This window comes from Macaca fascicularis, chromosome 9, assembly GCF_037993035.2.
Source record: "Macaca fascicularis isolate 582-1 chromosome 9, T2T-MFA8v1.1".
NCBI classification, from domain to species: Eukaryota; Metazoa; Chordata; class Mammalia; order Primates; family Cercopithecidae; genus Macaca; species Macaca fascicularis.
In genome coordinates this window covers 5,301,464-5,589,821 of record NC_088383.1, presented here as the reverse complement: position 1 = coordinate 5,589,821, position 288,358 = coordinate 5,301,464, and the positions used below count along the sequence as shown (strand labels likewise).

General features: G+C 37.4%; 2 long non-coding RNA genes and 1 other non-coding gene across 11 annotated transcripts; 2 read left to right on the top strand and 1 right to left on the bottom strand.

Annotated features, from left to right (window-relative positions):
• Nucleotides 1–46,975: 46,975 nt before the first annotated feature.
• On the top strand, nt 46,976–287,253 carry LOC102136013 (uncharacterized). Of its 9 annotated transcripts, XR_010577801.1 has the most exons (7): nt 46,976–47,138; nt 59,873–59,970; nt 73,965–74,053; nt 74,911–75,079; nt 136,446–136,609; nt 276,451–276,582; nt 286,866–287,253. It is a non-coding gene; the product is annotated as an uncharacterized lncRNA (long non-coding RNA). The 9 variants fall into 9 exon arrangements; XR_010577803.1 differs by lacking the exons at nt 276,451–276,582; nt 286,866–287,253 and adding an exon at nt 139,455–140,875; XR_010577804.2 differs by lacking the exons at nt 276,451–276,582; nt 286,866–287,253 and adding an exon at nt 138,261–139,424.
• On the bottom strand, nt 136,362–136,469 carry LOC123566967 (U6 spliceosomal RNA). Its single transcript, XR_006689681.2, has one exon. It is a non-coding gene; the product is annotated as a U6 spliceosomal RNA (small nuclear RNA).
• On the top strand, nt 151,033–203,262 carry LOC135965002 (uncharacterized). Its single transcript, XR_010577800.2, has 3 exons — nt 151,033–153,598; nt 156,158–156,316; nt 202,682–203,262. It is a non-coding gene; the product is annotated as an uncharacterized lncRNA (long non-coding RNA).
• Nucleotides 287,254–288,358: the final 1,105 nt, after the last annotated feature.

Here is a 288,358-nt window from a genome sequence, read left to right as displayed (position 1 = left end):
CAACTGTGGTGAAAGGAGCCCAGACTGGGGACATATCTGAGGGTAAACCTGCCACGACTTGCAACCTGGATATGGGATAAAGAAATGAGTGAAGGGAGAAGTCAAGTTTTTGGCTTGGGGAAGAGGCTGAAGTTCCCATTGACAAATGTGAACAATTTCCTGCAAGAGGCATTTTGGGACCAGAGTGGGGGTCATGGAGGTGGTATAAAATCAGAAGTTTCATTTGAAGCATAGTTACAGTAAATATCTATTAGTCATCCAAATAGACATATAGGGTGGATGGTCCAATATTCAAGTTAGGATCCAAGAAAGAAGTCCAGGCTGAATACAAAATATGGCGTTATTGGCAAGGAGATGATATTTAAGCCTTGCATGCAATCCAAGTCAGGAAGGGTGTAGGCATGGGTAGGATAGTGGGCTGGTCCACGGGCTGATCCCCACATTGCTCCCCAGTCTTTCGTAGGTGAAGAGATAAAGGAAAACCAGTGAGAGAGCAGAAGAAGTCACCAGCGAGGTCCAAGGAAAACCAGTGTCCTGTGGGGTTTTAAAACAAAATAAAGTGTTTTTAGTGAGGGGCAACTGATCAACTGTGGCAAATGCTGTCATTAGCTCATGTATTAGGAAGATAAAAATTATCACTGGATTTAGTAACCTTGTTAGGAGCAATTTTCCTGGAAATGGGGCAAAGCTCATCTGAGTAGGTTCAAGAGTGAATGGAAAGAGGATGTAGAGACCGCAAGGGCATGAACTTATTTTGGGAATGTCTTTGAAAAATAAAAGAGCAGGGAAATGGAATCATAGAAGCTGAAGTGGGGTCAGGAGAGGTTTATTCATTTATTTTTGGTATGCCTAGATACTAAATGGAATTACTTAGTAAGAAGAGAAAGGAAATAAAAAAAAATTGCATCTAGTTAGTTTTCTAATGAATATCCCACAAGGTAATTTTAACTTTGTAGGTCTGCAAAATTTCTCAGCCCTGATCAATTGTTAGACAAAATTACATATCCACAGAGAGTTGGATGGTCAAAAACGCTCTAGCATGATACAAAAGTTCATGCAATCATTTTCATCCTTATTTCAAAGCTATGAATCGTTCTCCTGAGTGGTGACATTTATGGGACTTTGTGCCAATTGGTAAGAGTGGGCTTTGCTGAGAGCACAGGATGTCCAATGAGTGTGATAAGAATATCAGGGTATAACCTTTGATGCCAGTTTGGGTTCTCATTCAAAGGACGCAGATCATCAGGAGTCAGATGGTAGGCAAGAAACATTATTAGTTGCACAAAAATGAAAAAAGAAATAGGTCCAATATATGGCTCAGTTGTAAACAATGTCCATAGGGATAAGATGTAAGCAATGAATATTTATTTTTAAAGAATTATTATTTAACAATATTAGAAAACAGATGAAGGGTGTGACTGAGTTGGGTAATGTAAGAGTTAAATTCTGATACTTCATAATAGGAAATCACAGCTAATATCTAAAATTGGCAAACCAAGTAATAGCAGTGTGAAATAAATATTCAGAAATAGAGAGTGCCAGAGGAAGCTGAATGGAGAATTGCTTTCTCCTGGGAGTGGCGTTAGGGGCAGGTGGTGATGGGCTAGGAGTAGGAGACTGCTTACCATGAGGTGTGTCTTATACTGTGGCTCCTAAATTAAATTTAAACATAGAGAAAGAGGAGCAGAAGCAAGTCTGTAAAGTGTGGTGGACAAAGTTCTACGTATGGGACCTTCCACTCGGGCCTCGTATTTTCTAAGTGAAGAGAGGTATTATGTGAAGTCCTACATTCTCCGTATACGATGCGTTTAAAGTTGACGCAATTACTTCAAAATGCATTCTTAATGTTTGGGTATATGGGACTTTACTGCATACCTACAGGGTCACTATGAAGCAAGTGAAATCTTAAATTTTATTTACTTTCAATCTGCATTCTTGTATCCAGATTTATTTATAATACAACTTATTTAACAACATTAGAAATTTTCTCACTGAGCCTCTACATGCAGTAGCCAAAAGGTAAAACTTGATTGTGACGTTTTAAATAATGAAAGTTAAGTAGACTCTCATGTGTTAAGTGGACTTTCCCCTTTTTTCTACCTATTACATTTTCTTATTGAAGGTTAAACAGAGTAACAAATGATATGCAAAATTTTTTCCTGTGACAGTTACCTCGAGGTCAAGTATCATCAGCATATATTTGAAATCCCCAGAGAACAGGTTCTGGTTCTTGTTTCCTTAAAATCATAGGTTTAAAAAATTCAAAAAGAGAAATGAATAACAATTACACATTTAGCTCATCGGAGATGCTGAGAATTTAGTCATAGTCTCGTGAAGCCCTTGAATTCTGGGGATTAATCTTTCTTTTTTCTTTTCTTTTTCTTTTTTGTCTTTTTTTTTTTTTTTTTTAGAAAACAGTATTAAAATAACCTGATATTATGGCCTTCAAAATGCTTATCCAGGCATTCTGTAAAAAGTGAAAATGTCTATATATAATTGTGACCAAAAAAGAAAAGAAAACTATCAGTTTCTGGCTGTTTGAGCATAAATCAGAAGTGACTGTGTATCTATGTAAACGTAAAAGCAAAGGTGGAACGTGTCAGACTCCATGGCGCCAGGCTGATCACGGAAGAAAGTGAAGAAATTCTCCCTGCACAGCCGATGGTGCCTGTTGCTGAGACAAATACAGAAAAAAAAACTTCTTACTATTTTCTAACATTGTAGAGTCTCCTTTTTTTTTTTTTTTTTTGATTTAAACAGTTCCTACACATGGTAGATACAGCTACAAATTGGGGAGAGTAGTTAGAATACTAGCTGGTTTGCTCTATCTAAATTTTTTAAAAAGATAACGCTTCTTGAAAATGGTGCTACACATCTAGGAAATTGTTTATGTAAGTGGTTTCTTCAAAATGAAAGAAAAAGGAAAGAAAATATTGTTGTATATTTTGGAGTCAATAAAAAGATAGTTAAATGCCCCATAATCCCTAACGTCTCTGTCTTCCATTATGATGATAAATAAATTTTCGAAAAGCTAAATCTCAAAAGGAAAACTCTGGGAAACTGCAAGACTATCATATATATCATATATATGATACATATGTGTATATACACACATGCATATTTATGCTGTACATATATGTGTACATATATCTTAAATTAGCTATAGGTATTGTAACACAGAAAACAATAGCACATGAAAAATTATTCAAAAATGTTTTTGATAATCCCAGTTGATCAATTAATCAAATTCACAAAACTTTGAACAATCCAACGCCAGCTACCCTGGTTAAGGGTAAAAGGATCAGCGTGGGCCTCCTGTCTTGCCCACGTTCAGGGCTGGTCACAGGGTAGATGATGGAAGAAGTTTTTATGACCCTTTCCAGAGAGAAGCATCCCTGCCTCCTTTGAAATGCCACTGTAATTAATCTCTGTCTTTCTGATGCTAGAAATCATTATCTACACATTTTGGTTATGTTAAAAACTTAAGGTTATTAAACTTTTATTAGACTTGAAGTTATTTGATAACATCTTTCCCTTATTCTCTGCCACAGTTTCTGTAAGAGAAAGAAGAGGATGTTCCCAGCATCTGTTTTGTACAAGTTGTGCTAATAGGTTTTTGTTTGTTTGTTTTGCTTTGCTTTGTTTTCTAAACATTGATTGCCTCATTTGGTCCGCAAAATCAGCTTGCAAGATGAAGCACCTGAGGTTTGGAAATTGTGTGTTTAAGGCATGCATAAAAACAAACAAAAAAATTCATTGCAATAGCTTTTAGGGATACAGGCAGTTTTTTGTAACGTGGATAAATTGTGTAGTGGTGAAGTCTGGGCTTTTGGTGTATTTGTCACCCAAATAGTGTACATTGTACCCAGTAGGTAGTTTCTCATCTCTCCCTCGCCTCTCACCCTCCCCCGTTCTCAGTCTCCAAGGTGCATTATAATCCTCACTGCCTTGAAGGCATTCATTTATTGTGCTATGCATCCATGTTTTTCTCTAGCTGTGTCTCGCTTTGAAGCCCAGCTCCCACCTTTCTAAGGCAGTGTCTCAGTGACTTAGGGGAGGACCTGTTCAATATCGTTGTCAATCCATGAATATGAATGCCTAAGTCACCTGCTTGGCTCCATGGTCTACTCAGCGCACCCTCCTTTGTTTTAGAGGCTACCATGGTGATGTTTCTTCCTCTAGTGACTCATTTCCCTCCCACCTATTTTCTCCCCATTTCCTTAGTTTCCCCTAAGACTAGAAGAATGCAGAGAATGGAGATGGGGTTGTTAAACTCAGCGCTGCTGCCTCTGCTCCTGTTTCCCTTGGCCACTGCCTTCATGATCACGTCTAACAATCCCGTCATTCTGTTGACTTCAGGACACCTTCCTTGCAGCGCTCACCACAGTTGCAATTTGCACTCATTTTTCTTTATATTGAGGACAGTTCTCTCCCTCATTGAAGTGCAAAGTCTCTGAGGTCCAGGCAGCATCTATTTTACTCTAACATTTGACCTTTTGATCCTTGCAGCAGTGTCTGGCTCGTGGACCTGTTTACGTAATAAACCAATACACAGATCATTGTTGGCACTCTGAAAACAATACCCCAATGTGAAGGCCTCAGCAGCTTCTTCAGACGCAAAAGTTTTTCTTTGACCTTCTCCTGCCCTGCTGTCTGTCAGTCCCATTTCCAGAAATCCAGCCAAAAAACCTAAACAAATACTCTATGTAAAAACGGGCCATAAAGAAATGATCTGACCTTCTTTGTGTGACTACAGGTCATTAGAGCCTCATTCCTCAAAGGGCCCTGCCCCCACCCAGAAGGAAGCAGTGCTGCTCAGAGAGGCCAAGAAGAATCTAGACAGACGGGCCTTGCAGGGTTTCCCCACTCAGTCTATCAGCCTCATGTCAGGCCTTTTTTGTGTCATCATATTCTGTGTAGCTGTCCATACTTTGTTGAACCCAAGGATACATAGGAACAATTTTCCATATATTTTTGGGTCTCCCTTGTGAAAGCTCTCATGTAGACATCGTTAAGTACATTTCTGTGCCTTGTCATCACGTATTAATCAACCTGCTTCATGTCAGTGATTTTGCTACAGGACTTTCTTCTTAGTTCAGCTAACAGCCGGGTTCTTATCATACAACCGTAAGAGATTAGTCTCGCAGACACTCTGAAGCAGGTGAGAAGGGCAGGGCTTACTGGGTGAAAAGGGAACAAAAGGGAAACAAAGATTCTCAGCAAAGAGAGTCCTAGTAAGTTGGCTTCTTACCTCATAGATTGAATCTCACGTTACCACCGCAAGTTACCATCGCAAAACAGGAGAGGTCAGGCTCCTCCTTACTGCAAAACAACGGCACAAACTTCCTGAGGCTCCATCCCATTCTCCCCGTGCCCAGTGCACAGGCTGGTTGGAGGTTCTCTGGGGACCCCTTTATACTTGGCTGTCTCAATCTTTCAGTGAACCAAGGCCAAGGCTCTTGGCCCTCACATCATCTAAAAATGAAAGTTGCCTGTAGGAGTGGGTCTATTTTCACAATTCAGTATTTTACATTTTATTTTATTCCCTGTTTCTAATTTTTCTAGTTAGTATTTCCACAAAAACATATTAAACCCTAAAGACGATTGCATGCCTCCTGACTTGTTTTTGATTTCACTGAGGTGTTTGCAGCCGTATACCATTGAGCCTAATATTGGATGTTACTTTGAGAAATGTTTTTATCAGGTTTCAAAGATTTCTTTTTCCTTCCGTAGGGATACATGCTTAATATTATCGAAGGCTTTTTGGCAATTGTAAAGTGGTCCTCTGGGGCTTTTTCTTCTACATATCAATATGGGACTAAATTATATATTTTAAAATATTGAATCAGTAGTTCTTGGGGATGAACTGTACCTGGCTGATACATTATTCCTTTGATATACTTCTGAAGTATAATGTGTTTCAATGCTCTCTTGTTGGTTTTTTTCTTTTTAGTCTTAGGTTTTTCTCTTTCACTTTAGACTGCTTCCTGTTCTTGGTTTTGGTATCAATTTAATTTGGTTTCACAAGAAGAATAATTTTACAGCATTAATTTTTCCCTGCGTTCTGGGTGAATTTCTCAAAATGAAGACATTTCCTTTTCTTAAAAGCTTGAAAACAGTTGTTCATTACATTGTCTGTGGTGATGCCATTTAGAAGGACAACTTTTCAAATTATCTCAGGGGTCTCTTTAGGTATCTCAGTAATATTTCAGTAATTGTGTTTCCCCAGGAAGGCCTAGAATCATCTGTTTGATTCAGATTTTTGAATCTGTCTCATGGGCTTGCCCCATGCATCTAGTGGGCCACCTTGTAATTCTTTCCACTTCCTCTGGTTCTGGATGGTTTCCCCTGCTGTGTCTGATTCATAACCTGATCTCCAGCCCCCTACAATCTCCTTCACTGTCTGGGAGCTGCCTGCACAGAGGGGAGCCTCCTGTAGGAACCTGGACCACCTCCCTGAGAGGCGATTCATGCAGATAGTTCACATCAGACAGCTCCTTCTCCCAACATAGACCACAGGAAACACAAACCCTAGACCTCTGCCCCATCAATCTAATTTAACTGGAGAACTGAAGAATGTTGCACAAGGCTGGAAACTGCCCTTTATTTGGACACGTAGAGTTTCCATGTCTAAGTTCTTCCCAGCATTGTCTTCATAGTGATTTTAATTTTATTTTTGCTGGGGTCCATGCAGTTGTGGCAATGGCAAACTCTACCATAGATACCTGTTCTTCATAAAAATGCACTCATTCAAGCATTTCTCATAAGACCAACCATCTTTTATTTCTCATTTCTTTCTCATGAAGGCATTGCGAGATTCTAAATTAGTGTGAAGCCATGCCATGAAGGATTCCACGTTTCCATGATGGGGCTCACATGTGCAGGTCTCACCTCGCTCCAGATGTATAGTGTGCGGTATTCATAAGGTTTCAAAGTGGAATGTACTGTAGAGCCTTGCAAGGTTATTTAATACTTGAGAGCCTACCATTAGCCAGCTAAGGAAACAAAGGTAAGTCTAAGCGGAAAAATTGTTCCCAGACTTCAGGGAGCATACGCTTTTGTAGGAAACAGGCAATAAAAATAATCAAACCTTGGTAGTGTGCAAAGTGTTAGAAAGAAAATAAATAAGATGATGTAATCGTAAGAGAGCAGGGAATAAGCCAGTGTGTGCTACACAAGATGGTCAGGAGCAGATGCTCGAAGGGTGGGAATACCAGCCCTTCATATCATGAGCTGTGGCTGGTGTTCCCACCCTTTGAGCATCTGCTCCGGCAGTTAAGGAGCTGCAGGGCAGAGTAGTTCAGACAAGGTGGAGAGGGTGGGCAGGACTCCACTCTAAGTGTAGCGGGAAGTCCTTGATGGGAGGATTTTGTCTAGCTCAGTCTCATTTCACTGCTCCTAAAGAGGGGATTCTGAAGCAGAGGGAAGGGTAGGAAAGTTGCTACAATCAGTAAAAAATCACAGTGAGTGGGCAACAATGCTGGCAGTGAGGAAGAGGAAGAAGGCGTTGACTGTAGAAATACCTTGGAGATGAATCCTATCAACCTTGATGTTTAATGTCAGAGTTAAGAAACGTGCATGGCATTCACTAAGATGTGAAAGGCATGGCTTTTTTAAAAAAATAGCTGTAACTCTTTGAGACTCATCAGAGGTCCTAGGCAGCAAAGTAGGCACGAGAATTGGGGGTTCTGTTTTTTCATCAGCTTGGAAGTGACATTTTGCTAAGTCCATCCTTTAAGGTTTTCTCTCAGGCTGTCTTATAATCATCTTCTTCATTTTGCCAATTTCAAAATGGGAAATTGTCTTGCTTTCTACCGGCCATTTCTTTATGAACTCACAGCACTTTGTAGTCTCCTATTGGTACTGTCTCTCTTTGTTCTATTACATACGCTGAGCACATGTCTGTACAGATAGGTTAGATTAGATTAGCTGAGGTTTTTTTTTAGATAAAAATATTCTAGGAAAAAGAAGGGATCCAGGTAATTTAGTGTTAGAATACCTGCAAATATTTACTCGTTAATTTTTATTTTAATTTTTATCTAACTGATATAACTTTACAGACAGACGTAACATTCACATTTTGTATGTAATAGACAAGAAAACTTTCAAAAACACATTATGGAGAAAACAATATAGTGTTATTAGTTTAGTATTTTTTCAAGTAAGAACATTAAAAGCATAAAACTACAATTTTGTGACACCATTATTTCAAAAAAGTAATGACGCTTTAATACTTACAAAGGAGGAAGGGCAATAATTTCTGAAGACAGTTTTTGTTTGTTTGTTTCATTCAAGAACTGTACATTTATTTTTTAAAAAGTCATAATGTTGCTCTCATTTTGCCCATTTCTCTCTTGATCTGTGAAAACATCCTCCTAGAACTTCAGTCCAGGGACAGGAACTGGTATCAGAGAGTAAGAGATGGAAGAAAACAAGTGACATATTCTTTACTTCTGCTTAGAACTGCTGATTTAGATTATCATAATGACAATACCCTATTGTCTTCTTCATTCTCCTTATCTTATTATTGTTATTATTATTTGAGATGGAGTCTTGCTCTGTCACCCAGGCTGGAGTGCAGTGGTGCAGTCTTGACTCACTGCCACCTCCACCTCCCAGGTTCAAACAATTCTCTTGCCTCAGCCTCCCGAGTAACTGGGATTACAGGCACCCGCCACCAAGCCTGGCTAATTTTTGTATTTTTAGTATTTTACTTATAGAATTCCATGATGCCAAATTATATTTTGTAGATAACAAATAGAGAGCTGTGTCCCCTGACTTGTCACCCCTACAGAACACATCAAGATAACAGAAAACAACCATATATTCTGGAAAGAGAGGAGGCTGAATAAAGAGAGATGATGACCCTTGGGGGAGAGATTTGAGTGTCTACAGTGGAAAAAAATGTCACTCCTTCCTGGGAAGAAAGGTCAGGTGTTTGAGTGTGCGACCCCTGAATTTCACAGTAAGGGGGTCTGGTTTGGATGCAGTTGAGAAAGGCCACTGGCTACTGATGTAACCTGAGTCCAAAGGGCAGCAAGTGGAGCCTGTTAGTTACAGAGATTGCTGAGGACCACAGATGGGTGCCTCAGCATTGCAGGACTGTGAGTGGAGCCACTGCACAAGAGCAAAAGCGTCAAAAGTGACCATCTTGAGCTGCCCTTAAGTGCCAGCGTCTGCTCAGCTTTGTATATGATCACATTGCATCCTCATTGACAACCCTATAAGGAGGTCATAATTACTTGCTCGTTATTGAATAGCTTTGTATTCTAATTAGGCTGTCTAGTTATCACTTAAGAATCTGTCCCAAAGCTGCTTATTGTTTCCAACAGCAAAGTTTTGAAGTCTTTTCAAATAGGAAGCTTACTGGCATATTGTTTTCCGAAGGACATGCATTTAATGGATCCTAGGAGTGGGGTGCAGCAGAATAAAGTTTTAGCTGCTTGTGCAAAGCTAAGTGTGCAGGAAATGCAGGGCCAGGAATCAAGGTAGGCCTAGCTGATGCCTCCCTGCCTTTAGCTGCTCCCTGTGTTCTGCCTAAATCGTTTAGACTGGGCTTGCACAAGAGGAATGAGTTTTATGATGAAGGGGAACCAATGACTTCCCAGCTTCATGTCCCCACCACTGAATGAGTGTGGCCCAGCTGTGCCCACCCCTAGCCTGCAGGGTGCAGTGGAGGCAGGGCCAGCTCCCAGGCTGTTGTTGGGATCATAAGCTCTAGGCAGAGGAGAACTGGAGAGGAGAGGAGGGAAGGGGAGCCCAGAGCAGGACCACCTCCACATGGACTTAAGGAAGGAGAAGCCCTATGCCCATCACCTTGCTGAAGAGGACAAGTGGAGGGTATTTCAGGGAAGAAAAGATAGACATAGAGGCCAAAAGCATCCCTACAGGAAGATGAGCCAATGACACAGTCATCGGAAGCCATTGCTGTTTCCATTGTCCCATGATGGTGAGAGGCCACCCTGGGAAGACAGCCCATGCATGGCCCCTTCTTACACCCTCTTCCCCACTTTCAGTAGAGATGTGTTCTTGAGAAAACGAACCTTGAGGAAGCTTCTGTGTACAAGGACCTAAAAAATGTGCTGTTAGAAAGAATGTGAAGCTTTGGCATGCTAACTAGACAACCTAATTAGAGTCTCAAAATACACACTCATCTTAATGCAGGAGATGTCCAAATACCTGGTCTTGTGGTCCTGTCCAGTAAGAATGAAAGAGGAAGCAACAGTTACCAATTGCAAGGCTTAATACCACGTGTACATTTGCGCATCTGTCCATTGAATAATCACAAGAACATATGTGGAATTATTTACCAATCCAAAGAAGAAAGCTGAAGCAGAGATAAGTTAAAAGTAGAAATACACAGGACCTTAACTAGAAAGTGAAGGAGTTGGCCTTCAAAAGCTGCTCTGTCTGACCGAGGAGTCTTTTCTGTGTAGCTACTAGAGTCATCCACACTGTCTATTGGCCAGTATGGAAATTTCAAGAACGTTTTCCTTTAGATGAAGAATCCATAAAAATCCTAATGACCCCTCTTATGGTTTGGCTGTGTCCCTACCCAAATCTCATCTTGAATTGTAGTTGCCATAATCCCCAAGTGTCATAGGAGGGACCTAGTGGGAGGTAATTTAACCACGGGGGTGGGTACCTTCATGCTAGTCTGGTGATAGTGAGTTCTCACGAGATCTGATGGTTTGAGAAGAGGCTTTCCCCATCTCCACTCTTGTTCTTCTCTCTCTCCTGCTGCCTTGTGAAGAAGGGCATGCTTGCTTCCCCTTTTGTCATGGTTGTATGCTCCTGAGGCCTCCCCAACCCTGGGGAACTGTAAGTCAATTAAACCTCTTTCCTTTGTAAATCACCCAGTCTCAGGTATGTCCTTACAGCAGTGTGAGAACAGACTAATACAACTCCTCTTTCCTACAATGTTTCCAATCACACATAGCCCTTGGCTGCATCTGCTGAGTCAATCGAGGGGCATAACCTGACCAGGAGCAAAGTTAGGTCTCAAAACTACTCACACTTCCACTATCTCCTTCTGCCCATCTTTTTCAGAGTCCTGCACAACATTCCTGATCTATAAACTATCACACAGACCAAAATCACATACAGCAGGAGCTTAACTGTGATTACAGATGTGCTGACCTAATCGAAACTCTCAAACCCCAACTGCTTTTCTTTAAAAGAAAGTGTAGCATGCATCCAGGGAAGTGCAATTTCAGCCATCTCTTTATCTAGTGTGAAGTGAGAACGTAGTGATGTCCAGTTGGTTTAAAAAAAGGGAATGTTTCTAGTAATTTTCTTGGAGAGCGACCTGTGATCCAGCTTTATGTTAGAGTTTCTAGAATATGCCTTCTTGTTCATCAGAGCTTAAGCGTAACTTTTTCCCCCCAATGGTGGCTAAAACTTTGAGAAATCTTCCACCAACTTCAATTGTTAACAATGCAAGCTAACCTGAATGGTGAAATCAAAGTCAACTATGCAACTTCAAATTGAATGTATTGCTATATTCTTCTACAGGAGGAAATTTTTGTTTGTAAAAGTTCCTGGTCAGGTCAGGGAGGGAAGAAAGAAAACTGGCAGAGAGGGAGTCAGAGAGAAGAGAAAGAACAAACAAATGAACAGTCCTCCTGTTTACCAAATGCTAGGGCACAATCCAGACTGTTTCCAGTATTGAAGACTACTGCCTGGATAAGTTTACTGTGCAAATAAGTGGAGATATAAAAAGAAAATATTAGGTTGATGCAAAAGTAATCGCACCAACGTAATATTTGCAATTACTTTTGCGCCAACCTAATAATTGAGAAAATATTTATAAGCTTAGAGTATGTGATTGCTATTCTTACTGCCACTACCAACAACTCATTCCTGTGAATCCACCACTTTCCAGAACAGTGATTTTATACTTTTTAAATGAGAGTTCAAGTAAGAAGGAGCAAAAATTTCCACAATCCAAAATCTCCTTTTCCCCACTTTTCTTTGAAAAAGCTATCAATGACAGACAAAGAAATGCCATGTCCAAAGAAATTGTTGGGTGTTAAAACTTTCTTAATAATGAGATAAGGATGCTGAACAATTTTGCCATTACACACACATGTTTAAGAGTAGTTAATGAAAATTGATAAAATCACTTTATAGATTAACCAAGTCACAGCATTTATCTTGAAAATGATTAAAGCGTACTATTTAATTTTTTTAAATGGAGAGCTGCCATTTTAAACTCCAATTTAAGAGAATATTGATACAAACAAGAGCCAAGTGTCCTACAACTGCAGAGGATCCCCCGTGGCATTGACTAGGAAGCTGCATTGTCCCCCATCAGTGAAGTGGGTGGACTTTCTGGAAGGTTCGTTAATCGGAGCCCTCTATGAACTCCACAAATATGCTAATTTTAGTTCAGGAATAATGCATTTTAATAAACCTTAATAACTCAGTAGTTAAGTTTCAAATGAATAGCCCTTATCCTACAGAAAAAAAACATCAGTGGAATGAAATTATTTGCTGACGACCATACTAAAGGGGTGAGTTGGGGCAGCTACTTGACAATATTTTTGACGATTAAGAGAAGCTATGTAGACAATCATAAGATTGTCATTGTACTTTGGTGGCGGACTCTGCAATCAAAACTATACTGAAAAAGAGCCACAATGTATCACATTCCTCCCACGCAACTAGCACAACGAACACATTATTTTATGAAAAGTCACAACCTGGAAATCAGTCTTCAGTAAAAATTCCACACCCATCCGATTGCTTTAAGATTTTAAGTTTTTCCTGGACAGAGAAAGGAAGTGTTGGAAAGAACAGTCTGGTCATTCAAGGTTTTGCCCTGCCCTGTAGTGGAAGCCAGACTTTGGGCCGGGGCTTTCCCTTCAGTCCTTAGTGCGGTCTGCTTGTTTAAAGGAAATTTGATTTACAAGAAGGACCAGGCAGGAGTCAGAAAACAAAAACAAATAGCAAAACCGAAAAGCAAATAGCGTGTCGGTTTCTGACTGTGCTGGTGAAAGGCACAAGGATGAGAAGTGAAGGAGGAAGAGAAGCCGGGAGCAGCTCCGGGATAGCAGCTCCAAGGAGCAGCCAGAGAAATGTGGTGACTTGGAGGCTCGTTCACAGTCTTCTCTCCCTAAGCGTACTGAAGGTGAAGCCAAAGAGCCATGGCTTATTAGTCAGAAGAGTCTCAATGAATACAAGTAACACTGTCTTTTGATTTTACCCAATTGTCTGAGAGAGAATTTTACAATAAATAGTTTTCTTAGGGGGAAATTGATGTGATGGAGGTTGTGTTTCACACATTTCCAGCCCAGTTGTGCTCACAGGAAAATTCAAAGCAGGAGCAGAAGGCAGTTCCAAGACCCCAGTGAGAGGCAGAGGTGCTCATTTTTCAAAGCTTGAGCCTTTGTGAGCAGTGGAGGTGGGAACAGGGGCACAGAGGCAGGGAAGGAAAACAAGCATCATTTTAGCAAAGAAATCAGAAGAAACAAGGGGGAAAGAAATTTAACAGCTGCTGTTAAATTACACACAGAAGTGTGAAATATGGGGGAGAGTGAGCAATGTCTGAAGAATATTTTTGGCAATTTGAGATATGTGGATGACTATGTCACCCCCTGATTCACCACTTGAAGAGGATCTAAAATAAATGGGTAGATTATTTTCCAAGGACATTAACTTTAGATGATGATGTCTTTAGTGTGATGTTGAGCTGAGATTGACCTGGGGAGACCTGGCTTTCCACAGGCTACACACATGTTCATTGATGAAGCTTCCAAAAAGAAACATTCTCAAGCATAGTCACGGCTGCCCATGTCTATGCTTAATCTCTCCCCAGGTCAACCAGCCACTCCAGGTGCCCTTATTTTGTTGACGGTAGCACTAATTTTCTATGAAAGAAATGATGTCAGCAGCTTCCTGATTGTCCTGAGCTTGCCATCTTGTTAGTCCTACTGCCAGCAGGGTAAGGGAGAGAGTTTGTGATGATTTAACATTGAATAAGCATGGTGTTGGAATTTGTAATCAACATTAATCATTTTTAGCAATGCAGACTGTCTTCTGAAATGCAATTTCCTCAGATAGTGTGTTCATGGAATACTGCTACGGTGTCATATTATTACACACACCCCTAGATGTAGCAATGTTAACAAATTACATTAACATAAGAATATTTGTTAATTATGTTATAAGTTAAACCTGTTAAATAAGTGTGTCAAATCTCTTATCCCTGAGCTGAAAGTGCTCCCATTGTGCAAATGGTCATGACTTTGCAGATGATTCCTAGTATTCTTTAGGGATTGCATCACTGTAACCTCATGTCTCCATTCAGGGTACAGTTGTGAGAAGTACCTCTCTTGGTTTTATGCAACTATATTATCTTAAGGCTTATTTTTGAATTCCTATATCCTATTACTTAACCTCTGTCTCTTTTGCTTCTTTTATTCATCACAGTTTTATTTTATTTTTTTTCCTTCAGGAACTCCCTAGCAATTTAGTCTTACATCGCTCTTTTCTTTGATAGGTTCCTATATTTTCCATCTCACTAGCAGTCACAATTTGTGGATTTGGGGATTATGTCCTTTTAAAATTCCTGTCATGATCACATACATGCTGTTCTCACATCAGAATCAATGTTTCCTGGCTAAATATTATTGCACATGTCAGAAGTTCTTAAGTTGGTATATACCGTCATACAAAGAGCAATGACCAAGAATTCAAAACGCCCAAGTTTTATGCCTGACCTTGCCCATGAGCCCTTGTGTGAGCTGCTACGGACATGGTGTCATCAGCTGTGGGATAAGAATAGTCACATTTACCTCACCCCTTTTATAGATCTGTTGTTAGAGACTTCTTATAGCGATGTAAGCTTGCTGATCAATCAATAATTGTTTCAGAATCTGTATTACTGGCTTACAGTTGAAACGTATCCGGGTTTAGGAGCAGTGAGAAGCCAGAAGTGATACAGAAACTGAGAAAAAAACAAAACAAAACAAAAAAAACCTTACATTTGGCAAATAGTCACAAGCACACTTCTCAAACATCAAAACATCAATATAGGTATTTTCCGTGCAAAACTAAATATGTAAAAAATAAAAAGAAAGTTAACATAGGTAAATGGATAAGTGGTAGAATCTTTTCTGCTTGAAGACAAATGGACTTTTTTTCCATTACAGAAGTCATCGTGATTATAAGAAAAGTGATGTAAAATGTATTAACAAAAATGCCAGTTTTTTCTTCATTTCATTATGTGAAGAGTCCAACACATTCTCTTTACATGTTAGAGGTGAGTTTGATTCCTAAAGTATATTCTGCTCCAAATTGTATTCTACTTATATGCAACCTAGAAACTCATTTATTAAATTTATTAATTCCTATAGAATAATGATGTTAAAAGTTTTTATAAAGAAGCTATAAAATTGTCAAGAATAGACAATCATTTTGAGACATTTATGTAATAATTTGATAATGGCATGTTGTGCAGAGAGAGTAAGAATGAGAGAGTGAGGGAAAGAGAGAGAGAGAGAGACAGAGACAAAGAGAAAGAGACAGAGAGAGAGAGAGGCTGAATATTTCGCCATAAATCAGAACTCAGAATAAACCGTGCAATGTAGAACTCATACTGGGAGGCAGTTTAGTAATTCATCGGGCCTAGTTTCCCCTATCTGAAATTAGCATTGCTGGCAGCTGACACATCACATATTTCAAAGTCTTCACATGCAGAAAGGTTCTTAACTTTAGTAAAGGTATGGCTTTTAGCAAATCTCTTGCACATGATCAATGATTGTTTTAAAATTACAAGCTGGAGATAATCACCCGATATGATCTATTAGAGTTTGGGCCTTTTCCCTAAATGCTTTTAGAAGTAGGAAGGGCATCATATTAATTCTTCTTGATATTTCATTAGTTTCTTGTCACTTGTTTCATTAGTTATATGCTATTTCACATTGGTGTCAATGACACAAAGCTAATTTCTTGACACATACTTTTTTATGAACCTCATGAATTGTGCTCATTATGGCAAATGGGCTGAATTTTTTATTGGTTTATCCTGAATGAATGATTATATTGAAATAATTTACTTTGTAATTGTTGCCAAGAAGGTACTTCCACAAAAGTGTGTACATTTCTAAAGAAATGGTTTGGAGGGAATAAAATTTTACAGTATTTGATAGACAATGAATATGAATAATGTAATTGCCATGTTCACTGAAACTCCCTCTCAAATCCTGCCTCATAAAATAAAGGTGATTTTTATAGTCTAACCTAACTCAAGAAAATGTTTTATTTTTAAAACCATGGAGAGTGACAACATTTTAAAAGGTGGAAGAAAGGCCTCAAATATTTGACCTGAGAAATTTGCCTGTAAAATATATGAACGAAATAGAGCATCAATATGTTTAGATGGATATAAAATTGCTTTTGTGCATTAGAACCTTAAAATTGTAACTACACTATAAAAATAAGCATACTCTTTAAATTTTTAAAATGTGTTTAAAGAAATAAGGAATTCACTGATCACGTTTTGCAAATTATACTATGTAGAAAAGATGCTATTTATTTTATTATTAAAGGTATTTTTCATTGATAAATCATAATGATACATGTGTGGGGTACAGTGTTATGTTTAATACATGTATACAATTTTCAATAATTAAATCAAGCTAATTAACATATCCCTCATCTCTCTTACCTATCGTTTCTTACGATGAGACATTTGAAATTTACCCTCCTAATTATTTTAAAATATACAGTAGAATATTATTGACTATAGTCACCATGCTCTACAATAGATCTCAAAACCTACTTCTCCCTTCTACCTGAAACTGTGTATCCTTTGATCAGCAGCTCCCCATTCTTTCCCTTTCCAACCCCAGCCCCTGGTAGCCACCATTCTACTCTCTACTCTATGAGTTCAATTCTTAGATTCCACATATAAGTAAGCTCATGTGTTATTTATCTTTCTGTGTCTGGCTTATTTCACTTAGCATAATATCCTCCAAGATTTATTCATGTGGTCAATGACAGGATTTCCTCCCCATTTAAAGGCTGAATAGTATTCCATTCTGTGTATGTACCATGTTTTCTTTATCCATTCATTCACTGATGAATGCTTAGGTTGATTATATATCTTAGCTATTGTGAATAATGCTGCAATAAATATGAGAGTGCAGATATCCTTTGATTTCAGTTCCTTTGGATATAAACTTAGAAGTGGAATTACTAGATTACATGGTGGTCCTATTTTTAGATTTTTGAGGAAACTCCATATAATTTTTCACAATAACCGTTTTGAAAATTGTTTCTTATCTCTTTGTCACACTTCTCATTTTGTTCATAAATAGTTTTCAAATTTTATTTAATTTTCTATTCATATTTTCTTGGAGTTCGCTGAACTTCTTTAAAAGGACTATTCTAAATTCTCCGTCAGTCTTTTCATGGATCTCATTTCTTCTGAGGTCTGTTATTAGAGCTTTATTGGTTTATTTTGGTGGTGTTATATTTCCCTGAGTTTTCATAATCTTTGTTTCCTTACATTGCTGCCTGTGCATTTGAGGAGATGGTCAACTCCTCAGGCCTTTGCAGGTGTCCTTTGGTGGTGACAGACCTTTATTTGGTCTAGCCGGGGATTGTGGATGGGTCAGCTGGCAGCAACCCTGGACAGGCAGAGAACCCTGGCGTCAGGTTCTCTAGTTGTGCTGGGTCACTTCCTGTGCTCTGATGTTGAATGGTACTGCTGACCGTGCTCCATGTGCCGATGATAGTACTGGCCGGACTCTACCAGTTGCTGTCTGGGCTTTGTAATTATCTCTGAGCAGGTTGTGCAGGTTGTTTTCCTGGCTAGGCAACACTGTTTCTGGGGATCTGTAATTGGGCAGAGCCCTGTGCTGGGGCTTCAAGGCGGGGTCAGGTCTCTGGGTTTCAGCGTGGTCACATCGGGGGTTGGAGTCAGAGGCTATGCTCCACAAATATGTGTGAGCTTGGGCTTGCCTCTCAGCCAGCAGCAGGCTTAGTAAGGCACAGAGGCTGGGTAGAGTCACTGTTCAGCAGCTGTTGTTGAGTGGGGCTATATGCTCCTTCTGTGGGTAACTGGTGACTTGCACTTGCCTCCTGTCCTGTGGAAATCTTGAGGAGAGCACCAGGGCTCTGTGGAGAAGCTGGCCAAGGACCTGAGCCTGGTAGACCCAAGGACCATGCTTTCTGCAGCACAAGGCTGTTGGCTTGTCTCTGAGTTATGGTGCCTTCGTGGACTGGAATGCAAAACAACAGCTGAGGTCCATGGGCTGGCCATTGTGAGCCCCACTCCCATTCTTGTTTCTAACTCACCGCAGGTAGTCTAGTCGTGCCAGTGCTCCCGATGGTTTTCATGGGAAAAGACAGGCATGAGGCTCCAGCAAAGGACCCCAGAATGACGGGGAAGCTGAATGTCCACCTCCAACTCACTTTTCGCACTACAGAAATCCTGAAAGGAGGGGAATCCTCTGTGTGCAATGTTGTGCTGGTGTGGGAGTGGGTGGCAGGGTCAGTATGACTTTTCTATCTGAATACGGCTTTTTTTCAGTTTTTCAGTTCAAGGGAGTGTTTCAGCCTCATTCTCAAGTTCTGAGATGTTTATGAAGATATTTTTTTCTGTGGATAGTTCATAATTGGATTTCTGTTGGGGGCATAAGCAGCCAGAGAACCCCTATTTTGTCTTGCTGAGGTCACTCTTTCAGAGGAGATGCTATTTAAAAAGAATGCTTTCTTATTTCTAAAGCAAATCTGTGAGTGTGATGATGATTTTCATGTATTTGTCTCTGCTTTTATAACTACCTTAGTATAAAAATGAGATATAAAAAAATCACACTTGGAAAATCTTATGTTGGTAGTTTACAGCTATTCTACCATTTACTATGTGTGTTTGTGAGTGTGGCCAAAGCAACAGAAAGGGTATTTTCTGAATGCTGCTGAAAGGTAGATGTTTTATCTACAGTATGTTTTCAAATGACTTACTTTCTGTTGCTTACTATTGAAAGATAAATCCTGTTAACTTAGAAGGTCATTTTTGTTACATTATGATTTTTGAGTAAATTGGCTTAGAAATAGACAGCTGGAGAATTTAAAAAGTGTTAAGTTTTCAACCCACTCTCTATGATCCAAAATTTAAAAGTGCTAGTGTTGGAGAGCACAACTAACATCCAAAATACAGTAATAACACTACCAATGGTGTCTACATTGTGCTTAAGTTTTTTTGAATTCCTTTTGGATGCTTTTGATAACTAAACTTTACATAAATACTCCTACATTTATTTTATGAAACAAAATAAACAAAGCAAAAGTAAAGATAAAGGCTTTCAGTAACACTGTCTCATGGTCTTTTTGATACTGACTGTGTGAAGGAGTTATTGAGATTTTTTTTTATCATAACATGAGTTCTATCACTCTAGTTTATATAAATTTTATTTCTTTACCAATGTGCTATGGAAGTTTGCTCACCAAAAACCATTTGTTGTTCTACACTGGGGAATGCATAAAATATACAATGATATCTGTCTGCCTAGATTTTGAACTGGGTAGGGTTTTTGGCATAGGGTAGAAATGAGTACTTGCTAAGATAGAGAAATGAGAGGTATATCTTAGCATCAAGCTACATGAATGTGATGGTACACACATTAGAACTGGGTATAACTTAAGTCTTTTGAATTTGTAAGAAGTATTATTTGGGAAATATATACATAGTAAAACATTAAAGAGGACTTGAAAGGTTGATATTACCATTCATTGGAGATTTGTTAAATAAATAACTTGATTTTACCTTTTTAATGTCTCCCATGGTTTGCCAAAAATTTTAGTATATATAAAAATATGACTCAAACACAAATATTTTAACACTATTGATTCTATGAGTTTGGTATTTGGAATTAGAGAGAGGTGATTATTTCTCTCATTAGCAAGCAGTGTGATTGGTGTGAGCTTGGGAAGTTTCCTGAGAAAATTTTCTCGTTTGTTCCATAGTGATGAAAGCTGGCATTATTTTCAGGATTAAATAATAAGAACCAGTGTATAAATAATTGGCTTTGAGCATAGTGACTCTCATATATATAACATACAGTATGTTGACAATTACCATTATCCAAATGGTTAATTAAGAATGATTTTTAGCAATGTTAGCAATATGGCAGAGCAAGGACATTTGAAACTCCCTTCACCTGTAAAAACATAAAGAACAATGGCAAAACTTGTCAAAATCCACTCCTTCAGGATCCTGGATATTAACTAAAGTCTTGCAAAAATCCAAATAATGTTTATGGGAAATATAATTTTAATAAAATATACTTTTTTGGCATTTTAATTTATCTTATTCCTAGCCCCTCCCCTAGCTCTGTGACAGCCTTGAAAACCAACAGCCTGAAAAAGCAGCAGCACAATCAGAATAGTTTGGAGCTCTCTAAAAGCCCCTGCCACAGAGAATTGTTACCGTATGACTTGTCTAGGAGTTCACTGGAAAATCCAATTCACAGGGTTTGTTTCTATTTGACCTGACTTAGAGCTTACTAAGTTAGAACATAGATGTCCAAAAAGGGCTTTGAAAAGCTCCAGCATATTCGTGGGTTTCTAGATGGTTACATGCATATGCAAGGCTGGACAGGAAAGATTTGAGAAGACCTTACAGTTATGTACAAACAGGAAGTGAAGGCTAAATCAGAGGTAGGAAGTGCCTCCCAAAGCATTAGATGCGTGCTGCAGTAAACTTAGAGAACTTGGGAGACTTAATTATGCAAAGCGCTAAGGCAACCAAGAAGAGATTTCTGGGGTCACTTGTGCTATAAAATACAGACTCTCAAGAATTAATTCTAGAGAGTCACTAAAAAACATTGCAGCAGCAACAACAACTAATAGCAACTAAAAACAACAATAAGTAGTAGCAATAATAAACCAGGGGAGTGAGGAGGAAACATTAACTTGTAACATTATTTAAAATGTCAATTTTCAAAAAGAAATGAGACCTTTAAAAATATACAAGTATAGCTGATGCATAGGAAAAGAAAATCAATCAATAAAAAATGTCCTTGAAAAAGGACAGATGTTGAGCTTACTAGACAAAGATGTTAAGTTAGCTGCTGTAAATATGTTCAAAGAGCTAAAGGAAATCGTGTCTGTAGAAGTTAAGGAAAGCATGAGAACAGCGTATTATCAAATAAAGAATATAAAGAAAGAGATAAATATTACTAAAAAAGAATTAACTGGAAATCCTGGAGTTGAAAAGTCTAAATGAAGAGAAAGTAGAAAAGTAGCTGAGGGTAGAGAATGAATACATGGATTATGTAATACAAGAAATAGGATATTACATTAACACCTTGAAAGAGGTCTAAAGCAAAAGATACTATGTCATACTTCAATTATACCAGATGCCTGGAAAAGTGAAGCCATATATTGATGACACTACTCTTGCTTTTAAAACCTGACAAGATTGAGTGGAAATTTAAAAATCTGAGTAGTGTCACTCAGAGGCATTTTCATGCAATATAAAGGTGGCATGGAGTAATTATCAACAATTAAATGGAATTCTTATCATATGTGCATGTCTTTTGAGTTGTATATCATTTTTTCTGTAAGGAATCCATGGCCAGAGATTAGGGTGTGAACTGTAATATTATGATATAATATATATTATATCTCTGCCTGGGTTCCTGGCACACAGCTTCTAAAATCCTTATAGTTTCTGAGGTGATAAGCGTCTTTTTACATGCTAATGAAATGACTGGAGGCTGAGGGCACTTGGACAGCCTTGGGGTGAGCGGCTTGTTATCAGGAAAATCAACCATGTGATTAGAAGATTAGAACTTTCAGCCCCACCTTCAACCTCCCGAGAGAAAAGAGAGGCTGAAGGTTGAGTTGATCACCAGTGGCTAGTGATGTGACCAATCATAATGAAGCCTCCATAAAAACCCAAAAGACAGGGTTCAAAGAGCTTACAGATAGCTCTTTGGAGGTTCCAGGAGAGTGTCATATGATGGAAAAGCCATGGCCACCCTTTGCGCCTTTCTGCATACACTAGCATATGCATCTGTTCCATGTGGTTGTTCATCTCTATTCTTTTAAAATCCCTTATTAACAAACCACTTAATGTAAGTGCTTCTTTTATTTCTATGAGACACTAGTAAATTAATTGAACCCAAGGAAGGATTGTGGAAATCTGGAATTATAGCCAGTTGGTCAGAAGCACAACTCACAACCAGGGGTTTGCAACTAATATCTGTAATGGGGCAAAGTCTTGTGGGACCGAGTCCTCAACTCCTCAACTTGTGGGATCTGACACTATTGATAGGTATTGGAGATTTAAATGGAATTATCAGACACCCAGTTGATGTCCATTGGAGAGATGATTGTTGATGACAGAAAATTCCCAACACGTTTTTGTGATCAGAGGTGAACTGTTTTATCAAGTGGTATGTAAAGGTAACGGGAAAAATCAGTTCTTTTTTTCTTCACAAGTACAATAACTGAGAAAGAAAAATAAATACCACAGCGGTTCATAGTTGTTTGTGATAGCAGAAGAAAGAAGCAGCAAACTTGAAGATAGGTCAATTGAAATTATCTGATGTTAGGAGCAGAAAGAAAAAAAAATCTCAGGATTCCAGACACCATCAAGTATACCAATACATGTATGGTGCGAGTGTCAAAAGGGAAGGAAACAATGAAAGGCTGGAAAAATATTTAAAGAAATAATGGCCATAAACTTCCTAATTTTTATAAAAAACTTTAATCTTTACTTCTAAGAAATTCAATGAAAGCAAATAATAAACTTTCATTATTTGAGAAAAAACTCAAAGAGTGGCACCCCTCGATACATGATAATCAACTTTCTAAATATGACTACAAAGACAGGATCTGGATAGTAGGAAGAAAAATAAGACTGATTTAAGAAAGGGGATCTTCAATGACATCAATAGCTGCTTTCTCTTCAGAAACCATGGAAAACAGAAGGCAATGAGATGTCATATTCAAAGTCTTTTTAAAAAGTCTGTCAACCAAGAATTCTATATTCATAAAACTAGCTTTCAAAATGATGAAGAATTTAATACATTAACATATAAACCAAAACTGAAAGAAATCATTGTTAACCTACATTTCCTATAAGAAATGCCAAACAAAATATTTCAGGCTGGAAAAGTTTTTCAGACTAGTCAGTAACTTCAATCCATATGAAGATGGGCAAAAATGAAAACATGAGTTAATGGAACTACATAGGTAAATGTAAACTATCATAAAAACATATTTTTGTGAGAAAATTGTAAGTGCATGTATGTGTGTATATGTGTGTGTGTGTGTATAACTGTATATCTAACACTAACCCAAACCATATGTATATATGGAAAGAGAAAGAAAGAAGAGAAGAAAAAATATTTTTTAAAAATTGGCTCACACAATTGTGGGTACTTACATGCCTAAAATCTGCAGGGCAAACTGGTAGTCCGGAAACTCAGGAAGGAGTTGACGCTGTAGCCTTGAAGCAGAATTTCTTCTTGTCTCATAAACTTTGGTTTATGTTCTTAAAGTCTTCAATTGATTGGCCAACTCACCAAAGGAGAGATACAGAGAGCAAATAAGCATTTTAAAAAGATAGTCAACATCATATTCCACTAGAGATTTGCAAGTTTAAACAATGAGACACCACTACACACCACCTTTTCATTAGCCAGAAATGAAAGACATTGACAGCGCCAAAACCTGGTGAGAACGTGAAGAATGTATTGCTCATTGGGATGCAAAATAATATAGTCACTTTGGAAAATAATTTGGCAGTTTCTTACAAACAAAACATACTCTTAGTATATATCCTGCAATCACACTCCCTGGTGTGAATTGAAAAAAGTCCCAGATAAGTTGAAAGCTTATGCCCACAAAAAATTCTGCACACAAATGTTTATAGCAGCTTTATTCATAGTTGCCAAAACTTCCTGGCAACCAAGCTGTCCTTAAATAAGTGAATGGATAAACAAGCTGTGGAACATTCACACAATGGAGTATTATTCAACAATAAAAATAAGTGAGTTATCAAGTTACAAAACTTTATTAAATAACTTTAGATTCCTATTGCTAAGTGAAATAACCTCATCTGAAAATGCTACATGCTTTATGATTCCAACTTTGTAACATTCTGAAAAAAGACAAACCCGTGGAGACAGCACAAAAGAGTAGTGGTTGTTAGGGAATAGAAGTAGGGAAGAAAGAACAACATGGTGGAGCACAGAGGATTTTTAGGGCTGTGAAACTGCTTGGTGTGATACAACAGTGATGGACTCATATCCTTACATGTTTGTCAAAAAACATAGTATGCACAACAAAAAAGTGAATTTTAATGTAAACTATGAACTTTAATCATAGGGTGGCTCAACAATCATCAACAAATGTCGCACACTGATGCAAGATATTAATAACAGGGGAAATTAGGAAGTGCGAGTTCATATGGAAACACTCTGTAATTTTACTTATTTTTCTATAAACCTAAACTGCTTTAAAAAATAAAGTCTATTAATTTTTTTAAAAAGTAGTAGAACAAACTTGACAAAGTTACACTTTCTGATTTCAAGCTTACTCTGATCCCACATAAAAAAAAAACTTGTGTGATGTCTGCGCAAGAATTTGTATGTGGATCTATGGAGTAGATTTTAGAAAACAGAAATAACCCCACATATTTATGACAAATTATCTTTTCATAAAGGGAGTTAGATAATTCAATGGGGAAAGAAAAATATTTTTAACATAAGTTGAAAGAAAGAAATTGTACACATTCCTAACACCACATACACAAATGAACTAAATATGGATCAAATAAATCAATGTCACAGCTAACTTATAAAATGCTTGGAAGAAATCCAGGTGCAAATCTTTTGACTCTGAATTAGGCAATGATTTATTTGATGTGGCACCAAAAGCAAAATTAATTAATTAATTAATAGATAAATAGATAAATTGAACTTCATAACAAATTTGAAATACTTTGTTTCAAAGAACATCATTAATAACATGGATAACCCATAGAGTGGGAGAAAGTGTTATATGCATATCCATATCTCATGGGATTAGTATGCAGAATACAGAAAGAAAGTTCACAACTTGGTAATCAAAAGGCAAACAGGCCGGTGCAGCAGCTAATGCTTGTAATCACAGCACTTTGGGAGGCTGAGGTGGGTGAATCCCCTCAGGTCAGGAGTTCGAAACCAGCCTGGCCAACATGGTGAAACCCCTTCACTACTAAAACACAAAAATTATCTGGGCTTGGTGGAGCACACCTGTAGTCCCAGCTACTTGGGAGGCTGAGGCAGAAGAATCGCTTGAACCCAGAAGGCAGAGGTTGCAGTGAGCCAAGATCGTACCATGGCACTTCAGCCCAGGTGACAGAGTGAGACTGTATCTCAAAAAAAGAAAAAAGGCAAACAACACAATTAAAAATGAGCAAAAAAAATTAATAAAACTGTTTTGAAAATTATAAACACAAATGACCATTAAGTACATAAAAACATGGCCAATATGATTAGTATTAGGAAATGCATATCAAAACCACAATGAGATACCACTTGACACCCACTAGCATGTTTATAATAAAAAAGGACAAAGAATTGCAAGTGTTGATGAGGATGTAAGAAATTGAAACCCTCATACTATGATGTTGGAAGTGTAAAATGGTGCAGCTACTTTGGAAACATCTTGGCAGTTGGAAAATTGCCATATGACTACAACAATTCCATTCTCTGGTACATATTCAGATAACTGAAAACACTGGTCCACTCAAAAACTTGTACAGGAATATTCATAGGAGCATTATTCAAAAAGCCAGAAATTGAACACAACACTAATCTTTCATCAATGGATGCATGGAGAAGCAAAATGTGATATTTTTATTACGATAAAATATCATTATTCAATCTTAAAAAGAAAGTAATGGCACATGCTACAATATGGATAAGCTTTGAAAGTGTTATGCTAAGTGAAGAAAGCCAGACACAAAAAGCTATATATTATATTATTTCATCTGTATGAAATATCCGGAATGGGCAAATCGATAAAGATGGGAAATAGATTAGTGACTGCTGGGGCCTGAGAGGAGAAGAAACAGGGTGTGACTAAGTGCTACAGAGCATGTAGCTTGTTTTGGGGGCAATGAAAATGTTCTGGTGTTAGAAAGTGGTGATGATTGCACAACTTACTGATGTGAAGTCTTAAAAGAATGAGTTTTATAATGTATAAATTATGCCTCAAAAACGAATAAATAAAAAAGTAAAAATAACTAAAAATTAGGTGATTAAAAAATAACTAATATAAGAGTTTCACTAATACCTTGGTCTCACAAGATTTTCATCAGATCATGTTAAAACAAAATTGAGACTGGAATATAAAGTGGATTTGTTTCACTTCCTTACTTTAGCCTGACTCAGTGCTTTGGGATTTGAAACTGGCAGGCACAGGATAAGAATAGAGAGAGAAGTCAAAATGAAGTCAAATTGAATATTTTGCACAATGAAGTAACATTTTTGTCTTTTAATGTTTGAAAAAATACCACAGCCTCCTGTTTCCATTTTCTTTTTCTTGATTTCATATTGTTCTGATAAATAATTAGGAATGTATGATAATTTCTCCATCTGAAAAAAATGGTCAAATACCCTGTTGCAGCATCGTCTTCACATGAAGGGTAAATGCATTCACTTCTCCAAAGAAGAATTTATCGTAATGATGTTATGAGTTTCCAAGAGAACATAGAAGCCATTGGAGTTTGAAATTTGTGCTGGTCAAAAGACAGCTTGTTTCTTCAGAGAAAAACATCTTTAAGAGGCTAACGAGGTTTTCTAAACATCAAATAGCTTTCCTAAAAATATATATTTGGATTATTTAATTATAAATAAATAAAAATGAGATTTTAATTTACTTCTGACCCCCCAAGAATTTAAAAACCCAAAGTAGGGGGCAAATACAGTGGAAAACAATTGAAAAATAAACATTTAGAATCTTTAGAATTTTTGGAATCTTTAATTTTTAGAATCTTTTTGGAACCTATAATGTGACAATGTAGAAAGACAATTTTTTTCATACAAATACATTATCTTGATCAATATGGTTACAATTCTTTGATAAGAACCATTTGAAAGGTATTTCATAGTTTGAGAGCAGTGATGAGTTTCAGCTTTGAAAAGTCACTGTGATTTTGGAACAGAGAAAACAGACATGAATCCATGCTATGGTCAATGTGTTATGCAAGAGACTTAGATATGATACCTCATTTTATTTGTCCTAAATTTTTCTAATAACTTAGGCTGGAAAATATACCCTTTTGTTTTTCTGAGCACACTTGGAAAGCTCAATACAAAAGGTGAAATTTCAGAAACAATCCAATGAACTTTATCATATTAGGCTAGACCAAAAGGACATGTTAGATAAATTATATTTATCATTCAATATATTCCATTTAATTTGATTTTTTTATAGGTCTGAAGGAAGAGGGAATGATGTTTTTAATCCATTTAAATCTATCAGTACATTCTCCTGATTCTACCCAGGTAATAATTAGAGCTTCTTTTACATTCTAAAATACCAGATTATCTTGCATAATATCTGTATCTGTTGAATGAATTAGGTAGATAGCTAATAGGAAATCTTCTCATAATTGGAGTGCTTCTATTAGTTGCAATGTCATTAGTCAAAAATATATATATTGTGTTTATTTTTCGGTCAAACACATTAAGTGGGAAACTGTATGTGAAAAATTATTGAAAATGGTAAGTGTTTCACACATGCAAGGCATACAGCAAGAATCTGAGCCGCTTTATAACTGGATAATTCATGGATAGAAGACCTATTCCAGCGTCAAGCAAAATTCAAAATGACCAGCAATTTAATATATTTGTGTTGATTACTGGTCATATATTTACCAGTGAATCTGCAATGCATTGGATGCAAGCAGTGCAGGCTCATCTCCATCAGCATGAAACATGGAAACACGGGCATGGAATACGTGTGTGACTCCACTTTACCCAACCCCAATATTCCCAAACTTTCCTACACAGAATCAAGGAGTGTGCAACAGAATTTTACATGCAAAGGAGAGCAAGGATTTAGGCAGTTGCATTATATATAAGAAATTATAAGGTAATATTAGAAGACATTCTGTTTAGACAGAGCTTATGCAATTAATCTTAATATGCGGTTTGCATCCACCACCACCAATGACTGTGTCCTTGGGGATTCTGTTGACCATCCTGGAGATCTGCTATACAGGGAAATTAACTATAATTGTTAAGATAAAACAAAACATGTCTTTTGATATTACATGGAGTTACATTTTTATATTGGGATTGTTGTGACTTTTAAGTTGCATTGCAATGATGACTGAATAAGTAAACTTTTTGCTTAGTGACCAGAATGAATCTCAAATTATGAGTGCTCAAGAAAAAAAAATGTGTGTGTCTAATTTCCTTAATAATACATTAAATAGGCAAAAATAATTTTAAGCCAAGTGGAAGTAGAGTGATTTAGGAATTGGGCAGTTTATGACCATACTATATTAATGCTAATGAACAAAAAACCTTATTTACTTTAGTTAAGTGGTTTGGGCTTGTTCTTTTAAAATTGTATCATGTAGCTAACAGAGTCATTAATCATTCAATTTTAAGTGAGCATAAAGTCAGTACCTTTGAGAATAAAAAATGAAGAGAAAAATACCTCAAAATCTTATGGGAACGACGACTTCTAAAAGACACTCACTAGAAAGAAAGGTGTTACACATGGCACGTTGAAATTCACAATATGAAGCAATTAAGAGAGCTAAATTAAATCTACTTTGTTAGCCTGCCAGAGTGAAGGAGTTTTCTTCTTCCACAGTCTGGCTATTATTAAACCAGGCTATATGTTTCGTGTGTTTCCAGCTTAGCTCACAGAATGCTGCTGACTTGAGAGATGGCAAAGAGATTTATTAGGGGAAATTTTTGAATTCACATCTAAATCCTTAAACATAATCAGGTAACAGCTCAAATATTCCAACTGCTTCATTGTTAGAAGTTAAAGCAGTTCAAATTTCTCTTTGTGCATTTCACAGTTTATTTGTTGGTTTCATTTTCCTTGTTTTATACTTCCACCATCTCTTAAGATGACATCATATTACATAAATCCTGTACCTGCTTCCATCAATTAAAAATTATAGCCTTAAACCTAGATTACCATTTTATTCTTCCTAGTACTATCACCGCAGACATCAATTCGATAATGGGAAATAATAATAGGTTTGGGACTTTTTGTTAAATGTAAAATTTCAGGGTTATTTTGCTTTTTGCATTTCTTTCACTCAAGGAGGGAAAAAACCTTGAGTGTACTAAATCTTAATTTCATATAATTATGCCAAATTACATTATCCTAATGATTGTAATAGACACCACTGATTAAGAAAATGTCTTTTTGGTTGTGACTAAAAGGAACATTAAAATTTAATTGAAGACAAATTAAATACTCCAGGAATTTGCCACCTGAAATTTCAAGCAGTAGAAGAAACAAAATATATATGGCTTTTTTTAAAAAAAAATATCAGACTCATTCTGAAGAGTTATGCCTTTTGCTACTTCTTCTTTTCTTATTTTTAGGAAACAAATGTGTTGAGTGTATAAAAGACAGAAGCATCGTGCAGCATCTTTCACTAGAAAAAAAAGAAAGGCAAGCAGTAAAAAAGAGCCAAATATACAATTTTAAATGTTCTACTAGCCATGGGAAGAAAGAAAAAAAGAGAAACAGCGGAGATTAATTATAATGGTAACGTTTATTTAACCGAATCTATCAAAAGCCTAGTATTTCAACAAGTAATCAATAAGGAAAAACAATTGAGGTATTTTAGCTTTTTAAATTGTTGCACTAAGTTTTCAAAACTCCACGTGTATTTTACACGTGTGTGTGTGTGTGTATATATGTATACGTGTGTGTATATATATACACATATATATGTATACTTTTGTGTGTGTGTATATATAAGTATACGTGTGTATACATATACACATATATATGTATACTTGTGTGTGTGTATGTGTGTGTATGTGTGTATATATATGTATACGTGTGTGTATATATATACACATATATATGTATACTTCTGTGTGTGTATGTGTGCGTGTGTGTATATGTATATGTGTGTGTATATATACACATATATATGTATACTTGTGTTTGTGTGTGTATATGTATAAGGGTGTATATATACACATATATGTATACTTGTGTGTGTATGTGTGTATATGTATATGTGTGTGTATATATACACATATATGTATACTTGTGTGTGTGTATATGTATACGTGTGTATATATATACGTGTATATATGTATAGGTGTGTATATATATGCACATAAATATGTATACTTGTGTGTTTGTGTATGTGTGTATGTGTGTGTATATATGTATATGTGTATATATATATACAGACACACATATATGTATACTTGTGTGTGTATGTATGTCTGTATATATAAGTATACGTGTGTGTATCCATATACACATATATATGTATACTTGTGTGTGTATGTGTGTGTGTATATATGTATACATGTGTATATGCATATATATGTATACTTGTGTGTGTATGTGTGTATATGTGGGTGTATATATGTATACATGTGTGTATCTATATACACATGTATATGTATACTTGTGTGTGTATGTGTGTGTATATATATGTATACGTGTGTGTATATATATACACACACATATGTATACTTTTGTGTGTGTGTATGTGTGTGTGTATATATATGTATACATGTGTGTATATATACACATATATATGTATACTTGTGTGTGTATGTGTGTGTATATGTGTGTACATTAATAAATGCCTTTGAGAATATGATTAAAATTTGTTTTGTAAGGCTGCAGGGCTTAACAATCTATGTTAAGGATAAAGCCAATAAACTTTTAGAAACATGTCAGGCACTATGATTTACCCCATATTTCTTTCCACATTCTTTGTGAACACAATGTTGATTTTGCTTAGGAATCTACCTTTTGTGCAGGTGACCTTGTTATGCTCTCTGGGGTAAGTCCTGGGTGAGGTTGCGCTCCCTGGGCTGGAATTTGCCTCTGCAGACCCCTATAGGAAGCACTCAGGATAACCCACCCTGGGAGGGAGTGGCACAGAAGCCTCCGAGGAGGCTCCAGCCTAGACCACCGGAGCTCTGACACCTGGAGATGCCCCTTCTGAGATGTCCTGAATTCAGACAGAGCCTGGGTCATGTTCTCCACATCAAGCAGACATCAGGCGTGGGCTGCGCCTGGAGGGGACATGAGCTTGGGTAAGGCAGCTTTCTTCCATGGCCTGGGTGCTCATCTGGGGCCCTCAGCTGGCAGCATGCCCAGCAGCTAATAGAGCATTTCGTTTTTGATGGGGGCCTCTCTGAAATGCTGAATAACATGATCCTGTTCTTTCAAAACTATCGGCTTCCTAAGCCTATGAAGAAGTCTAGAGATGCAATGTACAACATGAGAGGGTAGTTAATAATTCTGTATTGTATGCAGGCACTTTACCAAGAGAGTAGATTTTAGGTACTCAAAAAAAAAAAAGGAAGAGAAAGAAAGAAAGAAAGGAAGGAAGGAAGGAAGGAAGGAAGAAAGGAAGGAAGGAAGGAAGGAAGGAGGGAAGAAAGAAAGAGAGAGAGAAAGAGAGAGAGAAAGAGAAAGAGAGAGAAAGAGAAGAAAGAAAGAAAAAGAAAGAAAGAAAGAAAGAAAGAAGGAGAACGAAAGAGGGAAAGGAACAAAGAAAGTTAAAGAAAACTCTATGAGATGATGGTCATGTTAATTTGTTTGACTGTAGTATACATAGATAAATATATCAAAACATCATATAAACCTTAAGTATCTAAAATATATAAAAAAATAAGAGAATTGTGCAAAGCACTAGGCAATCAGGTAAGGCATCTGTGGTGGGGTTTGTGGCTCTCTGGGCGTCCTAAGGATGGAGGGTGTTACTAATCACTATCTCACACACCTGCAACCAGACCAACTGTTGCTAGCCATGATGGTGCCTTGCTACACTGGAAGTAAATTCTCCTCAAATGGGAACAAAGGAAATCCCATCTTCCCTTCTAGCAGTGGGGAAGGTATTCAGTTCCAACCTCCAGGCTGGCCTGAGTCCCCTAGCAAAAAGTCTTTAAAATATCGTTTGCTCCTATAAAAAGACACAGAGATTCCCTCTTTCTTCTGGATATGAAGTCTGTGTGAAATTAAAAAAAAAAAAAAGTATGCTTTCCTCTTTTAAATAGTAACATAAGTACAAAATAATTTAAACTTCTTTTTGATCAAGGAATGTGTTAAATCAGTAATGTGTGCTCTCCTAGAAGCAGGGGATCAGCTTTAATTAAAGGGAAGCTGTAAAGAAAATCATTTGAATGTAAAAGAATTTTGTTTACACTTTATGTTGTAGTGTAATTTTTTTTCTCATGTTAGCTAAAAAATTGCAACATCTATTTTTAGGGAGCAAAACCAAAAATATATCTGCTAACTAATCAAGTTGAGACAAATAACTTACTCTAAAATATGACTGTTCTTCATTTATAAGTGACAAATAACTGTTATATTTTTCTGCCACCCAAAGCAAAAAGTTAAAGACTTCCCTGCTGTCAAATTTACTAAACTAAGATGTGTTTATATATAATTTGTAATCTTTAGGCTCGAGGGAATTACTTGCAATGATAAAATGTTTTTGTTGGAAATATGTTAGTGTGAAATACGTGTCTGTCAGTTTTCTTTTGTAATTAACATGACATATTTAAAAATTTCTATTCCTAAAAATAATAAAAAACCAAGGCTTTAACAATGACTAAACTGTTTTTTAATGACTGCAATGCATTTTAATGACAAAAATTATCTTTTAGAAAAGTTTAATGAGAGAAGTTATAAGGAAATTGAAATAAGCCTTACAGTTTCTAAACTTACATTCATGTAGGGCTTTGTTTATCCAATAGTGTAATGAAGAAAGTTATTCTGAGGACTGGCTGAGATGCTAAAGACACACAATGAAAAGATGAGAAGAGTATGAAGTTGGTGACCCACTGAAGTTGATTACATCTAAAGTTACTGTCACTGAATTTTTAAATTATGTATGATGATAAATTTCCATTTTGCTTAAACTCCTTGATAGAGGACTTTATGTTACAACCAAAAGCAGTCTAATTGATACAGAGAGATCAAATGTGCACTGGAATTATGTCAGAGGAGGTATTGCATAATGATTAAGATTGTGAGTTTTTGCATCAGTTGGCAGTAGCTTCATATATATGACTTTGTCAATTATTAAAATTATAAAATAAATTTGGAGTGGCAGTGAGGGAGAGGAGTAGAAGGAAGAAATATCAGTTCTTTTGCAGGCAGAGAAGCAGAAATAATGTGCAAATGATCAGGAGAAATTATGAGAGACACAAGAAGAAAAATAACACAAATAACAAAAAGTCATCTTGAAGTGATGATGTAAAGAAGAATTTAAAACCGGTGTTAAAAATTAAATGCAACATATCCAAAATATTGATATATGTATAAAGGAAAATTCACATTTGCAAGTTTGAAAGATAAGGATTTCAAAATATAGAACACACTTGGCACATGATTCAGTTTATGTTTTGTACAAGAGACATATCTAAAACAAAGAGAAAAGTCAAAAATTAGAAACACGGAGAGATGCAAACAGGCATGTTAGATATGCCAGCAACAACCACAGCTATCGCCATGACAATATCAGCCACAATGCAACTGGGCTCACCAACCGATTATCTGAATCCCGCAACTCAGGGTAACGTACTACTAAAAGGATCTCGGTCAGACACTTTGTAATGATTTGAATACGATCTGAAATGAAAATCTAGCATTTATAGATTTCCATAGATCGCTAATACTCATTTTAAAAAGCACAGATAATATAACAATAAATGGATATGAATATATTAGCTATGAGAATTTAATTGATGTTCAATTTCACGGCAGCTTAAGTGGTCATAAATGGATGAAAATGTAATGGCCTTAAACACTATAATTAAATTAAATTGATTATATTAAACATAACTCTTTAGAGAATGCAACTTCTTTCAAATCCTATTAAAAATCTACACACAATTTTTTTTTCTTTTTTCTTTTTTTTTTGTTTTGGAGACAAGGTCTGCCTCTCTTGCCCAGTCTGGAGTGCAGTGAGGTGACCTTGGCTCAGTGCAACCTCCACCTCCCAGGATCAAGCGATCCTCCTGCCTCAGCCTCCTGAGTAGCTGTAACTACAAGTACGTGCCACCATGCCTGGTTAATTTTTCTATTTTTAGTAGAGATAGGTTTTTGCCATGTGGTCTAGGCTGGTCTCAAGCTCCTGGACTTAAGTAATGCACCTGCCTTGGTCTCCCAAAGTGCTGGGATTACAGGCATAAGCTACTGCACCAGGCCTAAAGAATTATATCATATATGCCATTGATATGGTTTGGATCTGTGTCCCTGCCCACGTCTCTTGTTTGGCAAGAGAATTTGAATTGTGATACTCAGTGTTGGAGAAGGAGCCTGGTGGGAGGTGACTGGATCATGCAGGAGGATTTTTCACGAATGCTTTAGCACCATGCTCTCAGTGCTGTTTTCACAATATAGTGAGTGGGTTCTCTGGAGATCTGGCTGTTTAAAGGAATGGCACCTCACTTTCTCTTGCGTCTGCTTTCGCCATGTGATGTGCCTGCTCCCACTTCACCTTCTGCCGTGAGTGAAAGCTTCCTGAGGCCTCCCCAGAAGCAGAAGCCACCACGTTGCCTGTACAGCCTGCAGAATTACTAGCCACTTAAACCTCTTTTCTTATGAACTACCCCGTCTCAGGTGTTTATAGCAATGCGAGAACAGACTAATACTGCCATAAAGAAAATTTTAAAAACTGCCAAAAATAAAGAAATGGCATAACCAACTTTATCTATAACAATGCAATCAAACTAAGTATGGTAATAACAAGAATAGAAACAAACAAAAAAGTCATCTGATAATTTTTAAAAAGAGAAGGAAAGGAAGAAAATGTCTCTTTAAACAACTCATAGGTCAAAAAAGCACTCATAGAGGAAATAATAAACTACCCAGAAATTACACTAATTCAATTCCCAGAGGACAATCAATGCTTTGTTTTCTGTATTAATAAAATAAAAGTCATAAATAGATTAAATATTTATTCTTAAAGACTTTGGAAATTGGAATATAAACTCAACGAAAGCAGAAGAGAGAAAGAAAGAAATACAGATGAAAGCAAAAGTTAATGAATCCAAATGTGGGAAAAGCTATGACCAATATATATATATTCAAAATATCTTTAGGATAAAAGCAAACAATAAATCACTTAATTAAGATAAAAAGGGATATGTTAAAGGGGATAAAGTCTCAGAAAAGTAATTATAAGATTTAAATGCTATGTAAATATATGTGAAAATATGGGTAACATGGTTAAACTTCTAGCAAAATACCAAATGTCAAAACTGATTCCATAAGAGAGAAAATATATTTATATAGATTACATTAGAAAATAAAAAACAATATTTTCAAAAGTCTAAGAAATAGATAAATCCCATAGCCACATACAATTCAGAGCAAATAAGGGTGGGGAGAGTGAACTTTAAAAAAATTGGGGGTGTATAAAATTAGAAAAAGAGAGGAGGAGACTTTATTTCTTGTAAAGGGTTACAGCCTGCAAGGTGGCCATCTCACAGGCTGGGGAGCACAGGCTGGGGAGCACAGCCTTCAGCCAAGGCCAGAGACAGGCACTTCGAAGGAGGAGGGGTTTGGGCAGGAGCTTTATACTGAACAGATTGTCTAAACATACATATTCAACAGGTAAGAGGAAGACCTATGAATATTCATGAAAGGAGTGCTGACGCATGCTTAATGGACAAATGTACACGTTACATACAACCCATGTTCACTTTGGGTGGAGACAACATACTACAGTGAGGCCCTATACATCAAAAGATCTTTTCGGGACACGGAGGCCCCTGAGTGGTTCTGAGCCTTCTGGTTATCTCTACAGAGATCGTAGACCTCCCAGAATCAGGCCACGGCGGATGATCCTAGCTGGAGAAATTTTCTGAAATTAGTCTCTTGTTCAATCAAAGCTGGAGTCATGGCTGATGAACAGGGCTCAGTTAAGCAGCATCTGTGAGCTGCAAATTGGTTCACGATTGGTTATCTCCAGGCCAGGGCTTATTTAGCTGCTGGAGAAAAATTAAAACCCTGTGGCAGTGAGAACACAGTTTATTATTCAAATGTGGGCTGTGTGACTTAACTGTTGCCTGACATGGCCTTAGGTCCTGTTTGTAGTTTGGTATCTTATTGCCAATAGGATTCTGTTCTGTCAGTCTTATAATTATCTCTATTTTAACATTAATGCTGGTCCGTTGTTTTGTCTAAACAGCAAAAGAGAGGAGTATAATGAGGCCTCTGAGCTCCAGTTCTGTCATGGCCGGGAACTCAGTTTTAAGGTTTATCTGGAGTCTCTTTGGCCAAGAGGGGGCCTTAGGATTTAATTTTAGTTTACAGGAGGCAGGACAAAAACGTCTCCTTGCTCAAACTCTTTTTAATAATGTTTTGTTTTGAGATAATCTTAAAGTTATGGAAAACTATACGCCCCTCATCCACATTTCCTCTTCAGCTGTGTGGGGCTCGCCGCGGACTACATTCTTCTCCTTTACAGCAAAATGCCCCAGCCCAGGACCCCAGGCTGCATTTGGTAGTCAGGGCACATCAACCACCTCCAGACCAGGACAGTCCATTAGTGTCCCCTGAGCATCAGGACCGCAACTTTTTCAGAGATTATAGGCCAGTCATTATGTTGAATACCCCCGATTTGCGGCCAATCTTAATGATTAGATTCTTAATGATTACATGTTTCTTAATTATTAGATTCAGATGATGCTTTTTTGGCCAGAGAAGTATAGAGATGGTGATGGCTTCCTTCACTGCACGCTACCAGAAGAAAAATAATGTCAGTGTGTTCCACTACACTGATGGCAACTTTGACAGGTTTCTCCATTGTAGCCTTTTTAATTTTTTTTTTTTTGTTACAATAGATATTTTGGGGGAGATCTGATATATTTTGGCTGTGTCTCCACCCTAATCTCATTTTGAACTGTAGCTCCCATAATTCCCATGTGTTGTGGGAGGGACCTGGTGAGAGGTAATTGAGTCATGAGGGTGGTTCCCCCATACTGTTCTTGTGGTAGCGAATAAGTCTCACAAGACCCGATAGTTTTTTTTTTTTTTTGAGGCGGAGTCTCGCTCTGTCGCCCAGGCTGGAGTCAGCGGCGCGATCTCAGCTCACTGCAAGCTCCGCCTCCCGGGTTCCCGCCATTCTCCTGCCTCAGCCTCCCGAGTAGCTGGGACTTCAGGCGCCGCCATCACACCCGGCTAGTTTTTTGTATTTTTAGTAGGGACAGGGTTTCACCGTGTTCGCCAGGATGCTCTCGATCTCCTGACCTCGTGATCCGCCCGCCTCAGCCTCCCAAAGTGCTGGAATTACAGGCGTGAGCCACCGCGCCCGGCCAAGACCTGATATTTCTGTATGAGGTTCCCCGCTTTCGCTTGACTCCGGCTCTCTCTTGCCTGCCACCAGGTAAGATGTGCCTTTCGCCTTCCGATGGTGAGGCCTCCCCAGCCCTGTGGAACTGTGAGTCCATTAAAGCTCTTTTTCATTATAAATTACCCACTCTCAGGCATGTCTTTATCAGCAGTGTGAAGATGGGCTACTATAAGCTTCTTTGGGACTACACAGATTCTCATCATTCATGCAACCTTCATTCACTATTTTAGCATCCAATGAGGTTACTTGTCTTGATGAATTACAATTCTGTGCCAAATAGTAATTTTCTAATCTGAGAATTCCTTTCATGTTTTTATTAATTGGTAAGGAAGAACTTTTTCTTCTCCTCACTAGTTTATTCAATCAAGTGTAGAGTCATGGTTGTCTATTTTATTCAACGGAATGTAATCTGTTAACATCAGTATTTATTCTGATGCTTAAGTTCGTGATTTAGCTAATGGAAACCCTTTCCAGATGGCTCCTCTGTCCTTCTGATATGTCCTCATCTCTAAATATTTGATAAAAAGTAAAAATAAAAATAACTTAGAATGTATGAAAAAAGAAACTTCATTAATGGAGCTTCTTTTTCTATTCTATATATGTATATGTCATAAGCCATTTGACTGGCACAATCTCCCCTGGTGTCGTCATTTCTAATACATAATTAATTCATGTTTTATACATACACATAGAACTACATAAAGCTTATGTAGATATTTTGACTGATGTCTATCTGCATTAAGAAAAATCTGATAATTGAAAACACTTTCACTCCACATAAGATAATGCAAATATGTAAATAAACAGAGGTATGTAAATAAGATATGCAAGTAAACATAGCTTTACTTTTTGTTTAAAAATTATCTATTCAGTATTACTATAATATCATTGTAAGCTTTTCAAGTGATTTTAAATATTCACCTTTTGAGTGTATGCTGTTTCATTTTCTCTAACAAATAGAGTAGCTAATTTTTACCTACGTAAAACTATCAGGACAAACTTAATCTTTCAAAATGATACCACATTTTCAAGACACAAAAATCTTTCATTACATTTCAAAAATCATTTCAAATTACATTAAAACATGTAATTCCTGTTTTACAAAGGGCAATATCTGCAAGAGACTTTAAAATGATAATGTTTATTCAGAGGTAAGTTTTTTCTTTATTTCACTTTTATTACAGTTGGATTAACTGTGCTAATAGATAGAGATTTTCAGAAAAACCCCTATTAGATTGAGGCATATTTTAATTCTTTTTTTAAGATTATAGAATTGCATTAGAAATATTTTGATGATTTTTTTCTGGTTACAAAAATGAATTAGAGAAAAGGTAACCAAAATGGCCAGAATTGCCTTGAAAACTGGTGACAGAGCTTGAACTGTAGAATTCGGACATGCAGATTTCAAACAGGTAATAACCTCTTAGTTCTAAGCTTGCACCTTAATTAATTGAAAGCAAGCTCTGCTAGGAAGAATCATTCCAGGTTCGGTGGAGTTAATGATATATTGGATGTTTCTATCTAAGTAACCGTATTCTTGTAATTGCACTATATCTCAGTAAGGGGCAACGTAGAGCAATAAAATAACCTATTGAAAACCTTCGTTTTGGCTTTTATCGTTTGAGTTTTAAGATAACTATATGCTCTACTTAGTTGCAATGATTTTGGCATAGTGTTTAGCTCCTACTTTGTTCAGCAAAAATGGATTTTCTTCCTCAGGTTTATTACTTTGATAGTTAGTCACTTGAGCAACAGTGTTTCTAAAGCAATTTTGATCATGTCATTGGAGATAGTTTAAGTGAGACAGGCTGACTGAGGCCTTTTCATGTTTCTTACTATGGGTAATTGCTATTTCTACAAATGTCAAAAAGTGCCATGTTTTCACAGAGCTGTGAACAACATTGTCAATTCAAGGGCAGCAAAATGTGAAAACAATTTCAATGTTTTATGGGTATTGATTTAGGAATAAACAATAGAAATTCATATTTAATACTCAGTGTTCTTGCTTATAAATCTAGTGCTTATAAGCTGAAAATATCCATTAATACAGTGGCTCTAGAAAATGGAGAGAAAAAGATCTTGATAGTTCTTACAGAAAAACAATCATGACTTTCCTTATTTCTTTATATCAGTCCTGCCAAGTCATATGGAGCCAATATCCTAAATTCAAGTTCTATTTTGAGTAGGCCTCTGTGCTAAAATTCTTCTTTGGCGTGTGTTCACGCAATAAAAGGAAGGTTTTAAGTGGCAGTTGTTATGTCCACAGGAAATTATAATACAGTCCAGAATTAATTGAGAATAAGTGGTTGCTGGTGAAGTTGTGAAATGACCTTGACATACTTCTTTATGTCTTTATTTCCACTATTCAATCAGCAAAGATTTAACACCTTCTCTGAACAGAACGTTGCTGTGTGTTAATAAAAAATGAAATTTAATTTCCTTTATTCAGCGGGAGATGAAAGCATCTTTTAGGCCTAGAGGAGAAGGTAGACAAACGATTTCTCATGCAGGTGTGGAGGAATTTTGTGAATTTCCTTGGAAGTTCTCCATATCTCCAGGGAAGGTGCTTCTCTTAGGCTCAGTCATGGACCACACTGGTGTCCTGGACCTGCTCACAGTGGCTTCTTCCTGGCAGGCACTCCAGCTTGTGCAATTCTGTGGACCATTGCTCACATATGAGGTGGGTGGGGGTAGATCAAGGCCAAGTTGATTAAAGTCCTGCTGTAGTAAAGAGTACAACACGGCTTGAAAAGGAATATTCATAATTAGAGTAAGCAGAACTTTCAGTTCTGAGGTGGCCCCTGCAGGGATCAAATTGTTTAAAGGGTCATAAGACCATAAGCTGCACTCCCAGATCGTGCAGATTTCTCATCCGTTGGAGCTGTGCTGACCCCCAGGGTTTTGGGTGTGCATCCTTGAAGAACTAGAAAAGCCCTGAAGAGTGGAACGCATTTACTACCTCAGCTTCCTAGTATGTGTGTGTTCTATGTCCCTCTTTTGGTTTTCTGATAGCTTGGTGCAAGATTGATACATAATTTGCCCCTCCATTTTCACCAGTCTTAAAGCCCACACCAGATTCTGTAGCCTGGTCTGGCTCAGATGACCTCTTTTGCCATAAAAATGGAGACGTGTGACTCAGTTAACGTAAGATGAGTCAACAGACCCTGCTGCATCTCTGGCTTGGGTGGATAATGATAAAAGAGCAAACAAAGTTCATAGCTTTTTCTATTGCTTGAAAATCTTTACTGTTTGACTCTGTGTGTCAAGAATAAAATAGAGTGGAAATTGACCTGTTGACACTCACTGGCCAAGTTCATTCACTTTTCATCATCTATTTATTCAGCAAGTATTTATTGCTTACTCACTGTGTCCCAGGCACAGTTCTAGCTGAAGACAAGAGACCTCTGAGGCACTCACCTTCTAGTAATAGGGGACAGACAATGATGTGATATAAACATAAAGAGGGAATACATAGAGTGTCAGGAAGTCCCATGTGCCATAGACAAATAAGAAATAAAGCAGTGAGAAGGATTGGGATGGAGGGAAGGGATTGTTAAGGTGTGAGGTGTGCAAGCAGGCAAGCCTAATTACAAAGTTGGCCTTTGAGCAGACATGAAGGAGGTGGTGGGTAACCACGGTAATACCCAGAAGAATAGCCCCAGGGCAGAGGGAGTAGGGAATGTAACAGCAGCATGGTCTGCCAGAGCAGGGCGAGGAGCAATGTTCAGAGAGCTGTTTCCCAGCACTGAAGAGCCTGGGCTCTGCCTCTCCCTGCACTCACTCTCTTGGAATTCACATCTAGTCTTAGGATTGTAGAGACTTTCACGTACAGAGGACTTCCAAATTTATCCCTCCTGTCCATACCTCTCTTTCTTTATTAGATAACATATGTAGAGGGGTGTAAGAAAATTTAATTCCCTAAATTGGTGTTTAATTTAATTAAAATTAAATGGGTGCAAAATTTAATTCCCTAAATTGCTGACCGTTCTAAAGAAACAGTGTTTGGGCTATCATCTAGTTTTGTATCATTGATATTTCAGAAAGAAATGGCTAAAACTATCAAGGATTGAAAGAATGCTCTGTAAATTAGGGAGCCTGACCAGCCGGGGCAACATGGTGAAACCTCTGCTCTACTCAATACAAAAATTAGTTGTGAGGCTGAGGCAGGAGAATTGCTTGAACCCAGGAGGCGGAGGTTGAAGTGAGCCGAGATCATGTCACTGCACTCCAGCCTGGGCGACAGAGCAAGACTCTGTCTCAATAAATAAATAAATAAATAAATAATTAGGTGCCCTGGATTACCAAGAATATTATCAGATTATTCAGTAGAGTAAAATGCAGTGTACTGGATAGTGTACTGGATTGAGGGTAGCATTTTGCTCACAAAAAATAAAAAATCACTCCATGTGGTTTGAGAGGTATGACAATTCTGCTTGAATAAAATCCACCTCACCCTAAAATATATAATATTTATAAATTACTATTGTATAGCTATGTATTTAGATTAAATGTCTCTTGGTCAAAACAGAAACAACTTGACTAAAAGAGGACTTTTCTAGTCAAACAACAAAATTAGCATTTATAATATGTAAGCCAGTGTTAAGCCACAGCAATTGTAAATTTGTGGTCTTTAACTACCTATGAATAGCTTTGTGTTAAAATTATACTCATCTCAGCTATTTGTTCATGATGGAAAATACACAAAGAAATTTGAAGAACTAATAATAGCTATTGCTTTTTGTTATGACAGTTGTCTCTACTATTTAATTGTTAGGTATAATACCATTCACGGCAACTGGAAACAATGGTAACTTTCATGCTATTACAATTGCCTCATGAATCAGAGTCCTGGTAGGCTGCAAAAGCATAATAATAAAAGTGTGTCATAAATTGCTCTATGCAATTATCATATTTCATGCCTTGTTATTAGGAACTTTGAATTTTTCTGCTTAGGTAGAGTTATGATTTTTTTAAATAAAAGCTCTCTTATTCCAAGATATTACAGTATGATCTGTGGTATACATGACTCCACGAGGGGGCTTGCGTCACTTGTGATTGTAAGGACTGAAACTCAGATGTGTATACTGGTCCATTGGCCTTCCTCATTTCCCCCACCTCCCTCATCCCACCACACTCAGGCAAAGTCATCACAAATGATGCAGGTTGCTTTCTTTGCCATCCACTCGTTGTCTGAACCATGGTCTAGAAGGGGTTAATTCAAGCTTCTGTGTCTGATTTGTGGTGCTCTGGGGGCATCCCTTTATCTCCATTGCAAATGGTATCCCATGATGCCACTGAATTTCTTTCACTTTGTTTATTATTTATTTATTTGAGACAGGGTCTCGCTCTGTCACCAGGCTGGAGTGCAGTGGCCTGATTATAGCTCACTGCAGCCTCGACTCCTGGGCCCAAGCGATCCTTCCACCTTAGCCTCTTGAGTAGCTGGGACTATACGTGTGTGCCATCATGTCCGGCTAAGTTTTATTTACTTTTTTTGTTTTCAGTAAAGAGGTCTTAGTGTCAGGCTGGTCTCCAATTTCTGGCTTCAAGGGATCCTCCCACCTCAGCCTCCTGAGTCATTGGGATTACAGGTGTGAAAGTACATAATTTTCTGGAAAATCTGAATATTTTAGCCTACGCAACTACTACATATTATGAAGTATTCAAAACATATCTCAGAAGAATCATATAGTCCAAAGGTATGTGTTGATTATTATCAACTTCTTGGTCTATGTTATCAGCGATAGACCATGAAACTGCGTTAATAACAAAGCAGAAAAACACAAAACGTGACTATACTAGGGAAATTGATCTTTGTCCTTAACAGATTCTCAATCCCAGGAGATTAATTTTGTAAGCACTAAAGGAGCTCTTGTGACAGTAGGTTAAACAGTGACTTTCTGGAAATAATTCCTACCCAGTTTTGTAATAGAAGGTGATTTATGCTAATGTAATCCAACTCTATGGCTCTCCAGCACAAACTCTGTTGGTCTTATTAATGATATGGGCCCGGTTAATAACACTCCCTCCAGCTAGGATCACTTTCCATTTTTCTATATTCCGCTGCACTAGTGGAGTACCATCTACTTTTCCCCGGCTACATGATAGCTACACGTTTTGATCACCTTAAGCATCTTTGCTAATAAGTCTTTAATACAAGAAAAATGCTTTAGAAAATACATCATGATTTTATCAAAATAGGTGTTACACTTAAGAGAGAATCCTAAAACCTGCAGAATTCTTACCACCATACCTCCCTCATCAAAATAAATGTGCATTCATGAGCTCTCCAATTATTAAAAAAATACATGCTTATTATGAAGTGTTAAAAAGTATGAGGAAGAGGAAAATATCCTGTAATTCCTCCACCAGAAATACCATTAATAAAATAAACACCTATATACACACTTTAAAAATATAATTGTATACTACATTATATTATTGTTTCTTGAACATTTGTCCCTGCTGCTATATGTTATATAGTCTAAATTCTGACTCTTCTGACTTTATCATGATTTTTATGACCAGTTTTCTACTATTAGACAATTAGGTTATTTATGTTTTACTATAAGATATAGGGATAAACTTCCTTTGATAAAAAACATTTCATTTATTTGTTATCATTGCCTTAGGGTGTATACTTTCCTTTTTTTTTTTTTGAGATGGAGTCTCACTCTGTCACCCAGGCTGGAGTGCAGTGGCACGATCTCAGCTCACTGCCACCTCTGCTCCTGGGTTCAAGTGATTCTCCTGCCTCAGCCTCCCAAGTACCTAGGACTACAGGCGCCTGCCACCACGCCCGACTAATGTTTGTATTTTTAGTAGAGACGGGGTTTCACCATGCTGGCCAGGCTGGTCTCAAACTCCTGACCTTGTGATCTGCCCACCTCTGCTTCACAAAGTGCTGGGATTACAGATGTGAGCCACCACACCTGGCCGGGTGTATTCTTAAAAGTAGCCTTTTTCATTCAAAAGGTTTAAACATTTATTGCTTCAATATGTATTGACAACTGGCATCTATAAAGTTTGCATTGATGTGCAGCTTTGTCATCAGTATATAGAGGAGAATTTTTCTGCATTTGTACTAACATGGGTTATGAGATGTTTTAATCACATAGATTGGGTGGTAAAAATTACATTTTACTGCTCTTCTAATTTGCATCTATTACTGCTATAATAATAAAATATTTTTATGTGTTTACTTGTCCTTTGCTTTTTCTTACATGTATGACTTGCTTATAATTTAAAATTTTTCCCATCGTAATGGTGGCATACTTCTCATTGACTTGTATGAGACTTAAATAATTAAAATGTATTATCACAGTTTGTTATAGGCCTTTTAGATTTGTTTTGCAGTAATCTTTGCACACATTGTGAGCATTAACTCAGGGACAAGTTGTATATAAAAAGGTCAGGAATAGATAGTTGATAGAGTCCATTTGCAAGTAACTGGGATAAAAATTTAATTAGATTTTTCTATTTCAACACAGCATTCCTTATTTTTGAAACATACCTGAATAATAGATGTACAATCCATTAACCATCTTGTCCAGGGTATTCTAAAGGACAAGGGCACTTCATAATCATAATGATAACATAAAAGGTAGTTAGGATTTCCTGAGGGCTTACTGTGCATAAGGCATGTGCCAGGGAGTTCACTTCCTGACAACTACCCCACAAATAGATATTATTTCTATCCCCATTTCATGAGCAAATAAACTGACCCTTATACAGTAACATGCCCAAGATTACAAAGCTAGTGTATGTTCTACCACAGTTTCACTCCAGCTAAGATTAAAAATCAAGTTCATAAAATTACCTCCTGTTTTCAAGGTAGAAAGAGATTTTCTGCAATAAAATCTTAGAATTAATCTAGTAAGCTGAACTGTATGAAATTATTCTTTTTCTTGTTCAATAGAGATTCAATATCAATATAATTATACAGTTCAAACTAATTAATTTAAAACTGGAAAAGACCATAGAAAAATTATATTTCAAATAATTGTAAATTTTTTTTTTTACAAAAATATCATTGTTAAAGCCCAATTAATGTATTTTACAGAGGTCAAAACTGAGACTGATAGAGTTTAAGCAGATAAGTAGCAAAACATTAAGTTGGAACATGAAATAAAGCAATTTGTAAAAATGAAAATGCATCATGGCCAAATGGCCTTTATCTCAGGAATGTAAATGTGTTTGTTCATAAAGCAATGAAATGCACCATCTTGACATAACAAAAGAGAAGATTCATGTGATACTCTTATTAGACGCAGATATATCCTTTGCCAAAAAGGAACAAACACTCTCAGTAAATTAGAATTACAAGGGAACATTTTCAACTGATAAAGCGCACCTACTAAAATTATTAACCTAATATTTCACCTAATATCAAAATACAGGAAAGGGTATGGGTTTTCCCCACTTTTATTCAGCATTGTGTTGGATTATCCAGGCAGTGCCATGAGGCAAGATAAAGAGAAAACATTACGGCAATTGAAAAGGAAGATGTAAAGTTGTCTTTATTCTTGGAGGTCATTCTTATTTATATACAAATTATGTAGAAACTTACAAAACAACTATTAGCAGTAATAAGTGAAAATAGTATCGTGGCACGATGCCTGGTCAAGAAACAAAAAGAATTATATGTCAATACTATAATAGCAAAAACCTGGAAAAATATAAATAAAGAGGGATTTTAAAAAATGCTATTTAGAAGAGTATAAAAATCATAACGTATTTGGGGCTAAGTTTAGTGAAGGATGTAGAAAGCCTCCATACTATTTTAAAAGTACAGCATTTTGAATAGAGAAATTAAAGAAATATATAAAATCATAGTTATACCATGCTCATGGATTGGACGATAATATGTTGTGAAGATGTCAAATATGTTGATTGTAGTATATACCTAGGGGTAGGGAAGAAATCACTGTAATGTTCCATAGACTCACTGCATCCAGTACGAGATTGTCCTGGCCGCCATGCTGCCATTCTGAGAGGAGTTTGTGATAGAACGTCAGGTGTCAAGGAACCATAAACTCTGAACAATGTTTTCCATTATGCCCAGCTGTTATCCAGTGTATGTTTATCCGTGTACATTTTAATATGTTTCTTTGAAGAAGCACAGGAGGAATCATTATGTATATACTTGTATGGTATGGCTGGATATTTTCTCATGGAAATTTGGTCTCCTGAGGAGTTCGATTTCTGAGAATTGGCTTAATTCTAGAAACTGCAGGGACAATGTTCAACATTATTTTGAGGAAGTACCTTTCAGTCACCTGATCATCAGTCTTTGATGTCTTATTATTATATTATAGAAGGGTCAATGTCCTTGGTTATTTTTGAATATATAATACTTTTATCTACTTTTTGTTTTGTTTTGAATTTTAGCACTAACTTGTCTATTATCTCCATTGCTACCAGGGAACCTGGATTAGAAGCAGGTACTGCTCTTGGACCTGGCCTACAGAGAAGAACCGACACAGACCTTCTTAGATGTGTTGTCTTCCTGTCACTGGTGCATTCCTTATCAATGTAGTAAGCAGTGTATCCTCTGGGCCCTCCAGCTGAACGTGATTGACCGGTGAGTTTTCCTATTGTCTCTAGCATATCTGTTTCTCTGAGAATTTTCATCCTTCTCTTTTCATTTGCTGAGGCAGTTCTAGTAGCTCTATTTCCCTTAGAGTGGCCCTCTCTTTCAAACTTATAAGAGCAGTTTTAACTGGGCAGCATTTCCTGGATTCCCTCAGCAAGACATGGTCCACAGGCGTCTCCTCCCTCCTGGGTGTTAGACCCACGTTACAGGAGAGTCTCCAATGTCACCAAACTCTTCCAAATCTAATTCTATGGTCTGACCATTGATCCAGCATCCTTGAGATCTAGTCTCATGAGTATTTTCCCGGCTTCTGCTGTTCATCCTGGAAATGATCGTTTTACTTCCTTTAGTTGGCCCAGTACTTCTAGTTTTTGATCTGGTGGCCGGGGGAAAAGGTCAGGGTAGATCCTTGTGAGGTGTGGTGACGGACAGGCTGCCCTGAAAAACAGAGGACTCCATATCATTATTAAGAATGGGGACTTTGGGAGGCCGAGGTGGGCGGATCACGAGGTCAGGAGATCGAGACCATCCTGGCTAACACGGTGAAACCCTGTCTCTACTAAAAATACAACAAAAAAATTAGCTGGGCGTGGTGGCGGATGCCTGTAGTCCCAGCTACTCGGGAGGCTGAGGCAGGAGAATGGCGTGAACCCGGGAGGCAGAGCTTACAGTGAGCCGAGATCGCACCACTGTACTCCAGCCTGGGCGACAGAGCAAGACTCTGCCTCAAAAAAAAAAAAAAAAAAAAAAAAAGGGGGGGTGCCCTAGCCTTTCATGTGATGCCAGCACTAACTATGATTAGTTTCATTTCATTCTCTATAATTCTGTGAAGTATGCACTATTAGACTCATTTTTCTAATGAGAAAATTACTTTCAAAGGAGAAAGTTACTTAACTTTTTGGAGGTACTAAAACCAGTTTTGGGGCAGCTTTGATTCAAATTGAAGTAGCCTAGCTCCAGAATTCATGTTTAACCATCACTTCTTATTTTTGACTACCAAAGAAAATGAACTAAAATCTTACCTGCTGTTATCAGAAAATTGTTACCAACAAACAAACAAACAAAAAAACAAAAAAACACAGTGAAAATAAAAGTCGTTGCCTCAACCTGTATTTTCCACATCCTCAAGGCATATTCATATCTGGTATTAAAACAAACTCTCAGATAGGACAAAGGAACTCATCATAAAGAAAACATAATTATTCCATGTGATATTTAATCACAGTGGTACATGCGTTAGAAACATTTGGACCATTTGTTAAAACTGTAGGTTTGGGGGCCGTGTATCTGACCTGCTGATCAGAATATGTTACAACAATTCCCAGAAGTCTGCATATTTAAAAGCTCCTCACTCCCACCCCACCTTATTCTGATACACACTGTAATTTGAGAAAAAGTTACCTCACTAGGGAGGCACATAGAGTTACCATAATGTTGGTCCAATAAAATATAATCTAAAGAGATTCCAAGTGGGAGTCGAGCAAAGTTAATATGTGTTTATGAGAAAGCCGTTTATTCATTATAGGTTACAAGTGGTCCCAGGATGGTGAGAGTGTAATGTAGTCCTTTGAGGAAGGGAAATATTTAGGACCAAGTCAGGTATTATAGTGTCCTGGAGTCTAAAGCAGAGCCCTAGTCTGAGGCTGGGTAACTGAGCAACCTAGCCAGTGGTTTATTGAGAATGAAGCACTGGTCTATGAATAGCTCTGACATGAGGCTGCCTTGTGGGGTTCTGGGACTCGAAGCCTATGCTGATGCTCACAATTTCCATTTGATCATTAGGTCATTGGTCTTCCTGACAATATGTCTTAATTCAGAGCTCCAGAAAATAGAGAAATGAGGCAGCTTTGACTCCTAATCCAGCTCCATGGGGCACCCATTGGTAGACTTAGCACTGGGCTACAAGGGACGCAATAAAGAAAACTGCACTTCTAGCAAAATAATTTGACCCTTTTATGTTTTATTTAACTAGTTCTTCAATCCCTATTTTTAATAAAAAAAAAATGTAAAGGTAAACTGCATATCTGTAAATAGTCCATCAGATGTTTGATTTTCCTATTTGTTTTATTGACATGTCCTCCCCTTTCTCCTTCCTAATATATTCTCAGCCACATCCTCTCTGTATTTCTGGACAGTGTCAATGATGACTAATGGGGGCTTTTTACTGAGCAGTCCTGGTTCATGATGCTACTGAAAAGATAGCTTTCAAATACTAACACACTTTGCCTATGACAGATTTCAAAAGCAATTTCCTTCTAGTTGTAACAAAAGAATATTATTTTCATCACTGCTTCTGTGCAAAGTTACTTAAGGTGGTTGAGAAACACTGTTCAGTTCTTGATTTTTAAAATGTGATACACAAATTATGCCATTTTCACAGCATGTTGCAAACCATGCTAGATTACTGACTGTAGTACCTTATTCTGATTGAGCTATTTGGTTTAGAAATATTTCAGTGTGTGCTACTGACCACCTTTCGTCTGTTTATGAAGCATCTATAAGTGCTGCCTAGTGAACTAGGATTGGCAATTGTTTCAAAACTTCCATGTATTTTCCAGTGATTATTTAAATGCGTAGCAAATCTTGGCATCTCAAATTCTGTCTTCAACTATTGACATCTTAAATGTTGATTATTAGACAAACAATATTTCCTGGAAAGATTGTTTTCATAACCTTCATTGGGTGAGTTATGTGAGCTTATGAGAGCTATTTGAGATGTATTTCAAGAATTCTTCATCCTTGTTCCCTTTTTGCTGCTAATGCCACATCCATAAAGATGTTAAAAATAGAGTGCACCTCCAGTAGATGTGTTTATAATTTCTTCCAGGTCTATCAAGAGCATTACCAGAGTTATTAAACAAAAAACAGGTGAGGTAAAGTTCTAATTAAATTAAAGTGTCAGTTTTGCTTTAACGGAATTAGTGTTGTTTCCAGCCCTGCAGCATCTTCCAGTGGAGGGACAATGAACTACTTACTTAATAGTCATAGTTTTAGTCTTGATTTGGTCAGCACCTGATTTAGGAGTTTGTGCAATCCAGTTCCTGTATCTGAGCCTTAGTATATCTTGTCAAAAATAAAAATAATATGTAATGGGAAAAGGACCCAGTCCAAGGTTCCTGCCGTCTCTAAAACCCCTACCTTCCATGTTGAATAAATGGTGTTACCCTAAGTTTGTATTCGAGAAAAATCATTTACAGAAATATAAATTCTCATTATACTTTGCTTCCTCTCCACATCTGGCTGGATTAGCTTTTTCATACTAACTTCACTTAACAACAATGCCTCTGGTTTGCCTACAGTGGTGATATGAACTCAGGGATGCACATTCCTCATAGAAGACATTCTTTGTCACCCCCAACTGGGACAGCTTAGGAGGCCTACATGTTTCTGGAAGAAAGGTCATTTTCCAGGAATGAGTTACTAGTTATGTAATTATGGGCCGGAGAGCCCATATCTGGGCCCTGTCTGCTCTTGTGGGCAATGGCAGGGCCCAGAAGTGCCCCTCAGCTCTGACGCTGACCCACTGGCATGGGTGCAGAACCCTCCATTGCTGGCCACTCTCCCGCACTGTGCAGTTGACGTAAACCACCACACCAACAAATCCAGGCAATGTTCTGGAGGTCATTCCTCCACCAGCCAAAACAGGGTGGTTCTCCCCTGTGAGGACAAGCTTGGTGAGGTGAAGGCCTCTTCCCTGAACAAGAAGAGGGTCTCTGGAAATACAGTTAACCCATTCCCTAAGAAAACATTCCTTTTCACCACTAATCATGGATTAACACAAACGCCATTGACTTCGACTAAGAGGGGTTTTGCCTAGCTCCCTGATTAGCAAAGACGGAAAGCACACTTAGCATTTTTTTCCCAGAAATGCACCTTTACTAGGTATTACAAGCTTTCCTACAAATTTTGGATTCTTTGAGGGCATGCATGAATTTAGGTGACAGACAAAATGTGGTTGGATTGATGATGAACCGAAGTAAGATTTGCCTGGCTTCAAGTTTCATGTTCTGTGCATCTCCATCGTATGCAACAAGGGTGTCAGGTTAAATGTCAAACTTCTTCGTAAGTGGAGCCCTTCCATTAAAAAGTTATAAAAATAAAAGAACTCGTAAGGTCTTGTTTATGTGTTTTTTCGTTTTTGTTTTTGTTTTTTTTTCTTTTGGAAGCTTGTTCTTTAAACTTCACTGAACAGTTGAGTTACGCAGGGGCAGAATTTCATTTGAAGTGAAACTGGCCTAAATCATTCTTCTGGAACTCTGCCAAGGGCTAAATCAAGAATGTGTGGCATCCAGGCCCATTAGGGGTGAAATGTAACCAACTCCAAATGTTTTCTGCTTTCCTGACACAAGGGGACTTCACGGAGTGGCAGCTGAATATTAAACAGCCTTTTAGCCTGAAATAGAATCTCAATATTTCTCTAGTTTCTCTCATGAAAATATTGTTTTAAAAACATCAACAATAGATGAATACAATTCTCCACCTATTTTACCTTTACTAGTATACTGTTTATGGTAAAATTTTAAGTTACACAGTATAACTCACACTCTACCATGTAAGATTTTTTTCTATTATTTGGAAACAAAATAAATAGTAACTTTGAGACCTATGATAAGATGAAAACACATTATTGTCTTTTTCTCCCTGATGTATAACCAATCACTTTTAAATATATTATATTTCTTTCTCATTTGACTGAATGTTCTTTTTTATGCTGTGTTTCTATGTCTTTATGTACTTGAAGGTATTCATATAAGTATAAATATTTACATGCACATGTGTATGTGAGTAAAAAATAATTACTTATTGTGTATTGCAAATCCTGCGTTTGTTCATATATGGATCTTATATATTCATATGTTTAACAAATATTTATTTAACACCTATATGCCAAGCACTCTTCTAAGTTTGGGAGCTAATATTCTGCTTTGATGAATTTTGCATTCTATATTGGGTTGCAACATTATTGATTTTACGGTTACTATTTTGGATGAAGCACATACATTTGTGGCTTTCTACAGTATCAAAATTATTATAGGGAAAGTATAAATAATTGAGGTTACTATTTTTTATGAGATCTATTACTTTATTTATAGCAATTGCTAAGTGCAACATATTTTTGTCTTCATCAATTCCATTTTGCTACATTCTATAAATATAATCTTTATATAGGAAACACCCTCTAACATTTGTTATTTATATTTTAGATTTTAATATATATTACCTAGAATGAAAAAATAACACACAAATTTAAATAAACATATAGTCATTTATCTTCTAAATTAATTTGTTGACAGTTAAGGTAGCATAGAGAATTTGTACTCAGTATTCCTAACACACTTTGAACTTCTTGAACATACTTTTCTCTGTTCAAATCAACCATGCTGAATTGTTTATTGGATTATGAAAATTACACAAGACAGCTTGTAATAATGTATAAGCTACAACAAGATAATACATTAAAGTTGGTGGTAAAATGAAAGTGAAGACGTATAGAGGCATATATAGAGGCATACGTATGCAACTAAAAAACATTCCTGATCATGGATAACTTAGTTGATATCCATACTCCTCGACCATAGTCACAGTCACAGAATAAAACGATTTAAGTAGCTTAAGAATACAGATGCTAGGGTCCCATCCCACTGATTGGCCCCCTGAAGTGGTGGCCTCACCATGTTAGATTTTTAAGAATTTCAAAAGTGTTTCTAATCTATAGCCAAATCTAGAGAACTACTTTTAGTTGGATCATAGATTTGTCTTCTAGTTTCAGGGCAGACAATGCAGTGGAAACTTCAGTTATATTAGAGGATAAACCACCTAATTAATAATGTTCATAAGGTTAAAAACAAGGCAATTTTTCAGGAAAAGTGCACCATTTAGAGGTCTTAGAACTGAATGTATTTTTCCTAGGGGATGTTCTTGGGAGGACATACTGTCATAATGAACAGCATCCCTAATGGCATCTCTACAAGCAGTACATGATGACATCTGTGGGACTCTTTCTTTTAACACTCTGATTAGTGGTACCCCATATGTTCCATTGCTATTAACTTTTCCAAGCAACTGTGTTATTAAAAAAATTAGAAAAGGTGCAAGGCTGTGAAAAGCTTTTGCACCAAAATATACCGAAGTATTACATCTAGCATGTTTTTAGTAGACATTGATCAGTTGCAGACTAATTCTCACTGTATTGACTCTGTTACGTTGAACAAAGGACTTCCATCACTAACATTAACAAGGGAAACAGCCTATACAATTAATTAGGGAAGAAAGAAGCATAAAATTAATCCCAATAAATGGTAAGGAAAGGATTTATTTTAGTAAGACTTGTACATTTTGCACCAGCAAGGTTAATGTTTTATAAGTATCATTAGTCTCTGTAAAGGGTTGATACAAGGGAAAATTGAAAATGATGAAGCTTTGAAGTCCAATCTATGTTCCTTTAGCCATGGTTTTGGAATTAGACTTTATGCATTAAAACATCAACTTTTTATATGTATGCCTACATTTTTTGGTGTGGCAGAATAAGGATTCCCATCAAAACAAATTAAAAAGGTAGCATTATTAGGAAGCATGAAATACTTAACATTAAGATCACACAAACAGATTGTAAAAGTTAATACTGTGACCTTCAAAAGGACGTGTTGTAAAATACAGAAATCAACACCCTTCCTCAGTGTTGACTGGGGAATCAATTATCAGTGTCATTATGCCTGAAGGCAGATCACTGATCATTCCTATTACTATAGCTATGATTGCTCTTGCTACGGTTCCTAAGCACTACTCAAACCCTATCGTAAGCGCCGACAATTCCCTGGGTCCCAGTTTCCAATGATTTAGAAGGACGAGGTTGGAAATCAAGATTTGAAAGGTTGAGAAACCTCCGTGTCAATGATTTTTTTGGTTGTTTGTTTTTGATGAAATATTTGCTGAAAAGACACCGTAAAAATAACTCAACAAATACATTCATATTTATTAAAGTAATGGCATCTCAAATCTTATGCTAAAAATCTTTTTATTTCATGTGCAGAAAAAGCCTAGAGTAAAAGCCTTCAGGGCCACTGTAAACATTTTGGAAAATCATGGCTGGCTCTGCGGATCCAAGTACCCATGGAGTCTCCACTGTCTTGAGAGACATGGTGAGCTAACTTCTCAGAACTACTAAGAAGGACTCACAGTATCAGGACTAAAATGTTTGAAAAAAAAGAAAATTTGAACACATGTGAAGGAAAAGAAAATTTTGAAAATGACTGCTCTATTCTCCAAAGTTGTTAAAAATACTTCCTGCAAGTTGAAAAATGGAAAAAAAAAATCAGTTCTTGTGGGTTCCGTTTTAGCTTCTATTTTCAGTAAAATGGAATGCTTTTTGTGTAGCAGGATTTAGTGATACTTAGATGTGCTTGAACCCAGGTATGCAAGAGGGGCTCAGAAGAACAGAAGGATCCAGACTGCTTATTGGCAACCTGATAGAGAGCTATACGTAAAAAATAAGACAAAAACCACTGTGGGGCAATAAGCACAGTTGTAGCAATCATAAAACAATGAATGGAGAAAAATACCAAAGGCAAGTGTGGCAGAAGTGTTGGCAAAAATATTGATCAATTTAGGCACTGATCCACTGAGGAAGCACAGGAAAACAAAACAAAACAAAACAAAACAAAAGCAGGGATATTTTCTAAACTCTAAAAGTGATGTGCTCACTTTTCTTATGTGCTCACTTCTTAAGAACAGGAAAGGGAGCATGAGGCACTTGCTGGACTTATATATTAGAGTGCAGCTGCTCAAAATTAAAGACAACTTTCCCCTGGGTCCAAGCATCTCTGTCCTGTTCCTCCTGCTGTGAGCTGTGGATTCTGCCATCTGTCTCCGAGTTGCAAGATTATAAGCAAGCTGTGAACCACGGTTGTTGTCTCATCTGAGGGTCAACTGGGGAAGGATCTGCTTCCAAACTCAGGCAGCTGTTGGCAGCATTTACCTTCATAAGGGTGTTACAGTGTGATAGAGGCTGCTGTAATCTGCTTCCCATGGGGTCCTCCCCACATACAAGCTTCCAATCCACAGCTTGCCTCTTCAGTCTCCAAAGGGGAGAGTCCTCTGGCCTAATGGAAGCCATATCCTCCATGATGTAATCACATATATAAACAGGGACATCCATCACATTTGCTGCCTTCTATTGATTAAAAGCAAATCACAGGTCACACTCAAGACAATGAGAGGGGATTCCACACAGAGAATTCACAACACTGTGACTGCTACTAGTCAGAGACCACTGGGCCACCTTATTGTCTGTCCAACACAAATATGGATGCAAAACTTTTAATAAAATGTCACCAAGTAAAAACAGAAATATGCAGAAGAGACTATATATCATGACTAAGTGGAGTTTGCCACAAGAATGCAAGATTGGTGTAATATTTAGAACATAACCAATATTAATTCTCTATGTTAATGAAATAAAGCAGAAAAAAATCATGAAAATCTTAATAAATGAAAAAAGGCATGAACATAATTCAACTTTCATTAGTGATAAAAGCTCTCAACAAACTAAGAATAGAATGAATCGTTCTCAACTTAATGCAGAGCATCTAAGAAAAAACCGTTAACTCGTATAACATTTAATGTTAAAATACATAATGCTTTCTACCTATGATCAGGGGCAAGGAAGGATTTTTTTCTCAGAACTTCTGTTCATCACTGTACTAGAGATTCTAGCTACTAGGGAGGCTGAGGTGGGAGAATCACTTGAGCCCAGGAGATTTAGGCTGCAGTGAGCCATGATTGTGCCACTATATTCCAATCTGGGTGACAGAGTGAGACCCCAGCTCAAAAAAATAATAATAATTGACCAGCTGGTTGATATTTATGTGGAAATGCAAAAAACCTAGACAAGTATAAACATTCTTCAAAATGGAGAAACAAGTGGTAGAACTCATGACACATAATACCAAAATATAACAATAATTAAGATGGTGTGGTAAAGATAAAAGATGCATCAATGGGACAGAATAGTCCAGACAATGACCCACACTTTGTTCCTTTGCACAACCTTGTAGTTCCCTTCCAGGGTGGCTCCGCACTCAGCCCTGTGATCGCCTGAATAATGGGAAGTCAGTGAGTGCAGTGCCTGCAGAGTGAGCCTGCTTGCCAATCACCATCACCCACTCTTGCACTTGTGCAATGATCAGAGGATGTGCCCAAGCCAGCCTGAGAAAGATGAAAGACACGTGACTCAGACACTCCATTACCCCATTCCAGGGTCATTAGCCTGCCAGGCATGAGGGTGAGCCTGTCTAAAACAGCTCAGCTGAGCCTTGTCTAAACTGAAAACCTGCAAAGTCATGAGTGAAATAAGAGTTTATTACGTTAAGTTTTTTGTTAATGATGGTTTTGAGGTCATGTGTTAATCCAGCATCATTTTGAAATAGGTAAGCGATGTCCTTATAATTGAATTTGTAAGTACTTATCAATGTACTTGTACTTAGAATCTATCTTGAAATCTCACCTCAAAGAAACTCTCATTTCTTTACTTTAAAAAGTTATTAGTATTATTGAGGTATATGTGTGTGTGGGGGGGTAATAGTTGGAAAGTCTTGTCATTCATATTATGGGTTTGATTTTTTCCCATTGGTAGCACAGCAGTCCATTTTTCTAGTACCGAAGATTGTGTTGCCGCTGGATCCCAGACAGTAGCATGAGATTTGGAGAGGGTATTGTACACAAATAATTGAGTCTCATGAAAATTTTCTAAACGGCCATCTGATTTGCCTTTATCCACCAGAATCCAAAAGTCTTATCAAGTTATCTTCAATCTATGCAATGAAAATGATATTTATCCCAAAGGAGGATTTTGATAAGATGACGCATAATGGGCATTCATAACAGTCAAGTGTTTTATTTTGAATACAGAATCTGCATACCTACTGCTTTCCAACTTTTGTAAAAAGAAAAAGAAAAAGAAAAAAAAGTCAGAATTATCTAACTCATTTTTGCATAAATAATTTCCATTTTCTATTTTTCCATTATCCAATTCATTTGCATAAATAATTTTCATTTTTCATGTTTCAATTCACATCTGACAAATGTTATTATACTTTTTCAAATACTCTTTATTTCATTCATTGTAATTCCAATTGGCTTAGTTAATAATCTTACATATGTAAACCATCCTCAGCCTTTAAATGAGGTTCTTTTTCTGGGATTGAAGAACAATTTCAGTCAATCAATTAATTACTAATTTCATTTTCCATTTAGCACCTACTCCCCCTGTATTTTTTAACTGAAAATGTACTTATTCTTATATTTTTATTTTAATATTTATTTTTCAAGTCTGCTAGTGACAATCCAAATGATATTTTTTAATCCAGATATTTTTAATTTAGAAATTATGAGAGGAATTTTGGTAAACCACACTATCTCTCTAAGGAGCAACTGAATATATTAGAATTCTAAAAGGTACCACATGATGGGAAAAAAATGGCAAAAATAATCCCAAAGACTATATTATATTGAGAACTTGAAATGAAATTCTAAATCCTCACTAACTGAATGAACTCCCTTTTGGCCCAGGGGATACCAGAAAACCCTTAAAATGGAATTCCTGGACATGACAGGATGGGTGGTCAGGCATAGCTCATTACACCCCCTCACTTTTGGGGTTTAGACACAACTGACCAGCATCGATGTTAAAATGCAGATTATGAGAATGACAGAACAGACTCTCTCTGACAGTATGATACCAAATTATAAACAGGAACTTAAGCACAAGCTTGTTCTCACTGCCATAGCTTTTTTTTTTTTTTTTTTTTTTTTTTTTTTTTTTTTTTTTTTGTTCTCTCTTTCTAACAACTAAATAAGCACTGGCCTGGAGATAAGCACTAGTGAAACAATTTTCAGTTCATCCACTGCTGGACCCTGATTAAGTGACTCCCCTGTTCCACGAGCCATGACTCCAGTTTTGGCTGGACAAGAGACTGATTTCAGTAGCTTTTTTCATATAAGAAGACCATTGACCGTGGACTGATTCCATTGACCATGGACAGTTTCCAGAGGCTGCACACTGTCAAGACTTCATATCCTGAAAAGACCTTTTGACATATAGGGTCTGATTGCAATGCTTTTGAATGTTATCTCCACCCTAAAGTGAACATGGGTCATATGTTACATGCATGTTTGTTCAATACACATGTGGCAGGATCCCTTCATGAATATTCATAACTCCCACTGTAACCTGTTGAATATGTATGTCCTACCCCAACCCCTCCTTCATGGTGCCTGTCTTTGGTCTTGACCAGAGGCTGTGCTTCCCAACCTGCAGTCTGGCCACCTTGCAGGCTGTAACCCTAAGAAATAAAGACTTCTTTTCTTCTTTTTAAAATGTATAAATTGTGATTTCTATTAAGTCAACAATATCCACAGGAATAATCTTATTCTTGAGATAGTTTTTGTGATCTGAGCTTTGTTCAGAAACTGGAAAAGTTACAAAGTAAAACCATAATTTACTTTAGTGGGTTAATTGTGTGCCAATTTAAATTTAATTTTTTCAACTGTGCTGAGGAAAAATTTATGCCTCCAAAGCTACACATATATAAATTTCACAATTTGAAGAATTTTGACATATGTGTGCTGGGTGAAACCACACCATAATCAAGATAACAAACATTTCTACCTTCCCTAAAAGTCTCTTCACACCTCTGTGCATTCATCTCTTCATTCAACCCTTTCTCTGCAATCAGTGATTTACTTCTTGTCAGTATGGTTTAGTTTGCACTTTCAAGAATGTTGTAGAAATGAAATTATAGAGCAGTACAATGTTTTTGTCTGATTTTATGCACTCACAGGATTATTTCAAGATCCATCCATACTGTTGCATGATTCAGAAGGCTGCTCTTTTTATATTGCTGAGTAGTTTTCAATTGAATATACTACATTTTATATATCCATAAGTCTAACATGTGCATTTTGGAATGTTTCCATTTTTTGGTAATTGCAAATAAAACTGCAATGAACACTCATGTATAAGTCTTTGTATAGACATGTATGGCCTTCTTTCTCAGGTAAATAATTACTAGTGGTAGAGCTTCAAGTTGTAGTAGGTTGCTCTGGCATGAATGTGCATCCCTCTGAAATTCACATGTTGAAAGCCTCTCCTCTAAAGTGATGGTATCAGGAGGTGGGACCTTTGTGAGCTTATTAGGCCAAGAGGATGTAGTCCTCATGAAAGGGATTAGTGCTTTTCTAAAACAGACCCCAGAAGGCTCCCTCACCCCTTCTGCCATGTGAGGACACAGTGAGAAGGTGCTGTCTATGAACCAGGAAGCCGGTCCTCACTGGACCCTGAATCTGCTGACACCTTGATCTTCAACTTCCAGCCTCCACAACTGTGAGAAATAAATTTCTGTTGATAAGTCACCCAATATGTGGTGCTTTGTTGTGGAAGCCCAGGTGGAATATGAGATAGATGTATTTTTTACTCGTCAAAAAGAATTGCCAAATAGTTTCCTAAGCTGTCACATCATTCTTACCCAGTGTTTGAGAGGTATGTGTGTCCTATATCCTCACCAGCCCCTGGTGTGGTCACACTCTTTAATCTTTCCAGAAGGTGTGCAGTAGTATCTTTCATGTTTTACTTTTAGGTTTTATATTAATGTCTGTGATCCATTTCAAGTTGCTTTTGGGGTTTGTATGGTGCTGTATATGACAGGGTCTCACTCTCTCTCATCTAGGCTGGAGTGTAGTGGTGCAATCATAGCTAACTGGATCCTTGAATCCCTGGGCTCAAGAGATCTTCCCGTCTCAGCCCTCAGAGTAGCTGGGGCTACAGGTAGGTACCACCATGCCTGGATAATTATTACAATTATTTTATAGAGATGGGTTCTCTCCATCTTGCCTAGGCTGGTCTCAAATGCCAGGGCTCAAGCAATCCTCCTTCCTCAGCCTCCCAAAGTGTTGAGATTACAGGTGTGAGCCACTGTGCCCAGCCCTATGTATGCTTTGTTATATTTATGCCTATTTCTTTTCAAACAATTTTAAATGTTATTTTATTTTCAATTTTCTTGTTCGTTGTGTTCATTGTTAGCATAAAAAATACACGTAAATTTTGTATGTTTATCTTGTATCCTAGAATCATAACTGAGCTCAGTAACCAATTCTAGAGTTTCATTTTGTTTTGTTTGGATACCTTGAGATTTTCTATGTAGACAATCAAGTCATCTGAAAACAGATAATTTTATTTTTTTCATTTTTGTTTTGTGTCCCGTCTGTTTTTTCTTGCATTATTTCATTGACAGGAACTTCTAGTAATATGCAAAATAACAGTGGCAAGAGTAGAGATTTTGCCTTGTTCCTCATCTTAGGGGGAAAACATTCAGTCTTTCATCATCAAGTAGAAGAAGCTGTAGAGTTGCTTTTGTTGTTGTTGTTTTTCAGTAGAAACTCTTTATAAAGTTGATGAAGTTCCCTTCCATTAGTATTTTTCAGAGAATTTTTAACATGAATAAGTGATGACTTTTGTCAAAGGCTTTTTCTGGATCAATTGTTAAGAGCATGTGCTTTTCTTCTTTAGCTTGGCTTGGTAATATGCTGGTTTGCATTACTGGATTTTCAAACACTGAACAACCTTGCCCCTGGAATAAACCCACTTGGTCATGGTGGGTAATTCTTTCTAATATTGCTAATTTTTACTTGTTAATATTTTGTTAAAGATTGTAATGCTTGTATTCTGGAGGGATATTCGTCTGTAGTTTTTGTGTTCTTTCTTTCAGAGTGTTGGCATCATGGCAAACCTAGCTTCATGATATAAATTGGGAAATGTTTTCTCCTCGATTATTTACTAGAAAAGATGGTGTAGAATTGATGTTAATCCTTGTTTAAACATTTGGTGAATTCTTCAGTGACACTATATGGGCCTAGGAATTTCTTGTTAAGGGGGTTTTTACATTATCAATTTGATTTCCTTCATAATTGTAGGGCTATTCAAATTATCTACTTCATTTTGGATACATTGTGATAATATGTGTTTTTTGAGGCATTGGTTTACTTCACCAAAATCATCACATTTATAGGTGCAGAGTGGTTTGTTGTCTTCCCGTGGTATCCTTTTGATATCTGCAGTTTGTAGTGATATTCCCTGTTTCGTTTCTGATATTGGTAATTTGCATCTTCTCATTTTGTCATTCTTGCTAGAAGTTTTATTGATCTTTTCAGAGTACCAGCTCGTTACTGATTAGTGATTTTTTCTCCATTTTTTCTGTTCTCCATTTCATCGATTTTGCTCCTATCTTTATTATTTCATTCTTTCTGCTTGTTTGGAGTTACTTTTCCTTGAGGTGGTCACCTAGATTATTGATTTGAGCCTTTTCCTTCTTTCTAACATATGCTCTTAGTGCTATAAATTTTCATCTCACATTCCTTTAGCTGTGCTTCACAAATGTTGCTAGGCTGAATTTTCATTTTCATAAGTCCAATGTATTTCTGTAATTTCCCATGAGACTGCTTTGATTCATGGGTTATTTAGTCATGTTTACTTTCCAACTGTTTGGGAGTTGTCCTGTTGTGTTTATGTTATTAATTTCTAGTTTTATTCCATTGTGGTCAAATAGCACAATGTATACTTTCAATTGTTTTAATGTTTTGAGGTTAGTTTTATGTCCCAGGAAATTGTCTATCTTGGTTTATGTTCTGTGGACACTTTAAAGGAAGGTGAATTCTGCTGTTGGGTGGAGTGCTTTAAAATGCCAGTTACCTGTGGTTACTGAATGATGTTGTTAAATTTTACTATATTCTTGCTAATTTTCTGTCTAATTTTTCTACCAGTCGTTGAGAGAGGAGTGTTGAAGGTTTGACTACAATTGATATTTTTTAAAAAAATGATCCTCTGTAACCTTTATAAGCTTTTGCTTCAGATAGTTTGTTTACAATATGTGTGGTGCATACACATCTAGGATTGCTGTTTTCTTAGTGAATGTCCACTTATTAGTATATAATGTTTATGTCTTCATTTTATTGAATATTAACACAACCATTACTACTTTTTGAAAATTGGTATGTGCATAATACATGTTTTTCCATTCTTTTTTTTTTCAACCTGCCTCCATCCTTATATTTGAAGGGAGTTTCTTACAGATAGCATACATTGGAGTCATTAACACGATTGTCATTTAATATAAAGATTTATGACAGGGCTTAAATGTGCATTTTTGCACGTGTTGTAGTGTGTTCACAGCTGCTCCTTCAAGCATTTTTATGATGGCTGCTTTAGAATCTCTGAGCTCTGACATGTCTGATTTCCAGTGTGTGTGTCCATTGCTTGTCTTCCTTCATTCTCTATGATGGTTTGTTGTGGTTCTTGCTGTAACAGTTGTTTACACTGAAATCTGGATATCTTGGTTATTACACTTTGGGACTCTGGATGTTAGAGACGGTTTTTCTTTTAGCTGGCTTCTTCTGGCTGCTGCATCAGGGCTAGGCTGAGCACCATGCTGTTACTGTTACCTGTGGGTACACAGTTTAGGTTTCCTATCTGTCTTCATTAGCAACCACCAAGGGGATGCCCTGGTACAGCTGGGGGTGGGACTTCTGGTCCTCACTAGGTTTCCACTGGTGAATTCCTGATGAAGAGAACAAGCTCCTCTTTACTGCTCACATGTGGCCCCTGCTGATGCCATTTGAGGGAGGGGGCCTTGCTGCTGGGTGTCCCGACTCCTCCAAGCCTCATCTGACACCACAGGGTCCGGGGCTGCGTCTCTGCATTGTGCCTTGCTGGGCTCTTCACTCAGCCCTGGCTGGTGGGGGCATGGGTGGGCCTGCAGTTTATTAGGTGGTGTTTGGCTACAATAGAGCATTTTCGTCTCAAAACATTCTGTCTTGCAAGGCTGCTCTTTTCACATCCTTTTGTTGGGTGTTTATTGCCTGTGCCCTTTGCTGTTTCCAGGTTTCTGCAATTTTCAGCTCCAATTGTGGTTTCTCTCTGGGAGAAGGAAAACTCGAGGATTTCGCCCCGATGGTTTCTCTGGAGTCCTGGGCTCACTCACTCATCTGCCTCTTCTCTCCACCTTAAGAGTCTTTCCGTGTTTATATATATAAAACATTCAGGGTTTTTAGTTGTGCTTAGTGGGAAGAAAAGGGGAAAGCATAAATACTTTATCGTCCCAGAAGTAGAAGCAATCTTTATTTTTTAAATGGGTTAAAGTGTCCTTTGGAGGAAAGTCTCTGAGTTCAAAAAGCTTTGCTAGAAGTTCACATGGGAAAATTCAAATAAGAATGATCAGTCAAATAAAACATATCATAAAATTGAACTTTCCATGAAACTCACATTTAAAAGCCATTTAACAGAAGAATATACGTGTAAGAACAATGTGTGAGCACCATTTAGTTTTATTATGCCTCTACCAGCCAAAAAACTCTCTAGGTGGAATTGACAGAGAATGAATGAACAATTTTAGTATTTGAAGGTCATTATATCCCACTTATGCTTAATTCCAACCAGAGATCACACGCTTTGCATTCAATTTACACCCCAATGGCAAGTCTGCAACTCCTTTGTAGTCCAAACTTTGTCAGAGGGTATGATAACAAAAGGTGTGATAACATGTACTGTTTCCCAAGCATTGAAGAATTTACATATGACATTCTCTACATTCTTGTGTTTTATTTTTCCTGTGTATTAGTTATATGTGATAGTATGATTTTGTTTATGTGTATATATAATAAATATACATAATTACATATAGATCTATCTATAATATCTCTATATAGAGAGAAAACTACATATATAGAAAACTAATATATATATAACTATATATATAGAAAACTTTTATATATATATGTATATTTGCACCCACCATTCCTGGCTAATAACTCCCATAACCCTAGTCACATGTTTTGTTATGAGGTTGGGGTGCTCTAGACCTCAGGAGCAGGCTTCAGGAAACAGAATCTCTCACGCTCTCTGACCTTCTCCTACCCTCCTTTCACCTGTCTTGGCGGGACTCTAATCTGACTCTCACTTCAGAGAGGGTCCTGCCCCATACCCGGGAGGAAGGAGCACTGCACAGCTATGCTGGAAGAGTCTGAACAGACAGGCCTGGCTGGGTTTAGATCACACCCTTTTGGTAAAACCACATTTCCACTCAGTCATCCATGCTTCAATCACGGACGGCCAATGAAGTCTCCATAAAAGGCCAAAGGACAGGGTTCGAGAGATTCTGGAGAGCTGAACACAACTCCATGGGGACAGAAGCTCCTGTGCTCAGGGTGCTTCCAGACCTCACCCCATGCATCCCTTCAGCTGACTGTTTATTTCTGTCCTCTACTTATCCTTTATAATAAACCAGGAAACGTGCTTCCCTGAGTTCTGTCAGCCTCTCTAGCCAATTAACCAAACCTAAAGAGGGTGTCGCAGGAACCCCATTATAAAACTGGTAGGTCAGAAGTTCTGGAGGCCTAGACTTGCCTGTTGTCTGAAGGGAAAGGAGGAGCCTCCTGGAGACTGAGGAGTCCTCAAGCTGTGTGGGATCTGATGCCCCCTCCAGGTAGATGTTGGCATTGAATTGGAGGACACCCAGCTGGTGCCCACTGCAGAAATGATTGCCTGCTTGCTGGTGGAGATAAATCTCCACATATTTGGGGGTCACAGAAGTCTTCTGTGTTAATGATTGCTTTTGTTCTGGTGTGAGAGCAGAGGAAAAGCATGGTTTGAGTTTTTTCCAGATGTTATACCACTTGCTTAATATTTTACTTTAAAATTAGTGTAATATAAATTTTTATAAACTTCAACAAGGAGAAACATATGTTATGAAAGATATGTCAGGAAAACATAATTTATTATATACACATATAAATAATTAGAATTACAGAAATAAACCAATGTAACACATATATATAGAGAGAATATATCACATACATAGAGATAATACATTCACATATATATATAGAGAGAATACATTAACAAATAAAATTTTATTGTCATTAAAGGAGAATGAGCTTAATTTTTTCAAGTTCCTAGGTTCTACTTCCAAATTTGGCAATTATTAAATAATATAATTTTTAATATTTTCAGTATGCAATAATAATCCCACAAACAGCTGTTTAACATAATGCAATATAAGTCTAAATTAATAACCAAATTACAAAAAGCTCTCTTCTAAGTGACTACTATGAAAAAATAAATCAAAACTTTTATTACAAAATAATTAGAGAATGATGGTAGTTAGAATATTGCATATCAAAACTTACAAAATATACAAAATATTACTTATAGCACAAGTCACAGACATAAAAGACTCTCTTTTACAAAGAAGAAACATGAAAAACTTTTAGCTCAATGTGCTAGAAGAAAGTAGCAGTGTAAATTTTAAAGAAATATAATGCAATCAATATACACACAAGAAGAATACATATATTAGGATATTTTTCAAACAGCAGAATGGATAATTTGAAGAATTATTTGGATAACATTTGAGGGTAATCAGTACTTTTTTTGGAGTTCTAATTCTGGTTAAGATGGGAAGGAACCTCTTATTTCTGCTAAAATGGAAACTTTTAGATAATCCACCATGTCATAATATTCTTAAAGGCATCAGAGTTGGAGATACATAGATATAGCTTGAAAAACAAACAAACAACAAACAAACCAACCCACTAAATCCCAACGATACAGCCTTCCCAGGTGAAAAGTGGCACAGAAGCCTTTATATTTGGGACCTGGTGGGGGCCTTGGGAGGCAGTGCAGGAAGAGTCGTGGACCTAAAAACAACCCAGGTTTGCTTGAATTAGAAACAATCAACCAAAATCAATAAACCTGTGGTCTGATGCTTCTTCAGGTTTGAATCTGGACAAGCCTGAATGCAAAGATATCCAACATTAAAGGGAACATTGCAGAGAAACCAAGGCTGGGAGGAACCAGGAGGCAGAGGAGAGCTTTCCTCTCAAGACCTCAGCATCTCATGGTCTCGACCTGGTGGTCTCCAGCTCTCTTGAATTTTGAAGTTAAGCAGACTCAGTATCTCACAGTCTTAAAGTCTTCAGGTGGCAAAATCGCACATCTTTTGATGAAATTGATCAGCCTTTCATGCACATGTCACCCTCCCATCCCAGCAGAAGGAAGGTTATCTTCCCTTGGTTGGTGGGAAATGCATGTGTGTGTGCATTTGCGTGTGTGTGTGTGTGAGCGTGTATTGTATATTTCCTACTTTATCCATGGCTTCTACTTCAATAATACACACAGCATACAATAAAAGGTGAAGAGATATGCACCTTTGCAAAAGAGACCAATAATCAAGAGGAAAAAAGTAAACAGAAACAAACTTTTAGATGACTCAGGTGCTGGAATTCTTGGACAAAGGTTTTGAAATAACTACAATATGTCATAGAATCTATTCATTAGAAAGAAAGATGGACTCATTAAAAAGGTAGAGAACCTCAGGAGATATTTAAAAAATATAAAAATAAAATTATTTGAAACTTTTAGAATTGAAATTTCATATCTGACATTTCTTGATTATTGAATTAAAAAACTGAAACTGAAACTATAAAACTAGAAAAAAGAAACAAATTTTTATGATCTTGACTTATGTAAAGATTTCTTAAATACAAGACTCAAAGCAAAATCCACAAAAAAATTTGATAAATTGGATTTTATTGAGATTTAACAAATGTACTTCAACAGACACTGAAAAGAAAACAAAAAGACAAACCACACACTGGAAAAAAAAATTTGCACAGCATATGTCTGACAAAGATCTTGTACCTAGATTATAAAAGTAATTCTCAAAATAAAATCACAATAAAAAGGGCCAACTATTTAAACAGACTTTTCCCCAAAGAAGACATATCCATAGCAAATAAACATATGAAAATATGCTGAAACTTTATTAGTCTTAAAGAAAATGCAAGTTAAATGAAAATCCAGTACCACTGTACTTCTATTAGAATGGCTAATTCTAATTAAAATTATTAAATTAAATTAAATAAGTGATTGACCCCACCAATGACTGACAAGAATGTGTGGGTCAGTTGAAACTATCATATGTTGCTTTTTGGGGTGTAAAATGGTACAGTATGTTTGGAAAACTTATTGGCAGTTTCTTACAAAGGGAACCAACTTTGACCCTATGATCCAGCGATTTCACATCTGTGCATTTACAGAGAGAAGAGGAAATAAGTGTCCTTAGAAAGACTTGTGTTAGGTTGAGGAACTGTTTGGAGCATAGAAATGGGGCCAGCACAAGAGGGAAGGGTGTAAAGAAATAGGTGGGCGTGTAGACTTTGTAGATTAATCAGAGAAGAAGGGATGGGAAGAAATGGAAATGAAGCAAGTTTGCAGCACATTCAGTGTTAATCCTAGGTCAGCTGCTTTCTGACCTGCTTCCTCATACTTGTTCAGTTCCCATTGTCGTAGAATCACATGGACTCTATTACCCGATTACAGGTCCCTTTGACTGCTCAATAGATTACAACTTGAACATCATGAAATGTTGTTTTCCCTTTGAGACATTCCTTCAGGTCCTGCGTACTGATGAAACCACTGTCAGCTGTTTCCATAACCTGATGATTTTACCTCCCTTGCCCCCGATGAATCAACAGCCCCAACTTTCTAGCCCTTTGCTCTCTATAATCCCCTTAAAAATCCTAGCCCAGAACTCATCAGGGAGATGGATTTGAGGGTCTCCTCCCATCTTCTGACTGGGTGCCCTGCAATCCTTAAACTCTGTCTCTGCTGCATCGCTGCGGTCTCAGTGTAATGACTCTGTGACTGGGCAGCGAGCAGATGTACGTGGTGGGCCTGTAACAGGTGTGGATGCCAGTGTCAGGAGCTGAGCTGAGCTGAGCTGGAGAGAGTAGAATTGCCAGGTGTCCACGTTGCTGATTAGGATAACAAAAAGTAGTGAGAGTAACAGTGCAGCCTTTCCTTGCTCACTGAGATGGCATAGATGGGAGCCTAAACTTCGCAAAGCTCTGACTTCCCCTTCTATTGTCCCCCATGGTATGAACAGGTTGGGGGTCAGGCGAATCAGCATGGCTTCTCACTGCCAAGGGGAAGAGGAAAAGGAGAACAGGGCTAGGTGGAAAAGCACTGAGCACTGAGTCAGAGTGAAGAGAAAGGGCTCCTCCTCCCCACCTCCCTGATAAGGAAGTCTCCACACAGGTGCTTGAGGAAGGCCTCTGTCGAAAGCTCCACATAAGGAGACATCTGAATGAAGGCGCTTGATGAGAGTGCAGGTGTGCTAGGAGCATGGTGGGCCGGACCCTCTGGAATCCTTGACTGCAGCTCCTTTCAGAGACTGCCACGCACTGGCTGTGCACCAAGAAGTCTGCTGTGGGGAGGGCAGCTTTCTATGGAAGGCCTGCCAGGTAGAGCCTTTATCATTATCTATTTTCAGGTCTGACAATCACATGTGGGCTTTTTGGCGGGGAACCAGATCTTCAGTCGGGTCTTGGAGGACCTCACATGTGTCTTATTAAGGAACCTGGACTTTAAACAATTGATCAGGTTTGCATAGAAAGATTACCCCAGCAACAGTGGAGAGTATGAATGCGCAAAACATTTGGAAAAGGAAAGACTCAAATTAGGGCCTTAAGAGAGTCCTATGATAATCCAAAATAAATTAGAGGCTTGGCATAAGGTATGGCTTATGACTTGACTGATTGCCTTCATAATCCCCTCTACTGCTGCTGTTATAGAGATTGAGAGCTAAAATACTCAATTCCCAAGATTCCTTTTTGGCAAGTACGGATCATATGACATAATTCTTGCCAATAATATATGAAAGAAAAGCTGTTTATAACTTCCAATAAAGTGTTGGGCATGTCCCAGCCAGAAGACAGCCATGCCCTTCAGAGCTTTCCTGTATTGCCCAGACCCAGTGTGAGGCACCTGAATATACAGGATCATCCCAGTCCTTCAGGATGAAGCCACAGGCAGTGACTGTTAGAACATGAAATCTAATAAAAAGAAGCCTATACACCAACATCGTGTTACATGAGTAAGCTCTGTCTTTCTATTGCATGCTACTGACAATATGGCTATAGGAATAGGAAAACAGAAGCTCTTGGGGCAACTTAATGAATGATGGTTTTCTTTATTAAAATGGACACCTGAAAGGGGATGATTTTGGTATGCCTGAGATGGAAATAAAATGCAGATGGCCAGTTTGCATTTGAATAAATATCTACTGTTCAGGGCTAAGGCTGGTGGGCAACACAGATTGGCAGCATATAAACTAGAAGCCATGGTTGAAGTTGTGAGAATACTTGAGAGTTGAATGATAAGGATATAAGGCCAAGCAGAAAACTGAAGAGAAGAAGGCCAGAAGAGAACGAAACTGGATGGAGGCTATATAGTGAATTTCAGACAAATTAAGGAAATACAGCAGGTGATGGTGTCCGTGAAGCCAAAGTAGACTCCGGTTACAGGAAAGGGTGAATGCTGCCCAGTGTTACAGACTGGCCACCTCAGCCTCTTCTGTGCATTCTGTTTCAGTGAACCGGTGGTGGCAGAAGCCACGTTGCCAAATCCAAGTGTCCAGGGCAGTGTAGACGGTTCTCTGGTATTTGATCCAAAGAGTAATCTATTCTGGGGAAGCAAAAAATGACTGGTCCTAACATAGCAGGGTATTTTTTCTCTTTGTCAAGGTGGTTGGAGAAGCAAGAAAAGGGTCTTTCCTTAGAGAGGGCGGGGGGCAGTTAAGCTTTATTGCTCGTGTTTGAATAAACGCCTAGTCTGGTCTCTTCATCTTTACAATTTGTTTACATTTTTGCAAAGTCAGCCACCGCATCTTAGAAAGAAATTTCTTTAAAATACTATTTTAAGTTTAGGCATTAATATTGTCAAATGATCCCATTACATAATTTTAAAATGATAGTTTAATCATCAGAGTTTAAAGAATTTGCATTGGACAATTGTTGAAATAAATCACTTAAAACTGTTCACAACTCACTTTTTCAGAATCTCTAAAAGACATAAAACAACATATCTTTTCATAGGTTTCAATAATTCTTAAATACTCCCTTTATTTACATAGAATGATATTTCCTATTGTGCTTTTGTTTCTTTAGTCAAATTATTCATAAAGCTTTCAATAAAACAACGTTTATGATCTGAATATAATTTTATCCCCTGCATTCTGGAAGGATGCTGTCTATTTTTACAGAACGTCTTATAAAATGAATGACAAGATAATTGTGTGATTAGCACATGGATGGTTAATGACTGGGAAAATGGGTCTAACATAAAGAAACTCGTTAAAATATATTGGATGGTGGGATCTAGCAAACAAACGAGTTAAAACAACAGATCGATAGTATCTAATTAACCCTAGAAAACTTTAGGGAGAGAAATATATTTTTTTAATTTCCCTAGATCATAAACTAAAAAAATAATATTTGCTTTTAAAGCCATCAGGAAGCTCCTCCCTTCTCCTCTCGGTTCATAAAAGTTCTATAGTCTGTCCCAAATCTTGGTACTTACCAGGCTTTTATAGCAAATGAGAAAATAGTAAAGTTAATGCCCCTTAACAGGAATTTCATTTGCACCGGTTTCATTCTGAGTATGACAAATTCATTCAATACAACTCAATTTTTACACAAAAATGATTTAAGATGGACTATTAGATTTGTACAGTATTTGAACTTTCCCCTTCGGCTATGAGGAAATCATCATGTCTTTAGTAATAAAGACTCTTTAAAACAACTGAATTTCAATACAAGGAATAACCTCAAAGGCAGAAGGTTAATTTGTTATAAAACATCTCCATCTTCTCCTGCTCCTACCTATCCAATGGCATCTTTTTATTCCAGTTTCTTTAATTTCTTCCCCTTGAAGGTTTCTCACTCTCTAGCTTTGCTGCTGGAAGATGCACTTTCCCTGTCTGCCCTAAAGGATGAATTACTTCTAAGTGAGTTAACTTTGCCGCAACAGTTCCCCGCCCCCCTCCCCCCCACCCTCACTGCCCCACCTCACCCTTGTGTTAGTGTGTGCCGTATGCATTGTATGCTAAAATAGGTAGTGGGGAATTATTTTTACCTTTTAAAAGAGTGGGGTTTCAGATTCTACTCTCTGATCATCTTTAAAAACCTTGGATAATGTAGTGGGCAGTTAAGAGTGAGCATAGACCGTCAAAAAACATTACAGTAACACATTGTAGGCCTATCTCAAAATATCACATGCACATTGTAAATATATACAGCTCTTATGAACTCATAATAATTAGACATTAAAAATTGAAAAAGGAAAGAAATAACAGAACATCCTAACAGAGGAAGAAGTAACATCATCTAAAACACCTGTATCTCCATTTAGTCTAGATGCACAAGACTAAAGATTCAAATTTTTATTAACAAAATTAAATATCAAACACGTTGCCTGTAAAAGTGAAACGTTCTTCTGTTAGACTATTCCCCTGGCAGGTTACTCGTGCATGTTTTAAATACATATAAGGGATTGGGGGTGGTCTGAGGCACAGTTACACCAGTGTAATTTAGCGAATCTACCATCCTAAAATCTTCCCTGAATAGAGAAATGAAATTTAATTAAATGTTGAAATTTCTTTGTTTAATTATAATGGCAACGTACTTGACTCCAAGTCTCTTTTCAAAGAGCTTCAGAAACTCAACAAAATTGCTTTTTGAGTTTTTATATTTTTTTAAATGTTGTGGCTACTGTAGAGGTTCTGTGGCTTTCTACGCTATGAATGAATAACAATTTTTTTTTCATCCAAAGAAATGAAATACATAACTAAATTTTAGTATATTCTATGTACTTGGGCCTGTTTGCATTTAAACCCAGACACCATCCCAACAGTTTGGTAGTTTGAAAATAAACCATAATACATTGTTCTGAATAAAATTGCATAAATGTTACATGAATTTGAGTCATTTTATCAGTAGACTATATTATAAAGGATTCCTTAATATTCAAATATATAATAAGCTGATTTGACAGAGAAAAGCATTATCTTGAATATGTTTTCCCCTTTGTTGAAAATCATTTCTGAAGCTGCAAAAACAGGTGCAAGGGCCCAAAATCCACATGACTATGTTCCTTTGGTGACACTGTTTCAGAGCACTATAAGTAAAACATTTTAAGAATGTCATTCCATGGACTACTAGTTTTAGGTCAAAAATAGATGGTATGTGTCTTTATATAAGCTATGGAATCATTAATCAGTAATGTAATTATGCTCTTCACTGTATGCTTTCATCAGTTCTGAGAGTGAATACACTGTTCACATGGATTTTGAGACTTACAGGGGTATCATGAGTGGCTGGCAATGTTAAAATACAACAAATTGTGTTATTTCAGTCATACAATAACAAACATCTTTCACACTTTGAGAAATTAGGGAGTGAATGGATTTGAAAACACTTTGCAATCAGAAGATGGCTATGTACCTTAGAGATTGTTTTTAATACAATTGCAACCTATTACTGCTAAATAATTTAGGAGCAATTTGGACATGACCTGCATGGTCTAAAAGGCTGGGAGGAGTAGCAGCCTTTAAAGAATTCAATACAATCAACTAACAATCAATAACCAAACTCTTGGAGCACCTGCTCAAAGGCTCTGTGTTCATTTTGAAAGGGAGCAGCCTTATAAACACACACCTTGATACAGCTATCAGTCTTTTTAGAAGTCATGAGCCACTGTCCTCTTCCCTTCTCAGCAGCAATTTCAAGCGGTCTCCCAATCTTGTCAAGCCTTTGATCTTCAAACTGGACCCTTTTGACTTAAATATTTCATTCAGCAGGACCTGCCTAAGCCCCACCTCTTCTGTGAAGCCGTCCTCAATCCTCCATCTATGGGCCTGTTGTTTCTTCTAAATGACACTCTTCACCCCTCCACCAGGGCCATTCCACATCATTCTCTAATTATCTTTTTTACCTGCTTGTATAAAAGAACGGGGAGTATGTCAATCTTATTTATTCTTGTTCATTTTGTCCTCCCAAATGAATTTATCTTCTGCATCTAGCAAAGGCCATGAAATAAAACAGATGCTAGAAATACTTGAATTAAAGTAAATTTAAAAAGTATGCAGTTAGCTGGGGGCAGTGACTCATGCCTGTAATCCCAGGATTTTGAAACGCCGAAGTAGGCAGATCACCTGAGGTCTGGATTTTGAGACCAGCCTGTCTAACTTGGTGAAACCACCCTGTTTCTACTAAAAAAAAAAAAAAAAAAAAAAAAAAAAGCTGGGCATAATGCTGGGCACCTGTAATCCCAGCTACTGGGGAGGCTGAGGCAGGAGAATCGCTTGAACTCGGGCGGTGGAGGTTTCAGCAAGCCATGATTACACCATTGCACTCCAGCCTGGGCAACAAGAGCAAAACTCCATCCTCTCACCACCAAAAAAAAAAGTACACAATCTAGGCTGTGAGAAAAGACATGCAGAATGTTAAATAAAACCTGATAGGATATGATAACTGTCAAGAAAAGTTAATACAAAAATTAAGAGATCAGAGTAAGGGCAAAGGTCACCCAAATGCCAACTTGGGAAGACATTAAGGAAGACAAAGAGGAGACAGCTGCTAAACAGGGAAGAGTACGGGGTTAGCATAGAAAACGTGAAGTAGAATCAGAGCTGCTGTTCCTGTGAGCTTGTTAGGGAAGCCACATTTACCTGTTGTCTTGTTAACTGTTTTACTGGATGAAGAACGAGAAGATAAATGAACAGCTGCCTCAGGCCAATGCCAGTGCCCATTAGAGTACCGGCAACCAATACTTTTCATTAACTAGCTCATTCGAATTATAGTGACTAACGTAATTAAAGCATAGAGTTATAATTTATTCAGTAACTTAACAAATATTCTCCTAAAAATTAGGAAGAGAATGACCAAAGGTGAAGCGGCACAAGAAGACCTTTGGAACAGCTAGACCAATGAGCCTGGAGAAAAGAAGTTTGGATAAATAGGTAGGCACCAGGTCACAGAGGACCACATTAAATATTTTGGATTTATTCTTAGAACAATGGAAAATATTGAAGGGTTTCAACTGGGAAAAATGACATAATATGTACATGGTTAGGATATGTCACATGGCTCACAACATGGGGAGTGGATCTGAGACCAGTTAGGAGGTGGTTTTTTGCTCTGTCAGGAGACAATAGTGATTTGTATAGTTTAGATAGAGAGGGAAGGAAGAGAAGTGGAAACAAATAAGTAAATATGCTATTGAGCTGACAGGATTTGATAAAGGATTACATACGAGGGAGAAAGAAGAAAATATCCACGACTTCCAGATTTCTAGCTTAGGCAATGGAGTAGGTGAGAATTTACCAAGATAGAGGGGACATCGTAAGATGACTAACTTTAGGTGGTAGATACGGAATTTGTTTTGGGCGTATTGAGTCTGAGAGGCTCATGGAACATGTAAGAAAAAATTTACATTTTGCAAATGGATATATGGCTTTAGAACTGAGAAGAGCAGTGTGAGACAGAGAAATGACGATGTATATGATTACCAAAGAAATGGAAGTGGTGATGATGTAGGATACGGAGGATCTCCAAGCAAGACATCCATAGTGAACAGAAAAATGCAATCCTGAAGAGGATGCTGAGGTGGAGAGGCTGAAGAAGCGGGGGAAGAAGAAGAGATTATTTCCGAAAGAAAGAAGCACCTAAACTTAATAAAAAGACGGAGAGTATATAAGATAAGACCAAACAATATCTGTCTGCTTTAAGACAAAGAAAGATGAACACAGATACACCCACCCTTACAAAAAATGCTGGATAAACAGCGTATTATCGACTTTTTCTTGAACCCACTTAGAAAACGGCGATTGTAGGACAACCACGCAGCTGGGAATATGAGGAGAGATGGGTGCCTGCCGAAAGAAACAGCACTGTAACAAGAAAAGCCTGGAATTCTATTAAAAAACTTTTCCACCAACTGAGAGGGATCCGAGAGACCAAATAATGACTCAGACAAGTCCAGCTTGGTGAGTAGATGAGTGTATTTGGATTTATGTATGAGGCATTCCCGGATGGCAGCAGGATAGCTGTCGAGGTCTGTGCCACCTTTTCTTTTCAAACCACTTTTAAGCTGATTTTCTAGCTTTTTGCCTACTGCATTTAAACAATGAGACTGCTTTTTCTTGGTAGTTTCTCAGATACTCTCTGGGGTGTTTAGGTTTTTAGGAACACCTGCTCCTCCGCTGAACCCTTTGGCCTTGGCTCAGTGCCTGGCCTTTAAGGTTCAGGCAGCAGGCAAATACCCTTGACTAAACGGGTAGGGGACCCATCAACTATGAGGACCTAAACATTTACTTACCATGGGCAAATGTCAAAGGACGTATATAAGCTGAGACTCTAATAGTTTCTAAATGCCAAGATTGTGTAGCTCCAGGGACTGCAGGTCTTGCGTGGGTGTGACATTCTCTCTCAGACTTTTCTTCCACACACCTCACAAAGTTCAGGCAGAGAAGATGAAGTTAGCCTGAGGCTGGTGCCTTGCTTTCCACACCTGAGTCCTGGCCACATGAAAGCTTAAGAAAAAAAGACAAAGTGATGGCCAAGCACAAAATCTACTTACCTCTGTTCCTATCAATCTACATAAAGTGTCTGGCTTTCAATAAATATGAAAATTCAAGAAAAAAATTTCCCTCAAAAAGAAATCATTAACACTAGATATTAACATGACACAAACAATACACCAGGCAAGATCACACAGGACATTTAAAAAACAATAACGTTGTAAAAGCTGTAGCAAAACAGAGACAACATGCAAGACCATGTGGATAATTTCAGGAGAGAGGTAGGAACTAAAAGAATTAGATGTAAATGCCATAAATTTTTAAAAAACACAGTGATAGAGATTACAAATGACTTTGATGGGCTAATTTGTGGACTTCACACAGTAGAGAAAATAGTCAGTGAAAGTGAGTATGGGTCAATAGAAATTACTGACACGAAAAGAAAAATAAATCACAATAAAAAAGGAAAACAGAATGAAACATTCAAGAGCTGTGGAACAACATCAAACGATTTAACACATGTATAATTGAAATTTTAGAATAAGAATAGAAAGAGACTAAAAAAAGAGACTAAAAAAAGATTTATTTTGCTATTTATAGCAAAATAAATACTGGGAGAAATATGACTGAGTTTTTTTTTTTCTTTTTCAAAATTAAGAATAGATACTAAACCACAGATCCAAGATACCCACTAAACAACAAAACAGATACACACACAAACACACACACACACATACACACATATACACACCACACGCATTGCTAAGTTCATATCATATTCAAACTGCTAAAACGCAAAGAAAAGGAGCAATTTTGAAGGTAGCCAGAAAATGAAAGATGCATTAACTGAAGAGTAACAAGAACGCAATTATCGGAGACTTCTCATCAGAAACCATGCTAGCTAGAAAAAACACAATTATATCTTGAAAGTGCTGCAAGAAAATTAAATCTACCCAGAATTCCATATCAAGCAACAATACCCTTTAAAATTGCAGGAGAAATAAAGACTTCTTCAGACAAACAGGAATAAATTGCTGACAGAACTTCAATACAAAAAGTATTTGTGGGGGTTCTTTAAGGTTAAAAAATTAGAATAGAAATTTGGATCTTCACAAAGAAGTAAAAAACCCTGAAAAGAGATAAATAAATATAAAATAAAATGTATTTTATTCTTACATTTTCCAGCTTTCTTAAGGTCTAATAGCCAAATAAAATTGTATGTAAGTATGGTGTACAATGTGATGTTTTGATAGATGAATACATTGTGAAACGATTACCATAATCAAGCTAATTATCACATCCATTGCCTCACATAGTTAGATTGTGTTTATGTTTTGTGTGTCATGAGACCACTCAAATCCAAATTTTTGCAATTTTTAAGTATAATAAAATACAACATTATAAACTGTAATGTTTACCATGCTGCACAATAGATCCCCAGAAATTATTCCTCCTGGTTAATTCAAACCCTGTACCTTTTGGACAGCATTTCCCCATTTATCAACCTTCCACCCCTGGAAGTCACCATTCTATTCTCTGCTTCTAAGAATTCAAGTATTTTCGTTCCATACAGTAGTGAGATTCTGCAGTGTATGTCTTTCTATGCCTGGCATATTTCACTTACCATAATGTCCTCCAGGTTCATGCAAGTTGTTGCAAATGACAAAGTTTCCTTTCTTAAAGTTGAATAGTATTCCAATGAATATATACAATGCTCAATAACCCCAAAAAAAGGCCAAAAAAGGAGAAAATGGAAATGAAGACAAGTGTAACAATTAGAAAATGGCAAGATCTTAGATTGTAATTCAGCCATATCAATAATTACCCTAAATCTGAAGGTCTAAACATATTATGTTAGGTGACAGATTGCATGATTGGATTTGAAAAAGGAAGACCCAAGTGTATGCTGTCTATGAGAAATCCACTTTAAGTGCAAAGATATAATTAGATTAAAAAAGAACAGATGCATGATTACTAGCTGACACGGGTTTTCCTTTTGAGATGATAAAAAGTTCTGAAGTTACATAGTGATGATGGTTGCATGTGTCTGTGAATATATGAAAACTCATTGAATTATACACTTTAAAGGATAAGTGCTACATGTGAATTAGATCTCAGTCAGTAAAGCCACTATAAGGTAAAGTCATAGCCAAAAAAGCAAAAGAATAAAGACTGATACACCACAGAAACACTAATACTCTTCAAAAAAGGTAAAGTAGTTATATTAATTTTAGAAAAGTTGAAAATAGAATATTACATAAAGTGGTAAATGATCCAAAAATATATCAGAATCCTAAATGTATGTACATGTAAAAATAGAGCTTCAAAATACATGAAGCTAAAACTGATATATTTGGAAAGAGAAACAGATAAATCTATAATTATAGTAACAACTTAATAACACTCCTTTCTGCAATACATATACAGAAAAATCAGTAAGGATATGGGTCACATTTCCATATCCTTCCAACCAATAATGTCTAATAGACATTTATAGAACATTCTAAGAAGAGTAGAATGTACCTTCTTTTTAATGAAACATTCAAGAAGACTGACCAAATTCTGGGTCATGAAACAAACATTAACAACTTTGAAAGTACAGACATTGAATAAAGTGGGTTCTAAAACAATAACAGATCTAAACTAGAATTTGAGAACATAAAGCTATCTGGTAAATTCCCTGAACATCTGGAAATTAAAAAATACACTTTTAAATAACCTGGGGATTAAAGAAGATTTTTGAGGTAAGCTAAAAATCTCCATTGTTCTTAGCTACATTTTTAAATCTAGAAAATTTCTAAACATATGATCTAGATTGGGATCGGTAGAGTAATGAATGGCAGGTGCAGAAGTTAAGAATATGTGTTTTGGCTATGAATAACGGTGTGTTGGAAGCTAGATGGATCCAGGTAATTTAAGTATCTAGTTTTGTTGTATTTTTAAAATATCCACGAACTGCACATATTTGAATGTCTGCATGTGACAGTCACAAGAGGGAGAGTTTAAAGATAGTAAGGGAGTGAACAATGCAAATAAATAACAGTGGGTTCCAAAGAAGGTGAAGAAAATGGCATTCAGAGATCAATAAAATGAGAGAGAAAGAAAAGGAAGGTCGATTCAAGCAGGGATGTAAATTTTTCATCAGTAAGTTGAAGAGATTCTTGTCTGATGGGAGCTGCTGTCCTTGCTGCACTGTGACCTTGGGTCACGCAATCCTGGCGAAGTCAGTCTGCATTGGCATCCAGTTTCTTCTTCGAAAATGGAGATACTTACAACAATCCTAATTGTTTTTGTATCAAAACAAAGCAATACAAGAAGATTGTTTTTAAGGTGACTAAAAATTAAAACCACAGTGTTTGCGCATGATAGAAAATGAATGTATACTATAGACGATAGATATATACCACCAGGCTTGAAATGTTAGTGTTGGAGCCAACACCAAACTGTGTGTGCAGCCAACACCACCAGTGTCACTGCACCCACAACTGCCAGCAGGTCCTCCACCCCAGCTGCATTGCCTCTGCCACTGTCGTGAATGCCCTCATGGCGGCAGGCTCCCTGGTACCTGCCAGCACCCCACTGCCACTGACAAGTGTGCACCCCCCGGAGCTGCTGCTACTGCTGCTCCTGGCACGTGCAAACATGGGCAGATCCTATCGTCACCGCACTTGAAACGCTTTGACTGACACTACCCTTTGGAGTGGAGTGACCAGCAGTCAGGGAGCACCTCAGCCACACCCAGCACAGTAGATTCCTAAACAGGAGGAGCCCGAGAACAAAGTCAGGGCCCAGTACAAGTCCTCAGAGTTAGAGCCCACAGTCCAGGAGTTAGGAGCTGAGAGCTGACCCCCTAATATCTTCCAGAAATGAAATCAGTCTGCCAAATCCATCTTATATCACAATCAAACCCTCAAGGTCTTCCAATAGGAAACAAAAACAAGAACAAAAAACATCCAAAGGTCAGCAACCTCAAAGATTGAAGGAACATAAGCCCACAAAAGTGAGAAAGAACTGGCGCAAGAAACTGATGACTCAAAAAGTTACAGGAACTTCTTTCCTCCAAATGACCACATCACCTCCCCTGCAAGGGTTCTGAACCAGGCTGAGATGGCTCAGATGACAGAAATAGGATTCGGAATATAGATAGAAATGAAGATCTTTGAGCTACAGGAGTACGTTGCAACCTAATCCAAGGACATGTTAGTGTTTTACACTTTAAAGACAGCTTGCTACCATTTTATAAAGAAAAGAATTTAAGTACAGAACAGATACGTGATTTGCCACAATCACTCAGCGGCAGTGTGCAAAATCTAGGCCTGAGTGCGTATGTGCCAACTGCCTTTGCTTCTCTCTCTACTGCAGACTGCCTTCTTCAAGCTCCTCATACCTGTTTGCTCCCAGCTGTATAATAGAGTGTCTCATACACGCTTTGTAAAAAGTGAGACCTTTATTTAAAATGACTATTTTTTCCTGTTAGAAATATGGTAGATTTTAATGAATACAAGAAATGATAGAGTTCTAGACTGACATAGTGGTGGATGTAATAAATGTGATGCATTCAGTGATCTAAGAGCCAGCACAATAATTGTCCATATTTTAATTATAATCATATTGAAAAGTCACCCTGGGGAAGGGGTGAATTTGAAAAAAAAAAGAAATTATGGAGCAAGATGACATCAAAATCAAGTTCTAAATGCAACTCCCCAAGAATGCAAAGCTCTGGTTCTTTCTTTACATGTTAGTTTCTAGTTGAAGATGCCTCACCTCCCCTTTGCTCCAGAATGCCCATGCAACAGAGAACATATGGCACAGAATACAACATACTGTGGCTTCAGTGTTGATCACATGAAGCACACTGTCACATTACAGACCACTAAGTGAATGGGTGCATCCCTGTGATAGGTATGAGTTGTGTCCTTTGAAACCAAGATCCTAAAGTATTTTCTGTGCAAAAGCATTTTGATAATTCCCAATCCCCCCAAATCAATCAAACGAGTAAAAACCAAAACAAAAATAAATACAAGCCACAAACTGTGGAAACTGAAAATACTGTATTGTAACCTGTCTTTGGCTCTCAGTTGGAATGGGACTACTGGTGGGATTTAGAAGAGAATGGCTCAGCACTAAGCCACAGCCACTGGTTCATGCATCTGTGTATGCTGCTTCTAGAATAGGCAGCAGGGAGCTAAGTGGAAAGGACAGGATACACCAGGAAATAATCAGGTGGGTCCAATACCTGGCCCCAGGCACACACCTGCCAGCAAGCAGGAATGTTCATACAACGTGCGAGGGAAGAAATCAAGAGGAATGGCTGAATTTTTCATGACTGCAGAATCTGCTCAGAAATTCTATCTGACTTTTGCAATGTCTGATTCTTATCTCTAAAGCAAATTTTATTAACTGCCAAGTCAACCTCCAAAATTCTCCCATGGAAGAAAAGTTATTGTGGACACGCTCAACCAACTAATTTATGATTCTGCCCATTCAGCAAAAGAAATTTTACTTAATTTTATCAGATTGCCAGGCTCTCTTAAGCCCTCATTTCTGTATACATTTTAGGTCTACTAAATTCTTTAACTCAAAGGCAAGCCCTTATCGATAAATTAAGGTCAGAGGTTACTTCTTAATATTCTAGCTACTCTGTACAATAAGGTTAATACATTATATTCTTCATTTTTTTCTTTCTGTACTGGAAAAATAATGGCCCACAAGTTACCCTGAACTGCAAACCTCTTCACTGAACCATATGAAGCTGTTTCTGGATATTTCATTGTAGAAATTAGAATGTCAAGGTTGAAGGATACAAATTCCTAGGGAGGGCTCCCAACTATGAAGTGGATGTTCTCACAAATAACCCTTCAATATAATACAAAAGAAAAGAAAATAATGTGACACATTTGTGCATAGGCTATGTTAGGCATGGCCTGAAAATTATTTTAAGATTCACCACTTGTAATTTGGAGATAAATTTTCAATAAACATTTACTTATACTAACTTATTTCGCTATACATTGTTTCTGTCATCCTAAAATGTTTTTATTCTCACTTTCATGAAAGTATATGTATGTGTTTATGTGTGTATATACACACACCTATATGAAGTATAAGATCTCATTGTAATATGATGATATCTTAAGGGACTATTACCAAGCCTGGACAAAAGCATATTGTCATTTTGTTCAAAACAAGCCTGATATTTATCAGGTTACAATATTCCTTATCTATTTATTTATTTGAGAAAAGTTAAATATCAAAAATTAAAGTATGTGTACAACATTATATACACATACATTGTGGAATGGCCAAATCAAGCTAGCTAACATGTGTATTATATCTGTGTGGTGACAACACTTAAAAGCTACTCTCTTTGCAATTTTCAAGTACATAATAAAGTATTATTAACTACAGTCATCGTGGTATACAATGGATCTCTTGAATTTATTCCTCCCGTCTAACTGAAAGCTTTTATCTTTTGACCAACATGTTCACAATCTTCTCCAACATTCCTTTTTAAATATTTGAAATTTGAATTAAGAGGTTTTGAGTATTATTTATTGCTTTTAGGTTAATTATTCCAAGATCTATGTGCCTCTTTTTCAGAAGATTTCTATTTAAAAAAGGAAGTAATGTAAAATCTGTAGGACCTCTTTGTTAGACGGTATAATATTCTATTCTACTTGTCTGTTTTTTTTTTTTTTTTTTTTGAGGCGGAGTCTTGCTCTGTAGCCCGGGCTGGAGTGCAGTGGCCGGATCTCAGCTCACTGCAAGCTCCGCCTCCCGGGTTTGTGCCATTCTCCTGCCTCAGCCTCCTGAGTAGCTGGGACTACAGGCGCCCGCCACCTCGCCCGGCTAGTTTTTTTTGTATTTTTAGTAGAGACGGGGTTTCACCGTGTTAGCCAGAATGGTCTCGATCTCCTGACCTCGTGATCCGCCCGTCTCGGCCTCCCAAAGTGCTGGGATTACAGGCTTGAGCCACCGCGCCCGGCCCTACTTGTCTGTTTTTATTAGAAAACATTGGAAATTAAAGTTTCCTGGTGCCTCATTAAGTTAAGAGAGTTACAATTGCATGCCACCTTTGTACCTGCCTCAAACTAAATAAGATTTGCAAATAGGTGTCCTCTGTGACCGATCAATGTGATTAATTGTATTAAATGTGGTCAGGTGACCCACCCGCCACACACATTTTGAGAGCAGTCATCTGGTCCTCTTGATAAAGCTGAGCTATGTGTTCAAGGCCAGTCCCTGTGCCCACCCCTCAAGTGGGTAAAGCTAGCCTGTGGTGTGTGTGCGGCTGAGGTCAGGGAGGAAGTCTGCCTGGAGCAGAGGAAGTAACATCTCAAATTTACTAGTATTGCTGCTGCACAAACCATCACAATGAACTTCTGTCCCTTAGTATCTTGAAATGTTCTCAAAGAAACTCTGGCCAATTCAGAAGATTCTTATCTTCCAGATCCTAAAATAGTAGACCCAAAAGTCCATTTAAAGTTTCATTACGTGACTCATACCTGTAGTCCCCACTTCTCAGGAGGTTGAAAAGGGAGGATGGCTTGAGCCCAGGTAGTGGAGGCTGCCATGAGCTATGATGGTGCCACTGCACTGCAGCCTGGGCAACACAGCAACAACCTTTCTCTTTAAAAAATGTTATTGGGTGTTTTAATTATTATAATGAACTATTGATTGACAAATCGATAACATTTTACTAGATACAGAGAGGATCTCTTGGGTGGCTTCACTGTAATTACAGACCTAATTTTTATCATCTTATTTTCTAAATGTTCTTACGTTTATCTCACTGAGTAACACTCACTCATTCTACGTATGACCAGACACCATTATCATCTTTAAGCCTTAGGTATTAGAAAAACAAACCACTGATACTGGGGATATTTAAAGAAATATGATTTGTTTAGAGATCATTATTTGAAATATAAAATTCTCTCTAAAACCTAAATTTTTAAATGATTGGTAATCATATTTCTAGGTACATTTATCCAGGTAAATTATACTCATTCATTATTACCACTTAGCACTTTTAAACCAAGTAGATTTATTTCATTTCTATTCACGTGTGCAATTCATATGAAATTCATCTTAATGAAACTCACCAATTCAAGTAGGATGTTCTCAGGTCTTCAGTCAAGAACCTAACGATGGTTTCGTTTCCTTCTTTTCAAAATAAAATCTGTGTGCAGTTAATGATATAATGACTATAATGCGTGGAAGATGTCAGAAATTAATGTAATGCCTTGCAAGATGTGAAGTTGCTTCTTGTAAAGAATGGGTGAAGAGTGCAGTGGGAAATGTAACGCTCACCCTGCTTTAATGCTACTCAACGCCCACGAACCCTGGAGCTTCAGTGTTAAATCATGATTTTATTCTTTGCCTAAATCATTTTTCCCTTTTTCTTCAATATTTTTGTGTCTTATTTTCTAAATAACTGAATCATAGAAAGTAACTGCAGTGCCATAAACCTAGGGTTGTAATTTTAAAACTAGTTGAGAAAATATAAATTACTCATTTTCTTTTTCACTGGTTATTGCTCTTTGGGAAAAAAAAGACAACGGTGGGGATATTAGGGATCTTCTAGCCCAATTTATTTTATGGATGAGCAAACTTGGGCAGACAGAGATGAAGCAAGTGCCTCAAATCAAACCATTACCTAGTAGCAGAGCAGTGTGGACACCCTGGTTGCCCTCCCAGTGGTGCCCACACACCAGCCAATGTCCTTGGTGGTTCCCAGATTCAACAGGAGCTTCTTCCGTGGACCTTTCATTTGAAAACAACACAGATGTGCAGGTCTTCTCCATCTGTGTACACACACATTTAAGAAACACATTTCTCTGTCAATAAAAGGCCTTTGCTTGTCTTTTCCTTTAAAACCGCCAGGTTAGGAAATTTAATAAAGGGGTAGAACATGGCTTTGCTGGGCTCCTGCCTCCCTGCTCTGGGTCCTGGGCTGTTCCCACAGATGCCTTCCCCTCACACTCTCTGGCGCTGGACCAAGAGGGAGGATCACTCCCAAGAGCTTCAGGAGTGTCCCCACCAGCAGTATTTGCAATCAAGAAGGTGCAGTCTTCTGTTTAACCATATCTCTCTGGTGAAGGAATGTGCGATAGTCATGTGGATAATTTTGGACCAATAGTCCTGCCTGTTACCGCCTCCATTAAGCCACAAATATTTATCACATACTTATTTATATCCCTCTTGTTTCCAAAGGATTTGTGGCCATTCCACACCCTGTAGCCAGTGTTTTTGACTATGTTTAAGGCAAGTCTTCTGCAGCTTGTAGCGTACATATTCTAAGGTTTTAGACATTTTTAGTCTTTGCGTACTACTAAGATCTATCAGACTGTCCCTAAGGCTAACAACAATAAAAGGAAAATAACTAAAATGGCAACAAGTAAGAGTAGTAGATGACCATCAAAATAGCCATATTATTTTAAGTGAAAATGTTTGCTTATACAAAACTAAATTGAAAAGTTATGTACTCAAAGTCTAATAAGCTCCTTTATACTAATGGTGAAGACATTTAGTCTCTTAGTAAAATGTTAATTCAATGTAAATGATATTTTTCTACCTTAATGTATGCCTCTTGACTATAAATTAATAGAAATAGATACAATTATAAGATTTTAAAATATTCCCTTTTTAAAAGTAACATCTAAATTATATAAATATTAAAATCTAGAAAGGAAACAGAATACACGATTGGGTCAACATCTTACCACAAGCATCACAAATTAATTATTAATTTTCTATAATCAAGTAATTGATCTCTATGTATTAAAACATACAGGGTCCCACATAAATTATTGTTAATTGCATTCGTGTCATTTGTAGTGCTCTATATGTTCCATTGAGCTTTAATGAGAGCTATTTAAATACACACTATAATAAACATACTACGTATCAGGGGTTTTTTCCCCCTAAACCTGCAGTTATGAAGGAAAAGTGCAATCAGAAATGAAGAGGAATAAAAATGGTGGGATTTAATAGAATCCTGGGGATGGCCATGGAGAATAAGTTGTTTGGAAATTGTCTTTCTTTACTTTCAGCCAGTGTCCTCTCGTATAATAACTTATTGTTCTCATCAACTTCTGCAACAGTGCTCAAATGTTAATATGCGTTACAAATGTCTCGGGAAATTTGCTAAAATGAAGGTTCCGATTCCTTGGGTCAAGGATGGGGTGCCTGATTTTGGATTTTTAATAATCTCTCAGCCAATCCCAGTGCCACTGGCTTGCAATCATAATTTGAGTAACAAGGTTGCAGCGCAGTGAGTCTCAAATGTGGTCCATCATCCACCTGCAACAGATTCACAGGACTGCTTCTTTAAAAAAAAATACAGGAATGCTAGGAATCACTCCAGATCCAGTGAATCTACATTTTGAGACTAGAGCCCACTTTTTAGCAAATCCTTCGTGTGAAAGTTTACAGACAGCAAAGTTTGAAAAGTCCTGCTCCACAGGAATTCTCCAACTCAAAGTATATGTGCCTTTAACTCTAAAAGTTAGACATCAGAGTCAAGAGCACCTTTTCACAAAATAATCAAATTGAGACAAGGCTGTCAAACAGAGAACTGGTGCAAACAATTACTGCCCCCAAACAGTAATACCCGATCATCAACTGTTTGAGAAGCTCTGTCTCCTTGTCTCTTTATTTGGTGACATAGTCTTTAACTCCAAGAACACTAGCCCTCCAACACCAGCTGCATTAGAATCCCCTGGTGGGCATCCTAAGCAAGATTTCTGGGCCCACCCCAGAGTTTCTGAGTAATTAGATCTGGGTTGAGGTCCAAGTATCTGCATTTCTGATTTCCCATGTAATGCAGATGCTGCTGGTTTGGAGAACACACTTTGTCCTAGACTATTGCATAATGTGGATCACTCAAAAAGTCTAGAATTTTTGTGCTCCATTGCATTTATTTATTCATTCCAAGTGTTATTTAAACTGAACATATTTATTGTCCACAAACTGCCCACATGACAAGACAGTGCACAGGCCTTAAGAATGAAACAAAATATTGGTCCCTGTTTTCTGGGATGTTATAATCCAAGTAAATCGATCAAACTAACTCATAAAACCACTCAACGATACTTCAAGGAAGCACATAGCAATGTGTTAAAAATGAATGAGTTATACTCAGAGAACTCCAAAAGTTTTAACCCAGCTTGGATTCGGTTAGCTTAGATTGGATTAGTTTGGATGGATTTAATGAAAAATATGGCAGCTAATGTGTTCCTGTTAGACGTGATAGCAAATTGAAAGAGCATTAACTCAGTATTTGTAGGTTCTTTGGTCTTTTCTATGAAAGCAATTGTATCTTCTTCAAATGAGAAGTGCTTGGTACCTTCCTTTCTGATCCTTATATTTTACATTTATTTTATTTAAAAATAAATTCTTATTGTGTTTTTTCAAATATGCAATATTTCATGTGGTTCTCAAACAGGCATGCTACAGTGCATGATCTGAGTGGATTCATTCACAACCTATTCACAGGGGATTCGAAGGAAACAGCTCCCCTTGAAGCTGGGCTCTGGGCTTTCTATTCGCTTGGAATCTGATATGAGCAATGTGATCCGAAAGGTTACACATTGGTCTTCATGTTTTTTGTATCCTTCTAGAAATTGTATGCGTCTTCATTTAGAGATGGATATTTAAGAATATTTTCAACATTTTTTAAAATTAAGTTTTCAAATATTACATATTGTCTGTAACTTGTTTTATTCAACTAACATATGTAACTTAGACATTTTTCATGAATACTGTTTTTTTCAAGCCTTTCAAACTTCCCACTTTATAGATTGACCATTGTTTGTTTCACCAGCCTGCTATTAACGTATATGAGCTTGTTTTCAATGATTTGCTCTTATAAACAAGACCAGCATAGGCAAACCCTCAAAAGAGACTCAGCTCAGGAGAGCAGTTGGCTTCACCCAGGAAAGAATTCAGGAATGAACCAACAGAGAAAGAAAGCAAATTTATCAGAGCAACAGGGCACAGCAAAATGGCGGCTCCATAGCCAGAGCAGGGCTTTCTCATAGGCAGAGCAGCCTAGAGGGAAACTCAGGAATTGCTGGCTAGCTTTATTTATGTCCACTCTTAACTATGTACTAACTGAGGGGTGAGGTATTCAGAATTTTCTAGAAGAGGAATGGGAAGTTCTGGGAACTATATAAGGTAACTACAGGTCATTGTCATGGCATTTATAAACTGTCACGGTGCTGGTGGGAGTGTCCTTATGCTAATAAGCAGTGAGAACAACTAGAGGTCGTTTTTGTCCCATCTACTGGTTTTTCTTTTTTCTTTTCTTTCTTTCTTTCTTTTTTTTTTTTTTGAGATGGAGTCTCTCTGCGACGCCCATACTGGCACAATCTTGGCTCACTGCAACCTCTGCCTGCCGGGTCCAAGTGATTCTCCTGCCTCAGCCTCCCTAGTAGCTGGGATTACAAGCACACACTATTATGCCTGGCTAAATTTTGTATTTTTATTAGAGACAGGGTTTCACCATGTTGGTCAGGCTGGTCTCGAACTCCTGATCTCAGGAGATACACCCACCTCGGCCTCTCAAAGTGCTGGGATTACAGGCGTGAACCACCATATCTGGCCTCTGTTGGTTTCTTTACTGCATCCTGTATTGGTCAGAGGGTTGGTGGTTGGTTTTTGAAAATAAATCCTGCTGATCTCCTACCTCAAGACCACAATTAACAAAATCATTTGTAAGTTACACAGTGAGTAGTCAAGCTACATGATCGATCATGAGAAGTAGACTGCCAGTTCAAAGGAAAGGTGTGCATTTTTTATTTTGCTAGTATTGCCAAAATTCCCTCTGTAGGGGTTGAAGGTATGGACAGACCAAAAGGCTGTGTAAAAATCAAAGTTTTACCCTCTATGGTTACATCACATGAGGAATGTTCCCAATCTGATAGCAAAAAGTGGTGCTACAGATAATTTGAATTTCCATTTCTAGCGTTAGCAGTAGAGGTTGGCATCTTTTCTTATATTTAAAGGCTATTTCTACTTCCCATGCCTTGAACCCTTTATTCATTCTCTTTTCCCATTTTTCTTTAAGATTGTTAGTATTTTTCTTACCATTTGTTTGACTTTTGTTTTTCAGTAAACTTTAATTTATTAGGAAGATTCTTTTCTTTCTGTTCCCTCCAAAGTATGAACCCAAATGTATTATTTTAGTTGTTGGATGGTTTTACCTTAGAAAATGAAGAGTTTTCTTTTTAACATAGTAAGTTTATAAAATATAATAAAGGCCAGGAGCGGTGGCTCATGCCTGTAATCCCAGCACTTTGGGAGGCTGAGGCGGGCGGATCACCTGAGGCCAGGAGTTCAAGACCATCCTGGCCAACATGGTGAAACCTCATCTCTACTAAAAATTCAAAAATTAGCCAGGTGTGGTGATGCATGCTTGTAGTTCCAGCTACTCAGGAGGCTGAGGCAGGAAAATCGCTTGAACCTGGGAGGTGGAGGTTGCAGTGAGCCAAGATCGTGCCACTGCACTTCAGCCTGGTGACAGAGCAAGACTCTCTCCCAAAAAAAAAAATTAAAATTAAAAAAAAGTATATCATTTTTATTTCCACTGGATTTTGAATAATAGTTTTAAAAACCCACTTAAAACTTACAAAGAAAAATTATTATTTTTACAAGTTATTTTAATGAGTTTAATTTTTATATTCAAGTCATTTATCCCTTAGAAGTGTAATCTGGTGAACTTCGTGAAATATGTATCACACTGTGTTTTCTCCAGACAGCCACAGGTTGTTCTGTTAATAATACCATTTATTTAAATGTATTTCCATATTATCTATAGTGATGTTTCTTATTTATGGTTGATAATAGTTATTTGTTCCATCTCTGTTTTTTCTTGACCAATTTCACCAACAATGTGTCAGTTTTATGAGTCTCTTAAACCAACCTCTGGCTTTGGTGATCCTCTGTGTGATTTACTATCCTATTAGTTAATTTTACATTCTATTTTTTTCATTGTTCCACCTTTTGCATTTTTTTGCTGTTATTTTTCTAATTTCTTAAAAGAAATGTGTCTTTGGTACATTGTTTTTAAGGCTTCATTTTATTCTAATTAATGTATGCATTTACAATTTAAAAACCAAACCCATGGCATTAGCTAAATCCATAGGTCTTGAAATGTGCAAACTATTTTAAAATTACTTTCAATTCAAAATATTTTATAAGTTTATAATTTGTAATTATAAATTATTGTAATTTCTTCTTTGATTTGTGGGTTATTTGGAAGTATATTATGTATTTTTCAAATGTTTGATAAATTTCTAGTTTTCTGATGTCTAGCTTAATTCCATTGTCTTCAAGAAGTATATTTTATATGATTTTAATGTTTAGAAATAATTTGAAACTTGATTTATAACCCAGAATAGGATCAATTTTTGTAAATGTTTTATGTGTACTACATACAAAACAATATGTATTTTGTAGATATTGGAAATAATATTCTAGAAATGTCACTTTGGTCTGGTGTGCTAATATCTTTTATGCCGTAATGGATTTTTTTTGTCTGCTTATTTTATTAGTTAACATCTTGCACAGTGCTGGATGTGTTTATATTCTCTTTTGGTGTTTTTCTTTTGCTTTCTATATTTTAAGCCTATGCCACTAGATGGATTCAAATCCATAATTATTACATCTTCTTGGTGAATTGGTCCTTTTTTCATCATTATGAAATGCCCATCTTTAATGTTTTTTGTTGTTGTTTATTTTGATTTTAAATATATTTTTGTTGTTCTATGTAGTTAATATTTATTTGGATTTACCCAAATATTTATTTTTGTCTTCACTCTTTCTTGTGTCTCTGAACCTTCATTGGGAGTGTTTTTTCTTCTCCCCGAAAGACACCCATGAGTGCGAATTTAAGAGTGACAAACTGCGTTAAGTTTACTTATAAAATTATAATTATTTAATCTTTATTTTTTAAGGATGTATAATTTTGGATGTGGAGCTTCAAATATACTTTCTTCTTGCTTCTATTGTTTCTGCTTAGAAGCCAGCTGCCCATTTTATCATTGCTTTTTTGAAATTAATCTGTGTTTTGTTCTCTGGTTACTTTTATGGTTTCTTGTTCCCCTTAGTTCCAGCTATGTCACCGTGATATTATGAAGAATTTTTTAAAGTCTGTATGATTATGGTTGTTATTCATGTACCTCTTTAACTGGTAGCTAGATCTCTTCTGTCATTTTCAGAAAACTGTCAACCCTTATTTCTTCACATTGTTCTCTGTCTCATTCTTTTTCGTCTGTGTTTCATTCTAAATATTTTCTGTGCATTTATCTTGCCATACTTTAATCTTCCTCTGTGTTTATTCGACTTTTACCTCATTCTTTGAGTCTTCAATTTTATTAATTATCTATTTTTTGTTTTAGAATTACCATTTGGTACATTTTTGTAGATTCCAGTAGTCAGGTCAAGTTCTTTATCCTGTCTTTTATTTCTCTGAACATATTAAAACTGATTATTTTAATGCCTATGAGTGAGAGATCTGTCACCTGTCTTCTCTGTGTCTGTTTCTACTTTTTGTTGTGTTTTGTGGCATGCATGATTGTTTATTTCCTTCCCCATTGCCTGGTAACTATTAATTACCATGACAGGTTGTGAGACATGTTGAAAAACTACAGAATAGTTGGAGGGCTATGATGTTACCTTCTTTGCAGAGAACTGCTCGTTGCTTCTGGTAGCAGATTAATCACATTTTTCAATTCCAGGGAGAGTTGTGGTTTGAAGCTGTCTTGGTATCTTTACAAACAACTCTTATTTCTAGGGTAGAGTCTCTTCAAGTCTCAAACCCAAACCAGGAAATTTACTAACACTGATCTCCATTCTTGGGGTCCCCAAGACTCCAATGTGCCCCAGCCTTGTGCCTCTGTTGTGTGTCCTCTGCAACATCGGAACCTCTTGGGGGTAGGCTCTGGTTGAATGATACTTCCAGTCGTACACTGGCTCCAATTTCTGACTCAACACCCAGAGTTTGCTTATTATGTCAGATATTGGCACCATAATTTTTTATTGCATTGTTAGATCTCTAATGTTAAAAACTCAACTGAAGTGAACAGGGGAAGGAAAATATTTTGTATTTACCCATAATTTTACAGTTGCTGCCTACACGTTTTCTGGCTTATGTAGTTGCCCCTTTCTGGTCCTTTCTTGGAGAAGCACACCTTTCCTGAGATGTTTTGTCTACACTCATTGGTTTTCCTAGTTGCCAGCTTCTCTAACACACAGTCCTGGATATGTGAGGCAAGAAGGAAGCCCAGGGAACCCAACGCCATCTTTTCCCTCAAACCCTGAGTTCGCTGGCTGATCTGCCATCTTCTCTCCATTTTTCAGAATCTTTTAATATTTATTTTATATATTCCACCCAGGGTGTTAGCCATACTTAGCAGGGTATATAGGGAAAACTGTCTATTTCATCTATTCAGCTATCTTTCTTTGCTTTTTAGTTATACAAGTATATTAGCTAAAATTCACATCTCCTAAATATTTAGATTTAAAATGCAACAGCAGTTGGAAGGTTATGCTACAAAAAAACGTTTACTAAATTTCAAAGATAGTGGTAGCATTGCTCAAGAAATTTTACTGATCTGTGTATTTTGTTGTAAAATGCTGATCTTTAGTAAACCAGGTTGTTTTCTGCTGCTGTCAATTTTATACTCTTCCTTGCACCAGATCCTTGGAATGTACAATTCTCACATTTCAAAGCAGGAGCTGGGAAGAGACAGCAGACAGTGGGGAACCTATCCCACAGCAGGCAGATTCATTCCAGAAGACTGAGCACAGAATTGAGCATTTGAGCTCCCTCCTCTTATATTCCCCCACTGGTCACAGCACATTTTTCATTTCCGCCTGAGTGTAGGGGAAGCAGTATACATGATTTCATTTGATTTTAACAAATATTTATTAAGCATCTACTTTGTGACAGGTGTTTTGCTTGTTGCTTGGAGATACAGAGACAGCAAAGGGTAGGAGTTCCCCCTGTCCCCTCCGGAGGTTTAGAGGCAGAGCCTTCCAGGAGCAGCAAGTCTCTTGCATCAGTGCCGTAAGAGCTGAGTGAGGAGAGCTGCAGCATTGCCCTGGGGCCTTGGCTAAGGGAGGATGCAAAAAATAGTCCCATCACTGGGTATCTACCCAAGTGAATATAACTCATTGTATTATAAAGAAACATGCATCTGTATGTTTATTGCATCACTATTCACAATAGCAAAGGCATGGAATCAACCCAAATGCCCATCCATGGTAGACTGGATAAAGAAAATGTGATACATATACACTATGGAATATTATGCAGCTATAAAAAAGAACAAGATCATGTCCTTTGCAGAGACATGGATGAAGCTGGAAGCCATTATCCTCAGCAAATTAACACAGGATCAGAAAAGCAAACACTGCATGTTCTCACTCATTAGTGGGAGCTGAACAATGAGAACACATGGACACAAGGAGGGGAACATAACACACCGGGGCCTGTCAAGAGGTGGGGTAGGGGGAGGGAGAGCATCAGGATAAATAGCTAATGCATGTGGGGCTTAGTATCTAGGTGATGGGTTGATAGGTGCAGCAAACCACCATGGCACATGTTTACCTACGTAACAAACCTTCGCGTTCTGCACATATATCCCGGAATTTAAAATAACTTTTTTTTTCCAAAGAAAATAGCCTCTGAGCCCCATCTGTGAAAGTAACCGCCTCTTACTAAAGGGGGAAAATCCAGAGAAAGGGAAAAGTACCTTCAAAGACCTGATCATAGTTTTAATTATAAGGCAAGTGGAGTTATCTTTGGTGGTTCTGTTCACATTTTCTTCCAGAAACTGCCTAATCAGCTCTACTTTTGGTGACGTCATACTGATTGACATCCCCAGTTAAGTGTTAAAGTCATGTTACAAATTTTATTCTTAGGCATGAGTGATTTGATTTTTCTCATCTCAGTCATAGCTGTACTTTGGAAATGAATACAAATGTTGAATGTTGCTAGTTTCAAGGCGAGTAATAAAATTTCCAACACTCTGGCACTTGAGCATTTGATAAAAATTGACTTATAGTAAGAATATTTAAAGCCTAGTCAAATGCCTCATCTATCTGACCATTTAATCACAATTAAAACTCCAGAACTGAAAGAGAAAAATGAGGAACAAAGAAAGGAGTGGGATGAAGAAGCAAGGAAGGGAGGAGAGGAGCAGCAATGTGAAAGAGAAAGAAAAGATATTGGGTGCTGCTATCCAAAGATGCATGGAGGCTGACGGCTCAGTGAACATCTCTTACTGAACACCTAAAGGGGGCCAGGTACTGAGGGCATCGGAGTGGCCCTAGACGGATGTAACCAAGGGACGGCCAGCTTCACAGTCGTGCAAACTGTGCCTAGATACCGGGCCTTATTATCTGAAGGATGCTGAGCTTGGTTTAACGCTCTGTTCTTGCTATCTTAAAATTTACAGGCTGGGCGAATGGCTCACGTCTGTAGTCCCAGAACTTTGGGAGGCCAAGGAGGGTGAATCACTTGAGATCAGGAGTTTGAGCCAGCCTGGCAAATATGGCAAAATGCCATCTCTTCTAAAAATGCAAAAAATTAGCTAGGTTTGGTTACCCATGACTGTAATCCCAGCTATTTAGGAGGCTGAGGCAGGAGGCTTGAACCCAGGGGGCGGAAGGTGTAGTGAGCCCATATTGCACCACTACACTGCAGCGTGGGTGAGAGAGTGAAACTCTGTCAGAAAGAAAGAAAAAGAGGGAAGGAAAGAAGGAGGAAGGAGGAAGGATGGAAGGAAGGAAGGAAGGAAGGAGGGAAAAAAGAAAGAAAGAGAAAGAAAGAAGGAAAAGAAAGAAAGAAAGAAAGAAAAAGAAAGAAAGAAAAAGAAAGAAAGAAAGGAAGGAAGGAAGGAAAAGAGGGAGAAGAAGGAAGGAAGGAAGGAGGGAAAGAAGGAAGGAAGGAAGGAAAAAAGAAAGAAAGAAAAAGAAGAAAGAAAAAGAGAAAGAAAAAGAGAGAAAGGAAGGAAGGAACAGAGGGAGGGAAGGAGGTGGGGAGGAGGGGAGGAGGGGAAGGGGGGAAGGGAGGAAGGAAGGGAAAAGTAATGTATAACAATTTTACCTAAGAACTTGTGTTTTTTAGGTGAAATTTGATGGAACAATAGACCATGCACGTGAGTGGAGCAGATATGGGCGATATGTTTGTCTCTTGTTCCGAATCCCTGGTTGCACAGAGTATTGCAATGATCCACAAGCACAGGATTCTGGTGGCCTGCAAATGGGTGGGGGTTCAGCAGGATCCACTGGAGTACAAAGCAAACGTTAGTGGGGAAACTGGCCAGCTTAGGAGGCTGTAATCTTTATTCAAACCGAGTATCCCAAATGCAGAAAGACCATAGCAATGCAGGAATCACAAACAATCAAGGGCCCTTCCATATGCTTTCTTAACAAGTGTTACTTCTCACTGATGCTGAAATGATGGTGTAGAAGGAAAGGACAAAGAAGCCCACAGCACCCTCTTTATTCTACTTTCTCACTCATCAGTAAGTCGATCATAGATAATGCTGGCAGACTGTGTGCATACCAAAAAGGGAAATAAAAAAATAAAATCCCTTGAGTTTGTTTTGTGAAGGATTTCCTCTCTTCTGCTAAGAACAAGATGCATGTACAAGTTATGAACAGCAAACTGTATAATTTCAGGGATACCAAAATTGCAGGTTAAAGAGCATAATGCTTAAATGTCTTTTATTTGTATTTTAAAGTGGCATTGCACAAGAGATGAATGGCAAAGCTCATGCTAGTGATTTACATTTTCGTATTTTGTTGGTTAGAATGACATTAAATAGCATGTTTAAAATGCAATGACAAGTTGAGAGAGAGACCATGGAAAAGGAGAAAACCTGTATTTTGGCAATTTAATGGCATGTTTTTATTTCATTTTGAACAAGGGATGGGCATTGTGCTTTTGCACTGCACTGTGCAAAGCATGTGGCTTCTCTGGCCCCAGGTCTAAGAGGACTGAATCTGATGAGGGAACATTATTTGGCTCGGTCACTAAACAATATTGTCAAATGCTTAGAGGGAATTTACCGAAGGAGACTGTGATCTTGTCGCCTTGTTATTGTGATTCTCTAATGATGGGGTGGAGGGAGCAAGTATCCTCTTACATTTACTAATTTAGGAGGATTAGAAATATTTAGACATGTGAGACATTTTAATACTCTTTTAACCAAGCAACAGTCACCAATATATTTCAGCGTTACTATTTCCACGAGAAGGCATTTAAACATAAAGGCGTATCAATCCGAGTTCTCATTGTTAAATTAGAGGACTGTCATCCCCAAGATGGTAACCTAGTGAAGGTTTTATGGGATCTTTGGGGTGTTGCTTCTCTGGCCTGAAACCTCTGGCCAGTGGCACCTTTTCCCGAGTTTTACTTGGGCCTACTGGGCTTATTCCACCCACTTGGCCTGGAAGGCTGTGCTCAGCTTATGCTGCTACCCGGGATCCCACGCCTGCCAAGGGTGAGTCAGGTGTGGAGCGGTGAGGGGTTTGTGAGGGAGAGTGAGGTCCGGCCACTGCGCCATCAGACATGCCGACTGCTGCAGCAGGGTGGGCAGCTGTGGGTGCTGGTACAGGCAGCGGCTCTCTGGGGGGCTGTGACTGGACCAGGTGCACCACAAGCAACTTCCCTGACTGGCACCCGGGAATGCAGAGGTGTCCAGAAGCTTGGAGATGCCAGTCACTGCAAGACCACAAAGAAAGTCACAGCCCTGGCTCTGAGAGTTCCAGGTCTGCACTCCCCTAGGGGCCAAAGCTCTCTTTTCCTTCTCTTCACTCACAGTGTGGTGAGCAAGGGACATGTTTCAGCCCTGTTTGTGTTATAGCTCTTTTAGCTTTGCCATTTGGTGGCAAACGGCACTGGTTCTTGTCCCGTGACCAGGAACAATGGGGTGTGCAGACAAGTGGAGGGTGAGAAAGGTGAAGAGGAGCTTTATTGAGCAATGGAACAGCTCACAGGAGACTGGCGAGTAGTCTGAGCAGCTCTGGCTGAGCCCGAAGCTTGTATGGGCTGCAGAGGGGAGAAAGTGCCAGTTGGTCCGTGGACAGCCATGAGCAGGCCCCGAAAAGTCGCCACAAGCTCCCCCTCCAGTCCACAGGACTGGCAGCCCAGCCCCCAGTCTTCAGGCCCTCCCTGACCTCAAGGTGGGGCCTCACTGGGGATCCACCCTCTTCCACATAGGAATCTGTTTGCTTCCTACTGCCATTCATGGCATCTAGGCTTGGCCCCAACTTTGTTCCAATCAGAGCAGGTGCCAACAGCAGGGAGAAGCCAGGCAGCATGAACAGGCACGTCTGAGTCCATGAGGGCAGGGGCCTTCCCAGACCCCCGAGAGTGCAGGAATGCCTGTGTCTGCCCCTGTGGTTTGGGCAGCTGCAGCTGTGCCTGGGGTGCAGGGCTTCTGCCTGCTCCACGGTGCAGGGGCCTTGGGTCTGCAGCCCCGGTTTGGGCAGCTGCAGTGGCACCTGGAGAGCTCCTACCCCAGCTCAGAAGCGGCGGGGGTCCCACTTGTGCCCAGTTGCTGCCAGCTCCGTGGAACACGCAGCCCCAGCTGCACCTCCCTGCTACAGCTGTCATGACGGCAACGGCAGGCCATCGGGAGAGGCTACTGACATCAAAAGGCAGACAATTGTTTTTGCAAAAGAATGGGGGGTCAACATCCTCCAGCATCCCTTACCTTGGAAAAGTTCCTGAATTGGGAAGATCGGAAAGGCCAAGGAATCTACTTGCCCTCTTCTCCATCTCCTGTTGCCAGTGCAGGGAGCTTCCCCGTGTACCCTGGTGGCATGACGTGGTCTCTTGGGCACTCTGGTGCTGAATCTTTGGCTCACTCTTTGTATGACTGTCACTTGGTAGAACCTGGAAGCTCACGTGTCCCTGGAGGCTGAGACACCAGAGGGTAAGAGGTGACTCAGCCGTAGCCCAGGCATTGGAGCCAGGCATGGCAGCCTGCACAGGGACCCACTATGACCCCAAGTGTCGGTGGAAATCCAAGTTAGAGAATGTGCTTTGTAACATTTTTGCAAACACACAGTCTCAGAAATATTCTAAACATGAGAGGAACATAGCTTGAAAGCCAATTCCAGAGAAATACTGAGTAATTTGGAGACAGGCATTTAAATAATGAAATTCTGGAAGAGTAACACGCTTTTCCGATGGGTTAGAAGAAGCTACAACAGTTAGGGTACAAAGCGATTCGTTCTGAATTAGGTTGTTAACTCCAAGTTCTTTTTTTCATACTTCGTTTCAGTGTTTTAGTCTTAAGAGGTATTTTCAATATAAAAGCAATTATGTGTGTTTCAGTACAAGTATCTTTGTACTTGTAAGTTGCGTACTGTCTCTCAGTGATTACAGCCAACTGAGAGCCATCTGAATATTGTTACAATTTTAAGGTATTTCTTATATTTTTACATAAGCTCCAGTGTTTATTAAAACCCTAGCTATAGAGTTAATGGCTAATATTATGATAATAAGATTATATAATTAAGTAAATTTTTACAGTGTTACCAAGAAGTATTAGATGCCAGTCACAGGAAGGAGCATTAAGAAAATGTAAGAGAAAAAAATCTGTGCAATAAATTGAGTGGAAAATAAATTCTACACTCTGCTCACTCAAGTAGGCAGCTCTGTCATGCCTCTCAGTTTATTTATTTACAAAATTTGGGAATGATAATTTTAAGTTTATTGTTTGTAAGCTGAAACAAGAGTGAGCCATTCCTGCAGTTTACATTTCATGACTTAAGTAAGGCCAAATCAACTAGAACTGAAAATCATTTGATAGGAAACAGCTGCAACTGTTTAAAAATGTAGCAATTAAAATTCTTCCACGCCTTTGATTCCAGCTGAAAGTAATCATTTTTTTTTTAATGTGGCAGAATTTATTAGTGGTCTGCTTAAAGGTACATTTAGGATGTTACTTTAATTCATAAAATAATTACCATTTCTTCACGCTCAATAAATCTAACTTTCTTCAAGTTTTGCAACTTCTAATTGATAATGAAATTATACTATTTTCCAACAAATAATTCATTAATATAGTAGATAAAATTGATTAAACTATAACACATTTAAATTGTGTCTTAAAGTAACATTTTTTCATAGCTTCCAAAACCAGATTTTATCTTTAATAATCAGGATGCTATCACTGTCTGCTCCTCAGATTATTTAAGTTATGTTAGGGAATTTATTACTATTATTATTATTATTATTATTATTATAGGTGTTCAGTTTCTCTACCAATGTTCTTCTTGGTTCCAGGGAGAAATACAGTAAATTCTCACTTAACACCATCAACAGGTTCTTGGAAACTGTGACTTTAAGAAAAAGGTATCACAAGTTTGCTAATTGGTATAAATGAGAGTTAAGTTCCTATGGCCTATTTCTGGTTACAAAAATATGACCAAATTTCCAAATAAGGATCAAAACACATCTAATAATAAATATTGAAGTAAATGTGAGCTATACATAGATTTAAGAAAGATCAATGAAAATGAATGAGAGAATTATTTACCCAAGTATTCCAGTTCAGCATCAACTGGCCTGGATGCCATCCTTTTGCAGGGTGCACTCACACCTGCACCCGCCCTTACTCACCCTGGGACTGCGTAGACATGCCAGTTCACCTAACATGGACCAGAGTGCCCCAGAGAAGACACACACGGACTTGGGAAGAATGTGCCAACTCCCGGCAGTGGATGTGGCTGGGAATTAATGTTTATTCTCATCAGTGTTATAAGGAATTGACGTTGAATGAAAACCATTATTCTAGGACCTACTACATATTCTTTCTATACCTAAATCCTACGTTCAGGTGAATATTTATTAGACTTTGGCAGAGATCTTTGATCAAATTTACTCTTGTTCCAGTAGGTATCCAAGTAAATTCAAAATTGTAATATTACTTCCTCTACTGTATTTTAATTAAAATTTGATTTTAAAATAACTTATTTTAAGATGTTATTTATAGATCATTTGAAACTATCCAAAGTCTGCACGCATTTCTTGCCACCATTGCTGCTGGAAGAAGGGCAACTGCAGTAATGTTTATTTGGTTTTGTCTAAACACTAAAAGCAGCACATCAGACTGAGTAAATGGTATTCCTGGCACCTCCTTTGCCAAGGTCACTCAACAGCAAAAGCTTTGATCAATTGGTTGATTAAATTGGTTACAATGTGGTGATCAATTAGTTACAAGGACAAGTTGAGATTTCTCACTGTGGCACTCAGGAGCTGAGGGAACCTTCCTGATACCGACATCTGCTGTGTCCAGTGTAAAGGTTCTGTTCCAACAAACGTGTTCTGTCCCACAAAACTCAGTGCACACAAGCAGATGACTCTATAGCCTAACGACTCCCTCACTTCTTTTCTTCTAAGATCCTGGAAGTCGATTTCTTTGATAGAAAAGATGTTTTACAAAATATTCATTGAAATATAATTTGTTCAAATATAATTTTTACAAAATATTTTCTTTTCTTTTTTTTTTTTTTTTTGAGACGGAGTCTCGCTCTGTCTCCCAGGCTGGAGTGCAGTGGCCGGATCTCAGCTCACTGCAAGCTCCGCCTCCCGGGTTCACGCCATTCTCCTGCCTCAGCCTCCCGAGTAGCTGGGACTACAGGCGCCCGCCACCTCGCCCGGCTAGTTTTTTGTATTTTTTTAGTAGAGACGGGGTTTCACCGTGTTAGCCAGGATGGTCTCGATCTCCCGACCTCGTGATCCACCCGTCTCGGCCTCCCAAAGTGCTGGGATTACAGGCTTGAGCCACCGCGCCTGGTCAATTTTTACAAAATATTTTCTTTGGGTTTCAAATTCTTTTCAATAATCACGCCTCTCTTCACATACCCCTTGGTGAACACATCTACATGGATATTCAGTATTTGAAGTGAATTTCACTTTTACCTAGCCAAACTCCAACACCTCTAGAACATTAATCTGTTATCTGAGGTCACTTCAGCTAACATTAAGCAGCTGTTTACTAAAGCAGAATTTGCTAAAATTCATTTATCTATTCCAAATGTCACACATTATGCATAGCACATATTCTCTCTCTCTCTTTCTCTCTCTCTCTCAATCTCTTTCTTTTTCTTTCTCCCTCTCTCTCGTTTGCTGTCTTTCTCTGAAGTTAAAATTTCCAGAAGATTTGGGAGGAACTAAAGAACATTCAGAAACAAAAGGTCACTCTCAGATGCAAATACTAAATGAATGCTTGTATTATTTCATGTCTTCACAACAGTCTTCAGCAATTTCATTTCCTTCTATCAGCTTTTGTTCTATGTGGAAATGTAAGTGGATACTGGCAGAGTAAGTAATAAATCACACAGTTGTCATTTATCTGTCGACTGTATTATCATTCATGTTTAATGTAGCCCATACTTGACTTTTAAGACTTTTTTTTTTTTTTAAGGGAGAGCTCAGCATTCCCTTTTACAATGCCATCTACAGAATGCATTTACATACAAGAGTTGTGCTCATTCTTCGTTCGGTGTGGATCGAGTGTAGGTTTGAATGGTGACTGCATCTAGTACCAGCTGCACTTCTGCTTTCACTTTGTGGTCAAACTCGTAGAAGAAAGGGGGTCTCCATCAGAGACCATCAGACACCGCACTTAACTGTGAACCGAAATCAAAGCCATTTCCAATTTCTGGCACGCTGCTTAGATAGCTGCTTAAAGCCAAAATTCTGGCAAAATAGCTGCTTAAAGCCAAATTGTATTACTCACTGGGCATTATTTTTTTTTCTCTGTGGAACATAGGAAAACACTCACCTAGTATTTATTTATTTATTTATTTTGAGATGGGGTCTCACTCCATGGCCCAGGCTGGAGTGCAGCCACCTATTGAAGAATGGTATAAGAATAAACTTTAGCCAGAAACGAGTCAGGGGGTTGAGGCTGAAATCTTCATAGCATAGCCTTTCCCTAGCACATGTTACGTTTGTCAGTTTTCTATTTTTTTCTTCCTTTTGCCTTGTTAGACAGCACTGACTAAAACGTTAACTTATTTTCAAGAATTCATAGCTTTTGCCACTTCAAGGTTCAGGCCAGCCTATGTGATGAGGCAGGTAATATGCTTACATTGGGCAGTGGAGATATTTGATAATTTAGCAGCATTTTTACCAAGAAGTTTCCCTTCTGAAACATAATTTTGTGACAGTGTGAAAGCTGAGTTTTGGTTGATGTTTTTTTTTTTTTTTTTTCAGTTCTTTGTACTACAAATGCTTCGTGGCTAGGACACAGTTAACAAGAATCAAGGCCTTTCTTATTAATAAATATAACATGGCTCCGATTTGTAATTCAAATAACTGAGAATTTAAGAGATTAATATTTAAATGAAAACATTAATCCGATGATGCCTCCAATTCCATCAGCTGTAGATAATGATATCTGCTGCTGAGAATCAAGATGTTTGGTTAACCCATATCAGAATTGTCAGCCGCGTTACTGGAATTCTGGGTGCTTGCCTCCCACTCAGCCTCTGTGGCACCGACTCCACTTGCTGTGTGCCTAGTTGGAGCCTTCACAGCCTTCACGGCCTGGCTCAAACTCACCTCCTCCTTGAAGGCCTCCAGGATCTGTCTGGATCATAGTCATTGTCGTATCTACCATTTAATTGCTATAACCTCTCATCTGGAAAATAGAGATAGCTCACAAACGGTGCCTGTCGTTATTTAATCATTCGTTTTGCACACTTCCCCCCACTGGCACTGTGTGGTCCTAGACTTCAATCATTGTGTGGCTTACAAATTGTATATTTTCACAAAACTGGGTACAGAACTGCACTTATTAATAGTACTTTTATACTCAGTATTTTTGTTGATTAACTTATTTTACATAGCAGAACCTTGATTTACTTAAGAGAGAGAATTACACATTGGGGAACCTTTTAAATGTAGTTTACTGAAAATGAGAAGTAGGGAAGAAGACAGACCATCAGATATTCCCCTATGTCTTTTCCACGCCTTGTTCATTTTCCATCCCTGAATACTGCTTCTTGCTACCCCTCAACTGAGTTTGAGCCTGTTTAATTCTGACCAGTAGGCTTCATTTGTTCCTGGCACTTTGTAGTCGTGTGTAACTCGAAGCCCCTTCGTCTGAATTCTGAGGGTCCTCACTGAGCACATGTTACCTCTGCAAATTTCTGATGTTCACTCTACTTTCAGAAAGAAGATTTTCAGGAGTAGGACAATGCCCATGCCTGAGCCTGTGCCATGAGCGTGCACCTGACCCCATGTTTGCTTTGCAGCAGAAGCCTTGAAAAGCTTTCTCCAGGGACCTGCAGTCCAAGACCCATGGGGATGCAGACCACCCCGAGGCCACTGTGAAATGCAATGTACTGGTCTCCCGGCTGCTGTCTGGAAGCCCCAAATGGTCCCACTGCCAGGCACAGCCCTTCTGACGCTACGTGGTCTCCCTGGAGGCCTTTCCTAATTGACTATTCCTGAGGCTGCCCTGCCAGACTTATTTTATCTCCAGAAGCTTCTTGCTTCACAAGCAAGGCTAAGCTAAATGGCTGTCTTGGCAGGCATGCTCTGTGGACACTAGCCCTTGACTAGTCATGTTGGACTTCTTGAGTGGCAAGTACACTGTGCTGGGACTGCTGAGCATAATACGGGCACAGCTGCAAGAGCTTCACATTCAAGACACCCTACGTCTTACTTTTTTATCTCTCCCTCATATGGGGTATTCATACTGGGTGTAAGGACTCAGGGGTGCATAGTGAAATGGACCCTATTACTCTATTTCGTCATCCCTAATTCTGCTGTTTCGTGACTGTTTGATGCCATAGAGTCAATAACTCTCTCCAGTGCTAATCTTTGAGGCCTAAAAATCCCTATTGTATGGGATACTTGTGAGAAGCAAGACAAATCACATGAAAGCATTTAGTATAGCATCTGTAATATGCTAGGTCCTCAAATCTCAGTTTTTTTTCCTTAAAAAAGTTGCCATACAAAGTAACTGGGTTCCCTTTCAAGGTGAGCATTACAATTTTAAGATTTTTTTAAAATTTTTGTTTACATGTATATTTATTTACCATTTATGTTTCATAGCTTTATTGAAACTTTATTGTGTTTCAGCTTTATTGAAGCTTTATTTATTTATTGAAGAAATGATTGTATTTATTTATGTATTGAAATCAATACAGTATTATTTAATAAGTTGCTAGTCCAATAACCACACACATGCAGATGGTGAAACCATTGTTGTGATTAAGATCATGAACATATTTGCTCATTATCCTCCACATTTTCTGTGTGCCCATTTCTAATTCCTCCTATACATCCTTTCCTTCTGCGTTGCTCACCCCTCCCCATGCAGCCATGATTCTGTGAACTGTCACTTGAGATGAGCTTGCATTTCCTGTAACATGCAGAAATGGAATGATAAAGTACATACTTTTTATTGTCCAGCTTCTTTCACTGAGCAGTTATTTTGAGGTTTGTCTGTTTCATTGCGTGTATCAATAATTCACTTCCTTCCGTTTCTGAGTAGGATTTCATGTGAAACACATGCAGTTGATTTGTGTGTTAATCAGCTGATGGACATTTGGGTTGTCTGCCCGCTTGGCTGTTACAAATAAAGCTTCGATGAACATTCATAGATCTAAATGTGAGAGCTGAAAGTATAAAAACTCTGAAAGAAAACATAGGGGCAAAATTAATGTCCCTTGTTTGGCAAATATTTCTTACTTATGAAATAGAAAATAAGACTGGGTACAGAACTGCATTTATTAATAGTGCTTTTATACTCAGTATTTTTGTTGACTAACTTATTTTACATAGTAGAACCTTGATTTACTTAAGAGATAGAATCACAAATTGGGGAAACAGACAGTTAAATGTAGTTTAAATAAATAAAAATAAATAAATTTTAAAAATATAAATAAATAAAATTTATTTAAATTTATTAAATAATAAAATAAATTAAATAAAAATAAATAAAAATTATGCTTTTTCAGAAGACACTGATAAGAAAAAAAGGGCAAGCCACAGAGTAGAGAAAAATACATGTAAAACATATATCCAATAGGAGATACGTATCTAGAACATACAAAGAACTTTTACAACTCAACCACAAATAGACATGTAATTTTGAACAACAACAACAGCAACAACAACAAATAGGCAAAGATTTTAACAAACCCTTTACCAAAGAAGATGTATGGATGACTAATGAAAACATTAAAAAGTGTTCAATACATTTAGTCATTATGGAAAAACAGGTCAAAACCACAATAAGACACAGCTCCGTACCCAGTACAGTGACTAAGATTAGAGTGACCTCACCACATACTCATGAGAATAGGACTAACTGGAGCCTTTCAATGCTTTCTGGTGGGCGTGCAAAATGGTGCAGCTGCCCAGAAAACCATTCCGCAGTTTCTTAGAAGTTAAACACAAACCTACCATATGACCTAGCCATCCCTTTCCTAGGTATTTACCCAAGGGAAATGAAAGCGTATGTCTACTCTAAGACTTATAGCTTTAAGTTAAAAGAAAACAAACCAAACTCAATATATAGAAACCAACATTTCAGAGTCACTTAAACTTTGCAATGTAAGCCAGCACCTCAAAGGGTCATTTAAAATTCTGTAATAAGAGACACCTCAGGTCTTCTTGATTTTCATCAACTATTTTCTAAAATGTGGTGGGAATCAATGACTTTTAGAAACTGTGGTATAAAGGGAAGACATGATACATAAATACAGGAAAAAAAGACAGCATCAAGCATGGAAACATAAATTTGAAGAAGACACATGCTAATGAACACACCAACAAACAAAATGCTTTTAAGAGAAATATACTAAAGACATAGTTTCATCCCACTGAATAGACCTAAAATATGCAAGAAGAGTTTTCAGATATGTTTCACGGGATGATACGCTGTCATAGACTCACAATCAGGCTGCAGATCCAGGTGGATAGCCCTGGGAAGTCACTGCACCATCCTGGCATTTGATGTGATGTTAGGTTTCTGTGAGTCCTGGAAATGTCTGTAAGGTTTAAAATATTGATCTTCCAATGAAATAGCTCTCATTGGTACATATACAATTTCAGATATCACTTTTCTAACAGGTGAGCTATTTCTGCTTTTGGTGTTATTACTACATCATCATAACATTACTACTCCCACCAAATTTAGGAAAATTAAAATTGTCACTGCTGTATGGAATGGTTATTTTAGAAAAACTTCTGAAAGTTAACCATGATTTACAAAAAAAAATTTTGAATTTGTTATCTGTTTCAAGAATTAAGTATTTTAGTTCAAGTTAATAATGTATATTATATAAAATGTACAAATGCAGCAAATTTTCTCACTTTCTTCCAGTTATCCATGTACTATATTAAGCGACGTAATTCACACCCCAATTGACAGCTACAAAATGAACTGTTCTAGAAATCTGAAACCTTTGTCTAATATTATTCCCCATATGTTTCTGGTAAATAAATCACTGAGACTTAAAAGAAGTGCCATCTTTGCTCTTGTTTCAAAAGAACAAAGACCTAGTATCCTTTCTGCTTCTTAAAAAAAGTCCTTTGCATCATAGATCAAGTCACATTTGAAGGAAGCCAGTATTAATATTTCCTTTTCATTTTATAGTACTTAGAAAGTAGTTCAAACGATTTCCACACATCTGCAACTTAGATGTAGATACACCAAGGCCCCTAAAAAATGCAATCCTAGCATTCTCATGCTTTAAAAATTATCCGAAGGACTGTCAACCAACTGTTGGTCCTAAATCATCTGGCTAACCGACCGAAGACATCAGCCCAAATTAGTAAGAGCAATAATGATTTTCCTCTTTTTGGCTATTTCTTTTAAAAATGTCACCTAAATTATGAGAAACCTAGGCAAACAATCTAAAGCCTCGTTTAGCTTTTTCATGAGTTAACAAATGACAGGACACATGCACTGCAACTCAGGTAAACAGAGGTAGAGGCATTAGGTGGGTTTATTTTCTTTTTTTTTAATTAATTCTTTTTTAAAAATTATACTTTAAGTTCTGGGATACATGTGCAGAACATGCAGATTTGTTATGTAGGTAGTATACATGTGCCATGGTGATTTGTAGCACCCATCAACCTGTCATCTAGGTTTGAAGCCCCGCATCCATTAGTTATTTGTCCTAAGGCTCTCCCTCCCCTTCCCCTTACCGTCACCCCCGACAGGCCCCAGTATGTGATGTTCCCTTCCCTGTGTCCATGTGTTCCCATTGTTCAACTCCCACTTATGACAACACGCAGTGTTTGGTGTTTCTGTTCCTGTTTTAGTTTGCCAAGAATGATGGTTTCCAGATTCATCCAAGTCCCCGCGTCATTTTTCTTACCTGCTCCAAGCACACCCAGGTTGCATTATCCCTGACAATTATACTAGAAAATATCTTCCCCAATTAAAAACAAAAACAAAAACAAAACAAAGCAACAACAAAACTCAAACATGAATGTATTGGAACTTCAGTTCTCTGTACATAAAATAAAAAAATAAATATGCATTATGCAGGTGTATCTCCACTGGGAATAATTTTCGTTTACCATAAGAATATCTGCCTGAATGATATTGGTGAGCCCTGCAGGCAGTGCACGCCTTTGCTCTCTTTCTTCCCAGTGACGTCATGGAGCACTGTTTGTTGCATTTCATGTTTCCCATTTGGCGGTAATAATCTTTCTAAGTTTGACAAGAATTAAGTCATTTCAAATGGTTTTCAAGCCTCACTTTCAATTCATGTTTCAAATTGCAGTATATGAAGCATGTAAAACACTTGTTTCAATGAGAACATGATGCTTGCATTTAGTATTTACACAATATGAAATAAATCATGTCAGAATTAATAAGGTCTAATTCTATTAATGTCAGAAAAGATTAACGTAGGTTCCCTCTTCTAAGCAGACTCACCCGATACTCTGTGAATTATTCCTGACAGTGTTAAAATTAGACTAAGCCTACAAATAAAACAGACCAGCAAATAAATTGAAGTAATAAATTAAGATATTGTGTAAATAAAGGTGTCTGTGGTAGAAGAAGCCAGATTTGATTGAGAATCCTTACTAGATTTGTTACCAGGAACGTACTTATGACTGTATCTCCTGATAATCCCAGTTGCCTCTGAATTGAGCTTGTTTCTTGACATGTGTTTTTTATTAAAATGTAATATTTATACTTGGGATATAAAAAAAAGTATTGGTAAGTAGGAGAGACTATGCCACAGCAAGTGAGCATGATTTAATAACATAACAAAAGAGATTTTGCTTGTTAGATTAATTAGCTTGATCAGAAGTAGCTACATGCATATCAGCTAAACGAATAACCTCATCAGTTTGTATAGTTCAGTGAAAATGCGGATGGGTGACTTAACTTGAATCATCCCTTTTATTTCCACACTTACTTCTATTTGTTTTCTTGCATGGATTAGTACTCAGGGGATCTGTTTCTCTAGAAAGAATGAAAAATAAAATGTCTGTTTAATTTAACTTTTCACTGAATGTTTTCTATTAGACACACAAAAATGTTATTTTAAAATATGCTTATTATTCCAATTGGTAATAAATGATATTATTCCTAAATTTCATTAAAAATATTGATCGAGTTGGGAGGACTGGGGAAGAAAGAAGAAAAGGTAAATTTATCTGAAATAATGAGGAACAATATAGGAATTTTGCTATGTTCTTAATAGGCAAAGTACTTAACAAAGAGTATTATAGATAATATTCTTTATGATTTATATATTATGTATACATTACTCAGTGCTTAGTGTGTATGTTTGTATTTAAATTCTCTGAAATATTTTATGTAAAAGTTATTATAACCCAAAAAAAGTAGTTAACTCATGGTAGAAAAGTTTGTAAGTAACTATAATAAACCGTGATTTTATTTTCCCCCAAAGAACATGCTTTGGAAGCCATGGGTTAATACATGGCTTCAAACATTAAATTGAGAAGAATAAAATGAGGAAATATGGAAGACTATAATTGCAAGGCTTATGAGGAAGTTGTATGTAGTTTACATTGTAATCTCATAACATATCTGTAACATAAAATATCTCTGAAGGATTCAAATGACACTTTGTAGGAAAATGTGAGGGAGACCTGCAGGACAAGTGGGTGAAAGTCAGAGAAATACTCTTCTCCACAGAGTGGTGTGCTCAGGAAGCAGAGGATACACTACATATTTGTTAAACAGTTGGTAGGTAGTATACAGCTGTTTCAAGGACTACAAGGAATATGAAAGTATATATGACATTATCAATGCCCTCACTAAGTTTGTAATCTAATATGACAGGTAAGATTTATTGTATACAAATTAGTGATGATGATTAATAAAGTGACTAAAGAAGTCAATGCTAAGCATCAAGTGTTGAAATCAGTTGTAGGTGGGGATTTTCAAGGCTAAGTGACTTTGGACATTATGGTAATATTAGGGCATTAGAGTACAGAGGTGGGGAGGAAACCAGAGAAAATCCCCATGAACAAGTATTTAACATCAGTAAAGTAAAAAATGCTTCCTAAATGCACCTCCGTGTATGTAAAGTGGTGTCTCAGAGACGACAGCTCATAATAAGAAAAGCTTGGAAGCAAACTTGACTTTCAACAACAGAGAAATAATAAATAAAAGGAAATGTTAATACATATCATGTAATTAGCTAGAAGTTGAAAATTACACTTCCCATCTTAATACTATTCAATTCTTTGGTGCAAATTGTATTAACTATGCTAAGTGACAATAAAAACCAGGATTAAAAACTATGTGGAGCATAACATTGTTTGGTTTTAGACATGTGAAATTATTTCTGGGTCAAGATGTCAAGTGAGCTCTACCAGGAAACTGTTCTCCACAGTGAATATCCACACATGCATGCTCACACCTACATGCACACACATGCACACTCACAGCACACGTGCATGTCTGTTGTTGTGATTGTTGCAGAACTCAAAATGGAAGACTTATATTGAGCAGAATACAGGAGAGGAACATTGACACTGAATAGGGCTGAATTGACAGGGCCATGGGTAGCTTCTGAGAGTGATAAAGGCATCAAAGTTAGCGCTGTGCTTCCCTTATCTGTTACCAAATTAAAAGCCACTCCAAACTTCATGGCTTAAAGCAACACCCTAGTATCTGGCATCTGGAAGTAGGCTCAGGTGGACATCTCTTTGGTCTCACTGGTATCTCTCAGCTGGCTGCAGATGCCCAGCTGGGCCTGAATGACCAGAGGTACACATTTGTGTTTCTAATAAAGGTGCTGTCGGTCTACTGGGCTACATGTCTCCAGCAGGCTGGGCCTGGCTTCATATCATGATGGTCAGGTTCAAGAGCAGCAAGAGGGAAAACATGCCACAATTCACAAGCACATTTCAAATGCCTGCTTGTGTCACATTTGCTAATATCTTGTTGCCAAAGCAAATACTAGGGCTTTGGAAGGGAATGCAGAAGGGCAAGGAAGGGAATGCAGAAGGGCAAGGAGGCAAAGAAGTGTGACTCACTGGGAACTATGAATGTACCAGGAAATTCCGGATCCCAGGGAACATCCAATGTTGTTGTAACTGCCCAGAGTAAGAGCTAGGAGGAACCTCTGTTGCGTGATCTGACTGGAGACCAGCACTGTAGAGGGCAAAGTTTGGCCCTTCTAAAATCACCCTAAATAAAATCGAGCACACTGGGAGGGGAACACTTTTGCTGTGATATGTGTCATAAAATAAAAATTATAAAATATCTTAGTGAGTTTAATAAAATAAAGCCCACAGTCCAAAGCAGTACAGAATGTATATCTGAATGGAAACAATGAAAAAATGTGAAAATGATTTTAAGTCAAGAATAGTCATAGTACTCAAAGATGTAAAGGAAAGAATAGTAACCATGAATACAACAACAACAACTATATACAAAAATACCAGCTGGAGGCCAGGCACAGTGGCTCAAACCTGTAATCCCAGCACTCTGGGTGGCCAAGGTGGGTAGGTCACGAGGTCAAGAGACAATCCTGGCCAACATGGTGAAACCCCGTCTCTACTAGAAATACAAAAATTAGCTGGGCATGGTGCATGTGCCTGTAGTCCCAGCTACTGGGGAGGCTGAGGCACGAGAATTGTTTGAACCTGGGAGCCAGAGGTTGCAGGGAGCCGAGACTGTGCCACTGTGCTCCAGCCTAGTGACAGAGCAAGACTCCTCCTAAAAAGAAAAAAAAGAAAAAATACCAGCTGGAAATCTTAAAGTATCACTACAAAAATACAAACTTCAATGAGTGCCATAAAGGGTCATTTTGGCACAACAAACAGAAATAATGAACAAGAAATTAGAGAAACTTGGGAAAAAATTAAAAAGACCCAATGTATACCTTTTAGGAGATCCAGAAGGAGATAATAGATACAGTGGGCAAGGAGTCATATTGAAAGAAAACACATGCTTGAAAATATTCCAGAATTTAAAACATAAATGATTTTTCGGCTGAATAGCCAACTGAGAGCCAGGAAGCTTTGAAAAATTGTGTATGTGTGTGTGTGTGTGTGTGTTTGTGTGTGTGTCTATATAACTAAAAGTAGAAATGAACATAGCAAAACACAAGTGGTAAATCACTAATTACATAACCTAATATTTTTTCTTAATGTATGCCACATTTTTAACACTTTACTATGAGTATATAGTGTTTTCATATTCTTAAAAATATAATTTAAATATAAAAATACTACTGCCAATGATATTTGGCAGGAGGATGAGGAATAAATGGAATTTGAATAGTGGAAGAAATCTATGTTAGGACCTATGTTGTCTCTGAAGGTGTTGTACAATTTGGAAAGATGAACCCAACAGCACTAAATGAAGTAAGGCCTTTTTTTGGTAGTTGAGCATCTGCTAAAATTATAGTATCCTATTAGTTTCTAATAATGTAAAATCAAATCATACATTTCTCAATGTAAACCACCACTTGAAACTCACAGAGGCCTCAAGCCTATTGATAAAACAGATATAACCCTGGATTTTCCCCTTTTTAGATCTTATAATACCTGAAAGGGCATAAAATTACTGCCTTTTATCAAAAGAATTTTATTAGCAGCTAACAATGAACATGCTCCTATCTCTTCCAAGGAACAAAGCAGGACATTGCTTTTCTGTTATCGATGGCCAGCTTTGGGACCTACTTAAGATGAGTATTCAATGTTTTTCCACTCTCATTTTTCCTTGGTGATAATTTTGGTTATTGTGCAGTCAATGTTCATTCCTGGCACCTTCCACTCTGGGCAGAATATACTTCTCTAGACCGCTGTTGGGAGTGACCACGTATCTTACCTTGGCCAATGCAGCATTAGGAGATGTGGTGTAAGGAGAGGATGTACATGTGTTTGCATGGTATGGCTTGGCTCCTGTGCTCTGATGGTGTGCTATGGGAAGAAAATGTCTAATTGGATACTACACCACTTTCAGCCCTAATGCACCACTAACATACATGGAACAGATATGAATCAGGTCCATAGCTTGCAGCCAGTCCTCGAACCGGCAGTTCAGACAAGAGTTGTCCAGTCAGGCATGAGCTAGATCAAATAGTGCTCTACCTGAAGACCCACAATATGAAAACATATGCTTATTGTTGTAAGCCAATCTTGTGGGGATTTTTTTTGCACATTATTATGACTGTAGCTGACTAATGAATCCTTTCTCTTTTCTTTATCTGTCTCCTACATGGCCTTTATTATTAGAAAAAAACAACAAACAAGATCTGAGCTGAAATTAAATCAGGTAAAAGGATATTGCACTTCATGGAAAACTGAGCTTAAGCAAAAGTGAATGTCAGACATGATTGAGTAGATAGGTGCTGAGATACCATTATTCTCTGTTTATCTGGACACATTGAGTTTGTCTGTGTCAGGCAAGTCCAAATTGTTTTGATTCAGTAATGAAACTGGAAAGACTTCTTAATGCCCTATGCTAAAATCTATTTCATATTTTGCTTTCAATGCTGAGGTCTTCCACAGTAAGGGAAATCCATCTAGTCTTTCAAGATGCCTGCAGACATAGTCTTATACTGGATAAATTGCTATGTCATGCTGGTTTGAAAGTTGAGGTACCTGGATGAAGTTCTGTAGGTGGAGTCCTGGGCTCCTGGTGCCATGGTAGGGGTCCTTCCAGGCTCTATAACTTTCTGGGTCAATACTTGCTAGGAAGGGTTTTCAATCTATTCCTTCCCCACTGACTCCTTCTCCAGTCCCAACCTTAAACTACCAATTAATATGTATATGATTGTTACTTCATTGGGAGTAAGTGAATTCCCTCCTTACTCACCAATCATCACATGGATTAAAGACATCAAGACAAATTAAGTCAACAGCTGTGGCACTAACATCTGTGCTTCACCTTTTTAGCTAGTAAGAATGTTATAAGACTGTCTAGCTGAGACTGACTCACGACCTCACAGCAGTATCCTCTCACTTAAGGATACAGCCCTTAATTCCTCATCTGAATGTCATGATATCTTCCGTAAATATTCTCTGTATCCTGAAATGTCACAACCACCAGTGTTAAATGTCTTAACATGTGCCCTTTGGTTTGTCTGCATACTGTATTGGGCTATTTCCGTCTACTCTCATGAACTTATTACAAAACATCTGGCTCTACTCTTTCTCATAGATGTTTTAAGTAGAAAATTCAGGTACCAGCTTCAAACTTTCTCTCATCTGTGGAAGAGAGCCTAGTGTGTTAGGAAAGTTTAAAAATCTTTCCGTGGGGCAATCCCAATGACAAGAACCGGTGATATTCTGGGAGTATGTCCCATGAGCTTCTCTCCTTGGCTTATTTTAATCTGGATCACTCGGCTATAGTACATAATAACCATGAGTGTAACTGCTTTCAGGGAGTTCTGTGGATCTTCCTAGGAAATTATTCAACCCTAAGGGTGGTCTTGAGTACCCAAAATTTACAAATTTTGTAAGATGTGAGAAGGTCTTGTGACCCCCACATTTTTCAATTGGTGTCAGAAGTGAGAGTCCTCTTGGAAACTCCTTAACTCTGTAGTTGGTGTCACGAGTGAGATTGTCAGAAGGAGATGCAGGGCTGGCTTTACATGCCTTCTTGAGTGTGTGCTCACACTCAACATGAAGTGTTTGGAAGAGAAGGTTCCTACTAGAGAGATCCCTCCAACTCTGTGGGTGATCTTGGGAACAGGGCTGCAATAATTATACAGTTATTTCCCACATCACCTCAACTTTCTTTTCTTCGACCTAATGCAGTGGTCCTGAGACTAGGGCTGCAGATCTGGATGTTGGCAGCATGGATTATCCTGTAGCAAAAAACTGAAACTATGTTTTTCTTTTATACCAGAATTGTAAGGGACTGATGGGGTGGACTGTGCATTGATCCCTTCTGGGAAAACTAGGATTGACAAAGAATATAGCAATATTGTCTGATTGAAATAGCTCGCTAATTCTGTACTTCTGTAACCCTAATGTACACCACTGAGCGTGAATTGAGTGGACTTGCTAGATTGGAATTACTGCAGGCAATCTAGACCAGCACAGTCATCAAATTCAGTGATACTTCCAAAAACAGATGTTTGGGTAAATGTAATGATAAAGGAGAAAAGGAGGAATAACTGAGTTTGGCAGTGAGGCAAATCTAATACTATATTGATGTCTCCTGAGAGAGGTTCTGATCACGAGATGATATTGTCTTTTAGCTCAATTATACTGGATGTCTGAAAAGGTGAGACTATATATTGTCAAGAGCACTCCTGATCCTGGAATTGACAAGGTGAAATGGAAGCCTAGAATCTGGGTGGCATCCCTCTGGGAGACGTTGTGGCTATGTAATATCACGAGAAACTGGAGTGATTGTTAACGGTGGAGTGGGACTCTACTGATGGAACAGTAGCTTTTGACTTACTTTTCAAGTTACGTTTACTACCATAGTGTGATATATTATAACACTGGTGTTGCTGGTAAGAGTCTAATACAGATATTGACAATAAAATGTATTGGGAAATAGAATTAAAGCCTTCACAAGAGAAAATACCAATAAAAAATGACTGGCCTGGGGAAAAGCTGGATTTTTCTAACCATCATCTAATTTCTACTTTAAGTAATTATGAACGAGTTTGTTGTAAAGTTCAAATAGCAATAGGTAGAGAAGAACAAGGAGTTATCAAACTAGCATAAAAAACAAAAATTTATGCCATGGCTTTTAGGATGAATTAATTGCTTCTACAAATCTGTTCTTGCCCAATATTGATTTCTCCAAACGTTAGCCATATTCAGATGGATACGATTGACATAAATGTTACAATAAATGTAGATGCTCAAAGAGATATGGTTGTTTTGTTGTAAGAGGGCCTTGGCCAAGGGCCATGGGGAGTAGCAAAAAACCAGCCTTTCCTAAAGAGAGCCCTGTCCTTTGCCTTTGCCACAAAGGGGTCTTCTCCAAGCCCTTAGAATGTCCTTTCTGATAAAACTGTCTTTTGTACTTGAAAGTCTTGGTCCACACCAGATTGTCTAACAGTGTGATTTTGGGTGCTGCTTTGGGCCGTGCAGTGTCAGATTGATGTTGGGAGGAGTTGGACTCTAAAGACGAGTCAAGCAGGTGTTGGTCGATGATGTGTATGTAGCCACTCCAGACACAAGGCTTAGGACCTTCCTCGGTTGGCAATACTCCATGTAAATCATACCCATCATTTCTTGGAGACAGCACTGCCCACAATCCCACTGGCAGAGGGCCACTGGGAACTGCATACGGGAATCTCCTGGACTCTGCTCCATGCACCTCTTCCCTTGGCTGACTTCAATCCATATACTTCTGCTGTAATAAACTGTAACTCTGAGTATCACAGCTTTTAGCGAGTTCTGTGAGTCCTTCTAGGAAATTATCAAATCTGAGTGTGGTATTGGTGACTCCCTAACTCTACAGAAGTATGCAGGATTACTTATGGAGTACTGCTGCCAAAAAAACACAAACTTGAATCTAATTATGAGAAATAATTGACAGATCCTGAACGTGGAACATTTTATAAAAACAATTAGCTGGAACTCTTAATTGTGCCAAAAATCTGAAATGAATAAACCAAAAAGGTGGAAAGATTTTTTTCTAGTATAAAAAGTTATAACAATCAGAGGAGAGAAAACTGCTTCTCCTAACCACAGAATGAAAGTCTTTTTGTTCAGATAGTTTAGGCCAATGTAGGTCACGTGTCCACTCTTGGACCAATCAGATACACCAAGAGATGGCTGTGCATCACCTGGCATAGCCTGAGTTTATGAACCACACCTGGTAGAGTTAAAGAGGTTGTTCTGGTTTTCTCAGCCTATACAGAAACTTCCCTGGGAATTGAGACTGGAGTCATGTTTCCTTACCACGTACATTGTAAGGAGGAAAAGAGCATAGGCAACATCTCTATCCAAGGCATACCCACATTTTGTTCTGATTTTAGGTTCAAACACACAGAAACAGCCAATGTCCACCTTCTTCTAAAACTCGTTACACTACAAACATAGAGGTATGTTATGTTACTTGGACTCCAACCATAGAGACCAAATTTTAATGTAAATCAACATAAACCAAATGTTATTGAGACAATGAATGATGAATAATAGCTATTTAAAAATCATTAATTAACAAGGCCTGGCAACAGATACTTTTTGTCTAAGATACCACTAATATTGATTAAAAAATCTGTAGCCCCTAGTAGCATGTTTCACCGCAGGTAATCTCTCTCCAGCTCATATATATTTTTTTTCCTAATAGTTGGCAGGTAAGAGCAAATTTGAGATATGTTTTAAATTTCTAGGTCCAACTTAACCAAGAAACATCTAATTCATTTTCTTGTATCAATTTCTTTAAAAGTCATACTCTCTTGAATCCTTTTTTTTTTTTTTTTTTTTTTTTTTTTTTTAAAGATACAGGGTCTCTGTCACCCAGGCTGCTGGAGTGCAGTGGTGCCATCAAAGCTCACTGCAGCCTTGAACCCTTGGGTTCAAGTGATTCTCCCACCTCAGCCTTCAGAGAAGCTGGGACTGGCTAGAGGCATGCACCACCATGTCTGGCAATTTTCTTTTATTGGTAGAGATGAAGTCTCACTATGTTGCCCAGGCTGGTCTTAAACTCCTGGCCTCAAGCGATCCTGCGATCTTGGTCTCCCAAAATGCTGAGATTACAGGCAAGAGCTAACATACCAGCCTCCTTCCATTTTTAAAATTATTTTTAGAATCATAGAGTTTTAGCATTAGAGGTCATCATAATCACTATAACAAATCAGGGCATGGGCAAAACACAAGTCAAATAAATTGTATACCATTCTACTGGCATCAGGGGCTAAGTGCAGCCTTCTTCGTGAACAAAACCTGAGAGGTGGTTCAGAGAGTAGGAATTTACTCAGGTTTGCCCTGGGCCGTGGCCTGCCAGGGTACCTAGAAGTTAATGTAAACCTCAGTGGTGGGGTTTAATCTGGTCATCATTTTCTTTCAGCCTACAAGCCAGTCTTGATGGTTGCTATCCTTTTATTTCTCATCATGCAACATAGAGTTTGACAGATTAATGGATCCGTCTGTATTTCTTAGGTCAAAGAGATATTCCATTGCTAGAACATTTTTTAGAAGTTTTAATACACATTTCTGTATCACTTTCTTACCTTGACCCTCCGCCCTACAATCTGTTCTTTTACACAAAAAATGAATATGTGAATTAAAATTTTGATTAACAAACCAACAAATAGTAAGACACTAGCTTTTCTTAGAAAACAGGTGATGCAATCCTTGGAAGATTGTTTTCTTGGGCTGTGAGCTCAGGACTTGCCGGTGGACAGACTGGGTTTTTGACTGAATTATTTACTCCGAAGGGACATGCATGCACGGGCTTGTTCCACTTCCCTGGAGCCACATTTTACCTCACTCTTTGCAGCATATAGCATGGCATCATGGCATTCCATAGGATACCGATCTCTGTATGGCCTGCAAGAAATTTTCGTTAGGCATCATTCTGATAAGATATATGTATATGCTGATAACACAGTAAATGTGCCGTGCCCAAAACACAGATTGGAGGTTTGGATTTGACATATGTGTTGTCACATGTATGATATTTCCTGATTCGTTATGGTCACGAAGATGACCTCTGTTCTGAAATTTGATGATTCCAAAAAATAAAAGAAGAAAATAGAAGTGATTCAAGAGAGTATAACTTTTTAAAAATTGGGTGAAAATAAATAGATTAGATGTTTCTAATGTTTAGTTTGGACCTAGAAATTAAAAACATATCTGAAACAAAATAATATTAAAAACAAAAGCAAAACTAGGACTTAAAAATGCACATTAAAATAAACTAGGAATATCTTAGTTTAAAGAAGTCAAATATATGATTGGGAGATACTAAAAAAAAGTCAGATGATTAGCAAATTAATATAAAGTTTTAAATTACATGAACCTAGGACTACAGCCAGGAACGATGCAGTTCTCACATGGGGTGAAATACTGAGATCAGAAATGATAGATTTGTTGCCAGCTGAAACAACTCGAACAGCTTTTAAAATTTTTGTAATATCCACTTAATAATACAAAAATAAAAATGACTATTATTTTGAAACATTTTATTAGAAAAAATTCTGTTAGTAATCCCACTATTTTGAGTAATTATGGCTCTGATTAGCCCAGAAGAAAATATACATACTAAACTGTTTTAATGACTAAAAAAATGGGTTTTTTTGTTAAGACAAAGAAAAAATTTAAAGTCGTCAAGCTTTAAAATATTGTCTGAAATTCAAACATTAGGAAAACAGACTAAAATACACCATGAAAGTGGCTCATCTTCTTTTATTGGGGGATTATACGTTCTCTATAAATCCTCAAAATACAAGTAAATATCAATTTGTAATAGTTCTTTGCTACAAAATGGAAGACCGGTCATAAAAGAAAATGAAACACAGATATCTAGCGTTTCCAGGGGAACACTTGAGTAATATGATGAATAATGTTAGTGAAATCCATTCTGGGAAACATTTTGTAACCTGATTTTCTCACTAAACATAAAACATTGACTTCTCCATCTGACAAATGCTCGTATCAATGGATTAAACACACCATGTGCTCCCATCATAGCCCTGATAGCGTGACACAAAACACAAAAAAAAGATGAAAACACTTTCAATCTTTATGGGAAAGAATCAACTGACTTTTAACCTGCTCAATCCTCTCACTGATATTCGATAACAATTTATCCTTTAAATACTACTTAATTCAGCCTTAATTTATTTTCTGGCAGATGACTCCAGGCAAAGAGCAAGCTGGAATTCAATAAGAACCCATTTTTCCTTCTTGACTTTCATCCTTTCAAAGAATAGATAGCACAAATTGGTGGAGAGTTTTTAAACTTTATTTGCCATGTCATTTCACAAAGAGGACTAGAAAATCAAGCCAAAAGTGTGGATCATCTGTTTTCAAAAGCATGTCAGACTTCCGGTGATGGTGGAAACGTGAAGTAGTGTTGTGAACAATTACAAAATAAATACATTGTAAAAATACTTATTTGAAGATACTATAGATAGCACCTTTATATCTATCTATCTATCTATCTATCTATCTATCTATCTACCTATCTATCTATCTATCTATCTATCTATCTATCTATCTATCTATCTATCTATCTGTCTATCTCACACACACACACACACACACACACACACACACACTCCTATGTAGATGGACAGGTGTAATAAATATCCTAAAGCAAGGAGATGGGAGATTGAACTTGACAACTTCTCAAGTTCTTAGAACTTGAGAAATGATTTTGGAAGAAGTAAGAGATGAAAGTTGTGACTTCCCAGGACACTTCTACTCAACTTTTGTAGCCACAGCTCAGCTGCAGAAAAGTAGTGCTGGGCAAAACCACAGCCTCCTTGGTTCAAGGTACCAGACAGATTTGAGGACTGGAAATGAAGCTAGAAAATTTAAAGATAAAATCCAGGGCTCCATGAGAACCATAAGAGTAAACGAATCTATAATTGATAAGCCCAGCAGATTAAGAGGAGACTTTGCATTTACCAAATAAAAACAAGATAGCAAGAGTAGGAAAAAAATCATAGCACATAAAAGATGCTGTGGGAGTTTCAAATAAAGATAGCAGAATTGGTGACTCATTACAAGGGTGAGAAGATAAAGTTAGGAAAAACTGTATGAATTAGTATAAAAATAAAAAGAAATGAAAATGCTGAAAATGTATGAATATAATAAAATAAGAGTTTTGATCTATTATATCCAAAACCCTACTTGTGTGTTTGTGTAATTAAGGAGATAAATTAATCAAGAACATAGTATAATAAAATTGCTAGAATGGAATAACCTAAAAATGCCATAATAAAACTGTGCATCCAGAACCCAGCAAAATGAATGCAATGATCTCAATAAAAGCACATTTTCTGAAATCTGAAAATACTGAGGATGAATAAGACTCTAATAGCTTACAGAAATAAAATGCAGTTTCCTTCAAAGAAATAAAAATAAAAAAATGAATTCATACTTCACCTCCACTTAAACTGGAAGAGAATTAAATTAGAAATCAAGTATTAATTCATATTCCTTATACTTCAAAAACACTGGTAGCCGGAATACAATGGAAAATGTCCTTCAAGTTATAAGAGAAAATATATATATTTTTTCTTTTGAGATAGGTCTTGTTCTGTTTCTCAGGCTAGAGTACATTAGTGCAAGCATGGCTCTTTGGAGTTTCAACCTCCTGGGTTCAAGTAATCCTCCAGGCTCAACCTCCCGAGTAATTGGGACTATAGGCATCCACCACCATACCTGGCTATCTTTATTTTTATTTTTTGTAGAGATGGGGTCTCACTACATTGCCCAGGGTGGTCTTTAACTGCTGGACTCAAGCAGTCTTCCTGTCTCGACCTCCCGAAGTGTTGGGATTACAGACATGAGCCACCACGGCCAGCCAGAAAATATTTTTCATCTTGGAATTTTCTGCTCACCAAATCTGTCAAATGAGGAGAGAACAGAGGTACTGTTAGACATGCAATGCCTTTTCAACCCCTTCTTGGGAAGCCATTTACATCGTCGTCCTTTCTGCCTTCCACTTTACTGAGTTCTCTTTATTTTACCTCCAAAATACATTTCTTGTCAGTTAACTTTCCTTGTCAGTCTCTCCATTCCATGTCACCTTTCTCTCTGTACCCTAGCAACCTCCTTCTTGTTTCCATAGAGCGTCTCTCACTCCTTTTTCACGGAGCATTGTGCAGCTTTCTAAATATACTCATAGTCACTCATCTCGTTAGGCTACCCCAGAACTTTTAACAGATACTTACTGTATTTAGGATATAATCCTATGCTTAATGTAGTTAATAATGCTCTGGTAGTGTGGCTGGAGTCTTTGGGAGTGGGACCTACTTTTCCAGAATCACTTGAGTCTGTTACCTCCACCTCCCTGTCTTCCAAATATGGAGATCTGTTATTGTTTTCTTGCGCACATAAAACTCCTTCTGTAGGATTGTATCCCACTTTCTCTACTCAATCTGATTGACTCCATCCCTGATTTGTAATCTTGTCTAATTCCTGCTTATTCAAACTTCATGTCTGTCAGTGCGCTGGGGTTTTGATTAAAGCAGTGCTCACACACACGTTTGACATGTAGCATCGTACCAGGTGCAGAGTGGATACTCAATAAAAATTGGCTGAATGAATAAATAAATTATTTTGTTTCTTTAAAATCAAGATTTCTCTGTCTGGCCAGCCATGGTGGCTCGTGCCTGTAATCCCAGTTCTTTGGGAGGCTGAGGCGGGAGGATGGCTGAAAGCCAGGAGTTTAAGATGAGGCTGGAAAACATAGTGAAAGCCCATATCTAAAAAAATAATAATAATAAATAAATAATTTTTTTAAAAAATTAGCCAATTGTGGCATCATGCTCTTGCAGTCTCAGCTACTCCAGAGCCTGCAGTGGGAAGATTTTTGAAGCCCAGGGGTTGGAGGTTGCAGTGAGCTGTGTTCATGCAACTGCATGCACTCAGAGATTCCCTCTAAAAATAAAAAATAAATAGAAGATAAAAAAATGAAACAAATATTTCTGTCTCTGAAGGAATAAAAAACAGGTTGGGTATTTTTCATATGAATTGAAAAAGGTAGTTAGTCCTGGGAAGATTATGGCTAATTTGAACAACACATTGGCAAGATTGAAAGCAGTTTGATGTCACTAGAAACACACTCAAACTTTATTACTTCCTCTTTGGTTTCTTTTACCCATTCCCTTTGTCTTCTTTCTTTTGATTTCTCTGGCATTTCAAAAATTTAATCATTATAAACAGATTTGACTCTATCTCAAGTGACTTAGATAGTTAATGAGATTTAGGTTAAATTGGCCAACAATGTGATCATTCCAACTTTATAGGATTTATAACAAGTACGTCACATTCCAACTCCCAGCACAGTGAGGATTTTATAATGGCAGCATCTCCTTTTCTATTTCTAGCACTAGCTTCTTCCAGTCAGTGAGTGGCAAGTGCGGTGTGGTAGGTAGAGAGCAGAAGCCATCTGTATAATATTTATGTATAGTAATGTCAGCAGACATTTTTAGTCGAATACTCATTATAATGATGAAAATAAATTGTATACTTTTTATCAAAGAAATTTCAAAAGTACAGACTAGTTACAAAAATGGTACAATGAACTACTGTGTATCCTTCATTTAGATGTATTATTTATTTCTCTTTCTCTCTGAATATTGTTTTTAATTTTCTTTTCTTCCCCTTCCTCCTCCTTAATCTCCTTTTGTGTAGTATCATTCTCATTGTTTCATTATTGCCAACTCATTAGAAAGTAAGTGGCAGACAGCAAATTCCTCCAACTGTGTAGACTTCATTATCAGTCTCCTAATAACAAGGCCATCATCATAACCATCTACAATATGAGTACCAGATTCAGAAAATGTATTATAAATGCAAGTTCTCTTGAGTATTGTATCATTCTATTTTGTATAACATTCATATATAAAATAGATCTTCCCTAAATTAGCTTTCTTAAGTTACTTTGTTCAAAACATTGAACTAATGGACTTGTGCTCATTAATCCTAAGAGTGTTGTGATACTATTTTCTAGATAAGTACTGCTCACAGTACAAAGTCCAATTTTCGGTTATCAAGAGAAATTCCTTCTTCTTCTTTTTGTATAGCCAATCAATTAGTTTTCGGCCACATTGTAAAAATTAAAAAGAAAATGTATCACGATCTAATAGTATTACATATTATAAACTCCATATTCATATTTCACTAAATATCCTATTAAAATTTCAACTGAAGGTGCAATCTAATATCACTATTTTTTTTTAACCTACCATGTCTCCTTAACCATTTTCTGGAATACCTCCTCAATCTTAACTTCGTCTTTTATGACATGTATGTTTTTTCAGCAGTACACCTCTGTTGTAGTTTCAAACTGTCCCTTCATTTGTGGATTTCTGATTGCTTCCTTATGACTAGATTGAAGTTTTCGTTGCTTTATTGTTGGCAGAAATACTCTGTGAGTTATGCGCTCTCAGCCCACCACATCAGGAGACATTCTTGGAATGTTAACTTTAATCGCTGGGCTATTGTCGTGCTATGGCTTGATGGTTTGGATGTATTCCCAAAGCTCATGTGTTGAAACCTTAGTCTCTGAAGCAGCTGTGGAAGAGGTGGGACCTTTAAGAGGTGATTAGGTCATGAGAGCGCTACCATCATGAACTGATTAATACTGTTATTGTGGACGTGGGTTTCTGGTGAAGTTGTAAGTTTGCCTTCCCTTTACTCTCTGTGTCGCGTACTCCCTTGCCCTTCCCTCTTCTGCCGTAGGAACACCCTGACCAGATGCCAAGGTCATGCTCTTGGACTCCTCAGCCTCTAGGACCATGAACCAAACTTCTTTGTAAATTACCCAGATTATGGTCTTCTGTTATAGCAGCACAAAGTGGATTAGGACAGATGGTATCTGTCAGATTTCTACACTGTAAACTCACCTTTTTTCTGTGTCATGAATTAACAATCTTTGGAGAAATACTTTGAGGCTGTTCAAATATCCTGTTCCCATCAGACTTTGTACCAAATGGTTTTAATATTTGCTGATGACTTTGGCCTAAATCAATTATTACTATTGTGCTTGCTAAATGGTGATTTTACTGCTTCCATCATTCCTTTTACATTTATTAGTAGGTATTACATCACAAATAAGGCTTTTCATCTCCACTACCACTCTTTGAAGTTAATTTAATCCTGTATCTTGAAATCAGCATTACAAATGTTAAGCTATGGCAAAACCAGGACAGAATATATATCTGTCATGTAATACATCATGTGGCCTACTGGAAAGAAAACAACCAGAGTTTATTCCTAATTTTACTAATAACTTGGAAAGAATTTTTAACAATATCTTCATGTATTTAATTTTTAGTATTTACACCTACCCAGTAAATATGTTATATCATTTAATATCTAAGTTTTCGTTCAGTTTTAATGGTCTTTAACTCCTGGAAAAATTCTTTCTGTATTTATGTGCCCTTAAGGAGCCAAATAAATTTTTTTCTTCTCAGTCTTATTAATAGCCAAGTTGATTAATTGCAATTGGCTAAAAACGGGCAAAAAAATTCCCTAACCTCATTAACTTATTTTGGATCTCATTAAACTTTTAAATTCTCTTGCTTTCCCTTTCCCTTGTCTATTTCGAGCTTGTTTTCAGCAGTGTTTCTTCTCTGGCAAGCATATTTGGAAAATGCACAGATTGAGCGCCAGTGTGGGAGGAATTATACAGCTAAAAAACATCCCACGAAATGATCATGGGTATTTCAATTTGCCTCAGGATTAATTATAGCCCTATAATCCCCATATCAAGGCAGTCTGTGAGTTAGAGGCTGGGGCTGAGAGAGTTGTCATCCTAGTAATGACATTTAAGGCGAGTGATTTACTAAAACAAAATCTGTACCGATTTCAACCTAAATTTTAAAACAAGTCATCTAAGTACTAAGAAAAATGGTCCCAGACGCATTTCTAGCAAATTCTGTACTATAAATTGTAAGCCTACGAGAAAATGTGGTTGAAAGCTGAGTGCTGACAAAATGTATAACCTAGGGAACCATTTAGGAACGATACTTTTAGCATCATTAGTAATACTTCACAAGAATCCAGAGAGCAGAATAAAACATCATTCTGGGAATAATACAAGGAATATAAAATAGTTAAGCATATATTAAAGGTTTAAAATTTTAATCCCTTAAACATTAATGTATTTGGTTGTTTCTCTTGACATTGTTCAAACAATAAATTACATATGTACAAAACAATTTGTTGCTTTCACGACTGTCATTTTTTAAACTGTAAATTTTACGTCAAAAAGCATTACAGCTTACAATTTCACTGTGATTTTCTTAGAAATAAAATATTCAAAAATATATGATAAATGGTCACTCTGTCTAATCTATCATCTATGTTTGATATGTATATGCATACATGTGCATAAATATATCTCTATAAATATATGAGCATAATAAATCATTTTTATTGAGTATTTCCTTGGAAAGAGGTGCTGAGCACTTAACGTGAATTATGACTTTATATAAATTATGCCCTTTAGTCTTTTTAATATGTGTATGAGATATCTATGATTGTTGGCCCATTTTGAGTCTAGGAAACCAAGTTAAAAAGTGATTAGGTAAGTTGTTCAGAGCCACATCAAACTGTAGAATCCATTAGGATACAGGTTATGTGTGGTCAAATTTCATGTCTTTTGTTCTTAAAATTTATTTAATCAAATGGCTTCATATGGACACATTTCTTTTTTCTTCTTCTAAGGCATATTTATACTATATATATGCAAAATATATAATTTGCATCTGTTTTTACATTTGCATATATCTATACTATACACCCACAAAAAACATTTTGTACATATACATTTAGTGTTTGTTTCTTCAACAGTATGAGGAGCCCAGACGGCCCATGTGGGCTGCCCTGTACACAACTCGATGAAACCATGGAGATATTCTCTAGGGAAAGCCTTGTGCTCTAGGTCACTATGACCTTCAAACTCTATTAGCTCAAGCTTCTAGGAATAGGAAGGAAAACATTTCTCTGTGGTCTATTAAGGTGAAAATGAGAGGGGCTGATCCTACCTCTGTCTTGTGTTTCCCAGTTCTTACTGTGATGTCACTAGCACAATATATTGCTTGTGGATTAGAGATTCAAACAGTATTCCTTAAGACAACAACCCAAAAGCAACAAATGTTGTCTCCTAGCTGGCATTACAATGCAGCCTTCAGTAGGTCTTTATATTATTCCATCAAGCCAGCTGTTCCACAGTGACCAGATACCTGGCAATACCCGTAAATTTCATGTGTGTAAGTCCCCTATTGCACTTTCTATTGCTATAAAATGAGGTATTTGTTAGTAGTAATTAACAAGACTTTTTGAAAGTCGATGAATAGTAATTCTGGTAGAAGTGTTGCAGAAAATGAAGGAAAATCTCTATTAACATATGTAAAACCAAGGACTTCTCTTTTCATAATTAAAAGAATCTGCTGTAATCAACTTACCACCAGGTAGATAGCTGGTTCTTCATGGAATAGTGCTATACAGGATAATTAGTAACCATTTCTCCTTTGAAAGCTGAGCCCTAAGCAGGGGCAATAACCCAACAACCTTGGTGGTAGCATTCTTTTTTGTTGCCCCTACACAAAACCTCTAATCCAGCTGCCATCATCACTTTGTTCATGAACCATTATGTAATTGTGGGTAGCTTTGATTGACAGGTACATTCTGTGTTACCTTTTCCACCTGATTACTGAGAACTCCTCTGCAGAAAATCCCTTCTGTTAAGCATTTGCATGAAACACAAATTTCTTTCCATCCTTCTCCCACTTCCAAAGGGCCAACCAAGCTACCTCTTCCAAAAATCTTCTTGTTGCTAGTTTTCTTATCCTTGCTAAGACTATAGTAACATGACTACCCCATTAATCATGGTCTAGGGGTCACTGTAGATTATTTCAAGTCATTTAACTTTATACACAAAATACACAACCAGATATATAATCTTTAGTTGTACTCTCTGAGAGGCTTTCCTTTCACTACCAGTTTGAGTGCCACTTTTAACTGAAGTTGTATTTGACATTCACTTTCTGCTAGTATCATCATAACATGTAGAGCCATCTCTACAGCAGGGCTTTTCCTTTTCTGTTAACTGATCATTGGAAACTCCCTGTGATGCCAAAGATTGCAACTGGACAAAAGTGGCAATGAAATTCCTCAGTATTTAACTATTTTAGTTCTCATTTAACTTTGGGTTGTTGAATCAGTGTAATGGTTGAGGGAGCAAGAGGCAGTAAAGGGGAAGGCACAGGTATCATGAGAGCACTCAGGCACCAGGCTATGAGGTTTACTTGTGTCTTTAATGTCTGTTCTCAGATTGCATTATACATATGACTTCCATTGAAACTTGGAATTCTGCGGTGCACATGCAACCTTATCATTGCATAAGACGATGCTTACTTCATGATATTGGTTCTAGGATCAAAGTCACTTCAGGTGACATGGCCAGGTGTTCAGTCTTCATTAGAATTGCCAGAAGCAACCCCAAAGAGTACTTGCTGGTAGCAGAGTGCATGGTCTTACACAAAAATCCGGGGGTTATGAGAGCTTCTTAGAAAACCACATAACATCTGTGTCTGTCATGGACATCTCAAATGAAAAGTAGCTTACACTAGACCTTAGAGTCATTTCTAAGAGAAGACTCTTATCATTCCATGCCTCTCTTAAAACTGTCGGTACTACTAGTAAACTGGTTAATGGATTGGTACACAGAATCAAATGCAGTTTGTGTTGCCTCCAAAATCCAGATGCCCCATAAGCATAGCTCCTTATTCTTTCTTCATGAGCTATACAAATTGAAGCAATAGGTGTCTAGTTTTAGAGATAAATTATTGTCATATCCAAGAACTGTGGACACTAGACAATTCACCAGTATTGCAGGTTTCTGAATTTCCTTGAGTTTGATCTTTTGTCCTTGAGCATGCAAGTGCCTTAAAAATATGCAGGGCACTTGCTACTTCCTGTTCAATAGATTCAGTTAGTATAGCTACCATGAACTCAATGGATTGGTGCAATCATCTATGTAGTAAGGCAAACAATGTCCTCCCAAACAATATTATAACACAGAGCAAGAGAACTGACAAACTTCTAAGGTGAGACAATGAAATGCATCTCTGTCAGTGCCATGTAAATGTGAACTGCTTTTGAATACCTTTGCTGATGGGAATTGAAGTATTTACTAGGTCAATAGCCATATACCTGGTATTTATCTAGTAAACGTATGATATCCTGAACCTTGGCTGCAATGGACTTCCCCACCTGTTTATGTTTACAAAAATTTACATTCAGTCTCCAAGATTAGCACCCAGCAAACAAACCATTTAAATATGGATGCTATAAAAACTACAAATGTTGCAGCTTTCCAGTATGTGGTGGTGGCACTAATTCTGCAATTCTATTAAGACACAGTTCCAGTTTTGACTTGCTATTCACATAGGCTGCATCCATTCAGTGGCTTATTTCTGGCTTTTCCTACCCAATACGACTTGCTCCACTGATCCAGAAACCAAGATGAAGATTCTGCAAGTTTCAAAGTCTCCTGATTTGGGTTTGCACTCTCACTGTGAAACATGCTGGACCAAGTCTCTACCTCTCATCTGACCTCTGTGAGCCCCTGCTCTGACCGGTGACTACTGTGTCTTGTTTGGTTTTGACTTTGAGTATTAACATCAGTTCAGAGCTAGTATTTAATATTCATTGAAAAATCATGGCATTTTCTCTATGCATCACACACTGACAGTTTGGTGCATGACAGCCAGTCCCACCGGGAAGGCTTAGAGGAAGAGTCCTAATACATGCCTGTGGCTGTTTTGCAGGGATCTTTGTCAAAGAGACATATAAATGCCTTCGATCAAGGTGCCAGGTCTGTCAAGTGGGTGCTAGTCTGAAAATTCCCACAATGATAATAACTGAGTTAGTTTTCTGCACACTAGACTCAAAATGGTCCTGCTTATATATCTTAACAAAGCTCCCGATTATTTCATTCTTGGGACCTGATTATCAATTTCCCGTCACCACAGACCCTTCCACTTACCGTGGTTAATGCATCTACCTTGCTTCTGATGGAAGAGGAGCCCTGCCTGGCCTTTTCAACGACAAGATTGGGTTATTTCCTTCAGATCCAGGTCCCATGCAGCCTCTTGCAACTTCATCTGCAGGTTACAGAGGACGGCAACCCTTTTTGCAGGATGTTCTTACAGGATGAGACGTAATTCACTTTCAAATGTGCTTCTTTTGACTTGATTATGAGAGGGCTTGTTGACTATGACCTACCACTGAATCCAAACTCCAATAACAAACCTAGGATGTTATTAAAGCTAACTGCTGTTACAGTTAAGTCCTGAATCTTGTGATAAATGCACTGATATGAATAAATTTGAACTAATCCAACATTATGATGCATTTCTTTAGCCTAATACCTTTAGAATATACTGTTATACATTCATTTTAGACTCTTAACTTTCTCAGTATATACTTGTCTATCTGGAGGAGTTGGGATCCAGCTTTCATTATAACATGCAGGAAAATGACCATTTTGAAGACTAAAGATAGATAGATAGATAGATACATACATACATACATATGGTATTATATATACATTGTGTATATATACAGATTATATATATTTTCTGAATCTTATTAGCCATCTCTACAAAATTTTACTAATATTTTTAAAGTTGTTGATTGATAGATCAAGACTAATTATGGGTATATGTCTATACACATAATATAATTATGGGCGTGTGTGTGTGTGTGTGTGTGTGTGTGTATGAGAGAGAGGGAGACATATAACCATATACCTGTGAGCATATGTCTCTCTCACAATGTGTGTATATATATTATGTATATTATATATGCATATATAGTTAATTGATACAGACTATGGTATAGACACAGTTCTTTTTAATTTAAAATTATTAGTAAAATTTTATAGAGGTAGCTAGTAAGATCCAGAAGAGATGTACAATATGTCCAAGTATTCATGAATGTAATCAGTATGGATGGGATTCAGTTTCAGTTCATGCTCAAAACACTGTGCTACTCACCACTAAATGAGTAGTAGTGATCTCATCTGAAAACTGATTTCCTCCATTTTCAACATAAGGATAGGAGCAGATTGTCTCTGACTTACAATCTTAAAGATACATTAAAAACCAAAATATCAACATAAAATTAGCATTAACTGTACTGGACCATAAGTGACAAATTGTCTGAAAAGTGCAGAATTGTTCATAGTGTTTGAAAATAGAAAACTAAAATTCTGATAATAAATGCAACTGTGCCAGCAATGAGAACTATTTAAATCAGAACAAATCTGATGATCCTTCCTAGAATTCGTAGTTGAAACCTCAAGTGTAGAATCCAGCTAAAAGATGGAAAAAATAATCTCTCAAAACCTAAAATATTTGGAAGAGGAAGAAGAGAATTATAACACTGCATCATCACATAATTTCCTAATTTGGCTACTCAGACAATGTAGCAAATCATAGGCAGGTATAGCCAGTCATTAGTTGTCAAAGGAGTCAGTGCAAAAATCTCAAGAAATATTATCCCCAGGTTCAGAAATAAATGTTTAATGCCCTGGGATTATAAATAGCACAAATAGACTCCTCTAGTCTATCTTGTTTTTTGAATTTTTCCATTTTGATAAGGAATTTCAGACTCAGTTTGCTTTTATTCAGCAAAGACTTAAAAAAATGTATACATATTACAAGGCTACGTCAAGAGTCATTGCTCCTATCTCATGGAGACATGTGTCGGGAAATATAGGGTCTCTCTGGAATTCTTGTGAATCATTATATTGATGACATAATCAGAGCGAAGGCTATTGGAAAGCTGTGAAATATTGCATCATATTATCCAAATCAGGAAAAATGAATTCATGCATAAGAGAAGAAAAAATTATCTTAAATGTTAGCAAAATGTTATGAACCATTGAAGCACTTACAAGATAAAAAGGAATGCCGGGCGTGGTGGCTCACGCCTGTAATCCCAGCACTTTGGGAGGTTGAGGCGGGCGGATCACGAGGTCAGGAGATCGAGCCCATCCTGGCTAACACGGTGAAACCCTGTCTCTACTAAAAATGCAAAAAATTAGCCAGGGGTGGTGGCGGGTGCCTGTAGTCCCAGCTACCTGGGAGGCTGAGGCAGGAGAATGGCGTGAACCCGGGAGGCAGAGCTTGCAGTGAGCCAAGGTCGTGCCACTGCACTCCAGTCTGGGCGACAGAGAGAGACTCTGTCTCAAAAAAAAAAAAAAAAAAAAAAAAAAAAAAAAAAAAAAAAAAAAGAAGAAGAAGAAGAAGAAGAAAAAAATGAATTAAGTAAAATAATTTTATTGAGACAGCTTTCCAAAATAAAAGTAAGCAATGTGTGTAAAAGAATTTTTTTCCCCATTTTTAGTAATACTGCTTGAGTTAATAATGAAGTAACTTGAAAAGCAAAGATTTTGTTTAGGAAGCACAACCCCAGAGTCAGGGCAATTAGAAACAGGCACACAGAAGCACATTACATTAGTAGTCATCTCACTAAAATATGACTCACTCTCCATGTAACATTGGTCATCACCATCATATCGCAGTCTACAGGTGATCCCTGCAAGGTCAGAAGCAGACAAGTGGCAAAAGAAGCAATTTGGTGCATGATTTACCTGCATCCCCAAATTGGTCCCATTAAACACAGAAAGTGTAAATAGATTAATTTCTGTAGAGAAGAACATATTCCAGGAACTATACAAAACCAAAGCAAGCAAAACAACAACAACAACAAACAAACAAAAACAACAACAAAAAACTAAAACCTCACCAGGGCCAGGTGATTTCACAGGGGCAATATTCTAATTCCTCATGTATCAGCTAGATTCCATTCCTGAAAAACTGTATCTGCATTACTGTTTAACAGCATACTGGAGGTATTAGTCAATGAAATTAGGCAAGATAAATTAATCAGAGGCATAATAATTGATACAAACAACAAGCAAAACATTCTATATATGCAGATAAAATGATAGTATAACTGCAAAATTCTATATAAGCAATGATAAAACCAACTCAAACAATGAAAGAATTTAGTAAGTATTACAAATAATAGCTTTCATATCACAAAAAATAAGTTTAAAAGATACAACGGTAGAGAGTATACAATTTACAATTTCAATAACGATGGTTCTCCCTTGAAAATAAACTTAATGAATTTGCTAATAAACTTTTTTAAATGTGCAAAAGTAACAGGAAGAAAATTTAAAACTATCCATGAAAAACAGAAATGTAGATTTGAACAAACAGGAAAACACTTCTTATTCTCAAAGAGAAAGACTCAACATTATATACCTGTTAATTCTATGAAACGTTAAGTTGTATTATAAACTTACAATCTCAATAAAAATCAAAAAAAACTTTTTAAAAGTTAGAAAACAGGCTTCTGCTTCATCTAGAATTTTGCTTACAGGAAAAATTAGAGTAGACATACTTTATGTTTCTAAGTGTAATAAAAAATCTTGAAACATATACTTTTTTTTATGTGAAGATTCTAAAGAAGAAATGCAGAGAAGAAATCAGGCAGACCCAGGACCTTGAGAACTGAGGAACATCACAGTGGTGGGTGTATTGATTTGGTTTTATACTTCCATAAAGAACTGCCAGAGACTGAGTATTTTTGCCAAATGCTCATCACCTCAATCTAATCATGAAAAACCATCAGATACATTGAAATTGAGGGACAATCTACAAAATATCTGACCAGTGCTCTTCAAGAGCGTCAAGGTCATGACACACAAATATATCTGAAGAGATTCTCTCAGACCAATGGGACTAAAAAGACAAGAAAACTAGGGGATGGTGAGTTAAGGAGACCAAGGGTAAAGGTGAAAAGATGCGGTTATCTCAGATGAATGTCTAGAAAGTGAATGTAAACCATTAAACAGGTAATAAGTGAAGTTAGTAGCATTATATTGTGTACTGAAAATTTGCTAAGAAAGTAGATGTCTAATACCTTAGTTGTAACTATCTAATGTCTTAGTTATCTGTGTATTCATCCACTAGAATAAAATTTCAATGTGAAAGAATCTAATCTATCATTTTTACTGCTATGCCCCAAATCCTAGAAAGTGAAGGATGTAATAATTACCTATTGAACGTTTTTAATTCATCACAGAAGGTGAATCCACATTTGGTAGCATTGTATACTTGTACATTTAAAAAATAAAAGTGAAAATAGGTGCAGGTACAGGAAGACTTGCAGATTTGGTGACTGAAGAAAAACACAGCTCCCACCTCATGACCTCATGGCAAAGTCATTAACGAATCATAATGTAAGGGAAGAAAAGTAGAAAATTTGGAAAAAGACGTATTATGAAATAGCACGGAAAGCCTGCGAGGGTTAGCTGACTACAATATAACATTGAGTGACCATTTTGTTTTGAAATTTGTGAATATATGGTGACACTTAGCTGCCAAATTTATTGATGTTATGCAGTTTTGGTCGTTATAAGCACAACGAAGGCAGATTTCTGAATCATCTGGGGTTAAAGTGTTTCCAGGAGGAAAAGGAGGGAATGGAAATGAGAATATTTCCAAGGCGACAGATTTATTCAGGCAATATAAACCAGATAATTCAAGAAATAAAGATGGAAGTAATTGATAAAGAGAAAATGAAGGGTGTGTATGAGGCTGCTTTTTTTTTTTTTCTTTTAATGTAGCACTTAAGCAAAGGAAGCAAAGCAGTAAGAGATGATTGTGATTGAAGAATGGGATGACTGGATTTTTCATATAAGAGTGTTAGTGGAGCTGGGCGCGATGGCTCACGCCTGTAATCCCAGGACTTTGGGAGGCTGAGGCGGGTGGATCACGAGGTCAGGAGATCAAGACCATCCTGGCTATCACGGTGAAACCCCGTCTGTACTAAAAAATACAAAAAACTAGCCGGGCGAGGTGGCAGCGCCTATACTCCCAGCTACTCGGGAGGCTGAGGCAGGAGAAAGGCGTGAACCCGGGAGGCGGAGCTTGCAGTGAGCTGAGATAGCACCACTGCACTCCAGCCTGGGCGACAGAGCAAGACTCTGTCTAAAAAAAAAAAAAAAAGAGTGTTAACAAATTCAAATTCAGGTAATTTCTATATGTTGGTGGCTCAGAAATTGTGGAGAAAGTCATGACCGTGAGCACATAAAGGAAGAGATAGTGAACATTTCAGAGAGCCATGGCAAGAGCACTGAAGTCTCTAAGAACGAAACGAAGTGTTGAGACGGTGAATCTAAATCATGAGGGAAATGAGTTTTTGAAGAACAGAAGAAATTAGCTGAAGCTCATTTAATGGCAGAAAAAGTAGAAACTCTGAAAATCTGTACAATCAGATGTCATAACTTCAAAGGAGCAGTAGAAGCATTGGAGATCGTTGTGGAAGGTGACACTGAGCATCAGGGAGGACGGGAGACCCACCTCTGGAACTGAGGTTCTGGGATGCAGGAAAACATGCAGCTTCCTGTAGAAATGGCTACTGAGGAGCCTGAATCTCCATCATGATTCCTGGTTGCAGTCAATGCCAGGAAGTGCAAGGAAATTCTGAGAAGAGGTTGCAGGTATAGGGATTGTGCTGATCTTCAATTAGAGTGTTGCCCCTGGAATTTTCTTGTTAAATTCTACTGCTAAAAGACAATTGTAATGGCAACCCCCCCCCCCCAAAAATCCTCATAGAGAAGCCATGACAGCAGAAAGTAAGGTTAAAGACACACCCAGTCACCACTATTATTCCAGTGCAAGATACAAATCCTGAGAGAAAGTGTCCTAAATGCATCAAAGCGAAAGACCTTCGTTACATGTTCTCTATATATTTTTGGTTCCTTTATAATCTCTGCTTTAAAGCCAAGTAAAGGACAACTTGGTACTTTTATTGTCTGTTACCCTAACACTGCATATGATAAAATAAATATACTCTTTTAGCATTCATGTTTTAATTCATATTAGCCCTATTATAGTGACAGATTGTTCAATGTAGTGGATGAAATGACTCATAGTTAATTAGTGGTGGAAACAGAGTAGAGTTCAACTCCCTCCCTTACCTCACGGCCTTTTAGAACAGTGCCCCAGTCATCATATCTCACTTAAAAATTGAATCGATTTTTACAATTACAACTTAATGGCTCACCTTTGAGTAAACATTCAAAATCAAACTAATTTTTCAATAACTACAGTAACTCTAGTTAGAATTAACTAGAATTATTATAGTTATTAAAGCTGTCAGAGATAATTAAAATTTCTGGTATAAATGTCTAATTTGCTTCTCATATGCATGATATTGCTTTAATACTTTAACCACTAGTAAAATTCTGATAGCCCCAAGGGCTAAGATTCAGGTTGAAAAATTACTGAGGAAGTGAGCCACCAAAGAGAATTTGGCAACGATTGGTTGGTGCGAAAGTTGTTGCGGTTTTGCCATTAAAAAGTAATGGCAAAAAAAAAAAAAAAAAATGCAGTTACTTTTGCACCAACCTATAGAACCGGGTTATTGAGTGGATGCTGAGTGCTTCTTAAGCATCTGAATCCACTCATTCAACGTGTACCTATGGAGCATCTGCTTGGTGCCGGGTCTGGTGCAGGCAATCGGAATTCATCTGCATTTGGATCAAAGACCCCTGCCCTCAAGCAGTTCATTTTTAGCGGGTCAGGAGAGGACCCAGGGGAACCCTGATAACAAGTTCTGAATATTTTAGGAAAATGACAGGACACATTAGAAGGTGGCCAGCGATGTGTGAAAAAGACAACACCGAGCCAAGAACGCAGATGGGGGAGAAACCGATGAGGTGCGAAGGAGGATTTTGCACGGCGTATTCAGGATAGGTCTTACTGAGCGCTCGAGGTTTTAGCAAAGAGTTGTGTGATAAAGTGGCCGACTTCAGTTTTTGCTGCTTGAAAACATTTAAGCCTCAGTGGCCAAATGTTGGTCCTGGGCCTCTGGTCAGCTTGTCCCACATCTGGACAAGCTGAGAAGAAAGCCCAAGGGCTCCCACTTTCACACTGGCGGGAGATTCAGATCACGCAAGCCCGCATTCTGGGCACCTTTACCCAGCTCCACCCACCTGCTCACCACAGTAAAGCTCCCAGCTATGCACCTGTCCTTGCTCTTTCCACTCGGTTTGAGACCTGCTTAAGAGGTTCGCCCTGTTCTGCCATTATGTAAATACACCTTGTTACACTGTCTTGGGGTGTGTGTGTGTGTGTGTGTGTGTGTGTGTGTGTGTGTGATCATTGCTCTCAACATTGAACTACATTTTGGGGCTGCGAGTCCACCCTGTCTTTGCAGGGGTTCTTAACAAGGGGACCGCTAGGGGGCGAAGTACCTGGCACATTCCTGGAACAGTGCAAATTGGCATCCGCCTGAAGTGAGGGGAAACATAACTAGAGAAAGAATCAGATTGTAAATAATGGGGGTGGGGGTTTTAGATCACAAGAAGCTTTATGGCTTTTTTAAAAAATATAGATTTTACTTTGAATGGAATAAACAACCATTGCAGGGCTTTGAGCAAAGGATGGGCATGATTTGCTTTTGTTTATTTACAGTAGCTGAATTGAGATATCATTCACATGCCATAAAATTTATTATTTTCAGTGCCTACAATTCAATGGCTTTTAGTATATTCATAAACATATGGAATGTCACATGAATTTCCATGTCGTGCTTACGCAGGGGCCAAGTTCCTCTTCTCTGTGTGTGTTCCGGTTTTAGCAGATGTGCTGTGGAAGCGAGCACCTGAGCTTGACTTGCGAGGCGACCCTCTCGCCGCCGCTGGGTTGAGAATAGCCAGAAGGAGCCAGGCTGCGGAGGAGCAGGGGACCTGGAGGGTGCGCCTGTGAATCCAGTGACAAAGCACGGTGTTTGCAGCTGCGATGGTGAGTAGCAGGGACATGGTAACAATCCATGGGGTTCTGGGTCTTCCAAAGGCAGAGACAACAGGATTTCCTGATGGGTTGGGTGTTGCAAGTGCTGTTTGTTCTGTTCAAAATTAGGACGTCCTAGACAGGAAACGGGAACTGAAAGGGCAGCCAGTTCCCGCCCACAGACACAGAAAAAGGAAGAGCTGTTTTCTGCTTCTAGTGACAGGAGACACCTGATGTGGTGCAGATTTTGTGAAACGAAGGAAGGTCTCCAACTTCCAGGCCCGAAGTCCCTAAACATACATAGAGTCCAGGGGTAGAGCCACTAAATTTCCCTGAGAGAGAGCACCACCAGCCCAAGAACCAAATAGAGACTATGTCCACAGCAGCCACTCAGGACAAAGGGAAGTAACAGACAGACGTCCAAAAACCAGTACATAGTGATGACCAAATAAACGGAAGGCTACACACTGTTTTAGGAATTTGTACTGTGTTACTGCATTGCTGCTGTATTTTGCTTTTCTCTCCTTCTCTGTTGCTCTCTATTTTTCTGTCTCTCCATTCTTCTCTATATTTCTCTCCATTTCTCCCTTTCTATTCCTTCTTGCTGTCTCTCTCTGTATCTGTCTCTCTCCATTTCTCTCTTTCTATCTCTCTCTATATTTCTTCCTGTCTATTCTCTCCCGTCCAGCTTTCTCTCTTTCCCTCTGTGTGTGTATGTGTGTATCTGCTTGTATGTCTCTGTTTCTTTCTCTTTCTATATATATTTCTTTCTCTCTCTTAATTGTTAAAGCACTTCTTTGAAGGCTGTCTAACATTGTCTTGGCTCAGTAAAAAACACAGGAGAGTTTCCACACCACAGTAGGTATTGGTGGGAGGCTCAGAGCTCCTGGATTATCTGTCTGGCCATGGCAGCGCCAGGTTTGCATGGTGCCATATACCCCCAGGAGTTACTGAAATGGTAATGAGGTTGGGAAGTGTAAAAACAAGAAGGAAAATTTGAGGACAACCAAGGTGGACAACCTCCCCACTGCAAGATTTTTTTTTAGAGCTTTTGATTACCAGAGGCCTTATTTTATATCGCAATTAAGAAGACTCGAAAAGTACCTCATCAAACAAGCTTGCATAAATGAAAGCACTGGGGAGCCAACTGGGTACAGTTAATTTTATTTACACTCTCTCTCCACTCTGGCTTTATTTATCGCCAAGCAGCTGGAAGGGTAGAATCCACCGGAGGGTAAATCACTAGTTCTGTGTGAACGGGAATGTCTTTCCAGTACATTGTTCAAAAATAGATCACAAGTGAGATTGACACAATTCAGAGTAGCTTGTTTTCCTCCTTAAATGTCATGGTAATGCGCTCCTGTCTCGACAAAGCCCAGGTTGCACAGCCGTGCACAAAGGCCGGGGTTCTCAAGTTCCTCTGGCTCCTACTTGAGGAAATGCTGTGTTCAAATCCAGAAGGAAAATGCCAGGGTTGAAGTTCAGATGCAAAAAAACACCAATTAGAAAAAACAATCTGCTCAGCCCATTATATCCGGTTTAACAACCATCCTTTATTATTTGGGGACATTAAAACTAAAAGGGTCGTTGATGCTGTTATGGAATATTAGATTTTTAAATCCTCCACACACTCAAGACTTCATTGCCTCTTGCCAAAACACAGTCATCCTGCACTGAAACAGAGTTGATCTTTGAAGGTTGATGAAATACACAGGACTGGCTGCATTCCACTGGAGAAGATGCCTTATAAGGTGAACAGAACCCAGGGTTTGTCAAAGATGTTATGATATACTGGGGCTGCTGATATAAGAATATATGGAGTAAGAATTGAGACATAAATTATGGATTTTAAAACTTCTTGAATTTTTTTAAGATCTATAGATCACGCATAAAAGTATACTTAAAAGTAAGATAGAGAGAATGACAGCTATCGTCATTCCACATCTTCTCAAAGTAAAGATTCTAACATAAATCTTCTGGGACCACAAGCATTTTCAAATGCACACAAAAACAATTGTAATCAGTTCCCAATAATATGAAAATAAATCAGAGTGAAGATTCCTTGGGAGATGTGTTGAGGGGTTGATAAAGTGTTGATATTTAGATACAATGTGTTGTAGATTTTTTTCTGTATTTGCATTGTGTTGCGCGCTACTTATCAAACATAAATCAATTTCAGTTTCTCTAAGACAAATATGAAATTTCTGGTAGCCATTTCTAATAGAAAAGAGATCCCACCTGTCTCCCCTTTCAGAAAAGCTTGAATGGACCTGCCCAGATCAAAGTAGGATTTTTTTTCCCTTCTTTGAGCTTTGCTTTTTGTGTTGGTTTGTATTTACTTATTTATTTATTTTCTCATTCTGAGGTGACTTTTCTGCTTGGAGGAACTGCTACAAAGGAGTATTTTATCTTAAATTGCATTTAGACTTGGTTTTAAGAAGAACTAATGACATGAGTACTAAACGTTAGAATTGGTACACACTAGTAAGTTATACTCCCATAAAGGTGTTGAATTATGAGTTTTAAGCAGGTTTGATGTGTACCCAAATCTTCAGATTGTTGTATTCATTGTTAGAGCATTTGAGTGTTTCCTTAATAAAAGAGTTTATAACAGAGACAATTTAGTACATATGTTTCTAATTTACTCACACTTAGCTCATTGAAGCCTGATTTTGTAGAAGAAATATCACGTCCAAGAAGACACGGGGAGGCACTTTTCTTGGAAAAAGGAAGTAATGTTCTTTTATTTTATAGTTCACAAATGGACTTCTAAAGATTTGAATGTATTTCAAATGTATGAAATTACAAAGTTCATGCATGTCCTAAATTTGGCCAGTCGTTCTTTTGTTTCTATTAGAATGATGTCACAGTGTGGGACTCAAGGCAGAGAATCAACCAAACCTCTCCACCGAAGAAGCAGAAATTGAACTTCCAGTATTCCTTTCTCTTGCAACTCCCTCAGATTGAAGCCAAATCGCCTGCGCGCAGACATTGTCGATCCATGATGTCATACTTCCCAGTAATTAAAAAACCAAGTTACAGCCCTGAGCAAATTTAGTAGTTTTTACAATTCATTTTAATGCTTTTTTTCAGAGATTTTATTGTTCTATAGAATCCTATCAACTCTCAGTAAATAGTAGGTTTAACTTTTGGAAGCTCTGTTTTGGAAGCTAAATGACGCATTCCCTTCTGGATTATTGGAGAGAGAACGTGATGTTGAGTTCAAAGGCTTGGAAGCCACAGACCTAGGTGCTTCCCACATTCTCAGCTCTGTGATCTAGTACAGAATATTTTGTCTCTGTGTTTCAGTTGCTTCAACTATAAAATGAGGGGTAAAACTCACTTGTAATTTTGGTGAAATGAAGTAAAAGAGAGTATGCCTGCAAAACAAGGAACAGCAGTGGGCATTCCTAGTCCCTCAGCAAATGCCAGTTTCCTTCTTTCTTATTTCATCTCACAAGGAATCTCCCTATAATGAGTTTTGCCAGATAACAAAAACCTACTTTTAATAACATTTCGGGGAGTAACATTTCTATGGCAACTGAGATTTATCATCTCATTTGAGAATTTAAAGCGTCCAATGGATAGTGAAACTACATTTTGAACTAGAATTTAAGCATATTTAATTAAAGTTTTAATCATACATTATAGACCTTTGGCCTCTCTACAAAAAAGAGGAAAATTGGAGGGCGTCTTGCCACACTCTTCTGTTTCTCTCTCCCTTGCCGTTCCTATTATCACGGCCATTCCCCTAAGCATCGTATGAGTCCTGAGAGCACACAACGGAGGCTAAGTGCTGCTCCAACCGGAGCCACTGCTGGGACGGCCACGGCGTGGTTGTTGAGTCCAGCACAAATAATTTTTTTGAAAGAGACAAGATTGGAAAGGGTGTGTGTGGATGCCCATATGTATGGTAAATTTTAAAACTGTGTTTTCCTAATACTTCCACGTTTCCACAATAAGGCCGTGTGCACCCTGCCCAGGTGACCAGGCACCTGCCCAGCATGGTGGGGTGCTTCCTGGTATTATCTCCCCTTCTTGCCCTCCCACACTGGGACCTAGTGACACTCAAAAGCATGATAAAACCTCTCAGGCCTTTTCGGTGTTGCACTTCACCTGACCCCCAATAAAGTGACTTACCCACAGGTTCTCCCTCTCCCTGCGTCCCTCTCTGTGTGTGTCTCTCTCTCTTTCTCTGTCTGTCTCCCTGTTTGTCTGTCTCTTTTTCTATGTCTCTCCCTCTGTCTATGTGTCTCTCACTCCCTGTCTCTGTGTGTCTCTCTCACTCTGTCTGTGTGTCTCTCACTCTCTGTCTGTGTGTCTCTCACTCTGTCTGTGTGTCTCTCACTCTGTCTGTGTGTCTCTCACTCTGTCTGTGTGTCTCTCACTCTGTCTGTGTGTCTCTCACTCTGTCTGTGTGTCTCTCACTCTCTGTCTCTCTCTCTGTGTCTATCTCCGTGTCTCTTTGCATCTCTCACTCTCTCTCTCTCTGTCTCTCCCTCTCTGTGTCCCTCTCTCAGACACCCTCTTTTCCTCTCCCTGTCTCCCTCTCTGTCTCTGTCTCTCCCTGTCTCTCTCCCAGCCTCACAGGCTTGGTGCCTCCCTACCCTGGGCATTCGTCCTGTCTGGGCCCTGTGAGTGTGTCCTGCCCCATCCCTGTCTCTGGCCTTGAGTGGGGACCCTAGTTCCATGCTCCTCTGAGTGTAACTTCCTGGACTGTGTTGAAGGATCCTTAAAGCCCCCACGTGGGCTCCTCTCCCATCTACCCCACACCATAACTTAACACAGTGTAAAATCCACCCTAGTGTCTACATTCTGGACCCTCTGAACCTAAGGCTTCACTGATATGAGCCATAGTCCTGGTGGACATTGTTCTTGTTGTTCTGAGGAGGCACAGGGAAGTGGTACCCCAGGCACAAACCACAGAACTGGGCTCCCTCATCCTAGATATGAGCTGCTGTCTCCCACTGTCTCTGTCGCTCTCTGAGGGGCCTCCTAAGCTGCTGCCTGGCCCCACTGCTGCAGCACAAACGCCTCCGCTGGGGCCACCTTCCGCCCTGTGTCCTGGTCTTCTGCAGGCCTGTGCTCTGATGGCCACACACTGCTCTCCACATTTGGAATTACTTCAGATGGGAGATTTTGCTTCTCTTCTCCTCCAGCCTCCAACCTCCATGTACTCAGCCACCGTCTCTCTCTCCATCTCAGAGGACTAAGCTCGGTCCATGCTGCTTGGAGAAGGCAGCATGGCCCAGCCACACAAAGCCTGGCCATGGCTGCACACACCTCAAAGGGAAATCTGCCTCTTATTAGCTATGTGCCTGCAGGTGACTTACCAGAACATCCTGGCACACACTTCCTTCTCTGTAGGATGATGAACACGACCTGCCTCCAGCCAAGGGTGGCCATGGACATGACAATTACACATGGTTTAAGATTGTTTCTCACCTGTATGCTTCTGTTCTGCTCTTGGTTCTTATATGTCTACCATTTCCTACTACATAAGTGGCCTTTGTTAAAAATATGTTCTAACTTGCAGCTAATAGTATTCAACTTTATAAATCAATGTGGAAAATCCCAGCTAAGACAGCTGTCTACACAAGTGACCTGGAACAGACCTTGCAAATGCAACATTACATATAGAGACAGTGCTTCCAGTCTGTCCTACTCATGCTCTGGGCAAAAACCCACGTGCCAATTGTTACTCACATGACAGGGACTACCTCTGACAATACTTGGAGGGACTTGTTCCCTCAAACAGGAAAATTGCGAATGATTGAACAGTCAGTAAGCAAATTCCCAATCTCTAGTAGGAAAATTATAAAACTAAGACATTACAGAGGAGCTTGGAAAGTAGTTTTCATTCTCCCTTCAATGTGGAATGGATTAGAGTATACTTGGGCAGGAGTAGTTTAAAAAGAATCACCTCTTTGGTCCCATTGATATCTACATTTGTGTGTTCCATGTACACTCCCATGGGTTCCACGTTCCTTTAGACTCCCTTTAGACTACTTGTTCCTTTAGACGCCCTTCCTTTAGACTAGGTTGTGACATCCTATTTGTGTGGAGCTCTATTAGTATTTCTGGGTTTTTGCTTTTTATTTATTTATCTATTTATTTATTGAGATGGAGTCACGCTCTGTCACTCAGGCTAGAGTGCAATGGTGCACTCTTGGCTCACTGCAACCTCCACCTCCCGGGTTCAAGTGATTCTCCCACCTCAGCCTCCCTAGTAGCTGGGATTACAGGCACCTGTCATCATGCTGGCTAACTTTTATAGAGATGGAATTGCACTATGTTGGCTAGGCTGGTCTTGAACCCCTGACCTTGAGTGATCTGCCTGCCTCAGCCTCCCAAACTGCTGGGATTACAGGCATGAGCCACCGCGCCCAGCCAGCTTCTTAAATTTTTAAGAGCAGTTTCAACCCATTCTTTCACAATAGTAAATTGGAATGAGAGACATTAATCAATTTTTTTTCTGCCAGTCATCTTGTTTACTCATTACCTTCTCTTCTTTCCTCTTACGCTTTGTCTCTGTAAGAATTCTTTTCTTCCGTCTTCTTGCTCACAGCTTCTGTTTAGCTACAGCAGTGATGAGGGGATAGGTGAAGAACTGAAATGGCAGATTCCAGTTTTTATTATTGCTGTTTCTCAATTATCACAACAACTAAACGAAACAACAAAATCACATAAATTGTTTAGAACAGGAGTTCTCAACCTCAGCACCATTGACACCGTGGGCAGGATCATTCTTTGTTGAGAGGGGGCTATCTTGTGCCTTGGAGGATGTTTAACAGCATCCCAGGCCTCCCCCAACCAGATGCCTGTAACAAGCCCTCAACCATCATGAAAGTCAAAAAGTCTCCAGGCATTGCCAAATGTACCCTGTAGGGGCAAAATCAGCCTCAGTTGAGACCCACTGGTTTAGAATCAGTATCTTTTCATAAAGCAATGATATTCAGCAAAGGCATTTTCAGATGGAGTTACTTGAACTGCTAGGTATTAAACAGTATCTAAAATAATTTATTACAATAGTAACTACAATAAGAGCTCCCCTATTTGGGGTACTTACAATGCACAAGACAACATCTTGAATTCTGCACATTTATAATCTAATTTCACCCCTAAATGACACTGAATACCTCTATGAGGCTTGCATAAACCTAGGCATAATGCACAAACACATTTAGAGTCTCCATTTCTGTTGCCTCATGGTCACACTGGTATTCATTGACATAGCCTCAACTTTCCTCACACTATTCAGCATCAATTGTTTCATTTTTAAATACTTTTAACTACTGATTTATAGTAGAGTGGATAGTCATTAAAACATAGTTACCTGAAATTTCCTTCCTTAAAAATAATCTTGTTGTTTTATTTTTCTGTATCCTTCTCAGTGCTGGAAAACATATTTTTGTTTGTTTGTTTTTGAGACAAAGTCTCACTCTGTTGCCCAGGTTGGAGTGTAGTGGCATCATCTTGGCTCACTGCAACCTCTGCCTCCCGGGTTCAAGCGACTCTCATGTGTTGGCCTGCTGAGTAACTGGGATTACTGGCACCTGCCACCACACCTGACTAATATTTGTAATTTTAGTAGAGACAGGGTTTCACCATGTTGATCAGGCTGGTCTCGAACTCCCGACTTCAGGTGATACACCTGCCTCAGTGTCCCAGAGTGCTGGGATTACAGGCATGAGCCACTGCACCCAACCTGGGCAACACATTTAGTTGATTCTCTTTTCAGTGTTCTAAAGTGATCATATTGTGTATATAAGAGCATCCTGACCATGTAAACTGTCACTTTGGGAGTAAAGCGACTATGAGGGTTGCCTTGGTCTATGGAATCATTAGTAGAAAGATACTTCTTCATTATACAAGTTTTCTTCTTCACTGATGAAAACTGAATTTTAGAATTCATTGCAGGATTGTCGAAGAAAGAAATGCACAATGTATACAATTCCTGTTTTATATGTCATGTGGCTCATTCTACATGCAATAAAATATATTTTTATTTTCATTAAAAAAATCACATTTATCTAAAATCATTCCTCCAGAATTGGGTCATGTTACAAAAAATGTTGTGAGTGACTTGTCCAGCTAAGAGTGGGAAACTCATAATTCATTGTCAAGCCACTGATACACTGGTGGAAGCTGAAATTAAAACTGTCTGAAGACAGATTGACACTCAAGGCCAAGTCTCTACCATTGCCTGCAATTGATGATAGAATTTAACTGGACAGGCTCATCTGGACATGTTGAAAAATTATTTCATATCCTGAACTCAAATGATTAATAAGTATTTTATTCCTTTCAATAAATCACCGACATATTGAAGGTATATGAACAGGCTTTTCTATGTCCAAAGTGCATCAATAAAGAATTTTCTGTATGTTAAGAAAAAAGTGGCTCACAAGTTGTAAATGTTAAACATGCCACTGAATTCCTAAAGGAAGATACAAGAGCTGTCTTCTCCATCAAAGCTACTGGACTTCCTTGTGTTGTAATAATCATGATAATTAGGACCTATTTCCAGTGTGTTGTGCCTATCTGCCTTCTCAGTCACTGTCTAGAAAGATATAAAACTTTTGAATAAACAATAAATATTTTCAACCATGGGTTTCATGAACCAATTAAAACTGTACCCAAAGCCAGTAATATACATAGCAGTTTCTGGCCTTACATTTTACAAGGAAGAATAAAGAGTACCATAGACATATTTCTGCTTTGAGTGTGACACGCACTGGACAGGGTTGCACCATTCATTTCCCAAAGTAACCTCAAGTGAAGGACTTGATAATATAATAAACAATATTAAACAAGAAAGTTATTTTAAAAAAAGAACAAACTTCACAGAGATTATGGATGTTCCTATAAGCCCATGGACGTTCCTCTGCACAAACACAATTTGTAATGACTATTGGTCAATAATTCTATATTAAATTGAAGTAGTAATATTTAATAATGTGTAATAAATTGCATATTTTAACAGTCTTCTGTATATCAGATATTTTGCTGAACACTTAGAGATAAGACAGCCATAATATCTCATCCCTCATGGGATCTTCATTTGCCTTAATAGATAACCAAAATATTGGATTTTTTACCATCCTCTAACATAAAATAGATAAGACAAAGGATAAAACCTAGTCATCATTAAATGTATTGAGACAATAGTGCAAAAGTTCTGTCACGTATTCATTTAATAAAAACAATTGCAGGCCTGGCGCGGTGGCTCAAGCCTGTAATCCCAGCACTTTGGGAGGCCGAGGCGGGTGGATCACGAGGTCAGGAGATCGAGACCATCCTGGCTAACAGGGTGAAACCCCGTCTCTACTAAAAATACAAAAAACTAGCCGGGCGCGGTGGCGGGCGTCTGTAGTCCCAGCTACTCGGAGGCTGAGGCGGGAGAATGGCGGGAACCCGGGAGGCGGAGCTTGCAGTGAGCCGAGATCGCGCCACTGCACTCCAGCCTGGGCGACAGAGCGAGACTCCGTCTCAAAAAAACAAACAAACAAACAAAAAACAATTGCAAAGCTTCCAAAACTATCTACGTACTCTTTGCTGCGGCTGTCACTAGGTTTAGAATGTTAAAGAAATCAGACAAGTTCTTCTTTGCTCTCATGGATTATCTATTCTATATTGAGAAGACAAACCTGAATATGCACACAAGTGTGCAGGATGATCAGCGTGTGACATCGTGATAGTGCAGACAGAGTCTCAGCTGGGCATCGCTTGGCAGCTGTTTTATGTGGCACAGGTAAGAGATGAGAGCTGTTAGGTTTTGCATTTGCTAAACACAAACACAAAACCTGGTGGAACGCAAACTAAAAAAAATTGCCTGCCAATCCTGCATTCCATTACAATTTAAAAATAAAACACTGGCTAGACTGGCACACAGTAATGAAGATAAGTTATCAACAGAGGTCTGTGTTTGTTGGCCAACTGCTTGGGCCACATCCTCTCCATTGTAATTAGTCTCACCAGAAGCACGTAAACCTGGGCCTGTCCTTTGGCCTTCCCCTAAGGCTCATTACCAGACCTGAGAGGTGCCATCTAAGAGAAAAAGAGTTCACAGGTCAAATGACCGTAGTGCTGAGATTACAACTGTGACCAAATGACAACAAATGAAGCAACATATAACATGTAAACCTGAATTGTTGTAATTGACAAGAATTTTAAAATTAAAACAAAATCTTTAAAAGGATAAAGGAGGATTTTTTTAATCTGAAAAAGAAACAAGAAATAATAATCCATCAAATAGAACTATTAAGTATAATGTGTAGTAGTTGAAATGAAATAAACAAACACTGAAGAAAAACAAGTAAGACGAGCACAGCTGAAGAATGATGGAGTAGAAAGATTCAACTGAGGAATCCTCGGATAAAACAGCAGAAAAGGGTAAACATTGACATGCAGAAACGTCCACATCTGGATAACAGGAGTCCTATAAAACAAGAGAAACTAAAAGAGAAGAGGACATATTTAAAGGAAGCATGATGAAAAGTTTTATGTTTTACAACAGCGGTGTTCAAACTTGAAACAAGGTGCCCACATCACTTAGAGGCAGATGGGACTGCCAGGCCTAGAGATTCTCACTCAGTGGATCTGGTGTGGGGAAGGAGAGTGTGATTACAACAAAGCTGAAGATGCTAGAGACCAACTTTGAAAACCACTGTTTGAAAGAAAAAAGGAAGTCATTTGATTAAATGTAGTACAGAGAATTGAAAAAACTGCACATGTAAACTTTCTAATAAAGTGAGGAATATGTGCTGCAAGGATCATTTAAATGCACTCGAAGATACAGAGCAGACTGCCTGCAAAGGGAAAAGTCATGTTGATATCACTAGATGCAAGAAAACAATTAAGTCGTATTTTAAAATTAACTTGGAAAATGTAAAATTTTGAATCTGTAATGTTTTAGCTAACCAAATTGTTATGTAAAATAAAGCCAGAGCACTTATGTTCTCAGCCAAACCTTTGAAATATCACTTTTTAAAATCAATTTGAGAAACATTTTCGAAGACATTTTCAAATAAAAGGAAAAATAAATTCATAAGAATTTAGCCAAAAAAATACAAAAAATAAGATTAATTAAATTTATTAAAATCTATCTTTTTGTCTAAAGAAGAGGTAGATTAAAAAAATGTATTTACAACACCTGCAATGGTTAAATTTATGTCAGCTTGACTGGGCTTTGGTGCCCAGTTGTTTGGATAAACACTAGACTAGATATTGCTGTGAAGGTTTTTGTTTTTGTTTTTTAAATGTGATTAACATTTATAATCAGTAGGCAAAGTAAAGCAGCTTAGCCTTCATAATGTGGTTGTGACTTACGAAGTCAGTTTAAGGACTTAAGAATGATAATTGAGATTTCCTAAAGGAGGAATTCTGTCTCAAGATTGCATCATTGAAAGCCTGTCTGAGTTTCCATCCTGCCTGGCCTGCCCTGCAGAATTTAGGACTCAAGAAGGCAACATCAACTCTTGCCTAAATTTCCAGCCTACCAAGCTATAGACTTCATAGCCAATTCCCTTAAACAAATGGCAAATCTCTATCATCTGTCTATTATCTATCTATCTATCTATCTATCTATCTATCTATCTATCTATCTATCTATCTGCTTAGCTACCTACCTATGCGAAGGGACCTAGCAATTCTGAAGGAGTTAGAAAAAGAAACCTAGGTATAGCCACGTGGTATGGGATTATGTGTGTGTGGATGAAATAAATTTGACATGAGAACACACTAGGGTATTTGTAATGAAGGAAAAATATACATAACAATATATCTCCAAAATTCTAAGGATATGTAAGCCTCAATATAGTTTTTATGTTAAAGGTAAACAAGAATAAAAATAGGTCCTATGACTTTTAAACTAAAGGAAAAAGATGTATCCAATACAAAGTTAAAAAGAAGACAGAATAAGAAAGAACATCCAATGCAAAATATAAAGTAGGTGAGAAACATATGTCTCAATATAACAACGAAAAATCAGGTTTGATTTTTAAAATCCACCAATATTTGACATAATGGAAGCAAACAAGTAACACTGAAAGCTAAAGAACAAAAAATATTACATATTGGTAAAAAAATAGATCCAAAGACATAATCACTTTAAACATCAATACATGTACCAATATTTACAAGACCTGAGAGACTCATAGAAAAAGGCAGAAAAATAACAAATGTAATTTATGATACTCTTCCCTTAAAAGCTTATAGATTAAGAAGACAAAAATAAGCAAAAATGTAGAATATATACATAACATAATTTATAAACTTGAACTATTGTGACTGTATAAATAGGCATATATGTAAAATTCTAGAGGTCACAAATAAAAAAAGTTTCCGTACATTTATAAAAACTAGTCATGTAATAACCACAAAGCAACTTTCCAAAAAACTCCAATAAGTCAGTAACATGACTCAGTTTTAAATAAAAGGTAGCTTAAACATTTTCAAATGACTCAAAAAAACAATGTTATTAAATTACCATTGGATTCAAAGGAAATCAAAAGAAAAATTATAGCATATTTAATATGGACTAATAATGAAACACTATGTGTCCAAATATAAGTGAAAGTAGAAGTAAAGGTAAGCTGATACCTCTAAATGTATTTTATCAGGACTCAAAAACTCATCTTTTCAGAAAAAGAGAGGATATATCAATAAATGAAGCAAATAGTGGAAAAAGAGAAATAACATCAAAAACAAAATTGGAAACAATGAAAATAAAATAATACAACAATATATTTAACACAGCAATTACATAGATAAACATTTTAATATATGTAGGTAAAAATTGTTTAGGAAGACATTGAAGCTTGCATAAACTAATAAAAGTATACATACATTGATATGCTAATCAAAACATTACTTCTCCCCAAAGCCTCAGAATCCCACGTTACTTTGAAACAATCCCAGAATTAGAGAAAAACTGAAAGGATACCAAAAAAAGTCCTTTTTCTACCCTGAACCATCTGCGATAAAGTTGTCAGCTGGGAGCCCATCACCACCAAATACTTTAGTATCTTTTTCCTACAAGCAAGGGCATCCTCCTAGATAACCTCACTACTCATAATCCTCAAAGTCAGGAAGTCAGCATTGATGCATTACTGTACCTAACCCTCAGGCCCAATTTCTCCAATTGTTTCAATGTTTATCATAGTAAAAGGAGCCAGCTCAGAATCACAGGTTGATTTTAGTTAATCATTTCTCTTTAGGCTTCTTTGGTCTGGACGAGTTCCTCATACTTCCCTTGATTTTCTTGATTTTGATGATCTGAAGTTGACTGCAGCATGACAGTTTTCCAGGGTTTCTTTGGTTACTGCATATCTTGCAAGGAAAGACACTGACTACTTTTGTTCCAGACTATCATTTTAAAGATGATTGTTTAGCAAATAGTTTTGGAAGATAAATAGAGTTTCTCCCTCGGGACATACTTACTGCCCATTGTACTGCAATTCCTTTTGCATCAACCTAATAAAAGATTCAGGTTCCCTGAGCTCTGGGTTCCTCTACGGTAACGCAACCTGCTGCATGACCAGGTGTTACTGGTCTTGTTTGTACTGCTTTATGGGAAATGATATTAGGAAACCAATGCAAAAACTGGTTCTCTTACTCCTGTGACTGCTGTGTGTAATGAAGTCTTTGTCTCTGGCCTAAGAGTCCTAACGTCTTCTGCCGGCATCCATCACATTGTAGCAAGCTAAAATTTTAGCTTTTAAGCAGAGTTAAATCTCAGACCCTCACAGTTCTTAGAACTCAGAGGCCAATTCTTTGGTAGGGCATCCCTCGATTTGATTTTGACAGGTATTTTCTCACGATTAGATTTAGGAAATCCCTTAATTTGGTTACATATCATAAAACTGTCATATGCAAAACTTCTGACGTATTTCTTTATGACTAGAAACTAGACAAAAATGTTCACAATCACTTCTGCTATGCTGGAAAGAAAGAATTACAATAGTTATTCTTTGTGGATGATCAGATCATCCACAAAGCCAAAAAATCAATTATTAATATTAGAATAAACACAATAGTTTATCAAGGTCACTTTACAATGACCAATTTACAAAAACTAATAATACTTATCTTCACTAACAATACAAAATTAGAAAATAAAATAATACACAAGGTATTTGCATTCATGGTAAAAACTAATATTTTTAAAGAATTGACTAAAGAAAGAAGTCAAAAACCTCCCTGGGGAAAAATCCTTTATGTATTAAAGGAACTTATAGATTTGAATAGATGGAGAAACATTCAATGATTCATTAGTATTTTTAGTTTCTAAGTATTATCAAATGATGATTAGCCACGTACTAGAAGGCCAGTTCCATGTAGGCCTATTAAATCGTTAGGTGTTTGTTTTTTTTTTTTTTTAGGAAAAAAAAATAGTATACATGAATATTTATTCTTTTTACCCATCTCTAGATTTTTGTGTGTGTGTCTTTTCCTGTTTCAGTGTAGTGATCCAGAGTAACCACCATTGCCAACTCTCTAACAAATTAACAGCATCTGAAACACAACTGCCCATGCCTCTGAGTGAGTACAGTGTGAAAAAAGTTTCTGTCAATATCAGTTTGTAAATCAGAGTTATAATGGGATGTCCACCCACTTTACAGTTGAGTTAATAAGAGAGTCAGAGAGGGGAGGAAGAGGAAAACATGTGATGGTGGCACCCTAGGGTGATGCCAGTGGTTATTTAGCTTGTAACTAAACGTCATCTGCCCCACTATTTCACCCAGCTTCTCCTCATCAGAGGGTGCAGGAGTGGGCACCACAGCATACGTGTGTAGTTGACCATTCCACATTGCCATTTCTCCCTGCTGGTGCACTCCTGCTGCTGTTAACAGTGGAGGGAGAGCTAGCCTAATGAATTATGACGGGAACATCGCTATGGTTTAGAATTCCCTATAGGAAACACTGTCGTGATTTTGAGGGGATAGAATTAAAAATTAATATTTTAAACATATTAAATCCATATACTTTGACATTTAATATTTTTATTATTAATTTTAGAATACATAAAGCTTCAGTCAAATTATGTTTAATTATTTATTTTGATATTCATGGAGAGAAAATTTGTGGTAAAGCACTACTCTACACTGAAATGCTTTATTTAAAGTTATTGAATGCTTCTAAGCAAGGTAGTTTAGAGAATTTTGAACTATCTATGCAGTGGTTTTTTAAGATTCCTAGAAAAGAATTATGCTAAATAACAGGCTTTTTGAGCACTGATAATGATACCAAGTTACTTATTCAAATGTGTCTTTCTGCCAAGACCAAGATCCTTTAGAGCAGATTCTTAAATGCAGCATCTTGGTTACCTTTGCTGACTTATTTTGTAATTTCTTTATGTTTATCTTTGTTTACTTACACCTAGTAGGTGCTCAATAGACTTTGTCAAAACAAAATGACACCTTGTGGTTGACCAGCGTCTCATTACCTGGCAGCTTGCCCTGGAGAAAAATAGAGCAGTTGGTTTAAATCTAGACGCTCTGAGAATTAGCTAAGTGATTTACCTCTGCCAAGTAGGAACTATAAATACTATCAGACTAAAAGCACCCATTGCATACCTACTGTGTACTGAGCATCATTCGATTGGCACACCTACTCAATAATTGTGAACAGATGGAATTAGCACATGGAAAAGAGCATGTGTTTTTCCCTGTCCATCCACACATACCAACCTAGAAAAATAGAATTCTCCATCATGGTATTTTTTTTTTTCTAACAAGGACATCGTCAAATGTATTAGTCAAACTTGGAGTCCCTCCAACACTAAAGCTTACTTCTAAATTTAGAACTAATGAGTTCTCTGTGTGTACCAAAGTAGGAAGCATATATTCTCTCCGTTAGCACTGAGGCCTTTTAGTCGACATAACTCTATTGCCAAAGAGAATATAAATGTTTCTTCTTTAGTGTTACTGGCTTGCAAAACTCAGTCATTGGGAAAAACTGAACATTAGGGAAGAATGATAGGTTTGTAGAGAACATTCACTTCAGAGAATGATAGAACCCTCCATTTAACAGGTCTTTAAAAGATCCCCCAGCCCAGTGCTTCCTAACAGCTAGAATTCCTTTTAAAATTACTCTCAGGGTGATGGCCAGTGCTCTACCTGCCTCCAGCACCAAAGCATCTCCATCCACATCTGAGTTGCTTCAATGGAACGTCCCCCTGGCACAAAACCAAACTCGTTTTTGCTATTGCCTCCCTAGTGATTTCTGAGTTTACTTTTTGGGACACACAGACTGAGGACTCTTCCCGACAACACTTTCTTCCTGCTTGATGACAAACAACTACCGCATGTTCCCTTCAGGTTTCTCTTCTCCATGCCCAAAACTTGTATTTCTTTTTTTTTCTTTTCTTTTTTTTTTTTTTTTTTGAGACGGAGTCTCGCTCTGTTGCCCGGGCTGCAGTGCAGAGGCCGGATCTCAGCTCACTGCAAGCTCCGCCTCCCGGGTTCACGCCATTCTCCTGCCTCAGCCTCCCGAGTAGCTGGGACTACAGGCGCCGCCACCTCGCCCGGCTAAGTTTTGTGTTTTTAGTAGAGACGGGGTTTCACTGTGTTAGCCAGGGTGGTCTCGATCTCCTGACCTCGTGATCCGCCCGTCTCGGCCTCCCAAAGTGCTAGGATTACAGGCTTGAGACACCGCGCCCGGCCCAAAACTTGTATTTCTTAACCCTTCCTCAGTGTCTCAATTTCCAGCTGCTTCATCCTTCTGGCCACATTCTTGTCATGCTCCCAATAATACAACTTATGAAAGATGGATATCATGACATTTAAAAGAAGTTAAGTGTGGCAGAAATATAAAAAATGAATTATTAGGGAAGGTACTCAGGTCACAGCTACTTGTGACAGCAGAAATGAGGGATTTTTAAAATCACACTTGAGAGTAAATCCATGACGATTTTACTTACAGAATAAAAGGAAGTAATAATGTTCGAGAACTGGGAAATGAAAGACCCAAAAACACCTTCGAGACCTACTTTGGGAGGTTAGTGGAAAATTATACTATTAATTGTAAACCAGAATATAAAGAATAGGGTCAATTTACCCGTAGGAAGAAAGACATACTTCATTGAATGTGTTCTGTTAAATGCTTATAAAATTCCTGGGTAGATGATTCTGTAGAATAGTTAACATATCTATACCTTGGTTATATAGGAGAGCATCTGTAACCTGGTGTTGTCTCCCAAGCCAAGCCCCGCAGCCGTGTTTAAGGAATTTAGGGTGCTGAAATGTAACTGAATTCTTCTTTTCACAAATGTCTGCTCTTTTCTGTTGAATCACAATCACAGACACCATCATCCAGTTAACCTTTCAAGTGATAAAACTGGTACTTTTCCGTGACTTATCTTTGTTAAAAAAATTCAATCAGTTGCCAGATTTCCTCAATCTCAAAAATGTCTATCAAATCTTATGCTTTGCTGCATTTGAACACCACTGCATTAGCTCTTCCTCTAGCCAACAGTCTTTAGTGTCTCGTGTTGGTCCGTGGTTTCCTACCTGCCCCCTTGACAGGTTTCCCAGTGGGGATGGATCCCAGCCTGGATAGTCCTGCAAGAGCACAGAGCTGAATGCTCAATAATTTTGTAAGCCGGTGAAACAGGTGCTAGCTTGAAACTGACCGTAAGAAGGGACAACACACTGTGGAGCCTACTTGAGGGTGGAGGGTGGGAGGAGGGAAAGGAGCAGAAAAAAATAACTAACGGGTCCTAGACTTAGTACCTGATGAAATAATCTGTACGTCAATCCCCTGTGACATCAGTTTACCTATGTAACAAACCTGCATATGTGTCCCTGAGTCTAAAATAAAAGTTAAAAAAAGGGCCAGGCACCATGGCTCGTGCCTGTAATCCCAGCACTTTGGGAGGCCAAGGCGGGCGGATCACCTCAGGTCAGGAGTTCAAGACCAGCCTGACAAACATGGAGAAACTCCGAGTTTACTAAAAGTACAAAATTAGCCGAGCATGGTGGTGCAGGCCTGTAGTCCCAGCTACTTGGGAGGCTGAGGCAGGAGAATCACTTGAACCCGGGAGGCGGAGGTTGCAGTGAGCTGAGATTGTGCCATTGCACTCCAGCCTGGGCAATAAGAGTGAAACTTCGTCTCAAAAAAAAAAGCAAAAAAAAGCAAAAAAAAAGCTAAAAAAAGAAAATGTGGTACATATGCACAATGGAGTACTATTCAGCCATAAAAAGAATGAGATTGAGTCATCTGCAACAACACAGGTGGAACTGGAGATCATTATGTTAAGTGACATAAGCCCAGCACAGAAAGATGAATATCACATGTTCTCACTTATATGTGGGAGCTAAAAATCAAAACAATTGAACTCATGGACATAGAGAGTAGAAGGATGGTAACTGGATTATTCACAACTCAATGAATGAATGCTTGAGGGGGTGGATACTCCGTGCTTCATGATGTGCTTATTTCACATTGTATGCCTGTATGAAAGCATGCTATGTACTCTGTAAATACCCTACTATGTACCCACAAAAGTTAAAGATGTAAAAAAAGAAAGACACTGACCATAGCTGGAGTATTCACAGCATGAAATCTATAAACACTACAAATTAGGACTTTTTTTTCTTTTATTACGATACAACTGATCTTGCCCTTCCAGTCCAACTACCCCCTAGGTGTCAGGATTATCTTCCTAAAAAGCAAAGACAGTAATGCCAGTATCCACTATCAAAATGGGAAATGGGAAATGCTATTTTTATCAGTGTAAGGTCATGACTGAAATACTGGTGAGCAAAGAAGTCTGATCATATCATATATCACATATATCATATATGATCTATTTCACATATCACATGTATATCATATAGATATACATATCAAATATATATATATATATATATATATATATATATATATAGAGAGAGAGAGAGAGAGAGAGAGAGAGAGAGAGAGAGACAGAAAGAGTTTTGCCCTTGTTGCCCAGGTTGGAATGTAGTGGCATGATTTTGGCTCACTGCAACCCCTGCCTCCAGGGTTCAAGCGATTCTCTTGCCTCAGCCTCCTGAGTAGCTGGAATTACAGGCCATGCCTGGCTAATTTTTGTATTTTTAGTAGAGACGGGGTTTCCTCATTTTGGCCGGGCTGGTCTTGAACTCCTGACCTCAGGTGATCCACCCGCCTCGGCCTCCCGAAGTGCTGAGATTACAGGTGTGAGTGACAGAGCCAAGCCTGATTTAAATATATTTATAATCAGAGCACTCCACATGCTCACACATGTTCTTCATTGTAGGACTTCAAATGGTGGCAAATTCTTGTCTTGGTAAAGCAGACAGTGAGTTGAGCTGCAGGGATGGTGGAAGTCCTTCTGCTCAGGCGTCCCATTCAATAGCCTCTTTACGCCTGATCCGGAATCTTTATTAAATGTTTCCATGTGCACTGTGTCTTATTTATCCATTCGTGTCTCATAAGGTTGACATATAGAGAAGACGGTGATTCCTAATCTCAAGGTAGAATTCTTTCATCCATGTATTCTCCAAAGACAATTTGTTTTTCCAAAGTGGAAATCTGTATTATATTCTGTTTCAGAGGAGGTGAAAAGATCTCTGGCAAATTGATTTGCTGAAAATCAGTTGAAATCGATTTTTCAAAGTTGCAAGGCCAATTCTGGTGTTTCTGAGATGAAGACAGAGTTCCCTGACACTCTGTGCCTCTGTCCAGTTTTCTTCACCTGACTACATGCCCCAGGTAACTAATTACATCTCCCGAAGTTCTTTGTGCAGCCAGGCAATTTCTGCTTGAACTCTCAGCTAGTTTTAACTATTGCCCCGTCATTAACTTGACTTATAAATGCGTAATTTATTAAAAATTCCTATTACAATTTGGTCTGGTCTGCTCAAAATGTCTTTCTGCTACCCTCTCCCAGCCCAACCAGTTAATTTTTGTTTGTTCTCTATTTAAAATAAATTTCTGAATTGCTCTTATAGCTCATAATTACACCAGCACCATTGCATTTGGTCTATCATCATTCACATATTTCACTGCTTTCAGAACCCTGCTGGTTTCCTCTTCCTCTTGTACAATGAAATATAGGCTTCAACATCTTGTTAAAGTGAAAATGATTGTATGAGAAGCTGGGATGAGGGAGAGGTGTCTGCATTACTCTGCACACTACAGTTTGACATCCATTGGCCTATCGGTCAAGCTAATAGCCAAACTCCTTAGTATGAAACATACTTTTCTTTCAGCATCCATCTCTAACATCTTAACTACCTTTAAAATCCCATTTCCAGCTACACTCATCCCAAATTCCTGAAACACAGAATTGCTTGATTTGTTCCCTGCTCTCTAGTCACTGGGCATATTTGAAGTTTTTACATTTTCATAAATTCTTATCTCCGCTCGGGATGCAACCAGATATGGTTTCCAAAGCCAGTTCCCCAGAAAATCATAATAACTAACAATTACTGAGTGCTTTCAACATGTGAGGCACATTGTTTGGTCCTTTCAGGGATTACCTCATTCAATCATACCTGCATTTTAAAGGAGAGGGTTTAAGAGGAAGAACGTGAGGCTCTGGCTGACAAAGTCACTTGCCCATGTTTACGCAGATTTAAATCCTGTCCTGGAGACAGTATCCCAGGCAGTTTATACACTGTCTTTATCACTCTCTATTGCTTTCTCTTAATATATTTTCTTCACAGCAATCATCACTTTCTAAACTGATTCTTTTTCATGTCTTTATTTAACAGTTTTGTTATATTTTCCCCATCAGACTCTATGGTTTACTACGATATGGACTTCTACTCCTGGGCTTCTGATAGTCTTTTATACACAGAAAAGACTCAATACGTATTTCTTGGATGGATGGAGGGAGGGATGGATGAATGGATGGACACATGGATAGGTGATGGATGGAAGGATGGATGGATTATGAATAGAAGGATGGACGGATGAATAGATGGTTAGAAGGATGGATAGACGATGGGTGGAAGGATGGATAGATGATTATTGTTATCTGGATCTTTCCTTTTAATGGGAGAAGTAATACAAATGTCTACACAGATAAATAAACATTTAAGTAACATATTCAGGTATGGTTCACATGTTTCTCCTATTTTCTCTCCATATGGTAACAAGTTTGAGGCAACACTTTGCTTCTTAATGTGTGGTCTGCAGAACAACAGCATCAGAATAACCTGGGAGATTATTAGAAATCCAGAACCTTAAACTTCTCCCCAGACCCACCAAATCAGAAACTATATTTTATCAAAATTCCCAGTTAGTCCTATGTGCACATCATTGCACACAGTTCATGTGACTAGTGCTTGCTTTTATCAGGAAGTAGCATGAAAGAGCTCAGACTTGCAATTGATTTGCTAAACATACCTGAAAGCACTTTTGAGTTGAGAAGCTCCAAATTATTTCTGTTTCAATTTAGAAATAAAATAATCATTTTTCCTGTTAGGTTCCTACCTAATGTAAAAATAATCAAAAATTATGAACTACACAATACTAAAAAAGCTCTACGAAAACCATACAAAACTAAAATGAATTAAATCCTTTTTTAGTATTCTAAAAAGCTGATTTCAACTAAGAATGTCATTCCTTGGCATTTCTGGTTGACTAAATACCATTTTAAAAATCAAAGTCATTTTCATAACTCTCCTTATAAACTAAAACTGTAACTTACTAAATATAATTTTCAAATCCAATAGGAAGAAATGAAAGAAAATTGGACTGCATTATTTCATGCAATTTATGCAATTGTTATCCTTATGCATGTTCAAATTTTATAAAGATAATAAATACATAATAAATAACTTTAATTTAATCTTTTAAAATTTAAATGATTGGTATGTAGTTATTAAAGCAATGTTAGTCACATGTATAACATATTGAATATATGAATACAATTACATAATTGCCTTGACTTCTATAAAAACATACTATTTTTTCAAAAAATAGACTTCATTTTTTATGGTAGTCTTAGATTTATAGAAAAATTTCACAGAAAGTAGAGTTCCCATTCTTTCCATTTTTCAAGTTTCTTTTTCATTAAAATCTTGCATTCATGTGGTACATGTGTTTCAACTGAGGAGGCAATATTGACACATTATTATTAACTGCAGCACACAGCTTATATTAAAGTTCACTTTATTTTTGCTGTACATTCTATGCATCCTGCAATGGATCCACCATTATAGTGTTGTACGGAATCATTCCACTGCCCTACAAATCCTCAGCAGTCTACCACTTCCTCCAGCCTTCCCCTAACCCTTGGCAGCCACTGATCTTTTTACTGTCTCCATAGATGTGTCTTTTCCAGAATATCATAGAGTTGGTTCATACAGTCTCCAGCTTTTGAAGACTGCCTTCTTTCGCTTCATCATATGCATTTAAGGTTCCTCCCTGTCTTTTCATGGCTATGCAGGTCATTTCTTCTAGTGCTGAATAATATTCCAGTGTCTGCATGTACCAATATCTGTTTATCATTTATCTACTTAAGGTCTTCTCGGTTGCTTCTAGTTTTTGTTAATTATGAATAAAGCTCTTTAAACACTTCTTGTGCAGGTTATGTGTGGACACAAGTTTTCAACTTATTTGGAAAAATACTAAGGAGCATGATTGCTGGGGTTTATAGTAAGCCTATGATTAGCCTTGTGAGAAACTGCCAAACTGTCTTCAAAAGTGGCTATAACATTTTGTATTCCCACCAGCAATGAATGAGAGTTCCTGTTGCTTCACATCCTCATCAGCATTTGGTGTTGTCTGTACTGTGGATGTTGGCCAATCTAGTACGTGTATAGTGGACTCTCTTGGTACTTTTAATTTGCATCTATCCACTAACATATGAAGTCCAACATCTTTTCCTATGATTAGTTGCTGTTGTGTATCTTCTTCGGGGTGGTATCTTTTGCCTATTGCTAATTGGATTTCTTGTTTTCTTATTGTTGAGCTATTTGCATATTTCAAATACTAATCCTTTATCAGATACATGTTTTCCAAGAATTCTTCTCTCAGCATGCGACTTGTCTTTTCAATCTCTTAGCAACATCTTCACAGAGCAGAAATTTTTACTTTTAATATCGTCTGACTTGACAATTATTGTCTCATGGTTCTTCCCTTTGTTGTTGTATCCAGAAAGTTGTCACCAAATCAAAAGTTGCCTAGACTTTCTCCTGTTTGATTAGAATTTTGCATTTTTACATTTAGATTTACAATCCATTTTGATTTTATTTTGTGTGAAAGGTAGAAGGTCTGTGTCCATAATTTTTTTTTTTTTTTTGCCTGTGGATATCTATGTCTAGTTTTTCTAACCCTAAAATACATTGAAATAACTTTGATTTTCTTATTTTAAAAAGTTGTAAAGAATTAATTGCTTTTAAGGATATTCCAAATACCAAGTCGTTCAATATTTGAATTTGCAGATTGCATAGCATTGGCTAAGTTCTGTATCTTCAGACTAATTTCAGAATGAGTTCAAAATTTGTAACAAAGCATGCTGTACATTAAGTAATGCAATTTTTATTGAATCTAGCCTGACATCACCAAATTTTAAAAACTAGCTACTGTAAACAACTCTTTCTAAGTAGTCTTGACAAAGTAGTGGAGTAGATCAAGGTTCCCTTTTGCCTAGTTTTCCTCCTAAGACTGTTTACCTCTGCCTAGACACCCTGTATTCTTAGGAAGTTAATGAGCAAATTAGGCTTGCTTACCCTATAGGGTCATTCTAACTATCTCTTGTTAGCAGTTTCTTGTACTTGTTACTTTACCATGATTCATGGAATAGAGGTTCATAAAATTACTTTCCTCTATCTAATTTTGATAATGTATGGTTATTTTACTCATGATAAAATATTAATACAAATACTAAGCACCTTTTAATTGAGTAATTACTTTCTATGCTTATCTTATTTAATCCTAAGTATAATATCATTATTGTCAGGATTAAACAAGATAAGCATATTGAATATGCTTATATTGAATATATTGAATAATGGATCATACTGTTATATCATTTGTATGGCTGAGGATCCTGATACTTAAAGGAGTACGGTAATTTATGTAAGGTCACATAGTTAATTAGCACTACAGTTACATCTGAGCCAGTCTGGCTGGCTCCAAAGTTCTTGGTCATAAACTCTAAAATCTGATTAAGGGAAGGGAATGGCCTTCTATGAACAACTTTTCACCCAAAAGGACAATTGCAATGCTCAGAATTCGGAAGCTTCAGCAATCCAGTAGAATTGAGTATGTGGATGTTCATCCATTCTATTTTTATGTTTAACCTGAGATTTTTTTCAAAATGTAGAATGGTGGTTGTGGAGTGAGTTTGAATGAAAAAAAAGAGTCTATTTTATAATTCTGCAGCTCTGAAAATAATCATAATCTTTAGGAGTAGATTGCATGAAAAACGCCCAATGATTTCAAATGTATTTTGAATTATCATGTGTGTCTAGAATCCTGTGGTTGTTTGTAAGAAATGTGTTGCTGAAAATAGGCATTGATCATAATCACACTCTTTGTAATACAGTTTTATTTATAAAAATAAAGTAAAATCAAGTACTTGTACTCTTTCCTTGAAGTGTTTGAAACCTTTGTTTTACTGCTTTACTTTGAAAGATCATTGTTTCGAGTTTAAAATGACATTCAAGCCTGTCGTTTAGAAATGACTTTGTGTTTAAATATGAAAATTTCCAAGCAATTAGTTCCTTTAGTGGACTAATTGCTCTTGCTATTTAAAACTAAAATTAAACAATATAGCTATTTCAATTTGAACAGAACGATTTATGCTTTGAAATAAATTTACAAAATTTCATAGGGAGATTCTAGCTGCTTTTTCGTAAGTACATATGACATACTTTGATTAGCTTGTACTTAGGACTATTGTACTAATTATTAATAATCTAAGATTCCTTTAGTAAAACTTCAATGCAATTGATCCAGAAAAAAACATGGTTGTTGATTGATCATTGATTTTTAAACTTCACATACCCTTCATATGCCATGTTATGGATCAGTTGCAATAGTGCCACTGGAAATATGCTAATTAATAAACTTTTCTGATTAACTCCTTGATAGATCTTTGACCCAATCATCATTACTGAAAAATGTTAGAAGTCCTTCATCATATTGTTCAAGTAGTCTATAAAGAGTCTGATAGCCACTGAGAAACATGCAAAACCATTATCTTTGAGGCATAAGGGGAATGACATCCATTTGGATAATATTCAACCGAGTCCCCTAAGATTAATAAAACTATCAAGGGAAAAGTCCCCTCCATTTGTGTGTTTACAGAGGTAAACAAACAAACAAACAAAAACAGCTCAGGAGTCGGGAGGCTGGAGGGCAGAATGCTCTTGCATGGAGAAAAGGTGACATGGTTCTTATACTTAGACCCTGAGCACTCATGGGAATATCAGCAAAGGGTTAACATCTCTGAGAGATTCATTTTTTGTGTGAAAAATGAGGGCATTAAACAATATGATTCTAAGAGTCCACAAAACCCTGAAAATCTTTAATTGTGTGATTTTTTTTTTTTTATTTGCTATGCTCCCTACCCTCTTTAATCCAAATCTCTGGCTGCACACATAGCAAACTTTGACCCAGTCTTGAGGCAGCTCTATTTCTGCCCTCTTGGGAGCTCTTCTAGCAGCTGGGAAGGGATAATCATTACCAGTGCTCAATGTTTCTATTCTTTGTAACAAGGAAACGACTCTGATGACCTAAGCTGTAAAGGAATTTGTACAAATATTGAAGAGTCCATAGAAGATTTAGGAGAGTTCAAGAACCATGTCTAGGAATCCACGCAGCCAGAAACACGGACAGACATGCTGCAGCACAGCTCAGTGAGGCCACAGCTGCCACTGTTGCTGCCATCAGGGGCTGCAGCCATTACTCTGCCACTCCAGGGCAGGATGCTGACAGTTGCTGCTGGTACCACTTCCACTGCTATACCCAGAAATTGCTGCGGATGGTAAGGCCAGCCTGCAGGGCTCTGGATCCTCTGCTGCAACCCTCTGAGTGAGGCTTAACAAATGTGTACGCACCACTCTTACGGACTAGGGATACCTCCAGCTCAATGGGACCTGCTGTTTCACATAGCCCAGGTTAAAGATCACTTTGACTCCATGTTGAACATGGAGAATTATCTTTTGTTCTAGGCCCTTGCTAAAAAAAAAAAAAAAAAAGAAAGAAAGAAAGAAAGAAGGAAAGGCAGCCTTGTGCCTGATAGAGTGGCTCACACCTGTAATCCCATCACTTTGGGAGGCAGAGTTAGGGGGATTACTGGAGCTCAGGAGTTCAAGACCAGACTGGACAACATAGTGACACTTTTCTCTTCAAGAATGAAAAGAAAATTTAGTTGAGTGTGGTGGTGTGTGCCTGTAGTCCCAGCTACTTTGTAAGCTGGGCAGGAGGATTGCTTGAGCCCAAGAGGTCAAGGCTGCAGTGAGCCGTGATCACACCACTGGACTCCCACCTAGGTGACAGGGTGAGACCCTGTCTCAAAAAAAAAAAAAAAAAGGGCAACTTTCCAAGGCACCTGATAAATGAGTTGGAGCAGTATTTTCTAGGTTCTGACTCCAAAATCACAGAGCCCCACCAAGAGTAGTCTGCTTCTTTCTTTGTGATGTAGGTACAAAGTGTACTAGCTTGTTCTTCACCTTGAATGGGCTGTCTCACCACACTCCCAATCACCAAGCCCTAAAACTGTTACCAACAATCTTAAGTAGAATTTATTTCTCACCATCTGCTACACACTTATCTTATGACAACTTCCAGAATCCTTGCCACTTTTCTCCCAGGTCTGATTAACTTGATGCCATCATTTTTGTGAACCATTGCAACTTTCTGCAGATTTTTAAACAATTCTATCCCATTCAGCCTATATTGTGACAGACAGCAGGAGAGGTCGTGTACATGTGGAGATAGAATGCATACTGCTGTACCTTCTGAGTGAATGAGCAATGTTTCCTGTGGATAGGAAATGAAAAGAAACTGTTTGCCAGTTACCAAGGTCAATGGAGGTTCTGGATCTGTCAAGCAAGGATGTCACATCAGGCACAGTGCTGCAACTGGGGAACCACTTGCAGGTTCATGGTGTTCCCCAACATCTGCCACCATGCATCTGCATCGTGCACGGGCCAGAGATGGCTCACAGGGGAAACCAGTGAGGACCACCACACCTGTATGCTTATGTATTTGGGGATGGTGTGAATTTCTGTCCTTTCCACTGGGATGATCTATTGTTTCTGATTCACCATCTTGGTGGGGCGGGGGGGCAGTTTCAAAGGTTTCCACTTGGTTGTTTCTTTGACAACTGCTCATACTCTACACATCAAGGAACAAATGTGAGGGATCTTTCAGCTGCTAAGTGTATTCATCCCAGTGATATACTTAGAGACCAGAAAGATCACTCACGGTGGGTCTGGAGATGGCTGTTTCCAGGACGCGGTGGACACAATAGGGCTGCAGTCATGACCTGGCCTTGAGATGCCCATCTCTAACAGGAAACCATGTTGGAATTTGGGATTCTCTGGTATTTGAAGTTTCTTGCTTCAGCTGACTCTGTATGGGACAACCCTTGTGAGATCTGTCTATCTCCTTCCCCAGGACTGACTCACTCCAGTAGATGGCTATAGATGCCTTGGTGAGGAATGAGTGGTGGGTATCACTATTGAGCATACTCAATACTGGGGCATTGTCAGGTCCTTCGTGAAGAGATCAAGCCCACCTAAAATTGTGAGGATTTGAAGCTGAGTCAGGTCTGGAAATGGGCTGCAGATCATTATTTTGCTTTGAGTTAACTGATGTAAGCCTTTAACTCACCTACTCTTGATGATTTTCTACAGGGGTCAGGCAACACCCTAACTGGCTGTCCATCAGTCTCACAACCATGGCCCCTTGTCCATCAGGCTTGGCCAGAGGACTCCCGGTTGTCTTGCTCTTGCCTGTGCTGCCAATGTATGTCTGTCATTTGGCATTCTCATTGATGTTACGGGGCTCAGTCCCACTCTGCCGTCAGTGGTCCACACAGCACAGCTAACACCAAGCTGATTAACAAAGCTGGCATGAGTCCAGCATCCTCTCTTGATTTCCTGGCTGGAATGTCCCCTGAATCTTCCCAGGGCATAGGGTCAGCTGAAGAATTCTCTGACTTTAGGTAAAAAGTCCTTTCTAGTATGTCTATCTACCTAAGATATCTTACTCCTTTCTGAATGCCATCAAAGCAGTTCTAGTATCCCCACCTCAATAGCTCTGTGCCAAATTCAAGAAGACAGAACAACACTCAAATAGATAGGACCAGGTGTCTTGGACAGTCATCGAATCATGAATCATAGAATAATTTCCCTCACGTCCATTAGCTCTTTCTTATTGTCTTATATTCAGCCTAATCCAAACCCTGGTCTAATACTTTCAGAATATGTTCTATCAGTATATATGAGCTGACTGTGCAAAGCTTTGGTGAATAATCCCCTTTCCCCTGAGCCAGATACATTATTCCTCAGCTGGCTCATTCTGGAAAATGATTTTAGTGTTGTCCTGCATGGTACTGGGGCAGTGGTGGCAGATATAGAGGGGGGCAGCTATCATCTTGTGGTGCATCCCCCTCAGGGGAGACAGGTGCATATTCTGTAGGCACAGTGAGGCTGCCGTCTCCTCACAAGGGAAAGAAGGACTTTTGTGAGGGCCGAGAGAGCCCAGGGGAATCTTGTATTTCAAAGTAACAAAGAACATTTTCCACCCAAAGCCTAAAGGATGGTGGCCCCATGATATTTACCTTTAACTCACCTGTAGAAACCCTCAAAACAGCCAGAAAAATCTCTCATCACCACTGCTGTGCCTCATGTGTTATCTTTGTTGGAGCAGCCTGCATCCGTGGTAGGCCATCATTAATCCAATGGCTACACTCTTTCCCAGAAGCAGTTTACATGCTCTTGGGAGAGACAAGAAGTATTTTCCCCATAATTTCCCAATCTTTGCCTTAAGACCTCTGGACTTTATGGACATTCTGCAGAACGTAACATTGGCTCACCATATTCATTATTCCATATTAACCAGCCCAGATGATACACAACTGACATGTACATTTGAAGACGTAGTAAGCTGTTTATATTTCAGAGGATAGGGGAAAAGCCCTGTGAATATTCAGTGGCTTGCCACATCGGTGAAGATTTACAGGTCCACAAAACTAAAATATGTAGAACCTTCCTCTTTAAAGTGAAGAAAAAATCATCTGATAGCTTCCACCTATAAGAAAACATAACACCTGGTAAATTTCTTTAGGTTACAGATGCAGATGTTTTATGTGAGGAAACACTATTCCAAATGTATACGGGGTGGTGTGAAAGACCATTTCAAGTGAGACCCAGAGCTTGGAAAGTGGGGGCTGCACTGCAAGTGGTCCTGCTGCTTATAACCCAGAAAACCTATAACTAAAGAGGCCTCACTGGTGGAAAAATACTGAATGGCATTTATGAGAAGCCTTGAAAGGAGATGCTCAGTGTGTACGCCAAAGTCCTGAAACAAGTCCCTGCCATCTGAAGTGAGGAATTCTATACCACTTGAAAAATAACTCCTAGAATTCTACCGGGTCCTGGGACACACAGAGCACCTAAGAGGAGGACATCTTGTGTGGCTAGGGTTATCCTGCATGAGATGGGCTCTGTTGGACCTACTACATCACAGGGTCAGCCCAGCAGCAATCTATTGTAAGACAGACGCAGGGCTTCTTGGATTCAACGAGAACATTGCCAGGCACACACGTAATGATAATGTTGGGAATGATAATGTTGAGAACATTGCCAGGCACACTTCAGTAGTGAGTGGATCAGACTCCCATAAAGTTCACCACTGCTTCATTGGTACTGTTTCCAGACGGGACCACCCTGACAGAGGAGGGTAGTTCCTCTCTGAAAGGTTCTTTTGCTTGTTGAAGGTCACGCCTCTTTTTGACTGCAGCTCACATGCAATGATTGGTCAATATTGGGTATTAAGGCCTCCGCCCCTTGCCTCAGTTTGGAACAGTTCCAAAGAACCATTTCTTTTTCAGAACTTCTGTGGAATGAGCGGAGTCTTTTGTTGTGTTTGTATCATTGTCCAGTTCCCGCTCTGTGCAATACTGCTTTCTCAACCCTCACTGATGTCGCCCTGAAAAGTGCTCCCCTTTAACCTCCATGCACACGTCTCAGTTTCCCAGAGCACCTGACATGGGAATGGGACATTCACCTGGTGTACAAACACGCAGGTGTGCCACCCATTATGAAGTAACCCAACAATTCCAATCTGGAAGGCACTATGCTGGGCTTGAACCTACGCACCCCAGTGCCAGGAACTGTGCCCGGCTTAGTTGCAGACACAAATGAAATGCTGGGCACAGAGCAGGCCATCAAAAAGTTTTGTTGAATGAATAAGTGGAGGAATCTACCCATCCCTCAGGTTCTGTTCAGTACCACTGCCTTTTTGGAACATTTCTTAAAACTTAGTTGGACATGATCTTTTATTCCAGTTTGTTTCTAGTGAGCATTCGTAACATCATCTGTGTACATAGGTGCACCACACACACAGACACACACACACACACACACACACACACACAATTTGTTTTAGGCTGTCCAAAATGTACAGCTTAGTGTTTCAGTAACACTTGGGAATTCCTAAATATTTACCAAAGGACAAGGAGGAAAAGGAAGAGTAAAAGGACTACACTGTAAATGTCTTTGAATTTCTAAAACGGCTACCAAATTATGAAACCTCTTTCAGCCACAGCTCCTTCACGTATAAATCACTAATACTATTTTCCCTGCCAGATTTCTCAGTGAGAACCTCTCACACTATACTCATTGAGCTTGTCTCTTACAACAATGTACATACGGTAAATACCAGCTGTTTATGACTGCAGTCCCCACGTGGGTTCTAAGCCTCACTCACAAAGCTGGGGGAGCCTTAAATGAGATATTATATTTCAGTCATATACATTTGTTATCATTCTCAACATTATCATTCAGACTTTATTCTTATGGTCTTTTGATGTTTCTCATTTCTGTTCTTTTTACTGTGTATTACAATGGGAAAGCCAAACATTTTACCTATTTTCAAGTGAGCATCACACACACACACACACACACACACACACACACAAATACCTGTTTGCTTAGAATATCTGTCGGAATTGACATCAAGGGATCCGAATTGATTCCAAGAGAAAGAGCTTTCTCCTTTCCACAAGAAGGCAGTTTGAATGGCCTCTGAGTGTCACCAGGCCAACACAGGGACAGAAGAAAATCTTTGGTTTTTCTTTCTGGCCTAGAATGCCAACCTCCTCTCTCCAGGGCTCAGTTTTTTAGAGAATGCCTTTTCATCTCCCCAACGCATAGAGTTGTAGTTCTTGTGTTGTATTCAGGGTCCAAAGAGCTATTATTGCAGAAGTGAACAGAGAAGACGAAACACGCATCATTGTTGAAATATTGTTTGGGGAGTAAAAACTAATCTGAAAATGGCAATTAAGGAAAAATCATGGAGAGAATGGAAGGCTCTTTGGAAATGAAGGACGATGGATCGAGAGTGGACAACAATGATGACAAAGACTCCATATGGCCAACAGAGCTTTGGATACAAAAAAGCTTTTATCCAAGAAAATAGCCTTTCTGTTCCACAGTTATTTTCTTATTACACCAGCAAAAGTAGTAAATGCCTTGCATCTTTTATACATGTCTTGCTTTTAGTCCCTATATGACCTCCTTTATCTGAGGCAGTGACCAGATGGTCAACTACCTGGAAGTAAGTGGTGCTGAGGCCATTAGGACTCAAGGATCAAAGCCACAACCTTCATTGCTGCAGCTTCTTTCACAGAAACACATCATCGGTAACTTGGCCTTGGCTGCCTTTCTTTACAGGACAATGCATAGTTTTATCTGCACTTGACAAAGAGAACACATTGCGCAGAAGCTCTAAGAGCATTCTGGCATTTGGCTTGAGGCAATTCTTCCACCACTCTACGGGGCTTGGGATTCTGATCCTGATGCTTTCAGAAATCTAAGAATGAGCTGAGGATTCTTACAAAAACAAAATGGAATTTCCAAGGCAAATCAAAAAGATAAACCAAGAGAACACCCATTTACCTCGTTCTCATTAGAAATATCCCAATGGGTTACCCTTCTGCCATTCTCCAATTTCTTGTTTCTCAGGATAATCTAACCTACAGCAAGAAGTGACTTGTCTGTAAGCTTATACAATTCATATCACATTTACTACAGAGGAAGATAAACAAAGCACCTTGGCCAGGCTTTCACTGCTCTGTGATCTTCCTGTAAAGCTGCGTTATCACTAGCATTCAGCAGCCTCTGCTTAGCCGCTGCCGGTGATTCCTTCCTCCAGCACCTGATGCGGCACCTGATGCCTGCACACAGGCCGTCCCTACCCTCTCTCCTATTACAGTTCCTTCACCGAATTCAGAGACCCGCCTTTACAACCCTCACATGCTGAACACAATACCTCACACTTGTGAGCCCCGTGAGTGACTTTTCTGTTTCATGAACATTCTATAGGAGTTAGACATCACTTTGAAAATGCATACTAAATAAGTCTCAAAATGCCACAAGCAAATCCTATGCCTCATGTGAGGGTAGAAGCTCAGACACTAAGGAGGTTCTCTGACTCATGCTGAAACATCTTAGTCCAGGAAATTTTTCTTGATAATGAAATTGCTGACAAATGCTTATGCTCATTTATGATCCATGTTTTACAGAACCTACAATTCATATCCTTTTCTTCTTGCTTCCAAAGGGACACTTGCAAAGTTAATAGTAAAAAAAAAAAAAGTAAGACAGAAAAGGTTATTCATTATTAATACAACTTGAAAGGCAATGGCCCATGTGCTAATCTTTCAGTAAACTGAAAATGTTTCAATATGCACATTCATGAATAGTAAGTGCTTTGAATTTTGGCAAATGTTATGTAAAAGATGAGAACAGAGAAGAAAAAAACAGAATAGTAGAAATACAGAGACTTCTAGAAAACAAAGCAATGTATTTTTAGCAGGTCATCTTTGGCAGTCAACATTGTTTCCTTGAATGGTCACTATACTTTCACTAAAACATTACCATAAAAATTTTGTTTATGTTGATAATATCTTATAATCCAAAGTATCAAACCAGGGATCATCCATCTTCTAAAGGACAATGATAAGGGCTCAGACGTTTTAGAACTGTAATTTTCAAGGCATTAGAAAACTAATTCTTGATTTCCATTATTATAAAAGCAAGATTCCCTTTTCTTTCACTAACCTTACACACCTACACATGTACATAATCAGAGAGACTCACACAGGAGGCCTTAACATAATCAGATATTGAATTAAAGCTCAAAAGCTCAGAGCAGGATATTACGTCACTACAAGGTAGATGTAGTTCAATTTACATGTAAGTCATACATTTTAATTTGATTGTCATGGGAAATTAAAGGACAGTTTTTGCATAAGCACATGTTATTCTACAATTTTTAAATGCAATTAGAATTCTGGCTTGCAAGAAAAATTTTTCCTGATTTAAAAGGTCAAAATTTGTGTCACATGAGTTTCAGAGTAATCTGTATTCAATAGTTTTAAACATTATGATTATCATTGATTGAATATAAATTCTAGATATATGGCAAAGTGGCTAAACATGTTGTACTTTTGTGTCAGGTTATAAATGTTAGAATCCATTTGCCTCTAAATTTCCTAAAGGTTTTGTCCTGGGATTAATTATGTAAAGATGATTTCCTATGTTTTCCTGTTTCACAACAACTTCTGAAATACCTTTTATTTTCTCTTTGAAAAAAAATTTATGTATTTCATTTATAATCTCTTCTTATAACTTGACATTCCTAAGACATTAAAGTTAATTTTTAAATGAAGATTTTGACTACTATGCATCCTGCTATCCCACTGGCAGGAAAAAAGGATGGAAACATAATGATAAAAATAAAAATGGTAAATTTAAAAAAATACAAAACTTAATAACTCCTACATGATAATATTATGTCACTATCTAGGGAATTCCATTTTAATCATGGCTTATACGAACCAGTTGGTAAATGATATTTTTTAGCTACTTTCTTACTCAAAGTTTCCTTCAAGTGCTTGTAACTGACAGCAAAATCTGAACAAAAAATTATTACGACCTCATTGAAAATCTATAACACTTTCTCACTCAAAATATTTACTTGATTGATATGTAAGGCCATCACTCTTTTTCTCCATAAGCTATAGATATTTAAATAGACACCAATATGGCTGCTTTAAAAATTATTGTTCTTTCATTTTAAAAATGAATTCCCAGCTGCACTTTAAAAATTACACTTTTAGTAGCATTTATCCTTTTTAAAGCCATGATACTCAGCTAACAGGCCCAATAGAAATGAACAGGATAATTACAATTAGTTAAAAATGAGTAATTCTTAGCTGATTACTTCCTACAAGCATAACTAATCTAATGTTTCGCTTCCCATGAAATAATGGTTAAAATGCTAATTGTTAAGGCTTTATTAAACTTAATTGTCATTTGTCTCAGCTGAATTCATTAATTGTTAGCCATATCACTCTCCATTTTTGAAAAGAAAAGCCTTATATAGTGATGACTGAGTACGACGATGGGACAATGCCCTCCCTCCTTCCCCAGTTTCTCTTTATGCCTACAGGGACTCGGACATCAGAGAGGAAAGGAGGGAGGAAGAGGATATGGAGCTTAAAAAATACATAGACATTTTAATATCATGTCTTTATGCCCTTGGGTAGGAGGAGTGAAAATGATTTTTTAAAATTACCCTTTGCACCAAAGCTGCTAATTTAGCACAACAGGCCTCAGTATTTCATTAAAGTAGTGCAGGCATAGACACAGGCAAAACAGTGAAACCGGCGTGGAGTCCAGGACGAGGAGTTCTGAGCCTCTACTTGTTTCTCTACACAAGCCATAAGGAAATATGGACCCAAATATGGCCATGCTTTGAGCATAATAACCCCAGCTCCACTCCCCAGAGCCCTTGCCAGTGCCCTGGCTCACCCACATGCATTTTCACCATAGCCTTCCTCAGCCTCGGCTCTGTAGTCTGAGTGCTTCTCATCACGGCATCGAGCCTCTTCATTAATGGACACTTCTCAGAGGCATAAAATGAATACACTTTTTTTTTCTTATAAACTCTGCCAATTCCATCTCATTATTCCTTATCATCTGCTTCTGTACCCTCATCCATCTCCCTTTTCAGTGTTCACACCCAACAGATATTTGTAGACATTTATTATGGCTTTCCCTGGTCGTCACTTAGGAGAGTTATTCATATTGAATTCATTAAAAGTGTCTTCATAAATCAATGCAAACAGCCCCTTAATCATTTTCATTGCTTTTCCCTAAACTCTCGTCAAGTTTTGCCAGTCTTGCACACACAATTAGGAATCCAAAGGCCAAATAAATACTCTAATATATGGGCACAACAGATCCACTGGGAAGCTGCTATTCTTTCTTCCTTGCTTAAGGTGATATTACGTTTACAGTTGTAAATTTTGTGAATTCCCTGAAAATAATCTGCCATCCTTCCACATAGGAGACTTTTAATTCCCCCAGTCACACGGTTGGTTAGCTGGGCAAAAGCTTTTATTCCCAGTGAAGAAATTAGGATACTCAAGTATCTGATAAGGCTTGGGCGATGTGACATGTGTCTCCACTGGCCACCATTATATTATAGTTGAGTTCACTTTAACATATAAAAATATACACATTGCTCATTTTTCAGAAAATTAAATTATCTGGAAATATCTAGGTAAATTGAACGGATCCACAAGATTACGAAAAGGACATGTTTTTACATTATGTTTTGGAGCCAGTAGTAATTATGATAAAGACAATTGAAAGCTGCATCAAAGTCAGTATAACATGAATCCTAAGAGTTTGTCACAGCTTAAGAAATTTTACCATTTCTTGACATATACTATTCCTTTTATTTTGAAGTTAAGTTTTCCCTTTAAGTTATTCCTTCAAGTTGCTGCTCCCATCCTCACATTGTCCCTGTGCCCAGATCACACACACACACAGACACACACACACACTCACACACACACACACTCACACTCACACACACACACGGCCAGAAGGATGTCACAGCTCTTTTAATACCTTTTCTAATTGACTGCATCTCTGTGCATATGCATATCTCTAAATCAATATTGCTGCACATGGCTGATGGTTGCAGGTTAAAATTAGGTACAATGGCCAGGTGCTGTGGCTCATGCCTGTAATCCCAGCACTTTGGGAGGCAGAGGGGAGTAGATCGCAAAGTCAAGAGATCGAGACCATCCTGGCAAATATGGTGAAACCTCGTCTCTACTAAAAATACGAAAATTAGCTGGGCATGGTAGTGGGTTCCTGTAGTCCCAGCTACTCTGGAGGCTGAGGCAGGAGAATCGCTTGAACCGGGAGGCGGAGGTGGCAGTGAGCCAAGATCGTGCCACTGCACTCCACCTTGGCGACAGAGTGAGACTGCGTCTCAAAAATAAATAAATAAATAAATAAATAAATAAATAAATAAATAGGTACAATGTATATCACGTGGGTGGTGGAAGCACTAAATCCCAGATTTCACCACTACCCAACTACCATGTATCACTACCCATGTATCAAAGCTGCACTTGCATCCCTGGCATTTATACAAATACAAAATACATAAATAAATAATTATTGCAACCCCAGTTCAGGACACGTTGGGAGGACCGAGAAATGAACACTTTACTGAAAAGAAGAAGACGTGGGTTTGAGTCAAAGCTTTTCCACTCAGTGTGTCAACATTTATTATGAAACACACCAGTTTGACGGAGACATCATCACCAGTGATCTCAATTTAATTCCAAATCCTAAATCACAGGAAGAGCCAACAAATGCAGACACAAAAACAGCAGAACACTCAGGGAACCTAACAAGCCCCCTGCAAGCAGAGGTGAGAAATAGGAAATTCTGGTTGAGCTAACACATATGCTTACTTTTCATATTCTGAAAAAAATGCCACTTAACTGAATTTATATGTATGGAAAGAGAGAGCATCTAGCTCTCATTTAACTTTAAGGTTAGATGGCCTTCAAATAAGAATAAATCATATTTTCCTTGACATTTTGGTAACCTTTGGGGCTTAAATTGGACTGGCCCTGACCAGGTAAAGAGAAGCAGGAAAAATCCAAATTGCACTACTTTCCATTGAGGGATACCAGTGTCAATTGTTCTTCTTTCAAACGACAAAAATATTTATTGCAGTAAAAAAAAAAAAAAAAAAATCTTCTACATATTTGTGAGGAATAAAAACCCAACCTATCTGATATTTTCATTCAGAAGTATCACAAGCACGTTTTAATTGCTCTAGAACCAAATATTTTAAAACTAATATATAAATGCTAAATATGTCTACTGAAATTTTGGCCAATTCTGGTTACTCTATATAAATAGCTTTTCTTCTTTAAAGTGGGACCTTAAACTCCCTATAATTGAAGACTAGATTTTCTGAAACGTCTCAAATTTTAATTTGTAATCCAGTGTTACAGCTGTGATAACACGCCACATTGGTGTCTTAAAAAACTGATGCATATAAATTGGGCCCATTTCATCTTCTCTTCAAGAAAATGCAAACAAATAAACAATTTTTAAAAATCCTTTTATTTAAAGGGGCTTGTATATGTTTATTTACAGGAGAGGGTGGTAGAAAGAATTTTAAAATATGTAGCATTTTAACGGAAAGTATAGGAAGTTTAAAATATTATAAAACTTATCAACTTAGGCAAAAACATATTAGCTAAAACAAAATAAAATACTAAAAACTAATTTTTATCAAGCATCGACCACATACCAGGGTGGTTCTTAGTCCATACTGTTCACTGTGGCAGCCCTTACTCTTATGGGGTTGCAGAAGAGTTGAATGCGGCTATTTCCAACTGAAATGTGTTATTCAGTGTAAAGTATAGTCACATTGAATTTGGTTTTGATTTTTGAGACAGGGTCTTGCTCTGCTGACCAGGCTGGAGTGCAGTGGTGCGAACACAGTTCACTACTGCCTCAGCCTCCCAGAGCTCAAGCCATCTTCCCACCTCAGTCTCCCAAGTAGCTGGAACTCTAGGCGTGCCACTATACCTGGTTAATTTCTTTACTTTTTGTACAGACTGGGTCCCACTATGTTGCCCAGGCTGATATTAAACTCCTGGGCTCAAACAATCCTCCTGCCTCAGCCTCCCCAAATGCTGGGATTACAGGCATGAGCCACTGCACCTGACCTGGGTCATGTTGTTAAACGTGATCCAAATAAAATCCTTGCAGTGTAGTTGCTGAGAAATGCCATTGGCCTCTTCCGAGTCTCCCTTTGTGGATGATGGGAAGAACAGGATTCACTTGTCCTCCTGGGATGCCCCAGGAGCCAGGGCTGCTGTGTGGACGACATATTTCCAGAGCATTCAGGAGCGCGGGAGTCTCAGTCCATGGTCTCTCCCTTGTCCGTTGGCCTCCTTCGAGAATCACTGCCCAATGAAGCGCTTGAGCAGGTCTCCCGCTCCGGGAACCTAGTCCTTTCTGATTCCTGTGGTTTTTCAGGTACTGTCGGTTCTTATTTGGGGTATCTGCATGCTCTGTGGTTGCCATAGGTGAGTTCATGCCTGTCACTTCAGTTTTAAATGATAATTGGCATGTTTACTCATTGATGAATTTGACAGGTATTCACTTCCTGATTATTTAAGGCCAGAAGTACCTTAAAGAATTTTTTACAATGTTATCCACACCCATGTAGAGGGCCCAGGCAAAACGTGCCTCTCGCAGCCTTCCTGGAAACCTGTTTCTGTTTTTCCTGATTGCCATCAACTGAGCTCAGGGGTACAGATTCCCCCTCAAGTCCCTCTTCAGTAGGCAATTCTTTCCGTAAATTATCTGATTTGTCCTGTTCCATATTCAGAATACAATTTATACATATGCAGTATACCCAGTCATCCCAACAAATATTTTTAAAAAAGGAAAAGGGAAAAACTTCCTCTCAGGGATATTTTATATTTACTGGATGTGATAAATTTCTGCAACAGAAACAAGTTCTCTGCCTATAGCTCCTGCAGTCATAACAAAGAAGCCCATTAGTGCCTGTGAACTTCAGCATTACTTCCCAATCACTACCAGCTTATTTGGGTTGCATCTTATCTCCTGTGAAGACTATTGGGATCCCTGAAGACCAGCTCCTTTTTCCTAATCAAAAGCGGAAGTCAGTGTTCCAAGTATCTGCTAATGAAGAGAAAATCAGGGCATCATTTCGAATTGTTTTCAGTCCTCTGACGACAAACAAGTACATGCAGATTTTACTGACTCTTCCACATTCTTAAGGGTTCTGATTTTTTTTAACACTTTACTTTATATCCTAGGAAGCCGGCCCCCTGAGGATAGTCCTAGACATGGAAAGAAAACAGATAACTGGGATACTCAGCGCAGGATAGACTGGGTGATTCCAGGGAAACCCATTCATCCCGTTCTCTGATGCTTGCTGTGATAAGCTTTAGCAATGTGGCTTAGGTAACTGCTGTTAGAGAAGGCTACCAAGGCTATTAGAAACATCAACAGATGCTAAGGATCTTCTCTGCAGATCTATTCCAGAAACTGAAATACTCTCAATCAATTCCCTTTCCCTTGCTTCCCACATGCATAAAGGCTGTCCCGATCCATTTCTCCCCATTTCTCCCCATTTCTCCTCTCTGTCTCTCAAATCTGCCAACTTTCCTTCATCTTGTCTACTGCTACCTCAGTTTGGACTGTTACTGTCTATAACTTAGGCAATGGGTTTCCTCACACCTAACCCATGACTGTCTCCAAAACTTCCATCACTCCACAACCCGAGCATCTATCCAAAACGCAGTGTTGTTCATGACACTCCTCCCCCGCACTTACCACCTGTGATGACCTACTATGAAATTTAGAGGATAACACAAATCCTTAACTTCTGGCTCCTATTTACCTTTAACCTCATCTGGCATTACTGCTCCGCTTACCTCCTACACTGGTCCTCTCAGTGCCCATGGCACCTCATGCCCACATCCACTAGGGGGCCATTCTTCCCTCCACAGTTACCATCCTAACATTATTTCCTGGTTATTGCCTATTGTCCTACAGACTTTAGGACACACGTATATCCATGACACTTTCTCCTGTCTTGGTAGATTTCCTTCATTACTATGCAATTTCAGGTGACGATCATGTTTTGCCCTTCAAAACATTTCTCTCGGTTCATGATACACCATTGAAAGCAAATATGTGGTTAATGTCAGTCTCCTCCAGACTGTGCTCCTCGTGAAAGCAGGACATAAGTCTGACCCAACTGGTGGGAATTTCTCTGTTTTAGGATTATGTGTAAAGTCATATACAGTTGTTTTTAAAACACTTCTTGACAAAATGAATAGGACTGTCTGTAACAAAAACATCTCCTAAACCAGCCAGAATGATTTTTACATGTCTTCTTAGAGAGTATCTAACCCAGTGTGTTATTAGTCAGTTTAGACTGCCATAACCTGGGTGAGTTAAGCTACAAAAATTTATTTATCAGGCTGGGCATGGTGGCTCATGCCTGTAATGCCAGCACTTTGGGAGGCCAAGGTGGGCAGATCCTCTGAGGTCAGGAGTTCGAGACCAGCCTGGCCAACATGGTGAAACTGTGTCTCTACTAAAAACCCCAAAATTAGCCAGGTGTGGTGGTGCATGACTGTAATCCCAGCTATTTGGGAGCTTGAGGCAGGACAGTCGTTTGAACACCTGGGAGGCGGAGGTTGCAGTAAGCCAAAATGGCACCATTGCACTCCAGCCTGGATGACAGAGTGAAACTCCGTCTCAAAAAAAAAGAAAAAAATTTATTTCTCACATTCCTTCTGGAGGCTGGGAAGTCCAAGATCAGATGTGGGTACTAATCCTATCTCCAGGGTCCAACTCTCATGACATCATCTGAATGGATAATAGTAACATCCCAAATGCCCCATCTCCAAATACCAACACATTGGGAGTTAGGGCTTCTACACAGGCATTTTGGGGGACACAATTTAGTCCATATCTCAGTCCGATGATGTTTCTCGTGATGTGTGCCTTTCTGTATGGCTTCATTAACTTCTTATAGTCTATGTTTTTCATATCACTGTGCTAATATTTAAGCAAAATATAATATTGGTGAGGAGGTTGAGGTTGAATCAATCAAAGAGTGAAAGAAACTAAGATGAAATCGGAAATCTGTACTTGAATTTGCCTACTTTGCAGTTTTGCTTTTAGTAGGAAAATTGGACATGAATCTTGGGTCACGAAGTCATTAGCTTAGGAATCTATCTTATACGTCTGCTTTGTCCTTAATACAGCGTCTCAAATCCTCCAGTGAACAGTCCCATTGTCTTCCCAGACACTCACACATGACTGTGAATAATTCATTCTCTCCTGTTCTTCACTCATAAACTCAGCCTCACTTCCTCTAACCAAAGACATCAACATTTTCGTAGAATCTTAAACTGAAGTTGTCTTCCACAAGTCATCTAGGCAAGACTAATAGAAAACTTAGGACTGGCACATAGATGACTCTAAATAAATATTTCAATTGATTAAATAGTTGTTTTCACCAGGTCTCAGGAAACACTCTTCAAACATTTTAGCAAGGAGTGGCTGAAGGACTTGACTCTGGACATGAAAAGGAACAGAAATTAGCTGGAACTAGCATCGGCTCACCTCTTTTGCTTTTTTTTCTTCTTCTTCTTTAATTTTTCTTTTGAGACAAAGTCTCACTCTGTTGCCCAAGCTGGAGTGCAGTGGCATGATCTCAGCTCACTGCAGCCTCCACCTCCCAGGCTGGGACTACAGGCATGTTCCATCACACTAGGCTAAATAGGCTATTTATTATTTATTTATTTGGACAGACAGGGTCTCAGCATGTTTCCCAACTTGGTCTCAAACTCCTGGACTCAAGCAATCCTCCCACCTTGGCCTCCCAAAGTGCTGGGATCACCCACCCATCCACCCAGCTTCCTTTGCTTTCTTGATCTAAAGTAGACATAAGGCTAGCAAAGCTGATTCACTTTTGTTGTGCCTTAAACACCCAAAAAAAGATGCTTGAAACTCTCACGGCTTGGATGGCACCAGGAAGCAAATGACACACAGGAAGAACACGGGTATCTCAAAACCTGTGAGTCTCAGGTTGCTGAGCTGCTGACACAATGTGGGCAGCACATCCTCCAGGCTTCTGGAGAGATGATCTTAGGAACAAATGTATTCTTAACATGGACAGTTCTTTATTGACACACTAAAACACTGTAAGAAAAATGCTGGCACCATTGAAAAACCTTATTATCAACTTTGTTCGCAAATAGCTTAAGGAAGAAATATATAAAAAGTAGCACTCAAAAAATACTTTGAAGTGACTGCTGGAAAAAAAAGCTTATTGTAACAAGTATAGAGAAGAGTATGGAAATTTTAATGGAAATAGTAATCTAGTTTTAATATCTATGTTACATACGAAATGATTTATCATTTATTAACAAAGTAAGCCTAAAGTTTATATTGAAGTTCATGCATATATTAATCATTAATTATTGGCTGTAATCAATTTTTTGTAAAACCTTTTTCTACTTGCCTAACCGAGCATGTCCATCCTGATCCTTATAGAAGCCTTCACTTTTTTTTTTGCTTTTTAAACAGATTAAAAAAAAAAGAAGCCTATCTGAAAGACCTGTAAGGGCTCTGTGTTATATTCTGAATTATGAGCAATGTAGCATGGCCGCAACGTTATTAGAATGGCTGTGATTCATTTGAAATTTTTTATTAGAGAGATTATAGGTGGTGACCTCTATAACTGCAATAGTTAAGCCCTTCATCAAAGCAACTTTTCAAAACTATGATTGAAAACTAGAATCAAAATCAGAATGACAAGTAGGAAACTGAGTTTTATAGCACAATTCCAAACAGGAATTGAGCAATTAGGATGGTGAATGATGAGAGCAGTTATGGTGCTTTTGGCTTCAGGGCAAATAGAAGTTTCAAAATGTCTTAACTGTAGCGATTTGCCATGTTCTAGTTTTTCTAAGGTTGGTGTGAGTTTCCGTAAGGAAATACACATTCATAGGAATGAAATACAGAGAGATATTTCCAACATTAACCCAAACCATTTTGATTGTGCAATACATTGATAGCTAAGTTGGAAAGGAAAGAAAGAATTTCTGCTCCTTAAAGTACCATTATCTGTGACAATAATTCAAGGCAGGCTCATCAAGTCTAAATTCCTTATGCATGCATCCATGGGGATGAGTCAACCTTAATAAAATGAAAAGATTCTTGGCCTTGAAGGGGTCTGGGAGTGAATTGCAATCATTGCTACTGACTTTTAACATCTCTGAATCTGCTATTTCTAGAGGCAGCAAAGCTCAGTGGATACAAATTTAAGTTTTAGAATCAGACATGCTTGTTCTTAGGAGCTCAGTGACAATTTCACTTAATGTGTCGAATCTTCTTGCTCCTCTGTTACATGGGGGCAGCAACACTTGCTGGGATGTGGCTGTGAGGGCTGAATCTGGCAATGCACTTGGAGCACTGGCCACACTGAGCAGACAGCAGGGCCCACAGGAGTGGCTGAAATGTGCAGAAAACACAAGGGCAGCCTTGTTCTGTTCAATGGAAAGGCAAAGTCCCAAACAAAAATGTCATTAGCACCTACAGTACCTTAACATTAGCAGTAGCTTTTTACTTTCATTTTTATTGTGTGCATTAAAATCCTATGGCGTGCACTAAGACTTCCAGAACACCTTTCAGACCTCAAGATCTGTGAATAGGGAACAGTGAGGACACAGAGCCATGGATAAATAATTGTCATCATTTCCGGAGAAGAGCAGAAAAGCTGTTAGATTAGGTGAGATGGAATGGATCTCACCATTCTATTCTTAGTTGTTGGATTAGGTGGATCGAATTTCCATGGCCCAGTAGATCAAGAAGAGCAATAAAGAAAAGAAATGGCATTCATAAGGGTATGTAAGATAGAAGGGTTCTCTAGAAAGGGGAAGTTGTATGTGATAAGAAAAATGAGGCTAAAATTAGAAAATTTAAGCAGAGACAAGAGTGTTGAAACTCATGATCTTGCCACTAAAAATCCATATTCTATGAGGTTTTCTTGTTTAAGCATAAGATAATTTAGAAGCAAATGTCACTGTAGCTCCAGTGTGTAATAGACAGAAAAAAGACTTTTAAATCAGGCATATCTGGTTGAAAATCTAGCTCTACTTCATATTAACTATATGCTTTTGGACAAATAATTTGGACCTCCCAATCTTCAATTTCCTCATCTGCAAAAAGAGGTGAACACTTAGTAGGCAGAATTATGATGAGGATTAAATGAATTAGTAGACGCGAAACACCTAGCGCAATGCAGTAATATGCAGTAGATATTCGGTGGATCTTAGTTCTATTTATTACATATATAAATTATTACACATCATTTCATTATATTGTAAATCTAATATTTGGACTGGAAAATAAACAATAGCCTTTCAAACAATGAATTGAAGTTCTACTTACATTTACAATATCATGTTTAAGTTCTAGAAAATACCTAACGGAATAATTAATTGTGAAAAATATTATTCTTTAGTGCATTTCTGCCTGATTGAATTAGTCAGTATTTGAGTATTGGTGTTCAAAGCAGACCCCAATACTTTAAGAATATCATCTAGCCACTCAACTTTGCTTTTGTTCCTGTTCAAAAGGTGAAAGGTGTGGGAATAAAGAGCTGTTGGATATTTAATGACCTCTCTGAAAAGCCACCAACACAATATCTTCTCAAGTAACAACAAATTATTATGAGTTTTCAAATAGGTTTCTATTAAAGGGGTATCTTCATCTGTTCAGACTGCTATAACAAAACAACAAATGCATGGCTTAATCAATAAAAATGTATTTTTTTACAGTTCTGGAGGCTGGAGGTCCGAGAGCCAAGCCCCTGCAGGTTCAGTGTCTGGTGAGGAATCTCTTCCTGGTTTGCAGATGACCATGTGTTTGTTGTGTTCTCACACGGCCTAGTGTGGGGAGGTGGTTAGGAAGCTCAGTCCCTCTTGTTTCTGCTTATAAAACACTAATCCTGTCATGGGGGTCCCACTTTCATGACCTAAGTACCTCTCAGAGGCCCCACCTCCTAATATCATCCCATCTGCTTTAATGTTCAACATATGAATTTTGAAGAGACATAAACTTATATGTCTCTCTACATGCTATGTAAGGATCACTAATTGCTTTATGGGTTATCATTATGTTTAGCAGTTTGATAGTGATCCTTACACAGCATTAATTTAAAACAAGCATATGATTACTTCAACTCTTCAAGATAATTAAATGGGGGAAGAAAAATCATCCTATCTAAAGTCTTAGTAATTTATATAGTTAATAACAGTTTACTAGTTAGTAAAAATTTTTATAATGAGGAATCTGTTTTTCATGTGGCCAACTATATATATATATATAAAAGTATATATAACTATATATATAAAACTATATATATATAACTATATAACTATATGTTTTTTAATTAACTGAAAAATCTAAAATAATGGAAATAGAGAATAGGTCATGCTTTTATAAAAAATAATATAAAAAATTAAGTAACAAATGGTAATGCCTGCACTAATCAGTAGAACACTATAAACGTGCTATGGAGAAGGAGGTAGGAAAGAAAAAAGAAGAGTGTCTGATGCCAATTAGGTCTTTGAAAAATGAAATCAATTTCAAAAAGAGCAATTTGGCATCATATATGTTGGCTGTAGTTAGTATCCATCAAAAACAAAATAAAAACAAAGACAGCAAATATATCACACAAATAAGCAAAGGTCAGCACGGCTACATAAAGCACAATTTACTGGCAGCTCAAGCTGGAGATTTTTATGTCCCTTCAGAACCTTGCTTGACTCATTGGTTTAGAGTAAGATTCATTTAAGTGATTATTTTTGAAGGAATAGGAGCAGTGGGGCCAAGGTTACCCTCGATAAATCATGCAATGAATTTAAGTATTACTTCACTAAACCTTTGAAGGAATGTTTAAAGAAATGTACTTAAATGCTTAGGCCAAAGGCTATAATCTCCATTTGGATTTGTCAATTTAGCAAAAATGTTAAATGCTGGCATTTTATCAAGAAAGAGAGAGACAGAGAGGAGAAGGAGGAGGAGGCAAAGATGGAAGAGGAGGAGGGTGGGGAGGAGGAGGAGGAGATAGAAGGAAGAGGAGGAAGAGGAGGAGAAGGAGAAAGAGAAGAATGAGAGAATGACAGGTTAAGGAAGAAACACCCAGACAGACATGCTGTCTTGCATCTCTGTCATTGCCATGAGAAGAATATTGACACTAGCCTGCTGATTCCAGAGGTAGGATGAGAAACATGGAGCAGAGCTGAATCACCCCAGTGGAGCCCAGCCTGGTTCCTAGGATTTATATCTAAGTATCAGGTGCATGGCTGAGTCATGTCAAGATCCGCAGAGCCTCCCCACCGAGCCAAGGGTGTCTTCTGAACCTCAGAAGATGCAGAGATCTGTGACGACAAATGATTGTTGTATTAAGCTATGAAATTGAAGGATGGTTTGCTGAAAGGCATATTATAGTTATAGCTGACACATAGGTAAATGTCCAACACTACGAAATTAATTAAAAATTTGAGTACATCTATAAGTTGCATAATATAAAATGCATACATTAAATGCATTATTTAATATTGTAATTTAGGTGAATAATCCCATTAGAAAAATGAACTTTACGTATTACATATTTAGCATCCCATATAACATTATAAGTAATAAGGTATTTCAAAATAACCAGCTAGTTTGATTTTGACTTTCTAAAAAGAATAAAATAGATATAAAGACACATAAATGGTAAAAATATTAAATAAGTGTATTCAACACAAATAAAAGTCATTCAAAATAGAGTTTGAATAAGGCTCCTTGGTCAGCATTATTTCATCACCTTTTTTAAAAAAAACGGTATATTGCCTACAAAATAAGGGCACAAAAACTTAAAATTTTTAATTTGTATTAAATATTTTTTTTCTTATGATGATTGCTACAGGGTATTCTTGGACATAATTTATTAAAATCTCCATTCCTGGAGATATTCAATAATTTATTTAGGTACTCTAGTGGAATTTTTCCATTTTTGATATATTGAACAATTTATTTCAAATTCAGTTGCTTAATTATTAAAATCTGCATTGTGGTTTATAAGTTTTCCAGGTAAAATATATCACAATGATCCAGCTAGATTGCATGATATACTTTCCAGTTCTAACAGTCTAAAAATCTATTCAACTACTTCAGATACTTTTGGGTTTTCTTAGATTGACCATGAAAAATGAGCTCCATTCTTCTGTGGAGAAGGCATTCATCCACTTTGTGCTGGGACTCCGAGGGGGACAGAGAAGAAGGTGTTTTCCAACAGTGAAGTGACTCTAACAAAATGTATATCTTTATTGGCCAGCACAATCAATTTGAATAATTTGATGATAAGGCAAGTAATGAAAATACCATCATTTGCAAACAATGGCCAATAGAGTACTTATTTTAAGACACAATTTTTGTCCTTTATCTAAAAAAGCAATATTAAAGGCTCACAATAAATATTATTACATAAACTAGCTAAGCAGATATCATTTAAATGACTAACCTAGGAGTGATATTTTTGCAAACCTACCAACAAATGACATGATTATTCATTCATCCCCTCTTGGAATCTAAATGCTGATCTCAGAGTGCCTTTGGGGATTTCTGAGAAACTCTTAAATTTTTTCATATTATAAGATTTCTTAGAAATTATGATGTGATCATCTAGGAGTTGCTGTGTACAAATAAAGGTGCCAGGATTATTTATAGAAAAGCAGAAAAAAAATTAAAGCAACTGAGGACTTTCATTTCTAGCCAAGATGCAGTCACGGGACTTAGATTTATCCTCTCTCCTACAATAATGAAAAAAGAGATGCAATATTAGAGGCAGCGAGTTTTAAGACATTGGACAGCAGCCATTAGAGTGGAGAAATCTTAGAGGAACGGGAAACCAATGAGATAAACTCCAAATTTCTGAAGTGTATTTCCTGGAGACAGTTCCGGGCAAAACTCAGAGACGAGAAACCAGGGGATGCAGCATCTGACCTGAGTTAAGGAGACAAAACCTGGAGAGGCCAATGCAGCTAAACCATACAAGGCTAAGAACTAGTGAGGAGAGCTGGACAGAGAGACCACCGAGGATTTGCAGAAGATCTCTTTTGCCTCTTCAGCTGGAAACTGATCAGTGCAAGGGTAAGAGGAAACTACTGTAGTCCAGGTAAAGAACCATCTAAAATGATTAGGAAAGTAATCCCTGAAACTCACATAGAGCCAGACACATTTTCTATTCCCCAAACCCAGAGTAGAAATCTTATAGTTTATAGGTCATTAGGTAGAGTACTTAAAAGGGTTTTGCCTCAAGGAGCAGAAGAAAGTTAATCCTAAAATAAATGCTACCCTGGTCCTACCTAAGAAAGATTAAAAGTAAGAACCCAAGAGATTGAATGACTACCAAGAAACAAAACTGCATCTTAGAATAGACCTCAAGAATATTTATAGGAAGGCAAAAATTATTCATGACACAAAAAGATAAAATTCCAAATGGTTGTTATTCAATAAAAAATTACAGGTATTCAATGAAATAGCAAAATATAATTCATAATGATGAGAAAGAAGTCAATAGATTGAAATTAACACAGAAACGATATGTATAGAATTTATAGACCAATATGCAGAAATTATAACCATATTTCATATATTCCAAAAACTAGAGGAAAATACGAGCATGTTATATAGAGACATGACTAATATTATAAAAGACCCCGATTAAACTTCTTACAAAAAACCCACAATGTCTGAGATCTCCACAATGAAATAAACATTAAAAATAAACATTAAAAATGAAATAAACATTAAAATGAAATAAACATAAAAATGAAATAAACATTAAAAATGGTAACTGTGTGAATAACAATGAACGTTTTCATTATACTACTTCTACACACACAGACCAAAGAGATATAGTTTATAAGTCAGCAAGGAAAATTGTTTAATTGAATAAGTCAATTAGAATAATTAAATGAAATTATTAAATTAATTCAATAAAAGAAGAAAAATAGAAGAAGAAGGACAAACAAAAGGAATCTAACAGGAAAAACAAGGAATATAGTAGATTTAAATCCAACTGCATCAATAATTATGTTAATATAAATGGTCCAAACAGACCAATTAAAAGTCAGGAATTGTTAACACTGGCTTTAAAATAAATAGGCAAATATAGAATGCCCACAAGGGACCCTTTTTAAATATAAAGGCACAAATAATCTATGAGTATATAAAAGAAAAGTTACACAAAGTTACTGTGGATTAAAAAATAGTTGAAATTGCAACAAAAGCAAAAATGGACAAGTGAGACCTAATTAAACTAAAGAGCTTCAGCACAGCAAAACAAACTATCAAGAGAGTAAACAAATGACCTACAGAATAGGAGAAAATAGCACAAACTATGCATTCAACAAGGGTCTAATATTCAGAATCTACAAGGAACTTAAACAATTCAACAAGCAAAAAAACGAAATAACCCCTTTAAAAAGTGGGCAAAAGGCATAAACACGCACTTCTCAGAAGAAGACATACCAGCAGCCAACAAACATGAAAAATGTTCAATATCACCAGTCATCAGAGAAATGTAAATCAAGACCACAATGAGATACCATCTCATACCAGTCAGAATGGCTATCATTAAAAGTGAAAAACAGTAGAGCTGGTGAGGCTGTGGAGAAAAGGGAATGCTTATACACTGCTGCTAGGAATGTAAATTAGTCGAGCCACTATGGAAAAAAAGTTTGAAAATTTCTCAAAAAGCTTAAAATAGAGCTATCATTTGATCCAGCGGTCCCATTATGGGTACATATTTAAAAGAAAATAAATTGTTTTATCCAAAAGACACGTGCACTCACATGTTTATTGAAGCACTTGTCACAATAGCAAAGGCATGGAATCAACCTAAATACCCATTGACAGTGAATTGAATAAAGAGAATGTGGTATGTATTCACCCTGAAATACTATGCATCCCTAAAAAGGAATAAAATCATGTCCTTTGCAGCAACCTGGACGATAGCTGGAGGCCATTATTCTAAGCAAATTAATGCAAGAAGAATACAACAAATACCACATGTTTTCACATATGAGTGGGAGAAAAACATTGGCTTCACATGGACATAAAGATGCCAACAATAGACGCCAGGGTCTACTAGAGGGCGGAGGTTCTAAAAACGACCTATTAGGCACTATACTCACTACGTAGATGACGAGATCTATTGTACCCCAAACCTTACCCATCACACAACATACCCTTGTAAGAAATCTGCATATGCACTCCTGGGTCCAAAACAAAAGTTGAATTTTTTTTTTTTTTTAATAGCTGAAATGGCTATACTTTCAAGCAAAGTAGATTTTGAAGTTACCATTATTCTCAGGGATCAAGAAAGTCATTTCCTGATGAAAAAATGGTTCTGGTCATCATCCCTCGGGCTGTATCTGTTCATCAACCGAGTTTGACTTCAGATTAACTGATATAAAAGTTTTCTTCACCGCTGAAGAAGCTCCCTGAATAACAGCAGTGGGTACCTCTCTGTGTTCTTCCATGTTTATCATAGATCCTTCCTTCTTTTGCTCATAGAACTTTAGTTTCACTTTGGAAAACGTCCTTGCCTCCATTCTGTGCAGTCTTGTAGACTCTATGTGTCTAGTCATTGACGACTGGCTTCTTTTCCAAGGCACTGAATCCAATAAGAGAGGGACAGGGAGGGAGTGAATAGTTGATGGATTCATGTCAATGCCTCGGGAAGACTGTTCATTAGCTCTGGCCGACCTAGTTCTGATTCTTCCGGTTTATTCAGTTTTGTCTTCAATTTTGTCAGCTACATAAACTGATATATATCAGCCCTTCAACTCTTACTTATAGTGCTTTCTCAATTTCTCATCAAACTCCAGTCATTTTGGTCTCCCCTCTTTTCTTTGAACTTTCCAAGCTCCTTCTTCTCAAGATCCTTGCAATCGGTGCTCCCCACGCCTGGCGAGCATTCCTGCAGTTCCAACTACATCTGGTTCCTTCCCATGATTTGCATCTTAGTCCAAATGTTACTTCATCAGAGAGGAATCTTCTGACTGCATTATCTACAAAGATATGCTCACCTACCTAGCACCGCTGTGTTTTTCTCTGTAATAGATGTCAGCACATTACGGCCTCAGGCCAGCCACAGCCCATCAGTTGGTTTTCTAAATAAAAAGTTTCACTGGAATACAGCCACACCATTCATTTGTTTAGTATTGTCTATGGCTGCTTTCACTCTTGAAGTGGCAGAGTTGAGTAGTTGCAACAGTTAACAGTATGTCTTACAATGCCTAAAATCTTCCCAAACCTTTAAAGAAGTTTTCTGATTCCAGTGTGATGCTATTCCATGTATTCACTTATATAACTTATCACTACCTGCCATTATCGTATTCATATTTTTAGTTGAGTGACATCGTTTCTTCCCAACACTGTAAGAGTTATGGACAGTGGGTAACTTGCCTGCTTTTAATAAGCTACACATTCCTAATACCTATCGAGTGCCTGCTAAGAGTAGAATTCTACAAATATTTGTGGAGTGCCTGAATGAATGAGTATAACTTACCAAGAAGTACTCAGTAAATACTACCCACGCCATCTATAGTATTTCATATATGCTCTAGATGACATGCTCTTCTCACATGCAGTTGAATGGACTATGAACAGGTGTCTAAATCAAGAGGCGCCAACAAGTAGACCAGCGAAAATTCCATGACTGTTGGCAAAAAGATCAGCTGGATCACTGGATCAATTAGACATTTTTCTCAGGAATCTGAAATTGAGAATGTGGCTCAGGAGTTGAAACTGTCTCTGTTCAGAAGTGTCTGAATAAGACTGAATGTTTTGTTTTTTATGTATTCTTCCATTAAACCCACTTCTTACATGAGCTAGCTTGGGTATATATCTCCAACATGCTTTCAAAGCAATAAAGTGAAACACATCTCAAGCTAAAACTGAGCAGAAATACTCATATATAAATAAAAACAGGATAGCCACCTACATTCTCACAGAAAAATTAAGTACTTTAAGAAGTTACAGAACCTGGTAACACAGGCTGCAACATGGGTTCCCACGGCAACAGTAAAACCACTACCCAGTTCACTCTGCCTTTGTGAGAGCAGATTGTTGATTTGAAGCAATTGGTACTAATTGATTACTTAAAGGGCCCAATGCCTTGTCACTAAAGTTGACAATGAGAGGAAAACCTTCTAAGCATGCTTACACTAGTGGTTTTTTTTGTTTTTATCTTACCCATACAAAAATAAAATTTATTATCAAATCATCTTATGTCCTTCGAATAAAAAATAAAACTAAGTGTGACGACATTTCTTTATGGGAGACATCTTTACTACTGTTAATGTCAAAGATTATATAATATAGTAATTAAAGAAACGTCACTCTTAAAAGTAATAACTAATCTCCCTAATTTATGTTGCATTTTCTTCTTCTCCCTGAAGATATATCATATCATATATGATATATATCATATATAAAATATGAGATGTATATGACATACATATCATATATAAAATAGATATATATGACATCTATACCATATATAAAACATGAGATATATGACATCTATGTCATATATAAAATATGAGATATATGATATACATATATAAAATATGATATATATAAGATATATATCATATATAAAATATGATATATATGATATATATCATATATCATATATAAAATAGACATATCATTTATGTCATAGAGAAAATATGAAAGATATATGTCACATATATGTATATGCATGTTAAATTGGGCCATACAAAATTCCTTTATGGGAACATTTTAAAGACAGTGAGAAATTTGTTAACAATATGTAGATTTCAAAACATATAAAATTAATAGTGGTTTGAACAAATTGTGATTTATTCTTGAATATGAATGCTAAGTAGTCTAGAAAACCACTTAGGGTAGAAAATGTGTCACATACAATTCCACAGCTATGCTGATTTGGAGATATGTACATGTACACATAGATGCAGTCAACTAGAAGAGGTTTTTAAATGAACAGACAGCACGAATGCACTCAGATGAATGTGCACGGGATGCGAGATCTCAGATGGAGGTCAGGGAAGACTTTCTGAATGGTGTGACTCACGTACTGAGTCTGGACTTTGGAGTTAGCCAGATAAAGAAGGGGACTATATTGCGGCCAGAGTAAACATTAAGTGGGAGGAACTGGGACTGTGATGTCATGGTGGAATCTACAGGCAGTGATTAGTTCAGTAGGGCTGGTGAATGTGATCTTCATCTGGAGGGGCACTCATGTCAGAAATCAGATCATTCCTTCTGCAAGAACCATGTAGAGAGAACGGGTTCTTTCCCTGAAAACAAGAGGAATCATTGAAGAGATTTCACAAGTGAAGAGTTATTTTTAAAAAGTAATGGAAAAAGGCCAGGTGCAGTGGCTCACGCCTGTAATCCCAGCATTTTGGGTGGCCAAGGCAGGCAGATCATGAGGTTAGGGGTTTGAGACCAGCCTGGCCAACATGGCGAAATCCCATCTCTACTAAAAATACAAAAATTAGCTGGGCATGGTGGCAGGCACCTGTAATCCCAGCTACTTGGGAGGCTGAGGTGGGAGAATCGCTTGAACCCGGGAGGCGGAGGTTACAGTGAGCCGAGATCACACCACTGCACTCCAGCCTGGGTGACAGAACAAGAATCCTTCAAAAAAAAAAAATCACAAGGTCAGGAGATCGAGACCATCCTGGCTAACATGGTGAAACCCCGTCTCTACTAAAAATAGAAAAATTAGCCAGGCGTGGTGGTGGGCGCCTGCAGTCCAGCTACTCAGGAGGCTGAGGCAGGAGAATGACAGGAACCCGGGAGGCAGACCTTGCAGTGAGCCGAGATCATGCCACTGTACTCCAGCCTGGCAACTGAGCCAGACTCCGTCTCAATAAACAAACAAACAAACAAACAAACAGTAATGAAAAAAACACACCAGATATAAAGTGAGAAGACTGATAGGCTGGTTCAGAAGAGGAAGCAGAGGTAGAGCAGTGAGGTTCTGGACTGAGAAGGGAAGATGGGGCTGAGATGAGAAGTGGGAACTCAGGTGCAGGGACCTCCCTGCAGGGCTTGGGAGCTCCGGGGGTAGGGGAGGAGGGATGTCAAGATTATAGGTTGACTCCCAGGCATTTATACTTCTGCCTATTTAAGTACGCTTTCTTTTGACATTAATTTTTAATATTTTGAGATTGCTTTATTTTGTCAAGTACATTTTGTTTGTTTACTCTTTTATTAGGACAACAACTACTTTAGATATTCTCCCTATCTCTGTGGAGTCACTTGCTGGTGAGGGTCTCTTCCTTACCTTCTACCGTATTTTATAACTAGAATGCTGTCACCGAACCTGAATATAAGAACAATGTCATTTTGACATGTACCTTGAGGTTGTGGAGAAAAGGGAATCCTTATTCACTGTTGCTGGGAATGTAAATTAACTCAACCATTGTGGAAAGGAGTTCGCAAGTTTTTCGATAAACGTAAAACCCAGCAATCCCATTGCTGAGTTTATATCCCAAAGAAAATAGATCGTTCTACCAAAAAACACATGCACCTGTATGTTCACCACAGCACTACTCACGATACCAAAGACATGGAATCAACCTATGTGCTCATCAATAGTGGACTAGAAAAAGCAAATGTGGTACAAATATACCGGGTAATACTATGCAGCAATAAGAAAGAATGAAATTATGTCCTTTACAGCAATGTGGATGCAGCACGAGGTCATTAATCTAGACTAAGCCAATTAATGCAGGAACAGAAAGGCAAATGTTGCGTGTTGTCACTTCTAAGTGGGAGCTAAACATTGAACACACTTGGAGACAAAGAGAGCAACAACAGACAGCGGGGCTGCTTACGGGTGGAGGGTGGGAGGACGGCGAGGGTCAAAAAACTACCTATCCGGTACTATGCTCACTACCTGGGTGACAAAATCATTTGTCTACAAAACCCTGGTGACAGGAAACTTACCATGCAACAAACCTGCACATGTGCCCCCTGAACTGAAATAAAAATTGAGAAAAGAACGAAGTAAAACAAAATATATACCTTTAGAATTGAATTCAAAGTGTTTTGGGCGGGGTGGGGCAGGTCAGGGCGGGAAAGAGCAGTCGGAACTTGCAGCTCAGACAGGCACAGGACAAATACAACGACGAAGCCACTTGACGAAGCCACGGGTGTCTCATAGTCATCCTAACTCCTGTGGAAGTGGGTCCTCTCCCCTCAAGGACATAAGGCTGAATTCACCTGAGGCATGACAGGAGGCAGCCTCACACAACAAGCAGGGATAACTTTCCAGGGATCCAGGCGGCAGTTTTCTGACTTCTCAGCAGTGAGCAGGGTGCGCTGGGAAACTCAGAGGCACTTGGAGGCTTGACTGTCCTTGGCCTTGCACAGACAGAGTGGATTCCCAGGGCTTGGTTTTTCTGATTATTCTTAAAGAAGCTCAAAAAGTACAGTGATGTGTGTCTAAGTGTCCCTCTATGTATTTTCCATAAGGCTACATTTATCACTACATTTGTTTTCAAAGAAACAGATTGTTAGCGCCACAATTTATTCCAAGTATCCAACTGACTTTCTCGTCTTCTAAGTTGCCTTGGGAATCTCTTTCCCCTGTAACTCTGCCTCTACATGATTTCCTGGATTCATCATGTTAAAATAAACTTACTTAAAACATATATGACCATATCTACAATGTAACAATGCCTTTCATCTATTTCCTCTTCAACTAATGATATTCAGAGCATATATAGTTTTTCCTGGTCTCTATTACAATCATTGCATTTTTTCCCCAAGTAATATCATGGCTAATATAAATGTACTGTTTATTATTACATTGCACAATTTCAATGCCTTAAATGAGAATTTCAGTGTGCTTTAAAGTAAAAAGAATGTGAAATGATTTCCAAATATATATTGTCTCACAATATGCTATGGAGTTGAATGATTTCTTATTGCAATTCTGAAACAAAATCTTACCGTAGGTGCTGAAATAAAAAATATAGTTCATGATTCTACTGTCTAAAAAAGATTACAGTTGGCTGACTGTATAACATCTCGATTATTAGTTCTTGGCAAATTTCTCTCGAGGGTACTTTTCTGGGGTTGCAAATGTCTACATCTTGAGCACTGTGGCACTGAACAAAGTGATTTTACATGAAGTTTTTCTGGAATCAATAACACATCAATGTTTAAAGTTGACTTAGAGAACCATGAAGATTTTAGAAGATCATTACTACCAAAAGCTTCTATTGACAGTATTATTAAACTTTACATTTAATGATGACCTATTTCTGAGTCATTATATTAGGTAATGTATGTTTTTTAAATGGTTACCTATATTCTTAACCTCATTCATTTTATGTACTTCAGACCCAAACATTCTGCTCTCTCCTAAATATCTCCATATGTTTCTCTTGTCTATGTGGCAAAGCCCTGTATTTCCAATTCTGAACTTATTGATGTACTTGTGAAAACATAGCCTGAGGCATCAAGATTCCAAGAGATAATTTCCAATTAGAATATTTGTATTTCTTTGGCAGTAAATAATTTACTTGAAGAAACAGCATATATGCACAGAACAGCTATTAAGCAGAACATAAATGAGATTAAATTGTAGGACAAGAAAACAAAGGGAAACTGCAAAGGGATGGCGTGCATCTCATTGAGGGTGTGTGAGAAAACACCAGGTGAAGCATTTCACTTTGCACCAGTGGCTCTGCCTTCGGGCTGAATATGTACCACCTCTGAAAGCGCAATCCAGAGATATCAAAATTACAGATGTTTTTGCACTTCTGACCCTTTCATTCTCTGTTCCAACAATTAAAACATAGGCAGCAATGTTTATGTGGGTTTAGAATCCAGGTGATTTCTCCCAACAGTCACCATTCTATTTCAGCTGTGCTTAATGGGTCCAGCCACTCCTGCTGTTTCTCACTTCTTCATCTTTGAGTTCCATGAGGCCTATAGCCTCAGTCCTCAGTCCAGATCCTCACATTCATCTTTTAGATGCATTTACATTCTTAAATCTCAGTACATCCTATGCCTCAAAAATCTTCAGTGGGTCCACACTGCGTACAAATGATTAGCTTGGTGATTTTGTCACTTTGTGATGTGGAGCCAGGTTTTCCTTTTTGACTTGTCTTCTGTCATAAGATCAAGCATCTGGGGTTCTGCCATATTGGACATGTAACGCCATGTAGCTTTCACTCACTCTATTTATTCCCTCATCCTCCAAATACCATCTTCTATTTCTGTGTACTGAAATCTGATTTAATATCACACCCAGGTTCAGTGTTATCTTCCACAAATGTGTTTGTAATCTGCCCTGTGGTCTCCTAGCATTCATCAAACATTTTCCCAGCACAGTGTTATGACTTTATGAGAATATATTCCCTTGTGCATAATATTTTGCTGATGCATGGCGATGCATTCAACTAAATCATAATTTTAGGCAAGAATCAGGCTTTATTCTTGGCTGTATTTCCCATAGTTTTTACTGAATATTGGATGCATGTACGAAGGAAGGAAGGAAGGAAGGAAGGAAGGAAGGAAGGAAGGAAGGAAGGAAGGAAGGAAAAAGGAAGGAAGGAAAGATTGCATTTGTTATTGAAAATAGTGAAGGGTACATAAACACTTGAGAAAACCCCAAACCAGTTTATATTTTGAAAATTGCATAATGCAGTCATTTGAAAAATAAATGGCTAAATTAGAAATTAAATTGATAATAAATTATAGATTTCATTACTAATAAAACTGTAACAAGGAATAGATTTATGAGATATTCTGAAATACGCTTACTCTTATATGTACGGAAAGTCTTAGTTTCTACAAATAGAAAGTGGGTGCCCTTTAGACTTATGTACAGATGAGCGTACATAATTCCAGATTTTTTAATAGATTCCCTTTAGAACTTGGCTGTTGTAGCGCATTTATTCTATGTTTTAGTACATTTGAGCTGCTATAACAAAATACTGTAGACTGAGTGGTTTACACACAACAGAAGTTTAATTCCTCACAGTTCTGGCGGATGAAAAGTCCAAGATCAAGGCAGCAGCAGATTTGGTGACTGGTGAGAGCCCACCCTCTGGTTCATAGACGGCACCTTCTTACTGTGCCCTCACATGGTGGAATGGATGAGGGAGATCTCTGGGGCCTTTTGACAAGGGCACAAGTCCCATTTATGAGGGGTCTCCCCTTGTGACAGCATTATGACACATAAATTATGGGGAGTGGGCATAAACATTCAGACTACAGCATTCACCAAGAGAAGCTGTTTCATAAACGTAAAACAGTATCTTTATCTGAGTGAAGGTTGAGTGTCCCTTTCTTTTAAAATCAATTAAAAGATGCTTACTTACACAGCATCTACTGAGTCTAAGGCCTTGTGACCTCCACAAGGATATGATAGTAAACAAGGATATGATAGTAAACAAGACAAAGTCCCTACTCTTTCCCAACCTTTGTGAATGACACCTATGGTACAATTGTCAGAAGCGTTTGAACCAGAGTGACTCCATCTTGAATAGGGACTGGATGAAATAAAGCCGAGACCTATTGGACTGCATTCCCAGAAGGTCAGGCATTCTAAGTCTCAGCACAAGGTAGGAGGTCGGCACAAGATACAGGTCGCAAAGACCTTGCTGATAAAACAGGTTGCAGTAAAGACACCGGCCAAAACCAAGATGGTGACCAGAGTAAGCTCTGACCGTTCTCACTGCTCACTATGTGCTAATTATAATACAGTAGCATGCTAAACGACATTCCCCCCGGCACCATGACTGTTTACAAATGCCATGGCAACTTCAGGGAGTTACAGTATATGGCCTAAAAAAGAGAAGTACCATCCGTTCCAGGAACTGCCCAGCTTTTTCCCAGAAAACTCATGAATAATCCACCCATTGTTTAACACATAATCAAGAAGTAAGAATAAGTATAAGCAGTTGAGGAGACCATGCTGCTGTTCTGTCTCTGGAGCAGCCATTCTTTATTCCTTTTCTCTCTTAATAAACTTGTTTTTACTTTACTCTATTGACTCACCCCAAATTCTTTCTTGTGGGAGGTCCAAGAACCCTTTCTTGGAATCTGGATGGGGACTTCTTTCTGGTAACACTATCTTGTAAGTAAATGTTATAATAAGGATTAGTGGTTACAGTGTTAGTACAGGATTTCTGGAAGAAATGATGGAAGAACTGATACAGAAGATGAGATCTAAAATATTAGAATTCATAGAAATGAGCAGCAAATGATATCCCAGATAGAAAGAATAATCTTTAGGGGAGCCTAGGTTGGGAAGTGAGCAAAATACTTTGGACAAAGAGAAAATCATGTTGTGTCTGGCGTAATGGGATGAAAGTAAGTGAAACGAAACTGGAAGAATGAGTAGGGCTCAGATAAGAGCAGAACTTGTAAGTAAAGTATTACAGACATTACCCTGAGGACAACAAGGAGCTGACTTAAGTAAATTCCCTAGGACTGTCCTTGGAGAAGAGATTGCAGGAGAGTTGCAGCAAGATTAGAAGCAGGCGTTGTCATCCCTGGAAGGTGCAGTAATCTATTTGACATATGATGCTGGCCTGAAGTGGTGACAGAGGCAGGGAATAGAGAGAAGTTAACTGAGTTGAGCGATCCCGAAAGGTTTAGATGCGAGCCTGTGTGACCATCAATTTTTCTGCTGAGGGCAGAGAAAAAAGACTGAGTCAGAGATGAGACTCAAATTTTATCCTAAATAAATGTTTATCATCTGGACAGGCTGCAGAATCCGTGTAAGAAGGAAAAAATAAAGTAACCGTCATTGTTTTAATCCACTAAGAACGTGGTGGGTTTTTTGTTGTCATTGTTTTTATTGCAGCATAACAAGTAACTTTCTAACTGATACAAGTCATAGGGAATATGAGCTCTGTGTGTGTGTGTGTGTGTGTGTGTGTGTAAATAACAAGAACGTGAAAAAAATAAAACACTGAGGTGAATGTGATTTTGAAGGTAGGTTTGTCTTCCATATAAACTATGCCGTCTTCATCCACCTATGAGACTATGACACAGCTAATAATAAATCAATGGGAAAATTTCTTGCTGGGTTTTCAAGCAAAACCAGTTAATAGGGTTCCACTTAATTTATGAATGAAGATGCCCTGTGAATTTAGCTACATCCTACTGTGAGAAAACAGCACATCCTCTGTCCCTCTCCCGCCTATTTCTAGTTAATGTGTGTCTGCTGAAACTGGTGGTTGTCTCTTGACAGGAGGTGATGCATTATAGCCAGGATTTTCCTTGCATTTTACTTCTACAGGAAACTGAAAGAATCAGCTATTTTTGATTCTCATTTGCAAACATAATACTATATAACATTGTCAAAAATGAATCTTTTTGAAAGCTACAGCATAATCTGAAGTATCACCAACAACTAGTTTTCTTGTCAAATACAGTGAAATTGAACTGAAAAAAATATTCTTTTAAAATAAAGCAATGGAAACATGTAGCCATCTGACAGTGAAACTAAGCCAGACTTTATCCTTCCAGGGGACATTACTGCCATTGGTTCTCCCCTCCTCCTCGACCAACGACACAGAACGTGCCACCCCTTCCATCCTCACTCCCCACACTACTGAGAGGACGGAGTCTCACTGAATATTTCATGGGAACCTGACTTTTCTTTAGGGCTTTGACCTATTTTTCTTCTGGCTTACGGCTTGCACTGGTCCTGAAATATGTTCGAGTGGGGCATAGAATAGGCAAAGTAGTCTCTCCCCAGCTCTTGACATTTGGATAAAATGAGTTCAATTTTCTTACTGGTTCCTGTCTAGAGATATGCAGAACCCACTCTGTCTTAAACTAGCACAGAATGACTGACATCCAGAGACGAGTCCGGTCACGGTTATGCTAAAAATAATTAGCGGAAGCAATGACAGAGAATGTATTTACTGTGGGGATATGAAATATTAGAAAAGTTAATTTTATCATTTTATTTGATGGAAATTTGGTTGTTACAGAATTGTCTGCGGGTATATAATAGAAAATATAAAAATTTCTACTCACACAACTAACAGTGTATTAAGGACGAGTGTGAATTTTTTCTAACATGGCACAAGGCAAAGAAGAGAAAAGAAATCACACAGTGCCAAAGATGGAGGCTTGAACTGTTAAGTTATCCTTTAAAAGATCAGTCGTGTGGGCCCAGGGGAGCTTTATCCCCTTTAACAACATGTATGCGAGTGGTTAGTGTAGTGTAGTTTCGTCAAGGGAACTTAGTAATGAGATAAAATAACAGCTGTATATTTTGTAGAGAAGTTTGCTTAGGAAGGCAGTTGCCATGGGAACGCCTGGCAATAGTGATTTGATTTTGTGTTGTACGAAACCGATGAGTTTACTTTGTCTAGATTATTTTCCTCACGCTGGCAACTTCTGGGGGAAAGGGAACGAGCCTTTTCCAGAAACTTGCGTATTAAAACTACCCACTTCATTTCACAGTAGATGTGGAGAAGGCTTTATTGACAAGCCTCCTCACCAATGAATCACATACTTATACCAAAAAATGCACATGGTGTAAATTTACCACATTTCGAAAGAGCTCTGACTGCCTCAGCCTGTGCACTGGAGCTCTGCTTTAGACAAATGAGTCACGTTCAATTATAAGTCCTCAGAAATCTGCTTAAAATCGTTGCAGCTGGGAGATGTAAAAAACCTTATGAATGAGGAAAATCGAAGTGAATTATACTTCACGGGGAAGTCTCTCAATGAAAAATGTGGTAAACAGGCCCGGAGGAAAAAAAGGAAACAGATGCTGACTGATAAGAAATGCTTATTTTAACAGGGAGACACCACCGTGGATGTGCTGGGGTTTAAAGAAGGACTCAGCAGAGCTGGTTTTCCTCTCTGCAGGTGGCTCGGCTTCAGTGAACTGAAATATCGTGATCGAAAGATAAAATGCATTTCACCTCTGAGGGTGAAAACAGGCAGGCGATCCTTTCATTCAGCTCTAGGAATCCAAGATGGCCAGGACTTGCACACACATACAGAATGCAAATCGGTCACACAGCCTGAAAATGTCTACACTCCAATGTCAACCCACATTGCACCAAGGAGGAGACAAAACTCAAACAAACTCACATGACCATCCCCAAGGAACCCCATGCCCTAGGCCTCCATGACCACCCTTAATAAGAAAACTTTCTATGCGGCAGATTCCTTGATAAAGTCAGTTGAATCTGACATAGGTAGAGATTAATGACTATGTCCTAGGCTTAGGAAAAGGTCATCCCCATGAGAAGATCCAAGGCCTTTTGGTCAAAGAAAAATGCAGAAGATTATGGAAAGATAGAGGAAAAAAGATCAGATTGCTTTTTAAGTTACTGCTGGAATTAAGAAACTTTAGACAAGTAATCTTAATTATTTTAGTAGAATCTGTCTTTCAGGACTGAGTCTCTTTTCAAAAGCAGAAAGTTATTAATCTTGCTGTATAAGCTTGCTTTTTTTTTTTTTCTTTGAGCCTGGAAAGAGCAGTCTAGGAGTTTATCTCCCTGTTATCTTTCTTTGTCTGTTCCAGACACAGTCATTTATCTGGGCGTAGAATATGAGAAGCTCCCTGAATTCGTGTGGTGGAAACCAACTCTTCGTGTTTTTCAGGGCATCCTTTGACAATTTAAAGTCATATTAGAGGAAGCTTCATCTGATTGTGACCGGGGGTTTCAGTGTGATGATGCGTTGATTTCGCCCTATCTCGAAATAGCTTTGTACGGGCCAGTGTGGGAAATACAAATGGGCCTTTCAGAATAATTACAATAGTGAACTAGAATTTATCATGCATTATGTGTCTGACACTGCGATCTCTCCATATTATTTCATTGTATCTTCAATACAAGAGAGCAGATCAGTACTATTGATATCTCCACTTCAGAGGTAAGGAAACTGAGGCCTTAGAACTTGCTCACGTTCTCAAAGTGGATTGTTTTAGAGCTAGAATTTGAGTCAGGCTGTGGAACTCGAGAACCTGTGTTCCTAAGCTCATCATCATACTTTGCATAGTTTGGAAGACACTCTAGATTACTCTCCTTCCCTAAAAATCACCTCCAACCAGCCTCTGAAAATGGAAAGTCGCAGAGTGTGGCCAAAAGTTCTAGAGAATATTGTAGCTTACTTAATGAATCACACTTCTCTGTATACATTTTGTTATTCAATTTTGTAATTAATCTGGAATCAACCCAGATATTCCAACATCTTCAAAGTCCTAATGTACTCAAGACATTGACCAATTTAACTGTAGCCAACCACTTTTTACAATTGTTTCCGTTTGAGGTCCTCAAAAATATTTGAAAGAAATAAAATCAGGGCTGTATAAGAATGGAATATATGGCCCACAAGAACAAAATAACAGAAATTGAAGTTCAACTAGAGTCCCCTTAGCTTCAAAAAGCTTAACTACAGATACGGGAACAAGCTGTTACTTATCTTTACTTTGGGTGTCATAAGAAAAAGTGTTTAGCTTGGGATAGAAATTACACAAGCTATGCAATGAAAGATGTGTTCCGCTGGTGCCTCAGGAATTTAGTAATGGAAATGCCTTTTAAAGAGAATCTTCCAAAGGAATAGCTTGCTTGGAAGACAGAGTTCAAAAATGTATGGCAGAAGGTCAGAAGGATTAAGGTTGGGGATTCTGTGACTCTATAGATATTGTGATTTATGAATTTATTTCCACATCTAACAGGCCTATATTCCATATACCAACACTTTTTTTGCATTGTCTCTTATTTAATATATTCTTTCCTTTTCTTTCTTTTTTTTTTTGAAATGGAGTCTCACTCTTGTTGCCCAGGGTAGAGTGCAATGGCATGATCTCAGCTCACTGCAACCTCCACCACCTGGGTTCAAGTGATTCTCCTGCCTGAGTCTCCCAAGTAGCTGGGATTACAAGCAAGCACCACCATGCCCAGTTGAATTTGTATTTTTAGTAGTGACAGGGTTTCACCAGGTTGGTCAGGCTGGTCTCCAACTCCTGACTTCAGGTAATCCACCCGCCTTGGCTTCTGAATAGCTGGGCTTGTGATTAATGAATTTATTTCCACATATAATAGTCCTATATTCCATATACCAACAAATTTTTTTTGCATTGTCTCTTATTTAATAGATTTTTTTTCTTTCTTTTTTTTTTTTTTTTTTGAGATGGAATCTCACTCTTGTTGCCCAGGGTAGAGTGCAATGGCATGATATCAGCTCACTGCAACCTCTGCCACCTGGGTTCAAGCGATTCTCCTGCCTCAGCCTCCCAAGTGGATGGGATTACAAGCATGCACCACCACGCCCAGTTAAATTTGTATTTTTAGTAGAGATGGGGTTTCACCATGTTGGTCAGGCTGCTCTCCAACTCCAGACCTCAGGTGATCCACCCACCTTGGCCTCCCAAAATGTTGGGATTGCAGGCATCAGCCACGCCTGGCCTATTTAATAGATTTTTAATAAAATTTGAAAAGGATTTGACATGTCACAATTTTCTTCTTAATTCTACATTAAAGTAAGAATTAATTTAAATTCTAATACAAAAAAATATTTGGTCCAGTTAAAAAATTAAAAGTTATACATGATAGTACATGTAGAATATTGACTTTAGCAAAAATGGCCAGTGTTATTTAAGGGAAAATTCTCTTCTCTGATATGTTTTGTTATCTTCAAATTACTCACCCTACCTCCCTACTTCACTGAGTGTAAAAAAAAAAGAGAGATTAGTAGCAGATTCAGTAGGATTTCAGAGCCCAAGAGGACAAAATAAACTGGTGCTAATGCTGAAAATTTCACCCATCTGTGATTGCTCCTCTGTCCAGGAAATGCTTTTAACTCTTCGGCTTAGAAATGCCATTGGCTGAGATACATGAATGCAGATGCTGCACCCTGCTCAGGTGCTATTTGATTAGGCCCATTTTGCTTTATGGCAAAGGTCTAGCAAAAATCCACTTTCTAACACAGTGGATAAGAGCTGTTTCTATAAACACTCCAGGTGTATTTTCTTGTTGAAAGCATGGTGTGCACTTCAAAAAGATTGCTCACAATTGAGCAAGGCATCCTTGTACAAAGCTCTTTAAGATATAATGCCAGACTTACTTCATGGGGGGCTGCTGCTGAACGCTGAAATGAATGACGGGAAGTGTTGTGAGGATGCATGCTGAGACTTTAGAAAACGCAGACCTCTAGCCCTGCTTGCCAAATCCAGGCCAATTCTGGCTATGTTATTGTTTGCCACTACCTGACGATCTTTCCCCCCATCCCACATTCATATATATAAGAATGTGTGTGTGTGCACATGTGTGTGTGTATATATATTAAGAACAGTTACATATATATAGTTATGCATATATAACTATATACACACATATATGTATAGTTACATTTATATATATTTGTGTATATATGTACACACAAGAAAGCATCTCTTAGGGTGTCTTAGTGTGTGTATGTGTATATATGCGTGTGTGTGTGTGTTTTCTGGGTCACTGAATCTAATAGTTTCTTACAGATTTCAGAGGCAATGCCGTATATGTACCTTAATAAAATTAAAATTCATGTTAACTTTGATGAAATGTGAAATTGGAAGTATCCTGTTTTGAGAACAATCTTTTAGTGCACATTAATATTTGGATTTGATAATAAATAATGATTTTCATTAAACAGACATGTTTCCATTACTATTAAAGTTGTGAAGTTTGCAATTCACAAATTGGAGGACTTTCCTGCTCCCATTCCCCAGTCCTTCTACTGACCCTTCTGCAAATCCACGTGATCACATGGGTGACTCACAGCACCTATGATGGTTCTTTATAAACTGAAACAGAGGGTTCTTCTCTTTAGAGGACCTAATCCCAGAGCATCCCCAAGACTTTAGAACTGTGACTAAAAGACAGATTCAATTTCTTTATCATAGGCTGGATCCTCACCATGTTTGAAGCTCTGGGTGGCCTTGACTTCTGCCATGTGGACTAGTAACAGAAGCCAGTTGCAAAGAGAGAAGAATGAAGTCAACATACAGAAGCTATCTTTTGCCAAGACCTTTCATTCCAGATGGGTCTTTGAAATAATGCAAAAACATCTGTTATTCAGGTTTCCTTTTTTCTTCTTCAAGTGCTTTTCATTCTGAAAAAAAATAGAAAAAAAAATACAAAAACAAAAAAATTTAAATACAAAAAATGTAAAACAAGTTTGTGACAAGGAATTATCACAGAATCATGAGTGCAGGCTACTATTAGAATAATCAGTAAATAATGCCATATTTTAAGTCATCCTCAAAAAATTTGTGAATGTTATCATTAAAAAAACAACAAATATTTGAAAAAGCAAATTTATAAGAAATTACATCTTAATAACTTCACAGTAGTTTAAACATTTACTTAAATATAGTAACATGAAAGAGAAGCTATACAAGGCTCAAGAAATTTCTACAATAATTCCTTCTAATTACTCAAAACACTAATAGTTTTAGGAAATTGAGTAGCACAATTCTGATAAGCGAAGCAATATCTTCTTCTTCTTTTCCTTCTTCTTTTTTTTTTTTTTTTTTTTGAGACAAAATCTTGCTCTGTGGCCCAGGCTGGAGTGCAGTGGTGTGACCTCGGCTCACTGCAACCTCTGCCTCCAGAGTTCAAGCAATTCTCCTACCACAGCCTCCTGAGTAGCTGGGGTTACAGGTGTGTACCACCATGCCCAGCGAGTTCTTGTAGTTTTTTAGTAGAGATGGTGTTTCACTATGTTGGCTAGGCTAGTCATGAACTCCTGACTTGGAGTGATCCGCCTGTCTTGGCCTCCCAAAGTGCTGGTATTACAGGCATGAGCTACCGCGCCTGACCAACATCTTTATCAAATGACTTTTTTTTTTTTTCTGTTTAATGAAGACTATGAGCTAACATTTGGTACTAGGTAAGAAGGCAAGCATGTATTTATCATGAAAAGTCTTATCCTGCATATCCTCAAGCTATTAAACATTGCTCACTTATTGTAATCTGACTCACCTATTTAAGGTGCTATGTATATTTTTATTATTTGTGGCATATTCCAGCATGCCTCTGATACTCAAAAGAGTGTTATCTTAGTTTAGTTTCATTTTATTTTTTAACTTTTATTGTAGATTCAGGGATACTTGTGCAGGTTTGTTATATAGGCAAACTCATGTCACCAAGGTTTGTTGTGTAGATTATTTCATCACTCAAGTACTGATCCTGGCACTCAACAATTATTTTTTGTTATCCTTTCCCTCCTCCCAACTGCCACCTTCCAGTAAGCCCCAGTGTCTGTTGTTCCCCACTTTGTGTCCAGTGTTCTCATCATTTAGCTTCCACTTGTAAGTGAGAACATGTGGTATTTGGTTTTCTGTTCCTGTGTTAGTTGGTCAAGAATTATTGTCTCCAGCTCCATTCATGTTCCTGCAAAGGACATGATCTTGTTCTTTTTTATGGCTGTATAGTAATCAGTGATGTATATGTACTACATTATCTTTATCCATTCTACCATTGATGAGTATTTAGTTTGATTCCATGTCTTTGCTATTGTGAATAGTGCTGCAATGAACATACACATGCATGGTATTTATGGTAGAATGATTTATATTCTTTTGGCCATATATACAGTAATGGGATTACTGCTTCGAATGGTAGTTCTGTTTTTAGGTCTTTGAGGAATCACCACACTGCTTTCCACAACAGTTGAACTAATTTACACTCCTGCCAACAAGTGTATAAGCATTCCGTTCTCTCCACAACCTCACCAGCATCTGTTATTTTTTCACTTTTTAATAATAGTTATTCTGACTGCTGTGAGATGGTTTCTCATTGTGGTTTTGATTTCCATTCCTCTAATGATCAGTGATATTGAACTTTTTTATATATGCTTGTTGGCCACATGTATGTATGCTTTTGAAAAGTGTCTCTTCATATATTTTGCCCATTTTTTATGGAATTGTTTGTTTTTGTTGTTGTTGTTAATTTGTTAAAGTTCTTTATAGATGCTGGATATTAGACCCTTGTTAGATGCATAGTTTGCAAACATCTTCTCCTATTCTGTAGGTTGTCTGGTTACTCTGTCAATAGTATATTTTGCTGCGCAGCTCTCAACTTTAATTAGATCACATTTGCCAATTTTTGCTTTTGTTCCAAATGCTTTTGGTGTCATTGTCATGAAATCTTTGCCAGTTCCTATGTCCAGAATGGTATTTCTTAGGTTGTCTTCCAGACTTTGTATAGTTTGGGGTTTTAGATTAAAGTTTTTTATTCATCTTCCATTGATTTTTATACATGGTGGAAGGAAGAAGGAAGAAGTCCAGTTTCAACTTTGTGCATATCACTAACCAGTTATCCCAGAACCATTTACTGAATAGGGTGTTCTTTCCTTATTGCTTGTTTTTGTCAGTTTTGTTGAAGATCAGATGACCGCAGGTGTGTGGCCTTGTATCTGGGCTCCTTATTCTGTTCCATTGGTCTATGTGGCTGCTTTTGTACCAATACCATGCTGTTTTGTTTACCGTAGCCTTGTAGCATAGTTTAAAGTTGAGAAATGTGATGTTTTAAGCTTTGTTCTTCTTGCGTAGGATTGCCAGAGCTATTTGAGCTCTTTTTTTGGTTCCATATGAATTTTAAAATAGTTTTTTCTAGTTCTGTGAAGAATGTCTTTGGTAGTTTGATAGAAACAGCATTGAATCTGTAAATTAATTTGAGTGGTATGCCATTTTAATGATATTGATTCTTCTGATTCCTGAGCATGGAATGATTTTCCATTTGTTTGTGTTATCTCTGATTTCTTTGAGAAGTGTTTTGTAATTTTCATTGTAGAGACCTTTCACCTCCAAGGATAGCTGCATTCCTAGGTATTTTATTACTCAGAAGAGTTTTCAATGTATTAAAATTATTTTCTATATCTCTATCTCAAGGTTCATCTGAGTTTTATATGTTTAAGGTGTCATACAAGAAGGTATTCTTAAGGAAAAAGAATTACATAAATATTATATCAAGATTTTTATTAAATAACTTCCAATAGAATAATCAATCTTTTTATTATTAGTCAAAATGTAATAAATACCTACCAAGTATAGGTTTGTACTTGTTCTTCCTTTATAATACAGTTCTCACTCAGGATATCTCCAAACTATATGAAATAAAAAACCTGAAATAAAGACGTGGAAAATTTTTAGATTGGGTACATTGTTGTCTTAGTCTGGTTTGTGCTGCTATAACAGAATACCTGAAACTGGCTAATTTCAAATGACAGAAATTCATTGGCTCACAGTTCTGGAGGCTGGGAACTCTAATATCAAGTTGCTGGCATCTGACGAGGGTTTTCGTGCTATATCATCCCATGGCAGAAGGCCAGAGAGCAAGAGAGAACCAAGCTCTATTTTTTCTTTTTTTGTTGTTTTTAGATGGCGTCTTGCTCTGTCGCCCAGGCTGGAGTGCAGTGGCGTGATCTTGGCTCGCTGCAAGCTCTGCCTCCCTGGTTCCTGTCATTCTTCTGCCTCAGCCTCCCAGGTAGCTGGTACTACAGGCACCTGCCACCATGCCAGGCTATTTTTTTTTGTATTTTTAGTAGAGACGAGGTTTCACCGTGTTAGCCAAGATGGGCTCTATCTCCTGACCTCGTGATCCGCCCACCTTGGCCTCCCAAAGTGCTGGGATTACAGGCGTGATTACAGAGTTCCTTTTTCTAAGGAACTCACCTTTGAGATAACAGCATTAATTCATTAATGAGGGGAGAGCCCTCAGGGGCTAATCACATCTCATTAGGTCCAACCTCCTAACACTGTTGCATTAGAGATTAGGCTTGCAACACATGCTTTTTGGGGACACATTCAGACTGTAGTAAATAGGAAGAGTCAACACTGTCAACATGTAAGTTCTTCCTAACTTGATTCATAGATTCAACATAATCTCAATAAAAATCTAAAATGTAATTTGGTATATATTGAACAATAAACTGATTCTAAAGTTTATATGCAAAGACAAAACTCCAGAAGAGCCAGCACAATATTGAAGGAGAAGAACAAAGCTGAATAACTAACACTATCCAATGTCAAGAGATACTCTAAAGTTGCAGTAATCAAGATAGTGTGGTATTGGTGAAAGGACAGACACATAGATCAATGAAACAGAACAAGGAACTGAGAAAGAGTTCCACACAAATATATATATAGTCAATTGATGTTTAAAAAAAGAAGAAAGGCAACACAACAGAGAAAAGTCTTTTTAATAAATGGTGCTGGCATGATCGCTCATGCCCATGAAAAAAAAAAAAGAATTTAGACACAGAACTTACACCTTTCACAAAAATTGACTGAAAATGTATCATAGACCTAAATGTGAAATGCAAGAGAATAAAACTCCTAGAAAGTTACGGAGAAGAAAATCTAGATGACCTTGGGTACAGCAATGGCTTTTAGATACAACACCAATGCACAATACATGAAATAAACAATTGATAAGCTGGACTTCATTAAAATTAAAAACATATTATCTGTAAAAGACACTGTCAAGAGAGTGAGAAGGATAAAATATTCACAAAACACATATCTGATAGATATATTCAAAATATACAAAGAAGACTTAAAATTTAACAATGAGAAAATGAACAACCTGATTTTAAAAATGGGCTAAAGAACTGAACTGACATCTCGCCAAAGCAGATACACAGATGGCACACATGCATGTGAAAAGATGCTTAACGTCATATGTCATTAGGAGATTGTAAATTAAAAGAAAATAAGACACCTATTAAAATAGCAAAATTCCAAACACTGACAACAGCAAATCCTGGTGAGGATGTAGAGCAACGGATCCATTGCTAGTAAGAACACTTTTGTAGACAATCGAGCATTTATTTATAGAACTCAACACTCTTACCATATAATCCAGCCATGTTACTTCTCGTTATTTACTCAAATAAGTTGAAAAATTATGTCCACACAGAAATTTGCACACAGATATTAATAGCAGCTTTATTCATTATTGTCAAAACTTGGAACAAACCAAAGTTTCGTTCAGTAGGAGAACAGATGCACAAATTGTGGTACAACCAGACAATGAAATAATATTCATTGCTAAAAAAGATGAGCTCTGAAACCATGAAAAGACATGAAGAAAACTTAAATGCGTATTACTAAATGAAAGAAGCCAATCTGAAAGGCTTCATATTGTATAATTCCAACCACTACGACATTCTAGAAAAGGCAAAATTATGGAATCAGTGAGAAGATCAGTGGTTTCCTGGGGTTACAGGTAGGGAGGGATGAACAGGCAGAGCAGAAAGGATTTTAGGGCCATGAAACGATTCTTAAGGACACTATAATAATCAGTACATGCCATTATAAATTTGTCAAAAGCTATACAATGTACAACACCAACAGTGAACCCTAATGTAAACTGTGGGCTCTTGTGATAATGATGTGTCATGTCAATGTAAGTTTTCAATCATTACAAATGTACCCCTCCGCTGGGGGATATTGAGAATGAGGAAGGTTGTGCATATGTGGGGGCGGAAGGGTATATGGGACTGTCTGTATCTCCTGATAAACTTTGTTGTGAACCTAAATCTGTTCGAAAAATTAGAGTCTATTAAATAAAAGACAACACTAGTAAAGGTAATTAATAGGATAAAATACTTTTTAAATATATTAATATAGTTATTTATATTCTCTTAACTTGTGTGATGAATTGCATAAAACAATAACTAAAAAACTCTATTTTTACATTATTATACTTATTCAACTATACAATAAATATGACAAAAGTAGTATGAAGAATGGGGTAAGGAGTGGAGATTTACTGAAGCAATCTTTCTGTATTTTACTGGGAATAAATTAAATTAACCTGAAATAGATTTTGCTGAATCAAAATGCATGCTGTAATCCCTAGAGAAACCACTAAGAAAATAAAACAAATGCTATAATTTTGGAAAACTACAAGGGAATTAAATTGGTTATGCTATAAAATATCCAGTTAACACAAAGTAAAATAGTAAAATAAAAACATTTCATAAAAGACATGGCACGTTTTGTGTAGAACACAACATGCAAAAAGGTGAATATAAATCCAATGTTATTAACATTTATATTAAATCAGAAAGGGTTTAAGACTCCAATAAAAAGGCAGAGATTGCCAGACTGGATAGAAAAACAAGCTTTAACTACATGCCAAGTACAAGACATGAACTTTAGATTCAATGACTGAAAGTAAAAGGATGGAAATAAGATATGCAATGCAAACTATAGTAAAGCTGGAGACATAATTATAGAAGAGATGATTCAACAGTACCTTATAACAACATTATCTGTCTATCTATCTATCTACCTATCTATCTATATATATATATATAAAAATATACAACATATCATATGCTAAGCCATATACACAAATTTCAGTAAATTAAAAATGATTGAAAGCATCCAAAGAGTATTTCCTAACAAATTTAAATTGTACATTCAAAAAATAAGGGAGAAAAATTTAAGGAATTAGCAAATAGTTAGAAATTAACAAGATACTTTCTTTTTTTTTTTTTAGTTTATTTTACTTTAAGTTTCAGGATACACGTGTAGAACTTGCAGGTTTGTTTCATAGGTGTATGCCATGGTGGTCTGCTGCACCTACTGACCTACCCTCTAAGTTTCCTCCCCTTGACCCCCACCTCCCAACAGGCTCTGGTGTGCATTGTCCCCTCCCTGTGTTCATGTGGTCTCATTGTTCAGCTCCCACTTATGAGTGAGAACATGCGGACTTTGGTTTTCTGTTCCTGTGTTAGTTTGCTGATGATGATGGTTTTCAGCTTCATCTATCTTCCTTCAAAGGACATGATCTCATTCCTTTTTATGGCTGTGTTGTATTCCATGTTGTATATGTACCACATTTTCTTTATCCAGTCTATTAATGATGGGCATTTGGGTTGATTCCATCTTTGCTATTGAAAATAGTGCTACAATAAACACACGTGTGCAAGTGTCTTTATGGTAGAATGATTTATACTCCTTTGGGTATATACCTAGTAATGGGATTTCTGAGTCAAATGGTATTTCTGGTTCTAGATCCTTGAGGAATCTAGATCCTTGAGAAATACTGTCTTCCATAACGGTTGAACTAATTTACATTCCCACCAACAGTGTAAAAGCATTCCTATTTCTCCACAGTCTAGCAGCATCTATTGTTTCTTGACTTTTTAATAATCACCATTCTGACTGGCGTGAGATGGTATTTCATTGTGGTTTTGATTTGCATTTCTCTAATGATCTCTGATGTTGGGGTTTTTTTTATATGTTTGTTGCCTGCATAAATGTCTTCTTTTGATAAGAATAAGACACTTTTAAACAACTCATAAGTCAAAGAAGAAATGCAAGAAAAACTATAAAATATTTTCAGATTATTACCAATGAAAAGACAAAATATTAAATTGTTGAGATGAAACTAAGGCATCACTTGGAAACAACTTCATTTTTCAAATGATTACATTAGAAAAGACCTCAGATGAATAACTTAAACATCCAACTTAAAAAAGAAAAGAAGAGAAAATTATATTCAGAGCAAGAAAGAAGGAAATACTAAAGGTTAGAGGAAAAATCAATGAAATTGAAAACAGAACAATAAAGAAAATCAATGAAATCAGATAATGCTTATTTCAAAACATTAACTAAATTGACAAATCATTAGCTAGAATAACCAAGAAAGAGATACAAAAAATACAAATTATCGCAATCAGTAATGAATGAGAGGGGATAACTACTGACTGTCCAGAAATTTAAAAAGATCAAAGCATTATTTAATGTTAACAACTTTATTTCAACAAATTAGACAACTTAGTTTAAATAGACACATTTTAGAAATACAATTTATCAAAAGTCACTCAAATAGAAAATCCTAATAGACCTATAACAAGTAAATAATTTGAATTAGTAATTTAAAATTTTCCCACAAAGAAAAGCCAAAGCTGAGATGGTCTCAATGATGAATTTTAAACAGAATTTAAGGAAAAAAATACATCAATACTTCACAAATCCCTCCAACAAAATACAGTAACAGAGAATAATTACTAACTCATTCTATAATGCACTGCTACACTGTACCAAAGACATCTGAAGGAAAGTTGACTAGAGACAAACATATCTCATGAACATAGATGGAAAAATTCCCAAAAGATATTAGTAAACTGAATGTAGCAACATATGAGAACGGGATTTTACAGTACATTAGTCTGGTCTCACACTGCGATAAAGACATACCTGAGACTGGGTCATTTAAAAAGAAAAGAGATTTAATTGGCTTACACTTCCGCATGGCTGGGAGGTCTCAGGAAACTTATAATCATGGGGAAAGGGAAAGAGGCGTGTCTTACATGGTGGCAGGTGAGAGAGAACAAGCAAGAACAGGGAAAACTGCCTTACGAAACCATCAGATCTCGTGAGAACTCACTCACTATCACGAGAACAGCATGAGGGAAACCATCCTCATGATCCAATCACCTCCCAGCAGGTTCCTTACTCAGTAAGTCAGGATTACAGAACTTACTATTCCAGATGAGATTTTGGTGGGGGCACAGAGCCAACCCATATCATACAGCATAAGCAAGTTAGATGTACCAAGAGTGCAAGATCATTTTAACCTACAAAAATCAAGTTATTCCAGTACACCACATTAATAAAGTAAAAGATGAAAGGCAAATGACCAAATCTATAAACATATGAAAAGCACTTCACAAAGTTCCAAATTTACTCATTATTAAAAAAAAAATCTTCAACAAATTAGAAAAGAGAATTCCAAACTGATAATCATCATGTCTAGTAAATGTACTATTAATATTATAATTAATGGTGAAAGACTGAATGCATTTTTTAAGATCAGGAGGAAGGCAGTGAATGATATTTGTTCTTGCCTTTTCTATTCAACATACTAATACTAGAGGTCCTAGCAATTGCTATGAGACAAAGAAATAAAACTTAAGGAATTTAGATTAGAATGAAAAAAGTAAAACTCTATTTTTATATATGAATAACAGGATCTTATCTGTAGAAAATCCTAGTGACTACACTAAAAAATTAATAAATCTAAGAAAAATGTTCAGCAGATTTGTACACATGAGATATCTATACATCCAAATCTGTCTCTATAGGCAGCTTTTGTTTTCTGTATAATCTCAATGAAAATTCCAAAAGTGAAATTAAAAAAATAAGTCCATTCACAATAGCATCAAAAATAGTAATATACTAACTAATAAGTTTAATTTAAAAGTGCAAGACTTGTACACTGAATGCTGTAAAACGCTGTTGAGATAAGTTAAAGAGAATTTGTATAAATGGAGAGATATTTCATGCTTATGGATTGGAAGACTCGACACCATTAAGACAACATTACTGTCCAAACCGATCTATAGATTTTATTCAATTCCTATCAAAATTGCAATGGCTTTTTCTTTTTTTTTTTTTGCAAAAATTAACAAGCTGGTACTAAAAGTTATTTATTTATTTATGTATTCATTTATTTTATTTTTTTTGAGACAGAATCTCACTCTGTCACCCAGGCTGGACTACAATGATATGATCATGGCTCACTGCTGCCTCGACCTGCTGGGTTCAATTGATCCTCCTGCCTCAGCCTCCTGAGTAGCTAGGGATACAGGTACATGCCACCACACCCACCCAATTTTTAAAAATGTCTTTGGTAGAGACAGGGTCCCACTATGTTGCCCAGGTTAGCCTTGAACACCTGGACTTAAGCATCCTCCTGCTTCAGCCTCCCAAATTGTTGGGATTACAGTCATGAGCCACCAAAACAGACCCAGTCCTCAAATTTACATGGACATGGAAAGCACACAGAATATGAAAAACAATTTTGAAATGCAGAATTTAGAAAGTATAAGTACTCTGTGAATTAGAGAACTCACACTTTCTAATTTCAAAAGTTACTCTAAACCTACAGTAATCAAGACCAAGACCATGTACTACTGGCACAGGAATACACATGCAAATCCATGAAGAAGACTTGGGAGTTCAGTGACAGTTTTATGATTGATATTTGACAAAAGTCCAAGGAATTCAATTCATAAGGCGCAATGTTTTAAAAAAGTGTTTCTGAAATAATAGACATCTGCAAACATTGACTTTAGATCCTTGAGAGTTACACAAAAATTAACTAAAATCTCACCATAGACCTAAATGGGACAGGTAAAACTTAAAACTTTGAAAAGAAAACATAGGAGAAAAATCTTTGCAACTTATCTGGAGTCCAAGAGTTATTAAATGTGACAATGAATGCATGGTCCATAAAATAAAAAATATAAAGTAGATTCTATTATTATTAATATTTTTGTGCTTCAAGAGACAGAATCAATTAAATGAAAAACAAAATTGCAATTTCAGTGAAAATATTTGCTGAAATATCATACACCTGACATAGGACTTAAATATAAAAACAACTTTTATACCTCAACAATAAAAGACAAAAATCTCAATTTAAAATAATAGTTGAAAGACTTAAAAAGACATTTCAACAAGAATTCATATGAATGGCTGTTAAAAAAGAAAGAAAAAAGAGACTCAGCATTATCATTAGGAAATGCAAATTAAAATAACAAGAATGCTATAACCAAAAAGACTGATAATAATAAGTGTTGACAATAATATATAGGAACTGAAATCTTCATATTTTGTTGATGAAGGTGTAAAATGATAGAGCTGCTTGAGAAAACAGTGTGACAGTTTCTCAAATAGTTAAAAATGGAGTTACCATATGATCCAGCAATTCCAAGTCTAGGCATCTACCCAAAAGATATGAATACATATGTCCACACGAATATTTGTAGCCAAATGTTCAGAACAGTATATTCATAAGAGCCCAAAAGTGGGAAAAATGCAAATGTCTATCAAATGGTGAATGGATACAAAATATGGTATACCATACAATGGAATGTCATTAAATAATAAAGAGTAGCAAAGTACAGAAATACATTACCATACAAACGAGTTGCTAAAGTACTATGCTAAATGGAAGAAGCCAGATGCAATCCTGGATGTATTGTATTGTTTCTTTTATATGAAATGTCCAGAATCGCGGATTCTACAAAGAAGAAGGTAGATGAGTGGTTACCTGGGGCTGTGGGTGAGAACAGGGATTGACTGCCAGTGGGCATGAGGTTTCTTTTTGAAATGATGGAAATGTTCTCACAATATATTGTTGGCACAAGTCAGTAAATAGACCAAAATCATTGTGTTATTATTTAAATCAACAGAATTTTATGGTAAGTAAACTGTAGTCCAATAAAGTTGTTAATTAAAAAAGAAGAAAAATTGACTTATCACTGTTTTATTTTTAGACTTACAAAGTTGTAGATCTCATCAATGGAAGGTACCAGCATAAAGATAAAAATATGGATCAAAGGGAAAAATAGAATTGAGAACTAGACACCCATATGCATCTTCAATTGATATCTTACAAAAGTGTCAAGGTAAGGCAATGGGAAAAGATACTACTTTTAATAAATGATGCTGAACCATATGACATTTCTTAGATTAAAAAACAAAATGTATAAACCATAAAAGAAATTCAGAAGTTGTGGCTGATGTGTTTTAAGGTTAAAAAATAATTAAATATGTAGCAGCTGATGAGAGTGAGCTCTCTTACTGCTGGAGAAGGATGTTTCAAATAAGCAAAGGGAAATGGTTAGAATAAACTTTGTCGTGTTGCACTGGGATGGAAGATATCAGCATGAAGTCAAAGAAAAATATATTTTTGCACATACATAAATTCATAGGAATAAACACGGAAATGAATATATATGTGTGTATACCTGGGTTAATATACATATATATGTTTTTGTTTTGTCCGTTGAAAGAACTTTAGAAATGGTGACACTTCCATAGCAATGAACACACAATGTGAGGTCACAGATCTGCTTTCTAAAGAGCATTTTCCTATACAAGAAACCAAGGCTCCTTAGAGAAGTTTCCAAAGCTGAGGAGGAACAATACTATATAAGCCTGGACTATCTTGTGGAGCTTAATTAGGGTAAGAAAGTAAAAAGAAAAGAAATAATAAGTCGGAGGCATGCAAACAGGTGCAGGAAACACCTGAAAGAGCAATGAAAGTCAACGCTGGAACAATCCGAGCTGCCAAATAAATCTTGAAAATGTTGGGTTAGAATTCAAACAGGAAAATCAATACCCATGGGTGCATATTGATATACATAAACAGGGCTGGGCGTGGTGGCTCACGCCTGTGAATCCTAGCACGTTGGGAGGCCGAGGCAGGCGGATCTCTTGAGCCCAGGAGTTTGAGACCAGCCTGGGGAAAACAGGGAGACCCTATCTCTACAAAAAATATGAAAATTAGCCAGGCATGGTGGCATGTGCCTGTGGTCCCAGATACTCGGGATGCTGACATGGGACCATCACTTGAGCCCAGGAGGTCAAGGTTGCATGCAGTGAGCTGTGATCATGATACTGCATTCCAGCCTGGGTGACAGAGTGAGACTCTGTCTCAAAATAAATAAATACATACATACAAACAATAAAAGAGGATAAGAGACAAACCGCCCTAACAAAAGAATTTCCGTAAATAAAGTATAAGGGAAATAGAAAATTACCATTGAAACAACACAGAAATACTTGCTGTGGGTAGGATCAAATAAATGTAAAAATGAGGAAGCCAGCAGGTGAAAGTATGAGGAACAACAGGGTTATTCAAAGGACCTTAAAATGTCTCCTATACAATTTTGTTGCCTACTAAGAGCAAATAGTGCCTGTATAGTAACGAGACCAGCCAGACCCACCTTACCCTTGAATCAAGGTGGACACCAAGCATCACGGGATACTTTGCTGTCCTGAGCCCTGATCGGTGTGCCCAGAAGAGCTCTTGACCTCGCTGGGGTTCTGAACAGCCGAACACACCACACAGTCTCTAACTGGGGGCTGCTTGACAAAGCTCCAGCTGTGCCCTTCCTAAGTGCTCAGGCCACAGCAGAGACACTGGTGGAATCGGAGGGGACTGAAAAGACACATTATCTAAATGTAATGTGGGCTCTGGGACCAGACCGGGAACAGGAAATGGACATTGGCAGAAATATCAGTGAAATACAAATAAAACCAGCAATTTAATTTCTGACATTGCACCAGTGGCAATCCGGAGTTTGCTTAGTGGAGCTCTCTGTACTCTCTTCGCAACAGCCCTGTGAGTCTAAATGTGTTTCAAGTAATTTTATTTTTTAAAAAAACGACATACAGGTACCTTCAAAGCTGGCATCTTCTCTAAGGAAGCGTTATAAGAATTGAATGAGCTTGTAGATCAGGTATCATTTTATATGTTTAATTAATTTTAATTCTAATAGTAATTCATGTTTTATTTAATCTGATTGAAAATCTTCTGATACTCAACAGCAATTGCCAGTGCATTATTTAATTGACAGTCCCTGCCACAACCGTGTGTCTCTATGTTAAGTGTAGAGAGACATTTTCGGAGTTATTAGTTTGTTTAAGGTGTTATTAACCTTTTTAATTAATCAATTTTAATACGTCATGCCAATTCAATACTCACTTAGAAGAGGAAGCCATAAGCATCCAAATTAAAATCAATCTTATGATATTGCTGAAATTTTTTTTTTTTTTTTTTGAGACGGACTCTTGCCCTGTCGCCCAGGCTGGAGTGCAGTGGCAGGATCTCGACTCATTGCAAGCTTCGCCTCCCGGGTTCAGGCCATTCTCCTGCCTCAGCCTCCTGAGTAGCTGAGACTACAGGCGCCCGCCACCGGGCCCGGCTAACTTTTTATATTTTTAGTAGAGACGGGGTTTCACCGTGTTAGCCAGGATGGTCTCGATCTCCTGACCTCATGATCCACCCGCCTCAGCCTCCCAAAGTGTTGGGATTACAGGTGATATTGCTGAAATATTTTAAGTACATGTTTTTACTTCTATCAACCATGAGTTAAAAATTAAATTGCATTTCTAACATTTTTTAATTCCACACCTGTGTAATGAGACTAACCTTATAAGCGACAGGTCATCGGAGATTCATTGTGCGTAATTCCTGTCCAACATGGGGGTTGACACTCATTTTTCTCTTTTCTCCTGAATATGCCAGTGAGCTCTCCCATCCCTACCTATGTTCTATTTGGCTAAAAGACGTGAGACAGAATGAGTCTCATTCCTTTATTTTAAATTGAAAAGATAGACCTGGTAAGAGGTCATTTCACTTGAATTACATACTGTCAAGGTCGGGGATTAAAGAGAATTTTCAGTTGAATATTTTACCTGGCACCCAATACACTAACCAAGGGAAAAAGAAAATTTATTCACTCTTTTTAGACAGAACAAAATGTTAGGAATTTGTAACAATACCTTTGGGTCTGTCTAAACATAGTGACAATAATTAGCTTATTCATCTAACCAGTCAGTTCAGTTAATCAATTTGTTTAACATTTTCTTCTTACCCTTGTATGATGGGATATCTGCCTGCATTTATTCAATTTATTGTTTTCGACGGCATTACCTTCTCCAAGGAAGATAATAAACCTGTGTTTGCTGTTATTTTTTTCCTTTGTTTTGTTTCATTTTGTTTTGACAGTCATGATTATTTGCATGTTTTGTGTTTTATCAATGAGCCAAACACTAAATTGAATTATGTTTTCTTTTTCCAACCCATTGTTTTAGCCAGTTCTTTTACAGTGAAATACTGCTTTATGGAAAGAAGTATTTCATTGTAAAAGAACAACTCTGATCATTTTATGGCAAAGGTATGGTGTTAGAATAAATAAATAGCATTCATAGAAACAAAAAACACCAGTTAAAGAAATCTCTCTGTCCCAAGGGTGGGAGGATGAGGTGTGTGTCTAGAATTTTGTGGTGGGAGTTAGAGGGACATGGCACCAGGCTGATATGTATTTACGTCTTAGGCTTATCACGCACTGTTTGCAAATGTTATGCTTATATTGATAAGAAAAATAATTAAGATAAGGCTTCCTGAAATAGAGATATTTTCAAATTCTCCTCTGGACTCATGATCTAACTCCTGAAGTCCCTGTTGTATTTCAGGTTAATTTAGATTTGTCGTGTTCCAGGAACAGTTCAATAGTCATCTATAAAGCATCAGTGTGAAGGGGAAGGACTCTCTGGGAGTCAGGCAATTACCCTGGAGTCCAATTCCGGAGCTCTCTGCAGTTGTGAAAAGCAACAGAGGCTCCTCTTTCACCATTGATTTGTGGGGATGGACTGATTAATAGTTTTTTATTTTTTTAACTTATGTTTTTGCAATAAATTGACTCTCCTAGGTCTCTATTTTATAGCATTATAATTATGTATAAACAAAACAGGTGGTGTAAACGTCATTACTGAATGTAAATTACACAGAAAAGACTTGGTATTTTGCTAAATAAGAGGAAACTTGTGGAAGTGAGATTCAGTTAGATACTGACAAGTAGTTCTCTTTAATAGACACAATGCCTTTTGAGGGAAGTAGAATGAGAAAAAATGCCCTGAGGATATCAATGGCCTCTTGAAAAGTGGGTCAAACGAAATAAGTGACTATAATTTTTAAAGTAAATTTCTACCTGCATGATGAAAACAGTACAGATGTTCATCATACTTCGCAGGACAAGAAAAAATATATAATTATTCATGTTAAATATTTATACGATTTCTAGGATCTCAATGGCTGGCAATTGGCATTGAATACATAAAAACTGATCATAATCTAACAAAGTTGGCATTTAACCAGCAAATAATTGAATTCCAAAGAAGACATACTAACTGAAAAACTTGTCTTCAACAGTAAGCAGAAATCTTATAGATGTCCTCAGGAGTTGGGTGCAAACAGAAAGATTTAAAGAATTTTTCTTTTTTTCATTTAGAAAGGGGAATAAAAGTAGTAACTTTACTGTTTCGTCCACAAATAGCATCCTTCTAAAACATATGTAGTGCTCTGCTAATTAATGGATAATACAAAGAAATGCTTGTGAAAATGAATTGTGAAAAGCAAATGAGTTTATGTCCTGGAAAATAAAATGAAATTAATCAAACAAAGGACATTATTTTGGAATGAAAATAACATTTTGAAATAAATTGAGTTGTAATTCAAAGTAGAATGTTTGGAGACATTCTTTCAGTTTTACAGTGATCAGCAATGAGCAGACAGTAAAGAGTATGAAGGCAATTGTACTCACACAGGAACAGCGCCATTGATTGCTTCAGAAAGATACTGATAGCTCCCATCTGGAGAACGAACATACACACAGATATCTGAGAGATACTACACATGTAAATATGGATGCAGGTAAAACATTAAATCCTCAAGGTGTCTCTGTGGGAGTCCAGGGTCATCATCCCCAGTCAGTTCTCAAGTAAACTGCAACCACAGTCATAGATACTAGGTGGCTTGTCGAAATTTGCACAGCCAATAAAAATGTCCCAACAAACACAAAGCAGACATTGAATTATAATCCAGCAAACTATAGGACTGGACTGAAATGATCCCCATGCCATTAGCAAAATTTATGGATGTATATGCACAATCAGTATACATTTGCAGTCAGAAAAATGACGTATGTTTTTCTAAAAGTTCACATATCTAAAAAGTTTTGCAACAAGCTTTATGTGAATTTTCCAGTCCAGGCATTCCAGCATGACATTTTGCCCTTCCTATCTGCAGGAATACTATCAATCTCAAAACCATTGTTCTAGCATCTGAAAATCATGGCACCAATGTGCCTACTGCTGACATTAAAGAAACAAGAACTAAGGATCAGATGGACTTGGGAGGTGCTGATGTCTGCTTCTCCTCACTGAAGTCTTCTTACAGATGCCACTAAAACGCCACCAGAAGCAGCAAATTTGCCTCCATCAATAGATGAAGCTTTCCTTCCACTTCCTAACCAATGGATATTAAAAAAAAGAAAAGAAAAGAGAAGGATCCTCTTTACATTGAGAGAAACCCATTTGTGTTTGGGAATTTTCTTGGCAGTGCTGGCTTCACGTGGCATAGGGACCAGGTTGGAAGTATTCTCCTAGATATTCCGTCAGGGAGGGTCAGAAGAAGGTGAACTTGAAGGAGTCAAGCCAGGTCAAGTATGGAGTGAAGAAGTCCAGGAACGGTCTATGCAGGGAAGGGATCCTCCCACTTTCTCCACCCACTGCCTGGAATTCTATCTTGATAACTGGATGTCAGCAGCGATACTGGACCATGAATATGGGAGCCACACAGAATGGGGATGACAAGCAGAAAGCAGAAAGGCTTTAAGCCTTCATGGAGTGCCTGTAAGACATCTAGATTGCCAGCTGATGGGCTTTCTTCTCTTGTGGGGGAGAAAGCAACTGCTTTTTAAAAAAATTATTGCTATTTGGGACTTCTCTGTTACATAAAGTCAAATACAATTCTGACACTTAACAAGGGGCATGAAAAAAGGGTTGGAAACTCACTCTCATGTCTGAGTATGGCTAAGGACTGAAAGGGCATTACTGAATGCATAATAGCTGCCCCGGAGGGAGGGTGAGGCTGTCCATATGCATCTGTAAGAGAAGACATAGGGACCATCTCCCTGTGAGGCGTCCAAGAACTTTTGCGCCTCTTCATGTCCTCCTTGATGAACCCAAAGTTCCTCTGCAGCAGGCACAAAGGGCTCCGGTTGCCTTAGACAGTCTTCACTCAATTCACAGAGTCCCTCTGCATGGGAGCCACCAGTCTGCTGATAGTCCCCTAAAGTGCAGTGTTCGGAAATTAAGGACTCCAGACGTGCTTGTACACCCACCGAGTGGACGGCAGTGCCCGGCAGGGGCAGGTAACCAGACTCAGGACCTCACTTGCAACGTGAAACCACACTAAGCCCAATTCCCTCCAGCTCCCGGCCTCCTGCCCAAGCTCGCCTTGAGCTGCTCGGCTGGTCATCTAGTGGCTGGCTTTCCATTTACACTTCTGCATCGCCTCTTGTTGAATAACACTTTTTATTTATTATGGAGAATATGTCCTTTCTTGTTACTTCATCAAAAAAGTGACATCCTCCATTGAACTACAGAGAAAATGCATGAAGAGTAGACTAGACCCACAGCCTGTGAAGGAGGCATGAAGGAGGCCCCCACAGGCTGGCGACGGAGTCACACAGCCGTCAGAAAACGACACAAACAAAGCAGGCCTGCAGAGTGCTCATCACCATTTGACTTACTATACATTGTCTGATTATTTTGTCTATAGTCATATCCTCTTATGAGCTAGGGCCTTGTTTTGTTCCCTCCCCGCATCTACAGGCCTAGAATGGTGCCTGGCCCTCAGGTGACACTCAAAAACCATTTTTTATTACATAAACTGAATACAATTATTAATGGACAAATGAATAAATACATCTCTTTCTTTCCTAGCAGAAATAGAGCTGCATGATATCTACCTGTTCCTCAGATCTATAAAGTCTCAGGTAATTTAAAAAAGTGAGTTTTTTTTTCAGGCATGACCTAGTATGAGTCAAAACTGGCATGTAGGAATCCCTTTCCCAAGTGTTTACAAAGCAGGGATGAAAATCAACATTCACTCCTTTGCATTTCAACATAGGAGACACCCTTCTTATCTCATTCCTTCTTTGAAACTACTTCGTCCCTGTGCTCTGTATAGGAATATGACCCTGCACTAAAGTGTGCATCTCTGTGTCAACACATGCTTTGGCTAGAGCTTGTAAGCAACTCTAAGTATGATTTCACTTGGTTAAATGATCAAAGCCATGCTGTAAATCAGGTGTTGTTTTTATATTCATTTTAGAATAAAATTTATAAAACATCTGACCTAAGAGAGCCACAGTTATTTGTCAAGTTTACAATTGCTGGCGAACGAGGAAGGCAGGAGTCGGAACTGTGAACGTCATCGCATGCTTCTCCCGTGAGGAGACACTTTCAGGGGTCAGCACTGTGCTCTTGCAGTCAGCTCCTTCAGGGCTGGTCTGGAGGAGTGGGCTCACACTCACATGGCGGCTTCCGGGCTCAGAGTGCAGAGACTTACACACACTGAGAGCCTGGGGGTATGCAGGAGGGTGGGGTGGCCCCATCCAGGTCCTGTCCTGCCTCTGAGAGAGGTGAAAGGGGACAGCAACTCGAGAGTCCTGCATGGGGGTAAAACTGCTCAGCAGGGCACAGGGCCCGCGAGGAGGTCAGAGAGCATTGTGGGCATGCACAGGGTGCCCGTGAGTTTTCAACAATGGTGACAGCCATGTGCTCCTGATCACAAGAAGAAATTATATCGGGGACAGCGGCGGCTGTCACGAAGCCATAGGGGGTAGCACGGCAGCCTTCTGCACGCGTGTGGCTGGGTTCCCCAGGACTCACAGCCCTGATGGCCAGAGTTCACTGCCTTCCTCGAGATTCCCGCCCTGGTTCTCAGGCTTCACACAATACCCAGTATAGGGCCACATCTATAATTCAACACACACACAAACACCAAGTACAGGCACAACCTGTTTTACTGTTTTCGCTTTATCACACCTTGCAGATTATGGGAGTTCTTTTACAAACTGGTTTTGCGTTGTGGAACAAGTCTCTTGCAACCATTTTTTCCAACCCCAGGTGCTCACTTCGTGTCTCTGTGTCACATTTTGGTAACTCTTACCATTTTTTAAACTATTTTATTGTTATACTTTTAATAATGCAATAATATTATTATATTATATATCTGTGATCTATGATGAGTGATCTTTGATGTCACTATTGTAATTGTTTTGGAGGCACCACAAACCACACACACAGAAGACAGTGATATTCATCAAAGTGTTGTGTGTTCTGACTTCTCTACTAATGGGCAGTTCCCTGGTCTTTCTCCTCCTCCTCAGGCCTCCCTATTTTCTGAGACACAGCAATATTGCAACTAGGCAAATTAGGAACTTCACAATGGCTTCTAAATGTCTGAGTGAAAAGAAGAGTTGCATGTCTCTCACTTTAAACCAAAATCTAGAATCAAAATCTTCTGTTAGGGCTAATGCAGCTGGTGACTTTCAGTTGACTCCAATGTCCATTGAGTGTTCCAAAAATCCTAAGGCCCTCAAGAGTTACGCTAAATCTAGTCTGCCTGTGTGCGGTAAATAGAGCAGCAACCCCTGGATGACAGTGCCACTTTGTACCGCATGGCTTATGGAATGTTTTAAATCTGTTGTTGAAGCCTACTACTCAAGAAAAGATAAAAGAAAAAGATTATTTCAAAAGTATTACTGCTTATTGAAAACTCACTTGGTCACTGAAGAGCTTAACACTGTCTTCATGTCTGCTAATGCAATATCCGTTCTTTAGCTCATTGATCAAGGATCTAGAAGTAATTTCAACTTTTAAGTCTAATTATTTAAGAAATATATTTTTATGAGGCAATAGCTTCTATAGGCAGTGATTCCTCTGATGGGGCCAAGCAAAGTAAATTGAAAACCTTCTGGAAAGGATTCACCATTCTAGATGAGAAATTGAGAAAATTCGGATTCATGGGGGAAGATCAAAATATCAACACTAACAGTCATTTGAAAGAAGTTGATTGCAACCCTCGTGGGTGACTTTGAAGGGTTCAATACTTCAGTGGAGGAAGTAAATGCAGATGTGGTGGAAACAGCAAGCGGATTGGAATCAGAAGTGGAGCCTGAGGATGTAACTGGATTGCTACTCTCTCGTGAGAAAATTTGAATGCATGAGGAGTGGCTTCTCATGGATGAGCAAAGAAACTGACTTCTTGAGGTGAAACATTCTCCTGGTGAAGATGCTGTGCACATTGTTGAAATGACAGCAAAGGATTTTGAATATTCTGTAAACTTAGTTGATAAAGCAGTCCCGGGACTTGAGAGGCTTCACTCCAATTTTGAAAGAGGCTCTACCATGGGTAAAATGCTGTCAAGCACCATCTCGTGCTACAGAGAAATCTCTCACGACAGGAAGCGTCCATTGAGCCAGCAAACTTCATTGTTGTCTTACTTGAAGAAATTGTCACAGCTTCTCCAACCTTCAGCAGCCATCGGCATTGAGGCAAGCCCTGTCGTCAGCAAAAAGGTTCAGATATTTGTTAACATTTTTTAGCAATAAAGTATTTTTAAGTTAAGGCCTGCACTTTCTTTATTTTATTTTATTTTATTTTATGTTGCCATAATGCTATTGCAAACTTAGGCCACAGTATAGTTTAAAAAAATAACTTTTATATGTACTCAAAAATCAAAAAAATTGTGTTACTAACTTCTTTGCAATATTTCTTTATTACAATGACCTAGAAACGAACCTGCAATATCTCCAAGGTGTGCCTGCAAGCAAATCATTTCTTAAGGCTTTTTCTATGTTGAAGTGAAATCAATAAGTAAAGCAATTAAACAGGTTATTAAAGCAAAAAATGAGCTCAAAATCATCAGATTTTTGAGTCAAAGGCATATTTTTTAAGCTTGACTATGCAAGTAATTACCCCATTTCTGTATTCGGCTTTGTGAACACAGATATTTACTTAAATTGACATGCTATTTGTTCATATACCAGACGAGTAAACATCACACTCTCACACACATTATTGCTTCTACCAGAATAACATTCCGTGTGTTGCCATTGCCTTAGGAACACCGAGTTTGAGATATCTGCACCATCTGGAACAAATGGCTTAACTTCCAGCTGTATTCACTTAGCTCTTCATCTTGTCTAAGTGGAAAAGCTGAAGGTATAAGCAAGTGTTTCCCTTGTACAGAGCGTGGGATAGACTTGGAGGTTTAATCTATACACTGTCTATACTCGGGAAACCTAGACTGAGCTAAAGGTATTTCCCCCCCATGTCCAAAGTAATCATTTTTCATTTTTTCACAGCAGGATGGCTTGAATGTCTGGGCCAGCTACGGCCATCTCTCTCGGGAGGGATTACATTTCTGCGGGGCTTCAGAATTCCTGCAATGCTTTGATCTTGCTGAATCTATGGCATGATTGTAACTGTGCGTCATGCTACACGGATTACTACAAAAGGGATCATGATGGAATGGTGGACTGTGGGGAAGGGAACGTTGATTCTTAGACTCATAACTCTTTTCAACATTTTGAAACAGAGATTATTTTCCTTATCTTGAAAGTGAAGGCAACAGAGCATCGCAGTGAGGAGCGTGAGCTCTGCCTCCATGAACCTAGGTGGAAATCCACCTTCTGCGGCTCACCAGCTCTGTAACTGTGGGCTCACCTTTTCTCTTCTTAGTACCTCCTTTGCCTGCTCTGTGAAATAAGGACAGGATCAACACCTATTTCATGGAGATGCTTTGAGGGTTAAAAAGGCCATTTAATGTAAAACATTTGGAACAGGGACTGGTTGAAAAATTAAGCATTCTATTGATGCTAGTTGTTATTAGAAAAGCTACTTTTTTGTTGTCTTTTCACATTATGCTATTCTAGAATGAGTTAGTCTGCACAGACTCTCAATACACAACCCTCAACTAAAAAAAGCAACGGAGCGGGATATCAAACTTTTCGAACATATGCATCCAGTTGTAATTTTTTTTTCTTATTTGAGTATCACAACTTTCTATGATATAGGTATTTTTACTCTTATTTACACATGAAACAACTAAAAACTATGCAACTTATGTAGAATGTTTTATATGCTCTATATAAACGCTATATCAAAATTATATTAGGAGATATAATTCTACAATTCCAGAGGAGATAAGCTTACCAATTCCAATGTGTGTTTGTCAAAATTAAATTATAAGAGTATCATCAATTACCCATTTTACGACCATATACAAATCATAATTGGACACATTTCTAATGAAATTAATTAAATGAAATAAATAAAAAGTCAGTTAAGCAATTAAAAATAGTTGACTTTGATTCTTACGACTTTCACTGTTGAAGGCATGATTGGGCCATTTTAAAAAACAATTATTTTCTATCTTCTAAAGAAGGTGACATTTTAAGGTCAGCACATGAGTAAAAGATGGTTGAGAGTAAAAATAACTCTTTACAAAACCATAAATAGCCCCTACAACATCGTCAATACACCACATTTAGAGTATTGCACTCCGTGGAGAATTCTTTTGGAACATCAAAGTTTGAACTGGAGAGGGAATAAGGTAATTTTCCATGTGGATAATTAGACATCGAAGCCACTCTGCCTTTAGGATAACAGTAAGATTTTGAGTGATGCGTTAGGGGTGGTTGTGCACTCCAAGTGTCTCTCCCTACCAGCAGGATATGTATTATTCTAATACTGTCTATATCAATTTCATGTAAGGTTACAGACTTTGTAGTTACAAAAGAGATTAAAAGAGTTCATATAATAACACTTTGCATAGATAGTATTACATTCTACATGCTGGGTATATATTAAAAGCTTATATGACAGGACTCCATTTTTTCCTCCTATCTCATGCCTCTTTGAATTCATTCATCCATTTCTTAAACATATATTTAATAATTTCAATATAATTCTGCGAACTGTGTCTCATCTTTGCTTGGTATTAATTTAACAGTTGTACTTATGTACTGAAATATATGTCTACCCGGCATGCTATGCGCGGACTGAGATTTTACAGCTACTGCATTCTTGGTGCTTGGTTCCTGTTGGTGTGTCATGCTCTGATAACCTTCATGATTTGGGTTTAGGGGTATTTCTCCCATCTGTCATGGCTCTTTTAGCAATTTCATGTTTTTTCTGCCAGCATCCACCGTGTGTGCCGGCTCAGCTTCTGCGACACAGACGGCTGATTGAAGCAGCAATGAGCTGAGGGCTCTGCTGTTTCGAGGGTGTGCAGAGAAATTGAAGGACTGCATCCAAAGGCAGACACCAAGGTTGTGTGCCAAAGGAAGTCTGTCTGAAGATGTTTTGAAACTCTGAAAGCCGGCTTTTCAAAACTCTGATGCTTATAAATAAATGAACAGAGTTCACACATCACGTGTACATGTTATAGGATATGCTTTACAATAAAAAAGATACAAATTTTCTTGTAATAGGGAGACCCTCACCATTGTTTTAGAAAAAGTCATTTTAAAAGAATTAAGATTCCGTTTTGTTCATGGAATCAGCATGTACTTATTGAATCTGTCTCGGCTGCTAGGTACTGAGCTAATTACTAAGGGGCCACAGGTTAACTGGGAATGGTTCATTCCTTCAAATCAGCCTTAATTAGCGGGAGAGCATGGAGGCCAACCTGACCACGAAAAATCAAAATACTGTGAAAAAAGCAAATGTAAATAAAAGATTTGTTTACGATTTATTTACAGTCAAATAAGTGATTTTATTCATGGGTGGAAATGTTCATGGTTTCCTCAACTTCTTCATTTGTCCTCATTCCCTGATATTAGAATACTACGAACACTGCATCCAAGGCAGCATGCTTATTTTATTCAAGTCCAAGAAGCAGTATACATTCGAAAACTCATCTGAAGTAAATAGTTTTGACCCGGATATAAGGAGTATAATTGTGCTTCCTTTGTTAAACAGTGTTTCCCAGTTTTCTGGCATGTGTAAATTGATAATTTTTAGTAATCCTCGTGTTTTTACTTGCATGTATGTGAACTCCATGTTGAGTGAAACTCAAGAACTAGTCTGCGTGGATTTTTCTTTCCTATCTGCAGCAAATATGTGTACTATAGCTTGTGAAAAATAAGTTCTGTAAGTCTAACATATTTTTTTTCCCTCCGTATACTGTTTTAAGTCTCATAAACAAAACTACGAGGAGTGATGAGGCTTGCATTTGACTTCCAAGGTTGAGGTTATACAATCTCGAACAATGTGTCAGTGGGTGGATGGAGACACTTATTGAAATGAAGATGCTTTAGAAACACTGTTTGGTTTGGGAAATGCTAGTGGTATAGAGGAACTTTGAATAGAGGCCAGAGGGAAAAAGGCCGTTTAGAACAACAAGGACACGGAAGAAAAGGATGGCTCCATTTGAAGCAGCTGGTAGAGGATTCTACTATGAAAAAGAAATATCCAGGTGATACAAAAAGTTGTCTTTTGATATTTATTGGAAACTACACAAGGACACATGTTTCATTTCCAAGAAAATACAATGATCAGGGTAATAATTCATCAGAACTATCATGCTTTTTAGTTCATAGCATTCTAACAATTTTTTCACAAGTAAACATAAAAAATAGGTAACCCTCTTTCTGTTTTAATTAGATTTTGCATCTGTTTGAAAGAAGATTGATAAATATTCTGTCTTACAGACTTCCTGTCACATGACTGGTCCATTTTGCGGGCTGGAGGTTGAGGATATGTATGACCAACTTCTTAGATTCTCTGACAAGAAAAATTCTCATTGGTGATTCATATTTCCTACAGAGATAATGAAATAAAGACTATTGAAAAGCATCTACACACAGCATCAATTCTTAACAAATAGGATGAGAGGCATGGGATTGGATACGATATGTACTAAAACATTATGAAACATTATGTCCGAACTTCACATAAGTTTATGTGTTGTGGCATTTTATTGGCTGTGGAAAGCCTGATTTTCTCCGTGAATCAACTATGCTTTAAAAATCTAAATTATTTCATTAGTTTCACGTCAAAACATGATAATGACTTTCTCTACACCACACAGAATTTTAAAACTTATTATAAAGATATCACACAATGCAGTGACTACATTAAACTTACATAAATTTGTACAAAGTTTAGTGTATGATTTAAATAGTTGACAGTCAAGAAAAGGTCAGAGCAATTAGAGGCAGGATTTGCCACTGGAAATGGGAGCAAGAGCTGGGACTTTTTCCACAGTCTCATGATTTAGTGGATGAATCCTAACAGAAGTCACACGGTTTTATTTCATGGCCAGAACCACCAGGCTATTACAGGAAAGCCAAAAAGACCAGACAGAGAAGAATGTTTCCTTAGAGTAAAGGCAAAATTTAGACATTGAAAATTTGTTTTCTAACAAATGAGATATTTTTAGCTCACACTGAGAAAATTAAGAAATTCATCAGACATGTCATTCTTACTCTCAAAACAAGGCCTACTTTGACTGTAATATATGTTTTCTAGAAGTAATAACATCAACTTTTAAATTCATTTTAAATATTGGTATGTAAATAAAGTAGAAACATGGATATGCTTTACCCAAACTACTAGCATTGTCATCATACTAGAAGCTCACTTTAAAAGATATTGAAACTTAATATAAAAACATAAACAATCATCATAGTTGAAATACCTAAAACTAGTATGTTTGTGTAAAATTTCTACTTATTAGTGTGTTTTGATAATAGTCTTTTTTAACAACTGAGAAATTATACTTTCTACTTTAGTTACTGTAAATGTAGAATTAAAAGACCTCCTTGTCTTAAGAGATTAGGTAGACTAATATAAAAACATCAAGATTAAAAGTTAAAAAGAAATTGACATTGCTGTACCTAGTGAGTTGGCTAATGTCAGCACAGCACATGCTATTTGCAACAACTCTTCTCATGAAATATTTTAATGGTTATGGTTCATGAAAAATTATTGCTTAATTATAATTAAACATGATTCACCACAATGCAATCCATTTGTTCATGCCATTTGTTAATTCATTTTAGAAATAAATATTGAGCTGCAAAAATGTGCATTGTGCTATTCTAGTTTCCCTCATTGAATCCAAATGGCTTAATTGGGCTGCTACTGTAAAAATGGTAATTTTTCCAAGTTTTCACATTGTTACCACATACATTTTTAAAAACCTAATTGCTATATAAATTTTGTTGCCATGTACATTTAAATGTTTTTGTGATTATCCATATTAGGAAGGAGTTCAGCCTATCTTAAAGAGTAACATTCAAATTGCAACATTGGTGTCATGTGCACAGTTCTTGTTTAATAAATACTCATTTATCTTTCTGACTGCAAAATTAACATAAAGCCCAGAGGGTAAATGCTTTATAACTATAATTCATTCTGGAAATATATTATTGAAACAACTTCACCAACAAGAGAAAAGACAAGAACAGCAAGAGTTCTAAACACTGATATAACTACTTCAGTAGTCGCCTTTTGGATTCCATTCAAAACCTATGACTTCAATTAAGTAGATGTATTAGTCCATTTTTGTGTGGCTGTAAAGAGATACCTCAGGCTGGGTAATTTATAAAGAACAGAGGTTTATTTTGGCTCATGATTCTGCAGACTGTACAGGAAGCATGATGTTGGCATCTGCTTCTGGGGAGTCTCAGGAAGCTTTTAATCATGGCAAAAGGTGTAGGGGGAGATGGCATATCACATGATGAGAGTGGCAGCAGGAGAGGGAGGAGGTGCCAGGATCCTTTGAACAACTAAATCTCTGGTGAACTCAGAGAGAGAGAGAACTCACTCATTACCTCCAGGACAGCACCGAGCCATTCAGGAGAGATCTGACCCTACGACCCAAATACCTCCCACCAGGTTCCACAATGGGGATGGCATTTCAACATGAGATTTGAAGGAGACAAACATAGAAGCCTTATAGGTAGAGAAATGTGTACTGAGAAATGGGGAATGCAAGAGAACAACTGGATTGAAACACATTTTTAGTTTCATTCTTTATAATGACATCCTGCTATTAGAGTTGAAATAAGATGTGAAAGTAACAAATTTATCACGACATACACAATGATCGAGCATGTGCTTGTGGTTGATATGCTTATGCATACATATACATAGACAGTGAAATGTCTGTATCAGCATGAATCAAAATCTAGGATAAAAAAGTAGTACCTATTGTATTTATATGTAAATAATGCCCTACAGGTGCCTTACCTGAATTATCTCATACAAACCTTAAAAAAAAAAACAAAAACTGTATGATGATTTTTAAAATTCCTTTTAAGCAGAGAAAAAAGTTTGAGAGTTGATTATTTGGCATAAGATAAAATGACTAGAAAATGATAATGTCGCAGTTGAAACCCAAGTGAGATGGACTCCCAAGGAATATCCTGAGCTTTCTTGTCAATGAAGCAGCACATGGCTTTGACCGGCGTGAAAACTTGTACTTAATCCACTGTTGTTTAATTGCAAAATGATGACCTTTCCAGGCTATGCCAATAAAGACAGATTGCTGTCTGTTGGTGATTAATACAGTTAGCTACAATAATATTATAATACAATAGTATAATAAAATAATAACTGATTTAGGCAAAAATCATCAACGAATGTCAAAATGAGTGTGTGAAAGTTTAAGGAACAGCAAGGTTTGCATAGTACAAAGTATCTCAGAACAGAATTCTCTTAAACACAAAGAGTAAAGTAGTGACGTGGCAATGGAGAAACCGAGTCCACATCATTTAACATAATGATCAAAGTTGCCCCTTCAGTAATGAAACTCATTGACAGTGTGTGCTTCCTAACATGGTCACTGAGAAAAACTTTGTGTCATTTCTGTGGTATTACTATCAAAAATATAAAACCCAAATCCGGTCATGAGAAAAGATCAGACAAACCCCAAACTGAGGGATAATATACAGAATGTGTCTAATACTCTTTTGAAACATCAATACATTAAGTACTCACCTAATGAAATGGATAGATTCCTGGAAACTAAGACTTGAAGCAAAATGACTTAAAATTATTTTTTTCTCATCAACATTAGGAGAACATGATGTTGCAGGAAGGAATTTTATTTGAGGACATTCTGTACATTATTTTGCTTAAAGTTGCATTTTCCAAGAACCAATGGATGATGTTAAGTGAGGACTTACTGTACATTGAAATATAAAAAGAATCAGCAACTGTTCTAAATTAAGTGAGGCTAAAGAGATGTGGGAACTGAATAAAACCTGTCAGCTTGGATTTACTTTGTCTATAAGTAACATTGTAGGGACAGTTGGTAAAATCTATCAGGTCTGTATATGAAGGAGGAATATGACCTCAGTGTCAGTTTCCTAAGTTGGATTATTATACTTTGATGTTGTAAGAAAATGCCCAATTTTCAGATAGTATACAGTGAATTATTTAGGGAAGAAGAGGTGTCATATATACAACTTCCTCTTACACATTTCAGAAAAAGAAAATGTGTACATATGTGCAGAGAGAACGGGGAATAGAGAAAGCAAATGTAGTAATGTGTTAACATTTGGGGATTCTGAGTGGAAAGTGTTAGGGAATTTTTTGTGCTATCCTTAAAACTTTTCTGTAAGTCTGAAATTATACAAAACTAAAAAAAAAAAAAAGAGAGAGAGAGAGAGAGAACCTTATATTATATAGTCAGCCCTCCGTTTTCACCAGTTAGTTTACGAATTCAACCAACCTTGAATCAAAAATAATAGAAAAAAATTAAAAATAATAAAAATAGAAGGCAATACAGTGTAAGGACTGTTTACATAGCATTTGCTTTGCATTAGGTAGTATAAGTAATCTAGAGATGGTCTAAAGTACAAGGCAGGATGTGTACGTACATTGTATGCAAATACTACACCTTTTGATATAAGGGACTTATCATCCTGGATTTGGTATCTGAGAGGGTTCTGAAACCAATCACCTGTGGATACCATCAGATGACTGTAGCATTTAAAGTGCCATTTAATAAAAAAAAAAAAAAAGAAAAGAAAAAAGAATGCCTGCAATTTGATAAAACATCACTGTTCTTAAAAATCATGCAGGTAAATTTCAAACAGAACATTTAACTTAAAATAATTTTATAAACCTAATACACCAAAATGATTGCAATCACAGATCATCATTTCTCAAAGCCTTGCTAGTTGTTTCTCCTATATTTCTTTCTCTCCATGAAATTTTTGTGGGGGCAGAGGGAATAATTAAAAATAAATACTCATGATAATATGCCACTAATAATATTAACAAATTGTATTGACTTTTTATTGCAGAACATACTAAATGTTTTATATGTATTGTCTTATTTAAATTTCACATCTCCTAAGGATTGGCACTATGACTACCTTTATTTCATGAAAGGGAAACAGAGTCTTAGAGATGAATAACTTTCAAAGATCAGCCACGTAGAAGACTGTGGTACAGGGAAAGAATGCAGAAACCTCCACTCCACAGTCCAAGCTTGCTGCAGTAAGTGCTTTCGGTGAGAGAGATCTACCCGGACGCGCTCTCAAATCAGATATACTTCCATTTTCTAAATGTTCAACTGCATCTTCTGATTCAGCTGTTTCTGAAAATACTAGTATTACACTTTTAAAAAAGTTTCCACACCGAAATTCTATTTCAAAATATCACGTTTCTTTTAAAATTCAGAATTCTTTCTGAAGCTGAAAGTCTTTCATTTAATTATAGCTTATTTTGAGTTACGAAGCTTGTATGGCTCCTATACATACTTGTTCTAGTTTTTTCTTTTTTCTTTTTTTTTTTTTTGTCTCACTTTGTCACCCTGGCTGGAGTGCAGTGGAGCGATCTCGGCTCACTACAACCTCCACTTCCCAGGTTCAAGCAATTTTCTTGCTTCAGCCTCCCGAGTAGCTGGGATTACGAGTGCCCACCGCCACACCTGGCTAATTTTTGTATTTTTTGTAGAGATGGGGTTTCACCATGTTGGCCAGACTGGTCTCGAACTCCTGACCTCAAGTGATCCACCCGCCTCAGCCTCCCGAAGTGCTGGAATTACAGGCGTGAGCCACGATGCCTGGCCAGCTCTAGTCTTCTGAAAACTATTTTCAGGTTTCCATATCCTTGCCTTCCTGTCCATCAAAAAGCCTGAGGTTAATAAGAAATAATGCCAATACATTGCTGAGAGAAGTAATCACAGAGCTGATTAAAGTATATTCATTTATCCTCGTTTTTCCAATTTTTAATCAACTTTTTTGGCATATAATGTTAAGAAAAATAAAAGACACCCATTTAAAAAAATGTAGTTAATGAGGCAGGGTGCAGTGTCTCATGCTTGTAATCCCAGCACTTTGGGAGGCGGAGGCGCGCAGATCACAAGGTAGGGAGATAGAGACCATAGTGAAACCCCGTCTCAACTAAAAAATAAAAAATTAGCTGAGCATGGTGGCACATGCCTGTAGCCCAGCTACGCAGGAGGCTGAGGCAGGAGAATCGCTTGAACCAGGGAAGTGGAGGTTGCAGTGAGCGGAGATTGCACCACTGCTCTCCAGCCTGGAGACAGAGAGAGACTCTATCTCAAAAAAAAAAAAAAAAAAAAAGAAAAGAAAAGAAAAAGAAAGTAGTTAATGAGTATTGTTTCTTCTTAAATAGACTTTATCTGCTAGAGCAGTTTTAGGTTTATAGAATAATTATACAGAAAGTAAAATGAATTTCCATATAATTTTACCCCCCGCGCACGCACCACAGTCCAGCTTGTGTCAATTGTCTTCTGTAATGGATCATGCCTTTGTATCTAAAAAGTCATCACCAGATCCGAGGTCGCCTATATTTTCACCTCTGCTATCTTATCAAAGTTGTGTGATTATTTTTGTCTGTTTCACATTAGTCCTGTAGCTCTTTTCAGTTATTTTATGTGAAAAGTTTAAAGTCTATGTCTGCATTCATTTTATTGTTGTTCCAGCCACATCTATAGAACAAACTCCTTTCTCCTCTAAATTGCCTTCGGTCTTTTATGAAAGACTAGTTGAGTATATTTGTTTGAGTCTATTTTGGGGATCTCTATTATGTTCCATTGATCTATTTGCCTATTATTTTGTGAATATCACACTTTCTGAATCACTGCAGCTTTGTAGCAAGTTCTGGGTCAGGTAGTTTCCGTCCTCCAGAGTCGTTGTTCAGTGCTGCGTGGGTTATGCTGGGTCCTTTGCCTTTCCATATGAACTTTAGAATCAACTTTTCTACGTTAAAAAAAATAATTTCCTGTGATTTCGATAGAGATTGTGATGAATCAATACATCAAGTTGGGGAAAATCAACATCTTAATAATATTGAGACTTCCTATCCATATTGTGGAATATCTCTGCATTTATTTAGATCTTGGATTTCTCTTACTAAAATTGTGTCATTTTCTCATATAAATCTTGTACATATGTGTTAGATTAATTCCTACATATTTAATTTTTGTCTGCTGATATAAATGTTATTGTTATGGAATTAAAATTTCCAATTTTTCAGTGCTGGTATACGGGAAAGCAATTGACATTTATATATTATCCTGTATCCTGCAACAATCTTGTTATAATTACTTTCATGTTCCAGTAGTGTTTTGATGGATTTAGGATTATTTTCTTATAGACAATCATATCACATCATATCATCTCTGCATAAGGATAGTTTAATTTCTTCTTTCTTTCTCTGTATAACTTTTATTTCATTCTATTGTCTTATTACATTAGCCAAGACCACCAGTCTGATGTTTAATTAGAGTGTTCAGAGAGGAAATTCCTGTCTTGGTCTCAATCTTAGGCAGAAGGTATCAACTTTCTCACCATTAAGCATGATATGTAATTTAAGTTTTTTGGAGATGTTCGTTTTATTGAAAAAGTTTCTCTCTATTTTTAGTTTGTTTTGAGCATTTTAATCACGAATAAGTGTTGGATTTTGTCGAATCTGTTGTTTCATCAATTGATGTGATAATATAATTTTGCTTCTGTAGTCTGTGAAATGATGGATTATACCAATTGATTTTCAAATGTGGAAATAGTCTGGCAACCTGGAATAAATCCCACTTCAGTGTGTTGTATAATTCTTTTTATACATTATTAAATTCAGTTTTTGAACTTATTTGTGATGGTTTGTGCATCTATATTTATTTAAAATGTAGATTTATAGTTTTATTTTTTTTTAATTTTTTCTCTGGTTTTCGTATTAGATAATGCAGTCCTCAGAACAAGTTAAGAACTATACTCTCTCTGGTACAGATAGAAGTTCATTAAAAAAAAAAATTAAAAATAAAAACTCTTCTCTGTTTCTGTTTTCTGGAAGAGATTGTAGAGAATTAGCAAAATTTCTTCCATAAAAAATGTTTGGTAAAATTCACTATATGGCTGGTACTTCCTGTTTTGGAAGGTTATTAATTATTGATATAATTTTATTATTCAATATTTTACCACTCACATTGTCTATTTCTCTTTGTGTGAATTTCTGTAGCTTGTGTTTCTAGTAATTTGTCCGTTTCAGCTAAGTTATCAAATTTTTGACATAGTTTTCATAAAATTGTTTAGTATCATTTTAATGTTTTTGGGATCAGCCTTGATGGTCCCTTTTACATTTCAGATATTAGCTATTTTTGCCTTCTCTCTCTCTTTTTTTTTTTTGGCTAGCCTCACTAGAGGTAAAGAAGCTATAAGGAGTGAATTTTGTTATCTTACCAAAGAACGAGCTTCTAGTTTTGCTGATTTTCTTGGTTAATTTTCTTTATAAAATTTTATTACTTTTGGCCCGAAATTTTACTGTTTATTTTTCCTCTCTTGCTTTGTATTTAATTGCCTCTCCTATTTCTATTTTTCTAAGCTAAAAGTTTAAATTATTGGTTTTTAGATCCTTATATATTTTTTCCTAACATCGGCATTCTACACTGTAATTTCTCTCTAAGCACTACTTCTGCTATATACTGTATTTTCATTTAATTCAGAATATTTTAGCTTTCTCTTGGGAATCTTTCTTTGACCCATGTGTTACTTAGAAGTATGTTTTTAAATCTCCAGGTATTTTGGAATTTTCTATATATCTTTCTGTTATTCATGTCTAGTTCAATTTCACTGTAGTTTGAGAGCATACTTTGTATGATTTACATTCTTTCGACTTTTTAAGGCCTGTGTTATAGCCCAGAAACTGGACTACCTTGGTAAGTGTTGAATGAGATCTTAAGAAGAATGTGTATTTTGCTGTTGTTGAGTGTAGTCTATGGATGTCAATTATATCCGGTTAATATTTGGTGCTGTTGGGTTAAGCTATGCCCTCACTGATTTTCTGGCTGCTAAATCTGTTTCTGACTGAGGGAGTTGCAGTCTTCTACTACGATAGTAAATTGATCTATTTATCTTTGCAGTGCTATCAGTTTTTGCCTCACATATTTTGAAGTTTTCTTGTTTAGAAAAATGTACATTAAGAACTGTTGTGTATTTTTGGAGAGTTGAACCCTTTATTGTTAAATAGTGTTCCTTGTTACCTCTGGTAATTTTGTTTGCTGTGAAATCTGCTTTGTCTAAACATTGATTCATTTTTTTAAAAATTAGTTCATACACGCATTTATTGAAATAGTTCTAACCTCTGCACAGAGACCATTGCCAAGGCTCCTGGATGGGACAATTGATTCCACCAGGTAGGGCGGCAGGAGCTAAAATGAAAAGGAGTGACAATTAGGTAGATTGGTAAAATCAGAACTTATGATTACATGTCTTCAATTGCATACCTTAAGCAGAAACCTTTTATGGTACTATTATAGACACTCAAGTGCCTCTCTGTCCTCATACCTGTAAAGGGATAAAATAAAATGCTGACGGCAGGCTCACCTCCAAACTTTGGGTATATTCCTGTAAGGAAGAAAAGAAGCATGAGAAAAAGTGTCACTCACGCTATTGTATATCCTCCATATCATGATTCATTTTATTTTTCCACAAAAGAAGTCAAGTAAAAATAACGTTGCTCAAGTTGTTTTAGTCATTGATACTATGTGTGTATTATGTATGCAAAAAATATTTTTAAAAATTGAAAGCCGCTTTGGAACAAATAAAGTAGCCTGAGAAGCATTGTCAGAACTGGTTTTATTTTTTAATTGAAGAGGATACACATCTAAATTTTCATCCATTTCAAATTTACATTTGCCATTGACAAATTATTTATAAAAATTTGGAAACTTCTGAATTATTCCTAATGAATATGTAATTGGTTTGGTAAAATATATATTTTACATAAGTAAAATTAGTCTAAATTGGTTGTGTGAATAGTTCCTTTCTAAAGAAAATGCTGATCATTCTCAGTTTACTAATGTTAAGGGTAAATATTTGAAACTGAAGGAAAACACTGTCAAATTATCAGATGTAAATAAATATTTAAAAGAAAAATTTGCTTTGAATTTACATTTCATGATTAAAGTGAATTGTTTAAAAATAATTAAAGTGTTCATAAAATAATACATTTTATGGACAAAATAAATCATACTCTTCCACCACTCTGTCACTGTTTATTAAAAAGTAGCCCACTTTATCTTTAAGATACTTAAGCTCATTTCTTGAAGGATACTAGGAAGAGACTTTTGTTCAACTCTCTGCAGGAAGCCGCTGATGACGAGGGGGTCCTCTTCTAGCACAGTGCAGGAGAGAAAAATAGACAGAATAGAATTCCTTGATGTTAATATAATATAAAAGGTCATCTAGTATAAAAGGTCATCTAGTACCCAGATGCTTTATATAAACTTAAAATGGGGGATTACTATATACTTGTTTTTCAATCCAGGACCACTTTATTTACCTATGCAAACATGCCTTTAATTATAAAGAGTTTGACCTGATTTACATAAAGCTCACCTCAGAAACACCTGGAATTTAGAAAGACAAGACCCTACAAATTATCATGTGCTGAATCGTTATTTGCATTACCAAGGAATTTGTGCACTTCATTTTTATGAGAGGGTTTAGTTACGTTCAGCTATAGAAAAACTTAGAAGCAGCTCTTTATTAAAAACAATACATGAACTAAAATGTTCATTCTAAAAATTCAAAGCACAAAACTTTTAAATTGATGTAATAAGGCTGACATCCAAAGATAAAAATAACATTATGCATATTAAAAGGATAACAAAAATTGCATGATGAGATGAATCTATTCATAAAATTGTAGTGCTCACTTACAATCACCTCTTTAGGGAGTAAAATATTGTCATTGTAAAAGTCTCTGTGCCCTGCACCATGGCTCTGAAATTCCACCAGCAAAAATATGTATGTTTGGCTTTGGTAGAATTTGGTAAAAATTTATCTATTATGAAAATGTTCCAAAATATACAAAAATGTACAGGACAGCATAATGTGGCTGAATGCTTACCTTCAAGAATTACCAATATTCTGTCAATCTGTTCTTCCCAAACCCTGGTCATGATATCATATCTTCGATAAACACTTCAGGAGATAGAGAGGATTTTTGTCTTCCTATACAATTTCCAGTCTTTCAGAATTACTTAAAAACATTAAAATATTTTAGCAGGAATTGGTAACGTATTAGCCAATTAATATCACTACAAAAATCAAAGTGATAAAATAATCACATTCCAACCAATACATGTTGGAGGGTTATTAGGTTGCAGTTGGTATTAGACTGGCAACGGCCCCTGATACAAATCTTACTGATGTCACTACTTTGTCTGGTCTGAACCAGACTCTGGACAAGACGTAAGGACCAAACTAGAGAATATTCATGCTTGCTGGCCTAGTTAAATTTTGTTCATCCATGTGACGTCTCTAAGATGCATATTCCCTGTTTCCTTGGACACTCTGCTACGCTGAAAATAAAGAGTTCCATTTCTGCAGTTGGAATCAATGGATAAACAAAGAACAATTTTTCTATTAAGGAAGGTAATGCTGGAAAATGAGAAACTGGATTTAAATCTGACCGGCACGTGTCAAGTGAAGTAGGGTATCAGAATTAACTTATCTAGTATCTCTAAGCCCGTGTGTGTGTATGTATATGTGTGTGTGTGTGTGTGTGTGTGTGTGTGTGTATATATATGATTTGAGCATTTGATACATGCTTTTAATGTTCAGGGTGTGGAATTTAGGCTCTGGAATGATCCAGGACATACATGATCCAGGACATACATGATCTTAGCCTAAAATAAGGTGGAGAAGCCAGAAGGAAGAGTCAGAACATTCAGGACTTCAAGATGGATTAGATGGAGAGGGAGGCAAAGTAAGAGTCAACAATAAAGCCCAAGTTTGTGACTTCACACACTGTGTGGTTGGTGATGCCGCTGAGATACAGAAGTCAGAGTAGTGGAGTCAAAACATGGATGAGGGTGGTGTAGGATAAGCAGATATGAGGTCCTTATAAGTCTAGTTTTTCCATAGAATCATGGGTGTGGCTCTGAAGAGAATGATTGGAAAAGGCATACCTGGGAAATTTGGGGATAGTTGTGGGTGTTTATGGAGCAGGATGCACATCATAAGGTGGAAGAAAATGAGGCTGAAAAAGGTAAATCAATACACAACAGCTTATAAAGCACTGGGTCAGAATGGTGTCATTGTTGAGACTCTATATGAACCCTACTCTTCTAAGTTCTCCTTTGAACCCTACTTTCCAGATTTTCTTGTCACCATCATTGGTTGGATCCTTCCAATGAGTGATATTCAAACGACATTTAGCAGGCAGAAGGAAAAGCCACATTTTCTGTTGTGTTGTTGAATGCTGACCTGGGGTTGGCTTCCAGGTGCAGTGTTGAGGAAACCATATCCTGGTACAGGGCAACTGAAGTTATGCATTTTTGCTTCTTCACAATTTCTGCATTTCCAGGTTGGTTTTGTTTTGTTTTTGCTTTTAGCTGAATAGTACTGTGATTAAACTTGCGCTTAATAAGACTTCATTGCTGACAGGAAATGATGAAAGATCTAGACAAAAGACATTAATTGCTCAGATACAGTTTATTTAGATGTTGGTGAATGTTTTGAGTCTTTCATCATAGCTTTTTTGATAGCATGGGAAATCTGTGGATTGAGTGAAAATCCTGGCATTTGACTTGATAGCATATCAATACTCATGTGAATGAAACTCTCTTGTGATACAATACACATCTTTTCCTTGGAACTCTCTGGTTGTCAAGAAGTATGACGAAAAGAACTACATGATGTCTAGAAAATCTATCACAAAAATAATGTAGAGCAAGAATGCTTATAAGTCAATATGACAGTATGAAAAATGAAGCTCAAAAGATGTTAGACTTAAATTTGGGGCAGAAACAACAAACTGAATATAACACATACATGATTTTTGTGCTCCCAAACATCTATTTCTTTCCAAAAAATGTTATTTTAACTAAAGTTTTTCTTGTTGCATATTCTTTTCAATTGCAATTTGATTTATCAGTAAATGCTCAGTCTTGAAAATATTTTCTCAATGGTCCATAAGAGAAATGTTTACTGATTTAACAGTATCCTTATCACAATATTGATTGTCTCAAGGTGCTGGGACATGGTTTGAAAGCCTCTCTCTACCTAATACACTTGTTTCCTCAGATAAGAGACGATGCTGATGCTACAGCATTGGAGCTTAGAATTCACACGTCATGGATAATATGCATAACTTTTTGAAATATCTTCTAAGGAAACACTTTTTAAAATACTGGGATAGAAAACTATATGTATGCAGCTAGGCATGGTGGCTCACACCTGTAACCTAAACACTTTGGAAGGCCGAGGCGGGAGGATTGCTTGAGCCTAGGAGTTCAAGACGAGCCTGGGGCAACATGGTGAGACCTTGTCTCTACAAAAAATAATAATAATAATTAGCCAGAAGTGGTGACATATGACTGTAGTTCCAGCTATTTGTGAAGCTGAGATGGGAGGATCGACTGAGTCTGGCAAGGTCAAGAATACAGTGTGCTATGATCCTGCTGCTGCACTCCAGCTCGGGTAACAGAGATTGGCCCCGTCAAAAAAAAAAAAAAAAAAAAAAGGAAAGAAGGAAGAGAGAGAGAGAGAGAGGAAGGAAGGAAGGAAGGAAGGAAGGAAGGAAGGAAGGAAGGAAGGAAGGAAGGAAGGAAAAAAGGAAAGAAGGAAGGAAGGAAGGAAGGAAGGGGGAGGGAGGAAGGAAGGAAGGGGGAGGGAGGGAGGGAGGGAAGGAAGGAAGGAAGGGGGAGAGAGGAAGGAAGGAAGGGGGAGGGAGGGAGGGAGGGAAGGAAGGAAGGAAGGAGAGAAAGAAAGAAAAAGAAAGAAAGAAAAGAAAGAAAGAAAGAAGAAAGAGAAAGAGAAAGAAAGAAAGAGAAAACTACATGCAAGACTATGTTTTTGAAAACAAGCTATGTAAAAGCATGAAGTTATATAAATGATCAACATGAATAAGAGTAAGAAAAAGAAGAAATTGTAAAAGACCCTCTGGAAAAAAAAGTTACACTCTTATTCAAGATAATGATTAAGAAGAAATGTTCAAATACTTACGCTATGATAAAGATGGTGTTTTTAAAAGTGAATAGTACTTTTTATAATTTTTAAAGACTATACTAGTGCAGTACATATATATACTGTATATATGTGTGTGTGGGGTGTGTGTGTATATATATATATATATACATATATACTTAAAATCTGTAAATTTTCCCAATGAATTATAATATCTCTTGAGAGCAAGTTTTAGGTTTTGTTCCTTTTCTAAGCCACACTTCCATGCTGCTTTGCACAAATAAGTCATTCTACAAACGCTTTTCAAATAAACCATGTCATTGAAACTGTAAATTAGTATAAATGCTTTGATTGAAAAGCTGCTATCCTCCTAAATGACCACCCAGCATGTACTATATTTAAATTATCAGCAAGTTTTCATTTTAGGCCAGTCTTTTCAGAAATAAAACAAATAAATCAATAAAGGAGAAAATGTGACCGACCTACAGTAGCATACTATAAATAGTGACCCTCTGCACCATGTGGAACTGACCTGAAGAGGAGGGGCGTGATTAGTGTGTACGCTGCCACAGGCTGAGCTGCAAATTCATCTTGAGTGCACGCTGGAAAATGCATTTCTTAGATGTGATGTAAATTGCACGAGTCTTGTAGTATTCTGACAATGCAAAAACCTGAGACATTTTAAAGAATTAAGCAATATATTCACAGAATGAAAACACATGTAAGTGCAGCTGCCTATGTGAGAAAGATATATTACAGAATATTCCTGTTAATAGATGAGATAGTAGATGGATGTCATATATATATATATGCACACACACACACCCAAGCCAACATAAATGAAAACCGTTCTGCAGGAACATATGTATCTATTTATGTCTTCATAAGTGTTCAGACAGACTTCATATCCCATTCCCTCAGGACACACAATTGGAATTACACAAACAGCATAAGAACCAAATGAGTAAAACCAATGTTCTCAGAGCTGACTATCATTAATCACTAATGATGTCAGGTCAGTGAATACCAGGCTTCAACCATACAACAGATCATACATTCTACAAGGAGACAATGAATTTTCTAAAGAAAAATAACCTCCCTTGAGGGTACAGAGACTCCATAAAGACAAAATGAAGCCGATGATAAGTAACCTGGCAAAAAGATCAGGATGATGATATCAGTGGTCATTTCACTATCCTTGAAACGGATATTTTCTAAAATACATACTTTTTAAATGACAGAGTATCATTAAAATTGATAAATGTATAAAATGCAGGCTACTTAGCTGATATTTTCTTTGGTACATCTCCTTGGGTCTGAAGATATAGTTCAGCAGTTAACTCTTCAGGAACCATGCTGAGAAAATATCTCTTATGATGAATATCTTGATTTGCTTTACAATTAAAAAGTTAATTTATAGCATGAAGTCTTACTGGGCTATTAAGACACATGGAATAAATACTAAACTAATATCCACGATGAGTTACATTTTGTCAAGGAGCTGGAGTTGCTGACAATTATGCAGGCTCCACTTGGGATAACTCAGTCAGCACTTTTACCCTCACGGTAGAATGGAACATCAGTGTTCGCCATCAAAAGAGTACGCCTAAATTATGATGATGTGGCTCGCTATATATGATCTTGGCTTTCTCATTTTACTTTTAATAGAATTCATTTCTTTCTTGTGTTTAAAATAAGAAGACAGAATTTGTACGGTTCAGAAAATATACAACCTGCCATATGTTGTCATCTTATGCAATAAAGGGAAACTTGTATGTGCCTCCTATTGTGGATTTTCTATAAAATAGCACTCCTGGCCAACATAAAGTAATATTTGGGAAATTAAAAGTACATGTAAAACAACCAATAAGACAAATGGCACATAATAGATGCTAATAAGCTGATTATTCTCTTTTGAATGCAAAGGTAAAAATCACACAGACTACAGCAGATGTGCATATTGGGGAAGGTAGAGTAAGGATGCTAAGATTTATAAAGAAACATAAGAAAACATGTTCAAGGGCTGAAACTGTGGCGTTGCTCATTTGCACTCAGACTAAAAGACAGTTCTAACGAAGCAGCCTGAGTAGGCTGCTACAAGGAGTCAGCCTTCCTCAGTGTCTGCCCCTCTTCTGACTGGCCTGTCCCGGGGTGCAGTGACCGGCGCCCTCTTGGTGGCACTCAGACCTGAAGGTATCAGGTATGCAGGGTTTCAATCCAAACAGACACAGCCTCCTGGTTTCTCCACCATGATTTTTAACTCCTGTCTACCCAGAGCCATTCTACTACTGGGTCTTCTGTGTTTCACACTAACTATCCCATTGGGAGAAGTGGATTGGTTTTACCAGCCTGCTTCCCCAGTGGACTGGGATCTCATAGCTGACCCACTGTAGATGCTGGTCAGAAGAGTCCCCATTGGCTTAAGTCCAAATCCCTGGTCTAGTTAAATAGGGACAGATTCATAAGGTTTCTTAGTTCCCACAGCGGCTTTACTATTGCAGCAATATTTCCACAGTGCTCCAAAATAAATACATGACGGCTTACATTTATTAAGTTGCCAAGTCCAAAAAAAATTTAAGTGTTTCTATCCTAACCACTTAGGGCATCCTTGAAAAAGAATACACATAACATCGGTTGAAAGAAAACTAGTATTCAGTTTTATTGTTAAGTAGTCATAATTATTCAATAATGGGAGATGTTCACCTGCTGGGCACTGCATGACTTCTCGATCCTTATTTCTTGATGCACGTTGATTTCGTGATACATAGTTTTAACACAGTAACCACCAAACTCCCCTCTGCAAAGATGTGAAGTCACCAAAGGGAATATTCAACAAATTTTGTTGAATTTATTCTGAGGTTTACATACAGAATCCCAAATGAGGACCAGTAGTGTAACTGTATTAGGGTCCTCTGGAGGGACAGAATAAACAGGATAGATGTATATATGAGGAAGAGTTCATTAAGGAGTATTGACTCACACGATCACAAGGTGAAGTCCTACAATAGGCTGTCTGCAAGCTGAGAAGCAAGAAAGTCAGTCCAAGTCCCAAAACCTCAAAAGTACAGAAGCCGATGGTGCAGCCTTCAGTCTGTGGTTAAAGGTCTAAGAGTCCCAAAGCCGAAGAACTTGGAGTTTGATACTCAAGGACAGGAAGCAACCAGCATGGGAGAAAGATGGAGGCGGGAAGACTCACCCGCTCCAGTTCTTCATGTTCTTCTGCCTGCTTTTATTCCAGTGGCCCTAGCAGCTGATTAGATGGTGCCCACCCAGATTGAGGGTTGGTCTGCCTCTCCCAGTCCACTGACTCAAATGTTAATCTCCTTCAGTAACACCCTCACAGACACACCCAGGAACAACACTTTGCATCCTTCGGTCAAATTGACCTTCAGTATTAACCATCAAAATAACCACACATTTAGATTGATCCTACCAAAAACAAACTAAAAAAAAAAAAAAAAAAAAAAAAAAGAAAGAAAAAAGAAAAAAGAAAGAAAGAGAAGAAAAACAAAGAAACAAAAAACAGTTTCTTGAGTGTGTCCTGTCAAATCCCTGATGTTCGTGCCATCATCAGGAGCAGAGGATGTGTACTGAGGAGGAGGAGTGTGTCTTCTGCTGTGTATTTCCACCAATTGCTGCCCTACAGACCCTTCCAGATAAGACATCTTGTGGGGGGAGGATGCTGTGACCAGCAAGCCAACCCGATGGTGCCCACATAGACCAGAGCATTCATTTCCCACTCAGGCAATGACATTATTGAGCCAACAGAGTGGTCCAACTAATGCCAGGATAATCTGAATCACGCTCAAAGCTCTATGGCGATTTCCTTGATGTATGGTCTAAATTTAATTCCATGTAATACATCTCATAAAATCTGTGTTTAAAAATATCCTGCCATTTTATCATCCTGCTATCAAACTTGCTGCAAGTGAGCCTCTACGTTTTTTAATAAGGAAGCATACTACTGGCAGTAATACCACAGCGAGAGTCCAGAACACTATGCCAGTGTGCTGGAATTTCTCAGAGGTGCAATTTTATGCAACAAATGTGTTTGCAGAACCTGAGGGGAAAAATCAACCACAGGAAAACGAAAGATTAAAATTCTTAATACAAGAATGATTATAAATTGGAAGCATTGATGGATGCACACCTATGATTGTTAGCTGATTTTTCAGTTGTAGAAGATCATAATAAAAATTAAAAATAAAAGAAAGAGAACTATGTGAGTATTAGAGAAGCATATTGGATTTATCTGCTGTTCCTGGGTTGGGGACATAAATAGGGCAGGTAGCAGTTATTCACTAAGTCCCCATTGTCTGGGAGCAATTGCTGCAGAGGTTGTGGGTAAGTGCTCTGTCGTCACATGTGATCTGTCTATTGTCCTGTCTGTGTATCCTCCCTCAGCAGTGATTATCTCTCAAGAAGATCTCAGGGGTTGTAGCTCAAATTAAAGTATCATAAAGATGTACGATAAGAAAGCAGGAGAAATGAAGGGCCTAATTTCACTTTTGAGTGCCCATTCGGTTACAAGAACTACTCATGGCACTTATTTTTATGTATTGAAACTGAAAAAAGAAAAAAAAGACATACATTATTGATCCTAAACTGAGGTGGAGGTGTAGACTTGTCACATTTAATAGTTTGTCCAGGGACATAGATAGTAAATGGCAAAGCAAGGGTTTCACAAGTGTTGGTTTTATTTGGAGAAGGGTGGGGTCTTTAAACTACTTTTAATGCTATCTTAAGAGTATAGTATAATTGTCTCATGAGAATATTAGCATCAATGTATTAAAATACTTTATAAGTAATAAATCACCCAACTCAGGCTTTCTTCAATAACAAAAGGGATTTTCACTACAAGGTGATGTCCACGAAAGGTTGGATGAGTCCAGCAGTACATGGAGCTCATCCATGGAGATGCCCCAACCCTCAGCATCTCCCTGGGCTGATGGCTTTCCTTGTGTCTCCGACAGCACCCATGACCTTCAGGGGCTGCAGGCTTCCTCATCTATGGAGAAGAAGAAGATGGAGATACAGAGGCAGAGAGAGAAGGAAGGCAGGAGGCTTTATTTCTTTATTTATTTTCAGATGCTCTAAGAAATCGTTAATATTTTTCCCCACCAAATGCCTAGGAAGATCTTTGCTCCATCTCATTGATCCAAATCCCCTGTGTCCGTTTGGGCCATTAATGGGAGATGTGTGTACTATGTTGGTTTTTGTTCGTTTGTTTTAGACGGAGTCTTTCTCCGTCACCCAGGTTGGAGTGCAGTGGTGCGATCTCGGCTCACTGCAACCTCTACCTCCCAGGTTCAAGTGATTCTCCTGCCTCAGCCTCCCGAGTAGCTGAGATTACAGGCACACGATACCAAACCCAGATAACTTTTGTATTTTTAGTAGAGACAGGGTTTCGCCATGTTGGCCAGGCTGGTCTCCAAATCCTTACCTCAAGTGATCCACCCGCATTGGCCTCCCAAAGTACTGGGATTACAGGCTTGAGCCACCAGGCCCAGCCAGGTATTAAGTTGATAAACAGTTTAAACTTAAACTAGATACCTCATGCCTAGAAGCAATGTTTCAACCAGGTTCTCTGAAGCAAATGGACTACTCAGAACTGGTGTTAAAGAATGTGGAAACTCTAGCGTAAATTGGAATAGGTATCAAAAAGAAATGGATATTGAAGAAGCAACCGCAGGGTCCAATATAACAAAACCAGAAGGTGATCTCCTTATATTAGTGCTTATAGTACAGAATAGGAAAGAGGATGTTAATCATTGCAAACTCTGTAATTTCAAATAATTTTCAAAGAATCAATTTTTAAAGTTTCCTAAAGATTCAGGATAAATGATCCTAACATTTAACTTTTTCATGTTTTAACAGTTAACTTATTCTGATTAATAAATTCATACCCAATGAAAAAAGAAATTGGAAAATAAAACAAAATTTGAAATTGCCATTAATCTCTGTGCCCAAAGAAAGTCACATGTGACATTTTTGGTGTCTTTCTCTCCAGTCTGGAATATACACATATCATGTTATTATTTAAAACATGAATTCTTGGCTGTGTTTATGTATCTTAGCTTTTATATTATAATTTCACTAATGTTGTAATTTATAACATTTTTTTCTGATTTTCTAATCCCTTCAACTAAACACTTACTTGATTTTGTTTCTTTCATTCTTTCTCAATAATAGAAAGTTTTAGGGCCATAAGTTTGTTGTTGTTGTTGGTTTGCTGCACAAAATTATAGAGTTCTGATTGCTTATATTTTTTACAGTTTTGATTTCCCATTTATCCAACCATTAACTGAGTATTTTACAATATTTAACAACTAGAAGTTTTATTTAACTTTTTTTGGTAATAATAACTTTTACTATTATTTTACTTCAGTGCGTCTTGACTCACTACCCGTTCCTTCTTCATCTGTGAAAAATAATATTACTCATTCCTCCAAAAAATGCATTAAAATACTAAGATATTACAAATAAACTGAATACATTCAGGCCAGCTTTAACCAGAATTATAAAATCAGCAACGTAAGAAGCAAAATGCAAGATCATGCAAATTTTAACATTTGTCAAAAAACACGGTCCTCATTGTTTAAATAATGTGTTGGCTTGAACACTCTTTTCTCTACAGAGATTGTGATACCTGCTTTTGTTTCCATTTGCATTTGCTTGTGGGTACATCGTCCTTCCTTTTTCTTTGCTGATGCAATTTTCACCATAGATGGTATATTCCTTGGGTAATGTTAATAAGAGAAAGTTTATACACTCACATATATGTCACCATTTGACTAAGAGCCCCTTATGTTTGTTTGTGACAGATTACCATCAGTGAGTATATGGACAATTTATGGTGGCAATGAGAACAAACCCGGGAAGGATATGGTTTGAAGTTTATAAAGTAAGCTCAGCTAGTGTTGGTTGTGACTAATAAATCAACATCTAATTCTCCACTATCAAATACTAATTAATTCTTTCTTTCCTCCCTCATATTAATTTAGTGTCATTCCAAGTCTTCAGGGGAAAGTGTTTGCAGTCTGAAGCAAGAACACTCTTATGCCTTGCCAGATAATTTTATTAATTGTAGTAAGTGCAGTGGCTTTGGACACCCAAATTTAAAAAAGAAAAATGATTTTGGAAGACAATTCTCCCCTTTGGCAAGTATGATATTTTAGGATCTCAATAAATCCTTTTGAACCTAATGGAAGTAATTTTCTCATATCTTTTTTTGGTACTCAGTGGTAATCTAATTACTAGGACCCTTATATTCCAACGTTCATATTAAAAGCAACTTCAAAATACAAAATAAAATAAATTCAACAAATTTGTTCAGAGACCTAGACATAATACGATATTTCACTCTGATGACAAAGGCTATATTTGCACCTACGTGATATTCACAGAAGGCTAAAATACCCGTTCACCTATCTAAAATTCTGGTAGCTAGCTGAATCTTGTATGTAAAATTATAAATATATGTTTTGGATATTTTAATTTGTTCTGAGTTTAGTGATTTAAAAGATTATCTGTAAATCAGATGACAGAATCCATTTTTATGGGGGTGAGCGGGGAGGGTCTCACTCTGTCACCTAGACTGGAATGCAGTAGTGCAATCAGGGCTCACTGCAGCCTCAACCTCCCAGGATCAGCTGATCCTCCCACCTCAGCCTCCCGAGTACCTGGGACTATAGGTATGCACCATCATGCCCAGCTAATTTTGGGGGTTTTTTTGTACTTTTTGTAGAAAAGGGTTTTTTCCATGTTGTCCTGGCTAGTCTCTCTCTCCTGGGCTCAAGTGATCCACCCACCTTGGCCTCCCAAAGTGCTAGGATTACAGGTGTGAGCCACTGTGACCAGGCGTGATGGAATCTTTTTTAAACAATATGTTATGGTGAGGAATTAAATAGAAAGTCACAGTACTGTGCGGCTTTGATGGCTGATAAATGCTAGGTGAAACTGCACTTTGTGGATTCATCGTTTTTTGTGCCAGGCAGAAAATGTGGACACAGATACACTCCTCCTACTTTCTTTTGTGTATGTTAGAGAAGATGACAGTAAGTGGTAGAATGGATGGAAGACCCTAGTGTGCTAAGTCTTGCTTAAATGCCTATGCGCGTCTACAATTATAGGCCCTCTGACTCCTGGACTCAACACTAAGAGTTGAGAAGGGACTACCTCCATGGAGAGGCACAGCTTGCTCCAATATCTTGAGTCAGAAACAGAACAGCTCCGGGTGGTTGTCTTCCCAAACACTAGCTTTTGGGTGTGTCGATTTTTCAATCCTCATTGGGTTTTTTCAAAGACTTCAGAATTTTAGGGGTGCATGAAAATTCTTTGACATCACAACATGATGAAAGCACCCTTTACTTTAGTCTCTGTCAAGATGTGGAATGAACCGGGGAGTTCCCAGGGTCTGCTCTTCCTTTGGGGAGTGGAAGAGAGACATCCTGTCCAAGGCTGGTTCAGCCGCCAGCTAGATTCAGGAATCCTGACTCCTGATGGAATGGTGAACCAGGGTGGAAACCAGGACATGAAATAAGGCTGCAGAAACTATGTGCTGAAAGGAATATAGTTGTATGGGGAATCTACTATTTCAACATCGCCAATGTAGCATTTACTGCATGGTAAGAATTAAAGAACCTTTCAAATCTCTTAAAATTTTGGGCAGGGAAAAATACACCTACTCAGCAAATTGGGCTCAATGTGTGCAAAGCTCAGAGAATAATCCACCGTTTTAAAAACTACTGGCAGGGGTCACCATGCCTCTTAAAAGACAAGCTGTGAAGGTCACTATAGACATTCACGTTGCTAGGAACTGTTCACTTTAAAACTAGATGCTCAAATAAATCAATTCTGTTAGAAACCTTCCCAAAGGCTATGAAAAACATAAAACCCAGATCAATCTTTCCTTTAGGTTGTATTTTAGATTGCTGACATAAAACTATGTGAAAATGTTTCCCCTTTTCCCCTTTTTAGCGTGTGTTTTATTAGTGAAGTACAACTTAATAGTTCCCCAGACATTATACAGAACTATATATATATTGGGTACATGTGTCATTACCTCTAAATACCCACAGAAATTTTTACTTAGCAACATTTTCATGTTCCTCTCAAATTCCTACAATTATATACATCAAAACAATTCTCCTTGTTTCTTAAGGGAATGCTCTCTAAATCTAAATGTATTAAGAAAATGTTAGTATTTCCAGAAACTCTGGGTTATATTAAAAATAGGGGCTCCAGGGGGAAATTTTGAGCTCAAAAGGTCTCTATCTCATGACTTTAAACTACATTTAGGAAGCAATATATAAAATATATTGTAAAAATTTCTAGCACATTTTTTGGATCCTTTTACGGCACTTAGCACTACACGCCAGTAATAGATATGTTTATGTCCCTATCATTTCCTCTACAAGGGTGTAGGGGCTTACAGTTAGTGTTTTTGATTCATTTTCTTTCTATCCCTCCTGAAGCAGTTTTTCAAACAGCATGCTCCTTGATGTTAACAAGTTAAGAGGAATAAAGTGCCTCGGTTCATATAAGCACAGGAAAACTGAGCTAACAAAATATTAAATAGTTTTTTAAAAATTAGTACCCTCTGACTCTTCAAAAGTTGGATACATTCTGATGTAAACCCTAAACTTATTTGATTATCTGTTACTGTTTTACCATTGCCACAGTAAAGATAGGGAATATTTCCTTCATCCCACATAGACTACTCTGTGCTCTCTGCACTCACGCTCTTCCCCTTTCCCAAGCCCACAGAGTCCTTCCTTGCTCTGTCCTCTGTGCATATAGAATACTATCACCATTTTTAGAATGTAATACTAATAGAATTACAGGGCATCTTCTTTTGTGCCCATCTTCCTTCACCGAGGAAAATAGTTTTGAGATATTTGTCATTGATAAAAACAAGACATTAGCTTTTATTACTGAATACTATTCTGTGAAAAGACCATAACTGGTTGATCTACTCTTCTATAATAGTAACTGGGCATGTAGGTAGATTTCAGTTTCTATTGGTATCCATTAACGTTAAGTATTAATCTTAATCTTCTAGTAAGAATAAAACTATTACATATAAAGCTTTTATGTACAAGCATTTTTTGACTGAATTTTCTTTTTTTTTTTTTTTTCAGTAAATGCCAAGAGGTAGAATTGTTGAGTAATGTACTACCTGTATGTTTATCTGCGTGAGAAACTTCCAGATCATCTTTCATTCCCACAAGCAATGTGTGAGATTTCCAGCGCCACATTTTCATTGACCTTTTTAGTAATTCCAAGGTGTTTGAATGTTTCATTTCAGAAATTCTATTTTTTAGTTGTAGAATTTCCGTGTAATCCTACTTTTCTGTTTCTACTCTGTTTATACTTCTTGTTTCTCATTCATTGGGAACAATGTTTCGATTTAGTTATTAAAAATAAATACAATGGCTGCTTCAAAATTGTTATCCATTAATTGAAATGTTTGGTTCATCTCAGGCTCAGAATCAATTGTTTTTCTTTTCTCCTGAGAATGTGTTCCATTTTCCTGATTCTGTATATGCCTGGTAACTTTGGATTATATCTGCGGCCTTGTGAATATGAATGTGAGGAGATTCTGGCCTCCTTAGGTTTCTCTGATGGGCATGGTTTCCTATGTCTCAGCAGATCATTTCCGGGTAACCTCGGATTATATCTGGGTGTCGTGAATATGAATGTGAGGAGATTCTGGCCTTGTTAGGCTTCTCCAATGGGCTTGGTTTCCTATGTCTTAGCGTATTATTTCCAGGTAACCTTGGATTATATCTGTGATGTCGTGAATATGAATGTGAGGAGATTCCGGCTTCTGTTAGGTTCCTCTGATGGGCGTGGTTTCCTAAGTCTCAGCAGATCATTTCCGGGTAACCTCGGATTATGTCTGGGTGTTGTGAATATGAACGTGAGGAGATTCAGGCTTCCTTAGGTTTCTCTGATGGGCGTGGTTTCCTATGTCTCAGCAGATCATTTCCGGGTAACCTCGGATTATGTCTGGGTGTTGTGAATATGAACGTGAGGAGATTCAGGCTTCCTTAGCTTTCTCTGATGGGCGTGGTTTCCTATGTCTCAGCAGATCATTTCCGGGTAACCTCGGATTATGTCTGGGTGTTGTGAATATGAACGTGAGGAGATTCAGGCTTCCTTAGGTTTCTCTGACGAGCATGGTTTCCTATGTCTCAGGAGGGCATTTTCTTAGCTAGTTTGATCTGCAAACTCTACTCCTTGGGAGGCAGCTCTGGTTTTTGTCCAGATCACTTCATTTCAGCTGAGATATTTTTGAACTATCCTACTCGTGCATGATTTAGGAATCAGCAGGAGATGTGGGTAGAGAGATTTAGGTGATCCCTCTTTCTGCTCCTTCTTTAAGGGATATCGTAGTCTCCTTGTCATCGTTCTCCCAACCTCGCTTTCCTCTGCCCCTGGTCAGAATTCTAGAGGGATTTTCCGTCTCTGTACCCCCAGCACTGGTCATGCCACACCGACTACTTCGCCCTGGGCCACAGGTAACACATTTTTATAGCTCCTGGTCTTCAATGCTCTCGGAAAATGTGCACGCCCTCCATCCAGTCTATTTCCTCTTGGCCAGCCTACTCCGGTGCCTGCAGGCACTCGCATTTTGTGCTGTGTCCAACATTTGCCATTCCTTTCTGCAGGAAGGTCTGGTAGGGAATTAATTTGTCATACATAGAAGCAAACATTTATCCCTGTGGTAGCTCATGTTTTCACTCTTACGGCATCATTTGAGGAAAGGAATTTATTAGTTCGAATATAAGTTATCAATTTCTTACTTTGTGATTAGTACTTATTGTGCTCTATTTACCTAATGTATATTATCAAGATTTTCTTCTGCATTTTCTTCTAGAAGGGTCAATGTTTTAACTTTCTCGTTTAGAACCACAATTGAGCAGAATTGATTTTTGTATGTGGTGTGAGTTATTGATCAGAACTTCTTGCCAGTGAAAACACTATGAGATCCATCTTGACTTTTGAATTTCAGTATGGTTATGTGATTATAGCTCAGCATAGTTAACAACATAGAACAAAATCTTAAATAATGCTAGATATAAAATCAATTTCTAAATTTTATTTGTGCTTAGAATTAATTCAGATATCTTCACAGTAGATAAAAGACTAAAAAAATAGGTTGTTATCAAGTAATCAATCTTTAAAGTTCTGAACTATGTTGGACAGTTAAAATGACATCAACAAAAATGTTTTGAGCAAATTAACTAATCTCAGGCAACTCAATTAAATGTCTGAAGCCAAGCATGTAATTAGAATCCTCTCCTCTTTGCCATTTAGACTTTACATATTAAGTATGCTTGAAGTAGTTTCTGGTTTATGAATTAAAATTGAATGATCTTTACTTTTCTCCCTTTATGAATGAAGTTCTGACCATTTACAAATTTAGCAAGCAATCTATACATGTTCTTTCTCTGTTTCATGAAAGAAATAAAATTGTAAAATATCATAAAAATAATCTATAGTCTTTGATGTGTCTTTCATTATGGTTTTAGGCATCTTCTGTATACAAAACAAGAGATGAAAGGAGAAGGGTAAAACTTAACAATTGAGAAAAGAATTAATTATAAAAATTTATTAAAAAATAATGGTAGATGTGATACAAAGAGTAAACAAAAAACACTTGATTTCTTAAGCAAAATATAAACCAAATATGTATTATATTTTAAGAAAAGGTTTAAGCTTGTAAAATAATTTTTATAGTATTTACTATGTATCTGCAATGCAGACTCTTAAATCACCTGTGTTTAATTTTACACTTCCTGTGTTACTCATCTCTCTTATCCACTAACTGCAGTGGTTTTCCAAGTGTGATTAATGATGTTAATTGCCCTGTTAGAAGAAAGAGTCTCATAGATTGACAGTATAACAAAGGTGATATACCTTGGGCCCCAAACACAGATGGCATTTTGATAACATTAATTGGATAGTTTATTTGTGTCCATTCTATCTATTGAATATTATATTAATAATCTTATATTTTAAAAATTCAATTCAAAGCACAGTTTCAACAATTTTCATATTTAAAATGTGTTATACATGCACATTGTCATTGAACACAGAATAGCATTGCAAGTGGGATGGAAAAGTAAAACCAATCAATTATGGCTAAATAATGTGGCCAGGCACAGTGGCTCACTCCTGTAATCCCAGCACTTTGGGAGGCCAAGGTGGGCAGATCACGAGGTCAGGAGTTCGAGACCAGCCTGACCAACATGATGACACCCAGTCTCCACTAAAAGTACAAAAATTAACTGGGCGTGGTGGTGCATGCCTATTAATTCCAGCTACTCAGGAGGCTGAGGCAGGACAATTGCTTGAACCCAGGAGGCAGAGGTTGCAGTGAGCCAAGATCATGCCACTGTACTCTACCCTGGGCCACAGAGCGAGACTCCATCTCAAAAAAAAAAAAAAAAAAAAAAAAAAGAAAAGAAAAGAAATGAAATGAATAAGATGTCATTTGCTGAAAACCTATTTTGCATTGAACCTCATGTATATTTTCCCTTTTCCCCTTGTATTTGTACTTTTTTTCCCAATTTAGTTAAGAGAAAGTATGCCATTATGTTTAATTTTGTATGTCAATTTGACTGGGCCATGAGGTGTCCAGACACTTGGTCAAACAGTATTTCTGTGAGTGTGTTTTGGGATAAGATTAACATTTAAATTAGTGATCTTTCAGTATAGTGGATTATTCTCCCTAAAGTGAGTGGGCCTCATCCTATTAGTTGAAAGCCTGAATAGAACAAAAAAGGCTAGCTCTCTTGTGAGTAAGAAATATTATTTCTGTCTGTCTTTGAGCTGGGACATTGGTCTTTTTCCTTCCTTCAGACTCAAATGGAAACATTGGCTCTTCCTGGGTCTTGAGCTTGTTGGGCTTTGACTGGGGAACTCCATCATCAATATTGCATGTTCTCAGGCCTTTTGACTCAGACTGGAGCTGACACCATCATCTCCCCTAGGTCTCCAGCTTACTGACTGCAGCTCTTGGGACTTCTCAGCCTCCAAAATAGCGTGAGTCAATTCCTGGACCTGCTTCTAGAGAACCCTGATTAATTTAGTACAATTGGGAACTCATGAGGTATAGAGGGGCATGAGATGGAAGGAGAAATTTCTTATATATTTGGCAAAACAAAGAAGTCAATGTCTATTTGGTGCTATTTTTAACACCTGGGTGAAAAGGAGAAATAAATAATATGACAATTTTCCATACACAAACGAATAAAATACATAAATATGTGTACTAGTCAGTTCTCACGCTGCTAATAAAGATATACACAAGACTGGATAATTTATAAAGAAAAAGGTTTAATGGACTCACAGTTTCAAATGGCTGGGGAGGCCTCACAGTCATGGTGGAAGGTGAAGAAGGAACAAAGACACATCTTACATGACTGCAGGCAGGAGAGTGTGTACAAGGGAACTGCCCTTTATCAAACCATCAAATATCATGAGACTTATTCACTATCAGGAGAACAGCATGGGAAAACTTTGCTCCCGTGATTCAATTACCTTTCACTGGGCCCCTCCCACAACACGTGGAGATTATGGGAGCTACAATTCAAGGTGAGATTTGTGTGGGGACACAGCCAAACCATATCAATATGTTATTTTAAGAGTCTATAATTGGATAATTATGAGAAACAATACCTTACAAATACATGATGCTAACTGTGTATGCAGAATCACATTTTTTTTGTGTTTGGAATGTTGTATATAAAATAAAACCCTAAAAGTCAAATCTTTGAAAAGGGAAAACTTGGAGCAAAATTCACAATGTTGATTCATTTTAATGCAATATGCATAAACAAAGATCACATTTCAGGTAGCCAATACATGTATATATTTCAAATAATTTTATTGTAAATACTTGTACTCTATGTCACAAGGCAGATGTGTTAGTATTAAACACTCAGCTAAGACTTACTCTAATAGCACTTTATTTTACAGTGTTTGTTTTGATAAATTTGTTACATAATCTACAAATAAGTATGTTCACTTATGCTGTTAGCAAGAATTTTATCATGTACACATTAAAGATTCTGGAAATTTATAACAGCCTGCTAATTGAGAGAGATGTTACAAGTAAATGAGAAGCGTTGGCATTAATCTGAATACTCGTTAATGTCAGCAAAAGGATTAAAAGATGCAAAAATATTACACAAAATTATTAAAATATTTTGTCAAGTGTAATAAAAGAGTTTTTCTATTACTTATTTTTAAAATATTACATAATATTGAAAGATTCAACAGAATATTTATGACTTAGAGCACATTACAGCAACAATGAAACAGCCTCTTTGTCCTTTCACCTGGTGGTGAGCCCAAAATTAAATTCTAGACTACTAAATCCACAAGTCTTCTGGCTGATTTTAGCTACATTTTTAACAACTTTATATACTTTTTATATTTTAATTTTAAATTATTCATATAAGTGGATACACAGTACATACTTTATATCTTACTTGCTATTTTCAATAAATGTTATGTTCATAAGGTACATCCATTTTGATATGTGCCATTTTAGTTTATGCTTTTCCCTGTCTTAAAGTAAATAGTGTTCATTCTACTGAAAATAAACATGTGGGTGATTTTCAATTTGAGTTAATTTTAAGTAAAATTTTGTGAATTCTCTGTTACATGTCTCCTGATTGACATATGCAAAGAACTCTCTAGAAATGGAATGTCTAGAGCATTCACATAAATGTTTCTTAAACTTGTTCAGTGACACCAATCAGTTCTTAAAAGTGAATGTCCTGATTTCAGATTTCTGTTCCATTATGTAAAGGTTTTAAAAATTTGTCATTCCTGTCCTCAAAGGAAATCAACAAAAAATAAACTAAAAAGAATGACTCTTGCTAGATCCAACAGATACTGAGGTCACAGGAAAACCAATGCCCTGAAAACTTCAGAGACAAGGAAATACAGAAAATCACAGCTTACCAGAAACAGAAGCCACTAGAGCATAAGCAGATAGAAAAATGGAACCTCTGATCAAAACTAAATGCTGAAGAACGAGTATAGAGTAGCTGAGAGTTAAAACTCTTGGGGACCCAGGCTTGGGGCAGATTAGGGGCAAACGTTTATGTGTATTGCAAATTCTAGGGTTACCAGTAAACAAATGTAAATAAGAAGTATAATTATGCTAAGACAGAAGAGACAATAAAGTCACATAAATGCTTGATTAAAACCAAAGAAGACACAATAAAAGGCAATATTTTAAAAAGAAACAAAAGAAGGAATAACAAATGAAAGCAGTAACAATCATGACAGATGCTGATCCAACTACACCAATAATTACAATTAATATGAATTCTGTAAATACACCAATTAAAAGACAGAGAGTGATAGAGTGGTTGAAATGAGACCCAACTATATCTCCTCGACAATAAACCCACTTTAAATATAAAGGCATAGATAGATTGGAAGTAAAATGAAGAAAAATGATATGCCACGCCAACACTAATAAAAAGAATGTTGGAGGAGCTATAGTAGCTTCAAAGTATATGTCAAAACAAAGGAAATTATCTGGGATAAAGAGGAGTATTGCATAACTACAAAGGGATCAAATCTTCAAGAAGACATAACTGTCTATAGTGCACATACATCTATCAACAATCCATCAAAATATATGAAGAAAAAAACTGGTAAATCTACAAGGAGAAATAGACAAACCCAGTAATAAGTTAGAGACTTCATCACACCTCTCTCAGTAATTGATGAAGTCAGCAGAAAACCAGTAAAGATATAATAGTGAAAAAGCACCATCAGTCACCTGGATTTCGTCAACAACACATCACACCATTTTCTAAGTTCATATGACACTTTCACCCAGATAAAAAATTTTTAACATATTGCCACAGTTAGAAATACATAGATATTATGTAAGTATGTCTACATTCTTATAAGAGTGAATAATCTTTAATATTTATTTGCAGTATTTGATTAACTAGGTGTATTAGGTCAATCATGTTTTAACTATTAATTTACTAAATTTTTCTTTGTTTGCTTGATTCATTAATTATCAAAAGATCTTCACTGAATCTCTAATTGTGACAATGGATTTTTCAATCTCTCCTTATCATTCTGTCACTATTTGATTTACATAATGGAAGCTACATTATTTAGCACGTGTAAGTATAGGATTGTTTTAGTTTGCTGGCGAATTAAATTTGAGTTTTGTGAAATTATTACTTAATTAGTAATTAGGTCCTTATGAGTAATTCAATTTAAAGTTTTGGCCTAACGTTCATTTTATATGATGCTAATATAGCTAGACCAACTTTCTTTTGCTTAGTGTTTGCCTCATAGTTGATAGATCATTTTTTCATTCTTTTTCTCTCATTCTTTTCTTTGTCCTTAAAGTTTTAGGTTTGTCTATTGCAAATGACATATGGGTTAGTTTGCTTGCTTACTTATCCTTCTGAAAATCCTCGTCTTTTATTGCAAAGCTAAGTGCAGTGACATGTATTGTGATTATAAATATATTGAGTTTCATTGCTGTCATATTATCTACTTTATATTTGTTCCATTCTTTTCTGTTGTTATTCTTATTTTTGCTTTCTTTTACACTGTCTTTTTTCTCATTTTATTTTTTTTGGCCTTGGAAATTCTATTTATATTATTTTAGAATTGATTCGTATACTTTACGTTTTATGTGTACAAGGTTCAATATAAATGTCATTAAAATCCTTCAAAATGATATAAGTTTTTTAGAGTTGTTATTTACCACAATCCTGACTCATGATATTATGGCCTAATAATGTGTTAATTTTTTATCTTAAAATTTGGATTTTATTATACAAATTATTGGTACTAAATTAATGATATTTAGATATACACAATTGTCTACAAACTTTATTGCTCAGAATTCTATCTTACATGTAAGACTTGTCATCTGGGCTACATTCTTAATGACTAAAGTATATACTATTTGTTTTATGAACATGCCTTTTTCTCTTCTTAAGAGAGAGTTTTGTTGAAAATACAATTTTAGGCTGATAGTTTCATCGTTGCCATCTTTTTTTCAAAATATCCTTTGGAGTTTTTTGTTTGTTTGTTTGTTTTTTGAGACAAAGTCTCACTTTGTCGCCCAGGCTGGTGTGCAGCGGTGCAATTTCTGTTCACTGCAACGTCCACCTCCCAGGTTCAAGCAACTCTCCTGCCTCAGCCTCCCAAATAGCTGGGATTACAGGCACCCGCTACCACACCAGGCTAATTTTTTTTTTTTTTTTTTGTACTTTTGGTAGAGACAGGGTTTCACCATGTTGGCAGGGCTGATTTAGAACTGCATGCCTCAAGTGATCCGCCTGTCTCAGCCTCCTAAAGTGCTAGGATTATAGGTGGTGAGCCACCATGTCTGGCCCTGACGAATCTTAACACCTTAATTTCTCTTTGTTTTGGAGATTTAATGTTTCCATTAAATCTGAAAATATGTTTATGTTTTTTGTTTCACTAACACCTCGAACTTAAATATTCACATTTATTAGACTTCCAGAATAGCTCAGTCGTTCTCTTTCTGAACAGCTTTCCTCTTGCAGTCATTATCTTCTCTCCATCACATCAGCCAATTAGAATTCTAGGCCTCTGTCTCTATTATCTGTTTGTCTTTTCTTTCATATTTCCCACCTTTTTTTTTTTTTTTTAACTTTTCTGCTATCTTGAAAAAACTTTTCAAATATGCATTGTATTTCTTTCATTCTTTATTCATCTAGTCTAAGCTGCTGTTTTTACACCTATTGATTTTTTCAGTTGTTTTGTTTTTTGTGTTTGGATTTCAATTTCATTATTTTTAAAATGTTTAATCATTTTTATATGCCCACACTCTACTCTTATTTGTAATGATGTCTTTTGTTTCTTTAAACATATTTAACATCTTTACAATCTGTGTATAAAAATTGCAATATATAGCCTTCAAAGAGCTTTTGCTCTGATCTGGTTTTCCTTTGTGCTCTCGTCTCAGTAGCGTGCTTTGCTGTGTATCTTGTGATTTTCTTTTTAACTGTGTGCTCACCTTTCTTACAGGATAACAGTGGAAGTACTCTGCAGCCTAGATGGACGTGTCATTCCTCCCGTAGGGTTTGCATTGTTTCTGTCTCTTTGTCCTGTAAATCTGGGACCCAATAAATTAATTTCTCTTCCTAAGGTGTTTAATTTTCTATAGAGGTAGTGTGAATTCAGTACTTAATTTCACATGTGGATTGGCTTTTTTGTGAATTTTAAGAGGAAAGTTTCTGCTTCCCTCCAATTTGGGCCAAAGTCCTTTGCGATTCTGTTCTGTGGAGCACATTGACCGCCGGCATGCATTATATTCCCGGGCACATCATTATACTCAGGTGTCCTATTAGATGACACAAACTGGTCACGGCCTTTCTTCATTTTCAGTTCTTAAAATAAAAACTCATTTTTACCAAGTTTTAAAGTATATCTAAGAGTAGAATTCAGATCCAATGTTTACACTTGCTCTTTCAGTTTCTCAGAATGCCACACTTTCATGACACCTGAGGAATGAATGCTGTGTGTGTGTGTGTGTATATGTGTGTGTGTGTGTATAAATTTCCCTTTAAAACCATAAGTTGTTTTTAGTGGAATGGTTTTGTTTGGGGTATCTGAAATGTGTGTTTTATATATACATCTATGTTTTCACTAATACTCTTTATTTTCCCCCCAGAGCTTCATGTCTACATTGGCCTTCCCTTTCAGACATGGATCAATGCTTCAGATAATTTCCTTTAATTCTTTATCAAGGTAAACTGTCTCTAGCATTTCCAGATAAGATAAATTAATACATACAATACAAGGGTAAGTCAAGATACTAGTGTCTTCATCTAAAGAGAAAGTGTCCAGGATTAAAATCCTAATATTGAGTCCTGTGCTTTTGACAGTCTTGTCATCTCCAAGAAATTCACTTATTTTCTCTTATAAAACCACAGTGTGGGGATTGTGTGAGATAATGTGTGTGAAACAGCTCCTCCATGTGCAATTTACCCCACAAAGACAGGCTATTACGTTTTTCCAACTAAAGGTCTTTTAGGGCCTAAATGATGCAAGCCACAAGCATAAATGATAGGGGCACTGGAAGGAATTATGTTTATTTGTGAAAAAAGAGTTTGTTTTAATGTTTGTTTTTTAGATCACTGCACTTTTGGTACCCCCTCTAAGTTGGTGTTTAGACTCTATTGCCTTATTGTCCTCACACACGTGTAGAGAACATGGCTTACACCGTAAGTGCTATCTGTCCTCATGAATATTAAAAAGGAAATCACCTTGTCATGTAGCTCCTTCCTCAGCAGCACAGAAATGGAATCACACGCCATAGTTAACTTCATTCCCAGATTTTTTTTGTAATAGCAGGACAGCTGTTCAGCATAACTTTTCCTGTTGCTTTTCAATTTAGAGCGCATATGATAAAACAGATTTGGAAGTAAAGGCCAAGAAGCTAGTAGATGAACTTCATGAAATTCAATTTGATCATGCCATGGGCTTCTTTCTTTCAATGGAGCATATTAGGTCTCATGACTGTTACCTTTGAGCTAGGCATCAGTTTCCAAACCTGGTTTAAAATACAATTTTAAAAATAAGCTATAAAACAATCATTATCTGGAAAGCTGGTTTAAAAAGTCTTTTGATTTTCTCATTGGTAACATGTGTTTGGGAAGAGAGCAGATCCCATTTTCATAACCCCATTACTTAATGTTGCCTATTTTCATACTGAAGTTTAATTCTCAAATCAAATATTCTAACACTGAGAAATAAAATATTCAAATGTACCAACAGTGATATTTTACAAAACATCCAATCTCTTTTACCATTAGGTTGCATGGTAAAATGTAAGAAAGTCTAAAACTCAGAATATTAAAGCTTCAGAGAATTTTAAAAAGTCATTTGTTTAGGTGTAGAAATTAACCTATCCTTGTGATCAATTATATTCATTTCATGTTTTAGCTTCACAAGCTATCATTTTAAATACATGACTTCCATTTCTTGTATCTGTAAATAATGGCCAGAAGTGAAAAAGGTTGCAGCTGGAAAAAATTAGATTAAACCACCAATTCTTTTCCTTGAAGTATTTCCAAAAAGCAGAATTTACATGATTCGTATTGTTTAAAATGCCAAAGAACAGCTAAGTTTCTGTCTCAGCTCGCTTCAAATACTTGTTTTTTAACCACATCATCTTCTTTCTTTCTTTCTTTTCTTTTCTTTTTCTTTCTTTCTTTCTTTCTTTCTTTCTTTCTTTCTTTCTTTCTTTCTTTCTTTCTTTTTCTCTTTCTTTCTTTCTTTCTTTCCTTCCTTTCTTTCTTTCTTTCTTCCTCTCTCTCCTTCCTTCCTTCCTTCCTTCTTTCTCTCTTTCCTTCTTTCTTTCTTTCTTTCTTTCTTTCTTTCTTTCTTTCTTTCTTTCTTTCTTTCTTTCTTTCTTTCTCCTTCTGTGTCTTTCTTTCTTTCTTTTTCTTTTCTTTCTTCCTTCTTTCTTTCCTTCCTTCCTTCTTCCTTTCCTTCCTTCCTTCTTCCTTCCTTCTTTTTCTCTTTCTCTCTCTTTTTCTCTTTTTTTTTTTTTAATTAAGCATTTTGAATTCCATAAAGCTTCATTCCATGAATTTTAACTGGGGTAGATCCCAGAATACTAATACAAGTGTTCTGAAATATTACATTAACTTCAGGGTCCTATGATTTACCTGCTTTTCAAAAAGAACTGCTTCATTAATTACTATTTGTCCATATCACTTTGAACATTATAGCAATAGAGCAAGTAGGACAATTTGCAGGAAAATATTTCAATTGAAGGCTCATTTCCAGGGGATGTTCATCGTTCAGATTTGAAGTGAGAACACTTTCTTTAAACAGGAGCCAACAGCAACATCTGGCTCAACTAATCCTGAGGCTCAATGAACTCTTCTTCGTATTTTAGAAAGTGCACATTTTCCCTCCTTTTATTTCTCATTTCATAGAAATCTGAAGTCAAGCACACTGAGAAGAACTATTTTGTAATCATTTTGATTTATCTATAAGCAGGAGGCTTGCAAAATCCCTCAAGAACTCATCCTCATAGATTTGTAGCTCAATTAAGCAGATTCAATTAGTCAGGATAGGCAGACTGAAGAGCACCAAGGGCTCAACTCCCAAAGATAGTAAGATCTTATGCAATGTATTATTTTTAAAAAATATCTTGTTTTCTTGCACTGATACATTTTCTTCAAAACATTTGGGAAGGAAACTACATCTCTGAGGTATGCTGTAACTACAGTTGAATTTCATAGCTCCAGATTTTCTTCACATTTTGTCTCCAAGAACTTGAGTGTAGGGTCAGGGGAGATAGGAAATACCCTTGTTATTTGATGGTTCAAAGACTGAATAATGTTTTAATTCATGCTGGCCAAATGACAAAGAAAGAGACTCACGTGTCTGAAATCCACTTCAGACACCACTGCCCCAGCTCTTTCCAGGGTATATTAAAATGATGGAAACTAATAAATCTTTGAGCTCACACTTGGTCACAGGCACAGAGGTAACTTTTTGTGCCTTACATGTTAATTTTCTCACTGCTACTATACAAGGTAAGTCCCAAGAAGAAAAAAAGGCTTAGACATATTTATTTTAATGAAAGTAGAAAACAAATGGGGCAGTAGGAGTGAGCGAGAGAGTGAGAGAGATGGGACAAAGAAGAGGAGAGGAGAAGAGAGGAAAACTTGCTCAAGAACCTACAAGTGCACATTTAACTAATTAAACAACTCACCTAAGGTCATATGGCTAGTAACATTGCCAGAAGAAATATATGGCTTGTTTAACATTAAAACCTCTGCCTTGAAAACACTCGCTGCATACCCAGGGCTCCGTGGAATACTGTGGATACTGATGTAAGTTCCTTTTCTTTTTGGACACACAGCAAGATACATTTTCCAGTGTCCCTTACAGTTAGAGGCGCTCATGTGGGCAAGCTCTTGTTGATGGAATATGCCATCCCTCCATGATCTGGCCACTAAAGGCTTTTTCACCACATTCTTTCTCTTCCCCTATTGGAAGGCTGAAGGAAGACCTCAGAGCCTACAGAAGAAGTCATAAAGGAAAATAAAGCTACATAATAGCAGGGTCCTGGGTCCCTGAAACATTATGCAGAAGGCTTTCTGGGAGCAGTTGCATGAAGTGCTATGTAAGCAGGATGTGAGCTTCTACCTGTTGAAGCTTCTGTGCTTTGGGAGTCATTTGCCATAGTAGGTAGATGTCCCTGGCTAATAAAAACACAAGTACAGTCACGCATCACTTAATGATGGGAAAACGTTCTGAGAAATGTGTCATTAGGCAATTTCCCTCTTGTGTGAACATCTAAGAGTGAACTTACACAAATGCAGACAGCACAGTCTACTACACACCTAAGTGGCATTTTGTACAGCATGTGACTAAATACCATAGGCAATTATAATATAACAGTACATATTTGTGTATCTAAACACAGAAAAGGGTATGGTAAACATATGGTATTACAATCTTATGGATCACCATTATACATATATTCAGTCATTGAACAGAAAGTTGTTACGTGGTACATGACAGTACACAGAGCAGTGTGGCACACCTCAGCCTCCTCCAGACATATTTGTCCTACTTGACAGTAAAGTTTAATCAGATAAACTATGTCCTACCAGTGTCTTAGCCTCTCACAGATACCAATGGCTCCATCTCTAAGGGCTGAATCCTGAAGATTTCCTACCCAGAGGAAGGGCATGAGGGAAATTCTGAACCCTCTGCAAACCGTGTTATGTGGGTAGTTGCCTATTTACTCACTGGAGGGGTAAGTCTTATTTGCATTCTATTCAATTTTGTGTCAACAGTTAAAAAGAAATAATTAGAAAAATAGAGAAGGTGATGTCTATTAGATTCTTAAAACTGTGTGAAAGCAGAATGTTACCATCATGTATTATTACATTTGAAACTATAAAGAGAAAATAAACTCTCTCTTCACCATTCCTAGTATAGACAAATATTTCTCATCTCAATGGCAAAGCTAAAGAAAGGAACCTCTAAGAGTGTTCTAGTGAGGGCTTCACCTCCTCATAGATTTCTGCAATCTCAGGCCTCAAGTTGAGTTCCATGCCAATGTAGCATAACATCCACAGCAAGATGATGCTGGCTTGCTGCTGTTATGGTTATTAGCATAGTTGCTATTGCGAATTCTATTAGCTGCATACTTTTTATGGTTATGAGTTTATCTCCACAATATCCTTGTAACACAGTCCATCGAAAGCACAGTCACGTTTAGTTCTCGAAGGGTTTCCATTGTTGTGCACTTAGGCAACGACTCACACTCAACGATTCCTATGGGTTTGTGGACAAAATTCCTGTTCTAGAAAAAAACTTTCCCCAAGATAAAAAAAAAAAAATATGTGAATGGCCTTAGTCATTGAATTAAATTCAAAATATTTAAAATTATGACATTTGTCTTTGTTTGTTGCCTGGGAATATTCCCCAAAAGCAGTTACTCTAAAGTGAGAGAATGACAAGGAGGATCTGTTTGGAATAAACTTCACTACTGATCTATAAAGCATATAGAAATGTTTTGCAATATTCATAGCATATCATCGTGAGTTTATTTCTGTTACTTAATCATCGGAGATACTTTAGCATAGTAAGTTCGAATTGCTCAAGAGACACTAAATGTCCCACATATAAAACTGTGTTTCAAAGTCTCACTGTATATACAAAATAAAAGCCATTTTCCTTAGTCTGACCTGCAAGGCCCTCAGTGATCCCTTGCCAAACTATCTCCTGATGTATGCTTCTGCCACACATGAGCGTATTCTAAAGTACGCACAAATCACTCTGCTCTGGAGTCTATTACGCCTGAAATTTCTGTCTTGGTACGTTCCAGGATGCTTATCCCGTTCACTTGGAATAACTTTATCTTCAGTTGGAATAACTTTATCTTCATGTTAATTCTACATTTTAAATTCCCTTTTCATCCTTAAAATACTGACCTTAAAATGCTACAATTTCTCTTGAATTCCCATATTACCTTTGTGGGATCACTGAGTTCCTCTCACGCCTCCCGTAATATTTACCAATGGCTTATGTACCCTAGGAGCAAAAAAACCTGTCATGTTCAGTCTTTTTAAATTATCTATAAGGACCAGTAATGTGTTTTATATGTTGTAAGTGCTTACTTCTCATATTCAACCTTTTTTTGATGAAACTGTTTCAAACTAACTTTTTCTCACATGAAAGAGCTACAATTCGATTTGGAAAGGGACGTATATTCTCCATAGGACCCAAAGGGGTAATAGCATATATTCCATGGCACTAGCCATTTTGGATTAAGGATAATCTTAGTTTGGGTTCAGCTATTATTGCTTATGTGTTCTGTGTTTTTCATGGGTTTCTCTCCATTGCTTGGAGATTAGAATTCTACATTTTCTAAAGAGATTTCTAACACATTAGATGATGTTTATCTAGGTCTTTATGCTCTGTTTTCTTGCTGACTCTTTAAAATTAAAGCTACACACCAAAAATACCAAATATTTTCCTGAACGGTTCTATTTATTTATTTATTTACTGAGACAGAGTCTCACTCTGGCGCCCAGGCTGTAATGCAGTGGCTTGATTTTGGCTCACAGTAACCTCGACTTACTGGGTTCAAGCGATTCTTGTCTCTCAGCCTCCCAAGTAGCTGGGATCACAAGCATGCACCACCACGCTTGGCCAATTTTTGTATTTTTAGTAGGGACAGGGTTTCACCTTGTTGGCCAGGCTGGTCTAGAACTCCTGGCCTCAAGTGATCCGCCTGCCTCGGCCTCCCAAAGTGCTGGGATTACAGGCGTGAGCCACCACACCTGGCCCAGAACAGTCCATTTTAAACAATACATCTGAAGGATGTATTTACATTTCTAGAGGGACATTTATACTTTAAAATAAGCAAATGCAACAAGGATGACTAGGCTGATGTCTCCTAGGAAAAAAACTAGCCAAAGTCATGATGAGTGGAAGAAAATGATTACTACAAGTGACTGGGGTTAGAAGCACTATCACTCCAGGGAGCATATTTTTAAAATGCAGGTGTATTCAGGAGGTTGTCTAGTTTATTACATGATCAAGATATCCTTTCACCAGATCACCCTCAAATCCTTTATCTGACAAGATAGTCTGTCCCTGAAGGTTTTTATAAATTTGCTTAAATCTTAATCCCATATTTAGTGGGAAATAAAACATTCTCCCACATTTACAAGAATTCTCTGGAAAATTGGGGTGGAGTCTAATGAGACTGCTGTAGTGAAGGCTACGGTACTTGTCCCATATACTCCCATAAACTTGTCCCATAAACTCCCTTTATTCAGTGTATTTACAGATGTCGAGTTCAGTGAACCATTTGTATTTAAGGATACAAAAATATATCAGGGGAAAATGAAGTTGTAGAAATAAAATTTCCTGCTTTAGTCATTGCATTTAATAGACCCTAACCATAATTAATATAATGCAAAAAATACTAAGGGTGTGGGGGAGGTTTTTTGACGGGATTTGTGAAATGTAAAAGGCCAGTCCCTAAGACACAGGGGTGCTGGGCCACCTCATAAATCCGCACTTCAGAGCGTCGCCATTGACATGGTTCTGCTGCCAAAGGAACTTATATCTGTTAATTTTCAAGGTCAAATTCCACATTTCTGGATGGAACGTGAATGGCCCACATTGGAATAAAGGTTCTATAACTAGAAACGTCTTTCTTGTTTTATAATCAGGCAGGCAGGCAAGTAGGGAGGCAGAAGCAGGATGGGCCACTCAAATTCCACAGTGCTGCATCTGGAGCCTTGCATGGAGAAAGAGAACGTAGGGGTGGTTTATTTTCCTCTTCACTTGACAAGGATCCTGAGTCTGTGGAGAGTTGAGGGCTGTGCCCAAGACTTTGCTGGAGGCTTTGCTTTAGCTAGAAGAGAGGTCTCCTAATTCCCACTTCTTTACTGTGTTTAATTTACCTGGAGATGAATGACGGAAGTTAGATTACAAAGACTGGAAGACTGAATGAATATTAAATCACCAGGTCTTCAAGGAAACAGGGAAGAATTCTGTGTCTTGAACTTATAGTCTGAGAAGGCAATTCAAGCATGGAGAACACCAATGCGGCACTTCTGGTGCTTCACTGCATTTCCCTATGCCACTGGTATGCAGCAGCAAGCCGTAGGAATACAACTTGTTAGGAGAATGTAAATGATCATGTAGTATCATTTTCTCAACTGCAGACTTTATCTCATCGTGCAGCATTTAAGATCCTTTTCACTCTGCGTCGGATTGGGTTCCTAGTCCCCATTCAACGTGCCCTCCTGTTTGAGACACGCAGTCCAGCGTGTTGGCTCACAAACTTAGATCCCCACACCAGCTGCGTCAACATCAGTGCAGCACTTATTAGAAGTGACATGCTCAAGGTACTTCCTGAGAACTGTGGAATCAGAAACACTGGGAATGAGGCCCAATAATCTTTTTTTTTTAACAAGCCTTCCAGGTAATTTTGATACATGTTAAAGTTTGAGAACCACTAACTCTAGCCTATTGATACTGCATTTTTAAACACTATCCCCAGCCAGGTGTGGTGGCTGACACCTGTAATCCCAGCACTCTGGCAGCCGAGGTGGGCGAATCACTTGAGCCCAGGACTTTGAGATCAGCCTGGGCAATGGGTAAAACCCTGTTTCTACTAAGAAAATACAAAAAACAGAGAAATAGCCAGGGATAGTGGGCAGGCACCAGTAGTACCAGCTCCTCGGGAGACTGAGGTAGAAGGATTGCTTGAGCCTGGGAGGTCGAGGCTGCAATGAGCTGTGTTTGAGCTATTGCACTACAGCCTGCGCAACAGACCAAGACCATCTCACAAAAAAAAAAAAAAAAAAAATTATAAACAGTACCTCCAATAATTACTTATTTTATATGTAGCTGATTTTAGTTATTTTCGTCTGAGCAAACTTAGACTACATTGTATATGTACAGTATTATTCTAAGTATTTTAGAAATACTAACTAATTTAATCCTCTAACAGCCCTATGACATAATAGCTTTATCATTTCAATCTTACAGTGGAGGAAACAGGCACAGAGTAGCTGGTAGAAGATGTGAGTCCCATGCTGGGAAGCCTGGCTCCCAAACCACCCTCTCTCACAGGAGACTGGTGAGACCATTCATGACCAACCCTAAGCTCACTCTAGGCTACCCTTCTCAACCCTAATTTTGAACATGCATTTGTTATTTCTACCACTCATCATCCACCCTCATTCTTGCAGCAAGAACTTTCCAACAGTCCCTGGGGAACACTTCCTTTAATCCCTTGCTAACTAAGATGAAGTGTGGCATCAGCCCAGCAGCAGCAGTGCCCCCGGAGGTGTTAGAAAGGCGGAACTTCAGGCTCTACCTTGGAGCTGCTGAGTCTGAACCTCATTTAACAAGATCCTCAAGAGAATCAAATGCACTGACCTACCACAGTCTTCTTAACATTCTTCCAGGAACAAGTCCATCTGCAGGATGCAGAGATGAGCATTGTTCTGGGGGAACTGGATCAGCAACAATCAATCCCTCTAGCCACAGGAACTGGTGCCTGATAATAACATAATGCAAGGCAAGGTAATAAGATGAGTGAAACTTGAGGGGCATGATTTTTTGTGCGTGTTTTTGGAGGAGAGAGTTTCCCTGTTAATCTAGACTGGATGCCATGGTGACGTGAGACTAAAGATGCCAGAGTCCACCATATAGAGCAGGGGATGGAGCCAGTCAGGTGATATGGAGCCCGAGACAAAGACAGGCCCTGCAGCACCTTTGCCTGGAGCCAGGTTTTTCTTTTAACTTTTCAGTTTTGTGAGTCAATCAATTTCCTTTTTTACTGAATGCAGGTCGAGTCCTGTTTTTGTTTCTGGGTCACATGCAGTAAGACATAGATACCAGTATAACATCTGCTCTACTCGTTGGGTACTTTATTGGCTCTCACCCAGGGCTGTTAGTAAAGGTCTGTGTAGGGGTTTTTATCTCTGCAGATAGATTGTAAGTTCCTTGAGAGGATGATACTACCTTCTACCTTTTTCTTTTTTGTTTTTTTTTGTAACTGTTATGATGCCTTGTAGGGTACAAAGTAGCAGACACGTTATTTTATAGTGAATAAAGAAGAATGGGGTTAAGAACATTAATTTGCAATGTTTAAAATGGTCAGAGGAGGGAGGACATTTAGTTCATCAAATATTCATTGGAGACTGTCCAGGGCCATAGACTAGGCTGTACATTGGTGATGCAGAGATGTTTAAACTATGACTCCAGACGTCAAACATACTACAGCATCATGGGGAATCACAGTAACTTTTTTATAATTTTCAACAGATGTAGGATAATTCATAGCATCCTTATGCTGTATACACAGGAGACGTTATTTCATAGCTGAAGGTAGAAAGCAGACTGATTGAGCAACTTAAGGAGTATGATGAGTAAAAATCAAAAGTGGATTTGAATCCAAGTGAGTTTGATTAGAAAGACAACTTCCCCCACTACACCAGTAAACCATTATGAGTTTCTAATTTCTTGGTTTGTTTTTATCATTGCATGGCTAAAAGTTGGCTTCAAAAAGTTCCCCTTTATAGTAAACTGTAGAATTTTTATCTGTGAGAATGCTTGTCTACGCAAGCATTTCCAAGTGTGTTTAAATCCTCTTAGCTAAAATTTATCTAATTGGAATCGTTAATAATGTTTGATGCATTACTCAATATACTGCATGGCATCATTAATTGAGAGTTGTGTCCTTAAATGAGGTGAGTTCTTCCCCTACTGAACGTGTGTATCAGCTCTGCCCCCACAGACTCACTTGTCCTGCATGCCATGAAAGGAGGAGCTCATAAACTCTGGATGAGGACTGGATCCCTGGTATCTTGTGATTTCCTGGACTCACCTTTTGTCTACTTAACTTTTTCACTATATGCTACTCATACTAACATCAAGGTGTTTTAGTATTCTTCATATTTCTGCTCCGGCTCTTCAATACTTACGTCACGTTCTTTTTAATTTGATGACAAGATTAGATATTGTGTTCTTATCTTCTCAGCCTCTAGCAAACCTACTGAGTTGACTTGGAAAATCTCTGGAGTTTTGACTCACTATCAGCTATAGGTATGAGCTTCGGTGTAATGTTAAAGCTATTTTCTATACCACTTAAAAATTCCATCATCTTGGCAAGTAAGCTCTCTGGTTAACGGAAGATATTTAATCTAAAAATGTCCAAGTTTAATCATATGTCTACAATTGTTAAAATACAATATGTATGGGCTTAGGTTTTCAACTTTAACATGAAAGAACTTGGAAGCTGTCACTCTGTCCTTACAATAAGAAGAATCTGGAAAAACTGAAAACAAACAACTTTATAAGACCCATCAGAGAACTGAGGTTGCAAAGGAAACTACAGCACCAACATCTGGCGAGACACAGCCCAGAGGTGCTCACCTGGAACAGAAGTCGCTGGAGCCCTGAGGGGTGGGAACACAGGCATGGTCATTGGATGACCTGCGGGAGGCTTAGTGTCCAGCATGGTGCTGCAGTCTTAGGGGAGCTCACATTTTCCTGGGCTTTACCTCCAGGAATCCACGCTTCTTACACTGAAAATCAGAAACATCCCCTCTTGGTCATTTCATGGGGGAGATAAAAGTAGTCATTGTAAAACACAACTTTTTCCATAAAAAAGACCTACACACTAGGTAAAAAAAACCCTGTCAAAACCATATCCCCATGAGAGAAGGGTATTTCTCCAAAATGCACAAGTAACAGCAGTGAGGACTTCAAGGAAATAGAAGGAGACTATTGAGGCTATAGAAGGAAGAAAGGATAGGGGAGAGAAAAAAGCTTTACCACTGGAGAGACACTTGTGAAAGCTACATCTCCTAGACACTGTCTCCTGAAACATTGATATGTAAATGGAAGATGGTACAACGCTCCCCTCCTTCCCACCACACCCATAATATAGTAACAGTGAATTACAGGCAGATGCCCTGCAAGGCACAGGCTCTATCTGAGAGGTGAAGGGTTGAATTTTCCACATGGCATAACAGTCCTCAAGGTGCATCCACTGAGGGTAAAAATACATGTGAGAAAACCTGATGGAACTGAAGAAAGAAATATACCAATCTACTGCTACAGTTGGAGACTTCAACACCCCACTTTTTTAAATTGATAGATTAAGCAGACAGAAAATCGGTAAAGATATGGTTGAACTGAAGAGCTCTATCAATCAACACGTACAAATTGACATATATAGAATACATTAGTAAGAGTGGAATACACACTCTTTTCAAGTTCACAGGAAAAATTCACCAATATAGACCATGTACTAGGTTAAAATGCACTCCTTGACAAATTTAAAACAATAGAAATCGAGCAAAGTATGTGTTTAGAACACAGCGGAATTAAACTAGAAATCAATAGCCAAAATATAGCTGGAAAACCCTCCAAATATCTGACAATTAAACAATACATTTCTAAATAATTTACACGTCAAAGAAGAAGTCTCAAGAAAAGTTAAAAAGTATTTTTAACTAAAGAAACATGCATCTTATATAATGGATGAAGTGTGGTAGAAGTGGGTCTTAGAGGGATTTTGTAGGATTGGATGCATACTTAGAAAAAAAATCTAAAATCAATAGCATAAGCTTCCATCTAAGAAATGAAGAAAGAACAATGTAAGCCTATAGCCAGCCGTCAAAAAGACATAACATACACTAGAGCACAAGTCAATGAAGCTGAAAACAGGGAAATGATGGGAAAAAAAATTGGCAACACAAAAAGCCACCTGGTTCTCTGAAAAGATCAGTAAATTTGCAACACCTGAAGCCAGGTTAACTGAGAAAAAGTTTTTTAAAAAAGAGAGAGAGTGAGAAGGCAAAATTTACAAATACCAGAAATCAAGTAAGACTTAACTACTGATTCTATGGAGATTAAAATGGTATTAAAGGAATACTATGCACAACTGTATGTCATACATTTGATAACTTCGAAATGGATCTATTCCTTAAAAGACACAAACTATCAAAACCCACAGAAGGAAACCTATATAACCTGAATAGTGCTGTATCTGTTAAAGAGGTGGAATTAATAGTGAATAACACTAAAAAAATCAGTCCCAAAAGGTTTCACTGGTGAATTCCATGCAATATTTAACGAAGAAGAAATACCAGTTCCCTTTGACCTCTTCCAGAAAGCGGCGGAGACAACACGTTCTCGTTTTATGAGGCCAATTTCTATAGGCTTTAGTGCTGACACTTTATTACTCAGGATGATTTTTTAAAGTTATTTCTGTAATAAACACATACATTCCTTCTTTTTTTTTTATTTTTTGAGACAGAGTTTTGCTCTGTCACTCAGGTTGGAGTGCAGTGGCATGATCTTGGCTCATTGCAACCTCCATCTCCTGGGTTCAAGTGATTCTCATGCCTCAGGCTCCAGACCACCACACCCAGACCATAATTTCTATTTATACTATGTATGAATCATTAAGTACCAAGATGTATAGTACATGAAAATGGCTTGAGTTCAAAGAGATAATTGTCTACAACTATACACGACTTGCCTAGGTGAAGTAAGCACAGGTATGTGCCATCTTAATTTTCAGTTGGGTCGGATTCAATAAATCAGAAAGGAAATCAATCTTACATTCTGAAATTTTAATACTTGATGATTTTTATGATTTACATATTTTATGTAGTTTTAAGTATATTTCTACCTACAATTTCCCAATTTGCAGAAACTTACATCAAACTTAATATTGTCAGTATTAATAAAGCAGTTGTCTAACACTGAGGGAAAATTGACATAATCATTATTAGGGTAATATGTAAACATTTGAAATATTTCAGTACGAATTCAAGCCTATTTAGAAAGTTTACTTTTCACACTTTTATCAAGATTTCTAACCTATACTTAAGTACTAATGCACTTCAATTTGCTGCTTTTTTCATAAGTTATGTGACATAATCTGTTTCCTACTCTCAGATATTTCCAAGTATTTTCTTGTATCTGAAATATGTAACCCAACATTTTTTAATATACTTGGGAAATTAGACAAGAAGGCTAGTCCCATTTTATGGATAAGAAATAGAAGTTGGATGGGAGAAGGATGAGGGTCAAAAAACAACTTATCAGTCACTATGCTTATTACCAGGGTGATGGAATATTCTTTACACCAAACCCCCATGACACAAAATTTACCTACATAAGAAACCTGTACTTGTACCTTTGAACCTAAAATAAAAGTTAAAAATTTTTTAGAAAATCAAAATAATAAAAATAATTTGCTTAAAATAAAATCCAAATGGAACTTATACTGCAGTACTTGAACTCTGTGACTATAGTTAGGAGAGATTCTAATGGGTATTTTTTTTAATAAGAAAAAGAACATTTTAAAAAATATACACATATAAATTAATTCCAAAGTATCTCAGCCTTCTGTTCTAAAAACCATGGGGACAGCAAGCTCTGTTTGGGGGATAAATTTTACTAAAATAGAGCAAATTAGAACTAACTTTTGATTTGGAGGAATACCACTAAGAATATCCCCAAGAGAATATTTTATCAGCATGGTGGTGGTCCAGTGCTTGGACTAGATTTTCCATATAATTTGGGCTTTCTATAATCTCTTACTAACCATTACCACAAACATCAGTCTTGCCAATGGGACACCTAGCTCTCAACATAACCTCACAAATCCATCACCGTATGTGAGGGCATTATAAGTAACAAGGCAGGGTTTTTTCCAAACACCATGCGAAATGGCCGATCCATAACGTACTCATTGATGCAGGATTCTTAGAGTTGGAGAAATGAGCTCCAGGAAGGTCATAAGATGTGGAGGGAGGAGCACAGAGCTAGGAGATTGGAGGCCTGGGTGGATTCCCAATCCCAGAGTTCACATGCCACGGTCCACCAGGGAAGTCATTTAATCTCTCTTACCTTAGCCCACTCAACCATAAAGTAGAGGGAATATGTAAAAGAGGACTGTAGGTACCATCAAATAAAATACTATATATGAAGCATCTGTTACAGTGTGGTGTACGTGGTAGCTGCCCAATAAATTAAAGAAGTGATTAGAATGAATCGGTTTTAACTCATGATGTGATCACTTACTTTTCATATTACCTCTGTTACTATATCTGATGGTGATGTTTGCTTTTGCTTTAAGCACAAATCCACATTAACAGCCATAACAGCATGATAGTAGTTACCTTTTCCCCAGCCCTTCACCTCTGCAGGGACTTCTCATGTTAGTTGACAGCATAGGTGGCAGGTGTTCTTGTCTTCATCTTCTCTGTTGAAAGCTGTGCACCCCCCATACTCTGACACTTTACTTGATCATGTTTCCTGTCATCCCCCCAATAGTCATAGTTGCCTGTGTGTTTATTGCTTCCCCAACCAGAATGTATGTCTCATAAACAGTAGTGTTGTTCTCTTTTTTTCTCTGTAAGCCGGAGCAGTGTGCAGCGTGATACATGTGCTCAGTGCAGGGCTGCTTAAATGAGAGGACACACATGTCAACTCCCCTTATACACAGGAGGAAAAGGAGCTTTGTAAAAGGACATGGCAGTAAACTTCCCTTCTAAGGCTGTAGCTCACGCCTTTGTGTGTTTCAGCAAGAATGAAGAATATCAGTCAAAAGTTTCCATGTCACACCTGCCTGGGCTATACCCTGGGTGTTTACACAGTAGAAGACACTGAGACCAATATCACAGGTAGATTGACTGTGATAGAAAATAGGCCTCAAATACAATTTATTCAAGTCTAAGAAATGAAATCTCATTCAGTTTCAGGCGTCAACAGCAGGGAGAACCACAAACCACAAACTTCTTTTGCACTGGGAAAGGTGTTGCCGTGGGAACAGGGCTGCTGGCCATTTGGCCATCTCACTCATCTCTGGAGGAATGCAGGTGAGGAAGGTAAGAGAATCACAGTCAGGTAGGAGGGCCTGCGATAAGATCCAAGGAAGATGGGGGATGTACTTCTACCATGTGTCATGTCTGTAGCAAATGTAGTAAGAATTAAAATGTCACCATCTGATCCACATTACATCTGAATAGAATATCGTCTAGCAGAGTTTCCTTGCCTCTATATGATTATAGGCTGTGTTGACATCAAAAAGATATAATAAAGCATATTGGCCTAACAGAACATATTATCATAGAATAAATATATGCTCATCATTTAAATGAAGAGCCCTAAAAGAGGAACAGGGAACAGATTCTAAGTGACTAGGTTTATGCCCATGCTAAGATCACGAAAGCTCCTAACCTCTAGGACAGGGAAATCATGAGTCTCATAGCCTGGCAGGCTACAGTCTAACAAGACTGGCTTTATACATATATATTGATCTTTTTCTGGTGGTCAAGCACCCCAAGCCATGTTGATACTAAAAATATGATGACACCCAAAAATAGTGTGACGTCAGTAGGAAAAAGATTGAATAAAATGACCAACCCACAGATGTCCAGGGACAAGACCAAGACAATTCCTACCCTGAAACAGTGACAAATAGTTGCTAAGTGGACATCATTCCTTTCCTATCTTGTTGGTCTTTCCTGTTGACAAATACATGTTTAAAGGATGTTTTAATGTTTTCCTCAATAGACTCTGAGAAATAAAACCCAGATGGGAAACAGTTCTAACATGTGATCCTATGCAAATTAATAGCAGCAAAAAAGAAGGAAAGAAGAAAAGAAATAAACTTTCCTTAACACCTCCTTTCATTCATGTTTCCTCATATTTTCCCTTAGTGCTTCAAAAGAGTAGCGGTAGAAATACTATGATTTATGAATTCCATTGGGGTGACTTCTTGAAGTAATAACACTTACCACCATGAAGTTCTCAGATTTCTTTTCCACACAGGAACTCTGAGAGCAAAGAAAATTGCTGGACTCTCACAGCCAGGCATTTCAATGTATAGTTCTGGCAACGTGACCCTAATGAGAAGAAGTCCATACTTCAGTTTTGGTTTAGAATTCAGTGACAGTTTGATTGTGGGCTCAACCTCTTCTGCTTCTATTGGAATGTGAGTTACATGCTGAATTAATGAGCAAAAACATCAGGACTTTGAGCCTGTTTTGCGCTTTCCGAGTTCCCTTCATTTTATTTTCACTGGTTTATTTTATTTTTGTGTCTCGATCCAAAATTCATTTGCATATGATTTTTGTGCACACTAAGATCATCCTGAAGAACATAGACTTGTAAAACACTGGGAATCAATTACCCTCCGGAAATCCGTCAACTTGGTGAGGTGTGTCCTTTACAGTTAGTTACTATAAAATTCCCCTTTTCTAAAAATCCTGTCATTAAACCCCACGATGGCTTTCCGTTGCTCACTGCTGATCTTTGGCCTCTCAGTAAGCATGAAGAACACTTTCTCTTTCTTGCTGTGAGTTAATGCTATTTATATTTTAGAAATGCCAGATTCCTTCACAAGTCACTTGAGACTCGGTGGCAAGAATGAATTACCCTGAACTGTCTGTCTCTCTCCTGACAGGTCTGCCTGAGAGGCAGCTTGCCTGGAGCTGCACTCATTGTTATTTCACAATCTGAGAGCCAGCAAGAGACAGTTTTACAAATTTCTAACATAAGGCACAAAATGAAATTCAACAGAAACTAATCTTTCCTTTTTTTAAATTCCTGGCTTTGACCAAATTAGTAGGGAATGACATATTTTGAATCGCTTAGTGTACGTACTATTGTATTTCTCTACAATTTAATCTTATAATCATTGCTCCAGGGAGACATATATTAAAGTTTATTGGCAAATACATTTCCTTTGATTTCCTTCGTTCCAAAATAAAATGATGAATTAAGACTTAGCACATACATTAGCATTTAGTATTTGCTGTACAAATAGTGATCTGTACCCTGTGGCAACCAATTATAATATGTGTACTGATATTGTACAATTTTAAATTAGTAGAACAACTGAGCTGATACTGAAAGCCAGCAACAAAGTGTTTATTTTCTAGATTAATGAAATAACAGGATAAAACTTGAAGTGAATGTTAATGTGTGTTATCTATTATATTGTCTAGCAATTAATATAAAATGCATGTTCTTTGTTTATTCTAGAAACAAATCTACTGTGTTATGATTATTTCTCTCATAATTATGTAACTAATGAACTATTAATCCGAGACAATTAGTCCAGCATCTCTTCATGATATTTTTGTTCCCTGGGTAAACCAAAGGTAAGCAAATGCATGGCTGAGATGCCCAGGGTTCCCCAAGCTCCCTGGGGAATGTCAAAAATAAACAGATCTTCCCAAACATTAGCACTGATCTTCTTTTACATTGAAAGTTCTTATTTAAAGAGAAGGAATTTCTCACACCAGTAATAACATTTGAATCAATAGAAACTGTGATTCTTGCCTCTATTTGTAGTTTTAAAATGAATTCTTCCAGAATATTGTCCCCAATTAATAACGATAATGATGAAGTCCTATCAATAATAATGAATATTTATTTAGTTCTTTGACTTGTGTCACACGTCAGATTAAGCACCATTTTTCATTATTTAATTCTCAGCAATCACATGGGGTTGGTAGCTCCATTTTACAAACAAAAACAAAACAAACAAACAAAAATTCTAGAAGTTTTTAGAGAGGTTACATCACTTATCACAAATGTGTAAATGGCGAACCTATGACTCAAACTGAGACATCCTTAACCCCGTGCCTGTGTCTTAAGCACCAAATATTTTCATTAATCATCAGTCTTATAATAAGAAAAATAACGATTTAATAAAGAAATTTCTGTTCAAATTCTCCTTTTAAGTACTTAGAGTAATAGGTTTCTTCATAATTCTTTGTCAAACTTACCTTCTACTCAACCAAGTCCTAATGATTTCATTGTATAATTTTTCTCCGATGCATTTATTTCTCTTGCTCTCTATCAATAAATTATCATTCACCCTACAAACATTTCTTGCTAAAATCTTTTAAAATACGTCTTTCTAAGCAGTCTCTCCAGAGCCTCTCTGCAAGCAGCACCGTTTTCCAACCCATTCTCTACTCTGCAATCATCGTAGTCTTTTCTCAACACAAATCTGATGTCGAATGCTTGCTTCAAAGACTCCATTGGTGACCCGTTGAACTTAGAATAGACACCAATAGGCCAGGTGTGGTGGCTCACACCTGTAATCCCAGCACTTTGAGAGGTTGAGGTGAGTGGATCATCTGACGTCAGGAGTTTGAGACTAGCCTGACCAATATGGTGAAACCCCGTCTTTACTAAAAATACAAAAACAACAAGAAAAAAACCAAAATGCTGGGCATAGTGGCACCTGTAATCTCAGCTACTCAGGAGGCTGAGGCAAGAGAATTGTTTGAACCAGAAGGTGGAGGTTGCAGTGAGCCAAGATCTCTCCATTGCACTCCGGCCTGGGCAACAGAGCGAGAGGCTTCATCTCAAAATAAAATAAAATAAAATAAAATAAAAGACACCAGCATATTTAAGATGGCCTGCGAGTCTTGTGCAGTCGTCCCACCTAGAACCATCAGCCTATTTCCTGATACTCCTCTGGAGCTCCCTGTTTTCCAAACCCACCGACTTCTTCACAATCCCTGAAGCCTGTGCACCTGCTATTCCTGCACTTCAATGGTGCTCATTTCCCATCTTCCATTGCTCATCCTACTCAACCTTAGGATCTCACTAAGTTGTAATTCCCCACCCCAAACTTTCCCTTACCTCCCTGGATACTTTCAGATCCCTAGGATGAGCTCAGCGAGCCCCATGGCTCTTAGAGTGTGTTTCACAGCCGTTCCACAACCATGTGAAGTCTGTGTCCTCTGCTGTGTGCTCCAGGACAAAACTGCCCTTGCCCTTGTGACTCCCAGGCCTGATACACATCGTATCTGTGGCAGGCATGCGATATTTTTTGAATGAGTGCATACCACTCAAGAACGAGTTTTGGAGTTTTGAAATCCTAAGAATTATGTGCTGCTAGATTATTGCCTAGGTGGGCCCTATTAAAGGTTCTACTACGAGGTGTTTACAGTTTGCTTCTGCTTTTCTATTTTTTTCCCTTCTTCTCCACTTTTTTTCATATATTTTCTTGTACTTACTACTTTAATTGCTTCACTCAAGGTTCCTATGCAATAGTATGGTTATTATCATACATTCAATGCATTTTATATTTTGAATAATTGCTTTATTGACTTACAGATTATTTATAAATATTTGTCTTAAATTCCAAACATATGGAGTGCTCCTATTTAATGTTTTAACTTTTTATTATGAATATTTAACTTAAATTTACTGTGATTAGTAAACATATCCTGTGAGAGTTAAATCTTCTGAAATTTGTTTAATTCGATTTATATCTTTAAAAATATTCAATAAATATTGTGTTGCATGGGCTTGTATTCAGTAGTTACTGGGTGCAGAATTTTGTAAAATCCACAGAGTTACATTTATTATTTCTCTAACTGAATTATTATGTCATTTCTGTTAAAGCTTTTTTCTATTGTGAATTTGCCTATTTCTCATGTAATTTTATCAGCATTTGCTTTTTGTATTTATTTTTTGTCTCATTTTTCTTCAAATTGGCCAATGTAAGTTCATCTATATCTAAGTGCATGGGTTTCTCTCCTGTCTTATCCCAACTTCTGTTAAACTCATCCAATGACTACATTAGGTCTTGTATTTTTTGTTTTGTCTGGAAATTCCATTAGTATTATTTTATGGCCTTTATCTGCTGAGATTTTTTATTTTTATATTCATGAGAGCCTATTTTCCTTTACATCCTCAAAGTCAATGATATGACTGCTTTGAAATTTACATCTGCTCATTTCCACAACTGGCTCATTTCTGCTGGTTCCTTCTTTTTGTAGTATGGATCACATTTTTCTGTTTCTATGTGAATCTGGTCATTTTTAATTCTAGATGTTGTCCATTTTTATGCTAAATTTTGTAGATACCACGATTTTCAGATAATACTATTTGGTGCATACAAGTTTAGAATTGTTAAACTTTTCATAATTATATAAAGTATGTTATTAGTATTTTCTTTATGATGCTCTGCTTATGGGAGTTTTGGAGTCTGGAAGTATCTCTATCTCACCCTTTTTCTTGAAAAATGTGACTTTTAATTTTCTCTGTGATTTCTGAAGTTATCAATGTACAGTGTCCTTATTCCCACCTGTGTTGGTGAGAAGTCAACTGTCGCCTGTCACACTTTTTGAAGTTGTGTGTCTCTTCTCACTGGGTATAATTTGGATTTCTTTTTGTATTTCTCCTGCTTGGGTTGAATTTTTTAAATGTGTGACTCCTTTGAAGTTCAGAACAGTTCTCATACCTCATCCCTTCCCATGCGGCCTCTGTGTGTCCTCTGGTGTCTTCCTCACTTCATCTTCTTTGTTACACTTTCCTTCAAGTTCTCTACCTCGTTATCTAATTTTGTCCCATTTCTTTAATTTCCTCCCATTTTTCTTCCTGTCCCTGATAATTTTTCTGCTTCTAGGGTTCTACTAATCTTGTTGACTATGCTTTTAATTTCAATTGTTACACTTTTCAGTTTTAAGCATTCAACTTGTTTCTTTTTCAATTCTGCTTAGTCCTTCTGTAAGTTAAGAAAAGTGGGTCCCTATTTCAACTCTTTCTCTCTCTCTTTCTCCTTTTCTTTCCCTCTCTCTCAGACACACACTCACACACATACTATTTGGTACAGTAGTCTCCCTGTGTCTGTGGTTTTACTTCTCTCTCTCTCTCTCACACACACACACACACAAACACACATGCACACACACTCACACACATACAATTTGGAACAGTAGTCCCCTTTTATCTGTGGTTTTCTTTCCGCATTTTCAGTTTGCTGCAGTCAACTGTAGTCAGTGTTGTATCATTTCATGCCATAACAAGAAGAGGATGAGTACAATACAATAGGATATTTGAAGATAGACCTAGAAACAGAGAGAGACAGAGACCATATTCACACAACTTTTATTACACTATATTTTTATAATTGCTCTATTTTATTATTAGGTACTGTTAATCTCTTATATCTGCCTAATTTATAAATTAGACTTTATCATAGGTATGTATAGAAAAAACAGTATATCTAGGGTTTGGTTCTATCTGAGGTATCTTCTGCAGATGAGGGGGAGCTACCGTAAGGACTTCCTGTCAGAAACTATAAAGCTCCTGGTAGAAGATTTAATTCCTGTTTATTAAACTTGAGGTGGGAAAAGATCTCTTAAATCAGAAACAAAAATAATTGGTATAGATAGAAAGGAATATTCTGGTTTATATTAAATTAAGAACTTTTATTTATCAAAACAACCTTAAAATTTTTCATTTAGTTAAAAGTGGGAGAAGATATTTGACATATACACAATGCACATAACTGAGAAAATGTTAGCAACAAAACTATGTAGAGAAATCCTTCAAATTTATTCAAAAAGCAAAAAACCACAAAACTGCAATAAGAAAGTGAGTCCAGGATGTAGTGATGTATCACAAAGTAATGACTCAGATACAAGGCAATAAAACTGTGCAGAGCGTTTTCAACACCACCATGAGATCCCACTCAACTGGCATTTGCTTTCATCTGAAAATGACAAATATTCAAGTGAATACAGATAAACAAGATATTTTATCTATTGCTATTGGGAGTAAGTTGTACATACAGTATGAAATAAAATTTGGCATTTCTACTCAAATAGAATATTCCTATCCATGTGAAACCACAGTTCCACTTCTGATAATACAATCAAGAGAAACCATTGTATGTGTAAAGAGATGGAATTCGCAAAAACATTCATATTGTACATCACAAAAGTTCTAAACATTCTTTATAGGGTAGTGGATTAAGGCATGATTTTTTTTAAAGGAAAAATTAGTGAAACAATTTTGATATATCCATACATTGTAGAACATTATGAAACCATTTAAAGAGATCATATATCTAGATTATACAAATGTTGATAAATGATTGATAGATGTGGATATAGACATCAACATAGATATAGATAATTCCCATAAAATATAGATAAATCATTAGGTAAAAGAAAAATGTCAATTTAAAAATACATAGAAGTATATATAAAGATATAATTATATATTAAATAATATCTATTATATCAAACTATTAATAATTATCTATATTTTAACAAATCCTAATTTTCTTTGAATTAATTAGTGCCTAGTAATAAATGGTTTTGCACTCATATTAACATCTCTAAATTTCCTAAGTCCAGTACAATTCATTTGCCTGAAACATTGCTTATATAATATTAAGCAACTATATCTTCTAGCATATAGAATATTAATGTATGGTTATTTTATGTTAAAAACATTTAAAAATCTATTTTTTATCTTATAATTTTAGTCATAAATAAAGGTTAAACCAATCTGATTCTAAGAAGAATTAAGAAACACCACTTCTGCTAAGAACTATCTTGGATTTATTAATAATACATCTCTGCACTAAAAATCTTGTATATATTTTTACATATGATTTCCACTATTTTCTCCTGCATTTCTTTCTTCCTTTAAAATATAATTTTGCTTATAGTTCTATCTGATATTAAGTTCTTTTAGTATTTTTAAAAGTATATTCTTAGATACAATAAATAAATTAGATTATCTTCAGGTAACAAAAATACATACATATTTCATCTTAACATAGATTATAATTTAGAATTACAAATATTGGATAAATATTTATCCAGAATAGTTCATTATTTAAAAATTATTGGTTTGAAAGAACTACTATACCTTAAGCCACTTTTTAAAAATCTCCTCAATTTATGCCAAAGTCTTGAAAAGAGAACACATTATAAAGACTCAGAAAGTTTTGGACCTAAGGATTATTTTCAGAACAAATGTTTTGATAGGTTAAATGTTAAATAATCAGAAACACATGGACTAAGTTTTCCCCTAAATACAAGGGGTGCGAAATTCAAGGAAAATATATTTAATGAAGCTTATTTTCTTTGTCTAATCCAGAATGTTCAAAAAGTATTTGAAATATTTTTCAGACACAGAGTGTTGAGCTCACTTAGATATTATGCATGCATGTATGTGCATGTGTGTGTGTGTATATATAATGTATATAATACATATAATATACATATATAGAAAATAAATGGCTAAAGAAAATAAATGGCTAAGAAAGAATAGTGTTATTAGTTTTCAGACATTGTTACAATCCTGGATCCATTTCTTCCCATTTATTTTAATGCTTTGGTGTCCTCTTATTAATTCAATCATTTGATTAGCCAATATTACAAACTTAATTTAAATGCATAAAACATGAACTAAAACTTACAATATGTTAACGCTTATTAATTTATTTCCTTAAATAACCAAGGTTGTCATAAATTTAAAATGATAGGGAAATCTTTGAATTGCACATCTCTGGGAAGTCAGGTGACCAGTATTTTCTAGTTAATTGGAAAATTTTGCTTTTTGACACACCTAGTAATTAAGACATTATAATTTAATTTTGGCATGCAGGTTAAAATCATCTAAAATAAAATGTCATTTTGGGGAGCCTTATATTTACAATAATCTTTACAATTAATAAGAAAATATTTGTGCTAACCTATGATCTAATAAATTGTTTACTCTCTTTTATTTAAAAAAATGCTGTCTTACAGTAAAGGAAGGACGATAATGTGCATTTAAAACATCTGAGAGAGAATTTAAGTCTGGTATGGTTACTCATGCCTGTATTCCTAGCACTTTGGGAGGCCGAGGCAGGATGGTCACTTGAGCTCAGGAGTTTAAAACCAGACTGAGCCACATAGTGAGACCCCATCTCTATTATGTTTAATTTTGTTTTAATTTTATAAAAAAGAAATAATGGAATTTAACATTTAGGAAAAGGCATAAACTAAGGCACCATCAAGCAGCATTTTTCAGTTTGCAGAATATGTTCCAAGAGGTACTGCTTCTGCAAGAGTATCTCATACACACGCTATGCACACACACATACTTGCACACACACACACACACACACACACTATACCCCAAAGACACTCACACAGGAGTGCACTTTCTGAGACAGGTAAACTTGGGAAATATTTCAATTTGTATGCTTAACGACACCTTTAAAGGTGCTGAAACCTCCCACAGCAGTAAAAATAAAATGACAGAAAGACCAAAGCTGATGTTCAATTCCATTTAATCTGCAATTTCCCGAACTCATTACACTTCAGAGAACTGTTTTCTTGAGTAATACCTAAGAATCCTGCCCCAGGATTAGTTTCTGACCCACTGTGGTACATGGTGCTTTGTAATATTATGGATGCTAATCACAGCTAACCCTCGAACAATGTGGGGACAGGAGCATTGAGCTCCGTCACAGTCTGAAATCCACGTGAAAGTTGTGATTCCTCAAAAACATCATAGCCTACTCTTGGCCAGAAGCCTTACTGATAACATAAGTAATCAATTAATAGATATTTATTTACTATATACTACATTCTTACAATCAAGTAAGCTAGAGAAAAGAAAGGTTATTAAGAAAATAATGAGGAGGAAAAACTATGTTTACAATTCATTAGATGGAAGTGGGTCATCACAAAGGGCGTCATCCTCGTCAACCTCTCACTGAGTAGGCTGAGGGGGAGGAGGAGAAAGAGGAGGAGTTGGTCATGCTGCCTCAGGTGTGGCAGAGATGGAAGAAAATCCTATAATGGACCTGTACGATTCAAACCTCTATTGTTCAACAACCAACTGTAATTTGATTAATGCTTCACAGCAACTGTCATAAAAGGGAGATCTGATTGATTAAATTATATCTCGGGTCTGTAAAGAAAAAAATAGCCTTCCTAAAATAGGAACCATGGTTTCTTGTAAACAATAAGGGTGAAGTTGCAGCTTGTTGGAACATTGCCCTCCTGAATTAGAGTTGAATGAGTACTGTAAGGTAAAAAATACATAGCTAGAATATTACAGTCAATTACTTTACAGATAATGTAGTCAGTCTAACTTTCAGAAACTAATTACTCAAGAGAGTATTTTTCCTGTTTCTTTGCCTTGGTGAAATGTAGTACATGCTTATTCATAATATGTGAAGATCTTTATAAGTAGAAAAAATAAAACCACTTTAAGTTTTATCACATAGATGAGTATGTTGATATCCATCAATGAAAGTCATTCTGTGTGAATACAAATCAGATACTAAGGAAGAATAGTGTTATTACATGTTTATTCTCATTATTTCTATTTCCTCTCTTTCCAGTCAAGTTGAATCTACTGTAATCTGGCCCCTGTCATCTGAGTCTTTAAAAAAAGGGGGATGAGGCCATGCATCTCAGAATTCCTTATTCAGTAAATCTGGAATAGGACCTAAGAATGCGAATTTCTAACAAATGCTCAGTGATACTCACGTTGCTGATTCAGGAAGAAGACTGTGGGAACCACTGCTGCATGGCGTTATTATTTACATGGGGCTAGTATCATATGTAATACATGAAGGAGGACATGGAAAAGGATCCACTGCAGCAAAGAAAGCCCACTTCTATCTGTTTTGCATGTTATATGTTATCATACACAGAAGTCAAATAAGAGAAAAATAAGTGTGTAGTTCTGCTATGTAGAATAGGAAAAATAAACTTTAAAACTCAAGATTTGGGGATTTTGAAAATAAGCATTGTTGTTCATTTGTGATGTACATTAAGTGCTTAAACTATAATCCTTCAAGATTTTTCTGCTATCAAATGAAATTATGTCAACTGGATATTTAATTTGTGTCAAACTATGAACAGTATCAGTTGTCATTTAAAAACAAACAACTCGGAATTCCAGTCTGGACCAGATAATACAGACTCCCCTGTCTTCCTCCGCCCCCCATTCCTCCCAACTAAGTGCAGTTGTAATTCCTGAAAATTATGCAACAGGCAACCACAGGAGACATTCGGGAGGTGGCAAGAGGGAGGCAAATTGATGTAGGACCCCAAGACTGATGGAACAATACAGTGGGAAGATATTTCATCTCCCCACCTCCCAGAAGAACAAGGGGAACCAGCCTGGATTTTTTTGAGCCCAACCTAGCAATGAAAGGTAACCCAGGTGGGCTCATTCCTTGCCAGGATCTACAGGGAGCTTGTCCTGTAACAGCAGGGGTGCTGGCATGACTGGCAAAAGAGACTGATTGAGAGCCTTTCTAATAATAAGTGGATAGGGAAAATCACCCCTTCCTCACTAGGTCTGAGAAATCTCCTCCCACAGAGACTTACTGAGTTCTCAGTCATTGTTATTATCATGGATTCATTCCTTTCTATTTATTTCAATGCTTTGGTGTCCTCTTATTAATTCAATGATTTATGAGGTAAATGACCAGTTCTTTACATTAAAATCCTTCTAGTCGTTTTTCTGTGCATAAGAAACTCACTTCAAATTTAATGACATAACAAGGTTAAAAGTAAAGAATAGGAGAAGATATCTCATGTAAATGTTAATCATTACAGAATAGAATTTACTATATTAGTATCTGAAAGGTAGACTTCAAAGCAAGGAAAATCACTAGATGCAAAGAGGGATATTACATAACTACAAAAGAATCAGTCCACAATGAAGACATAGGAGTTCCAAATGTGTGCACACCAAACAGTAGAACAACAAAATATATGAAGCAAAGCCTGATAGAGCTGAAACAAGAAATAGACAATTCCACAATCATAGTTGGGATGTAAAAACCTCTATGTAAGTAACTGATAGAACTTCTAGAGAAGA